Source organism: Haematobia irritans, chromosome 5, assembly GCF_050003625.1.
Source record: "Haematobia irritans isolate KBUSLIRL chromosome 5, ASM5000362v1, whole genome shotgun sequence".
In the NCBI taxonomy this organism is placed as follows: domain Eukaryota; kingdom Metazoa; phylum Arthropoda; class Insecta; order Diptera; family Muscidae; genus Haematobia; species Haematobia irritans.
Window position 1 is genome coordinate 157,230,177 of NC_134401.1, and position 288,358 is coordinate 157,518,534.

General features: G+C 26.8%; 2 protein-coding genes and 1 long non-coding RNA gene across 3 annotated transcripts; 2 read left to right on the forward strand and 1 right to left on the reverse strand.

The window, feature by feature from the left end:
• Positions 1 to 31,368: 31,368 nt before the first annotated feature.
• emp (epithelial membrane protein) lies at positions 31,369 to 125,696 on the forward strand. The gene is made up of 9 exons (XM_075308930.1): positions 31,369 to 31,934; positions 71,003 to 71,029; positions 93,931 to 94,016; positions 118,321 to 118,573; positions 119,098 to 119,271; positions 119,360 to 119,552; positions 123,482 to 123,860; positions 123,999 to 124,120; positions 124,201 to 125,696. Exons 3-9 carry the CDS (start codon positions 93,956 to 93,958, stop codon positions 124,576 to 124,578), a joined length of 1,560 nt encoding a protein of 519 aa, XP_075165045.1. The 5' UTR covers positions 31,369 to 31,934; positions 71,003 to 71,029; positions 93,931 to 93,955; the 3' UTR covers positions 124,579 to 125,696.
• A 13,485-nt stretch (positions 125,697 to 139,181) lies between these two features.
• On the reverse strand, positions 139,182 to 209,428 carry Sox14 (Sox box protein 14). The gene is made up of 2 exons (XM_075313405.1): positions 207,366 to 209,428; positions 139,182 to 143,471 (listed from the first exon to the last, which is right to left on the reverse strand). The coding sequence occupies exons 1-2, from the start codon at positions 208,647 to 208,649 to the stop codon at positions 141,546 to 141,548; spliced, it is 3,210 nt and encodes a 1,069-aa protein (XP_075169520.1). The 5' UTR covers positions 208,650 to 209,428; the 3' UTR covers positions 139,182 to 141,545.
• Positions 209,429 to 243,136: 33,708 nt separating this feature from the next.
• Positions 243,137 to 243,763, forward strand: LOC142241557 (uncharacterized). The gene is made up of 2 exons (XR_012723690.1): positions 243,137 to 243,316; positions 243,460 to 243,763. It is a non-coding gene; the product is annotated as an uncharacterized LOC142241557 (long non-coding RNA).
• Positions 243,764 to 288,358: the final 44,595 nt, after the last annotated feature.

The window sequence follows — 288,358 nt, forward strand, 5'->3', positions numbered from 1 at the left end:
AAAATTTCCTAAAAAATGAAATATTGACAAAATTTCCCATTTCCTATAGAAATGAAGTTTTGACAAAATTTCTTATAGCTGCGAAGTTTTGACAAAATTTCCTATAGCAATGAATTTTTGACAAAATTTCCTATAAAAATGAAATCTTGAAAAAATTTCCTATAGAAATGAAATTTTGACAAAATTTGCTACAGAAATTAAGTTTTACAAAATTTCGTATAGAAATTAAATTTTACAAAATTTCGTATAGAAATGAAGTTTGACGAAATTTCCTTTTATAATGAAATTTTGATAAAATTTCCTATTGAAATGAAATTTTACAAAATTTCCTTTAAAAATGAAATTTTGACAAAATATACTATGGAAATGAAATTTTGATAACATTTTCTATAAAAAAAATTTGCAAAATTTCCCAAAGAAATAAAACATTTGACAACATTTCCTTTAGAAAAAAAATGGACAAAATTTCCAATAGTAAAGAAATTTTAACAAAATTACTTATAGAAATGAAATTTTGACAAAATTGCCTATAGAAATAAAGTTTTGACAAAATTGTCTATAGAAATAAAGTTTTGGCAAAATTTCCTATAGAAATGAAATTTTGAAAAAATTTCCTATAGAAATGAAATTTTGAAAAATTTCCTATAGAAATGAAATTTTGAAAAAATTCCTATATCTAAGAAATTTTGAAAAAATTTCCTATAGAAATGAGATTTTGACAAAATTTCCTATAGAAATGAGATTTTCACAAAATTTCCTATAGAAATTTAATTTGGACAAAATGTCCTATAAAAATGAAATTTTGACAAAATTTCCTATAGAAATGGAGTTTTGACAAAATTTCTTTTAAAAATGAAATTTTGACAAAATTTCCTTTAAAAATAAAATTTTGACAAAATTTCCTATAGGCAAATGAAATTTTGACAAAATTGCTTATAGAAATGAAATTTTGAAAAAATTTCCTATAGAAATGAAATTGTGAAAAAATTCCTATATCTAAGAAGTTTTGACAAAATCTCGTATAGAAATGAGATTTTGACAAAATTTCCTATAGAAATGAAATATTGACAAAATTTCCCATAGCAAAAAAAAAATTGACAAAATTTCCTATAGCAAGGAAATTTTCACAAAATTTCGTAAAGAAACGAAATTTTGGCAAAAATTCTTATAATTCAGAAAGTTTGACAAAGTATCCTATAGAAATTAAATTTTGACAATATTCTATAGGATAGAAATCAAATTTTGATAAAATTTTCTATAGCAAAGAAATTTTGAAAAAAATCATGTAGAAATGAAATATTGACAAAATTAAATTTTTATGGAAATGAAATTTTGATACATTTGCCCATCCACTCTTTTTCTTAGTGCAGCCCTTTGACTTTGCAGTTCTAAACTGTCTTATCACCGTTTGAACCGCTCATAATTTTCTTATCACTTCGGTTTAAAATGTGTCTCAGCATGGTATGTAGAGATGTAAGCAATGAAGATGTGATGGAAGGGAAACGCATGTTTTCACATTGCGTGATTATTGGTTGTTGTCACTAGAAAAAAATATTTTTCAAAAAAACCCGCGCAATATTTTATAAAGACAGACAAACGGAAGACCGGATAGCGTTCGCATCTTGTTGAATGTGGCAGACAGATAGACAAACTGTGATAGCTAGCAAATTTTCATGTCTAATGATGTATAATTTTTGTTTCTAATAAAATCATTTTTTAGATTTATTAGATTGAGGTTGGAAAGTGTGACAGTTGATAAGATTTGGTATTTAGGGAAAAAATAAAACAACAAATTTGTTGGTCTTATCAAATGCAGACGAAACGAAATAAAAATAAAAACGAAAATTAATATTTTTAATGAGTTTGTATTTGCGTAAAGAATGTATAAAATATTTTAGATTAGCAGTAAATATTTCGTTTCGATTTTTATTTGCATATACGGCTTGAAAAGGGGGTGTGTAATTGGCAGATTAAATGTTTTGTGAGCTAGCAACTTTATTAGCAATGAAGACAAATTTATTTTAGATTTTTTTTTAATATTTTTAAATTTTTATGCAATATACATATAAACAAAAAAATTATATTAATTATTTTATGTTAATTTAAATGGATACCATTTATCTAAATTATTATTTTTTGTTTAAAACAATACCACCATAACTTACCTACCTCATCGTTACAAGATACTGTTTTCTATGTTTTCGAATTTAAAGCTCTTTTTTCGAAATTAACTTGTAAGCCGTTAGTAAAAGCTTTGATTAAGCTAACAGTAACCACCTTAGGGTTACAGTGAGACTGAACGTTACTCAATTGTACACACTCGCTCACATACTCATACTTTTTGAAATAGGAGAGACAAGCTTTTTATGGAGAGATAAACTTGATCATTTGAAAAAAATAACGGTTCAAATTATTTGAATTTTTGTTGTTTTAAAATGTTAAGTTCAATAAATTTAAAAATATGATTTTTCCAATGTATTCTCCGTGTTCTAAGGTGGGATTATTTATATGAATTATTGCACCATAATTCGTTTTTAAGTGATTTTGTTTTTTTTTTTTTAAATTACGATAAGCGCAGCATAATGAGGAGCAAGTGTCACCTTGATTGATTCTAGTGGGTATGGCATGATAATGCAAATGTATTTGTGACCAAAATCATGTATGCCATAGTTTTTTGTTTTCTAGCATATATATAAAAAAATTAAAAATTTTAAATATAAAAAAAATGTCAAACAATAATCAAAGAAATGATTTCTGTCTAGACAAATCTGAGATAACAAATACATGGAATTGCATATAGTGAGGCCTAATTGATGAGGTTTAGGCATAACGCAGATTACAAATTCTTTTTTTTTTATTGGTACACTAAACAAAAAATATATTGAAATGAAATTCTTCGGAAATTTCTTATAAATAAATTTTGACAGAATTTCCTACAGTGAATTTTAAAAAAATTCTTATAGTAAATAAATTTTTGCAAAGTTTCCTATAGTAAGGAAAGTTTAACAGAATTTCTTCGAGAAATTTTATTTTAACAGAATTTCCTCGAGAAATTAAATTTTGACAAAATAGGAATAAAATTTTGACAAAGTTTTCTATAGAAACAAAGTTTTGACAAAATTGTGACAAAATAGAATAAAAATTTTGAGAAAATTCCCTACAATAATGAAATTTTGACCAAATTTCTTATGGAAATGAAATTTCCATAAATTCCTATAATAATGAAATTTTGTAAAAATTGACATTTTTACAAAATTTTCTATAGAACTAAAATTTTGACAAAATTTTCTATAGAAATAAAATGTTGACAAAATTTTCTGTAGAAATAAAAATTTGATAAAATTTTCTATAGAAATAAAATTTTGACAAAATTTTCTATAGAAATAAAATGTTGATAAAATTTTCTGTAGAAATAAAATTTTCTACAGATATAAAATTTTGACAAAATTTCTTATATAAATGAATTTTTGACAAGATTTTCTGTAATAATGAAATTTTGAGCAAATAAAGTAGTAAATAATTTTCTACAAATTTTCCTATTGGAATGAAATTTTAATAGAATTTCCTATAGAAATAAAATTTCTACAAGATTTATTTATAGAAATAAATTTGTGGCACAATTTTCTATAGAAATGAAATGATGACCAAATTTCCCATAGCTAGAAATTTTGACAAAATTTTCCGTAGAAATAAAATTTTGACAAAATTTTCTATAGAAATACAATCTTGACAAAATTTTCTATAGAAATAAAATTTTGAGAAAATTTTCTATAGGAATAAAATTTTGACAAAATTTTCTATACAAACAAAGTTTTGACAAAATTTTCTATAGAAATAAAATGTTGACAATATTTTCTATAGAAATACAATTGTGACAAAATAGAATAAATATTTTGAGAAAATTGCCTATAATAATGCAATTTTGAGAAAATTTCCGTTAACAATGAAATTTCCTATAATAATAATAGAAATAATTTTGACAAAATTTTCTACAGAAATAAAATTTTGACAAAATTTTCTATAGAAATAAAATTTTGACAAAATAAAATATAATAAAATAAATTTTTGACAAAATTTCTTATAGAAATAAAATTTTGACAAAATTTCTTATAGAAATAAAATTTTGACAACATTTCTTATAGAAAAGAATTTTTGACAAAATTTCTTATAGAGAAGAATTTTTGACAAAATTTCCTATAGAAATAAAATTTTGACAAAATTTTCTATAGAAATAAAATTTTGACAAAATTTCTTATAGAAAAGAATTTTTGACAAAATTTCCTATAGAAATAAAATTTTGACAAAATTTTCTATAGAAATAAAATTTTGACAAAATTTTCTATAGAAATAAAATATTGATAAAATTTTCTATACAAACAAAATTTTCTATAGAAATAAAATTTTGACAAAATTTTCTATGGAAATAAAATTTTGACAAAATTTTCTACAGAAATAAAATTTTGACAACATTTTCTATAGAAATAAAATTTTGACAAAATTTCTTTTGACAAAATTTTCTGTAAAAATAAAGTTTTGAAAAAATTTTCTATAGAAAAAAATTTTGATAACATTTTCTATAGAAATAAATTTTTGACAAAATTTTTTATAGAAATAAATTTTTGACAAAATTTCTTATAGAAATAAATTTTTTACAAAATTTCTTATAGAAAAGAATTTTTGACAAAATTTCCTATAGAAATAAAATTTTGACAAAATATTCTATAGAAACAAAATTTTGACAAAATTTTCTGTAAAAATAAAATTTTGACAAAATTTTCTATAGCAATAAAATTTGGACAAAATTTCTTATAGAAGTGAATTTTCGACAAAATTCCCTATAGAAATAAAATTTTGACAAAATTTTCTGTAGAAAAAAAATTTGACAAAATATTCTGTAAAAATAAATTTTTGACAAAATTTCTTATAGAAATAAAATTTTGACAAAATTTCTTATAGAAAAGAATTTTTGACAAAATTTCCTATAGAAATAAAATTTTGACAAAATTTTCTATAGAAATACAATTTTGACAAAATTTTCTATAAAAATAAAATTTTGACAAAACTTCCTACAATATTGAAATTTTGAGAAAATTTCCTATTGTAAATAAATTTTTATCGAATTAAACTTGTGAGAAAATTTTTTATAATAAAGCAATTTTGGAAAAATTGTCTTTAGAAATGAAAATATGGCAAAATTTCGTATTAAAGAATTGCAATGGTAAAGAATTTTTGACGATTTGGATAAAATTTGTAGTAGAAAAATCAGCCTAAATATACTATGGCAGCCAAGATTTTGAAAAAATTACCTATAGCAAATAAATTTTTACAAAATTTTCTATAGAAATTGTATTTTGAAAAAAAAAATCCTATAGAAATGAAATTTTGACAAAATTTTCAATATCTAAGAAATTTTGACATAATTTCTATAGCTAAGAAATTTTGACAAAATTTCCTATAGAAATGAAATTTTGACAAAATTTCCTATGGAAATGAAATTTTGAAGTAAAAGTCCTATAATTAAGAAATGTTGAAAAAATCCCATAGTAAAAAAATTGAAACAATTTCGTATAGAAATGAAATTTCGCAAAATTTCTTATAGTAAAGGATTTTTGACAAAATTTACTATAATAAAAAAAAAATTATAAAATTTAATAAAGAAATTATTACCTATTTCCTACAGCAAAAAAAAATTAAAAAATTCCTATAGTGAACACTTTTTGACAAAATAGTAGTAACGAAATTTTGATGAAATTTCCTAGTGAAATGAAATTTTGATAAAATTTGCTATAAAAATGAAATTTTAATAAAATTTCATAGAGAAATGAAGTGTGGACAAGGTTTGCCATGGAAATGGCATTTCGACAAAATTCCATATAGAAATGAAAATTTTACGAAATTTCCTATTAAAAAGAATTATTGACAAAATTTCCTACAGGAGCGAGATTTAAAAAAAAAATTCTCAATCATAGGGATAAATTGATTTCTGAGGCAATTTTAATTAATTTTTTAATTCTATTAAGAACTTAATTGATTTTGAATGAAAAGAAAAAATATTTTTATCATTTATTGTAGTTTTATTCATTTGTAATTATTTCATCTATTGTTTAAATAATTTTCATGTTGATTTTGTTTTTAGTTTTATGAATGCACACAAAAAAATATCAATTAATTTTATTGTCAATACAATTGAAATTATGTTTAAATTTGAGCTAACAAAGTAATTTGTAAATACAATGACGATTTTAGTAATATTTTGTCACATTAGCCACCAATTTTGTTATATCAACAAACATTTTGGTTAAATTAAAAATTTTCTGTAACAACAATTTATTGTTAGTTCAAAAATTATAATATTATTTTTTGTGTATTTGTTGTGTTTTACTAAAAACTTCCAGTTTTAACAAAGAACGGCTTAGTGTGGGATTCTGCATTAGTGGGTTAATAGTCTGTAATCTCATTCGTTTCGTTCGGATTATAGAATGTCATCTAAGAGAATTTGTCTTTCTACAATTGTCTTTGGAGATCATTGATATGAGTAAGTTGTAAAGAGCGTTTGCTTCTATTTCGAGTATCTTAGGAGTTTAACATTTTATTTATTATTTAGATTAAAATTAGTTTTATAATTTATCGGAAAATTTTATTTAATGGAAGCCTATGCTTTAGTTTTTAAAACTTTGTCTTGTTGTACAGATAAACCTATGGTCTCATTCGCTTCGTTCGGATTGTAGGAGAATTTTACCTAAGAGCATTTCTAATTCTACAACTCTCTTGGCATCGGTAGTATGTAAAGAGAGAGAGAGAGAGTTCTAATTAATGTTTTGATTCTATTTCGAGTAATTTTGGAGTTTACCATTTTATTTAAATTAATTTTATTTATTATGAATTCCATAATCTAAAATAGAGTTGAAATGGCTACAATGCCCTGGAGAGTTAACGCTCATTGTATGCTTAAGCAAAATTCAAAATCTTTGGATCCAATTCTTTTTTTTTTTCCTTCAGTGTGGAGAGGGATTTACTGCTATTGCTGATGCTGCATTTATTATCAATGAATTCACCTTGACTGACCTTTTAATGGTATTCTTGTTGGTGATTCCTAACTCAATTAAGCTATTTTAATTTTAAACAATTGGGCGGTATTTTACATTCCGGAGCTTTCCCAATGTTTTATTTAGAGAGCTGATAAGATTTGCTTACCTATCCCATCATTATTTCCCTTCAGAGGATTTTGTTTTTTTTTTTTTTTGTAGCAATCGATTAATAAAAATGCCTATGCATGCAAGCTGTATATTGAGAAATCGAATGATTTCTATTACGACACAGAACAAAGAAAAGTACATACATAAGTATGACCACCAATGGAAAAACCGCAATTAATGAATGAATATTTTGCGCCTAATTTCAGTACGATTACTGTAAAGATGATCATTGGTCAGGAAATATTTTAGGTAAATTTAATGAAAAGATAATACTTGCATGTATGTATTTTTGTAGCTATTGTCAGTAAACATTATATTATAACCGTTGTTCTGTCCGATTCCATGTTAAGCCCATGTCATTGAGCTTAACATGGAATCGGGCAGCACTCAGTGATAAGAGAGAAGTTCACCAACGTGGTATCACAATGGACTGAATAGTCTAAGTGAGCCTGATACATCGGGCTACCACCTAACCTGACCTATAACCGTTGTTTATACAACTAATTTATTTTTCAATAATTTAATAGAACATAAAAACTTTTGTTTTTCTCTTTTTCTATAAAAAAAAATATTCAAAGTTCATTGTAATAAGACATTTAAGGACAGATTTCCTACAGTAGTCAATCATGTTAATTTCCGGCTATGTAAGTGTAGTCAGTATTTAACATTGTAGAGCAATGAAGAGCTTTACTTTTTTAAATAGAGCACTATTAACATATTTAGGTTTTTCTCTATGTGTGTGTGTTGTTGTCGTTTACGGTAAACGAGCTAATTGAGTTGAGAAATTAACATTAAGTAATTACATGTAGTTAGTAAGCTGGTGTTTTAACATTGCTGGACTAAGTCCACTCATAATGAACGGAATTATGAGCGTTGTATTTGTGCTGAACTTCCCATGTGAGCTTATTGTTGTTGTAGCGTTTGGTTTCATAATCACTGTCAATTATAACACTCAATCAAGGTACATTCGTTTGAATTGAATGTTTGACAACTAATGCTTTATAATGTCGTACTGTAGGATAAGAAGGTGTAGCGAAAGAGAAAAATTATATTAAAGAAATTACAGGAAGAATGAAAATATAATTCAATAAAATTTGATATTATGAAAAATTATATTAAAGAATTTATAAAAGCATGGAAATAAAAGTCAATAAAATTTAATGTTAGGTTTATAAAAAAAATCACTTTTTAAACGGATGCTAAAATTTCATTATTTTTATTGGAATGTAACACGAAATTAGATCCTCTCATAGTTAATTTTTGCTTTTATGAGAATGAAAAATAGTTAAGATCCAAAAAATGTCAGTAATGGGACAATTGTACAACATTTTTATTATTTTCCATCCCACTGTATAGGGGAAAGTACTATTTGACTTTGAAATAAGCAGTGCATTTTTTCTAGTTTTTTGTTTGCGTTATTCCATGATCCAAAAAATGTCAGTAATGGGACAATTGCACAACATTTTTATTATTTTCCATCCCACTGTATAGGGGAAAGTACTATTTGACTTTGAAATAAGCAGTGCATTTTTTCTAGTTTTTTGTTTGCGTTATTTAAACTTCAATCGTAACCTCTCTATGACCAGGGATGGAAAATGCAGTACTATAGTACTTTTTTCAATGTTTTTTCACCCGTAGTACCGCCACGAATGATTTAGTACCTTTTGTGTAGACATATTTGAGCCGATATCAGATTTATGGTACAATAGATTTGTCAAAATATTTTAATATTTTGAGAAAGTCTTTAAAAAATTTTTTTGCTAATAGTCTTTTACAAATTTGTCAAAATAGACAAGTTCATGCGTGACGAAAATCTTGATTTTCTCGATGGTCAAAAATACGATTTTATTGAATTTCAAGAATGTTTTAGGAAAGATAAGAAGTTATCTAGATAAGAAGTTATCGATAAAATAATGCGAACCATTACAGTCGCAGTCGAAAGTTGAGACAAAAATAATTTACCAACATATGGAGAAAATCTTACCAAAAACTAAAAAAAAAAAAATATTATTTTGCAAAATTTTATTTCTACGGAAAATTTTATTTTACTTTTTGTCAAATTTGTTTTTCTATAAAAAATTTAGCCAAAATTGTATTTCTATAGAAAATTTTGCCAAAAGTATATTTCTATAGAAAATTTTGTGAAAATTCTATTTCTATAGAAAATTTTGTCAAAACTTTATTTCTATAGAAAATTTTGTCAAAATTTATTTTTTTTAGAAAATTTTGTCAAAATTTTATTTCTATAGAAAATTTAACAAAATATTATTTCTATAGAAAATGTATTAGAAATTTTCTACCGAAATATTTTTTTTTTTAATTTGGCGGGATACCAGTGTTTGTATTGAAGATGAACACGTACAACATCTTCAATGCAAACATAAATAAAATTTTGACAAAATTTTCTACCGAAATAAAATTTAGACAAAATTTTCTAAAGAAATAAAATTTTCTACCGAAATAAAAAAATGACAAAATTTTTTCTATAGAATATTTTGTCAAAATTTTATTTCTATGGAAAATTTTGTCAACATTTTATTTCTATAGAAAATTTTGTCAAAATTTTATGAATACAGAAAATTTTATCATTTTATTTCTATGGAAAATTTAACCAAATTTTATTTCTATACAAAATGTAGTGGAAATTTTCTACCGAAATAAAATTTTGACAAAATTTTCTATAGAAATAAAATTTTCTATAGAAATAAAATTTTCTGTAGAAATAAAATTTTCTACCGAAAAAAAAATTTTGACAAGATTTTCTATAGAGTTCATTTCTATAAAGTATTTTGTCAAAATTTTATTTCTATGGAAAATTTTATTTCTACGCAAAATTTTATCAAAATTTTATTTCTATAGAAGATTTTGCCATTTTTTTCTGTTGAATATTTGGTCAACATTTTATTTCTATAGAATATTTTGTCAAAATGTTATTTCTACGGAAAATTTTATGAAGATTCATTTCTATAGAAAATTTTGTCAAAATTTTATTTCTATAGAAAATTTTGTCAAAATTTTTTTCTGTTGAAAATTTGGTCAAAATTTTATTTCTATAGAAAATTTTGTCAAAATTTTATTTCTATAGAAAATTTTGTCAACATTTTATTTCTATAGAAAATTTTGTCAAAATTTTATTTCTTTTTTAAATTTTATCAAAATATTATTTCTATACAAAATGTATTGGAAATTTTCTACCGAAATAAAATTTTGTATAGATATAAAATTTTCTACCGCAAAAAAAAATTGACAAAATTTTCTATAGAGTTTATTTCTATAAAATATTTTGTCAACATTTTATTTCTATGGAAAATTTTATCAAAATTTTATTTCTACGGAAAATTTTATCAAAATTTTATTTCTATAGAAGATTTTGTCATTTTTTTTCTGTTGAATATTTGGTCATCATTTTATTTCTATAGAATATTTTGTCAAAATTTTATTTCTACGGAAAATTTTATGAAGATTTCATTTCTATAGAAAATTTTGTCAAAATTTTATTTCTATAGAAAATTTTGTCAAAATTTTTTTCTGTTGAAAATTTGGTCAACATTTTATTTCTTTTTTAAATTTTATCAAAATATTATTTCTATACAAAATGTATTGGAAATTTTCTACCGAAATAAAATTTTGACAAAATTTTGTATAGATATAAAATTTTCTACCGAAAAAAAAATTTGACAAAATTTTCTATAGAGTTTATTTCTATAAAATATTTTGTCAAAATTTTATTTCTATGGAAAATTTTATCAAAATTTTATTTCTATGGAAAATTTTATCAAAATTTTATTTCTATAGAAGATTTTGTCAATTTTTTTTCTGTTGAATATTTGGTCAACATTTTATTTCCATAGAAAAGTTTGTCAAAATTTTATTTCTATAGAAAATTTTGTCAAAATTTTATTTTTTTTTTAATTTTATCAAAATATTATTTCTATACAAAATGTAGTGGAAATTTTCTACCGAAATAAAATTTGGCAAAATTTTCTATAGATATAAAATTTTGTCAAAATTTTATCAAAATATTATTTCTGTACAAAATGTAGTGGAAATTTTCTACCGAAATAAAATTTGGCAAAATTTTCTATAGAAATAAAATTTTCTACCGAAAGAAAATTTTGACAAAATTTTCTATAGAGTTTATTTCTATAAAATATTTTTTCAAAATTTTATTTCTATGGAAAATTTTGTCAAAATTTTATTTCTACGGAAAATTTTATCAAAATTGTATTTCTATAGAAAATTTGGTCAAAATTTTATTTCTATAAAAAATTTTGTCAAAATTTTTTCTATTGATAATTTGGCCAAAATTTTATTTCTATAGAAAATCTTGTCAAAATTTTATTTCTACAGAAAATTTTGTCAAAATTTTATTTTTTTTAAATTTTATCAAAATATTATTTCTATACAAAATGTCGTGGAAATTTTCTACCGAAATAAAATTTTGACAAAATTTTCTATAGATATAAAATTTTCTACCGAAAAAAAATTTTGACAAAATTTTCTATTGAGTTTATTTCTATAAAATATTTTTTCAAAATTTTATTTCTATGGAAAATTTTGTCAAAATTTTATTTCTACGGAAAATTTTATCAAGATTTAATTTATATAGAAAATTTTGTCAAAATTTTATTTCTATAGAAAATTTAGTCAAAATTTTATTTTTTTTTTAATTTTATCAAAATATTATTTCTATACAAAATGTAGTGGAATTTTTCTACCGAAATAAAATTTTGACAAAATTTTGTATAGATATAAAATTTTCTACCGAAAAAAAATTTTGACAATATTTTCTTCTATAGAATAATTTGTCAAAGTTTTCTATGGAGTTTATTTCAATAGAAAATGTTGTCAAAATTTATTTCTATAGAAGATTTTGTGGAAATTTTATTTCTATAGAAAATTTTTGCAAAAATTTATTTTTTTAATTTATGAATTAAAATGAATTCTACAAATCTACCAAACCGTAGTATTTTACCGACTGTGGTAAGCGTGATTACAATACTACGGTAGGCTTTGTAAGCGGATATAAAACTAAAAAAAATATTTGAATTTGAGCAGTTGACAAACAAAATTTTGTTTTATTTAAAATTCAGTCTAAAGGAGCTCTTGACAATAATCTTCCAGTGGATTTTTTGTTGAAATTTAATGAAAAGTACTTTTTCGCTAAAAAAACCTTTTTTGTACTTTCTTCAAAATTGTATTTTCCATGCCTGCTCTATGATATCCCAGTTTATTTTCCAATACAAAACTAATTTCCTCTGCATGCAAGCCGTTATTAATTAAATACATATTAACTATCTTTAGATTACTTTCCCGTCATAATGTCCAATTTTAATAACAAATTGTTGTACAAGTTTTACCCAAGTCATCATTACTTTGTCTTATGCTAAACGCTTTTGTGTGGTTTTCTTAATAAACTTAAGCTCATATGTAAAAATATTTAATGTCAATATTTTGTCATAGGAATTTTTTTATTCCGCTATTATAAATATTTACCTTTTATTAAAAGATATTTGAAATTTATGAAATTTAATATGAAAGGAATAAAAGGCATATGGGAGACAATGCCCAAGGAATAAAAATCTGAAAGAATTTGTAAAGTGGTATTCGTTTTAGTATTCAAGTGGCAAATTCTCGATGATTTGCTACGAAAAAAAAAAAACACGTAACAAATATTTTCGCACTGAGTAATCATGTTCTTTGTAAAGGTCGGTCTTAACGTAAAACTGCTTTTGTTAAAAAAATAATTGGAAAAAAAATCAAAAAGAATACAATAGGTGTTAATTTCTGATATTCGTGTGTGTGTGTAGTGGAATTGTTTCTCTTCCCTTTCTGCTCAGATACCAGAACAAAGAAAAATTGACACAGACTCTATTGAAACCTGCTTAGCACTTACACTCTAGAACAAAGGTTTACATCGAAGGACACTTCCTATATATATGAAATAAGGAAATAATTTAATATTTATCGTATTCTCGGTATGGAATCTCGATTTGGAATTCCATACCGGGAGGTATATTCTTGGTGTGTAAATAAGACTTTCACAACGATAACAATGGTAGGAATAAAACTGAAGGCTATTGTGAGTTGCGATTTTACGATCGCTGGACTCCTGCATATGTGTGACATAGGCACCTGTGAATGAGAGTAATATTTTACATGTGTAAACCCCCCTTAACTTTAAGAACTCTAATGTGTGAAAATGCAACTCTGTTGAGTAATGTTGAGAACTAAAGAACATTGCCACATTGCATTTTTCTTTTGGCCTATTTGCAAGTTTTCCAAAAATGTATATCCCTAGAAAATTTTGTCAAAATTTTATTTCTATAGAAAAATTTTGTCAAAATTTTATTTCTATAGAAAATTTTGTCAAAATTTTATTTCCATAGAAATGTTTGTAAAAATTTTATTTCCATAGAAAATTTTGTCAAAATTTTATTTCCATAGAAAATGTCGTCAAAATTTTATTTCTGTAGAAAATTTTGTAAAAATTTTATTTCTATAGAAAATTTTGTCAAAATTTTATTTCTGTAGAAAATTTTGTAAAAATTTTATTTCTGTAGAAAATTTTGTAAAAATTTTATTTATATAGAAAATTTTGTAAAAATTTTATTTCTATAGAAAATGTTGTCAAAATTTTATTTCTGTAGGAAATTTTGTGAAAAATCTATTTATATAGCAAAGTATGTCACAATTTCTTTTCTATAGAAAATTTTGTCACAATTTCTTTTCTATAGAAAATTTTGTCAAAATTTTATTTCTATAGAATATTTTGTCAAAATTTTATTTCCATAAAAAATGTTTGTCAAAATTTTATTTCTATAGAAAATTTTGTCAAAATTTTATTTATATAGCAAATTTTGTCAAAATTTTATTTCTGTAGAAAATTTTGTGAAAAATTTATTTCTATAGCAAAGTTTGTCACAAGTTCTTTCCTATAGAAAATTTTGTCACAATTTCTTTTCTATATAAATTTTTTCAAAATTTTATTTCTGTAGAAAATTTTGTCAAAATTTTATTTCTATAAAAAATTTTGTCAAAATTTTATTTATATAGAAAATTTTGTCAAAATTTTATTTATATAGAAAATTTTGTCAAAATTTTATTTCTGTAGAAAATTTTGTGAAAAATTTATTTCTATAGCAAAATTTGTCACAATTTTTTTCTATAGAAAATTTTGTCACAATTACAATTTTGTCAAAATTTTATTTCTATAGAATATTTTGTGAAAAATTTATTTCTATAGCAAAGTATGTCACAATTTCTTTTCTATAGAAATTTTGTCAAAATTTTATTTATATAGAAAATTTTGTAGAAAATTTTGTGAAAAATTTATTTCTATAGCAAAGTATGTCACAATTTCTTTTCTATAGAAAGAAGAATTTTGACATATAGAAGAATTTTGACAAAAAATTTTATTTCTTAGAAAATTTTGTCAAAATTTTATTTCTATAGAAAATTTTGTCAAAATTTTATTTCCATAGAAAGTTTTGTCAAAATTTTATTTCCATAGAAATTTTTGTAAAAATTTTATTTCCATAAAAAATTTTGTCAAAATTTTATTTCCATAGAAAATTTTGTCACAATTTTATTTCTGTAGAAAATTTTATTTCTATAGAAAATTTTGTCAAAATTTTATTTCTATAGAAAATTTTGTCAAAATTTTATTTCTATAGAAAATTTTGTCAAAATTTTATTTCTATAGAAAATTTTGTCAAAATTTTATTTCCATAGAAAATGTCGTCAAAATTTTATTTCCATAGAAAGTTTTGTCAAAATTTTATTTCCATAGAAATTTTTGTAAAAATTTTATTTCCATAGAAAATTTTGTCAAAATTGTATTTCTGTAGAAAATTTTGTAAACATTTTATTTCTATAGAAAATTTTGTCAAAATTTTCTTTCTATAGAAAATTTTGTAAAAATTTTATTTATATAGAAAATGTTGTCAAAACTTTATTTCTGTAGAAAATTTTGTGAAAAAAATATTTCTATAGCAAACTATGTCACTATTTCTTTTCTATAGAAGATTTTGTCACAATTTCTTTTCTATAGAAAATTTTGTCAAAATTTTATTTCTATAGATTATTTTTCAAAATTTTATTTCTATAGAAAATTTTTGTCAAAATTTTATTTCTGTAGAAAATTTTGTGAAAATTTTATTTCTGTAGAAAATTGTGTGAAAAATTTATTTCTATAGCAAATTATGTCACAATTTTTTTTCTATAGAAAATTTTGTCACAATTTCTTTTCTATAGAAAATTTTGTCAAAATTTTATTTCTATAGAAAATTTCGTCAAAATTTTATTTCTATAGAAAATTTTATTTCTGTAGAAAATTTTGTGAAAATTTTATTTCTATATAAAATTTTGTGAAAATTTTATTTCTATATAAAATTTTGATAAAATGACCGAGTTGGTGAAAATGGACCAAACTCAACCAAATTCCATTTGGTCCTACCATCGGTCCAAATTTAAAAACTAATAATTGTTTGGACAAATTTTGGTCCGATCAGACCAAAATGGGAACCCTGGAACTAAGTTGAAAGAGGAGAGTCTGAGAATAACAACAAACCCATGAAGATCTTAAGAGACTATTTAACGGTAATTTTATTTATTCTTTAAACTGCACGCAGAGAAGGAATATGATCACCTCAACCATGTTTAAAGAGCAAAATGTTATTTTTGGATGGTGACCATGTAACATGTTTGTGGCAAAAATGTTCTTTTCTCGCCAAAAATAATATGCTTGCCGAAATCAGACACATAATCTCCGAGAAAATAACATGGTTGCGACAAACATGTTACATGGTCACCATTCAAACATAACATTTTGCTCTTGAAACATGGTTGAGGTGATCATATTCCTTCTCTGGGTGTGGAAATGAAATAATAAAACAATAAATTAGTTTACGAAATAGCAAAAATGATGCACTTTCCGAAAATGCTACATCAATATTAGGTGTCAAATGCTGCGGCGGGGTATATTGTTGAGCGGGAGCAGTAGGGAGGTTAAATAATCTGACTACCCACTACTGCCACGTAGTCAGTATGACTATATTCCCAGTACGACAGTTCCAGAAGCGATCCTGATTCTTTTCCGTTTCATAAAATCTACAATCTAACTGATCTTACCTCGGAGTCCGTTGAAATCAAATAATGCACTTTCCAAAACTGCTACATTTACATTCGGTGTCAGATGCTGTGGCGGGCTATATTGTTGAGCTGGAGAAGTTGGGTGGTTAAATAACATAGTCTGACGACCCACTGCTACCACGTAGTCAGTATGACTATATTCCCATAGCGATGTTAAGCCGCTACAGTTCCGGAAGCGCCCCCACTCCAGGCACCGATAATAACACTTCACCGAAACCGAACGATGGTGGATCTGGTTTCGATAGACTGAACAGAGCCATGGTCCGGGGTTTTCGCTATCCCGGCTCAGACCAACAGCAAGCGGCTCCCCGATATGCACCTCCTCCAACACAAAAAGACTGACGAAATAACACGTACACTGATGTTGCAACCGCTGGCAGATAATCCGAAGGTCGGGTGCATCCGGTGCGGAGAATCCGCCGCCGTGGGATTGTCCCAGGTGGTAATGGTATTTTCTCGCTCGTATTCAACGACCGTTGGGTTAAAATAAATGCGGAATATTATCGGGAAAATGTCCTAAAGACAGTATTGAAGCTCTGGACAGACAAACATTTCGGCAGCAGCCCTTGTACATTCCAAAAGGACTCAGGGCGCGGCTTAAAATGGAAATTCCTCGTTTTATTTCGACCGCACCAAGGCCATCAAAACTTCCAGATTTCAATCCGTTGGAGTTTTGTGTCAGAGGAATTGTGGAGAGTAAGGTTGGCACTAAAAAATACCAAAGCATCGATCATTTCAAGACGACACTTCGCAGGGATGAATCAAATAACCGCATACACACATTCGTGCAGCAATTCTGAAAATAGATATGCTTGAAGCAAAATGTGTTTGGAGTATATGTTACAGAAGCGATTTTTTGAGGGTTTTTGATGTTTAGTAGCTTAGAAATTGCCTTGTATTATTTAGGAAATTGTCTAACAAAATTGTATGTCTAACAAACTTTTTTATTTCAGATTTATAGCCTAATAATATTATTTTTAAAATTTGATGACAAACAAAACAAAACCATGCCAAAGAAAACATACTAATTCTCAAAGGTTTCACTGTACATCTACACGCATATGCATATATGTATGTATGAAGAAGAGTAATCAATTGCAATTGTCAAATGAGGGCTTATGGGAGAATTATCAAATGATGGCTTATGGGAGTGGGGAGAGAGCAAGAGAGACATACTCTTTCATCTTATTTAATAAGTTTCATCTTATTATTTGCTGTAATACACCTCAAGTATGTAACGAATAAATTTTTTCTTTATTTTTCTCTCTTTCGATCGATGAAGTTTATCAATGAAATGTGAAATGGATTTACATCTTGAACGTCTATGCGATGGGTGTTGTTGGGTGGTACTGTGTGGTGCTGTCTATCTGTTTGTCTGGTTTATGCTTGGTATTAATGCTGTGCGGTTTGAGGGAGGTAAGAGATGAGGCTTGAGAAGGTTGTTTGTCTGTTTAACCATTTGATATGATTGTATTTGTATGTGTGGTGGTGGTGATCTGGTTTAGTTCGTTTCGAGTTCAAATTTAGCATAACCGAATCAATGACCGATGTCTTGTCTTGGGGCTGCAGCATAAAAACTAGTATGTCTGTCTGTATATCGTTGAATGTTGTTTTGCTGGTGCTGATGTTGAAGGGCGCCATAATAATTGCTTTAAAGTTATATGACGTTTGTGTTAGTCTTTGGCTTTGCAAAACTATTTTTTTACAGGGCTGTTAATTGGCTATCACCTTCGTTTTGAATGACTTGTTAGTTTCATGATGACTGTGTATAAATTTTCTTTGATTTTTAATTATAGTAGGGAATGCAATAAATTATAGTTGTAGCTAATTTGATATGTTTAACGATTGTAACACCCTTAAGGATTATCTGGGAGGTACAAAAAGAAGGCGTGATTATTGTCGACTTTGGAGAGAACTGAATGGTGTATTTTTCATGACGGATGGTAAGATTTTCGTTTGTCAGATACATTTGGGTATGAAGGAAAGCCATATTAATAACAAGTAAGCAAGGGTTAATATTCAGAATACACAAAAAAAAAAATCGATTCATTAACTTTTCATGAGCTTTTTGGAAATTTTCTCTTTCTTTAATAGAGACGACAAATCGAACATTTTTATGACATTTGCCGATATTATTTATTATACAAAAGGCATTAGTAAGGTCGTATTTAATTGGATTTTGAAGATACAAATTTTTTGTATTCAAAAAAAAAAAAAAATACTTCCTGTAATTAAGTATGGATTTCCACATTAGACAACATATATGTTTCTATTACATAAAATCTATAATAATAATAAAATTGTATGAAAGGTTTTCTAAGAGAGACCCTAACAACTTCAAAATGCTAAAAGGGACCCTATTAGACATTATTATAGGTTCGGAAATCTTATGGAATGACTAGAAAAATTAAATTTTCAATTAAAAAAAAAAAAATATATTTTATTTATCGACTTAGCTGTAAAAAAATTCGTTTTTTTTAATTGTAATTTATTCTGTTAAATTTTTATGAACTTAAAAAATATAATTGTCGCTTAAAAATACTTTTTATAATTTTTTTATTTGTACAAAAGTTTACTAAATTTGCGCACAACCACAAATACTTATAGTAAAGGGGTAGTGTTAGACATTATCATAGGTTCGGAAATCTAATGGAATAACTAGAAAAATAAAATTATCGATTTACAAAAAAAAAAAAAATTTATTTATCGAAATATTATTGTTTTTTAATTGTAATTAATAATATAATTTCCGCTTAAAAATAGTTTTTTACAACTTTTTCATTTATACAATATTTTACTAAAATTACGTACAACCCCAAATACTTATGGGTTCCATATCGAATACAATATCTGATAAATATTTTGGAGTAGCACTTGAAGTTGACCTATTTTGTGCAAAAGTCACAATAAATGTGAACATTTAACATTTAATCACTATATTTATCTCTGATAGGTTTTAATTGAAGATAAGAAGTTTTGTAATTTGTTATGCCCTAAACCAAGAGATGAAGCGTATATTAAATTTATCATTGCATTTGTAACGCATCAAAATATTCGTCTCAGATCCCATAGATCCCATTCATGGTCATGGTGGATTTTTTAGTCGATTTAAACATATCCGTCCGTCCATTTGTTAAAATGAAGTTACAAACTTACGAACGGAGCAGCATATCGGAGTTTTTACACAGGAAGTTATTATAGATGTAGGTGCAGTGTTGCCAGTATTGGGGATTTCCCCCCAAATTTTTCGTGGATGGAGACGAAATTTTTGAGTTGGGGTATTTTAATTTAAATATGTGGGGATTTTTTTTCTAATTCGCTTCAGTACGTCAGCTTTACAATATTGGTTTACATGAAATTTTTATTTGTACGTTATTAAAAAACACAACGAATTGTCAAACTTTTAAAAAGAAAATTTGGGTCCTCTTTGTTTTACGCTATTAAAATGGATCACTTGGACTAGAAACAGACACAGGGTTCTATTAAAGTGATCAAGCGCTAATTTATATTTTACTCAGCTTGGCTAAGATATTTTTCTACGATTGTTAAGTCATTGCGTGAGCACTCGGACCTAAATTTTGCCTCCACACTAGTGTTCATCATTGGTTTGGAAAATATATCCCTCAAATGTAGAAATGATAAGATGATTCACATATATATCAGTGATGGGAAATATAATTTTTAAGAAATTTTTTTGAGGAAAAAAGTACTTTTCACTTAATTTGAACAAAAATTCCATTGGAAGATAATTGTCAAGAGCTTCTTTAGACTGAATTTTAAAGAAAATAAATTTTTTTGTGTCAACTCATCAATTATTTTTTTTTCAGTTTTACATCCGCTTACAAAAATTTCTATAGAAATAAAATTTTGACAAAATTTTCTATAGAAATAAAATTTTGAAAAAAATTTCTATAGAAATAAAATTTTGACAAAAATTTCTATAGAAATAAAATTTTACAAAATTTTCTATAGAAATACAATTTTACAAAATTTTCTATAGAAATACAATTTTTACAAAATTTTCTACAGAAATAAAATTTTGACAAAATTTTCTATAGAAATAAAATTTTGACAAAATTTTCGATAGAAATAAAATTTTGACAAAATTTTCGATAGAAATAAAATTTTTACAAAATTTTCTATAGAAATAAAATTTTGACAAAATTTTCTATAGAAATAAAATTTTGACAAAATTTTCTATAGAAATAAAATTTTGACAAAATTTTCTATAAAAATAAAATTTTTACGAAATTTTCTATAGAAATTTTGTAAGCTTATAAACAATAACGAACGGTTTAACAAATGCTTTTAATATTAAGAAAATAAACAACAACAAGTATATACGGCCATAAGTTCGGCCAGTCTTATGTACCCTCCACCATGGATTGCATAGAAACTTATACTAAAGACTGTCATCCACAATCGAATTACTTGGGTTGCGGTAATACTTGCCGATGGCAAGATATCTTATAACTTCTTAACACCGTGTTCTCAATTGTAAGTTAGTCCATACGGGGTATATATTAAACAAAAAAGGTCGATTAAATACGTAAATAATTCAGTTTGACAAAATTTTCTATAGAAATAAAATTTTGACAAAAATTTCTATAGAAATAAAATTTTGTCAAAATTTTCTATAGAAATAAAATTTTGACAAAATTTTCTATAGAAATAAAATTTTGCCAAAATTTTCTATGGAAATAAAATTTTGACAAAATTTTCTATAGAAATAAAGTTTTGACAAAATTTTCTATAGAAATAAAATTTTGCCAAAATTTTCTATGGAAATAAAATTTTAACAAAATTTTCTATAGAAATAAAATCTTGACAAAATTTTTTATACAAATAAAATTTTGAAAAAAATTTTCTATAATTATAAAATTTTGACAAAATTTTCTATAGTAATATAATTTTGAAAAAAATTTTCTATAATAATAAAATTTTGACAAAATTTTCTATAGAAATAGAATTTTGGTTGATTATTTTTCTATAGTAATACAATTTTGAAAAAAAATTTCTATAATAATAAAATTTTGACAAAATTTTCTTTAGAAATAGAATTTTGTTTGTTTATTTTTGGGGATCGGCTATATATAACTATAGACTAATATCGACCAATTTTGGCATGGTTGTTAGTGGCCCTATACTAGCGCAATGTACCAAATTTCACCACGTACCAAATTTCAACCGGGTCTGATGAATTTTGCTCCTCCAATAGCTCCGGAGGTCAAATCTGAGGATCGGTTTTAATGGGTGTTATATATTAGGATCAGTATGGACCAATTTTTGCATGGTTGTCAGAGACCATATACTAACACCACGTACCAAATTTCAACCGAATCGGATGAATTTTGCTCATCCATGAGGCTCCGTAGGTCAAATCTGGGGATCGGTTTATATGAGGGCTATATATAATTATGGACTGATGTGAACCAAATATGGCATGTTTGTTAGAGACCATATTCTACCACCATGTACCAAATTTCAGCCGGATCGGTTGAAATTTGGTACATGGCTTCAAGCTTCAAGTCGATAGTTGGTTTCGTTCGGAAGTTAGCGTTACGGACGGACGAACGGACATGCTTAGATCGACTCAGAATTTCACCACGACCCAGAATATATATATTTTATGGGGTCTTAGAGCAATATTTCGATGTGTTACAAACGGAATGACAAAGTTAATATACCCCCCATCCTATTGCGCTTTACAGACTATCAGTTGTGTCGAACATATCCCATATATTGTGTCCGAAGGCATATTTATGGGATCGATAACACATTTACCGATTATTTAGTCATCGCCGACAAGTCGAATCGATCCGACACATTATATGATTCTTTACAAACACCGACATCCCGTCCGGAATAACTGATAGTCTGTAAAGCGCATAAGGTGGGTATAAAAATCAGCAATATTTAACGATGTGAGAATGGCTTAAGTCCTTAGGAAATGTCCACAAAGTACGGCATTCCCAAGATATTTAATACCATCAAATGTTTGGGAACACATATTCAATGGCCGGTAACTACACCCAGAGAAGGAATATGATCACCTCAACCATGTTTCAAGAGCAAAATGTCATTTTTGAATGGTGACCATGTAACATGTTTGTCGCAACCATGTTATTTTCTCGGAAATTATGTGTCTGATTTCGGCAAGCATATTATTTTTGGCGTTGTCTTATGGGACCTATATATAACCCATGCCAATATTTGTGTGCTCTAATTTCTTAGACCCATTGGCTAATTTGTTTCCAGTTTCAAGATGGGCCAGTCATAGGTAGTGTTCATAGCAAAATTTTCCTAAAGCGTCCTACATACACCATTACTCTGCTGCTCCTGTCGGCATATACCAAAACTTGGACTGGTTTATTCACACCAGGGAGTAGTCCTGTACAGGTTCTGGCGTAGAACCATTTCCCTTAGCGGAGCTGCCACTCTATCTAACCTAACTTTACCTACACGCAGAGAAGGAATATGATCACCTCAACCATGTTTCAAAAGCAAAATGTTATTTTTGGATGGTGACCATGTTACATGTTTATGGCAAATATGTTGTTTTCTCGCCAAAAATAATATGCTTGCCGAAATCAGACACATAATTTCCGAGAAAATAACATATTTGCCATACACATGTAACATGGCCACCATCCAAAAATAACATTTTGCTCTTGAAACATGGTTGAGGTGATCATATTCCTTCTCTGCGTGTAGGTAAAGTTAGGTTAGATAGAGTGGCAGCTCCGCTAAGGGAAATGGTTCTACGCCAGAACCTGTACAGGACTACTCCCTGGTGTGAATAAACCAGTCCAAGTTTTGGTCTATGCCGACAGGAGCAGCAGAGTAATGGTGTATGTAGGACGCTTTAGGAAAATTTTGCTATGAACACTACCTATGACTGGCCCATCTTGAAACTGGAAACAAATTAGCCAATTGGTCTAAGAAATTAGAGCACACAAATATTGGCATGGGTTATATAAAGGTCCCATAAGACAACGAATCTTGGATCCTCTTTTCAATCTAACCTAGATATATCAAGTTCATCAGTTTTTAAGGATTAAAGGGTGATACGGTCAAAATTTGGTCAATATAAACTTGACGTATCTCTTTCAATTTTGCATTTAAAAAACCTGAACACCCCTCATTTTGAAGGTGTGTGTGTAGAATGTTGCTCCTATTTTGATTTTGGAATTCACTCTTCAGTTGTCAAAATGCCGTCCAAGCAAGAAGAGCAGCGTATCAAAATTGTGCTCGCGCATCGCGGAAATCCGAGCTACTCGCACGCAAAGCTGGCAAAATCGCTAAAAGTTGCCAAATCAACCGTTACAAATGTAATTAAAGTGTTTGGGGAACGTTTGTCGACAGCCAGGAAGTCTGGATCGGGGGGAAATCGAAAACCGGAAGCCGCTGAGACGACAAAGAGAGTTGCCGGTAGTTTCAAGCGAAACCCTAACCTCTCTCTCCGAGATGCCGCAAATAAGCTGGGTGTATCGTCTACAACCATGCATCGAGCCAAAAAACGAGCCGGACTATCGACTAACAAGAAGGTAGTGACACCAAATCGCGATGATAAACAAAATACGACGGCCAAAGCGCGATCCCGGAGGCTGTACACGACTATGCTGACGAAGTTTGAATGCGTGGTAATGGACGACGAAACCTACGTCAAAGCCGACTACAAGCAGCTTCCGGGACAGGAGTTTTATACGGCAAAAGGAAGGGGAAAGGTAGCAGATATTTTCAAGCACATAAAAGTTCGCAAAGAAATATCTGGTTTGGCAAGCCATCTGTACCTGTGGCTTGAAAATCAGCATTTTCATAGCTTCCGGGACTGTCAACAAAGAAATTTACGTGAAAGAGTGTTTGAATAAACGTCTGCTGCCTTTCCTGAAGAAACACGGTTGTTTTGGCCGGATTTGGCATCTTGCCATTACGGTAAAAAGGCCATGGAGTGGTACGCCGCCAACATCGTGCAGGTGGTTCCCAAGGACAAGAACCCTCCCAACACGCCAGAGCTCCGCCCAATTGAGAAATACTGGGAACCTAAAGAAGACCAAAAAAACTGCTAAGGACGAGCAGCAGTTCAAGGCAAACTGCGGCGAAGAAGGTGGACAAGGTGGCTGTACAAAATCTGATGACAGGTGTCAAGCGTGAGGCCCGGCAATTCGGATTTGGAAAAGCGAAAGCCTAACTGAATATTTTTCCTGAATTTTATACTAATTGAACTTGAAAAAGAAATTTAATTTGATTTTTTAAATAAACGATTTCACCGATTTACACGCGTTTTCCCTCGACCATATTTTGACCGTATCACCCTTTATTTAAAAGTAATATTTTTTAAGTGCTTCTGTAGTTTTATTTTGCCAAATGCTTATGAATTTTTACTCATCTGGTAAAAAACTACGATTTTCAATAAAAGTTAACATTTAATATTCCAGTTCGATTTTTTCTAAATAGCGAAAGGGTCTGACAATATATCTTTCGTAAAACCGAGCTTCGACTGTACATTCTTAGTAGTGGTGAAATCCTGAGTGTGTCCGTTCGTCCTTCCGTCCATTTAAAATTTTTAATACGTTCTTGTCGGTCAAGTAGCTATAACTTCCGTGTGTTATAAAGTAAACAAAATAAATATTAAAATATGTGTTTAAAATAAAGTGATACACAAATCTTATTTTTGTTATTCGGGAATTTAAAAAAAACATCAACAAACAAATCTTAAATATGCATATATTTGTTGTTGTTCTTGTTGTTTTTTTTTTAACTCAAATTTTACTCTGGAATTCAAAATTACCTTAATAAAGGCATTTCAAATATGAATATGAATGTGAAAGGAATTGTTGAGGTTTATTTGCCAAACAATCAATTACACTTAATGAGTATGAACAAGCGTGTCTGTCACTTTTTTTGTGATTTTTTATTTTGGGTTGAAGCTGTCAATAAAGGCTATCATCACACACACACGAAGATGATGCTTTTGAGGAAACATCTCTAAAGTGGAGTAAGATTCCACACATAACTATTCACAAATACAAATTATTCAATTTTATTCATTGCCATGAACGTTAACGTTGATTTTTTGCATTGACTTTAAAAAATAAAAATAAAAAAAAACTTCCCATCATCATTTCCCATTTCTGGTTGTTTGGAAACCAGCTGAAAAAATCTTGAATTTAAATCATTAACAACAACGGAAAAAATCAAAAAGATACAATACAACAAGAACTGTAGAATAAGCTAAAGCATAATTTTGCAATATATGATCAATATCCCAGCAATAGCTTCACCACAAAATTATGTTTAAAGTTTTAATGCTGATCGTTTCATTTTTTGTTCAGATTTTATTTTAGTTTTTTGTGGAAACCAGTTCAAGGATAACCAGCCCGCTTGCCGGTTTTTCGCACATTCTCTAAATTGTCTAATTAAAAATGAACATTTTTGTTTGAGTGTATAACTCAAAAAGGTTTCATTCGTTACTTCGTTACTCTCCACGTTGTAAGCTTTATGTTGTCGGCCGACTTATGATACGTTGGGTGATGAAGAGCACGTTGAAGTCTCTCTCCAAGTGTGTGTGAGTGTATAAAGTCTCTGTAATTTGTTATGTTATAAACATTTAAATGTTGCTTCCGAACCCGAATTGTGGACGTAGGTTAACGACGCACACTGGGCTCAGTTGTCCCACTTGGTAGAATTCTATCAAAAAGGGTAGATTTTTTACTGTTTGGTAGATTGGTAGAATTCCTGATGTTTTGGTAGATTTTGCAAAGTATTCCTCTCCAACTAAGAAGTACAAATTTTCTATATAAAAATACAATTTTGACAAAAATTTTTATAGAAATCACATCGATGATTAGACGGTGGCAAAGGAAAAGAGATATGTTTGTACGAATTTATTTCGGCATAAGCCGGCTATCATGTAAAACCTTTTTTCGGAAGGTTCAAGTGTGGTTCATTGTTGGGTTTAATGAACTGCCTGAATTTATTCTGATAATTGGTTGATAGTTTTGCTGCAAGTAGAGAATGCTGATGAGGAATGTGATAATTCCGAAACGTGCGTCCATCCAACCATCTGGCAGTCTATAGGGCTTTGCCCAAATAAATTTGACAAACATTCTTTTCCTCTGTTGGTTAAGCTACACTTGTAGTTTAGTCAATACATGGTTTTAAGCTGAAATCAAAAAAAAAAAAAAACAACAACAATAATTAAAGGAAAAAAACCAACAATAACAAAACAAAACGAAAGTTTATTTCTATAGAAAATGTTGTCAAAATTTTATTTTTATAGAAAATTTTTTCAAAAGTTTTTTTCTATAGACAATTTCTTAAAATTTTATTTCTATACAAAATTTTGTCAAAATTTTATTTCGGTAGACGATTTTGTCAAAATTTTATTTCTTTAGGAAATTTTGTCAAAATTTTATTTCTATAGAAAATTTTGTCAAAATTGTATTTCTATATATAATTTTGTCAATTTATTTCTATGGAAAATTTTGTCAAAATTTTATTTCGGTAAAAAATTTTGTCAAAATTTTATTTATATAGAAAATTTTGTCAAAATTTTATTTATATAGAAAACTTTGTCAAAATTTTATTTCTATAGAAAATGTAGTGGAAATTTTGTCAAAATTTTATTTCTTTAAAAAATTTTGTCAACATTTTATTTCCATAGAAAATTTTGTCAAAATTTTGTTTCTATGGAAAATTTTATCAAAATTTTATTTTGGTAGATAATTTTGTCAAGATTTTATTTCTATAGAATATCTCTATAGAAATTAATTTTGAAAAAAAAATTTTCTATAGGGAAATATAATTTTGACAAAATTTTCTATAGAAATAAAATTTTGTTAAAATTTTCAATAGAAATAAAATTTTGTCAAAATTTACTATAGAAATAAAATTTTGACCAACTTTTATAGGACTAAAATTTTGGCAAAATTGTCTATAGAAATAAAATTTTGACAAAATTTTCTATAGAAATGACAATATTTTCTATAGAGTTTTGAAAAAATTTTGTGTGGAAATAAAATTTTGACATAATTTTGTATGGAAATAAAATTTTGACAAAATTTTTCTACAAAAAAAGAAATAAAATGTTTAAAAAAAAGTTCTATAGAAATAACATTTTGAAAAAAAAAAAGTTCTATAGAAATAAAATTTTGAAAAAAAAAAATCTATAGAAATAAACTTTTGACCAACTTTTATAGGACCAAAATTTTGGCAAAATTGTCTATAGAAATAAAATTTTGACAAAATTTTCTATAGAAATAAAAAAATTTTATATTGAAATAAACTGTTAACAAAATTTTCTATAAAAATAAAATTTTGAAAACATTTTCTATAGAAATGAAATTTTGAAAAAAAAGTTCTCTAGAAATAAAATTTTGAAAAAAACTCTATAGAAATAAAATTTTGACAAACTTTTATAGGAATAACATTTTTGACAAAATTGTCTAAAGAAATAAAATTTTGAAAAATTGTCTATAGAAATAAATTGTTTTATTTCTATAGAAATAAAATTTTGACAAAATTTTCTAGATATTTTCTATAGAATTTTTCTATAGAAATAAAATTTTTACGAAATTTTATATTGAAGTAAAATTTTGACAAAAATTTTGATAGAAATAACATTTTCTATAGAAATACAATTTTGACGAAATTTTGTATAGAAATAAAATTCTGACAAATTGTCCCTTATAAATAAAATTTTCTATAGAAATAAAATTTTAACAAAGTTTTCTATAGAAATAAAATTTTGACGAAATATTCTATAGAAATAAAATTTTGACAAAATTTCCTATAGAAATAAAATTTTAACAAAATTTTGTATGGAAATAAAATTTTGACAAACTTTTCTATAGAAATAAAATTTTGACAAAATTTTCTACAGAAATAATATTTTGACAAAATTTTGTATGGAAATAAAATTTTGACGAAATATTCTATAGAAATAAAATTTTGACAAAATTTCCTGTAGAAATTGACAAAATTTTCTAGATATTTTCTATAGAATTTTTCTATAGAAATAAAATTTTGACAAAATTTTATATTGAAATAAAATTTTGACAAAAATTTTGGTAGAAATAACATTTTCTATAGAAATACAATTTTGACGAAATTTTGTATAGAAATAAAATTCTGACAAATTGTCCCTTATAAATAAAATTTTCTATAGAAATAAAATTTTAACAAAGTTTTCTATAGAAATAAAATTTTGACGAAATATTCTATAGAAATAAAATTTTGACAAAATTTCCTATAGAAATAAAATTTTAACAAAATTTTGTATGGAAATAAAATTTTGACAAAATTTTCTATAGAAATAAAATTTTGACATAATTTCCTGCAGAAATAAAATTTTGACAAAATTTTCTAGATATTTTCTATAGAATTTTTCTATAGAAATAAAATTTTGACAAAATTTTATATTGAAATAAACTTTTAACAAAATTTTCTATAAAAATAAAATTTTTAAAACATTCTCTATGGAAATAAAATTTTGGAAAAAAGTTCTCTAGAAATAAAATTTTGAAAAAAACTCTATAGAAATAAAATTTTGAAAAAAAAATCTATAGAAATAAAATTTTGACAAATTGTCTATAGAAATAAAATTTTGACAAAATTTTCTATAGAAATAAAATTTTTACAAAATTTTCTAGATATTTGCTATAGAATTTTTCTATAGAAATAAAATTTTGACAAAATTTTATATTGAAAATAAACTTTTAACAATATTTTCTATAAAAATACAATTTTGAAAACATTTTCTATAGAAATAAAATTTTGAAAAAAAAGTTCTCTAGAAATAAAATTTTGACAAACTTTTATAGGAATAAAATTTTTGACAAAATTGTCTAAAGAAATAAAATTTTGACAAATTGTCTATAGAAATAAAATTTTGACAAAATTTTCTATAGAAATAAAATTTTGACAAAATTTTCTAGATATTTTCTATAGAATTTTTCTATAGAAATAAAATTTTGACAAAATTTTATATTGAAATAAAATTTTGACAAAAATTTTGATAGAAATAACAATTTCTATATAAATACAATTTTGACGAAATTTTGTATAGAAATAAAATTCTGACAAATTTTCCCTTATAAATAAAATTTTCTATAGTGTAGTCAATGTATGGTTTTAAGCTGAAATAAAAAACAACAACAATGCTAGAAATAAAATTTTGACAACATTTTCTATAGAAATAAAATTTTGACGAAATATTCTATAGAAATAAAATTTTGACAAAATTTCCTATAGAAATAAAATTTTGACAAAATTTTCTATAGAAATAAAATTTTGACGAAATATTCTATAGAAATAAAATTTTGACGAAATATTCTATAGAAATAAAATTTTGACGAAATTTTGTATGGAAATAAAATTTTGACAAAATTTTCTAGATATTTTCTATAGAATTTTTCTATAGAAATAAAATTTTGACAAAATTTTATATTGAAATAAAATTTTGACAAAAATTTTGATAGAAATAACAATTTCTATATAAATACAATTTTGACGAAATTTTGTATAGAAATAAAATTCTGACAAATTTTCCCTTATAAATAAAATTTTCTATAGTGTAGTCAATGTATGGTTTTAAGCTGAAATAAAAAACAACAACAATGCTAGAAATAAAATTTTGACAACATTTTCTATAGAAATAAAATTTTGACGAAATATTCTATAGAAATAAAATTTTGACAAAATTTCCTATAGAAATAAAATTTTGACAAAATTTTCTATAGAAATAAAATTTTGACGAAATATTCTATAGAAATAAAATTTTGACGAAATATTCTATAGAAATAAAATTTTGACGAAATTTTGTATGGAAATAAAATTTTGAAAAAATTTTGCATGGAAATAAAGTTTTGACAACATTTTCTATAGAAATAAAATTTTGACAAACTTTTCTATTTTGACAAAATTTTCTGTGGAAATAAAATTTTGACAAAATTTTGGATGGAAATAAAATTTTGCCAAATTTTCTTTAGATATTACATTTTTACAAAATTTTCTACCCCGAAAAAAATCAAATTTGGAATGGAGATTCTCCAATCCAAATTTTCATATGGAAAACAAATTCCACAAGTCAGTTTCTCATATTCACTTCTCTATTGTCTTTCATTAAAAGTTTCAAGCCAAACAGTGTTGCCAATAGTTTACGGCCTTTTGTTTCCAAATTGGGACGCTTTCGCAGAAAATACTTAATAATTTATACATAAAGGGCCTGTTCGAAATCGAAGCATTTTACTATGGTGAAAAACAATTGCTAATTTGATGTACTCATTTCTTTAACAAATAATACTACTTTTTGTTCGTTTTGATATAATCAAAACATGCCAAGCCTAGTGATGTCGTAAAAGTCAAGAATTTTCAATAAATGTTAAATTTCTTACAGGCCCCCTGGGCTAGTGAAATTATACTCATCTCGATTTACGTCAAATTTTTACCAATGCTAGTAAAAAGTTTCGTTTTCGAACAGACCCAAATTATAAAATCTATCATGACATGTTGTCATCTATTGGCAAAATACGAGCTATCCAATATTACGCTTAAATTAGAGCGTTTGAGAACTATTTGAGATATTTCAATTTGCATATTTTTGTTTTTTTTTTTACAATTTAAGGCCATTGTGCAGGGGGGGGTGGGAGGGGTCTGTTGATAACATTAGCATTGTATGTAAGCCTATAGAGAAGAATGATGTACGCTTAAGCTTTTGTGTGCTGGAGTTGTTTGTATATATATGTGTGTGTGTTGTATTGGCTGTAATTCATCTGGCGAAGGTTGCTTGTGTTGAATAAACTTGGCTCAGAGCTACCTGTTAAGTAAGTTTGAGCTAAGCTTTAATGTGCGCACACTCACAGACACACACATACTAATATTTAGATCATCGATAGCAGTGTTTACCGGAGAGGTGTTCGTTGTTCGTTCGATCAATCGTTATTTGAAAACGTCGTAGCTTTTGCTGCCGCCTTCTGTACGTTCAATACTTGGCTCTGAAAACAAAAATTTCTTGTCTTCAGTTTTTCATAGACACTCATAGAGTAAATAACTTAACTCTTAGTCACAAATTAAGAAACAGAAAAAAAACAACACACAAATGAAATCGTAAACTAAAGAAGAAGACGAAACACATACACACGCACGTGTAACAAAACCAAAAAAAAAAAAAATAAAACACCAACAACCCAAAAAATAAGAAAGAAATCGAACAAGTGTTTTTTTTTAACTCAAGATTTTCGAATCATAATTCAAATTTCAAAATTTCTTCGGAAACCTAATAAAAATCATAGAGCAAATAGTAACAACAATAAATCGAAGAAGAAGTTAAAACAGAATATAATAATAAAAGAAATTTACACCAAAAAAAAAACCAGACCTAAGTGTTGTGTTCGTTTGTACGGGTTTGTGGTGACACCTTCTCTAGGTGGTTTAAGAAAAAGTGATTGAAAAATAAACCATAATCATAACGGAATAAATAATCCAGCATCTTGTGCAAGCCCTTTCCAAGTGGAAATTTTCCATCACTACTATCGGATATCTCCGCCAAACTTCAACGACACACAAGTCTTTGGAAAAAACAAAGTAATGATACGAATAGTTTTTCGTTATTATGTTTATTTTTATCTCTTTTCTCTATGTATAAGCATGCATGCTCCTTCATATCTATTTTTTAATGTGAATCTAGACTAAATTTCATACATGACAGCGTCAGCTAACCCAACTCCATCTCCATCTATCTATCTATTCATCTCGGCCATCTATAAGTCTTAGTTGGTATCAATCTCATGTAATTGCTTGAAAAAGAAAACAACAACTACGAAAATACTAGCAATAATTTTCCTCTATTTCCATCATGTAATTGTGAAAAAAATTGTTTAGATCTTGCAAAAGACACCCGATTTCCTCTCTAACGATTACCGACTCCCCTTCATCGGTGCAATGGGGTTTTTGCAACACCTCCTGCTACCATGCCATATATGCTCACAAATACTATGACACATATCTCCTTTATCGTCTATGTTTATTTAGATAAAGAGTCTTACGAGGCTCGGATGTTAAATGAGGGCAAATGAAGGGGAAATTAGGAATTCTAAATTCCTTAGAAAACACTAATCATAAATATGGATATATGATGGGGTAAAAATAAAAATGTGAATTGAGTTAAATCGAAAATATTTAAAGAATTATTTTCATGAATGTTTGAAATTTTTTTTAGATATTCTTTATTTAGATTTTTCATAAATTCTAACTTTCTTTCACTAAAAATGCAGTGAAAAAAAATAATAATAAAATTTAAAAACGGTCAGACAGTGAATAATAATATCAACCACTTTTAGAAAATTTTGTCAAAATTGTATTTCTATAGAAAATTTTGTTAAAATTTTATTTCTATAGACAATTTTGTCAAAATTTTATTTCATTCGTTTTGTTTTGTTATTGTTGGTTTTGTTCTTTAAGCATTGTTGTTGTTTTTTGATTTCAGCTTAAAATTTTATTTCTATAGAAAATCTTGTCAAAATTTTATTTCTATAGAAAATTCTGTCAAAATTTTATTTATATAGAAAATTTTGTCAAAATCTTATTCCTATAGAAAATTTTTGTAAAATTTTATTTCTATAGAAAATTTTATCAAAATTTTATTTCTATAGAAAATTTTATCAAGATTTTATATCTATAGAAAATTTTGTCAAAATTTTATTTCTGTCGAAAATTTTGTGAAAATTTTATTTCTGTAGAAAATTTTGTGAAAATTTTATTTCTATAGAAATTTTGTCCAAATTTTATTTCTATAGAAATTTTGTCACAATTTTATTTCTATAGAAATTTTGTCCAAATTTTGTTTCTATGGAAAATTTTGTTAAAATTTTATTTCTATAAAAAAATTTATAAAAATTGTCTTTCTATAGAAAATTTTGTTAAAATTTTATTTCTATAGAAAATTTTGTTAAAATTTTATTTCTATAGAAAATTTTGTTAAAATTTTATGTATATAGAAAATATTGTCACAATTTTATTTCTATAGAAAATTTGCTGTTTTTGTGTGTTATTGGTGTTGTTGTTTTTATTTATATAGAAAATTTTGTTAAAATTTTAATTCTGTAGAAAATTTTGTTCTATAGAAATTTTGTCCAAATTTTATTTCTATGGAAAATTTTGTTAAAATTTTATTTCTATACGAAATTTTATCAAAAATTTATTTCTATAGAAAATTTAGTAAAAATCTTATGTAGAAAATTTTGTTCTATAGAAAATTATGTCAAAATTTTTTTATAGAAAATTTTGTTAAAATTTTATTTCTATAGAATATTTTGTTAAAATTTTATTTCTATAGAATATTTTGTTAAAATTTTATTTCTATAGAAAATTTGGAAAAATTTTATTTCTATAGAAAATTTAGCAAAATTTTATTTCTATAAAAAATTTTGTCAAAATTTTATTTCCATAAAAAATTTTGTCAAAATTTTATTTCTATAGAAAATTTTGTCAACATTTTATTTCTATAGAATATTTTATTAAAATTTTCTTTCTATAGAAAATTTTGCCAAAATTTTGTCAAAATTTTATTTGTATAGAATATTTTGTTAAAATTTTATTTCTATGGAAAATTTTGCCAAAATTTTGTCAAAATTTTATTTCTATAGAAAATTTTATTAAAATTTTATGTTTATAGAAAATATTGTCAAAATTTTATTTCAATAAAAAATTTTGTTAAAATTTTATTTCTATAAAAAAAAATTATAAAAATTTTCTTTCTATAGAAAAGATTGTTAAAATTTTATTTCTATAGAAAATTTTGCCAAAATTTTGTCAAAATTTTATTTCTATAGAAAATTTTGTTAACATTTTATGTATATGGAAAATATTGTCACAATTGTATTTCTATAGAAAATTTGCTGTTTTTGTGTGTTATTGGTGTTGTTGGTTTTATTTATATAGAAAATGTTGTTAACTTTTTTCAAAATTTTATTTCTATAGAAATTTTGTTAAAATTTTATTTCTTTAGAAAATTTTTTCAAAAATTTTTTCTATAGAAAATGTTGTCAAAATCTTATGTAGAAAATTTTGTCATAATTTTCTTTCTGTAGAAAATTTTGTTAAAATTTTATTTCTATAGAAAATTTTGTCAAAAATTTCTTTCTATAGAAAATTTTGTCAAAATTTTATTTCTATAGAAAATTTTGTCAAAATTTTATTTCTATAGAAAATTTGGCAAAATTTTATTTCTATAGAAAATTTTGTCAAAATTTTATTTCTATAGAAAATTTTGTAAAAAGTTTATTTCTATAGAAAATGTTATCAAAACTTTATTTCTATAGAAAATGTGTGAAGTACCTCTTAGTTAAAGAGAAATATTTTGCAAAATCTACCAAAACATTCTACCAACTGTGGCAACCGTGGTTGAGAACAGTGGAGAAACACCAGTCGCTAGATATGTCATATCAGTGCTATCGCAAAGTTAGACTCTTGAGCGTCAGTTCCACAAAACGCCATCTAGGGCATGCATTTATTGGTCATAGTTAAACTTAATGGTAGCAGACTATGTGCGAAACTAGTTGGAGAAGCTTTAAAACCTTTAGAATTTTTTCTAGCATTAATGAAAGAATTGAATTCCCAGCCCTTTGTATTAATGTGACAACATCCAATCAGCTGTTCAATAATAGCTTGTTTTCTTTTAGTGCTGTCAGTTATCAAAATGCAATCTGGCAACACCTACACGATTTGCACTGGTAAGATTTTCTGGATACAACACCGGTTCAACGATGTTCTGGATAGCTCATATCAATGTTGCATCGGGTACTAAAAGTAAAAATCTCTAATCAGAGAATGAAACCGATCCATTTTTGTCGGCGGCTGACACTATGTTAATTTTTTGCCTCCGGCAGAGACGGCTAAGCCGATATAAAGTTGTCTATTCTGCGGGGGACTATTATCCAATATAAAATCAATTTGAAGTCATTCGAATGTTAATGAGATTAGTTATACAACCAATCTTACAATCACTTGTAAATTTTATTCAAAAGCTAAATTTTTGCAAAATTATTATAGCAACTTGATACTGACGGATTTTGGGTGGAAAGTCAAACATTTTGACAAAAAAAAAAAAAAAAAAAACAATTATTAATAAATTTTTCTGATTTATATTAATATTTTTGATTAATTGGCGGCTAAGTTTGAGTCGAGAAGAGTCAACATATTCGGCGGCGGCTTCATTCTCTGGCTCTAATAGTTTTTTATCTCTCTCTCTATAATGGTGCGTCAATGATTATAGGCTTGCCACATCGATATTTTAAGCTCAGTGGCTGTTATGAACATCATTATAACCATCGTATGGGGTAGGTTGCCAAGTAGCATAGAGCTTAGATTGAAATTAATTTGGCAATTATCGTACAACCCCTCATAAGCATAAGCATGAATAACCATTAACGAGTAAAGTTTTGGCGAATCGGTTTTATGGTCTTGAGATTTGTTTCATGCATTTTCGTGGATTGTGTTTTTTTCACAATCAGCATACCAAGCAACCTACAAACAAATATTCAGTTGCCTTGTATTGTATTGTGCTGCAAGTATTCAAGCGTATAATGTGATCAAACAGTAATGCAAACTTACATTCATACATAATTCTCTATAAACACATATGCATAGAAGTATACAAACATATAGGCGTTGTGTCCATGTATCCGCCGTTTATCGGTTATTCGGCGCTGTATGCCTATTTTGCCTTGCCTAGCCAAGCCTGGCTTGGACAATTGCCTATTTTTTTGCAGTTAACATTCCCTGAGTATAATTTTGGAGCTCTCTCCCTATTATAGATAAACGTATGAGACTATGATTTGCACGCTCTCTCTCTTCCTCTCACTTTGCGTTAACTCTATGCATGTATCCACTGATAGGCCTTTTGCTTTTATTTTTCTATGACTGGTATTTGTTTATATGCGTTTGTGTTATTGCAAAAGCCCCCTCAAAATAGTTATCACTCTCTCTTTGCCTAAGAGTTGTGGTTTACTAATGAAAAATATTTTGAAAAAACAACAACAACAATATTCGTATAGATAGAAACATAAATGTAGGGGTTTTTCGGTTTTGTTGGATCAATGATTATAGCTACCTATGATAAGTTGGCAACACGAAATTGCATTAGCTGCAACAAAGATGTTGGGGCCTAGATGTAGACCCTAGTAAAAGAAATGGAAGTGTAAAAATAGTTTTGATGACTTTACCAGAGTTGTTATTACTATTATAGGTAGTTATTGTTGTTGCTGTTGTTGTGGTTTATGTTTTGTATTCAATAAAAACGAACACTCATAGCTGAAGCAGCAACAACTTTTCCTTTACCGAGGGTACATTTAACGGTTGTTTTCTTTTTCACAATTACACACATTTAATGTTGCTGTTTATGTGTGTTATTGGTGTTGTTGTTTTGCTTGAATGAACAATCATTGCGCGCATGATTATCATGTTTAAATACCCTACCACCAACAAAAAACGCTTTCTTCAGTAGGTATTTCTACTGTTATTAACAGACAAACAAATACAACATCACTCTTCAACACTTGTCCCCTACTCTTCGAGCACTCTCTCACCATCATCAAAGAGATTGAAAGAAACGAAAAGAAATCCGTGTAAAAATAAAAGCTGAAAGCCGCATAACAAAAAATATTAAAAGAAAGAGGTGTGTTTGGATTGTTAACTCTCTTTTTTGTTGTTGTAAAATTTACTGTGTGACACATGGCGATGATTTAGTAATTCACAACAAATGATCAAAATATGAAAAGATATTGAATTGTCTACATACCAAAAATCTTCAAAAAGAGGTTAAGAAGAATGGCCTTATTTTTTTTATAAAATATATTTTTGATGCGCCTATGTTTTGATTGAATAATCAGAAGGAGATCATTGAACAAATTTATGTAATCCAAATTTGATTTTGAGTTAATACGACAGAGGCATGTGAATGTTGAAGCAAATAGGCCTAGTAGAAAAAGGGCGTGCCATTTGAATTCCCATAATAAACAAGTTTAAAAAAAATTGTCGTGACTTTCGTTAATAAATTGCAAAATGGTAAATCCACAAATTAAATCATAATGGGCGATTTCGTTTCTATGACACAGTGCTACACGAATTTTTCCCCTCCGAGTTCTTTCTCCCAGAACGATAGTGCAGTTCTAAAGTTATTGCTGATTCATAATTATGTGAGGAATCCAAATCACGGTTGCCACAGTTGGCAGATTGATAAAATTTTTGATGTTTTGGTAGATTTTGCGAAACATACCTCTCCAACAAAGAGGTACTTCAATTCTCTATAGAAATAAAATTTTGACAAAATTTTCTATAGAAATAAAATTGCGACAAAATTTTCTAAAGAAAAATAAAGTTTTGACAAAAATTTTTATAGAAATAAAATTGTGACAAACATTTTATAGAAATAAAATTTTTACAAAATTTCCTACAGAAATCAAATTTTGCAAAAATTTTATATAGTAATACATTTTTGACAAATTTTTATAAAGAAATAAAAAATTTACAACATTTTCTATAAAAATAAAATGTTGGAAAATTTTTCTATAGAGACAAAATTTTTAAAGAAATAACATTTTGGAAAAACCTTCTATAGAAATAAAATTTTGACAAAATTTTCTATAGAAATAAAATTTTGACAAAATTTTCTATAGAAATAAAATTTTGACAAAATTTTCTATAGAAATAAAAAATTGACAAAATTTTCTGTAAAAATTAAATTTTGAAAAAAATTTTTATGGAGACAAAATTTTTATAGAAATAAAATTTTGAAAAAGTCTTCTATAGAAATAAAATTTGGACAAAATTTTCTAGAGAAATAAAATTTGGACAAAATTTTTTATAGAAATCAAATTTTAGAAATATTTCATATAGAAATAAAATTTGGATAAAATTTTGTAAAGAGAAATAAAATTTGGACAAAATTTTCTATAGAAATAAAATTTGGACAAAATTTTCTATAGAAATAAAATTTTGACAAAATTTTCTATAGAAATAAAAAATTGACAAAATTTTCTGTAAAAATTAAATTTTGAAAAAAAGTTTTATGGAGACAAAATTTTTATAGAAATAAAATTTTGGAAAAGTCTTCTATAGAAATAAAATTTGGACAAAATTTTCTAGAGAAATAAAATTTGGACAAAATTTTTTATAGAAATCAAATTTTAGAAATATTTCATATAGAAATAAAATTTGGATAAAATTTTGTAAAGAGAAATAAAATTTGGACAAAATTTTCTATAGAAATAAAATTTGGACAAAATTTTCTATAGAAAAAAATTTAGACAAAATTTTCTACAGAAAAAAAATTTAGACAAAATTTTCTACAGAAAAAATTGAAACAAAATTTTCTATAGAATTTAAATTTTAGAAATATTTCATATAGAAATAAAATTTTGACAAAATCTTCTATAGAAATAAAATTTGGACAACATTTTCTGTAGAGAAATTAATTTTGACAAAATTTTCTATAGAGAAATAAAAATATATATTTGGACAAAATTTTCTATAGAAAAAAAATTTTTGACAACATTTTCTATAGAAATAAAATTTGGACAAAATTTTTCTATAGAAATCAAATTTTAGAAAAATTTCATATAGAAATAAAATCTTGACAAAATCTTCTATAGAAATAAAATGTGGACAAAATTTTCTATAGAGAAATATAATTTTGACAAAATTTTCTATAGAGAAATAGAAATATATAATAATATAAATAAATATTATATTATTTTGATAAATTTTATTAGAAATAAAATGTTGATAAAATTTTCTATAGAGAAATCAATTTTGACAAGTTTTTCTATAGAAATTAAATTTTGTCAAAATTTACTATAGAAATAAAATTTTGTCAAAATTTTCTGAAGAGAAATAAAAATATATAATCATATAAGTAAATATTATATTATTTTGACAAAGTTTTCTATAGAATTTAAATTTTGACAAAATTTCCTAAAAAGAAATAAAATTTTAACAACATTTTCTAAAGAGAAATAAAATGTTGACAAACTTTTCTATACAAATAAAATTTTGACAAAATTGTCTATAGAAATAAAATTTTGACAAAATTTTCTGTGGAAAAAAAATTTTGACAAACTTTCCTATAGAAATAAAATTTTGACGAAATTTCCTATAGAATTAAAATGTTGACAAAATTTTCTACAGAAATAAAATTTTGACTAAATGTTCTACAGAAATAAAATGTTCACAAAATTTTCTATAGAAAAATAAAATTTTGAAAGAATTATCAATAGAAATGAAATTTTGACAAGATTTGCTATAGAAATAAAATTTTGAAAACAAATTTCGTATTTGTTGTTTCGATCTCAGCTTAAAAAGCATTGCGTTGACTAAACTACAAGAGTAGCTTAACCAACAGAGGAAAACAATGTTTGTCAAATTTATTTGGGCAAAGCCCTATAGACTGCAAGATGGTTGGATGGATGCACGTTTCGGAATTACCACATTCCTCTTCAGCGTCCTCTATTTGCAGCAAAACTATCAACTAACATAATTATCAGAATAAATTCGGGTAGTTCACTAAACCCAAAGTGAACCACACTTGAACCTTCCGAAAAAAGGTTTATGATAGTCGGCTTTTGCCGAAAAAAGACTTTGTACAAACATCTCTCTTTTCCTTTGCCAATTATCGATTTGAGCGAGAAATAAAATTTTGACAAAATTTTCTATAGAAATAAAATTTTGACAAAATTTTCTATAGAAATAATTTTTTTTTTCGAAATCATCACAAATTATTTTAAATTAAGACACCTGCCCTAATAGTAATATATAATAAATTTAATTAATTTAAAATAAAATCAAATTAATATAAATTAGTTTAAAAAAAAATTATTTCTTAAATCAACGAAGTTACAAGAAATGTTTCCTGAATCTCAACTCATATTTATGCTCATTGCTTAGGTGTTGCTTTAATCAACATACTGCCAAAAATTTAACAACTTTTGTGAATAATGAAGTGTGTAATTTGAATAACAATTTGGTCTTAGTTTGGCAACGCCTCATTTACTTTACTTTCCAATGTAATTTTTATATGCGAGAAATAGATTTCGTTTTGGGCTATGTACCAGTTAGAGAGCAAGCTTGGTGGGGCAATTTGATTTAGTACCAAAGCAGTTATGAAAGTGATTTGGTTTGTTAAAAAAAAAAAAAAACTGAAAAAAATTATATAATCTGGAATCTTAAAGGAATGGTAACCCAATCATATTGTTCATATGATGGTCAGGTGATAAATAGCATGATGTAATAATCAGATGGCATCCCTGAAACAGTTGAGTAGGCTATTTTGATGAAAGTGATCTTGATTTTATATTATTTTAAATTTAGGTTAAAGATGACCAACATTATTAACTTATAAAACAGTTCTATTTTTTGTCTTCAATCACGAAACTAATTGAGCCAATTAAATTTTAATTGAAAAAGATAATATTTTTTTTAATAATTAAAAATCTCTTGAATCAACAAAATTTTTAATTTAATTATTTTTTTTTTTATTTCAATAAAAATTTCAATTGGAAAAATTATGGTGATATTTTCTTCTGTGAGAGAACATTTTTTAAAAATTAATTACAAAAATTTAAAAAATAAAATTTCTTTGTAATGGAAATTAATATTGATATATGTCAGAAAATGTTTGTAACATTTTTTTTTTATTTAATTACAAAAAACAGCGTCTATTCATCCACTTCCTTAATATTTCCTCTACTTATAAAACAATTCTAAAAGTCTCTAGAGGTTATTTCTAACGCTGTTGAATTTTATCCATTTTTTACCGTTTCTGATCTTGAATTCGATGACTTTCAGTATTGACTAAATGATTCAAAACAATTCATGCATATCATTATTATGACATTAAGTGTTCGATGATATAAATATTTTATAATATTTTAAGTGGTCTTATGAGTAATATTTTTGATATAATATTATTAACCGTTATTTAAATGCTGTGTTTAGTTAGGGTCGTCTGCCAATTGAAGTATGTCGAGGTTAATGGTCTCTCTACAGATGGTGATATTCTATGTTAAAGTTAAAGTGGCAGCCCGATTAAGATTCAGGCTCACTTAGACTATTCAGTCCATTGTGATATGGTGATATTCTATGAAAATAAAAGTAATTTTTTCATATATATTTAAGGATAAATGATCATTAAAGAGAAAGTCCGTTACGATGATAGATTTTGTCATTGTCATTTCAATATTGAAAAATAATATAAATAAAACATATTTTTTTTATGATTTGAAAATAAAATAATTGCAAAAATATCTAGTGGTGATCTGATGAAAAGTGAGAACCATTGGTCAAACTGTATGGCATTTACCACCTAGAAATTGATTAAATTTTAATTTGGCAAGAAACTGCTGGTCGTCGCGTTTTTTTGGCTTTCCATAGGAACTACGGCCAAACCAGCATTCGCCTATCGATAGTCGCTATGATTGTGTTTACAGATTAAACACTATTTTGATTGATAGAAAGCAGGGATGGAAACTACAATTTTTAAGAAAGTACAAAAACGGTATCTTTTTTTAGCGAAAAAAGTACTTTTCACTAAATTTCAACAAAAAAATCATTGGAAGATTATTGCCAAGAACTTCTTTAGACTAAATTTTGTTTGTCAACTCCTCAATTTTAAATATTGTACAAAGACTACCGTAGTATTGTAGTCGCGGTTGCCCCAGTAGATAGAATTTTTCCAAACATAGTAAAAATAAAAATAAATTTTTGACACAATTTTCTATCGAATAAAATTTTGACAAAATTTTCTATCGAATAAAATTTTGACAAAATTTTCTATAGAAATAAAATTTTGACAAATTTTTCTATGGAATAAAATTTTGACAAAATTTTCTATCGAATAAAATTTTGACAAAATTTTCTATAGAATAAAACTTTGATAAAATTTTCTATAGAAATAAAATTTTGACAAAATTTTCTTCAGAAATATAGAAATAAAATTTTGATAAAATTATTTATAGAAATAAAATTTTGATAAAATTTTCTATAGAACTAAAATTTTGAAATAACTTTGACAAACATTCCTTTCCTCTGTTGGTTAAGCTACACTTGTAGTTTAGTCAATGTATGGTTTTAAGCTGCAATAAAAACATCAACAATGCTTAAAGAACAAAACCAACAATAAAAAAACAAAAAGAATGGAAATAAAATTTTGAAAAAAAGTTCTATAGAATAAAATTTTGAAAAAATTTTCTATAGAATAAAATTTTGAAAAAATTTTCTATAGAATAAAATTTTGAAAAAATTTTCTATAGACTAAAATTTTGACAAAATTTTGTATACAAATAAAATTGTGAAAAAATTTTCTATAGAATAAAATTTTGATACAATTTTCTATAAAATAAAATGTTGACAAAATTTTCTTCAGAAATAAAATTTTGACAAAATTTTCTATAGAAATAAAATTTTGACAAAATTTTCTATAGAAATAAAATTTTGAAAAAAATTTCTAAAGAAATAAAATTGTGACAAAATTTTCTATAAAAATAAAATTTTTACAAAATTTTCTATAGAAATAAAAAAATTGACAAAATTTGCTATAGAAATAAAATTTTGACATAATTTTCTATAGAAATAAATTTTTTGACAAAATGTTCTATAGAAATAAAATTTTTACAAAATTTTCTATAGAAATAAAATTTTGACAAAATTTTCTATAGAAATAAAATGTTGACAAAATTTTCTATAGAAATAAAATGTTGACAAAATTTTCTAAAGAAATAAAATTTTGACAAAATTTTCTATAGAAATAAAATTTTGACAAAATTTTATAAAGAAATAAAATGTTGACAAAATTTTCTATAGAAATACAATTTTGACAAAATTTTCTATAGAAATAAAATTTTGACAAAATATTCTATAGAAATAAAATTTTGATAAATTTTTCTACAGAAATAAGTTTTTGTCAAAATTTTCTATAGAATTAAAATTGTGACAAAATTTTCTGTAGAAATACAATTTTGACAAAATGTTTCTACAGAAATAAAATGTTGACAAAATCTTCTATAGATATAACATTTTGACAAAATTTTCTATAGAAATAAAATTTTGACAAAATTTTCTAAAGAAATAAAATGTTGACAAAATTTTCTATAGAAATACAATTTTGACAAAATTTTCTATAGAAATAGAATTTTGATAAATTTTTCTACAGAAATAAGATTTGTCAAAATTTTCTATAGAATTAAAATTGTGACAAAATTTTTGATAGAAATCAAATTTTGACAAAATTTTTCTACAGAAATAAAATTTTGAAAAAATTTTCTATAGAAATAAAATGTTGACAAAATTTTCTATAGAAATAAAATTTTGATAAAATTTTTTATAGAAATAAAATTTTGACAAAATTTTCTATAGAAATAAAATTGTGGCAAAATTTTCTATAGAAATAAAATTTTGACAAAATTTTCTAAAGAAATAAACTGTTGACAAAATTTTCTATAGAAATAAAATTTTGACAAAATATTCTATAGAAATAAAATTTTGACAAAATATTCTATAGAAATAAAATTCTGATAAATTTTTCTACAGAGATAAGTTTTTGTCAAAATTTTCTATTGAAATAAAATTGTGACAAAATTTTCTGTAGAAATAAAATTTTGACAAAATTTTCTATAGAAATAAAATTTTGAAAAAAATTTCTATAGAATGGAATGCAGTCAAAACTATTGTACCATAAGTCTGATATCGGCTCAAAACTGTATACACAAAATGTACTAAATCATTCTCGGGGGTACTACGGTACTGACCAAGGTGAAAATGTATTGAAAAAAGTACTATAGTACAGCATTTGCCATCCCTGATAGATGGTAAATAACATAGTGTTTCCAAAGAGTATAAGCCTTTTAAACTCACCACAAGCTGGTTATTATTATGGCTACCCTTAAAACACTATCACTATGATGGTTTTCGCATTTCGAATTTTGATTTTTGTGTTAGTATTCTGATAATTTTATACAAACCTTTTAATAACAAACATCTCAATTTAGAATGCATTAATGAGAGACAAATTTTATTATCAGTGAGTAGATGCGCTCAGAACATAAATATGACAATTATATAAAACACTGTTAATAACAGACTATGTCATTTATATTTAATGTATTAATGAGTAGATACGCTCAGAGCGTACAGATGATAATTTTATTCAACACTATTAATAACAGACATACCAATTTAGAATGCAGTAATGAGAGACGATTGTTATCATTATTAAGTAGATGCACTCAGAGCATAAAGGTGATAATTTTATACAACACTGTTAATAAGAGACAATCTAATTTGGAATGCATTAATGAGAGACAAATTTTATTTTATAAAGATGATAATTTTATACAACACTGTTAATAACAGACAATCTAATTTATAATGCATTAATGAGAGGCAAATGTTATCATCAGTGAATAGATGCACTCAGAGCATAAATATGATAATTTTATACAACACTGTTAAAGCAGACATTCTAATACATAATGAATTATTGAGAGACAAATTTTATTATCAGTGAGTAGATATGATCAAAGGATAAAGATAACAGACTATCTAACATAATTTATATTTAATTTATTAATGAGGGATAAATGTTATCATCAGTGAGTAGATGTGCTCAGAGCATAAATATTATAACAATTACCTTTAGAAACAAACTCCAGCCTTTTATTTAATATATTACACATATTTGAACATTATATTATTTATTATTTATAAAAATGCTTGTTCCAAACATTACAACTTTCCTACTGATAAAAGCCCAGTTTTCATTTACAACCCATATGTTATTGACTTATTTAATGATTTTTTTTTTTTAATATTTTTATAGTTTGGAGATTGCAATTGTTTTTTTTCTTGTGCTGTTTTTATATGTATTTCCTGCGGATGAAGAATATTTTTTTGGTTTATTTGAGCAAAAAAACAAAACAAAAAATTCATAAAATTTTTGATAACTCCACATCACTGTGGTGTTCTTAAAGTTTCACTCCACCAGATTGTGATTCTGCGAGCATCCATAAATTTTTAAACAATTTCATTTCAGCCCAAGGTGTTATCATTAAAAATAAATTCTGTTTTTGTTGTTGACTTGATTTGTTTCTTTTTTCGTGAATATTTTAATTTATTACAATTTTGTTCACATTTTTATCTTTTACTTTAATCATAAGCGATTCAACAAAAAAAGGGGTCAATGTCTTTAGAAGCGACTTTGACACTTTTTTCTTGAATTTATATTAAATGGTTTGAGAGTATTTGCCAAAAAAAAAAAACAAAGGAATGAATTCATAGTAAATCGGCTTTTTATTTCGAAAGCCATGGTGCGGGAACGCGTGCGCATGCGTACTTCAAACCGAAAATTCCATAAACAATCATAAAATATTGTCATTTAAGTGACTGCTTGATGACTGACTAACTGCTGAGACATTTACAAGGTCTATTGCACATAGCCCCGGTTGCCATTATGGCAAAGCCAGGCTAGGGAGACATAACACAAAGGTTAAACAAATATTATTAAAAATTACAATTAAATAAAATGGCAAAGACGATTTTTGTTTTCATTTGGTTTAGGTTAAATGAATTTTGAATACCTAGGCAGAATACAAAATAGTTTTTTTTTCTTCTGGTTTTAATGAACAATCAAAAATATAACATTATGACAAATATTTGGCTTTTGTACTTTAATCTCAATGACTTTCTCATAATTAGACACTTGAATGATTTACAAAATGGAAATTACTAGAAGGCTGTATGTATTTAAATTATAGTTATAGTTTTGTTTTTTGTTAAACCTTTAACCCTTTTGAATGTTAGTATATATTTGTTTCTATTTATTTAACAAACAAAAAAAAAAACATTTTTTAATTGATGATTTAAATCCGGTATTACATTTCATTGTAGATTTTAATAGACCTTAAGCATTTATTAGAATTCATTTGTTTTTAATATCCAAACATATTTAAACCATGACTCATTGCATTGATAATTTCTAAGGTATAATTAAGCCCTCGAAGAATGGGTGATTATAAATAATTGAGAGTTTTTGGAATTAATTGCCTATGATTTGTAGTAAAATGTATTTTATAGATATTAAATACTTGTTTTACAATAGTACAGTGTAGGGGAACTCGGCTTAAAATATTTTTTATATGAGTTTGTTGTTTTTCAATTCCTTTAATATAACAAAAGGGAGGTGAATATATATTTACACGGAGAGGGAACACTCTTCCCTCACAAATGGACATGACTGAGTCAATTTACTTGGAATTTGTAAAGAGCGTAAGCTCCTGTAATCAGTACAGACTCTAACTATAGAGTATGTAATATAACGCTCTCTCTTTCTCTCTCATATCTATGATAAACGATTCTTTCTTATTACGGAGTTAGGGTGACATTGAGAAATTTATCTAGAGTTTCTTTTCATGTAAACATAATACAATTTTTTTTTGTATATATGTTAAACTAATTTTACAAAACTTAAATACAATTTATAAAAATTAAATCTCAATTTTTATATTTAGACGGGGAGGGAGCCATGGTCTATTCCATTTACTTGAAATTTGCAAAGAGAGTAAACTCCTTTCGGTATAGTATAAGGTATAGAGTATCTAATATAATGTTCTCTCTCTCTCTCTCTCTCTTACCAATGGCAATAGACTCTTTATATAGCGGAGATAGGAATTTAAAAAAACAGAGAAAATTAACCGTCTGTAGCTGACGTCGTAGCAGGGATGGAAAATACAATTTTAAAAAAAGTACAAAAAATGTATTTTTTTGAGCTAAAAAGTACTTTTCACTAAAATTCAACAAAAATTCCATTGGAAGATTATTGTCAAGACTTCAGACTGAATTTTAAAGAAAATAAAATTTTGTTCGTCAACTCCTCAATTTTAAATATATTTCTTTTTTTAGTTTTATATCCGCTTACAAAGACTACCGCAGTGTTGTAGTCACGTTTGCCACAGTTGTTCTTCATGGTACTTCATAAATTTTCTGTAGATAAATAATCATAAATTTTTGAGAAAATTTTCTAGAAAAATACAATTATTACAAAATTTACCATAGAAATAAAACTTTGACAAAATTTTCTATAGAAATAAAACCTTGACAAAATTTTCTATAGAAATTAAATTTTGACAACATTTTCTATAGAAATAATTTTTGACAAAATTTTCAATAGAAATTAAATTTTGACAACATTTTCTATAGAAATAAAATTTTGATAAAATTTTCTATAGAAATAAAATTTTGATAAAATTTTCTATAGAAATACAATTTTGATAAAATTTTCAATAGAAATTAAATTTTGACAAAATTTTCTATAGAAATAAAATTTTGACAAAATTTTAAATACAAATAAAATTTTGATAAAATGTTCTATAGAAATACAATTTTGATAAAATTTTCAATAGAAATAAAATTTTGACAAAATTTTCTATAGAAATACAATTTTGATAAAATTTTCTTAGAAATAAAATTTTGACAAAATTTTCTATAAAAATAAAATATTGACAAAATTTTCAAAAGAAATAAAATTTTGACAAAATGTTCTATAGAAATAAAAGTTTAACAAAATATTCTTAGAAATAAAATTTTGATAAAATTTTCTATAAAAATAAAATATTAACAAAATTTTCAATAGAAATAAAATTTTGATAAAATTTTCAATAGAAATAAAATTGTGATAAAATTTTCAATGGAAATAAAATTTTGATAAAATTTTCAATAGAAATAAAATTTTGATAAAATTTTCTATAGAAATAAAATTTTGATAAAATTTTCAATAGAAATAAAATTTTGATAAAATTTTCAATAGAAACAAAATTTTGATAAAATTTTCAATAGAAGTAAAATCTTTAATAAAAATAAAATTTTGATAATATTTTCAATATAAATAAAATTTTGATAAAATTTTCTATAGAAATAAAATTTTGACAAAATTTTCAATAGAAATAAAATTTTGATAAAATGTTCTATAGAAATACAATTTTGATAAAATTTGCAATAGAAAAAAATTTTGATAATATTTTCTATAGAAATAAAATTTTGACAAAATTTTCTATAGAAATAAAAGTTTGACAAAATATTCTTAGAAATAAAATTTTGACAAAATTTTCTATAGAAATAAAATTTTGATAAAATTTTCAATAGAAGTAAAATTTTGATAAAATGTTTAATAAAAATAAAATTTTCAATATAAATAAAATTTTGATAAAATTTTCTATAGAAATAAAATTTTGACAAAATTTTCAATAGAAATAAAATTTTGACAAAATGTTCTATAGAAATACAATTTTGATAAAATTTGCAATAGAAATAAAATTTTGACAAAATTTTCTATAGACATAAAAGTTTGACAAAATATTCTTAGAAATAAAATTTTGACAAAATTTTCTATAAAAATAAAATATTGACAAAATTTTCAATGGAAATAAAAGTTGATAAAATTTTCAATATAAATAAAATTTTGATAAAATTTGCAATAGAAATAAAATTTTGATAAAATTTTCAATAGAAATAAAATTTTGGTAAAATTTTCAATAGAAATAAAAGTTTTGAAAAACTGAAAACTATTTAAAAAAAACAAACAATTTATAAAAATTAAATTATTTATTCTTCAGTCTCTTTACTAGAACATTAGGGATGGGAAAATTGTTGTCTCATATTTTATATTTAGAAGGAGATTTACCCATCTGTTTCATGAACAATTCCATATAAATTTGCAAAGAGCGTAAGCTCCTATGACGAATATAGAGTCTGTTTTGGAGGGTTTTTAACACTCTCTCTCTCTCTCTTATCGATGACAAAAGACTCTTTCTATAGCGGAGGATAATTTTTGGAAACACACACAAATTTAACTAGCATTTCGGTTAATATAAAAACAAAGTCTTATTTTTTAGTGTAAATGTAGTTAAACAAATTCTTCAAAATTTAAATAAATTTTATAAAAAATAAAAAAATATAGATATTAAGATAATCTATGTGGTTTGGTGTTGGTTACGCCATAAACATTACCAACCATTATACATTAGGAAATAGTTATATTTTTACCATTTTTATACTACTTTCGTTGTAATTTTCATGGTCTTTAGGTTTTATAGTGGTTTCATGTTTTAAGTATTTGGCCACTAACAGGTCATCCAACCATCCATCCATCAATAACGTAGTTTACTGTGTTAACTCTAAAAAGTGATGTAAATCACATTTGCATCATTTTATTTTACATCCAACATACATCATTACCATTCACTACAAATCAGCCACAAATCGGTTTGCGTATGAGCATTTAATAGTCAGGTAGCTGTAAGATTGCATTGGATATCCGGTAGATATTTGGTAATAAGCAGACCGGCCAGCCGGCTTATATTCTTATGGTCATATCTCTCTGTAGAGAGGTGTTGTTTTTTTGTTTGTTTTGAAGCCACATGACTATTTGTGGTAATCACCGTTTGCCAATTTCTCACTTCCGAAGTGATTTCATAAAAATTTTAATAATTTTATTTTTTTATGGAATTTTTGTTGCAATAAATCAAAAGACACAATTAGTTTGAGGAAATTTATAATTATTTTTTTTTAATATTTTCAATTAAAATGTTTCCCAAAATATTAAATTCAAAACTTATGCATCAACATCCCACCAAAAATTAGGATCACATGAGAAAAAATTATTTTATCCTATGGGAAAAATTTAGAAATTAAATCTAAAAAAAAATTGAAAGCCGTTTTGTGAATATAAGTTTTTTCCGAAAACCATCATTTCTTTGGACAAAGAGATTTCATTTCAAACTAATTGTGTTTATCGAGGTCTACCGGTATATGAGTAATTATCATATTAGCTGTTAATCTTTAAAAGGAAATAAATGTGTTTACCCAATATTGGTTACTTCAAATAGGTGATTACGGTGATTTTTTTTGTGGCAAATCCATATCAAATTCAAAATCGAAATTAAACAATGAAGTACTTCTTCAAGGTATTGAATTTGCAATTCGATGCGTAGGTAGTTAGATGGATAGATTGATAAATATTTGGCCATGTACCAAATATTGATGGCTTAATTCATCATAAACGTTGTTTTATACGCTACGTCACACTGTGGAACAGAAGGAGACGAGATAAACGGCCACTGAGCACGTGGAGAAAAAATTGGAGAAAATTTTACCAAAAACTCTTATTTTGCAAAATTTTATTTCGATAGAAAATTTTGTCAAAATTTTATTCCTATACAAAATTTTGTCAAAATGTTATGTCTCTACAAAATTTTGTCAAAATGTTATGTCTCTACAAAATTTTGTCAAAATTTTATTTCTATAAAAATGTTTGTCAAAATTTTATTTCTATACAAAATTTTGTCAAAATTTTATTTCTATAGAAAATTTCGTCAATATTTTATTTCTACAGAAAATTTTGTCAAATTTTTATTTCTGAAGAAAATTTTGTCAAAATTTTATTTCTATAGAAAATTTCGTCAATATTTTATTTCTACAGAAAATTTTGTCAAAATTTTTTTCTATAGAAAATTTTATTTCTATTGAAAATTTTGTCGAAATTTTATTTCTATAGAAAATGTTGTCAAACTTTTATTTGTATAGCAAATGTTGTCAAAATTTTATTTCTATAGAAAATTTTGTCAAAATTTTTTTTCTATAGAAAAATTTTTGAAAACTGTATTTCTATAGAAAATGTTCTCAAAATTTTATTTCTATAGAAAATTTTGTCAAAACTTTATTTGTATAGAAAATTGTGTCAAAATTTTATTTGTATAGCAAATGCTGTCAAAATTTTATTTCTATAGAAAATTTTGACAAAATTTTATTCCTATACAAAATGTTGTCAAAATTTTATTTCTGTATAAAACTTTGTCAAAATTTTATTTCTATAGAAAATTTTGTCAAAATTTTATTCCTATACAAATTTTTGTCAAAATTTTATTCCTATACAAAATTTTGTCAAAATGTTATGTCTATACAAAATTTTGCCAAAATTTTATTTCTATACAAAATTTTGTCAAAATGTTATGTCTATACAAAATTTTGTCAAAATTTTATTCCTATACAAAATTTTGTCAAAATGTTATGTCTATATAAAATTTTGCCAAAATTTTATTTCTATACAAAATTTTGTCAAAATTTTATTTCTATACAAAATTTTGTCAAAATTTTATTCCTATACAAAATTTTGTCAAAATGTTATGTCTATACAAAATTTTGTCAAAATGTTATGTCTATACAAAATTTGGCCAAAATTTTATTTCTATAAAAAAATGTTGTGAAAATTTTATTTCTATAAAAAATTTTGTCAAATTTTTATTTCTGAAGAAAATTTTGTCAAAATATTATTTCTGAAGAAAATTTTGTCAAAATTTTATTTCTATAGAAAATTTCGTCAATATTTTATTTCTACAGATAATTTTGTCAACATTTTTTTCTATAGAAAATTTTATTTCTATAGGAAACTTTGTTAAAAATTTTATTTCTATTGAAAGTTTTGTCGAAATTTTATTTCTATAGAAAATGTTGTCAAAATATTATTTGTATAGCAAATGTTGTCAAAATTTTATTTCTATAGAAAATTTTGTCAAAATGTTATTTCTATAGAAAAATTTTTTAAAACTGTATTTTTATAGAAAATGTTCTCAAATTTTATTTCTATAGAAAATTTTGTCAAAACTTTAGTTGTATAGAAAATTGTGTCAAAATTTTATTTGTATAGCAAATGTTGTCAAAATTTTATTTCTATAGAAAATTTTGTCAACATTTTGTTTCTATAGAAAATTTTATCAAAATTTTATTTTGATAGAAAATTTTGTCAAAATTTTATTCCTATACAAAATCTTGTCAAAATTTTATTCCTAAATAAAATTTTGTCAAAATTTTATTCCTATACAAAATTTTGTCAAAATTTTATTTCTGCAGAAATGTTATTAACATGCTTGATATAGCTTCCACATATATATTTCGCCCGATTTACACCGTAGTGCAATAGTTAGCATGCCCGCCTTGCATACACAAGGTCGTGGGTTCGATTCCTGCTTCGACCGAACACCAAAAAATTTTTCAGCGGTGGATTATCCCACCTCAGAAATGCTGGTGACATTTCTGAGGGTTTCAAAACTTCTCTAAGTGGTTTCACTGCAATGTGGATCACCGTTCGGACTCGGCTATAAAAAGGAGGTCCCTTGTCATTGAGCTTAACATGGAATCGGGCAGCACTCAGTGATAAGAAAGAAGTTCACCAATGTGGCATCACAATGAACTGAATAGTCTAAGTGAGCCTGATACATCGGGCTTCCACCTAACCTAACCTAACGTACACTCATATGACCAAAGAGGCTAAAGCTGTACTCCGATTTACGTGAAATTTTGCACAGAGAGAAGAATTAACATTCTTCCCATGCATACGAAATTTTGATTTAGACTAATATGGCCACAGATGCTAACGTTTAGCTCCGAAAACCTACGAAAGGTGTAAAACCAAACTATGAGGGTCTCAAAAGGCCTATTAAAACGTTTGCTTCCTTACATACATTGTATACCTTCACCAGTGGGTGAAACTTCAAAAATATATGTTTTGCATATACAGAACTTAAAAATTGTAAGACTTAAATTTTAATTGGTACGGTTTCTTTTATTATTGCAATAAACACCAGCTCTCTGCAGAGTTTTATATCACTTAATGAACGTGACACATTCAGTCATACATGACAAATGTTTATGTATCTTAATCTATAAAACAAACAAAGAAAAAGCGGTAAGCTTTACAAAAAAAAAACGCTAAAATTTTTTCGCACTTCCACCCAATTGTTTACAAAAAACAAATTCGAAATAAAAAAACAACGAAATCTGCAAACTCGTGCATTTCTGTCTACTACCCACTACCCCCAACAGAGTAATTGTCAAAACAGGGAGATAAGAGAAATACAACAACAGCATTTATCAATCAATGTGATGCGAGTGTAAAACAAACATACGCACACACACACTCACGTAAACAGTTGCTATTTAACAGCAACAACTAAACCAATATGTAAACAGCACGACACTCGACAAACCTCACAAGAGGTTTGGTTGGCTACTGCCAAAAACAATAAATGCCGAAAAAAATCACTTGTGTACTAGATTTGGGTAGGAGAAAAACAAAAAACTATGGAGGGATGGGTAGAGAGTGGGGCTTCATCAACTAAAGCAAATTTAATTTCATGCAACTTTTACTTATTTTCTTTGAAAACAAAAACACACACCACACCATATTTACGTACACTCAGTAACGTCAGTCGTAGATAAAACTTACACAACTCTAATACCTGTTAGAGCTGTAAATGGGCACAAAGCTTAAGAGGTGGAAATAAGGAACTCTCCCGCAGAATAAGAGGCCTCATTATGAAAATAAATGAGATACAGGCTCATTGTGCATTTTAGGAAACTTACAGAAAACTGCGGCCATTTCCGCTCGATGGGAGAGTCTCCTTCTTCCTCGGAGTATATTCCTCGGAAGCAGTTTATGTTTCTGTTCCTGGGTTCCTCACAAGTACCTCTCGTCTGGACACGAAGCTGAAACATACACACATTGAGCTTAGATTGCGCTCTGAAATGGTTTTATGGTTGTGTTTGTTGTCCGGAGGGGGAAATCTTCCAGACGGCTTACGTTTGCCAACATTTTTATGCGGGTTATGGGTTCACGCTTGTTCAACGGAAAAAATTAGAATTTTCTATAGAAAAAAAATTTGAAAAAATATTCTATAGAAATAAAATTTTAATAAAACTTTCTATGGAAATAAACTTTTGACAAATTTTTATACAGAAATACTTTTTTGACAAAATTCTCTATAGAAATAACATTTTGACAAAATTTTCTTTAGAAATAAAATTTTGACAAAATTTTCTATAGAAATAAAATTTTTACAAAATTTTGTATAGAAAAAAAATTTTGAGAACATCTTTTGTATAAATAACATTTTGACACAATAAAACTTTGACAAAATTTTCTATTTTGGCAATATTTTTTGTAGAAATATACTTTTGACAAAATTTTCTATAGAAATAAAATTTTGACAAAATTTTCTATAGAAATAAAATTTTGGCAAAATTTTCTATAGAAATAAAATTTTAACAAAATATTCTTTAGAAATAAAATTTTGATAAATTTTTCTACAGAAATAATTTTTTGACAAAAATTCTCTATAGAAATAGCATTTTGACAAAATTTTCTATAGAAATAAAATTTTGAGAAAATTTTCTATAGAAATAAAATTTTGACAAAATATTCTATAGAAATAAAATTTTTACCAAATTTTCTATAGAAATAAAATTTTGACAAATTTTTTTTTGGAAAAAAGAAATTGACAAAATATTCTATAGAAATAAAATTTTGATAAATTGTTCTATAGAAATAATTTTTTGACAAAATTCTCTATAGAAATAAAATTTAGACAAAATTTTCTATAGGAATAAAATTTTAACAAAATATTCTTTAGAAATAAAATTTTGATAAATTTTTCTACAGAAATAATTTTTTGACAAAATTCTCTATAGAAATAACAATTTGACAAAATTTTCTATAGAAATAAAATTTTGAGAAAATTTCCTATAGAAATAAAATTTTTACAAAATATTCTATAGAAATAAAATTTTGACCAAATTTTCTATAGAAATAAAATTTTGACAAAAATTTCTATAGAAAAAAAATTGACAAAATTTTCTATAGAAATAAAATTTCGACAAAAATTTCTATAGAAATAAAATTTTGACAAAATTTTCTATAGAAATAAAATTTTGACAAAATTTTTTATAGAAATAAAATTTTGACAAAATTCTCTATAGAAATAAAATTTGGACAAATTTTTTTTATAGAAATAAAATGTTGACAGAATTTTGTATAGAAATAAAATAGTGACAAAATTTTCTATAGAAATAAAATTATTACAAAATTTTCTATAGAAATAACATTTTGGCAAAATTTTCTATAGAAATAAAATTTTGACAAAATATTCTATAGAAATAAAATTGTGACCAAATTTTCTATAGAAATAAAATTTTGACAAAAATTTCTATAGAAAAAAAAAATTGACAAAATTTTCTATAGAAATAAAATTTTGACAAAATTTTCTATAGAAATAAAATTTTGACAAAATTTTCTATAGAAATAAAATTTGGACAAAATTTTTTATAGAAATAAAATGTTGACAGAATTTTGTATAGAAATAAAATAGTGACAAAATTTTCTATAGAAATAAAATTATGACAAAATTTTCTATAGAAATAACATTTTGGCAAAATTTTCTATAGAAATATTCTGATAATTGGTTGATGGTTTTGCTGCAAGTAGAGGATGTTGATGAGGAATGTGGTAATTCCGAAACGTGCGTCCATGCAACCATCTTGCAGTCTATAGGGCTTTGCCCAAATAAATTTGACAAACATTCTTTTCCTCTGTCGGTTAAGCTACACTTGTAGTTTAGTCAATGTATGGTTTTAAGCTACAATAAAAAACAACAACAATGCTTAAAGAACAAAACCAAATATAACAAAACAAAACAAATGAAATAAAATTTTGACAAAATATTCTATAGAAATAAAATTTTGATAAATTTTTCTATAGAAATAATTTTTTGACAAAATTCTCTATAGAAATATCATTTTGACAAAATTTTCTATAGAAATAAAATTTTGCAAAATTTTCTATAGAAATAATTTTTTGACAAAATTCTCTATAGAAATAACATTTTGACAAAATTTTCTATAGAAATAAAATTTTGACAAAATTTTCTATAGAAATAAAATTTTCTATAGAAAGAAAATTTGACCAAATTTTCTATAGAAATAAAATTTTGACAAAATTTTTTATAGAAAAAATAAAATTGACAAAATTTTCTATAGAAATAAAATTTTGACAAAATTTTCTATAGAAATAAAATTTTAACAAAACTTTCTATAGAAATAAAATTTTGACAACATTTTTTATAGAAATAAAATTTGGACAAAATTTTCTATAGAAGTAAAATGTTGACAAAATTTTCTATAGAAATAAAATGTTGACAAAAATTTTGACAAAATTTTCTATAGAAATAAAATTTTGCAAAATTTTCTATAGAAAGAAAATTTGACCAAATTTTCTATAGAAATAAAATTTTGACAAAATTTTTTATAGAAAAAAAAATTGACAAAATTTTCTATAGAAAGAAAATTTTGACAAAATTTTCTATAGAAATAAAATTTTAACAAAACTTTCTATAGAAGAATTTCTATAGAAATAAAATGTTGAGAAAATTTTCTATAGAAATAAAATCTTGATAAAATTTTCTATAGAAATAAAATTTTGACAATATTCTTTATAGAAATAACATTTTGACAACATTGTCTATAGAAATAAAATTTTGCAAAATTTTCTATAGAAATAAAATTTTGCAAAATTTTCTATAGAAATAAAATTTTGCAAAATTTTCTATAGAAATAAAATTTTGCAAAATTTTCTATAGAAAGAAAATTTTGACCAAATTTTTTATAGAAATAACATTTGGACAAAATTTTCTATAGAAGTAAAATGTTGACAAAATTTTCTATAGAAATAAAATGTTGACAAAAATTTTTATATAAAAAAATTTGACAAAATTTTCTATAGAAATAAAATTTTGACAAAATTTTGTTTGGAAATAAAATTTTGACAAAATTTTGTTTGGACAAAATTTTCTATGGAAATAAAATTTTGACAAAATTTTGTTTGGAAATAAAATTTGGACAGAATTTTCAATAGAAATAAAATTTGGACAAAATTTTCTAGAGAAATAAACTTTTGACAAATTTTTCTATAGAAATAAAATTTTGACAAAATTTTGTATAGAAATAAAATTTTCACAAAATTTTCTATAGAAATAAAATGTTGACAAAATTTTCTATAGAAATAAAATGTTGACAATGGTTTCTTTAGAAATAACATTTAGACAACATTTTGTATAAAAATAAAATTTTGACAAAATTTTCTATGCAAATAAAACTTTGTGAAATAAGGTTTTTTGTTTGGTAAAATTTTTTTCAAGTTTGGTATATTTTTTTGGCTCGAGTAGTAACCGTGGTTGCCACTGTAACCTAAGAGCCAAGATATTTTTTTGTTGATATCGCTTTTATTCATATTTAAAAATTCGCGGACTCTTCCACATCGGCATGCGGGAGAGCAAAACCTTGAGGTCCGAAATGTTCCCAGTAAAATAGTTAAGAATTTGTTAAAATTTACACATCGGCATGCGGGAGATCAAAACCTTGAGGTCCGATCTGTCCGAAATGTTCCCAGTAAAATAGTTAAGAATTTGTTAAAATTTGTGCGTTTGTTATATAATTTAGTTAAAATCAGGGCTGTGGAGTCGAGCCAATTTTGCTCGACTCCGACTCCGACTCCGACTCCAGCATTTTTCATCAGCTCGACTCCGACTCCGACTCCGGAGTCGACTCCGGGTAATATAACTAAATCTCATTTTAATACCACTAATTTGTAGTTCTATTGTGGGGGTACCGTAAGTGGACGATATAAAGTATCGTGTTTATTTATGTGTGCCAAAAAGATCTTAATTTCACATTAGATGCCAATTGAATTCTATATTTAAAATTTATGGCAATGTTTAAAAAATAAAATAATGATATAAATACCCATCATAATATGAGAATATACCAACAGTATATGTATTTGTGGACAAAAATTATTGATACTATTTCAAATCCTTTAAATTTGTTGCGAGCTATATAAAGGTTTATATTTCCATATGCATGAATTTGAATCTGAATCTATTTAGACAAAATTGTATATACTTCTACAAAATCTATGTACTTAAAATTTAAATCTAACGTTATGGGACGTAACACAATTTTAACGAAAAATAAAAATGCAAGGAAAGTCTAAAGTCGGGCGGGCCGATTATAATATACTCTGCACAACTTTGTATTTAGATCTACATTTTTATAAAATCTCAAATCAGACTTCTACAAAACTCGGGCAATATTTGGGAAATATTTATAATTGTTTAGACAATTTCGCAAAAATGCATTTATGATTCATTCATTGAAAAATTTGAAAATTTGAGTCATTTCTACAAGTTTTCGACTTAGCAGCAATTTTTCCAAAATTGTATGCTCACTGAATACAATTTTGGAAAAATTTTTGTCTAGTAAATAAAATTTTGCAAAATTTTATATAGAAATAAAATTTTGGAAAATTTTCTACAGTAACAAAATTTTGACTAAATTTTCTATAGAAATAAAATTTTGGCAAAATTTTCTATAGAAATCAAATTTTGACCAAATATATAGAAATACAATTTTGAATAAAATTTTTGTAGAAATAAAATTTGGCAAAATTTTTTATAGAAAAAAAAGTTTGAAAAAATTATCAATAGAAATACAATTTAAAAAAAATTGTGTAGCAAACAAAATTTTGCAAAATTTTCTATAGAAATAAAATTTTGCAAAATATTCTATATAAACAACATTTTGACTAAATTTTCTATAGAAATAAAATTTTGACTAAATTTTATATAGAAAAAAATATTTCTATATTAATAAAATTTTGAATACATTTTTTATAGCAGTGAGCATCAGTAAGAAAAAAAATTGAGAAAATTTGCTATAGAAATAAAATTTGACAATTTTTTCTTATAGAAATAAAATTTTGAAGAAATTATCAATAAAAATACAATTTTAGAAAAATTTTTGTGTAGTAAATAAAATTCTGCAAAATATTCTACAGAAACAAAATTTTGACTAAATTTTCTATAGAAATAAAATTTTGACAAAATTTCCTATAGAAATAAAATGTTGACCAAATTTTCTGTAGAAATAAAATTTTGACCAAATTTTCTAATAAAAAAATCTATTACTATAAAATTTTGGCAAAATTTTCTATAGAAATACAATTGTGACTTAAATTTTTATAGAAATAAAATTATCAATAGAAATAAAATTAAAAAAAAAAATTTGTGTAACAAACAAAATTTTGCAAAATTTTCTATAGAAATAAAATTTTGCAAAATATTCTATAGAAACAAAATTTTGACTCAATTTTCTATAGAAATAAAATTTTGACTAAATTTTTTATAGAAAAAAATATTTCTATAGTAATAAAATTTTGAATAAAATTTTTATAGAATTAAAATTTTGACAAAATTTGCTATAGAAATAAAATTTTGACAAAACTTTTTATAGAAATAACATTTTGACAAAATTTTCTATAAAAACAACTTTGAAAAAATTTTCTGCCAATATTCCACATATGTATATTGCCTTAAAATAAAATAAAAATAATATCGATTGTTCGAAACATTTCAAATAAATTGATATGGGCATTAAAATGGATCGATCCAGCCCATCTGCTAGTCAAACATTCTAGGAAACATAAACAGATAGCCGTAATTGGAAGTTGATTTTCATTTACAATCATGCTGTACATTGATCGAATGAATAACGCAATGGAAACAAATTTGCGTAAAAACTTGCTTAGTTACAAAAATGTGAAGTGTTTTAAAAAATTTGGTTTAGCCGGAGTCGGAGTCGAACAAAATTTTTACGACTCCGACTCCGACTCCGACTCCAGCAAAATCTTCAGACTCCGACTCCAAGACTCCGACTCCGACTCCGGCTCCACAGCCCTGGTTAAAATTTTCTAAAATTAACCAAAATTTTACTTCCCGGTGGATTCTCTATTTTCTGACTGTACGCTGCCATGAAAAAAGAAAAAAAAACTACTAGAAGACCTCTTATAAGGCCTTATTCGTAAAGCCGATTTTCCCCTGACATATTAGACACCAACAATGGCACCATCATACTATCATAATAATAAAAACCTGTAAAAACCGCAATTAAGTTTCAAGCCTATGCAAATTGTGAAAAAATGTGAAAAGTTTTTTTTTTAATGAACTTGCAATGATGACTTGCTACGCATTCATATTTTGCATACATTCACTATGATTTAAACCCTAATTCAAGTCGTCTGTCTCATGTCATCAATATATGACACACACGCATATACATACACTTACTTTCTGTAAACCCACACACATTGTATTTAAATAATAACAAAACGAGCATGATCAAATCAAATGTATAAAATGAAAGCCCTGCCAATTAACCACAGGTAATAAACCAATCTCGCTCTTTGTGGCATAAGAAAAAAAAAAACAACGAGATCATCACCAATTCAAGAGAATACCATAGGTAAATACATGCAAAAGGCAACTAACCTAGATCGTTTAGAGAGAGAGAGAGATAAAATCGAATATCACAAAGTGAGAAAGAGCTATGAGAGCTAATGTGAATTTCTCGAAAAGGAAATACGCCACAAAGATTCATATATACTTGAACCCGGTCAAGGTGGCTGTTAAATAAAACTACATAAAAGTTTTACTATAGCCGCTAATTGTAAAAAATGCTTACACACATATATAGCCTTATATGTATTCGATTTCTTGATGGGGAAAATAAAAGAGGCATTAAGAAACAACAACAACAACTATTCTGAGATGTTTTTGGTTGGACCACAAAAAAAAAATACCTTAAACGATGCATTTTCAATGTCTTCGTTGTCACGATAATGCTCGCTAAGTTTGTATCAGAGATGGCAAATGTATTGGCCAATTGGTCATGGCATAATTTTTCTTTACTTATTAAAATTAGAGACTTTTTCTTTAGAAAAAAAAATACAAAAAAAATTTGCAAACTTAAAAGTTTTTGTGATGAGTTTTTTGTTTTTGTGTAGTGAAATTGTTTTGTTTTCTTTAGTAAAAAAACAAAGCCAAGCGATGACACATTTTGTGGGCATTGTGTTAATTGTGTTTTTGGAAATGAGGGGAGTTTGTAAATCTTAGCCAATCCATTGAAGAGCTATATATAGATTTTAAACAAAATAGATTTGGTAGGTTTTGTTTGAATTGTGTAATACAAATTGAACAAGTTAGGACATTTTTTAAAAAAGGTGAACTAACTAACTAAAATAAATTGCAATATATTTTTTTTATTATTTACGCCAAGTGCGTAAATAATGAAAAATATAGAAAACTATTTCCATTTGAAAAAAAAATTAGATATGGATGTTTTGAAAATATATATTTGTTTTCTAAAAACTATGTTTTCAATATTTCCTGGATTATTTCAGTAATTAAAATTTCATTTACATGTATTTTCCTGAGATTTTTTCTATTTTTATTTTATTTTCAATTCACAAATCCCTAGCCTGATTTACCAACCAAAATCACTTGACGTTCAATTGTAAACATTTTTTCGATTTTCCTCTAATTATTTATTCAGTACACAATTTCGAGATTATTTCACCGGTTTATTTTGTATTATCTCAGATGGGTTGTTTTTTTTTTTCATAGAAAACCCCTTACAATAAATTATAAAGTTCAACAAGTCTAAATATGTATAAAAATAAATTTTTATTAAGTAGTGGAAGAATAAAACATTAATAAAACGTGTAAATCATTTGCAATTTCAATGTCCGCGTATGTTTTGTACTTTTGCCCTTTGACTTGGCTTATAATTGGTCATTAAATTATATATAATATGCAAAAATTATAGCCCTGCTTATAGCAAAGCAAAATAAATAAAAGTCCATTAAAATATGGATTTTGAGTAATAGTGTCTAGTGGCAATGGTGATAATTAATACGGATATCAATTATTAAGGTATGTCTTCGATTCGAATGGGAAAGAGGGGATACAAATAATGGAAATTATTAAAAAACGATTAGAAAAAAAATCTAAAACGCCTTTTAATTGGAAAAATTTTATTAAACTATTAAAAGTATTAGGTAAAGTAATTTGTGTAAGCGATCTTATGTCACATATTTAATAGCTTACACTTGTGTTTATGAAAATTGAATTAATTTAAACATATTAAAACTTGAGGTGGCAACTAACAGAATATAGTTATATAGAGTGATTATTAGAACTAGTCTTACTAGTTATTTCTGATGTCAATTGTTATGCCAAGGGTATAAACTTGACTCTCACCAATGACATCCTCATGTTATAATCTACTGTTAAATACATAACTAGTCAACTAGAACAAGGGGAATGTATATATTGAGTATTGGTTCTCCCACCTTAAAGAAGAGAGAGAGATAAATGTGTGTTAAATACATATTGAGTAGTAGTTACCAAAGATAATTGAGAAGAAGATGCAGTCTTGTCATAGCAAAACTGAAGCACCAGAGGACTCTGCCAACAAAATATCATAAAGTTTGTGTCGACGTGTCTCTCAAATGTACTGCCGTTTGCGTCGGAAACTATCATTACATTTGTGTTTTTCATAAATTTCTGAATAAAAATCCACAAAAGCAGTACCAAAACGATTGTAGAAAATTAAAATAAAACGTATGTGTATTTTAAAGCAAATATTCATTATGGTTTTATGTGAATATTGCCGTTTAAATTTATTCTTGGGCAGAGCTGCTTTGGAAAAAATTGACAAATAAAACAATTTTTTTCTCATAGCCCTCTACACCTTGACATTTGTCTTCTCTTGATAAGAGCACAATGCTCAATCTTGTTATACTCAATTATCTTTGAGTTACTCCTAACCAGTGTTGTCAGATTAGGGGATTTTTCCCCAAACTGGGGATTTTTTCTCATGGTTGGGGATATTTTTTTCACTTTGGGATCTGGGGATTCGACTGGGGATGACGTCATGATTTGGGGCTTTTTCTGGGGATATTTCCACTTTTAATCACAATATAAAATTTGTTATAGAACATGTAAAAGCGAAGTACAATAACGCTTATGGGCTTTGGTAGATTTTGCAAAATATTCCTCTCCAACTAAGAGGTACTTCACAAACTTTCTATAGAAGTAAAATTTTGACAATTTTTTTTGTAGAAATAAAATTTTGATAAAATATACTATAAAACTAAAATTTTGATATAATTTTCTATACAAATAAAATTTTGATAACAATGCCATGTAAATTAAATTTTGACTACATTTGCTATAGAAATAAAATGTTGACACAATTTTCTATAGAAGTAAATTTTTGACAAAATTTTCAATAGAAATACAATTTTGACAAAATTTTCTATAGTAATAGAATTTGGGAAAATATTCTGAAGAAATAAAATTTTGAGAACATTTCCTATGGAAATAAAATTTTAATAAAATTTAAATAAAATGTTGACACAATTTTCTATAGAAGTAAATTTTTGACAAAATTTCCTATGGAAATAATATTTTGACAAAATTTTCTATAAAAATAAAATTTTGACAAAATTTTGTATAAAAATAAAATTTTGACAAAATTTTCTATAAAAATAAAATTTTTAAAGAATCTTCTACAGAAATAAAATTTTTAAAAATTTTCTGTAGAAATAAAATTTTGACAAAAATTCCTATAGAAATAAAATTTTGACAACATTTCCTATAGAAATGAAATTTTGACAAAATTTTCTATAGAAATAAAATTTTGACAAAATTTTCTATTGGAATAAAATTTTGACAAAGTTTTCTATTGAAATAAAATTTTGACAAAATTTTCTATACAAATAAAATTCTGACAAAGTTTTCTAAATAAAATTTGACAAAATTTTCTTTAGAAATAAAGTTTTGACAAAATTTTCTACAAAAATAAAATTTTTACAGAATAATCTACAGAAATAAAATTTTTACAAATTTTTCTATAGAAATACAATTTTGACAAAATTTTCTATAGAAATAAAATTTTGACACAATTTTCTGCAGAAAGAAAATTTTGAACATTTCCTATGGAAATAAAATTTTTCCAAAATTTCCTATGGAAATAATATTGTGACAAAATTTTCTATAAAAATAAAATTTTGACAAAATTTTCTACAGAAATAAAATTTTGACAAAATTTTCTATAAAAATAAAATTTTTACAGAATCTTCTACAGAAATAAAATTTTTACAAAATTTTCTATAGAAATAAAATTTGACAAAATTTTCTATAGAAATACAATTTTGACACAATTTTCTATAGAAATAAAATTTTGACACAATTTTCAACAGAAAGAAAATTTTGACAAAATTTTCTATATAAATACAATTTTGACACACTTTTCTATAGAAATAAATTTTTGACAAAAATTCCTATAGAAATAAAATTTTGACAACATTTTCTATAGAAATGAAATTTTGACCAAATTTTCTATAGAAATAAAATTTTGAGAAAATTTTCTATTGAAATAAAATGTTGACAAAGTTTTCTATAGAAATAAAATTTTGACAAAATTTTCTATACAAATAACATTTTGACAAAGTTTTCTATAGAAATACTTTTTTGACAAAATTTTCTATAGAAATAAAATTTTGGCACAATTTACTACAGAAAGAAAATTTTGACAAAATTTTCTATAGAAATAAAATTTTGATAAAATTTTCTGTAGAAGTAAAATTTTGAGAAAATTTTCTAAGGAAATAAAATGTTGACAAAACTTTCTATAGAAATAGAATTTTGTGAAAATTTTCCTATAGAAATAAAATTTTGACAAAATAATTCTTGTTTGGATTTTGTCCAATTTTTGGTAGATTAGTTTTGGCCTGAATAGTATAACTTTCTGAAAAAATCCAAAATTTTTATTGCAAAACACACATGGATTGCAACAATTGACGAGCTATGTTAACAGACTTGCTGAAGTTCTTACCTATTAAATAATTCGATATTGTAAGATGGTTTTTATTTTTCATAGAATAAAATTTGCACACATACAATAATTATATGAATTTTTTTCTTTGGGGATTTTTTTCATGGGGAAAAATATTTGAGTTGGGAATTTTTTGGGGAAATTATTTCGAAATTTTTGGGGATCTCTCTCAAAACAATCTGGCAACCGTGCTCCTAACTAGTCAACATTCAGTCACTAGAACAAGGGGGTGTAATGTATTGGTTCTCCCACCTTAAAGAAGAGAGAGAGATAATGTGAGAGTAACCTTATTATCAAAACACTATTAAAAGTACACATTCTAGTGATAAACATACTTGGTTCTCCTACATTAGAGAAGTGAGAGAGTGAGATTGAGAGAGTATCGTTATTATCAAAAGCTACTGAAACTGCATATTCTAGAGATAAACTTACATATACATATGTAAGGAAATTACTAATACTCCTAGGACTATTTCCTTTAATTGTACTGTTTTTACTGGATCTTTGTAATGCTAGATTTCCAAATATATTATAGTATATTCAGAAACAAATATTTCAACAAATATATCAATTTGTCAAATATTAAAATTATTGCAAACTAAGAATTAATTGATTGACTATTAAGAATATAAGTAATTTCATTTTTTTCTCATATATGTACATATGTATGTATGTGTGAAAGTGTGCGGTAAATTTTTAGCAACGTCATCCATTTTGTCTGTCACTTGACATACGACAAAGTCAAAATTCATTTTTATGTGAATTTTTAAAAATTACCAACTGACTAATGGAAAACCAACAAATGATGAATGGCAGCCATGTGAAACTATGGCTTTTAAGTCCGTCCTTCTACGGCTCTATACATTTGGCTGCCCCATCATTTGTCTCTTTACGATCAAGGTCATCGTGGTTAATGTCATAACAAAGTATAAAAAAAAACTATAGGGTAGACATCATATCTACTTAATTATCCATGTACTTTGGTACTTCTTTTTAATTCAATACTCACATCAGAGAGATCATCAAGTCGGTACCAAAAGGGTTGTGAAATCAATGAAGAAGTATATTAAATAAAATTATATGTAAAGTTTGCAGTTAAAGTTTCATTGACGCCTTCATAAAAAACAATAAAAAAAAACATTGCCGACAAAACGTTTATATGGTTTATAATTTTTAAATGCTCCCCAAGAAAAATAAATTAAATATATTTTATGTCTTTCGGCTGAATTAAAAAACTTTGGCATTCCAATATAAACATGGAGAGTTGAAATAACTCATACAAAAATTTTGAATAAATTTTAATATATTAATTGCTCATTAAAAACTATAGTCTTCATAAAATAAATATTGATTTTAATTGCTAAAATAAATTGCGGTAATTCAAAAGGAAATTTGTCGGAATAAATATTTTCGATAGTTTTTAGAGACTTGCTAAGACTTTGTAATACCACAGTGGTGAATTTTTCTCATTTTAAGGTAATGTGAGAGAGAATTGAGACTAAGGTAGTTTTAGTAGGTGGGATCAATTTTTATTACCATAGGGATTCTCCATATGACATCAGTTTACAATGGCAATAAAAAGAGAGTGCTTAACGGTTAACTGATCATTTTAGTAGATAATACTCCAAACATCTACCACACTCCTCTTATTACAAGCTTATCATTTACATCCCTACGAATGGCAATGCTTTCATTCTCTCTTCTTTTCCCAATGACTTTCAAACTCTCTAGGAAAGCATAATAAATGTTAAACACACACATAATCAAACTATAGTTTGACTTATTGTTATAACGTAGCAACAACAAAGTGTGAGACAGAAATTTTAAGAATTAAATTACGATAAAAAATACAAGAAAATTAAATTAAACAAAAATAAAAATAGAAGTGTATACATTTTTATTTATCATTTAAATTTGTGAGAATTTTATTATCAAAACACGAACGCTGATCCATTACAAATTCTAGTTTTGTTCAAAAATTCCTAAAACCCATCAAAAGTCGAATAAATTTCCATTTTAACTGGCAATTGTAAAAGATCTAGCACACGTTTTAAAAAGCGATTTTTAGAATTGCAAAAAATTCAATTTACTCTAGACTAATCAGGTAATGGTTTGCTATTTGAAATATGATTTAAAATTTAAATGTTTCATTTTTATTTTTAAAACTAGAAGAAAAAAATATAAAGTTTGTTATTCAATTTTTATTTGCATTGTTATTTTCTAAATCATTTAAATTGTAGTAAAAATGAGCGTTTGTCTTTGGTTTCCAACCATTTATTGCATAAGAACAGGTTTTGTTTTTTGCATGAAAGATACAAGCTGTTTATTTGTTCAATGAAGTTGACACAGAAAAACTTCAACATCGAAAATTGGCTAATTTCTGCTGAGTTGTATGAGAGTGAATTGCATTTCATTCTTCGGTTCACATGCATTTAAGACAAAAAAAAATATATACGGCCGTAAGTTCGGCCAGGCCGAATCTTATGTACCCTCCACCATGGATTGCGTGGAAACTTCTACGTAAGACTGTCAACCACAATCGAATTACTTGGATTGTGGTAATACTTAACATCGTCTTCTAAATTGTAAGTTAGTCCATACGTGGTATATATTGGACACAAAAGGTATATATAAGTAAGTCTACAAATAATTACGAACCGATGAAATTTGCTTCTCCAAAAGGCTCCGGAGTTCAAAACTAGAGACCAGTTTATATGGGGGCTATATATAATTATAGACCGATATGGATCAATTTTTGCATGGTTGTTAGAGACCATATAATAACACCACGTACCAAATTTCAACCGGATCGGATGAAATTTGCACCTCCAAGAGGATCCGGAGTTCAAATCTGGGGATCGGTTTATATGGGGGCTATATATAATTATGGACCGATATGAACCAATTTTTGCATGGTTGTTAAAGACCATGTACTAACACCATGTACCAAATTCCAGCCGGATCGGATGAAATTGGCTTCTCTTAGAGGCTCCGCAAGCTAAATCTGGGGATCGGTTTATATGGGGGCTACATATAATTATGGACCGATATCGACCAATTTTTGCATGGTTGTTAGAGACCATATACTAACACTATGTACAAAATTTCAGCCGGATCGGATGAAACTTGCTTCTCTTAGAGGCTCCGCAAGCCAAATCTGGGGATCGGTTTATATGGGGGCTATATATAATTATGAACCGATGTGGACCAATTCTTGCATGGTTGTTAGAGACCATATACTAACACCACGTACCAAATTTCAGCCAGATTGGATGAAATATGCTACTCTTAGAGGCTCCGCAAGCCAAATCTGGGGGTCCGTTTATATGGGGGCTATACGTAAAGGTGGACCGATATGGCCCATTTGCAATACCATCCGATGTGTTACAAACGGAATGACAAAGTTGATATACCCCCCATCCTATGATGGAGGGTATAAAAAAAAAATAAAACATTATAGATTATATTATATAAACAGTTTGAATTTGAATTTCGGATTTTTTGTTTTTGATAAGAAATTCTATCAGAAATTCATTTCTACAGGAAATTTTGTCAAAATTTCTTTTCTATAAGAAACTTTGTCAAAATTTCATTTCGATAGGAAATTTTGTCAAAATTTCTTTCTATAGGAAATTTTCTGAAAATTTCATTTTTATAGGAAATTTTGTCAAAATTACATTTCTACAGATAATTCGGTCAAAATTTTGTCAAAATTTCATTTCTATAGGAATATTTCTAAAAAATTATTTTTTTAAATGAAATTTTGTCAAAATTTAATTTTATAGGAAATTATATGAAAATTTCATTTCTATAAGAAATTTTCTCAAAATTTAATTTCTATAGGAAATTTTCTCAAAATTTTCTTACTATAGGACATTTTTTCAAAATTTTATTACTATAGAAAATTTCTATAGGAAATTGTCTAAAAATTTCATTTCTATATGAAAATTTGTCAAAGTTAATTTCTATAAAGAATTTTCTCAAAATTTAATTTCTGTTGAAACTTTTCTCAAAATTCAATTTTGTCAAAATTTCATTTCTTTAGGAAATTTTCTGAAAATTTCATTTCTATAAGAAATTTTCTCAAAATTTTATTTCTGTTGGAAATTTTTTCAAAATTTTATTGCTATAGGACATTTTTTTCAAAGTTTTATTACTATAGAAAATTTTCACAAAATTTTATTACTATAGGACATTTTTTTAAAATCTCATTTCCACAGGAAATTGTCTCACAATTTCATGTTTATATTTCTAAATGAAATTTTGTCAAAATTAAATTTTTATTGGAAATTTTCTGAAAATTTCATTTCTATAAGAAATTTTGTCAAAATTTAATTTTTATAGCAAATTTTCTAACAATTTCATTACTATAGGACATTTTTTCAAAATTTTATTACTATAGGATTTTTTTCAAAATTTCATTTGTATAGGAAATTGTCTCAAAATTTAATTTCTATAAGAAAATTTGCCAAAGTAAATTTCTATAGAGAATTTTCTCAAAATGTAATTTCTGTTAAAACTTTTTCTTAAAATTCAATTTTATCAAAATTTCATTTCTTTACAAAATTTCATTTCTTTAGAAAATTTTGTCAAAATTACATTTCTACAGAATTTTTTTTTTTTGAAAATTTAATTTCTATAGAAAATTTTGTTAAAATTTCATTTCTTTAGGAAATTTTATCAAAATTTCATTTCTATACGAAATTTTGTAAAAATTTCAATTATGTAGGAAATTTTTCTCAAAATTTAATTTATGTAGAAAATTTTATCAAAATTTAATTTTTATAATAATTTTCTGAAAGTTTCATATCTAAGGAAATTTTCTCAAAATTTAATTTGTATAGGAAATTTTCTCAAAATTGTATTACTATAGGAAATTTTTCCAAATTTAATTTTGTCAAAAATTTAATTTTTATGGGAAATTGTTTTAAAAATTTCTTGTCAATGGGAATTCAGGAAATTTTTCTGTAAATTTTATTTCTATAGGAAATTGTCAGAAAATTTTATTTCTATTGGAAATTTTCTTAAAATTTTATTTCTATAGGAAATTTTCTGAAAATTTTATTTCTATAAAAAATGTTCTCAAAATTTCATTTCAATAGAAAATTTTGTCAAAATTTAACTTCTATAGAGGATTTTTCTAAAAATTGCATTTCTAAAAGAAGTCTTGTCAAAATTTCATTTCTATAGGAAACATTTCCTTTTCGAAATTTCATTTTTATAGGAAATTTTTTGAAAATTTAATTTCTATAGGATATTTTGTCAAAGTTTAATTTCTATAGGAAATTTTCTCATAATTTAATTTCTATAGGAAATTTTCTCAAAATTTAATTTTTTTAGAAAATTTTGTTAAAATTTCATTTCTATAGGATATTTTTGTCCAGAATTTAATTTCTCTAGGAAAATTTGATTTCGACAGGAAATTTTGTCAAAATAATAGGAATTTTTTTTAATAATGCAAAAATATTAAATTTATGTTATTATATTAATATAAATATTAATATGACTTTGCTGTTATTTTTTTTTCAATATTTCTCGTGGACTTTACACCAATAAAACAACTTGTTTTCCAGTTTATTAATATAAAATAATTCAAGTTTAATTGGATTTCCGTATATATTCATTTCATTGGAATATTATTGCGCGTATTTGATGGTAATTAATGCTAAACTAACTTGTAATGTTAAAACCCTTGTTAATAATAACTACAATCTCATACATATCATATAACAAACTACTGGTTGTTCAACATTTCTGTCATATAAAACTGTGAACTGTCTTTGCTCAATGGTATAAGATTGCAATTTTGTAAAGAAATTACATTAGAAAAATTCTTGTGTAATTATTACTAACTATAAAAAATATATATTAACAATTACTACTAGGTACTTTCAATCTCTTGGTTAACTACTTAAGCTTTCCCATTAATATTTTAAAAGAGAATAAATCTTAGTTACTAATTTAACCACAATTTCTAATTTGTTTTCTTACAGAACTCATCGTATTTCCTAAGAAAACAGGTATGTCTGAATAGCACCACGCCACAAATTATCTATTCATTATAGAATAAAATAGTAGCAATTGCTTATTTCAATTATCTGAACGAAGATGACGGAATGAAATTCGAACAAAGTAATTGAAAATGTCAGTTTAGAACAAATCGCTGGCTGTAATCTCTGTCAATTTTTCTATTGATTGATGCATTATTAAAATTTCACTTGCCTTGAATTGTCTTGTAATTTAAAATGTAAGACAATCGTTTTTTAATACATTATAGATAATAAGGATAAATTAAATGTTATTGCATATTCTATGGTCTTTGTTTATTAAAAAAAAGTAATATACAAATAAAATTAAAATGTATGGACATTAATTTAATATGCCTCTTGAAATGAAATTTTTATCAATTAATATGCCTGTTGTTTTGTTTTCGCTGGATATATATTAAATTAATTTTAACTTTATAAATTATTTTTGATGCCAAATAGTATCTAAGTGTATACAATTAATTCCCTACAATGACATCCCCATGTTAAATTTTACAGTTAAATAAATGTTGGATAGTTTTAGTAGTAACTATTTAGGTGTACTTATTGTTAGAGTGTTAATTCGATAGTTAATATCTAGTCATTATAACAAGCAAAATGTATGTGTATGAGCGTTTCAAACTATTGAGTGTGAGAGAGATAGAGGGAGAAAGAGAGTCCCATATTATCAAAACACTGTTACAGAGGCCTTTTCTAATGATATACATATACACAGTTAACAGTTAACTAGTTGAATGTTAATTCGATAGTTAATGTTTATTTATTAGAATAATCAAAATGTATATGTGTATGAGCATTTCACCCATTTCCATATTAATTCTCCCAAATTATAAAGAGAGAGAGAAAGTCAGAGGGAAAAAGAGAGTCACATATTATCGAAAAAATTTTACAACAGTCTCTTCTAGTGATATACATATACACATATCATATGTTAACTATTGGAGTGTTAATTCCATAGTTAATATCTACACAGAAAAAAATATCACCAAAATATTTCCAATTAAAAAGTTAATTGAAGTTGAAAATTTTTTTAATTAATAAATTAATTGATACAATTAACTTTTTAATCATGATAGAAACATTATGTTAATTAAGTCAATGATTGAAAATTTTAAAAATTTTAATTAAAAAATTAATTGATACAATTAACTTTTTAATCAAATTCGGAAGACTAATTCAGTTAAAAAGTGCTGATTTTTTTTTTAATTAAAAATGTATTTCAAACAAACATTTGTTAATCCAAATAAAAACTCTAAGCCAATTCAGAAAGTAATTAAAAATAGTTACCTTTTTTAAAATAAATTAATTGAGTTTTGCAATCAACATCAATTAAATTTTTAATTGAATCAATTAAAAAATTAATTGAAATTTGCTAAAAAATCAATTAATTTTTTAATCAAGAATTTTTTCTATGCCCAATTAAAACTGTGATTGATACTATCATTTTCGTGATTGAAGACATTTCAATTAAAAAATTAATTGGATCAATTAATTTGGTGATTGAATCAGAAAAAATTTTTTTTGTGTGTAGTCATTAGAACAATAAATGTGTATATGTGTATGACAATTTCACCAATCTCCAGACAGAGGAAGACAGAGAGTCACATATTATAAAAAAAAAAACCTTTTTTAGTTGAGTGTTAATTCATTAGAACAATCGAAATGTATGAGGATTTTACTCATTTCCATATTAGTACTCCCAAATTATCGAGAGAGACAGAGGGGAAAAAGAGAGTCACATAGTTAAATAACGGTAGTCTTTTTTAGAGATATGTACATATACACATATCATATATAAATATGCATACAAGCACGGTTGCCATTAGAGCCAAACATAATCAAACAAAATTTGGAAAAATTTTACAAAAAACCTATAGAAATTTTTGTCATGATTTCTATAGAAAATTTTGTCAAAATTTTATTTGTATAGACAATTTAGTCAAAATTCGATTTCTATAAAAAAATTTGTCAATGTTTTATTTCTATTGAAATTTTTGTCAAGATTTTATTTTTATAGAAAATTTGCTCAAAATTTTATTTCCGCAGACAAATTTGTTAAAATTTTATTTCTATAGAAAATGTTGTCGAAATTTGATTACTATAGAAATTTTTGTCAAGATTTTATTTTTATAGAAAATTTGCTCAATATTTTATTTCCACAGGCAATTTGCTCAAAATTTTATTTCTATAGAAAATTTTATCAAAATTTTATTTCTATAGAAAATTTTTGTCAAGATTTTATTTCTATTAGAAAGTTTATTTTATTTCTATAGAAAATTTTCTCAAAATTTTAGTTATATAGAAAATTTTCTCAAAATTTTACTTATATAGAAAATTTTGTCAAAATTTTACTTATATAGAAAATTTTGTCAAAATTTTTTGTCTATAGAAAATTTTGTCAAAATTGTATTTCTATTAGAAATTTTTGTCAAGATTTTATTTCTATAGAAAATTTTGTCAAAATTTTGTTTCTATAGAAAATTTCGTCAAAATTTCATTTCTATAGAAAATTCTGTCAAAATTTTAATTCTATAGAAAATTTTGTCAAAATTTTATTTTTATAGAAAATTTTATTTGTATAGACAATTTAGTCAAAATTCGATTTCTATAGAAAAGTTAGTAAAATTTTATTTCTATAGAAAATTTTTGTCAAGATTTTATTTCAATTAGAAAATTTTTTTTTATTTCTATAGAAAATTTTCTCAAAATTTTACTTATATAGAAAATTTTGTCAAAATCTTTTGTGTATAGAAAATTTTGTCAAAATTGTATTTCTATTAGAAATCAAGATTTTATTTCTATAGAAAATTTTGTCAAAATTTTGTTTCTATACAAAATTTCGTCAAAGTTTCATTTCTATAGAAAATTCTGTAAAAATTTTATTTCTATAGAAAATTGTGTCGTGAAGCAATTCAACGAAAATTGCGAAATAATAGGACGGATGAATTAAAAATAATAAAAACAAAGAGATCTCAAGCTTGACAAAATAAAGAATTTTATATAAAGTCTTTTATTTTGTCAAAATTTTATTTCTATAGAAAATTTTGTTAAAATTTTATTTCTATAGAAAATTTTGTCAAAATTTTATTTCTATAAAAAATTTTTTCAAAATTTTATTTTTATAGAAAATTTTATAAAAATTTCATTTCTATAGAAAAGTTGCTCAAAATTTTATTTCTATAGAAAATTTTGTAAAAATTTTATTTCTATAGAAAATTTTGTCACAATTTTATTTCCATAGAAAATTTGGTAAAAATTGTATTTCTATTGAAAATTTTGTCAAAATTTTATTTCTATAGAAATTTTTTCAAGATTTTATTTATTTATTTTGTTTTATTTTTTTGTAAAAATTTTATTTCTAAATTTTGTCAAAATTTTATTTCTATAGAAAATTTTCTAACAATTTTATTTCTATAGAAAATTTTCTCAAAATTTTATTTCTATAGAAAATTTTGTAAAAATTTTATTTCTATAGAAAATTTTGTCAAAATTGTATTTCTATTAGATATTTTTGTCAAGATTTTATTTCTATAGAAAATTCTGTCAAAATTTTATTTTGATAGAAAATTTTGTCAAAATTTTATTTCTATAGAAAATTTTGTCAAAATTTTATTTTTATAGAAAATTTTCTCAAAATTTTATTTCTATAGAAAATTTTCTAAAAATTTTATTTCAATGAAAAATTTTCTCAAAATTTTATTTCAATGCAAAATTTTCTCAAAATTTTATTTCTATAGAAAATTTTGTAAAAATTGTATTTCTATTGAAAATTTTGTCAAAATTTTATTTCTATAGCAAATAGTGAAAAAATACTTTAAACTTTATTTAATTAAAAAACCAAAAATGAATTAAATTGTTATACATTAAACTTTAAAACTTGTTTTACTTTGGTTGTTTATTATTAAATGGGCTTTAAAAATGAAAATAAATTATATCGTTAAAAAATAAATTATATACACTTAAAAAAATAATTTTAATTTTACATTAAATATTTATAAATTTTAACGAAAACTCCCTCCATTTGTTTTACTAGTTTTTTTTTTTATTTAATGTTTATGGTTTTCTATAAATATAAATGGGTTTTAATTATTTCCAATTAAATTAAATTTTATTTATTGCCTTAAATATTTTTTTTTATTTTGTTTTTAACATTTAATGTGACTGCTCAGAGATCATTTATGCAAATGAAATAAATTTATATGCGAATTAAGATTTTTTTGCGATTGAGGATACAATCAAATCTCCCAAAAATTTAATTGATTTGATAACGAGATATTCAATGTTTTGACGTCAAGCTAAATTTTTTTATTTATTTTTATTTGGCTATAACAATCCTCAGAAGAAACATTGAAATAATAATAAATGTTCGTAAATTCTTTGACTTGCATAGCAATTGATTATTAAAAAGAGACATGTGTAGAAATTGGCCCTCAAATTGTTGACTATAAAAATCTCAAAATAAAGTTATTTTGTATTTTATTGTATACCTTCTTCTTTGAACAAGTTTGTTGTCATTTGACGTTGAAATTAATTACAATTACAAAAAACTTAGTTGAACTGTCACTAAGAGCTTCTAAGCTCTTAAATTTTGTTACCATATGACGATTATATGCCCTGACTTCTAATTGCTTATTTCTCTCTGCTTCTTCTTCATTTTCATTGTGGCTGTGTTTCAAACCACGGCCTTAGACAAAAAAAACACTATGAAATCTATTATGCCTGTTTTTGTGTGAGAGCGTGTGTATCACTCTTATTTGGCTGGTTATTATTGTATGATCGTCTTGTGAGAAGACTTTCGTAAGTTTTCGTGCGAATGTCAAATTATATTATATTTTGTTTTGTTTTTTTTTTTTGAATCGTTTAATACGAGTAATTGTACCGGTTTGTATAGTTTATGATCGCTTTTAACATGGCTTAATTTTGTATGGATTTGCATGGTCGATAGCAAATCACCTATGAGCACATATTTGTGTTGAACAAATTCTAGGCTAGACATTGTGAGAAACAAGGTGTTTGTCTATATTTTGAATTGACACAGTTATTAATTAGGTCGAAGCAAATACGAACCATTTTTCATAATTTGTTTGTATTAAAAAAAAAGATATAAACTAGGGCTTATAATCGGAATCAATAAATAAGAGAGAGATCTAAATAGGAGAGATTTAACCTACTAGGTTAGGTTAGTGGTTTGTGTAGTGATAGCCCGTTATTATAGGCTCACTTAGAAGGCGTTCGGAATCGACTAAATAAAGGACACAATTGACTATGTGACCTTTATTCCGAACGCCGCCATTTCACATTGCTGTGAAATGTCTACTACTTATGCTAGACAAGATTTCAAACACTGAGAAATGCCACCAGCATTACTAAGAGGGGATAAACCACCGCTGAAAAACTTGATTGGACCTTTGCACCATAATGGCTCCCCTGACTACTATGTGACCACAAATAAAGTCAATCTCCAGCACTCGATATTCTATGGACAATTTGTGGAATTACATTCATGTAAATTAATGCTACCGAAAAACAGAACAAAAACGTTTAACTTTTTTCATTAACCTTATCAAATATCAGTTTATAAGAAGTACCTTCAAAGTTTGAGAAAACTCTCTTATTTGGCCATATAACCCATTTGTTGTCATATAACCCATAGAGATAAATCAAGAGAATTTACCATCAGTCATAATATAATAGCAGTGCAACAATCATATCTCTATATAACATAAGTATTGCAACAGCAATTAATTTTTTCAATTCAATTTATATATATTCATCTTTATTTACCATTTGTTCAGACAATATTTACAGGGTTACGAGATTTTATATAATATATTCAACAGCAACAGCAATTAATAGAGAGCTTTAAGTTACAAAATTTCTAGTATTAACCCCTTTAGAGCAAATATCCCTGTAATTGGTCATTTTATTACGTCAACCCCCCATAGACCCCCCTAATCCACATATGCATTAAATACCATCCTTTGCAATTCTATCAAATGGCAATGGTTTCACTTACTCTCTTACTGTAAAGACTCTCAGAATTACTCTCAAGTTTATTCTCACATACATAATCAACCAAATGAGAGCCACCCAAACTAAAAAAAAACGATTTTCTCCACTATATAATTAAAACCCAATTTAAAAATTAATGCAATTCGTCACATCTACAGAAATTTTTCTTTAAATTGATACAAATTTTACATTGCAATATCCGATTTGTAACAAATCATGTAAACTCTTACATAGGAGCTCGCTAGAGAATTCAGCATATCAATGGTTCTGAAACTGTTTTCTACTTACCAGCATAGAAAATGCCAAGCATAAACACACACACACACACATAGCAAACCACGTAACAGCCACTCGAACTAACGCCTTAACGACAATATTTAAAAAAAGACCGATTTCCTCCTCTAAAGCTTTAATATAATTAAAAATTATAGCAATTCGCCACATCTACAGAAACTATCCTTTCGTTTGATACAAATTTTACCATGTAATATCCTTATAGGATATTATTTTATAGGAAGAATGAACTAACTCGTGCGAGGAGCCACCGTGGTGCAATGGTTAGCATGCCCGCCTTGCATACACAAGGTCGTGGGTTCGATTCCTGCTACGACCGAACACCAAAAAGTTTTTCATCGGTGGATTATCCCACCTCAGTAATGCTGGTGACATTTCTGAGGGTTTCAACAAGACGATCAGCTTCTCTAAGTGGTTTCACTGCAATGTGGAACGCCGTTCGGACTCGTCTATAAAAAGGAGGTCCCTTGTCATTGAGCTTAACATAGAATCGGGCAGCACTCAGTGATAGGAGAGAAGTTCACCAATGTGGTATCACAATGGACTGAATAGCCTAAGTGAGCCTGATACATCGGCTGCCACATAACCTAACCTAACCTAACTCGTGCGAAAATTTAACTCCGCATTTTGAGATATCCACAAAGCATTGTTAAAAGTAGGAAAATATAATGACCTGATGTAGGGATGCAAGATTTTGAAGAGGCAAAAAGAGCACATTCAGCTTATAAAAAGAGCACATACGAAAAAAAGAGCACACTTTTTCAAATAAAATAAAAACATTTAATACTACGTTCGCACTAGACACGAAAACATCGTAAATGAGGATTTTGGCCGTAATCCTCTAGATCTCAGTAGATTTACAATAGGCAAATATCAGCTGGCTCGTAGAGGATTGCAACAACATCACATACGCGTTGGTGTTTGTATTGATATGTTATATTTACAAACAGCTGTTGAATCCTCAAATCTACGAAATTTCGTTATTTTGCCCGTGCGAACACTTGAGATTTGTAAAGAAATTTTGGTTCTAAATAGCGAGATTTCGTGTCTAGTATAATTCCAATTTATTGAAATATAATTCATTTAAACATAAGAAAAAGGTTCATAACATAAACATAAAATAAACAACTTTCAACTCAAGCTAATTTTCTTACAATACTTTTCCAGTTATTTTTTGGTGTTTTGTGAAAAATGTTATTGAAAAAAGTTTGTTTACGTTTAGAACAGAGTTCAAAGTGAAGAAGCAACATCGACGTGCTCTTTTTTGACTCTGATATATAAAGTAAAACACTATTTAATTAGAAAATAACGGCGTAGGGAAATCTCGTAGTGTGACATTTACGTATGTTCAGTTTACTTTTACCATTTATTGAAACGTGTTGGTGTAATATTTGTTATGATGCATAAAAAGATCACAAACAGAGTACTTAACTAAAAATAGAGCACTTTTGCGTGCTCTTTTAGCCTATCTTGTTTTAAGAGCACATTTTGTAAAAAAAGAGCACATGTGCTCTTTAAAAGAGCACGTCTGGCATTCCTAACCTGGTGTAATTTTAAATTCACTAAATTACACCCTCTCATAGAATTCATTCTTAATAGTTTTGGTAATCATACGAAAATATTCTTTTTTTTAGTTCATATTGAACTTATATGTACGTACGGTCATGTGTACTTTATACCCACGCTGAGTTCATAAAATGATCGGGAAAAAGAAAAATTTAATTAGGCTGTGGAAAAAACGAATTATTTTTTTTTTGCAATGAAAATATGTTGAAATTAGCCTTAGTTTAACTAGGGATTTTTTTTTTTGGTGTATGACATTAGTATTGCGAAACTAATTAGTGGAGAGCTTTAAATTACAAAATTTGTAGCATTAGCCCCTTTAGGAAAAATATCCGCCTAAATGGTAATTTTATCACGTAAGCCATATAAACCCCCTCTAGACTCCCCCCATTACAATATGCATAAAATCCCATCCTTTGCAATTCTATCAGTGACGTTGCGTCCACTTACTCTCTTGCTAAAAAGACTCTCCCAAGTACTCTCAAATTTGTTTCTCCATGCCAGCATAGCAAAAACCAAACATAAACACACACATTATGAACCAAACAACAGCCACCCAAGCTAGTGCAACAAGGACAATATTTATAACAAAAAACAACAGATTTTCTCCTCTAAAACTTAAGAATTAAAGTAATTCGCCACATCTACAAAAAATTTATTTTCATTTGATAAAAATTTTATCAAGCTTTATCCACTTGTGCAACCTCAATATTTTCTAACAAATCAGGCCTGTACTTACACAAGAGCTTGTAAGAGTATGAAGCTTTTCTATGGCTCCCAATATTTTTTCTCCATGCAAAAGCCAAACATAAGCACACACATAACCCATCAAAAAGTTGTCTCTCAAACTAAAGCAATAACGACAATATTTAAAAAAGACCGATTTTCTTCTCTAATACTCTAATAAACTAAAGCAATTCGTCACATCTACAGAAAATTTCCTTTTATTCGATAAAAATGTTACCAAGCAATATCCTCTTGTGCAACCTAAAGATTTTCTAGCAAATCAGGTCTACATATACTAACATAGCAGTCTGGAAGAGAATGAAGCTTATCAATGACTCTCAAACTGTTACAGCATAACAAAATTACAGCATAACAAAAGCGCCAAACATAAGCACACACATAATAAACCAAACAACAATCACTCAAACCAACGTAACAATGACAATATTTTAAAATAATGATTTGCTCTTCTAAAAACGAATCAAATTAGAAAAATAAAGTACTTCGCCACATCTACATAAAAACTGTGGACGTTGAAATGGTATGAAACAGTGAAGTCGATCAAATTCTATAGAAGGCGGTTGAGCCGCTAGAATTTAGTTTGTGGAGAGCTGTAGATTGTGGATACCATAAAATGGATGTTGAAACATTTTAAGATTTTTTGTACAACTAATCGTAAAAGTTCAAGAGGTTCTTAAATACAAATCTAAAACGTCGATTAATTAAAACCCTGGCGATTTTGTTTTTTTACAAAAATGTCCATTAGTTGAAAAATCATTTTATAACCCTAGATCAATATTAGTATCACCTGATTATATATTTAAGTGACTAATACCACAAATTCTTTCTTAATGCAAGTCCACCTGTTTGATTTATATCCGTTCGATCCCTTTATGACAAGGAAATGTTATTGATTTGTTAATGGCTCATTGCCTTTTAATTGCACTTTCAAATGTATAAATTAATTTCCATAAAAAATCTAGGACGCATAAACAAATGCTAATTTCCAATTTTTGCTTTGTTTTATAGAAAGTAGTCAATGATTTTGTAGTTAAAGAAATCGTTAAAAGGAAGTCAATTAGGGCATTGCGCAATAGAAAAAAAAACTAAAATAAATTTAACCCAGTGCCAAAGAAGAAAGAAATGACCAATAAATCTGCAGTGAAATGTGCCCGCACACAGTTAGTCATCCGATTCCAAACAAAAAAAAAACAAAAACCATTCAAGCGCTTATAATTGACAATACAACATAATGGTAATTTGAATGGAGATGATGAGGAAATCTGTGGAGGAAGTGAACACAGCAGTTACCTATGACGAGAGTGGCTCGTTTTTTGGGTGTTAGCTTATAATTTCTGTTTTTCTGGGTGTAATTTGGGGGCAGTTAATGCAGGTTTTGTTTTTTAATGTAAGGCATGCCAACAGGGTGTGTGGGGTAAAATCATTTGCGATTTCATTTGAATTTGCACAAAAAAAAAAAAAACAATTTGTATTTAATTTCTCGAGGTTTTTTTTTTGCATTTATTTTTTTTTTTTCTTGTACCCTAATGAGTTGATAAATCATCAACTAAATATATAGCCAATGTAGGGAAACAACTCTCAAATTACTTTATTTTTTATTTAAAATATTCCAATTCGAGCTTTGATTCATTTGAAAAAAATTTTAATTCAAACCTTTTTTATATTTTTGACCATTGCCAGTAGTCCTCAAATATTTGGAATGTTTTATTTTATTGCCATATATGTACGTAAACAAAGCTGAAAGCGAGTAAATAAATAAATAAAATGGGAAAAATTTGCAATGTTTTGTATATGGACATATACATTATTGCACATGAATATAAGATGGGGTCGATACTTATATGTATTCCTAAAAGAATGGAAAATTTTGACAAAATTTTCTGTGGAAATATAATTTTGATAAAATTTTCTATAGAAAAAAAATGGACTAAATTTTCTATAGAAATAAAATTTTGAAAAAAACATTTCTTAGGAATAAAATCTTAGAAAAATTTTGTACAATCTATAATTTGGCAAAATTTTCTATAGAAAAAAAATTTTGACAAAATTTTCAATAGAAATAAAATTTTAACAAAATTTTCTATACTCGTAGAATAAAAATTTTGACATAATATTTCCATAGAAATAAGATTTTAACAAAATTTTCTATAGAAATAAAATTTTGAAAAAAATTTTCTATAGCAATAAAATGTTGACAACATTTTTTAACGAACTAAAATGCTGACAAAGTTTTGTAAGGAAATAAAATATTGACAAAATTTGCTATAGAAATAAAATTTTGACAACATTTTTTAATGAAGTAAAATTTTGACAAAATTTTTTAAAGAAATAAAACGTTCACAAGTTTTTTAAAGAAATAAAATTTTGACAAAATTTTCTGTAGAAATGGAAGTTTGACAAAATTTTCTATAGAAATAAAATTTTGAAAAAATTATCTATAGGAAAAAAATTTTACAAACTTTTCTATAGAAATAATATGTTGACAAAGTTTTCTATAGAAATAAAATTTTGACAAAATTTTCTATAGAAATAAAATGTTGAAAAATTTTTTCATACAATTATAATTTTGAAAAAAAAAAATATAAAAAAATTGACAAAATTTTCTATAGAAATAAAATGTTCACAAAACTTTCTATGGAATAAAAATTATGACATAATATTTTCATAGATATAAAATTTTAACAATATTTTCTATAGAAATAAAATTTTTGACAAAATTTTTTTATAGAAATAAAATTTTGACAAAATTATCTATAAGAAAAAAAATTTTACAAACTTTTTTATAGAAATAATATGTTGACAAAGTTTTCTATAGGAATAAAATTTTGACAAAATTTTCTATAGAAATAAAATTTTGACAAAATTATCTATAGGAAAAAAAAAATTTACAAACTTTTCTATAGAAATAATATTTTGACAAAGTTTTCTATAGAATTAAATTTTGAAAAACTTTTTTATACAATTACAATTTTGAAAAAAAAATTTATAAAAAAAAAATGATAAAATTCTCTATAGAAATAAAATGTTCACAAAATTTTCTATAGAATAAAAATTATGACATAATATTTTCATAGATATAAATTTTAACAATATTTTCTATAGAAATAAAATTTTGACAAAATTTTTTTAAAGAAATAAAATTTTGACAAAATTGGCTATAGAAATAAAGTTTTTACAAAATTTTTTTATAGAAATAAAATTTTGACAAAATTATCTATAGGAAAAAAATTTTACAAACTTTTCTATAGAAGTAATATTTTGACAGAGTTTTCTATAGAAATAAAATTTTGACAAACTTTTTAAAGAAATAAAATTTTTACAAATATTTTCTTTGAAGAAATAAAATTTTGATCAAATTTTCGTCAGAACTAAAATTTTAATAACAATTTCTATAGAAATAAAATATTGACAAAATTTTCTATAGAAATAAAATTTTGACACAATTTTCTATGGAAATAAAGTTCAGACAATTTTTTTTACAGGAATGAACTATTTCCATAGAAATAAAATTTTGACAAAATTTTCTATAGAAGCAAAAATTTTGACAAAATTTTCAATAGAAATAAAATTTTGACAAAATACTTTAAAGAAATAAAATTTTGATAAAAGTATTCTCTTGAAATCAAAATTTTCTATAGAAATAAATTTTTAACAAAATGTTTTATAGAAATCAAATTTTTACAATATTTTCTATAGAAATAAAATTTTATCAAGATGTTCTATAGAAATCAAATTTTGACAAAATTGTCTATAGAAATAAAATTTTCAATAAAAGGAAAATTTTAACAAAATTTTCAATAAAAGGAAAATTTTAACAAAATTTTCTGTAGAAATCAAATTTTGACAAAATTTTCTATAGAAATAAAATTTTCAATAAAAGGAAAATTTTAGCAAAATTTTCTATAGAAATAAAATTTTGACAAAATTTTCTTTAGAAATAAAATTTTGACAAAACTTTCTATAGAAATGACATTTTGACAAATTTTTTTCTATAGAAATGAAATTTTGACAAAATTTTCTATGGAAATAAAATTTTGACAAAATTTGCTATAGAAGAAATACAATTTTGACGAAATTTTCTACAGATATAAAATTTTGACGAAATTTTCTATAGAAATAAAATTTTCAATAAAAGGAAAATTTTAGCAAAATTTTCTATAGAAATAAAATTTTGACAAAATTTTCTTTAGAAATAAAATTTTGACAAAACTTTCTATAGAAATAACATTTTGACAAAATTTTCTATAGAAATGAAATTTTGACAAAATTTTCTATAGAAATGAAATTTTGACAAAATTTTCTATAGAAATGAAATTTTGACAAAATTTTCTATAGAAATAAAATTTTGACAAAATTTTCTACAGATGTAAAATTTTGACGAAATTTTCTATAGAAATAAAATTTTGGCAACATGTTCTATAGAAATAAAATTTTGACAAAATTTTCCATTAAAATAAAATTTTGACAAAATTTTGAGATTTTTACAAAAATTTTTTTGAAGAAATAAAATTTTGATAAAATTTTCTTCAGAAATAAAATTTTGATAAATTTTTCGTCAGAAATAAAATTTTTACCAAATTTTCTATAGAAATAAAATATTGACAAAATTTTCTATAGAAATAAAATTTTGACAAAATTTTCTATGGAAATAAAGTTTAGACAAATTTTTTTTAAAGGAATAAAATATTTCCATAGAAATAAAGTTTTGACAAAATTTGCTATAGGAGCAAAAATTTTGACAAAATTTTCTATAGAAATAACATTTTTACAGAATATTTTAAAGAAATAAAATTTTGTTTTGTTATTGTTGGTTTTGTTCTTTAAGCATTGTTGTTGTTTTTTGATTTCAGCTTAAAACCATGCATTGACTAAACTACAAGTGTAGCTTAACCAACAGAGGAAAAGAATGGTTGTCAAATTTATTTGGGCAAAGCCCTATAGACTGCAAGATGGTTGGATGGACGCACGTTTCGGAATTACAACATTCCTCATCAGCATCCTCTACTTGCAGAAAAACTATCAACCAATTATCAGAATAAATTCAGGCAGTTCATTAAACCCAACGATAAACCACACTTGAACCTTCCGAAAAAAGGTTTTACATTGATAGCCGGCTTTTGCCGAAATAAATTCGTACAAACATCTCTCTTTTCCTTTGCCACCGTCAAATCATCGATTTGAATGAAGTTGGCTGGGCTTTATTTTGAGCGTGCTTCCTCTTCTTTCTTTCATTCGTTTTGCTGATGAGGAATGTGGTAATTCCGAAACGTGCGTCCATCCAACCATCTTGCAGTCTATAGGGCTTTGCCCAAATAAATTTGACAAACATTCTTTTCCTTTGTTGGTTAAGCTACACAATACAATTTTGACATAACTTCTTTAGAAAAAAATTTGACAAAATTTTCTATAGAAATAAAATTTTGACAAAACTTTCTATAAAAATAAAATTTTGACAAAATTTTCTATAGAAATACAATTTTGACAAAATTTTCCATTAAAATAAAATTTTGACAAATTTTGAAATAATATTTACAAATTATGAATTATCGACCCACTCTAACACATATTGGTATGCTATAGCTAAAAAACATATACACATAGATATGTGTATGGGGAGGGATATATGATCAGGTGGAAGTTATTTCTTTTTGAATGATTCTCAATCAACGGAAAAAGCACGCACGACTTATGCCATAAACCTAAAGAAAATATACCGCCAGCAACCAACCTATCATTGTTGTAATGCAGACCACAATTCACAATTGTTCCAAAAGCCAGGCATGCCAGCCGCTGAGCAAAATTCCAATTTCCATGTGTTATGCCATGTGCCATGCAATACTAGTGCTAAGCTCTGTGGTGCACCAAGTGATCGGCAGAGGGTGATACCGGTGCTTTGGCTAACTAAGATTGTTGACTGGATGGCGTCGGGGTGTTTTGCTGGATAGTCGGAAATCTTTAAAAAACAAAAAAGCGATTTCTGGTTTCTTAAGAAAAAATCAAAAAAAAAAAAAAACAACCACATTTGTGGAGATCGAATATTGTTGTTTACATTCAGGTTATGAAGGGGGTTTAGCAGGCTTAATAAATTCGTAGATTTTATTAGGCAATATTTAGAGCTTTAAGTTTTACGTTTCAACGAAAGAAACCAAAAAAACAAAAAGAAGGTGGATTTCAGTCTAGCTGGCAGAGGCAGCTAGTAAAACTGGTTTCCTTTTATTAATGACGGAAAATAGATTCGCTTTTTTTTGGACCAGAATTCTTTTTCGCAGGTTCTTAAGACAGGTTTCCGCATTGCCATATAGTGGAGGAGATGAAGTTGTGATGGTGAAGAAAACCTTCCTTTGTTTTGATGCCAAGAAAAAAACAAAAATAATGAGAATTGAAAACTCAAAACACTTCCTTAGCCCATGTATATTTGGAAAAGGCAATTTACATAATGATCTGCAAAAGCCACAAAAACTCCAAGCTTCAGAACCAGCTCATTAATTAGATCGATAGCCACGGGTATTGAGCTTAACCACTCAAGGTGATTTGTGTCAATTCTGATTATTTTTGATTTTGTTTGCTAGACCGACCGACCCCATGAAATATCATTAATTTCACGTTTGATCAACATTTGCTTCGTCTTCACCATAAGCCCATAAACCGAAAGAGGGTGATGACTTGAATGATTGACTCCGGTGACTATTCAATGTTAATGAAGGTTATTAGAAACTCTCAAGATGTTGGAAGTTTAGAATAAGCAAAAACATCAAATGAAAAAATAACGATGATGTTAATTATATTGTAAAATTGTTATAATTAAAATGAAATGTTTATTCATGGGTTTAGGATTTATAAAAAAAATAATAAAAAGCAGTAAAAAATATGTCCAAATCAAAGTTAGACAGTTAAGGTTTTCTGTTTTTGAAAATGCAAATCATTCATAATTTTTGTATCAATTTTTTTGTTTGAATTATTAAAATATTCCAGTCATGTGTGAAAAAAACAAACTAAATATTTATTATAGAGTTGATTTAGAAAAAATATTGGTTATAGAGGTTATTTATAAAATGTTTAATGTTTATTATAGTACACATTCAAATTCAATCTTACTGACCTTTTCTTTTCCATTTCAAAGACTTGTATTGATAATACCCTACATCATAGGGGTATGTTAAGTTTGCCATGTTCTACATACTGTAAAGTATCTGCAATACTTGGATCCTTCATCCTAATTAAATTGTGAGAGAGATATTTCTTCACATCACTATTTAATTAACAGTTAAGGGATTTTAACTGTTACTGTTAATGAGTGAAAGAGAATTTGTGTTGTTGGTTGAGTTTCTCCGCTATTCACCATTAGCGGTGCTTTTTTGTTGGTATTAGTAAGGATTAGTACCATGGTTGCAACCACGGTTGTCACTGGAGTCAAATATAATCTACTAATATTTGGAGAAAATATTACCAAAAAACTCTCAAATAAAAACATTTATCTGAAAATTTCAATAGAAACGTTTGTAATTTTTTTCTATAGAATTTTTTGTCAAAACTTTGTTTCTACACAAGTTTTTTTAAATGTTATCAAAATTTTATTTCTACGGAAAATTTTGTCAAATATTTTATTTCTACGGAAAATTTTGTCAAAATTTTATTTCTACGAAAATTTTGTCAAAATTGAACAAATTTGAGGGAATAAAGTGTGGAACTCTGCTGACCAAGGTGCGGGACACAGACAGTGTTAGTTTTCGGAACAATTATTTTATTTGGGTTGTTGCTCACCTTAGAAGATTACAATTGAAAATGAAAAAAATTCATTATTCTTACTTAATATTAAAGTTCATTTCATCTTTTTACTTATACCCTATTCATCTATGAACTACACATGGTTTTTACAACTTGAGAAGAAAATTTAATTCATTTTTTTTACTTAATTCACAATAGTTTAACTGCAAAATTAATTCAAATTTCAAATGCGAGAATTCATAGTACAGAAATGATAATGGGAAATTTGTCTAAACAAGACAACAGTTTTGTTAAAATTTTATTTATATAGAAAATTTCATCAAATTTTTATTTCTATAGAAAATTTTGTCAACATTTTATTTCTATAGAAAAATTCGTCAAAATTTTATTTCTACAGAAAATTTTGTCAAAATTTTATTTCTATAGAAAATTTTGTCAAAATTTTATTTCTATAGAAAATTTTGTCAAAATTTCATTTCCACATAAAATTTTATCAAAATTTTATTTCCACATAAAATTTTATCAAAATTTTATTTTTATCGAAATTTTTTGTCAATTTTTTATATCTAAGACAATTTTGTCAAAATTTTATTTCTTTATAACATTTTGTCAAAATTTTATTTGTACGAAAATTTTGTCAAAATTTTATTTCTATAGAAAAGTTTGTCAAAATTTTCTTTCTTTAGAATATTTTGTCAAAATTTTCTTTCTTTAGAAAATTGTGTCAAAGTTTTATTTTGCAAAGTTTGTATTTCTATAGAAAATTTTGTTAAAATTTTATTTCTATAGAATTTTTTTGTAAAATTTTTATTTCTAAGACAATTTTGTCAAAATTTTATTTCTACAGAATTTTTTGTCAAAATTTTATTTCTGTAGAAAATTTAGTCAAAATTTTATTTCTATAGAAAATGTTGTCAAAATTTTATTTCTATAGAAAATTGTATCAAAATTTTATTTCTATTGAAAATTTTGTCAAAATTTTATTTCTATAAACAACTTTGTCAAAATTTTATTTCTAAGAAAATTTTATCAAACTTTGATTTCTATAGAAAATTTTGTCAAAATTTTCTTTCTTTAGAAAATTGTGTCAAAGTTTTATTTTGCAAAGATTGTATTTCTATAGAAAATTTTCCTAAAATATATTTTCTTTAGAAAAATTTAGCCAAAATGTTATTTCTATAGAAAATGTTATTAAAATTTTATTTCTATAAAAAATGTTGTCAACGTTTATTTTGTTTTTTGTCAAAATTTATTTTTTTGTTTGTCAAAATCTATTTTCTATAGAAGGTTTTTTCAAAATTTTATTTCTATAGAAAATTTTGTCAAAATGATATTTCTATAGAAAATTTTGTTAAATTTTTATTTTTGTATAGAAAAATTTTGTCAAAATTTTATTTCTATAGAAAATTTTGTCAAAATTTAATTTCTACGGAAAATTTTGTCAAAATTTTATTTCTACAGAAAATTTTGTCAAAATTTTATTTCTACAGAAAATTTTGTCAAAATTTTAAAGGGTGATTCTTTTGAGGTTAGGATTTTCATGCATTAGTATTTGACAGATCACGTGGGATTTCAGACATGGTGTCAAAGAGAAAGATGCTCAGTATGCTTTGACATTTCATCATGAATAGACTTACTAACGAGCAACGCTTGCAAATCATTGAATTTTATTACCAAAATCAGTGGCAGAAAATCCGCTTTTTTATCGACAAATTTTGTTCAGCGATGAGGCTCATTTCTGGTTGAATGGCTACGTAAATAAGCAAAATTGCCGCATTTGGAGTGAAGAGCAACCAGAAGCCGTTCAAGAACTGCCCATGCATCCCGAAAAATGCACAGTTTGGTGTGGTTTGTACGCTGGTGGAATCATTGGACCGTATTTTTTCAAAGATGCTGTTGGACGCAACGTTACGGTGAATGGCGATCGCTATCGTTCGATGCTAACACACTTTTTGTTGCCAAAAATGGAAGAACTGAACTTGGTTGACATGTGGTTTCAACAAGATGGCGCTACATGCCACACAGCTCGCGATTCTATGGCCATTTTGAGGGAAAACTTCGGAGAACAATTCATCTCAAGAAATGGACCGGTAAGTTGGCCACCAAGATCATGCGATTTGACGCCTTTAGACTATTTTTTGTGGGGCTACGTCAAGTCTAAAGTCTACAGAAATAAGCCAGCAACTATTCCAGCTTTGGAAGACAACATTTCCGAAGAAATTCGGGCTATTCCGGCCGAAATGCTCGAAAAAGTTGCCCAAAATTGGACTTTCCGAATGGACCACCTAAGACGCAGCCGCGGTCAACATTTAAATGAAATTATCTTCAAAAAGTAAATGTCATGGACCAATCTAACGTTTCAAATAAAGAACCGATGAGATTTTGCAAATTTTATGCGTTTTTTTTTAAAAAAAAGTTATCAAGCTCTTAACAAATCACCCTTTATTTCTATAGAAAATTTTGTCAAAATTTTATTTCTATACAAAATTTTGTTAAAATTTCATTTCCACATAAAATTTGTTGTCAACGTTTATTTTGTTTTTTGTCAAAATTTATTTTTTTTGTCAAAATCTATTTTCTATAGAAGGTTATTGTCAAATTTTTATTTCTATAGAAATTTTTTCAAAATTTTATTTATATAAAAATTTTGTCAAAATTTAATTTCTACGGAAAATTTTGTTAAAATTTCATTTCCACATAAAATTTTATCAAAATTTTATATCTATCGAAATTTTTTGTGAATTTTTTATTTCTAAGACAATTTTGTCAAAATTTTATTTCTTTATAACATTTTGTCAAAATTTTATTTGTACGAAAATTTTGTCAAAATTTTATTTCTAAGAAAATTTTATCAAACTTTGATTTCTAAGAAAATTTTATCAAACTTTTATTTCTATAGAAAATGTTGTCAAATTTTTTTTTTCTTTAGCAAATTGTGTCAAAGTTTTATTTTGCAAAGATTGTATTTCTATAGAAAATTTTGTTAAAATATATTTTCTTTAGAAAAATTTTGCCAAAATGTTATTTCTATAGAAAATGTTATTAAAATTTTATTTCTATAAAAAATGTTGTCAACATTTATTTAGTTTTTTGTCAAAATTTATTTTTTTTATCAAAATTTATTTTCTATAGAAAATTTTGTCAAAATTTTATTTCTATAGAAAATTTTGTCAAAATTTTATTTCTACAGAAAATTTTGTTAAAATTTTATTTGTATAGAAAATTTTGTTAAAATTTTTATTTCAATTTTGTCAAAATTTTATTTGTACAGATTTTTTTGTCAAAATTGTATTTCTTTAGAACATTTTGTCAAAATTTTATTTGTGCGAAAATTTTGTCAAAATTTTATTTGTACGAAAATTTTATTTCTATAGACAATTTTGTCAAAATTTTATTTCTAAGAAAATTTTATCAAACTTTGATTTCTACAGAAAATTTTGTCAAAATTTTCTTTCTTTAGAAAATTGTGTCAAAATTTTATTTTTATACAAACTTTTGTTAAAATTTCATTTCCACATAAAATTTTATCAAAATTTTATTTCTATCGAAATTTTTTGTGCATTTTTTATTTCTAAGACAATTTTGTCAAAATTTTATTTCTTTATAACATTTTGTCAAAATTTTATTTCTAAGAAAATTTTATTAAACTTTGATTTCTAAGAAAATTTTATCAAACTTTGATTTCTATAGAAAATTTTGTCAAAATTTTCTTTCTTTAGAAAATTGTGTCAAAGTTTTATTTTGCAAAGATTGTATTTCTATAGAAAATTTTGTTAAAATATATTTTCTTTAGAAAAATTTTGCCAAGATGTTACGTCTATATAAAATGTTATTAAAATTTTATTTCTATAAAAAATGTTATTAAAATTTTATTTCTATAAAAATGTTGTCAACATTTATTTTGTTTTGTGTCAAAATTTTTTCTCTATAGAAGGTTTTTGTCAAAATTTTATTTCTATCGAAAATTTTGTTAAAGTTTTATTTGTATAGAAAATTTTGTTAAAGTTTTATTTGTATAGAAAATTTTGTTAAAATTCTTATTTCTAAGACAATTTTTTCAAAGTTTTATTTCTAAGACAATTTTGTCAAATTTTTATTTCTATAGAAAATTTTGTCAAAATTTTATTTCCATAAAAAATTTTGTCAACATTTTCTTTCTATAGAAAATTTTATCAAAATTTTATTTCCATAGAAAATTTTATCTAAATTTTATTTCTATAGAAAATTTTATCAAAATTTTATTTCCATAGAAAATTTTATCTAAATTTTATGTCTATAGAAATTTTTTGTCAATTTTTTATTTCTAAGACAATTTTGTCAAAATTTTATTTCTTTAGAACATTTAGTCAAAATTTTATTTATTTAGAACATTTTGTTAAAATTTTATTTCTATAGAAAATTTTGTCAAAATTTTATTTGTACGAAAATTTTGTCAAAATTTTCTATCTCAAAATTTTTTTTTGTCAAAATTTCATTCATATAAGAAATTTTTTATATTTTATTGCTTATAGAATTTTTTCTAAATGTTATTTCTGTGGAAGGAACATGGGGAGGAACATTTTGCAAAATCTACCAAAACTTCAAGAATTCTACCAATCTACCAAACAGAACAAAATTAAATAAATAAATTTACATAGAGAATCTCCATATATATGCATTGCCCAATTTCAACAAATGGCGTCATATTGCGTTTATTTTGCTAACTGACCATCTTCAAATTTAATACCAGGTAATTAAGCACTCTTAAAGTTCTCAAAATGGGTTCAGATTTCGAATTCGCCCGATATTTCCAAATTGGCCATAAATTTCTCTATCTGGCAATGTAGTCTCTCTCCGTCTCTCTTTTGCTACTTTCAATTGGTATTTTTCATTGAGTTAAAATTCGCCAAAATGCCGATAAATCCGCAAAATTGACAGCCCTGCTCCTGTCGATAAATCCGTAAAATTGGCAGCCCTGCCTCCACAGACCAATGTGTCAAGTAAACTTAACAGTGCTGTTGTTTGTTTACAGAGAGTATATTCAATACAGTCATTTGCATGTATGAACGAGTTTCTCAATTTCTCTTTGAAGAATCGGTTTTGTTATTGTTTTAAGAAATTTCTCCGAAATTTCCCCAAATCATATAGGCCTTCTGTCAATGCCTTCCATATTTGTTAAAGATTTAATAATTGGTAGATTTTAGATTCCAGTTTAGATTCCAGTATTCTAATATAATTATAATTTGATTTTGTTTTTTTTTTTTATTCTCTGAAACGCATTGATATTGACTAAATCGTATATTTAATTTGTTTCTCTGATCATGACAATGACCATGACATCTAAGGCATGTCATTATAAAAATTAATATAAAATTTAAAACAAAAAAAAATGTTAAAAGCTATATATGGTGAATAATAGATATTCTAACAGTTTACGATACTAGTAAGAAATGAAATAAACAAGTTTTTGTTTTTAATTTCATACTAAAATGTATAAATTCAATGTCTTGACTTGTTAGAAAAGCAATGAAGCTGCCTTTTTTATTTCGAGATTTATTAATTCGTAAAAGATTTGATTTATCATTTGAATGTCAAAGATAAACAATTTACATTTTAGAATATATTTAATAATAAGAGAGTAATGAAATATTTTGATCTTCGGTAAATATATGGGTTTTATGTAAAATACAAGTTATTGGGGAGAAAAAAAACATGTTTGCAATACAAATGGGCAAGTAAATAGACAGACGGACGGACAGAAGAATATGACTTTGTAGTCCTACAATTGTAAAATAATCAAGTAAAATTAAGAAACTTGTAAAAAAAAATAAATATAACGTCTATCTTATGTGGGTAACCAGAATGAAAAAATTTTAGAGTCTAACAGGGTAAAAAATTGGGCTCTAGGGCAAAGTTATCATATATTCATTAATAAGAAAAAAATAATCAAATTATAATTAAAAATAATTTTAATAATATAAACAAAAAAATCTTTTATAGTTTACTTGAAAAAAAAAAACGTTTTAGAATCTTTAACGCCATAAAGAAACATTTCTAAAATATCAAAAATAAATTTAAATGATATATTTCCATTTTATCTAATGACTTTAGCCATTAATCATTATGAGTGCCTATTATTTTGAACATCACATCTCGTGCCTTCATTCATATGCCTTTTATGGATCTGAAAATTGTTTAATCTCTCCAATTTATTGAAATGACTTATTTGTCACTTGGAACAATGCCTTAATTTGTTCCAATCACTAAACTTAGAGCGGCATTCTTAAAGTATTCTTATAGTCATAATGGCTTTTTAAACAAATATCTGCTACTTAGTTTTTTTTTGTATTTAACAATATAACAACAAATAAAGACACCTACCTAAATACCTAGCTATTTGTAAAAAAAAATATTTTTTACGGCCTGATAAATATTTAGCTTTTCTATTTATTGAATAATTCTATATTTGTTTGTCATGAATCATTGGATAAATATTTAATATATATTTTTGTATTTATCACGAAGTTTTTTTTTTTTTTCTTCTCTATTTGCAGTTAAAAATTTTATGACATTTTTACTATGAATGGACAAAAGCACAAACTTTGCACAAAACTCTCCAGCACATATCTACGAAAATGGTGTAAGTAGATTTTTATTGATTTTTTTATATATGTAATGTTTTTTTTTATATATATAAAAATGTTTTTCTATTTGGTGTGAAAACGGTTAAAAAGTTGTTTTGAGTAAGACTACACAGAAAAATTCATAGAATCTTTTTATACCGTCCACCATAGGATAGGGGGTATATTAACTTTGTCATTCCGTTTGTAACACATCGAAATATTGATCTAAGACCCCATAAAGTATATATATTCTGGGTCGTGGTGAAATTCTGAGTCGATCCGAGCATGTCCGTCCGTCCGTCCGTCCGTCCGTCTGTTGAAATCACGCTAACTTCCGAACGGAACAAGCTATCGACTTGAAACTTGGCACAAGTAGTTGTTATTGATGTAGGTCGGATGGTATTGCAAATGGGTCATATCGGTCCACTTTTACGTATGGCCCCCATATAAACGGACCCCCAAATTTGGCTTGCGGAGCCTCTAAGAGAAGCAAATTTCATCCGATCCGGCTGAAATTTGGTATATGATATAAGTATATGGTCCCTAACAACCATGCAAAAATTCGTCCACATCGGTCCATAATTATATATAGTCCCCATATAAACCGATCCCTCGATTTGGCTTGCGAGGCCTCTAAGAGAAGCAAATTTCATCCGATCCGGCTGAAATTTGGTACATGGTGTTAGTATATGGTCTCTAACAACCATGCGAAAATTGGTCCACATCGGTCCATAATTATATATAGCCCCCATATAAACCGATCCCTCGATTTGGCTTGCGGAGCCTCTAAGACAAGCAAATTTCATCCGATCCGACTGAAATTTGGTACATAATGTAAGTATATGGTCTCTAATGACCATACAAAAATTGATCCACATCGGTTCATAATTATATATAGCCCCCATATAAACCGATCCCCCGATTTGGCTTGCGGAGCCTCTAAGAGAAGCAAATTTCATCCGATCCGGCTGAAATTTGGTACATGGTGTAAGTATATGGTCTCTAACAACCATGCAAAAATTGGTCAACATCGGTCCATAATTATATATAGCCGCCATATAAACCGATCACCAGATTTGACCTCCGGAGCCTCTTGGAAGACCAAAATTCATCTGATTCAGTTCAAATTTGGTACGTGGTATTAATATATAGCCTCAAACACCCATGCAAAAATTGGTCGAAATCGGTCCATAATTATATATAGGCCCCATATAAACCGATCCCCAGATTTGACCTCCGGAGCCCCTTGGAAGAGCAAAATTCTTCCCACACTTTAGGGAGTGTGCAAAATACCTTGGCGTTATATTGGACAGGAAGCTGAACTTTAGGCTTAATATTGAAGAAAGGGCGAGAAAAGCAACGGTAGCTTTATACTCGTGCAAAAAGGCAACAGTGAAAAAGTGGGGACTAAAACCAAAAATTGTACATTGGCTATACACGGCAGTGGTTAGACCTATAATGCTATATGGTGTTGTAGTCTGGTGGCCGGCACTTCACCAGCCGACAAGTTTAGACAAAGTTCAGCGTATGACGTGCTTGTGTATCACAGGTGTATTCAGCAAGACAGGAACAAACTCCCTTAATGTCATACTGCATCTATTGCCTTTAGACATTTTGGCCAAACAGTCAGCTGCAACAACGGCTGTGCGGTTGCGCGAGCTATCGCTGTGGTCGGAAAAAAGTTACGGTCAGAGTTCGGTCCTCAAAATAATGCCAGATGTGCCTAACGTAGTGGATTACTCTTTGGCGAGTCCACTTTTCGACAAAAAGTTTGAGACTCTAATTCCCAACAGTGAGGCGTGATGTACACGGACTCCGGGGAATAAAAGATATATAGATTTCTACACTGATAGCTCCAAATTGGATGGCCAAGTGGGTTTCGGAGTATATTCTAGAGATCTGGAACTTCGAATAGCGAAAATATTACCTGATCACTGTAGTGTTTTTCAGGCTGAAATATTAGCAATAAGAGAAGTGGTGAATTGGCTGAGAAGTAATGCTCCAAGCAATATTGGCATTAATATATACTCAGACAGTCAACCTACAATAAAATCCTTGGAATCTGTGTTCCTCAACTCGAAAACGGCCATCGACTGCCGCAAATCTCTCAATGAGATGGCTGAGCAGCACAATATTCACCTAATATGGGTGCCTGGCCATAGGAACATACCGGGGAACTGCGAAGCAGATGAGCTAGCAAGGCTAGGAACTACCTTACATATTCCAGGGGAACTAGAATCTGTTGGTATGCCTCTAGCTACCTGCAAGCTCTTACTGCGTGAGAAGGCTGTCATTATGGCAAATGTTCGATGGGAGAATTGTAAGGGTTGTAACGACACCAAGCAAATATGGCCCCATTTAAACTTAAACCGCACACTAGATATGCTAGTGTTCTCGAGACGCCAGATATCACTCCTGATATCTGCTATAACGGGTCGCTGCCTGATAGGCGATTTTGCAAAAACTATTGGTGCGAAGTATAATGAATATTGTATGAGCTGTCATGATGCGGAGGAAAAGGAATCAATAAAACACCTCTTGTGTGAGTGTCCTGCATTTTGTGTAAGGCGTAAACAAATTTTATTTAGGGGCATATAGCTTCAGATTACTGGCGGACCTGGAAAACGTTAACTTAAGCAGTCTGCTAATGTTTTTGGAACAATCTGGTTGGTTCAACAGAAGAAAATAATCGAGAAGGTTCAACGGTTAAAACTAGAAGTGCCCATATGTAATAGGTACTTTTAGTTAATGTGGTATCACAATGGACTGAATAGTCTAAGTGAGCCTGAATCTTAATCGGGCTGCCACTTTAACCTAACCTAACCTAACCTTCCTATTCGGTTGAAATTTCGTACGTGATGTTAGTATATGGTATCCAACAACCATGCAGAAATTCCTATCCTATCAGTCCATAATTATATATAGCTCCCATATAAACCGATCGCCGGATTTGACCTCCGGTGCCTTTTGGAGAAGCAAAATTCATCCGATCTGGTTGAAATTTGGTACGTGGTGGTAGTATATGATATTTAACAACCATGCCAAAATTGGTCCATATCAGTCCATAATCATTTATAGCCCCCATATAAACCGATCCCGAGATTTGGTTTTGGAGCCTCTTGGAGGAGCAAATTTCATCCGAGTGAGTTGAAATTTGTGGATGACAGTCTTTCGTAGAAGTTTCTACGCAATCCATGGTGGATTGGTGGACATAAGATTCGGCCTGGCCGAACTTACGGCCGTATAAACTTGTTTCTTTTCTAATAAATCAATTATTTTCCATTTTTTTTTTTTTGAATTTTATTATATTATTTTTAATAAAATATTAATAAATCAATTAATTTTTAATCTAATTAAATATTGGTGATATTTTTATCTATGTATGGAAGATGACGAACTTACGGCCGTATATACTTGTTTCTTTTCTAATAAATCAATTATTTTCCATTTTTTTAATTTTATTAAAAATAATGAAATATTAGTAAATCAATTAATTTTTAATCTAATTAAATATTGGTGATATTTTTATCTATTTATGTATGGAAGATGACATATAAATGAGCATTTATTCCAAATTTAAGTTTTTAATAATATTCTGATGCTTTTTTTTATCACATTTACAAACAAATTTACAAGTTACTACGATTAACGTCAATAGCCTTGTATTTATTAATGATATAATTAATAAACAAATTATTTAACATTGATTACAAGTTAGATACATGTGTGCAAATATTTTTTTTATTTCAATGATAATCAAATAAAGCACAACAAATATATATGGGAATAATAATAAAATCTAACAAAGTAATAAAATTCTAACAAATTGTTATTTGAAATCAGAAAAAAATCCATAAAAACTCTTAGCAGCAAAATGTTAAATGACACTAAAAAAAATAAGTCTTCAATACTATGCCTGATTTGACCGTACTGGGATCGCAATTCAATAAAAAAACGCATATTTGACACATGACACATTTTAAGTTTTTTTCAATATTTGTTTGAACAAGCCGTTAAATATAGACGATGTACAATAAATTGTGAATTACCAGCACCTTGTGTTCAATCCCAGCGGGGGGTATACAACGATCCATAGCTGATCAACGTCATTTCTACTTAAATAAGTCATACTGGCAATGCATTTGGCTACATGCCATGAATATCAACTGCTAATGCTAATCGTTTTTGGGATATAGAGGCCTGTTTAGGTTACCATATGATCGCAAAAAAAAACCTAATAGACATGAGAGAAATTATTTAGTCAGATTATTATCAAAGTTTTAAATCTCTATAGTAGATCATTTCTCAATGTATGTATCGAATCGAATATTTGTGTAATTGTTTCAAATTACAAACGGGTATTACCTGATTTCAAAGTGAATACAAATTAGTGACCGTTGAAACTGAGTTTTTATTTCTAATAATACTTATTTACTTTATTATAGGGAACAAAACAAAAATAACTACATTCGAGTTGGCACAGTGGGGGGTTTTTACTATAAAGTGAGAAAATAAATTTTATTTGCTTAATAAACGCCATTTTTAACAGCGCTTTAACCAAATAGCAACTTGTCGATTTTCAAAAAAAAAATCCAAAAAGTACACCGTTAGAAAAATATGTTCCGATATAAACAAAATGTGTTTCGGGTACAATTTTTAAACACAATATATTTAAGTGCAAACATATAATGTTCCTACACTAACACTAAATGTTTGGGACACATATATTAATATGTTAGAATATATTATGTTTGGGGCATGAATGTTTCATAAAAATAATATGTGTAAATTTAAACATATATAAATTTACAAATTTCAAGTAAACATATATATGTTGTGATATTTCATTCATTTTATTTTATTCAGAAAGAGTATAGAGCAAGAAATGGAGATGGAAACCGGAAGGGTTGACGAAAGATATCAACATAACACGGCAAGAGAATCAAAAGAGAGCAATTTGTGTATGTTGTTTCGGAAAACTGTTTTATGATAAGGCCAAACATTTGATATGCTTAAGTCTAAATATTATTTTATTTGAATATTAGAATGAGTATGCGGAGTAAAGAGAATAGACATTCGGAACCAAGAGAATATACATTTGAAAAAAAAAAAAACAGCATGTGTTTTCGACTTGTGAGCAGCATTTTATGTATGTGTGAACATGTGTTTTGTTTATCATTTTGACATTATGGGCACAATTTTTTTTCTTGGTTCCTTAAAAGAAATCGGAACGTACAAGGAGTAAGTCAAAATATTCAGGCAAAGGAAATTAAAAAAAACCGTGGAAAATATACAAAAATTACAAAGGGATCCTCATAAAAATAACGAAAGGGCACTATATTCTTTTTAGAGTTGGGGCTGTAAAATGAAAAATGGAGGAAATAGTGAAAAATTAAACAGTAAAATGTATAAAGACAAAGTTTAGTTCCTCTTTATTAATAAGTAGTCCAAGAGGAGTTGACGGACACCTTCAAATATAAAAGCGGGCATTAAGTTCGAGTTTTGCAGCTAAAGCAATTGAAAAAGTTTATTTTCTTTAAAATGAATTATTAAAGAAAAGTAAAAGGCAACACAGCGTCATTTTAGAGCGATAATGCCAATTTAATACCGGCCTTAAAGATAAAATTGAAATTAAGTACAAAACACGACCAGTTTTAAATGCAATGGTGTTAAATGCTAGTAAACAAATGTTCACGCCTAAATAAATTTATGTGTATATTATAAAATTATTTATGTATGTTTATACTCGACTCCACGTTCTCCTTTTGTTAGAGTTTTTGAATTCCTTTCAAAATTTCAAACTTTTATACCAAAAACAGTTTTTTGTTACAAAATTGTTATTTTTGCAATAAAAAATAATATTTTATCCAAAAGCTCAGTCCATTTCGTTTATATCAAGCACTGTTCTTTTCTGACTGTAAATCTTTAATAGCCCACATTTCGAAGTTTCATTATAAACATGTAATATAGTATAAATATAAATGTATAAATTAAAAAAAAGCAAAAACAAAAAAAAAGGTGTTCGGTCGGAGCAGGGATTGAACCCACGACCCTTTGCATGCACGGCAGACATGCTAACCACTGCTCCACGTGGCCAACAAATATATGTTTTTGTTAAATACCCTGCCAGCATTTCAAAGTTCCATTTCATCCTCATCGCTACCACAGACTCGTAAATGTCACCACAACCATCGCGAACTGTGATGGGGGAAGCATATCAAAAAGTACAAAATGTACATGAAAGTATTTTGCCATCACTACTGTTAGAAGAGCCATTTTATTTTTTGTGAAACGCCAAGCGCAACCAGCTTGTTATATTTTATTTAAATAAAAACGAAAATAAAGTTCTGAAAACATCGATATTACGCTTAAAATTGTGAAAGGTATATGGTGAACAATTTTCCACTTTCCAAATAGAATAAAGTGATCGTTTTTCAAATATTTTTCCAGGCACGCTGTCTCCGTCGAAAATAAACAAAATGGCTGATAGACGCTGCAATATGTAACTTGCTACTTAAAACTCAATATCATTCTTTTATTAATGCAAAAAAATTATGTTAAATGTGATGAGATGAACCGAAAAATGTTATATTTATAAGAAATTAAAAATGTTTAATCAAATCAATAAACATCTACACACTCGTGTTTTACTTGACCACAATGATTCTTCTACAATTACCTTAAAATGCACTTTTTCTGATAGTTTGCAGGGGTTCTTATTGGCGTCCTTCGAAATTGATCTAAATAGGCACCTAATAATTGCACTAATGAGAAACTTTTTCGTAGTAACTTGGTGTGGTACAACTTCTCAATAGTGACGGCGTTTTTCCGACGAGTTTTTGATGTCGTATATGATTGTTTTCGACGTAGTGGGGATTCTCAGAAGCGCCCCCAAATTCAAAAAATGTTGGCAGGGTAATGTTACGTTTGCATGGGCTCGTGGGCACTGCAAACTATGCTATATAAATGTAACTTATAACGATAATTGTCTACTGGTGACTATAACAGCTACGTAGCTCAGTGGATAGTGTGTTGGCTTACAAACTGTATGGTCCTCGGTTCGAATCTCCGTCCAGGCGAAAGGTAAAATTTAAAAAAATTATAAAATTGAATAATTTCTTCAACATTATTTGTATTACAGAAAAAGGTGCTAAGAACTAAAAAATTTCGTGGAAGTGAAAATTATGTTAGGGAATGAGCACAATCTTCTTTGGGGAAAATTCTTCCAAGCATATAATATTTTTGGGGTGAAAATGCTTCCAAACATATAATATGTTCACATAAAACAAACATATTAATGTTATGGCAGTATCCAATAATATATGTGCTTCCTGCAAAATATGTTTGGAACATATGTTAAAGAAGCGATTTTTTTTGAGCGTGTATATTTCATGAATTTCAAAATTACAAAATGCCTTCGAATTTATTTGACAGAATTCGTTCCTCCGAAAGTGTTAAATTTTTCCCAACTCATTTATTTGGCCTAAAAAGAACAACTTTAGCGAAATAATAATACAAAAATTGTATTTATTTATTTAAAATTTATTTTTTTTGCAGTGATCTTAGGAACAGAGACATTAGTTTTTTCTCTTCCTTTCTTGAAAAACTACCTTTTAGCTTGGAAAAGTATCTTTTCCAAACTGATTTAGTACAATTTCCATTATGCCATTTATCATCCCTGCTTAACAAACTCACCAAACTCTAATAGCAGAGAAAGTTACAATAAGACTAACAACGTGTATATATATGTGTGTGTGTGTAATTGAGATTGTTTATCTCGTATCCTCAGTACTTTTTGTTGTTGTAAGTTGACAAACTCACCAAACTTTAATAACAGGTGAATGGAGAGTGCAATGAAAATTGAATGCCAGCGTGTGTAAAAGTCACTGATATGGTTTATCCAGTGATGCCAACTCCCGAAGGGCAAAAAGCACCAAAAATATATTTTAAATTCTAACATAAAGATAGCTAAAATTCGTTGCTCAAAAAACCCCCCGGAGATGTATATTATAGAATTTTTGTTTTGAAGCATGATTTGATTACGAAATTATTAATTCATTTTGATCAGTAATGTCTTTAAAATTTCACACTATTTTTTTCAGAGGAGAAAAACATTTTTTCGACATATTAACCCTTTCACCACCGAAATAAACCTAATGATAAAAACTTTTATTTTTCTTCTGTTTTTACTTGTACTAACAACATGTAGAATAAAAATTGTCATTTTGAAAACCTACCTCAATAAATTCAAGAGCTATATGAGCTTGTTCTGAAAACTTGAATTGTGACAAAATTTACTTATATATTTATAGCTTATTTAGACTAAAGCCTCTACTTTAAAATAACATCGAGAAATAAATCGGAATTAAGTGGGAAAATATAATTTGGTGTCTTTTTCGAATGTCCTTCTCAGTGGACTTCGGCAGTGAAAGGGTTAATATTTGGAGGGAGTCTATTTCTAATTTCAGTTATGAGTGCTTTTGTGAATTTAATACAAATGTTTTAATGACATCTTTATCAAGTTCAGAAATCCATCACTCGTCGCTAAGTATTTATAAAGAATACCCCAAATAGCAATATTGATTAAAAAAGAATCAATACCACCTTCATAACAATCAAATTCTATATTTGGCAATATAGTTGAGTTTCTTAAGTTTTTGAAAGTCTAATCCGAATTTTTGTATGAGAAGATATCGCCAATTTAATACTGTTCAAATTGAAAAAACACCAAAAGCACCAAATGAAAATGCCAGAAAGCACCAAGCTGGTGCTTTTTTTGAAAAGGCACTAAAAAGGCAATTTGGTGCTTTTTGGAAATCAAAAAGCACTAAATTTGGTGCTTTTTGGAAATCAATAAGCACTAAATTTGGTGCTAAAAGCACCAAATTGGCATCACTGGGTTTATCTACATATCCTCTGTAATATCTACGGTTGCCACAGTTGGCAGAATTCTACTAAAAATTGTAGATTTTCTACTGTTTGGTAGATTTATTGATGTTTTGGTAGATTTTGCAAAATATTCCTCTCCAACTAAGAGGTACTCAAAATAGTTCCTTTAGGAATAACTATTTACAGAAAATTTTCTATAGAACTAAAAATGTCGATCAAGTTTTCTATAACAATAAAATTTCGACAAAATTTTCTACAGAAATAAATTATTGACAAAATTTTCTACAGAAATAAAATTTCGACAAAATGTTCTATAGGAATAAAATTTTGACAAAATTTTCTATAGAAAAAAAATTTTGACAAAATTTTCTATGGAAATAAAATTTTGACAAAATTTTCTATAGAACAAAAATTTCGACAAAATTTTCTACAGAAATAAAATATTGACAAAATTTTCTATAGAAATATTAGTCAAAGTTTTATTTTTATAGAAATAAAATGTTTACAAATTTTTATAGGTATAAAATTTTGACAAGTTTTCTTCAGAAATAAAATTTCGACAAAGCTTTCTAAAGAAATAAAATTTTGACAAAATTTTCTAAAGAAATAAAATTTCGACAGAATTTCCTAAAGAAATATAATATTGACAAAATTATCTAAAGAAATAAAGTTTTGACAAAATTTTCTAAAGAAATAAAATTTTGACAAAATTTTCTACAGAAATAAAATTTTGACAAAATTTTCTAAAGAAATAAAATGTTGACAACATTTTCTAAAGAAATAAAATTTTTACAAAATTTTCTAAAGAAATTAAATATTGACAAAATGTTAGGTTAGGTTAGGTTAGGTGGCAGCCCGATGTATCAGGCTCACTTCGACTATTCAGTCCATTGTGATACCACATTGGTGAACTTCTCTCTTATCACTGAGTGCTGCCCGATTCCATGTTAAGCTCAAAGACAAGGGACCTCCTTTTTATAGCCGAGTCCGAACGGTGTTCCACATTGCAGTGAAACCACTTTGAGAAGCTTTGAAACCCTCAGAAATGTCACCAGCATTACTGAGGTGGGATAATCCACCGCTGAAAAACTTTTTGGTCTTCGGTCGAAGCAGGAATCGAACCCACGACCTTGTGTATGCAAGGCGGGTATGCTAACCATTGCACCATAAAATGTTCAATAGATACGAAATTTTTACAAATTTTTATAAATTCAATATTTTTGAAATAAAACATTTATTTCGAAGAAAAAAAATCCTTTAGGAACACAAATTTAGACAAAATTTTCTATAAAAATAAAAAATTTAAACAAAATTTTCTATAGAAGTAAAATTTCGATCAAATTATCTATAGGAATATTTGTCAAATTTTTATTTTTATAGAAATAAAATTTTTACAAAATTTTTATAGGTATAAAATTTTGATTAGTTTTCTTCAGAAATAAAATTTCGACAATGCTTTCTAAAGAAATACAATTTGGACAAAATTTTCTAAAGAAAGAAAATTTCGACAAAGTTTTCTAAAGAAATACAATTTTGACAAAATTTTCTACAGAAATAAAATTTTTGACAAAATTTTCAATAGAAACGAAATTTTTCAACATTTGCGAAAGAAATAAAATTTTGAAAAAAAAATCTAAAGAAATAAAATTTTGACCAAATTTTCTAAAGAAATGAAATTGTGACCAAATTTTCAATAGATACGAAATTTTTAGAAAATCTTGTAAATTCAATATTCTTAAAATAAAACATTTATTTCGAAGAAAAAACAATCCTTTAGGAACAAAAATTTAGACAAAATTTTCAATAGAATTAAAAATTTAGACAAAATTTTCTATAGAAGTAAAATTTCGACAAAATTTTGCTATAAAATAAAATTTTGACAAAATTTCCTATAGAAGTAAAATTTTGACAAAATTTTCTAAAGAAATAAAATTTTGAAACAAAAAATTCTACAGAAATAAAATTTTGACAAAATTTTTATTAGAAATAAAATTATGAAAAAAAAAAAATCTATAGAAATAAAATTTTGACAAAATTTTCTATAGAAATAAAATTTTGACAAAAATTTTCTATAGAAATAAAATTTTGACAAAATGTTTTATAGAAATAAAATTTTGACAAAATGTTTTATAGAAATAAAATTTTGACAAAATTTTCTTAAAAAATAAAATTTTGACAAATTTTTCTATAGAAATAAAATTTTGACAAAATTTTCAATAAAAATAAAAATTTTGACAAAATTTTCTATGGAAGTAAAATTTCGATGAAATTATCTATAGAAATATTTGTCAAAGTTTTATTTTTATAGAAATATAATTTTTACAAAAAAAAGTATAAAATTTTGATAAATTTTCTTCAGAAATACAATTTTGACAAAATTTTCTAAAGAAATAAAACTTTGACAAAATTTTCTACAGAAAAAAAATTTTGACAAAATTTTCAATAGAAACGAAATTTTTACAACATTTGCGAAAGAAATAAAATTTTGAAAAAAAAAATCTAAAGAGATAAAATTTTGACAAAATTTTCTAAAAATTTTTTTTTTGACAACATTTTCAATAGATACGAAATTTTTACAAAATTTTGTAAATTCAATATTTTTAAAATAAAACATTTATTTCGAAGAAAAAACAATCCTTTAGGAACAAAAATGTAGACAAAATTTTCTATAGAAATAAAAATTTGGACAAAAAAATTTCTATAGAAGTAAAATTTCGACAAAATTTTGTTATAAAAATACAATTTGGACAAAATGAAATTTTGACAAAATTTTCTAAAGAAATAAAATTTTGAAAAAAAAAAAAATTCTACAGAAATAAAATTTTGACAAAACTTTTAATAAAAATAAAATTTTGAAAAAAAATATCTATAGAAATAAAATTTAGACAAAAAATTCTATACAAATAAAATTTTGACAAAATTTTCTATAGAAATAAAATTTTGACAACATTTTCTATAGAAATAAAATTTTGACAACATTTTCTAAAAAATAAAATGTTGACAAAATTTTCTTAAAAAATAAAATTTTGACAAAATTTTCTATAGAAATAAAATTTTGACAAAATTTCCGCAGAAATAAATTTTTTACAAAATTTTCTGCAGAAATAAAAATTTTACAAAATTTCCTATAGAAATAAAAAATTGCTTAATAAGAAAATTGTCCAAATCGGTCTAGATTGAAATATACGTATAGTTTTACAATAGTCTTTAAATTTGATATTATGTAATTTTAGCACCTTTTAGCTTCGAAAAGTACATTTTGAGAACTTTTTCGTTATCATCATTTATCATCCGTGGGGAGTACGTGTAATTCCGTGAGATGAGTGTCTCTACGTATCCTCTGTACTGTTTGTGTTTTTAAGGTGACAAACTCACCAAACTCTAATAACAGGTGAATTCATTTGTTAATGGAGGGAGAGAGGGAGATGAATGAACATGTTACATTAAGACCAACTAAAAGTCACTGATATGGTTTATCTACATATGCTCTTTGTTGTTGTAAGGTGTTATACTTCAGTCTGTAACGCTACATAAAATCATCTGCATCATCTGCATATACACAGCCATGTATATGTAATATTAGTTTTCATTTTATCTAACACTATTATGTTATGCATTTTACCGTTATTTCCAATCTGTCTCGTCACTCGTTTGAGGTTAGAAATTCCCATCGAATAAGCATTTTGCCAAATTTAAAAGGAAATTGGTTTTTGGTATCATAAATTTACACACAACAATTAAAAATATTAAAAATTTTTCTAAAATATTTTAAATATTTATTATATAAAAAAACAATTATTAAATATCTTCCACCATTTGCTCAAATTTCCCCACTGTGTGCTTGTCATGAAAATCACTTTGACTAGTTCGCCTTAACAAGTATGAGTCTCCCGACTACTGTAATGAATTAAATTAAAATTGAAGAATCAACATTTGAAAGGAAAATAGAAAGCCTTATGGGCAACCTTTAGACCCTGGGTCTGAAAAGTCTCGGTCTGAATTAATCAGTGATTGTCTCTGAGTTACTAAAACAATGGGAATGAGTCATTCCAGGGGAATACAAAGTGTGCATAAATTTGCTCAAATGTATAGAAAACTTAAACGTTTTCCAAGTCTATGACATGAGTCGACTTAGACTCTGGGAAATCTTTCGTAGAAATCTTGTCGACATCTAAATACTTTTCACTTTTTTTTCTATCAAAGTTTTCATTTTTCGTCACCACAATTCTTATGAATTTCATTATATATTCTTCTCGTGATGATTATGATCGTCCTCAATCGTCATCATTATCATCTATCCCCTAACCATGCTAAGACGATAGTATTCAATTTTAATTAAGAATGATTTATATGCATCACAGACAGAGAGTGCCAGCCATTCGCACACTCGCATTTCCCAATTCGCATGGAAACGATATGCACTTTAAGATGAATTTTGCAGTGAAATATTTTCACTTAAAACACCATCACCACCACAAGCAGCGCTATCATGGCGGTGGCCAGGAGACATTTGAATTACCCGCTATATAGCTCTCTGGCTGCATGATTGTGTGACATGAAATTAAATAAAATAAATTTGCAATTTTGTTGAATGGATGGATGAATGGCTAGATGGGATATAATGTATGGAGACCCCCTCGGAATGATTATCAACTTCAACATCATCATCATCGCATACCGCCATGCATTTGCCATCACCAATGACCAAGACGTGACAAGTTAAGATCATAAACATGAATTAAATGGAATGGATTGATGTTGCGTTAGTTTTTGTTTTTTGTTTTTATTTTTTTTGTTTATAAATATAAATAAGTCATAATGTAATTAAATGAAACATTTATTACGAGGGTTGGATAACCAATAAATTTCCGGATAGATGGGCATTGCTGTTACATGCCATCCATCCATCCAGTCCGCCAGCCATCCAGCCTCACACATGAATCATAAAAGGTGATTGACCAATACAAGCAATTATATGACATTTGGCCTTGTGGGAATTATGGCTCATATTTTACACTAAACGCCGACCCTATGATTGCTACACTTTCCTTCATCAGTAGTAGTGGTAATAATGGGGATTTTGTAAAATGAATCAGTTAGTTAAAATATGGCATAGGTAACAGAGTAGAGTATAATTTTAGTTGTACTCACTTTAAATTTCTTTTATATTTTTAATTCAAATTTATATGAATAAAATAAGACTACAATATTATTTTCTCATGATCACTTGCTATGGTTTATAACTCTATTCATTTAAGATAAAGAGAACAGAAGAGAGAGTATAGGTCAAATTCAATTAACATTGAATAACATAAAATGTAAAATTAACGGAGATAGTATCATGATCTCTCTTTAAGATAAAGGGAGAAGCAGAGAGAGAGTGTATAAATCAAATTCAACTAACAATGATGAACTATGAAAGAGAAAGAGACAGAGAGGCTTAAGAAAATAAAGAAGAAGAAAATAAAATAGGTGATGATTTGATGGATGTAGAGCGAGAAAAAATGAAAGGAATGATTTAAAATCCTATTCATTGCTAATTTTAGATTTATTAAAAATCCTCAATAAATTTCATTCGATAACTATAATTTTACCCACTTTTGATTAAATTTTTATTTTTAAATTTAAATTTTAATTTATATTAAAAAAGTAAGGCAACAATTTTTATCTCATGATCAGCAATGTTTTACAACATAGACCTTATAATACATAGATGATCCACTATTCTCTTTAAAAAAAAAATATGTCAGTTCCAAAAATTAATTTTCTGACATTTCGTTTTGATTTTTTCGTAAAGAGTCAGTCCCAAACATTAATTTTCGTGCAATTGCTTTTGTGTTGTTCGTAAAGAGCAATGCTGCTCAAAATTAAATTTCGTATTTTCGGGGTTTTGGTCACAAGTTTTTGTTCAAATAGTTCATTTAATATATTAATTTATTTATAAATTCTCTGTTGCATCATAAACGTTCTAATTTTGTGTAAAATTGGCAAACTACAAAAAGGAAAACGAAAGAGATTGTAAGCGTGCTCTTATTTTTCTCGTTTATTCTTAATCTTCGGAACTGTCAAACATAGTTTGACACCCATGGCTTATCTATGTATTATAAGGTCTATGGTTTACAATACTATTTCTTTATAAAGAGAGCATCAGAGAGAGAGAGAGAGAGAGAGAGTATAGGTCAAATACAATTATCAATGTTATAATGTAAAATAGAAAGAGGCAGAGAGGACTAAAACGGAAGAAGAAATTGACATTTAAAATGCCAAATATAAGGTTACAGTGATGTTTAGATAATAAATAGATATCTGTGTGAAAAGTGATATACTAATTTAGTTTTCAGTTTGAGAAGAGAATAAAATCTTTGTTACTCACCGTAGAGAGTAAAAGAGAGAGATCCAAAGGTTTTGTCTCTACACTAATGATTTTAGTATTGATTACGAGCCATAAGAGAGGAGAATTGAAGTAAGGACACATTTAAGAAACAATTCCCTTTTAAATTTGAGTTTTGCGTACTTGATGCTTGGAAAAGAAATTAATTTATTCGTTTTTTTTTAACTTTTTTTCTTCATGAGCTATCAAAGTCTATTAAAAGCGTGTTAACGTAGATTTTGAAATTCAGACACCACTGTAATTAAAAATTATTCTATGTTTCAAGTAAAAATGTTTATTTTAGAGATATTTTTGTGTCTTTTATTTTTTAAACGTCAACGTAAAAATTCAACAAATATAAAGATGATTTCATTAATTGTGAAGATTTTTTCAGAAGTACTAAAGCCAAGTTGACCTTAGTAAAACAATATTTTCTTTCATGCTAGGATACACATTTTTAAATCGAATCACTTAACTAAAGGACAAAACGCCTTCAAAGAAAAGTTTAACGACTTTTGGCCGAGGTAAAAAAAATTTGTATCAGAGAACTGCGTCTTCTATGCGAAGCAAAATTCACATTTGTGATTTTAAGGACATGAAATCTTTGGCATCATTTCTATTCCATTCGATAACTATAGTTGTACTCAATTGAAATTAATATTTTAATAAATTAAAATTTTAATTTATAATAATAAAATAATGCCCGCACACAAAACAATTTTTTGATTGTTTATCAAAAGAGTTTTTATGTAGGAAGAGTAGGCTTAGAGTTTATTTTACATTTTTTTGTATATGTGGCGTTAAGACTATAATATTTTTTTCTTCTCACGAAGACAACTCTATTTTTTTTAGCATAGAGTTGATAAAACAATTTTCCCATAATTATAATTACATATATCCGATCAATAAAATTTCTATTTTTTTTTGCTGTTTATGACTTCATATATATCCGCGTAGAAAAAATGGCATTTGTTAATCCATAAAACAAGTTGATGGTGCCAATAATTGTCGTCCGTTGGAGAAACATGATATTTCATTTCCTCCATCTGGGATGTCAGCATAAAAACAACCAATAATCTCTAGACCAATTATTTCATTCACATTGGAATTGTATTGGTTCAGGTATTTAACAATGTTAACAATGTTTTTTTTTTTTTGTTATTTCTTTAGTTTATTTGTATGGAAAAGTTAGTAATTTCTTGATATAATTCCAGTTAAATTAAAATTGTTAATTATTTGTTACCCCTCACCATGCTTGGCATGAAATTACAATCTCCTAAAGGTAATTGCTGTCCGTGGTAAATAAGAGACATGTGTAAGACAAGGACGGCAATAGGCTTTGAAAGGAACTTCAGTCGAGGTTCGAAGAGTTAGCATAACTTTAAAATCTTTCTGTTAACTCTTTTATTTAGCTTCTGAGTACGTGATTTTTAGAGCAGAAATGGTTAAACACAGCCGTATTGCATGTAGGAATGTTTAGCTACCCCTCATTATTCCTTCCATGTAATCACATTATCCTAAGGGCAATAGTTCTCAAAAAAACGATAGAGAGAGTTAGAGTACGATAGAGAGAGAGAGAGTAAAGGTCAAATTCATTAATCAATGATTTATTATAAAAGAGGCAGAGAGGACTAAAACAGAACAGATATTGAAATTTAAAATAATAAATATAAAGTTGCAGTGATGTTCAGCTAATAAATAGATATCAGTGCGTAAAGTACTATTTGTGATTTAGGGTATTTCCCCTAAGAAATATCCCTAAATAAAGCTTCACCTATCGACAATCGCTATTATTGTATTGAAACTCGTATGGGCTGTCCATACTGTATATTTATTTGTTGTCATGTGTTTCATATAAAATCCCCAAAATGTCAAAATAAATAAAAGTGTAGTTGTTACACGGCTAGCCGTTTTTTCGTAGCAAATTTTCGAATTCCACAAAAAAATAAACGAAAGCACGTTTTCGCCAAACGCCTAGACGTTGTGATTGCATTTTCACACATCTGCTTGAAATGCCAATAATATATACTTTATAGCTAGTTGAAGTTAATACCATTTTTAATATATCTTTCCATTTTTCCAATTTCTATTTTTTTTGATTTTGTAAGAAAATAATAAAACAGCAATACCATAAAACACAATCCAAGTGAATGTATTGCATTAACTATTTCCAACCATAATTGGAACAAGATTTATTAAAAAACAAAACATAATAAAAATTTTGTATGGGAATGTCAAATGATCGCTTAACATGCCTTCAATCCCTTGATTTTATTCACAACAGACAATGAATGCTAATGAGATTAATTTAAAAAAAAATGTTATTGATTGTAAAGAACAATAATAGTTTATTTAATAACATATCATTACAAATGATTGATTTTTTCAATAAATTGTCTTAACACTTTTATTTATTTACAACATCACTATACATAATTTTTTTGGAGTGGGGGTTAGTTTTATGCTAACAGTTTTAAGGCCGGTACTCTGTTTGTTGGTGCGAAAAAGTTCCCCTCAATCATTGTTTCGCGTTGAAAAATGATAGTGTTGACAATATATATTGAAGAAAAAAAACAGCCATTTTGGAACTTTTTCGCGTTTATTTCATCGAAATGTATTGACAACATCGCAAAATGTCACGAAATGATTACATATACATAGGCAACTAGTGGCTCGATTTACACACACATGCATTCATAATAATTAAATTGAAAAAAAGAAGCAGAAGTTATTTTACAAATAATTTTGGATTTAAAAATCTAACTTTACAATGGTGCATTTTATTTTTTGGAACATAGCAATTAATTCTTGTGATTCCATTCATTGCTACCCCGGTGCTTTACATGTTGGTTGAAGTGCTATGCTTGTTTTGCAACATCAGTTGCTGTGCGTGCTCCTTTTGTTAACATTTTGTTTTGTGTTTATTATCCCGATGCCCAGTACAAATGAAACATTTGTAAAATATAATACACCAGCTTTATTTGCTATTATTTTATTAACATTTAAAGTTTAAATTTCATGTTTTATACATTATTTATGTTCTCCAATATAGTAGCGAGCGGCTAGATGGTTGCTAGTTTATTACGGAAATACAACTCCATGTTATACTTTGTTTTATCAATCGATCAGATTACATTTTTAAATAATAATCCGATCCACTTTTGCATTATAAATTCACAAAAATCAGTTTAATAAATATATTATTTGTTAATTCACATTGCAAATGGCACCATGTTATGAAAATACTGACTGATCGATTTACGTTAGTTTTTCAACTCGAAAAAAAAAAACAAAGTAAAGGGTGATTCTTTTGAGGTTAGGATTTTCATGCATTAGTATTTGACAGATCACGTGGGATTTCAGACATGGTGTCAAAGAGAAAGATGCTCAGTATGCTTTGACATTTCATCATGAATAGACTTACGATCTGCCACAACGTCGAATTTTCAGTGAATGGGCCCTAGAAAAGTTGGCAGAAAATCCGCTTTTTTATCGACAAATTTTGTTCAGCGATGAGGCTCATTTCTGGTTGAATGGCTACGTAAATAAGCAAAATTGCCGCATTTGGAGTAAAGAGCAACCAGAAGCCGTTCAAGAACTGCCCATGCATCCCGAAAAATGCACTGTTTGGTGTGGTTTGTACGCTGGTGGAATCATTGGACCGTATTTTTTCAAAGATGCTGTTGGACGCAACGTTACGGTGAATGGCGATCGCTATCGTTCGATGCTAACAAACTTTTTGTTGCCAAAAATAGAAGAACTGAACTTGGTTGACATGTGGTTTCAACAAGATGGCGCTACATGCCACACAGCTCGCGATTCTATGGCCATTTTGAGGGAAAACTTCGGAGAACAATTCATCTCAAGAAATGGACCGGTAAGTTGGCCAACAAGATCATGCGATTTGACGCCTTTAGACTATTTTTTGTGGGGCTACGTCAAGTCTAAAGTCTACAGAAATAAGCCAGCAACTATTCCAGCTTTGGAAGACAACATTTCCGAAGAAATTCGGGCTATTCCGGCCGAAATGCTCGAAAAAGTTGCCCAAAATTGGACTTTCCGAATGGACCACCTAAGACGCAGCCGCGGTCAACATTTAAATGAAATTATCTTCAAAAAGTAAATGTCATGGACCAATCTAACGTTTCAAATAAAGAACCGATGAGATTTTGCAAATTTTATGCGTTTTTTTTTAAAAAAAAGTTATCAAGCTCTTAACAAATCACCCTTTATCACAAATGGAAAAAATTTCGTTAGTTTTTCGCATTTTTTGGTTTTGTATGGAGTTTCAACGCGAAAACCGAACAGAGTACCGGCCTTTAAGGATTATTTTCTCTTTGCTAGTGTTCATCCTTGACTTACTCTCTATCAAAATTGAATCAAAAAATTGCAAAATTTACAAAAAAAAACATTTTTAATGAGAAATTTTATAAACGCCATTTAGCGGAAGGCTACAATTGCTATATCATAGCAATACCACGGCTACCACAGTTGGAAAAATTCTACCAAAAATGGTAGATTCTTTACTGTTTGGTACTGTTTGGATGATTTGGTAGATTTGGCAAAATATACCTCTCCAAATAAGAGGGAAACTAATTTTCTATAGAAATACAATTTTGACCATCTTTTCAATAAAAATAAATTTTCTATAAAAATAAAATTGAAAAAATCTTTCTATAGAAATAAAATTTTGACAAGATTTTCTATAGGGATAATATTTTGACAAAATTTTCTATAAAATACAATTTTGACGATTTTTTCTATAGAAATAAAATTTTGACGAAATTTTCTATAAAAATAAAATTTTGAGAAAATTTACTATAGAAATAAAATTGTGACAAAATTTTCTATAGAAATAAAATATTAACAAAATTTTCTATAGATATACAATTTTGACAAAATTTTCTATGGAAATAAAGTTTTGACAAAATTTCCGATAAAAATACAATTTTGACAAAATTTTCTATAGAAATAACATTTTGACAAAATTTTCTAAAGAAATAAAATTTTTACAAAATTTTCTAAAGAAATAAAATTTTGGCAAAATTTTCTATAAAAATAAGATTTTTACAAAATTTTCTATGGAGATAAAATTTTGACAAAATTTTCTACAGAAAAAAAATGTTGAAAAAATTTTAATAGAAATAAAATTTTGATAAAATTTTCTATAGAAATAAAATTTTGACAAAATTTTCTACAGAAATAAAATTTTGACAAAATTTTCTATAGAAATAAAATTTTGACAAAACTTTCTATAGAAATAAAATTTTGACAAAATTTTCTATCGAAATAAAATTTTAACAAAATTTTTTATACAAATAAAATTTTAACAAAATTTTCTATAGAAATAAAATTTTGACAAAATCTTCTATAGAAATAAAATATTGACAAAATTTTCTATAGAAATAAAATTTTGACAAAATTTTCTATAAAAAATAAGATTTTGACAAAATTTTCTATGAAAATAAGATTTTTACAAAATTTTCTATGGAGATAAAATTTTGACAAAATTTTCTACAGAAAAAAAAATTTGAAAAAATTTTAATAGAAATAAAATTTTGATAAAATTTTCTATAGAAATAAACTTTTGACAAAATTTTCTATAGAAATAAAATTTTGACAAAATTTTCTATAGAAATAAAATTTTGACAAAATTTTCTATAGAAATAAAATTTTGACAAAATTTTCTATCGAAATAAAATTTTAACAAAATTTTCTATAGAAATTAAATTTTAACAAAATTTTCTATAGAAATAAAATTTTGACAAAATTTTCTATAGAAATAAAATTTTGACAAAATTTTCTATAAAAATAAGATTTTGACAAAATTTTCTATAGAAATAAAATTTTGACAAAATTTTCTATAGAAATAAAATATTGACATAATTTTCTATAGAAATAAAATATTGACAAAATTTTCTATAGACATAAAATTTTGACAAAATTTTCTATAAAAAATAAGATTTTGACAAAATTTTCTATGGAGATAAAATTTTGACAAAATTTTCTACAGAAAAAAATTTTGACAAAATCTTCTACAGAAATAAAATTTTGACAAAATTTTCTATAGAAATACAATTTTGACAAAATTTTTTATAAAAATAAAATTTTGATTTTTGGTAAATTTTTCTTAAAATTTTGGTAGATTATTTGTGACTCGAGTGGCAACCTTGTATCAGGGATGGAAAATACAGTTTCTAAGAAAGTACAAAAAAGGTATTTTTTTTTGAGCGAAAAAGTACTTTTCACCAAAATCAACAAAAATTCCATTGGAAGAATATTAACAAGAGCTCCCTTAGACTAAATTTTAAAGAAAATATATTAAATTTTGTTGACTTGACCCCAAGTTTAAATATTTTTTTGTTTTAGTTTTATATCCGCCTACAAAGACAACCGTAGCATAATAATCACGGTCGATGCTGTTGGTAGAATTCTACTATTTAGTAGATTGGTAGGAATTTTATTTCTATAGAAATAAAATTTTATTTCTATAGAAATAAAATTTTGAGAATTTTTTTTATAAAAATAAAATTTTTAGAAATTTTTCTATAGACACAAAATTTTGACAAAATGTCCTATAAAAATAAAATTTTGAAAAAAAAATTCTACCCAAATAAAACTTTTATAGATATAAAATTTTGACAAAAATTCTATATATATAAAAGGTTGACAAAATTTTCAATAAAAATAACATTTTGACAAAATCTTCTATAAAAAAAAAAAACAAAATTTTACAAAATATTCAATAAAAATAAAATTTTGGCAAAATTTTCTATAAAAAAATTTTGATAAAATTTTCTATAGAAATAAAATCTTGACAAAATTTTCTAAAGAAATAAATTGTTGACAAAATTTTCTATAGAAATAAAATTTTGACAAAATTTTTATAAAAAATTTCTATAAAAATAAAATTTTGATAAAATTTTCTATAGAAATAAAATCTTGACAAAATTTTCTAAAGAAATAAAATGTTGACAAAATTTTCCACAGAAATAAATTTTGACAAAATTTTCGATGGATATAAAATTTTGATAAAATTTTCTGAAGAAATATATTTTTGGAAAATAATATTTGGCCGTGTATACAACTTATAAATAGCGCCATCTATTGGCAATATAATGCATTTCTTGGTATTACACCTAATATGTCGCGCTTATGTTTCAATAGTTGTTGTATGGAGGAATGAAAAATAACAATCTGAATACATTTTAAAAAATATCGAGATCATGCTTTATAAATATCGTCTCTAGAAATTTTAATACAGGTTTTCAAAAAAAAATTAAAAAAACTGGTATAAATCCTCTATAACGACGATATAATGGCAAATTTAAACATGGCGAAATTCAATTTTAAAATAGCAGTAAACTCTTCAATGTATAAAAACAAGTTTATTATTAAACAACAACAAAAAATCTAATATATTTCAAGGTTGAATTTTTTTACATAAAACATGTTATTTAATTGTCGAAAGTATATTGCATGTCAATTATCACAATATATGTAGAGTACACTGAAACCTCTCAGAAGAGAGCAGATGTACAGTGAAACCTCTCAAACTTGGACACTCTGAAAAACGGACACCTCTCAAAAATGTACTATCATACTAAAAGTAACCTCTGATAATTGGACATCTCCAAAAGTTTAGGCTACAGTTAATGTCCATTAATTTTTTTTCATTATTAATTAAGTATTAAAAAATTAATTGATGCTATTAATTTTTGTTTCAATTAAAAAAATTGTTGAATCAATTAAATTTTTAATTGAATATTTTTTTAAATTCAATTAAAATTTTAATTGTTAATATTTTTGTGATAATTTGGGAAGAAATCTTTCACATTTTGATTTTTTAAAGAAAATATTTTAAAACTGCAAAAAAAATCTTTGAAGGTTTTTAAGTTTAGATTTTTAATTAACTTTATATTTCATTCCAAGACATGAATAAGGCGCCTGGGCTCAGTACCTCCAATTTGTTTGTACCAAACCGAAAACATTTACACGAAAATTTTTCCAATCAATTTCTGTAATTGATTTTTCAATTTTCAAATTTTCAATTAAAAAATTTGTTGATCTAGTTAAATTTTTAATTGGTATTTTTATACAATTCAATTTAAATTTTAATTGGAAAAATGTGGGTGATATTTTTTTGTGTGTTGCATTTAATAAAATATTTTTAGTTACATTTCTTTAAAATAAACCTACATTTTCTTTTATGGTGGGTTTACTCTTTGTTTTTTGGTGAAGAGCAAGAGAGTTAAAGCTTTTGTTATTGTGAGTGATCACTAACATAGCAATGGCTTCTTAATATTGTAATGAGTATTTAACATGAATGACCTCTGGTAAGTGTAATTTAACATTCGAATTAAGCTAACATAAACGTGTAAATGTTAACTAAATCTATGCGTGAAATATATATTCTACAAGAGAGAATAATTGATATTGGCGGGTTACTAAATAATTGCCTATCGATTATTTTAGTTTGAAGAAAATTATGGTGTTTGCATCAAGGTCGACCAAGATATCAAATTGATAATTGGAAATCAATATCTTATGCAAATAATATTAGAGCTTTGTAACACCATGAATTTCCTATTTCAAATGTAAAACGATATTCAATTAATAAGACAAAAATGATTGATGTTGCTATAACGATTATCTTTAATTGATAAATTGACCTCGTCCTTATGTAAAATAGAAAAATATTTATACACGCTGTTTTATATGAAGACAGCTAAGAACAAAAACAAACATTTAAAATACCACATACAAATCATTTAATTATTTGCCACAATAATTTAATGCCAAGTGAACAAATTAAAAGAACGATATTAACACACTTGCATATTATCAGGCAATTTATTGTTGTCCGGTAGCTATACAGAAAGAAAGAGAGGAAGAGACTAAGAGAGGGTGTATTACGTACCATGTGTCTTTCATAATCCCAAGATATTATTCATTTCAGTAAAATTTTATTTCCTTATTACATTTGACACTGCTTAAATCATATTCTTTGTTCTTATCAATTTTTCCCCGTTTTTTTTTTGTTTTTCTTTTTCTCTGTCTAGGGTGCACAATTGCCGTATCGGTGATCCTGTTGATCTTGGGCATCCTGGTAGCTTGCCAGTTTTATGTCTTAATTAATGCAATCATAAATCATCAGGTGGCTCTTAGGCCGGGTAGTCAAACATATGGTTGGTGGTCCAAACCTCCAGTAGAGCCAAAAATTTCTGTTTACGTTTATAATGTGACAAATGCTAATGAATTTTTAAGTAATGGCTCCAAGCCCATTGTTGATGAAGTGGGTCCCTATGTGTATACGTAAGTTGAATGAAAAAAAAAAAAATAATATAAAAAAGAAATAAAAATAAAAATTCAATAATAACAACAAATTGTAAAATTAATGTACACAAAAAAAACTTTTTTGATTCAATCACGAAATTAATTGATCCAAATAATTTTTTAATTGAAATGTCTTCAATCACAGAAATGATAGTATCAATTAAAAAATTAATTGAAAGTCAGTTAAAAAATTAATTGAAAGTCAAATAAAAATTTAATTGGAAGTTAATTAAAAAATTAAATAATCCCATTAAAATTAAATTAATTGATATTCTTCATTTTTATGATTGATTTTTGTTTCAATTTAAAAATTTTTTGAATCAATTAAATTTTTAATTGAATATTTTTGAAAACTCAATTAAGATTTTTATTGGAAAATTTTATCATGGAATTTTTTTCTGTGTAATTAAAATTTATTTTATATTATTTTTTCGATAATAACAACAAATTTCACAACTAAATTAAAAACTAATTTCTTTTTTTCCCCTTTTTTATATACTCAGTGAATCCTGGGAAAAAGTCAACATTGTACAAAACGACAATGGTACTCTCACCTATAGCCTTAAGAAAATCTATGTCTTCCGTGAAGAACTTTCTGTGGGCTCCGATGATGATGTGGTCATTGTTCCCAATATTCCCATGTTGAGTGCTACATCCCAAAGTAAACATGCTGCCAGGTCTGTATTGTTGAATATTGTTGTTCCCTGAAATTAGACCACATTTATTTATATGCTTGCTTTTGTGTTGGTTACAATTTTTCTTTAGATTTTTACGCTTAGCCATGGCCAGTATTATGGATATTTTGAAAATTAAACCTTTTGTCCAAGTATCTGTGGGCCAGTTGCTGTGGGGCTATGAGGATCCTTTATTGAAATTGGCCAAAGATGTTGTACCTAAAGAACAAAAATTACCTTATGAAGAATTCGGTTTGATGTATGGCAAAAATGGAACATCAACGGTAAGTTGAAAATTTAAGTTGTTTTTTAATTGTAATAAATTAAATAAAAAAGAAAGTAAAATAAAATAAATTTATAATATTTACCATATAAATATAATTATAATATAAATAATACATTAAAGTTAATTTTAAGAGAAGAAATCGTCATGGTCGGCCTGAGAATTCGTCTTAGGAATCGCTTGCTCCAATGGTCTTCGAGGTTTGTCAAAGTAGAGGGTTTCACTTTAATTTTCTTTTTTTTTTAATTTTCTATTTATTTAATTTTGCATTTTCGTCCCAGCAATGAATAAGGCGACTAGGCTCAGAATACGTCTTAGGAATCGCTTACTCCAAAGGTCTTCGAATCTTTCCTGAGTCTTTGCCATTTTTTTCTTTTTTGAGCTTTTTTGTGTGTTTTGGCCTTGTGGAAGGAAACTCCGCTCTTGGTTTTGTTGTGTGTTCATTCTTCCAATGTTCAATCTGAATGATGCTAAAATTTCATTAGTCTCTACCATTAGGCTTCTCTCTAAATTAGAGTGTGCAATCTGGAATATTTAATGATGAGATCACTCAATGCATCTTTTAATCCTGATTGGTTAAATGCATTGAGTATATGAGAGTGAGATATAAAAATACAATTGAGAGCAAGAAAATAAACACATTTATCATTTGTATCATATATAATTCAAATACAATTGAGATTTTGAGCAATTACCAATTAGATTGCAGGCTCACATAGACTATTCACCATAGTGTTGAATATAATATACAAGTAACAAATGAGAGCAAGAGAGTTAGAACTTTTGTTATTGTAAATTATCACTAGCATATCAATGTCTACATAACGCTGTAATGAGTCTTTAACATGAATGATCTTTGATAATGTAGCCTAAATGGGCAAATACAAAATTGAATAAGAAATGTATAAATGATTTTCATCTCGCAAACATAACAAGAGCGAAACAAAAGAACTACAACAGGTGCTACTCAAACTACCACGGTTGCCACAGTAAGTAGAGTTCTATCAAAAATGGTAGATTTTTTACTGTTTGGTGGATTGGTAGAATTCTTGATGTGTTAGTAGAGATACTTAACAAATTTTTTATAAAAATGAAATTTTTACAAAATTTTCTATAGAAATAATATTTTGTCAAAATTTTCTGTAGAAATAAAATCTTGAGAAGATTTTCTATACAAATAAAATTTGGCAAAAAATTCTCCACAAAAAAAAATTTTGACAAAATTTTCTACAGAAATAAAATTTTCTTTAGAAATTAAATTTTGACAAATTTTCTTTAGAAATAACAATTTGAAAAAATTTTCTATAGACATAAAATTTTGACAAAATTTTCTGTAGAAATAAAATTTGACAAAATAACATTTTTTGTTTGGCGAAATAAAAATTTAACAAATTTTTTTATAGAAAAATGTTCTATAGAAATAAAATTTTGACAAAATTTTCTATAGAAATAAAAATTTGACAAAATTTTGTATAGAAAAATGTTCTATAGAAATAAAATTTTTACAAAATTTTCTATAGAAATTAAAATTTGACAAAATTTTGTATAGAAATAAAACTTTGATAAAATTTTCTTTAGAAATAAAATTTCGACAAAACTTTATATAGAAATACAATTTGACAAAATAACATTTTTTGATTGGTGGAATAAAAATGTCACCAATTTCTAATAAAATATAGACAACATTTTCTACAAAAATGAAATTTTGGCAAAATTTTCTATAGAAATAAAATTTTGACAAAATTTTCTATAGAAATAAAATTTTGACAAAATTTTCTATAGAAATAAAATGTAGACAAAATTTTCTATAGAAATAAAATTTTGCCAAATTTTCTATAGAAATTAAATCTTGTGAAGATTTTCTATAGAAATAAAATTTTGACAAAAAATTCTCTACAGAAAAAATTTTGACAACATTTTCTATAGAAATAAAATTTTCTTTAGAAATGAAATTTTGACAAATTTTCTATAGAAATAAAAATTTGAAAAAAATTCTATAGACGTAAAATTTTGACAAAATTTTCTGTAGAAATAAATTTTGACAAAATAAAATTTTTTGTTTGGCGAAATAAAAATTTAACAAAATTTTGTATAGAAAAATGTTCTATAGAAATTAAATTTTGACAAAATTTTCTATAGAAATAAAAATTTGACAAAATTTTGTATAGAAATAAAACTTTGATAAAATATTCTCTAGAAATAATACTTTGTCAAAATTTTCTGTAGAAATAAAATTTTCTCAAAAATTTTGACAAAATTTTATATACAAATACAATTTGACAAAATAACATTTTTTGTTTGGTGGAATAAAAATTTCACCAATTTCTAATAAAATGTAGACAAAATTTTCTATAGAAATGAAATTTTGACAAAATTTTCTATAGAAATAAAATTTTGACAAAATTTTCTATAGAAATAATACTTTGTCAAAATTTTCTGTAGAAATAAAATTTTCACAAAAATTTCTGTAGAAATAAAGTTTTGACCGAATTGTCTATAGAAATGAAATTTTGACAAAATTTTATATAGAAATACAATTTCACAAAATAACATTTCTTGTTTGGTGGAATAAAAATTTCACCAATTTCTAATAAAATGTAGACAAAATTTTCAATAGAAATTAAATTTTGACAAAATCTTCTATAGAAATAAAATTTTGACAAATTTTCTATAGAAATAAAATGTAGACAAAATTTTCTATAGAAATTAAATTTTGACAAAATTTTATTTCTATAGAAAATTTTTCTATAGAAAATGTTTATTTCTATAGAAAATTTTGTCAAAATTTAATTTCTATAGATTTTTTTTTACAAAATTTATATGAAAAACTTGTTTTGCTCAACTATGCGTCCTAGAGCGAAAAGGAGCTCAATTCATGACCTACCCAAAAAAATCGAAAATTGCATCCAAATCCTGAAAATTTTAATTTTTATATGAAAACCTTGTTTATAAAATTTTGACAAATTTTTCTATAGAAATAAAATTTTGATAAAATTTTCTATAGAAATAAAATTTTTATAAAATTTTCTATAGAAATAACAATTTGACAAAATTTTCTATGGAGATAAAATTTTGACAAAATTTTCTATAGAAATAAAATGTTGACAATATTTTCTATAGAAATAAAATTTTGACAAAATTTTATATAGATATAAAATTTGACAAAATAACATTTTTTGTTTGGTGAAATAAAAATTAAAAAAAAAAAATTGTATAGAAAAATGTTCTATAGAAATAAAATTTTGACAAAATTTTTCATAGATGTAAAATTAAAATTAATTAAGTAAAATTTAAATTAAAAAAATAAAATTTGACAAAATAACATTTTTTGTTTGGTGAAATAAAAATTAAAAAAAAAATTTTGTATAGAAAAATGTTCTATAGAAATAAAATTTTGACAAAATTTTTCATAGATGTAAAATTTTGACAAGATTTTTCATAGATGTAAAATTTTGACAAAATTTTTCATAGATATAAAATTTGGAGAAAATTTTCTTTAGAAATAAAATTTAGACAAAATTCAACAATTCATTAATTGGCAAAATTTTTTATAGAAATAAAATTTTGACAAAATTTTCTATAGAAATAAAATTTTGACAAAATTTTCTATAGAAATAAAATTTTGACAAAATTTTCTATATAAAAAAATTTTTGACAAAATGTTCTATAGAAATAAAATTTTGACAAAATTTTCTATAGAAATAACATTTTGAAAAAAATTTCTATAGAAATAAAAATTTGACAAAATGTTCTACAGAAATGAAAATTTGACAAAATTTTCAATAGAACTAAAATTTTTATAAAATTTTCAATAGAACTAAAATTTTGACAAAATTTTATATAGAAATAAAATTTTGACAAAATTTTATATAGAAATAAAATTTTGACAAAATTTTATATAGAAATAAAATTTTTTATTGATATTTTCAGGATCGCATTACCATTTTCTCTGGCGTTGATGATATCACCAAATTCGGTATTATTGATAAATACAATGGTCGTTCACATTTACAACATTGGTTAACCGATGAGTGTAATGTTCTCAATGGTACCGATGGTTCCATCTTCCCTCCACATATCGATCAAAATCGTGTTTTACATATCTACGACAAGGATCTGTGTCGCCTTATGCCTTTGGTATTCGAAAAGGAAGTCACAACAAAGGCCGATGTTAAGGGTTATCGTTTCTCACCACCCAAAAATGTATTCGCTGATGTGAACACAAATCCCGATAATATGTGCTTCTGTCCAGCAGGACAACCTTCATGTTCACCCAATGGATTGTTTAATGTTTCGCTGTGTCAATATGGTAAGAATGAAATGGAAAAAATATTTAAAAAAAACGAAAAATGTTATAAAAAAAGAATTTATTTGTTTTTAAAAATTTTACAAAGTATTCTCCTTTTATAATTCACTGAAAATTTATACTATTTGACTTCTTTTCCAGATTCTCCTGTTATGCTAAGTTTCCCTCACTTTTATTTGGCCGATGATAGTTTCCGGACTGCTGTCGAAGGTATTTCTCCCCCTGAAAAAGAGAAACATCAACTTTATATTGATGTGCAACCTGTAAGTTTTTTTTTTTTTGCTTTTTTATAAAATTGAGAAATTTTTTATTTATTTTTTTTTTCTTTCAAAATTTATTCCAGGACATGGGTACCACTTTAAGAGCCCGGGCTCGTGTACAAATCAACTTGGCTGTTAGTCAAGTCATTGACATTAAACAAGTTGCCAATTTCCCCGACATTGTCTTCCCCATTTTATGGTTTGAGGAAGGCATTGACTATTTGCCCGATGAAATAACTGACCTCATGAATTTTGCCACTACCGTGCCACCAAAAATTCGTGTTATCCTCACCATAGTCTTCTTTGCCGTTGGTGCTCTTCTGCTGTTGATCTCGGTTTTCTGTTTAATACGTAAATCCCATAGACAGAGTACATTACATTTGGAAGGTTCGAATTATTTGGCCACAGCCCAAGTGGATATGCAAAAGAAAAAATCAAAAGATCAAAAACAAAAATATTAGTTAGGAAAACAAAGACCTGTGTTTGCAATATAATTCCTTAAATAGTCCTCAATCCTTCACCAGCATTCCTTAGTCCAGATCCATCCATCCCTACCCCTTCCTTACCCTTACCCCTTTGTGTGTCTCTATACTTTATTATATTTAGTTAGGTTTTGTACTTAATATATTGTTCTGTGTAAATTAACTACAAGAAACAAAGAATCACAAATGATAAATTAGTAATCTAGGGTTATAGGGATAATACAAAAAACAAAAACTCGAAACATTATCATTTTTTTTTTTTTTGATATCCATCAATTTGAAGACCAGAAAAGATGTCGAACAACAAAAATGTCGAATACAAATTTTTTACACTTTTTTTTCTATAACGTGGGTGGCATATGTTACATATATATATATATATAAAATTTACATAATCATATAAATAAATTTATATTTATAGTTGCTAAGTTACGTATATATATAGTTTTGATGTACTATAATTTTATATAGTTGTGTTTTTATGTGTCTTATGAAGATTTTCTTTTATATCTAAATACAATTTTTCAAAAAACAAAAACATCTAAAGGCTTCCTTTAAAAATGAGGGTAATTCAATATTACCACTTACTCAACTCAACTGAGAAATATTCACCACCATCACCAAGTCACATCACAATTCAATATACACATTTGCCTTTACAGTGTATAGAATCTACTCTCTTCTCTCTCTTTCTCCGTAACTACTGTTATAATCGATGTTATTTTTGTTTCCTCCCATTTTAAACGAAATTTTGTTGATCATTATTATTAGATATTAAGAGAAATTGTGAAATTAATAAACGAAAACGATATATTGAACATATTTATATTTAATTGGCATTGTTTTAATTTTTTTTTATACGAAATTTCTTTTTCTCCCACTCCTTTCGCTGTAATATGCTCTCTTGTAAGGTTTAAGGTCAGAAGATGAGTCACAAATTTATTAATAATTTAAAATGAAAACAAAAAACGTATATACATATATATTTAAATCGTATTTTAAGTATAAATTGTAAATGTTTAATATAATAGTTGTATAATTTTTTCTAAAGTGAATTAAAAGACAAATCAATAAAACAATTATTTTTATATATAAAATTGAATTTTTGAAAATATTTGAAAAACAAAATAAATTTGGGGTAAGTTATTTATAAGGGTCTGTTGAAACCGAAATTAGTTTTAGTCATTACAGGAAAAAGAGTACAGAAAATTGGCAATGTTTTCTCCCGATAGTACATTGATATCTCACCGTAATAAAACGTTTCGATTTCAAACTGGTTCTAAAGGGCGGTACTATGTTCGCTTTTCGCGTTAAAATTTCCCTGGTTACTTTATTAAAATAGTGAGATATCTCGGGTTTTGCATGACCGGCAAAAGGGACCTCGTGTTACGAGAAAACAAGGACAGCTCGGATTTCATGTTGTATTAAGAGAGTGAGAAAGAGGGAGAGTGTAAGGGTTAAAAAGTGAGATATAGCTATTCAAATAGCCATTGTTGCCATTAATTTTCTAGTTCCCGAAATTAAGACGCTTTTGATCCCCACAAAAATCCCCAATAAATTTTGGACAATTTTCATGAACAAAATAGAGTAATAGGTAAATCAATAATAACTTAAATATTCAAAAAAAAAATGGAACAACATTTTTGTCATGCCCGCTTGCGAAACACAATACAAATTCTGAGAAAATTTCTATAGGAAATTTTGTCAAAATTTCATTTCAATAGAAAAAACTGTCAAATTTGTTGTCTATAGAAAATTTTGTCAAAATTTTATTTCTATAGATTTTTATACCCTCCACCATAGGATGGGGGGTATATTAACTTTGTCATTCCGTTTGTAACACATCGAAATATTGCTCTAAGACCCCATAAAGTATATATCTTCTGGGTCGTGGTGAAATTCTGAGTCGATCTGAGCATGTCCGTCCGTCCGTCCGTCTGTTGAAATCACGCTAACTTCCGAACGAAACAAGCTATCGACTTGAAACTTGGCACAAGTAGTTGTTATTGATGTAGGTCGGATGGTATTGCAAATGGGCCATATCGGTCCACTTTTACGTAAAGCCCCCATAAAACGGACCCCCAAATTTGGCTTGTGAGGCCTCTAAGAGAAGCAAATTTCATCCGATCCGGCTGAAATTTGGTACATGGTGTTAGTATATGGTCTCTAACAACCATGCAAAAATTGGTCTACATCGGTCCATAATTATATATAGCCCCCATATAAACGGACCCCCAAATTTGGCTTGTGAGGTCTCTAAGAGAAGCAAATTTTATCCGATCCGGCTGAAATTTGGTACATGGTGTTAGTATATGGTCTCTAACATCCATGCAAAAATTGGTCCACATCGGTCCATAATTATATATAGCCCCCATATAAACGGACCCCCAAATTTGGCTTGTGAGGCCTCTAAGAGAAGCAAATTTCATCCGATCCGGCTGAAATTTGGTACATGGTGTCAGTATATGGTCTCTAACAACCATGCAAAAATTGGTCTACATCGGTCCATAATTATATATAGCCCCCATATAAACCGATCCCCCGATTTGGCTTGTGAGGCCTCTAAGAGAAGCAAATTTCATCCGATCCGGCTGAAATTTGGTACATGGTGTTAGTATACAGTCTCTAACAACCGTGCAAAAATTGGTCCACATCGGTAGATGATTATATATAGCCCCCATATAAACCGATCACCAGATTTGACCTCCGGAGCCTCTTGGAAGACCAAAATTAATCTGATTCTGTTGAAATTTGGTACGTGGTGGTAGTATATGATATTTAACAACCATGCCAAAAGTGGTCCATATCAGTCCATAATCATATATAGCCCCCATATAAACCGATCCCGAGATTTGGTTCTGGAGCCTATTGGAGGAGCAAATTTCATCCGAGTCAGTTGAAATTTGGTACATTGTGCTAGTATATGGCCATGAACAACCATGCCTAACTAGGTCCATATCGGTCTATAGTTATATATAGCCCTCAGATAAATCGATCTCCAATCACACAAAAATTGGTCCATATCAATAATTGTATATGGCCCCCATATAAGCGACCCCCATATTTCAATTCTGGCTCCCTACGTACCGTGCAAAAGTCCATATCGACTCGTAATTATTTGTAGACTTACCTACATATACTTTTTTTGTCTAGTGTATACCACGTATGGACTAACTCACAATTTAGAAAACGATTTAAGATACCACAACCCAAGTAATACGATTGTGGATGACAGTCTTTCGTAGAAGTTTCTACGCAATCCATGGTGGAGGGTACATAAGATTCGGCCTGGCCGAACTTACGGCCGTTTATACTTGTTTTATCTAGAAATTTTTTTCACATTTTTATTTCTATAGAAATTTTTCTCAAAATTTTATTTCTGTATGTTAGAGAATTTTGTCAAAAATTTATTTCTATAGAAAATTTTGTCAAAAATTTATTTCTATAGAAAATTTTGTCAAAATTTTTGTTTCTGTTTTTGATTTCAGTTTAAAACCACGCACTACAAGTGTAGCTTAACCAACAGAGGAAAATAATGTTTGTCAAATTTATTTGGGCAAAGCCCTATAGATTGCAAGATGGTTGGATGGACGCACGTTTTGGAATTACCACATTCGTCATCAGCATCCTCTACTTGCAGCAAAACTATCAACCAATTGTCAGAATAAATTCAGGTAGTTCATTAAACCCAACAATGAACCACACATGAACCTTTGGAAAAAAGGTTTTACATGATAGCCGGATTATGCCGTTTCTATAGAAAATGTTGTCAAAATTTTATTTCTTTAGAAAATATTGTCAAATTTTTATTTCTATAGAAAATTTTATCAAAATTTTATTTCTATTGAAGGTTAGGTTAGGTGATAGCCCAATATACCAGGCTCACTTAGACTATTCAGTCCATTGTGATATCACATTGGTGAACTTCTCTCTTGTCATGGTAAGCTCAATGCCATGGGACCTCCATTTTATAGCCCAGTCTGAACGGCGTTCCACATTGCAGTGAAACCACTTAGAGAAGCTTTGAAACACTCAGAAATGTCACCAGTATTACTTCTTCTATTGAAAAATCTGTCAATTTTTTTTCCTATAGAGAATTTTGTCATTATGTTATTTCTATAGAAAATTTTGTCGTTTTTTTTTCCTACAGAGAATTTTGTTAGAATTTTATTTCTATAGAGAATTTTGTTAAAATTTTATTTCTATAGAAAATTTTTTCAAAATTTTATTTCAATAAAAAGTTTTCTTAAAATTTTATTTCTATAGAAAATTTTCTCAAAACTTTATTTATATAGAAAATGTTTTCACAATTTTATTTATATAGAAAATTTTGTAAAAATTTTCTCAAAATTTTATTTATATAGAAAATTTAGTCAAATTTTTAATTTTGACAAAATTTTATTTCTATAGAAAATTTTATCAAAATTTTTATTTCTATACAGAATTTTGTCAAAATTTTATTTCTATAAAGAATTTTCTCACAATTTTATTTTTATAGAAAATTTTATTTCTATAGAAAATTTTCTCAAAATTTTATATATATAGAAAATTTTTTTAAATTTTTATTTCTATAATTATTTATTTCTATTTTATTTCCGTAGAAAATTTAGTCATAATTTTATTTCTTTAGAAAATATTGTCAATTTTTTTTCTATAAAAAATTTGTCAAAATTTTTCTTCTATAGAGAATTTTTTAAAAAATTTTTTCTATAGAGAATTTTGTCAAAATTTTGGAGAATTTCGTCAAAATTTTATTTCTATAGAAAATTTTGCCAAAATTTTATTTCTATAGAAAATTTTGCCAAAATATCTTTTCTATAGAAAATTTTGCCAAAATTTTATTGCTATAGAAAATTTTGACAAAATTTTATTTCTATAGAAAATTCTGTCAAAATTTTATTTCCATAGAAATTTTTGTCAAAATTTTATTTCTATAGAAAATTTTCACAAAAGTTAATTCCGTTAGAAAATTTAGTAAACATTTTATTTCTATGGAAGATTTGGTCCAAATTTTATTTCTGTAGAAAATTTTGTCAAAATTTTATTTATATAGAAAATTTTGTCAACATTTTTTTTCTATAGAGAATTTTGTCAAAATGTATTACCAAGAGAAAATTTTGTCAAAATTTTATTTCTATAGAAATTTTGTCAAAATTTTATTTCTATAGAAAATTTTGTTAAAATTTTTTTTCTATAGAGAATTTTGTCAAAATTTTGTTTCTATAGAAAATTTTGCCAAAATTTAATTTCTATAGAAAATTTTGACAAAATTTTATTTCTATAGAGGATGTTATCAAAATTTTATTTCTATAAAAAATTTTGTTAAAAGTTTATTTCTATAAAAAAAAAATTGGTTTAAATTTTATTTCTATAGAAAATTTTTTCCAAATTTTATTTCTATTCAAAATTTTATGTCTATAAAAAATTTTGTCAAAATTTTATTTATATAGAAAATTTTGTCAAAATTTTATTTCTATAGGAAAATTTTTAACAATATTATTTCTATAGAAAATTTTGTCAAAATTGTATTTCTATAGAAATGTTCCGTCAAAATTTTATTTCTATAAAAATTTCTAAATTTCCTCTTAGTGGGAGAGGAATATTTTGCAAAATCTACCAAAACATCAAGAACTCTTCCAATCTACCTAACAATAAAACAAATTCTGCCAAGTTTGGTAGAATTCTAACAATTTTGGTAGAGTTCTACTATTTGTAGCAACCGTGCTCTTGAATCGTCTCCTTATCCTTTCAATTTACTTCTGACCAATAGCGTTAGGATCTTAATTCAACTCTAAACAAACGCAAAATTTACTAAAGACAAAGGGGAAAAAATCGGGTTCTTGCATTTGGTACTGTTCTGTTCCATCAACTTGAACTTATGGTGTTTTCTTTTCTGAAAAAAGTGCTTTGCCTTCATTTTGTCTGTACAGAATGCGCATTTTTTAAATTTTACCAGCAACCTAAAAATGCTATCATTTCAGCGGGTGGAAAAGAATTCAAAGAAGGAAACAGGGCAATCGCAGCACTCTAGTTTGTTGCCAGTGCAGAAAATACCCGCAATCTGCCTCCATGTGTGGTGCTATTTTCACAACAGAATTCGAAGCCTTTTCGCACTTTTGTCTGTTTTTGTTTTTAGAAAAAAACCTAAAAAGTACATTTTCCGGGCAAAAAAAAAGGGCGCATTTTTTACAAGAAATGAAAACGCTATTAGATGCTGTCGGCTCTTTCTTTCGAATTTTCAACAAAAATTAACTTATATGCTAAATTTTTCTTAACTATAAATTTCCTATAGAATCTTCATTTCCACAATGCGTATACGTCACACTGGGCACTGTCACAGATAAACTTTTAATATTGTCAGTAAATAAAAATAGAACTCATACGCTCCATATATGTCAATATTATGCTATTGATATAGCAAATATGAGATCAGCCTAAAAGTATGCTATTATTTTTGAGATTTTTTTCCAACTGCTTTATTTTATATGTAATCTTAAATATCCGTCATAAAAATATTTCAATTCAAATAATATCAATTAAAATATTTCACGATGTAGCCAAAGTTTATTAGATAATTTTTATACCCTTCACCACTACTGTGGTACAGGGTATAATAAGTTTGTGCATTTGTATGTAACGCCATGAAGGAGTAATCATAGACCAACTTTTTAGTATACGGATCGTCTTACAATTAAATTCTGAGTCGATTTAGCGATGTCCGTCTGTCTGTCTGTCTGTCCGTCTGTCTTTCCATCTGTTGATGTATTTTTGTGTGCAAAGTACAGCTCGCAGTTTTAGTCCGATTGTCCTAAAATTTGGTATAGGGTCCTGTTTCGGCTCAGAGACGATCCCTATTGATTTTGGAAAAAATCGGTTCAGATTTAGATATAGCTGTCATATATATTTTTCACCGATTTGGTCATAATTGGCGTGCATATCAACCGATCTTCCTCAAATTCCGTACATCCGAATATTTTTTGAGTCTCGAAAAACTTGCAAAATATCAGCCAAATCGGTTCAGATTTAGATATAGCTCCCATATATAGCTTTCGCCCGATTTACACTCATATGACAACAGAGGCCAATTTTTAACTCCGATTTAGTTGAAATTTTGCACAGGGAGTAGAATTAGCATTGTAGCTATGCGTGCCAAATTTGGTTGAAATCGGTTCAGATTTGGATATATCTCCCATATATAGCTTTCGCCCGATATGACCACAGAGGCCAATTTTTAACTCCGATTTAGTTGAAATTTTGCACAGGGAGTAGAATTAGCATTGTAGCTATGCGTGCCCAATTTGGTTGACATCGGTTCAGATTTAGATATATCTCCCATATATAGCTTTCGCCCGATTTACACTCATTTGCCCACAGAGGCCAATTTTTAACTCCGATTTAGTTGAAATTTTGCACAGGGAGTAGAATTAGCATTGTAACTATGCGTGCCAAATTTGGTTGACATCGGTTCAGATTTGGATATAGCTCCCATATATATGTTTTTCTGATTTCGACAAAAATGGTCAAAATACCAACATTTTCCTTGTTAAATCGCAACTGCTTAGCCGAAAAGTTGTAAAAATGACTCTAATTTTCCTAAACTTCTAATACATATATATCGAGCGATAAATCATAAATAAACTTTTGCCAAGTTTCCTTAAAATTGCTTCAGATTTAAATGTTTCCCATATTTTTTTACTAAAATTGTGTTCCACCCTAGTGCATTAGCCCTTAAATTTTGAGTCTATAGATTTTGTAAAAGTCTATCAAATTCTGTCCAAATCGAGTGATATTTAAATGTATGTATTTGGGACAAACCTTTATATATAGCACCCAACCCATTTGACGGATGTGATATGGTATCGAAAATTTAGATCTACAAAGTGGTGCTGGGTATAATATAGTCGGCCCCGCCCGACTTTAGACTTTCCTTACTTGTTTGTATTACTAAATAATGAAGAATTCATATGGATAAAAAATTGGCACGAAGGGGGATGTCCAAGAAAGTAGAATTGCCATTTTCGAATTTCGAAAATTTGAAAGTTGTGCTGGATTGTGCTAGGTTTGTGCCCATTTGTGCTGCAATTTGTTTTTTTAAATTTTATCAAATAGCCGAGATATTTCGAAAAAACTTTTTTCAACAAAATTTTTGCCAGAATCGCCATTTTCGAAATTCGACATTTTGACAGTTGTGCTGAGTTGTGCCAGCCGAGTACATTATTGTGCCGTTTAAATAAAAATTCTATCTCTTATAGTTTTCGAGAAATTCTAAAATTTCGAAAAATTTCCAGAATCGCCATTTTCGAATTTCGAAAATTTTAATATTGTATTAAACCGTTATCGACTTGTGCTAAGTTGTGCCGTTGAGATCACCTTTCTATCTCAAGCCGTTTCCGAGAAACAGCCAAATTAAATTTTTAAAAAAGTTCAAAAATATGTGTTTGAAAAACGCCAAAATTTTAATTTTCGAATTTCAAAAAACTGAATGTTGTGCCAATTTGTGCTAGTTCAGTACTCATTTGTGCCCTTCGAATCAACTTTCTATCTCAAACCGTTTTGGAGATATTCGCAAAAACTTTTTTTAAAAAATGCCAATTTATGATTGAAAATAGTTTGAGATAGAAAGTTGATTCAAACGGCACAAATGAGTACTAACCTAGCACAAATTGGCACAACGTTCAGTTTTTTGAAATTCGAAAATTTTAAATTTTGACTATTTTCAATCATAAATTGGCATTTTTTAAAAAAAGTTTTTGCGAATATCTCCAAATCAACTTTCCATCTCAAACCGTGAATCAACTTTCCATCTCAAACCGTTTTGGAGATATTCGCAAAAACTTTTTTTAAAAAATGCCAATTTATGATTGAAAATAGTCAAAATTTAAAATTTTCGAATTTCAAAAAACTGAACGTTGTGCCAATTTGTGCTAGGTTAGTACTCATTTGTGCCGTTTGAATCAACTTTCCATCTCAAACCGTTTTGGAGATATTCGCAAAAACTTTTTTTAAAAAATGCCAATTTATGATTGAAAATAGTCAAAATTTAAAATTTTCGAATTTCAAAAAACTGAACGTTGTGCCAATTTGTGATCGGTTAGTACTCATTTGTGCCGTTTGAATCAACTTTCTATCTCAACCCGTTTTGGAGATATTCGCAAAAACTTTTTTTAAAAAATGCCAATTTATGATTGAAAATAGTCAAAATTTAAAATTTTCGAATTTCAAAAAACTGAACGTTGTGCCAATTTGTGCTCGGTTAGTACTCATTTGTGCCGTTTGAATCAACTTTCTATCTCAACCCGTTTTGGAGATATTCGCAAAAACTTTTTTTAAAAAATGCCAATTTATGCCAAAATAGTCAAAATTTAAAATTTTCGAATTTCAAAAAACTGAACGTTGTGCCAATTTGTGCTAGGTTAGTACTCATTTGTGCCGTTTGAATCAACTTTCCATCTCAAACCGTTTTGGAGATATTCGCAAAAACTTTTTTTAAAAAATGCCAATTTATGATTGAAAATAGTCAAAATTTAAAATTTTCGAATTTCAAAAAACTGAACGTTGTGCCAATTTGTGCTTTGTGTTTGTACAAATGAGTACTAACCTAGCACAAATTGGCACAACGTTCAGTTTTTTGAAATTCGAAAATTTTAAATGTTGACTATTTTCAATCATAAATTGGCATTTTTTAAAAAAAGTTTCTGCGAATATCTCCAAAACGGTTTGAGATGGAAAGTTGATTCAAACGGCACAAATGAGTACTAACCTAGCACAAATTGGCACAACGTTCAGTTTTTTGAAATTCGAAAATTTTAAATTTTGACTATTTTCAATCATAAATTGGCATTTTTTAAAAAAAGTTTTTGCGAATATCTCCAAAACGGTTTGAGATAGAAAGTTGATTCAAACGGCACAAATGAGTACTAACCTAGCACAAATTGGCACAACGTTCAGTTTTTTGAAATTCGAAAATTTTAAATTTTGACTATTTTCAATCATAAATTGGCATTTTTTAAAAAAGTTTTTGCGAATATCTCCAAAACGGTTTGAGATGGAAAGTTGATTCAAACGGCACAAATGAGTACTAACCTAGCACAAATTGGCACAACGTTCAGTTTTTTGAAATTCGAAAATTTTAAATTTTGACTATTTTCAATCATAAATTGGCATTTTTTAAAAAAAGTTTTTGCGAATATCTCCAAAACGGTTTGAGATGGAAAGTTGATTCAAACGGCACAAATGAGTACTAACCTAGCACAAATTGGCACAACGTTCAGTTTTTTGAAATTCGAAAATTTTAAATTTTGACTATTTTCAATCATAAATTGGCATTTTTTAAAAAAAGTTTTTGCGAATATCTCCAAAACGGTTTGAGATAGAAAGTTGATTCAAACGGCACAAATGAGTACTAACCTAGCACAAATTGGCACAACGTTCAGTTTTTTGAAATTCAAAAATTTTAAATTTTGACTATTTTCAATCATAAATTGGCATTTTTTAAAAAAAGTTTTTGCGAATATCTCCAAAACGGTTTGAGATAGAAAGTTGATTCAAACGGCACAAATGAGTACTAACCTAGCACAAATTGGCACAACGTTCAGTTTTTTGAAATTCGAAAATTTTAAATTTTGACTATTTTCAATCATAAATTGGCATTTTTTAAAAAAAGTTTTTGCGAATATCTCCAAAACGGTTTGAGATAGAAAGTTGATTCAAACGGCACAAATGAGTACTAACCTAGCACAAATTGGCACAACGTTCAGTTTTTTGAAATTCGAAAATTTTAAATTTTGACTATTTTCAATCATAAATTGGCATTTTTTAAAAAAAGTTTTTGCGAATATCTCCAAAACGGTTTGAGATGGAAAGTTGATTCAAACGGCACAAATGAGTACTAACCTAGCACAAATTGGCACAACGTTCAGTTTTTTGAAATTCGAAAATTTTAAATTTTGACTATTTTCAATCATAAATTGGCATTTTTTAAAAAAAGTTTTTGCGAATATCTCCAAAACGGTTTGAGATAGAAAGTTGATTCAAACGGCACAAATGAGTACTAACCTAGCACAAATTGGCACAACGTTCAGTTTTTTGAAATTCGAAAATTTTAAATGTTGACTATTTTCAATCATAAATTGGCATTTTTTAAAAAAAGTTTCTGCGAATATCTCCAAAACGGTTTGAGATGGAAAGTTGATTCAAACGGCACAAATGAGTACTAACCTAGCACAAATTGGCACAACGTTCAGTTTTTTGAAATTCGAAAATTTTAAATTTTGACTATTTTCAATCATAAATTGGCATTTTTTAAAAAAAGTTTTTGCGAATATCTCCAAAACGGTTTGAGATAGAAAGTTGATTCGAAGGGCACAAATGAGTACTGAACTAGCACAAATTGGCACAACGTTCAGTTTTTTGAAATTCGAAAATTTTAAATTTTGACTATTTTCAATCATAAATTGGCATTTTTTAAAAAAAGTTTTTGCGAATATCTCCAAAACGGTTTGAGATAGAAAGTTGATTCGAAGGGCACAAATGAGTACTGAACTAGCACAAATTGGCACAACATTCAGTTTTTTGAAATTCGAAAATTAAAATTTTGGCGTTTTTCAAACACATATTTTTGAACTTTTTTAAAAATTTAATTTGGCTGTTTCTCGGAAACGGCTTGAGATAGAAAGGTGATCTCAACGGCACAACTTAGCACAAGTCGATAACGGTTTAATACAATATTAAAATTTTCGAAATTCGAAAATGGCGATTCTGGAAATTTTTCGAAATTTTAGAATTTCTCGAAAACTATAAGAGATAGAATTTTTATTTAAACGGCACAATAATGTACTCGGCTGGCACAACTCAGCACAACTGTCAAAATGTCGAATTTCGAAAATGGCGATTCTGGCAAAAATTTTGTTGAAAAAAGTTTTTTCGAAATATCTCGGCTATTTGATAAAATTTAAAAAAACAAATTGCAGCACAAATCGGCACAAACCTAGCACAATCCAGCACAACTTTCAAATTTTCGAAATTCGAAAATGGCAATTCTACTTTCTTGGACATGTAATCACCAAAATTATTAAAAAAAAACAAGTTGCTTTTAAAAGCCAATGATGTTTTTATTTGCATATTTCTTAAGTTATGAATCACCTTGTTTTATTTTTTTGTTTTGCTAACAGTACAACTGGTAAAACATTTGAATGTAACGGTTTAGTGTCATCAACATAAATTACACATGAAGCACCCTGTGATTTCACTTCAGCTGCAGCTTATCAGCCAGCCATCTGTAATGTTATTAGCAAATTGCTTTTGAAATAAATACAATTCAAGAAGCATAGAAAATAAACAAAATAATTTCTATGAAGCTTAAGGCCTATGTAGCTATAGCTAACATTAATTAACTAATAATTTCATATTATTTATTAATAAAGTTAAAATAAAATAAAAATAAAATTTCTATGACCTACAATTTGTTTAGAGTAAAGACAAATCGTAGATTATATGTAGTGGCAATTTATTTTTATATTGATCAAAATTATCTTGCCTTGTCCCAACTGAAATTTCAACAATATGGCAATAACCAACTACACTGACCATTAACAATGGACAATGATTTGCAAAAATTTTCTTTAAAAAATACAAATCAGAGAGTTGCCATATGTATTCCAACACAATGCTTAAGTATGAATGGATATGTATTTATTCACGTGTGATGCACAAACACATGCGACCACACCCCCACCCCAACCCCAATGAACAATTCAATTGCATTGTATCATGTGCGTGTAGTTGGTGAGTGATTATTCAGACGATGTGAGAGGAGGTAGTTAGTTGTTGCTGCAGCAACCAACAATACTTCCGTGTATATTTATCATGAATGGTGTTTGAGCTCCTGGCGTAGAGAAAATACTGAACTAGATGGATGTGTATGCTACAGTGGCTCAAAGAGATTTACACAATGACCTTAAATGAGGAAAGATGTTTGTCAATAGATAAATATAAAGCAATGGGAGCCACCGTGGTGCAATGGTTAGCATGCCCGCCTTGCATACACAAGGTCGTGGGTTCGATTCCTGCTACGACCGAACACCAAAAAGTTTTTCAGCGGTGGATTATCCCACCTCAGTAATGCTGGTGACATTTCTGAGGGTTTCAAAGCTTCTCTAAGTGGTTTCATTGGAATGTGGAACGCCGTTCGGACTCGGCTATAAAAATGAGGTCCCTTGTCATTGAGCTTAACATGGAATTGGGCAGCACTCAGTGATAAGAGAGAAGTTCACCACTGGCGTATCACAATGGACTCAATAGTCTAAGTGAGCCTGATACATCGGGCTGTCACATAACCTAACCTAACATCTAAGCAATATTATTAGAGAAATATTACACTCAAAGAAAAAAGTGAACTCTCTATTTCACTAAAGCCAATTTAACTTTATTTTAGTTCATGGTATTATTATGTTTGGAGAAAGTTTGCTTTACTCTAATAATTTTTTGGGTACGTTAGTTAAATTAAATAAAACCGAGGAAAAAAAATATACACAAAGGAAGCATAAAGATTAAATAAATTCGTGTCTTCCACAAAATAGTTCAGTATTTCTTTAAATTTGCAAATTTTACTACAAATGCGTTCATCATGAACTTCGTATGTCACTAAAGACATTCTTGCAATTTTGAACTCCAATTTTTTTCCTTCAAACTTAATATTTTTCTTTAACAAGAGAAAAAACTTAATTATGTCTAATAAATTTTCTTGAATTTCTCGAAAAATATTTACTTATTTTAATGACATCGGCGTGTTGCTAGCGTTTGTAATAATGCTTAGTTAAAATTTTCTAAAAAAAATATTTCTTTAAATTTGCAAATTTTACTACAAATGCGTTCATCATGAACTTCGTATGTCACTAAAGACATTCTTGCAATTTTGAACTCCAATTTTTTCCTTCAAACTTAAAAATTTTCTTTAAAAAGTGAAAAAAAAATTAATTATGTCTAATAAATTTTCTAGAATTTGTCGAAAAATATTTACTTATTTTAATGACATCGGCGTGATGCCAGCGTTTGTAATACTGTTTAGTTAAAATTTTCTAAAAAAAATATTTCTTTAAATTTGCAAATTTTACTACAAATGCGTTCATCATGAACTTCGTATGTCACTAAAGACATTCTTGCAATTTTGAACTCCAATCTTTTCCTTCAAACTTAAAAAATTTCTTTAAAAAGTGAAAAAAAAGTAATTATGTCTTTTTTTGAATTTGTCGAAAAATATTTACTTATTTTAATGACATCGGCTTGATGCCAGCGTTTGTAATACTGCTTAGTTAAAACTTTCGAAAATTAACCGAAAGTTTTCTTCCTGGTGGGTTCACTGTTTTTTCAGTGTATAAAGATCAACTGTCATATAAATGTGTAAAATTAAAATTTTAATATTATTAAAATAAAATGTAATTTTCCAATATTATTTGTCCTCGCCCTCTATTTTCATCTTCACCACTTTCCCCCTTTACTTACCACTCTTAGCCACTGTACTCAAGTGCGTACTTGATTGTTATGCCGATATTCAGGGCTCCATTAATCTCAAATAAAAACAAAAATTTTATAGAATTTTTTATGATTTTTTTTTTCAAAGAATTTCATTTGAGTTTTTATTTTGTTTTTGTTTTTTTCTTTCAGTTTTGTTTTTATATGTATATACGTGTATATATAAATTTTACGCAAAATTTTTAAAATTTTTCTTTCGTTTCTTGAAGAGATGGAAGTATGTGCAAAATGATGGGAATTGTGAAATTTTTAATGTATGGGATGTTTTGGCGATAGGGTGAAAGGAGCTTTTTTCTTTCGTAAAGGCTAAAATGTAATATTAAAAATTTTTATTTTAAAACTTATAAAATAGACGATAGAAAAAAAAACTACTTTTAATTTCATTAAAATGTTTTGTAATATTTAGAGGGTATTTTTTTCTCGTTTCTTTGTTTATATATTTATATAAATATATTTAGGGGTATGTAGGTGTGTGTTTGGGAGTATATATATGTATGAGTGTGGGTATATTTTAGGTTTTGTAGAAGGAAGGGCTTTCTATATATATATAAATGTGGGTATGATTTTCTTTATTTTTTTTTTATTATAAAAATAGGTTCTTTGCTTAGCATTTTTTTTATATTTGTGTGTAAACTTCTTTGAAATCATTATCAGTTGTTTTCCTTTCTCATCACTTTTTCATTCATCACAATCACTTAAACTTAAAGCTATATAGTTAAAATACATAAAATTAAATAATAATTACCAACTAATATTAAATATGAATATTTACTATGAACTAAGTTTATAACTATAAACATAAATGTTTTTTTTTTTTTTAAATTATTATCCATCCATTTATATATATATTGGGGTTTTTTGTATGTGTCTCTATGATGGATTTTTAATGTATATCATTTTATATATAAAACTAAATTTATAGGTATATAATTTGTTTTTTGTTTTATGTTTTTTTTTTCTTGGGCATTTTCTTTTTAATGTATAAGAATATTGTATATATATATAGGTATATGATTGTATATAATAATCTGTAGTTTGTTTTAGATTTAATCAATTTTTTTTTTGTCCATAGCATTGACATTAGCATTTCTTATGTTGGTTTTCTTAAACTAAAACTTAAATACGATTCATACCGAAGATTTTAAGGAGGAGGAAGCTCATACCACGAACAAAAAAATATATTTTCTAGTTTTTAATTGGCTTTTTAGAATTTATGTGTGATGTGGGTTTCTTTTTATAAATACATATATATTTTTATTGTTAAAGCTTATGTACTAATAATTAGTTAAGCACCCTGGTCTTTAGTATGGTTTGAATGAATATTGAGAGAATATTTTGGAGAACAAAAATTTTTAAAACAAGAGATTATTTAATAGTTTAAAATTTTAAATGTAAGAAAAAAAATCAGTATTTAATTTTTTTTTGAGGAAATTATTTATTTATTTTTTTTTTTGAGGAAAATATTTTGTTTTTGAAATTATTTTTATTTTTGAGAAATTATTTTTTTTTTCTTTTTTAAAGCAAACACAAACATTTATCTCTCTTTAAAAATAATACAGCTTTTTAATAAATTTAATTTTAAAATATTAAACAAAATTCTCTACATTATTATTATTGTGTTATAATAAATATAAATAATTAATATTTTTATAGAAAAATATTAATTAAATAAAAACTTTCCAATTTACAACTTAAAATTTGAAAACAATATTTTGTCTCTCCTTTACCAGTAATGCCAAAATTTTTTTAATAAATCCTTTCAATCCTCTTATTGCATTGCAAATTTTCCTATCCTCAAAATATATGTATATAAATATCTATGCTTCAATGCAATAAGACATTGGGTCCCCCATATCACTTTTATCCACCTAATCTATGTTTAAAAAAAAATTGCTTTCATTTTCCCCCACATTTTTATTAGTTCAACAAAAAAACGCTTCAATGGCATGGCGCACATAAAAAAAAACAAAAACCAACAAATAAACACTCAACTATAAAGGACTATTTACAAATGTATATATATAAGGTTTCTTTGAGAATATGGATGATTTTTCTCCTATGGCAATCATTCATTTGACAAAAAGATATATAGAGCCAAAAAAGCGTTTTTTTTAAGTTTTATCACAGTCTCAAGTTTCTCAAGATCACTAAAGAAATAGGCATTACTGGTAAAGAGGCTAACAGAGGGAGAGAGTAACAGAAATACAAAAACCAACTCTCTTGTTTTTACCTCATTGTTCTCCTGGAGAAAATTCTCTCTCTCAATATATTATTTCACATAAACTGTGGAGCTTACTTTGATTTATAGCGGAGTTTTTGTTTTCCTTTTTGCCATAGTGTATGTGTGTGTGTGTGTGTTTCCTCTTTCCTTTATCTCTTTTGTGTTTTGGTTTTGCCCATCTCTTTTTCTATTTAATTTATATATAAGGTGAGGAGGGTAGAGTAAATGAGTCCGTTTGTGGAAAATTAAATTCTAAATGGCTGCTTAGCGATTGCGATGATGGCAAATCATCCAAATCGAAAAAACGATTATTATCGACATTTGAATAATAATTATAATCAATTGGTTGAAGATTGGCTGTGATGAGGGGCTCCAGTGTTACCGTATCACCGGATTCCACTGTTGTGCCAATAAATGCCGAATGACCAGAGAAGCCCAGCTGTGGTGAATTGGGTGTCGAATTGAGCATACAATCGTCACCCGAACAAGAGGGTATGGACACCATGGGACCAGAGATCGGAGTTAGGCTATTGGAGCCTATTAAAGCGGCGGTGGCATCATCGAGATGGAATGTTAGTTCTTCCTTTTTTAAATACCTGCTGGTATTACTGTTGCTGCCATTGACAGGGTTGCCATTACGATTATGGATTTCAATGTTCATGGTTACCGTTCGTTGAGGGCCCAAGGAATACATTGGCTGCTGTTGACCATTATCACCTTTACCATTTTGCTCGTTGTTGTTGGTGTTGTTGTGATGAAGGTGTGAGTTATTGTTATTTTGTTGTAATTGCTGTTGTTGTTGCTGTTGCTCCCCCGTAGAATTTGAACAGTTGGCAACATTACCATCACCACCACTGGTATTATATACCAGTGTTGTAGTATTGCCAAATCTATCCTGATCATGTGTGTGTTGGGTACTATCATCTTCAAGCCTTAACATATCATCACAGTTGCCCAATTGGGCTGTACCATTGCATGACGGGGATGTAGAGGCAGTTTGCAGATCACTGCAATTAAAAATGGGAAATTTCAACTCTGAATACTGCAAGTGGTCAGCAGGACTATGCTGTTGCTGTTGCTGCTGCTGGTGCTGATGGTGTTGGTGATTTTGCTGGCTGGCAGGATGTAAATTGGCATCATTCACTATACCCCGATGGGAGTTGTGCTGATGCATATGACTGTTGGCATGATGATGACGGCTATAGGAGCTACCACAATCCACATCACTCAACTCAGCCACCGAAGGCTCATAATATCTCTCGTCACTAATTAGCCTTATTTCGGCCTCCACTTTAGCGACATCATTGCAATCATCCTGATCGAGCAGTTCATCCTTAAAGTGTAACGGTCCTGGCGTTAAACTCGACAAAGCTGGCAACCTTTGGAGATTTGGCTCATTGGTAACTTGTAGCATCACATGTTTGCTGAGATCCGCATTAAGATCATCTGAGGTGTAGTAATTGCCTGAGTTCATTTGATAATCACTTGTGGAATTTAAAAAACTACTGCTAATGTCCAAACTATTCAAGGGTGTTGAGGCATCTGTGCGAGCCATCATATCCTCATCGTCATCGTAATCGGTGGTATTGTTGTTGGTGGTGCTGCTATTGGTGATACTGACATTATTAAGAGATCTGCAACTATTGTGGCGTTGCTTTTTCATTGGTGGCTGTGAGCCATTGGCATAGTTCATTTGATTTTGACTACCCGAGGCTGTGCGTTTGCCTTTACGGCCCGGTTTACCCGTTGTCGCTGCTGCTGGGCTCTTTTGTGAACCGGTCGACGATGAGGATGAATTCAATTCGGAACTTTCATTATGTGATACCTCATGCGATCCATTACTTTTGGCCGATGAAGAATTGGTTCGGGCCAATTTCTTCTGGGGCCTATATTTATAGTGGGGATATTCAATCATATGCAATTTACGTAGATTTTCTGCCTCAATAATATAGGGTTGTTTCTCCTCCTTTCCCAATTGTTGCCATCGGCGACCCAATTCTTTGGAGATTTCGGCATTATGGAGATCGGGAGTTTTTTCGCATATTTTACGACGCTCCATTTGGCTCCATACCATAAATGCATTCATGGGCCTTTTTATATGGCCGGGAGAATGTTTTTTAGTCTAGAAAGAGAAGAGAAAAGAATTGACATTTTAATTTAATTTTTTTTTTTAAATTTTGATTATGTAAAAAAAATACTAATAAAAATAATTTCAAAATATTTTCATAGAACACTACATTTGAAAAAAGTTTGAAATATCAAAGAATTCAAAGGATTTTCAAAGTTGCTAAATTCCATACAAAGTTTATAAATTCAAAGATTTTCCAAGTTCATTACAAATTCATTAATGGGAAATTAAAAAAAAAATCAAGTATATACGGCCGTAAGTTCGTCCAGGTCGAATCTTATGTACCCTCCACCATGGATTGCGTAGAAACTTCTACTAAAGACTGTCATCCACAATTAAATTACTTGGGCAAGGCATCTTAACATCATCTTTTAAATTGTAAGTTAGTCCAATTTTGGCATGGTTGTACCAAATTTCAACCGGATCGGATGAATTTTGCTCCTCCAAGAAGCTCCGAAGGCCAAATCTGGGGATCGGTTTATATGGGGCCTATATATAATTATAAACCGATGTGGACCAATTTTTGCATGGTTATTAGAGACCATATACCAGCACCATGTACCAAATTTCAACCGGATCGGATGAAATTTGCTTCTCTTTGAGGCTCCGCAAGCCAAATCTGGGGATCGGTTTATATGGGGGCTATATATAATTATGAACCGATGTGGAGCAATTTTTGCATGGTTTTTAGAAACTATATACCAACACCAAGTACCAAATTTCAATCGGATGGGATGAGATTTGCTTCTCTTTGAGGCTCCGCAAGCCAAATCTGGGGATCAGTTTATATGGGGGCTATATACAATTATGAACCGATGTGAACAAATTTTTGCATGGTTGTTAGAGACCATATACCAACACCATGTACCAAATTTCAGCCAGATCAGAAGAAATATGCTTCTCTTAGAGGCTCCGCAAGCCAAATCTGGGGATCGGTTTATATGGGGGCTATACGTAAAAGTGAACCGATATGGTCCATTTGCAATACCATCCGAACTACATCAATAACAACTACTTGTGCCAAGTTTCAAGTCGATGCCTTGTTTCGTTCAGAAGTTAGCGTGATTGCAACAGACGGACGGACATCCTTAGATCGACTCAGAATTTCACCACGACCCAGAATATATATCTACTTTATGGGGTCTTAGAGCAATATTTCGATGTGTTACAAACGGAATGACAAAGTTAATATACCCCCCATCCTATGGTGGAGGGTATGAAAAATAAATACGTTATTTGGTGAATTATTTGTGAGGATTTTTTATTGCTATTTTTTTTGCATTTCTTTCACTTCACTTTTCGTTGTTTGTTTTTTTTTCTCAGTTTATTAAAAATAATTTCATAGTATTTTCTTAAAACAATACATGTGAAATATTAATGAATTCAAAGAGTTTCCAAATGTGCTAATACAATACATTTGAAATAGGTTTGAAATATACATAAGTTCAAAGATTTTTCAAATGTAATTTATATTCCAAGATTTTCATTACAAACTTTAGTGGGAAATTATAAATTATTATATGGTGGAATAATTTAAAATTGAAAACCATTTAAATTAATTAGTTTTTCCTGAACAACAGGATTTTCCCTAAGTTGGTGGTAGATGGGGACAGTAGGAATCTCCATAAATTCTTTCAATAAAGTATTTCGCTTATTGGTCACATAAAAAGAACTGAATAATTTCAAAATATTTTGTAATATACACTTGAACTCAACATTTGAACAGTGTTTGCAAAACACATAAAAACGTGGGTGGTAAATGGGGACAGTAGGAATATCACCAAATCTAACTAAATAATTTTTTAATATATACCTGAATATCTATATGAATCAAGTTGGTATAAATTTTGGAAGATTAATAAATAAATACGTTATGTTATATGGTGAATTATTTGTGAGGATTTTTTATTGCTATTTTCTTTGCATTTCTTTCACTTCACTTTTCGTTATGCTAATGATTTGGGGCTAAGGATTTTTCTAATTGTTTTTTTTTCGCAGTTTATTAAAAATATTTTCATAGTATTTTCTTGAAACAATACATGTGAAATATTAATGAATTCAAATAGTTTCCAAAAGTGCTAATACAATACATTTGAAATAGGCATAAATTCAAAGATTTTTCAAATGTTGTAATTTATATTCAAAGATTTTCATTACACACTTTAGTGGGAAATTATAAAAATGAATATGTAAATAAATTTGTAATATGGTGGAACGCCGTTCGGACTCGGCTATAAAAAGGAGGTCCCTTGTCATTGAGCTTAACATGGAATCGGGCAGCACTCAGTGATAAGAGAGAAGTTCACCAATGGGGTATCGCAATGGACTGAATAGTCTAAGTGAGCCTGATACATCGGGCTGCCACCTAACCTAACCTAATATGGTGGAATAATTTTGAGGAACTTTTATTGAAAATTTCTCGATATTTCTGTAGATGTAAAAAAGAAGATAATGATTTAGGACTTTCAATTTTTTTTTTAGTTTCGTTAAGAAAATTTCATAATATTTTCTTGAAACAATACATTTGAAATATAAATGAATTAAAATAGTTTTCAAATGTGGTGAGTTTAGTTTAAACTTTTTGAAAATTTCTTTTCAATATTTAGTGATATTTTAAAGGAAAATTTACAAATTAGGTAAAAAGTTTAATTCATTTATGAAATAATTTAATCCATTTACATTCGTTTTGTATGTTAAGGATAGTAAAATAAATAATAGCATTTTTTTCAATTTCTTAACATTTTTCTTTAAGGCCAATGACACAAATAAGTCTCCGAAAATCCTTCTTGATAATAACTACCTGATATGCCTCTACCATAAAAAAAGCTGAGTAGAATACTAGAATGTACTTTCCTATTGACGTATCTCTGATATCTGATTACCAGAGGCAAAACAAAACTGCTTTTTTTGCAAGGTCAATAGCCTCAAGTTCAAGAACGAACAAGCGAATGTTTTCCCACCCGAAAAAAAAATGTTTACCAAAGCCTAAGTATATTTAGAATGTTATCTCATATAATGGCAGTTTCTTTATCGCCGTCATTCGGCTTTTCGTTTTTTGCACTTCTACAGTATATTTTCTATGAACTTGGTTTTTGTTGTTGTTGTATAGATGGTGAAATTTGAAAACATGTCCCCTTGTCATTATCCACCACACTGCACTAACAGACTCACCGACACACACACACGCCTACACATAATACCAAGGGGTGGTAGAAGGTGCATCATGCATACAATGCAGAGTATTAACACTAATACTCTCTCACACATATACTAACTGGGAGAAGAGGAGCTTTGAAATGAAAACGTTAAGTTTGCAAGTGTGTTTATTAACGACAGCACTATGACAATGTCAACTCTCCCTCTAGTATTGCATGAATTTTTAGACATTGTATAAATATGCACATTTATGGTCTATATAATATATGCATATATATATAATAATTAATAATAATAATCATAATAACGAAATGAAACGAAAAGCGCTTATGATAAGATTACTAATAAAACACAATAACAACAACAACAACACAAAACACTCTCTCAGAGGTTCATTGACATGGGAACACTGAACACTTCATTGTCAAATGCTACTTTCGCAAATTAATAATAATATAATATAAAAGCCGTAGCAGCAGACCAGACCCACAACAACAGGCAATGGTCACAAAATTCAGCAACAGATATTTGAATGCAATCAATGATGACAATCGTCAAGCGAACGAATGTTGTTACACATGATATTAGGGGGCGGAAGTAATTTTTAACCTTCAATTGTTTTACAAATACAATTTCATTTTTACCATATATGGAATTATTCAATGTATGCGAAGAAATTATTATAAAAACTTTTTTTTTGAAATAAGCCAAGTTATTCACTCGGTATAATATAAAGCATATATTTAGGCTAATATGAATTTGAAAAATACATAAAATTGTAAATAAAATTATGATTAAATTTAAAGAAGTTAGAGTGGTCATTGCAAAATTAAAAATATGGTAGTAGATGGGGACAAGGGGAATATCTAAAACGAATTAGCATTATAAGGAACACATTTAAAGAGATTTGTATGCAAAGGAATTGAAAAAAAAAATATTTTTGAAAACTGAATAGGTCTCATAAAGGATTTTTTTTTAAGAAATTAAAAGAATAATATCATTTTTAAAGATTTATGTAATAAAAATTGCGTTTAGATTTTCGGTATTTTATGACATTTTGATATGAAAAAATGTTTGAAAATTTAATAGTTCTCATAAAGGGATTTTTTTAGGACATTAAAAGAATAATATCATTTTTAAAGATTTATGCAATAAAAATTGCGTTTAGATTTTCGGTATTTTATGACATTTTGATATGAAAAAAATTTTGAAAATTGAATAGTTCTCATAAAGGAGTTTTTTTTTTTTAAAGAAATTAAAAGAATAATATCATTTTTAAAGATTTATGCAATAAAATTGCGTTTAGATTTTCGGTATTTATGACATTTTGATATGAAAAACTCAAAGTATGGCAGTAGATGGGAACAGTTGGAATAACCAAAACGCATTTTTTAATTGAATATGGACCACAAGCTATCGAAACGCTTATGAAAATCGAATTTCGGTGGTAACTTATATTAAATTACTAAAAACAATTTTTAAAATTTCACCATATGTTTCGGTATTTGTACTTTATTTTTTTATATATATAAAATCAGATTTCTTAAGTTACATGCAATAAAAATTGAAAAACATTTAATTTTTATTTAATTTTTCCTGAACAACACGATTTTCCCAAAGTTTGTGGTAGATTGGGACAGTAGGAATCTCAACAAATTCTTTCAAATTAAATATTTCGGTTATTGGTCACATAAAAATAACTACATAATTTCAAAATATTTTGTAATATGCACTTGAACTCAACTATTAACAGTGTTTTGAAAAAAAAGAAAAATTTTCCTTGCAAAACACATAAAAACGTGGGTGGTAAATGGGGACAGTAGGAATATCACCAAAACTAACTAAATAATTTTCTAATATATACCTGAATATCTATATGAATCAAGTTGGTATAAATTTTGAAAGATTAAATACTATAAAGTAAAATTAAACAATAATAACCATGGCATAAGGTAGATTTGCAAACATTGCACAAAAAATTCCATCTACAATTGGTGTAAAATTCAATTCTATGAAATTAACTTAAAATTAAATATAAGCATGAAATGAAACCCATAGCAAATTGTATTATGTATTAGCGAGATTCCTACAGTTCTGATCTACTGATCTAGGGCACATTACAACGTACAATGCTTATAGAATTATCATTGTATTAATAACTTTATAATTCTCTTAACTTAATAATTCTCATAAAATAAAGTCGATATTCATAGATGGCTTTAATTGAAATCAGCATTATGCATTAGCGAGATTCCTACAGTTCCTAACTACTACTGGCAACACGTTGAATAAATAGAATAGTGATGATATTACGGAATCGTTTTATATTTTATGAATAGAAAAGAAAAATGTCTTATTAATTCATATCTCGATTCGTTTCAATTGTATTTTTTTAATATTTTTAAAATTTTTCATCAATTACCCTGATTTAAATTCTAAGCCACAGATAATGTGTTTATATTAATAAATTAATATTAGTAATATAGGGTTATAAGAATTATTATTAATAATTATTACTAATAATTATAGTAGCTTCAAAATAATAATAAGTTTTAATAAGCTCTTTTAATAAAAATAAAATCATTTTGTTATTATTAGTAATAATTATTAATATTTATTATTAATTAAAATTACTAATAAATACATTCGCTTCAAAATAATTCCCCACTTTAATTCGATTTTTTGTAATAAAAATTAAATAAAATTTATTACTTTTGGTAATAATTATTAATAAAAGTTTTATTGGTAGTAGATGGGGACAATATGAATATCACCAACTTCTTTCTTAATTAGCTTTTTTGTAATAAAATTTATTATTTTTGGTAATAATTAATAAATATTAATTAAAATTTTATAAATATTTTATATTAATAAATACATTAGCTTTCAAATAATTCGCCTTTGTAGTAGCTTCATTTTTTATAAAACTAATATTAATTATTACTACTAAATACATTCATTTCAAAATAATTAAAGATAATTTTATTGTAATAAAATTTATTATTTTTGGTAATAATTATTAATAAATATATTCACTCAATATATTCATTTTTATATAAAAAAAAATTGTTAGTAATAATTATTAATAAAAATCTTATTAACATTTATTATTAATAAATAGATTAGCTTCAAAATAATTCGCCTTTGTAGTAGCTTCATTTTTATAAAAATAAAAAAAATATTATTGTTTAAAAATTTATTATTAATAAAAATTTTATTAATATTTATTACTAATAAATAATTCGCCTTTTTTAGCAGCTTCATTTTTTATAAAACTAATATTAATTATTACTACTAAATGCATTAATTTCAAAATAATTCTCCACATTAATTAGCTTTTTTGTAATAAAATTTATTATTTTTGGTAATAATTATTAATAAAATTTTTATTAATATGTATTACTAATAAATGCATTCGCTTCAAAATAATTCCCCACTTTAATTAGCTTTTTTGTAATAAAAATTAAATAAAATTTATTATTGTTAATAATAATTATTAGTAAATATTTTATTACTATTTATTATTAATAAATACATTCGCTTCAAAATAATTCTCATTTTTTTGGTAGTTTAATTTATATAAAAATAAAGTAAAATTTTGTATTAATAATTATTACTAATAAATACATTCGCTTCAAAAAATTTACCCTCTTTAATTAGCTTCTTTAAATAAAAATAAAATAAAATGAGTTATTGTTAGTAATTATTAATACATATTTTATTGGTGGTAGATAGGGACAGTAGGAATATCACCAACTTCTTTCAAATTTAATATTTCGCCGATAGATTACATACATATAATACACCTGAAACTAACTATTTTTAGTAGCTTCATTTTTATAATAATAAAATAAAATATATTATTAATAGTATTAGTAATAATTATTAATAAAAATTTTATTGATAGTAGATAGGGATAGTAGGAATATCATCAACTTCTATCAAATTTAATATTTCGCCGATAGATTACATACATAATATAAACCTGAAACTAACTATTTTTAGTAGCTTCATTTTTATAATAATAAAATAAAGTATATTTTTTTTTAGAATTTTTTTATTAATAATCATTGCTAATATATACAATAGCTCCAAAATAATTCTCCTTTTTCTATTAGATTCTTTTTAAATTTATTTTAGTATTTATACAATTGTTTCTATAAACCAAGTTCTTCTGAAGATTTATATCTTTAGTTTAATGTATAATGGCAGAAGTAACTTAACTTTTAAAATCGCATTCAAGCACGACTTAAACAAATTAAGAAGAATTCTAGCATACATGAATCATGAAGGTTCAAGGCTTACGCGCCAATACTACACTAACCAAATGGATTCAAGGCCTTTTTCATCAGTTCAGCTTATTGTAGATCATTTGCAATTATCTCGTTCAATCATTACTCCATTCATGCATTACTCTCTCCCTCCCTCCCTCTCTCCCTCTCGCGCACTCTATCATTATCACATATGAGATCTATCCTCCTGGTTTACCTGATTATTTACAAAATCCATTTATAAATATTTAACAGGAAAATAATAAAACGTACTCTTTTTTGTATTTTTTGCCCATAAACAATTTACATACATATGTAAATGTACCATATATGTACATGCACGTATAAACATATTAAAATAAATGGAAAATAACAACAACAACAAAAGAAGAAGAAAATAATTGTTGGCATGGATATCAGCCATACTTGGATAGTCGCAATCATGACATTGCAATTGATAAAAAAAAATAATGCCACAATTTTTACACTTCCTCCCATGAGACCTGGTCTAAATGCACCTGCACCATTTTATCTAAGTTTATTGACTGATTTTAAATTATAAATACAACAACAACAAAAAAGCAAAATAATCATATTGCTTAAATATAATATGTGAGTGAGGGCCTAGCGGCTATATAACCAATAAAAAAAAAAATCCCTTAATAAAAAAATTCAAAGAGGGAGACAATCATGTGTTGTATCACAAAATAGAATGTACGTAAGACGAGGGGGTGGGGCAAATATTGTGAGTAAATAATATTTCATCAGATGGGAATGACATTTATCGTTCATTTTTTTTTTTGAATTTTTTGCAATGCATGGTTCTGGGTAAATAACCATTAATAAATGTGTTTTTATTTTGGGAGGTTAGTCAATAAATAACTCTCTCTGTTTTTGTTCTTCAAAGTCCATAACAAAATCAATACCAATTTTTTACCTTACAACGGAAGTAATACCCTCTTAATGCAGGTACATTAGATAATGTATGCTTTAGATTAATAATGTTAAGGAGTATGTAAATGGATAATGATTATCCTCCCACCTTTTATAAAAAAAAAAAAAAACAATTTAAAGCTAATGTCCTCATTTCTTCATCTACTATAATGAGGTCGATTTACTCTTATCACCATCTTTCATCTTCTTTGCGTTGATAACCTAGATAATGAAGAGTATATTAAGTGCATCAGTTACAAGATGCAATGAAATTGAAAATCCGCTTCTTTTTATTTTTAATGTATTCCAATATGCTGATGTACCAATTTACATAATCTTTTAACGCAAAATAGCCTTGATATTTTCACTTGATGGTGGTGGGCGTTATAGTAAAACTGCTTGGAGAGTTTATTAGTGGAGATATTATAACAAGAGGGTGTAAACTTTTGAAGATTAAATTTTATACAGCAAATTTTATACTAAAAAATTAAACAAAAATTACCAAAATCCAAACATTGTACGAATGAAAAATAACCATCTATAAATAAATATTAATTTGTGAAAATTCAAATTCCATGAAATTAATTGAAAATTAAGTAGAAGCAATGGATTAAATCCAACAATCCATTGAACATTGTACTATGAATTAGCGAGATTCCTATAGTTCCTATCTACTGTTGTAAGGCATAGAAGGAAAATGTGCCAAAATTATAAAATTTTCATTGTATAACAATAAAAGTATGCACTGCAATATAAAATTGACTTAACATAATAATAACTATACAATGACTTATAAATAAATGTTAATTTTTGGAAATTTAATTCTATGAAATTAATGGAAAATTAAGTGGAAGGAATCAACGAACTCCTACAATCCATTGAAAATTGTATTATGAATTGGCGAGATTCCTACAATTCCTATCTACTGATATAGGGCATAGGGGAAAAATGTGCCAAAATCATAAAATTTTCATTGTATAACAATTTGGTGTATACTTTTAAGCACTGCAATATAAAATTAACTTAACTTAATAACTATACAATGACTTTAACAGAAAATAGCATTAGCCAGATTCCTACAGTTCCTAACTACTACTATGCAGAACATTGATAAAAATTCATAGAATAACGATGATAATACGAAATACTTTAAGGTTTTATAAATTAAGCAATAAATATCTTACTAATTTTGATTAATTTCGTAATTATTAATCTTTTAGCTTGTCGATATTATAATGTGGCTTCAAGATTTGATAGTTGCGATTTTACAACAGTTGATGTAACGTTTAGAAGATAAAATAATACAATAAAAAACTAAATATTAACATAAATTAAATCGATATCCATACATTGCTTTAATAGAAAAAAAGCATAATGGATTAGCGAGATTCCTACAGTTCCTAACTACTACTATGCAGAAAATTGAATAAATTCATCGAAGAATTTACCAAAATTTTAAGAAAATTTTACCAAACAACTACAAAATAAAAAAGTCTTATTGATGGAGTTTGACCAAACTTTTCCGGTTATTATGGGAAAAAATGTTTCTTCAAAAGAAATGTTTGATTATATTATTTTGGGTGTTTATTTATTATTTTTTGATCATTCCTTATAGCGCCAATTTATTTGAATGTATAAATATCCCTTGAGAAAAAGGGAGACATAAAAAAATTTAAAGTTTTTAAAAATGTATATGTTACATCTATAGAAAATTTGGTCAAAATTTTATTTCTAAAGAAAATTTTGTGAAAATTTTATTTCTATAGAAAATTTTGTTAAAATTTTATCTCTATAGAAAATTTTTTCAAAATTTTATTTCTAAAGAAAATTTTGTGAAAATTTTATTTCTAACGAAAATTTTGTGCAAATTATATTTCTAAAGAAAATTTTGTCAAAATTTTATTTCTATAGAAAATTTTGTTAAAATTTTATTTCTATAGAAAATTTTGTGAAAATTTTATTTCTAAAGAAAATTTTGTCAAAATTTTATATCCATAGAAAATTATGTCAAAATTTTATATCCATAGAAAATTTTGTCAACATTTTATTACCATAGAAAATTTTCCAAAATTTTATTTCTATAAAAAATTTTGTTAAAGTTATATTTCCATAGAAAATTTTGTCAAAATTTTATTTCTATAAAAAATTTTGTTAAAATTTTATTTCCATAGAAAATGTTGTCCAAATTTTTATTTCTATAGAAAATTTTGTCAAATATTTTATTTCTATAGAAAATTTTGTCCAAATTTTATTACTATAGAAAATTTTTTTTCAAAATTTTATTTCTATAAGAAATTTTGTCAAAATTTTATATCCATAGAAAATTATGTCAAAATTTTGTTTCCATAGAAAATGTTGTCAAAATTTTATTTCTATAAAAAATTTTGTTAAAATTTATTTCCATAGAAAATTTTGTCCAAATTTTTATATCTATAGAAAATTTTGTTAAAATTTTATTTCTATAGGAAATTTTGTTAAAATTTTATTTCCATAGAATTTTGTTTTCACAATTTTATTTCTATAGAAAATTTTGTCAAACTTTTATTTCTATAGAAAATTTTGTCAATATTTGTTCAAACTTTTATTTCTATAGACAATTTTGTCAAAATTTTATTTCTAAAAAAAAATTGTCAAAATTTTATTTCTATAGAAAATTTTTGTTAAAATTTTATTTCCATAGAATTTTGTTTTAAAAATTTTTATTTCTATAGAAAATTTTGTCAAACTTTTATTTCTAGAGACAATTTTGTCAACATTTTATTACTGTAGAAAATTTTGTTAAAATTTTATTTCCATAGACTTTTTTTCAAAATTTTATTTCTATAGAAAATTTTGTCCAAAATTTTATTTCTGTAGAAAATTTTGTCCAAATTTTTATTTCTATAGCAAATTTTGTCAAAATTTTATTTCTATAGAAAATTTTGTCAAAGTCTTATTTCTATAGAAAATATTGTCAAAATTTTATTTCTATAGAAATTTTTGTTAAAATTTAATTTCCATAGAAAATTTCGTCCAAATTTTTATTTCTATAGAAAATATTGTTAAAGTTTTATATATGTAGAAAATTTTGTCAAAATTTTATTTCTATAAAAAATTTTGTTAAAATTTTATTTCTATAGACAATTTTGTGAAAATTTTATTTCTAAAGAAAATGTTGTCAAAATTTTATTTCTTTAGAAAATTTTGTTAAAATTTTATTTCCATAGAATTTTTTTCAAAATTTTATTTCTATAGAAAATTTTGTTACAATTTTATATTTATAGAAAATTTTGTTAAAATTTTATTTCTATAGAAAATGTTGTCATAAAAAATTTTGTTAACATTTTTATTTCTATAGAAAATTTTGTCAAAATTTTATTCCTATAGAAAATTTTGTCAAAATTTTATTTCTATAGAAAATTTTGTCAAAATTTTATTTCTATAGAAAATCTTGTCAAAATTTTATTTCTATAGAAAATTTTGTCAACATTTTATATCCATAGAAAATTATGTCAAAATTTTATATCCATAGAAAAGTTTGTCAAAATTTTATTTCCACAGAAAATGTTATCAAAATTTTATTTCTATAAAAAATTTTGTCCAAATTTTATTTCTATAGAAAATTATGACAAAATTTTATTTCCATAAAAATTTTGTCAAAATTTTATTTCTATAGACAATTTTGTCAAAATGTTATATCTATAGAAAATTTTTTCAACATTTTATTTCTATGGAAAATTATGTTAAAATTTTATTTCCATAAAAATTTTGTCAAAATTTTCTTTTCATAGACAATTTTGTTAAAATTTTATTTCTAGAAGAAATTTGTGAAGAACCACTTATTTGGAGAGGAATATTGTGCAAAATCTACCATTTGTGGTAGAATTTTACCAACCGTGGTTACATTTCTTAATTATTAATATATTCTGTACAATGTTGGCGTTATAATTGGCGAGCTTGTTAGTGAGGATGTTGCAAGAAATTAGTATAAACATACCATAATATACAACAATTTAATAATAACCATAAAATAAAATCAATGTCCATACATTGTTGTAATAAAAAATTGCATTAAGGATGAGCGATATTCCTACAGTTCCTATCTACTAGAAACGTTAAATACGCAATAAATTTATGCATTTTATAAAAACACGCGTAATTTTACAATACTAAGAAATATTTCAATCAACTTTTTTATTACTTGTATGCCATCTATTCTTTTGTGATTGTTTACATTATTTTTCATATTCTTGGCGATGTCACATTCTCTAGCATTAGTGGGTGTTCAACTTTTGCTCCCGTGCCATTGACCAGCACCTGTAAGGAAATGCCATACAGACATCCATAATAGCAACCCTCGCAAATCCCCTCTCTCAACCAAACAAGACGATTATAATACAAATGGATATTTAGTCAATTTGTAACACATTGCATGAATCTCCACAACACAGAGCCTATCACCATCGCGCGACACTATGACGTGTCCAGGAAAAAATCATTTCCAAGCAATAATTTACCGCCATTGAGCATTGAGTGACACATGTATTTCGAGGCATAGAAAATTCTCACGAGCCTCATTATTAAATCGAGGCGAAGAAAAAAAATATGCAAATAGTGAGGGTGGGTGGACAAATGCATTTCTTTCTAGTCAAGAGACAATGAAGATTTATTTCACTGAGAAATATAAAAAAAACACACACAATTAATTCCAGAAAATTTAAATGTTTTTTAAATTGTCATTTTTATGACATAAAGAAAAATACTTTGATACATAGGTGTTTTCCTGATATTTCCCCAGGGCAAACATATGCCATAAATCATGCATTTTCAGTTTATTCACCCTAGCGCATGGAAGGAATTCCACTAAAATAAATCATTGCATTTTCATATTTCAATTTCATCATCATATCACATACAAATTTCCTTATTCCATTGAAAGCCAAGTGGGAGGAGTTTTTTTTTTTTTTTTGTTTGTGATGTTCACCGCTAAAAACACCTGGGAGGTTAGTGTCCTTGCTTACGTCATGCAGACCAATGATCGATGAGATGTATAGCAAAATAAACAGAATTATGTGGAAAAAAATTATTTTCAAATAACTTGGATGGAAAAGGCTTAATGTGTTACATATTAATATTGCCTGACCCAGCTGAATAAGATTCTCTTTAGGAAATCTTTAATTCAGCTGGGCTGAATAAGGTTTTCTATAGGCAAACGTTAATTCAGCCCAGCTGAATAAGATTTTCTTTAAGAAAACTTTAATTCAGCCTGGCTGAATAGGGTTTTCAATAGGAAAACCTTAATTCAGTCAAGCTGAATAAGACTTTCTATAGGAAAACTTTAATTCATCCTGACTAAATAAGTTTCTCTATAGCAAAACTTTAATTTAGCTTGGCTAAATAAGGTTTTCTATAGGCAAACCTTAATTCAGCCTTGCTGAATAAGGTTTCGTATAGATAAACTTTATTTCAGCCAAGCTGAATAAAGTTTTCTATAGGAAAACTTTCATTCAGCCTGGATGAAAAAGGGTTTCTATAGCAAAACTTTAATTAAGCCTGGCTGAATAAGGTTTTCTATAGGAAAACTTTAATTCATCCTGGCTAAATAAGTTTTTCTATAGCAAAACTTTAATTCAGCCGGGCTCAATAAGGTTTTCTTTAGGAAAAACTTAATTGAACCTGGCTGAATAAGGTTTTCTATAGGCAAACGTTAATTCAGCCCAGCTGAATAAGATTTTCTTTAAGAAAACTTTAATTCAGCCTGGCTGAATAGGGTTTTCAATAGGAAAACCTTAATTCAGCCAAGCTGAATAAGACTTTCTATAGGAAAACTTTAATTCATCCTGACTAAATAAGTTTCTCTATAGCAAAACTTTAATTTAGCTTGGCTAAATAAGGTTTTCTATAGGCAAACCTTAATTCAGCCTTGCTGAATAAGGTTTCGTATAGATAAACTTTATTTCAGCCAAGCTGAATAAAGTTTTCTATAGGAAAACTTTCATTCAGCCAGGATGAAAAAGGTTTTCTATAGCAAAACTTTAATTAAGCCTGGCTGAATAAGGTTTTCTATAGGAAAACTTTAATTCATCCTGGCTAAATAAGTTTTTCTATAGCAAAACTTTAATTCAGCCGGCCTCAATAAGGTTTTCTTTAGGAAAAACTTAATTGAACCTGGCTGAATAAGGTTTTCTATAGGCAAACTTTAAATTAGCCGAGCTGAATAAGATTTTTTTTGGAAAAATTTAATTCAGCCGAGCTGAATAAGGTTTTCTATAGGAAAACTATAATTCAGCTTGGCTAAATAAGGTTCTCTGTAGAAAAACTTTCTTTCAGCGTGGCTGAATAAGTTTTTCGGTTAGAAAACTTTAATTCAGCTTAGCCGAATAAGTTTTTCTATTGCAAAACTTTAATTCAGCCTGGTTGAATAAGATTTTCTATAGGAAAACTTTAACTCAGCCTGACTGTATAAGGTTTTCTTAAGGAAAACTTTAATTCAGCCTGGCTGAATAAGTTTTTCTATGGGAAAACTTTAAGTCAGCCCAGCTGAATAAGGTTTTTTTTTATAGGAAAACTTTAATTCAGCCTGCCTGAATAAGGTTTTTTATAGGAAAACTTTAATTCAGCCAAGCTGAATAAGGTTTTCCATAGGAAAACTTTAATTCAGCGTGGCTGAATAAGGTTTTCTATACTGAAACTTCAATTTTGATTAGGTCAATAGGGTTTTATATAGTAAAACTTAAATTCTGAGCGAATGCATGATTTATGGCGAAGGAAAATTTCAATTCGCTCTGGTTGACTGGATAAAATAAACTTTATAAAATTGTTTATGTTGGTTTTCTATTCTGCATCTAAAATTTTAATCATTACAACCTAAGGTATTCACATGCTCAAACGCAGATTGTTTTATATTATAAACAAAAAAAAACACAAAACCTCAATGGCGTGAGAAAGATGATCTCGGGTAACTAAACAAAAATAACAACTTATTTAGTAATTATGCTATTTTAGAAATGGATGATTTAATATAAAGTGTAATTAAATGTGACTAAAAACAAATATTTATAGATATGAGCAATGATAAAAAAATCACACAGTTTTCTATTTTGCGGTTCTGAATGGGGGATTACAGAACTCCAATTCGTTTATTTTTGTTTTTAATTCGCATTGTTAAAGATAACTTTGCACTTTAGTTTGATTCCAAAAAAAAAAAAAATGCAAATAGATGGGTACAGTAGGAATCCAGCTTGAAATATAGTAGATGAGTACTGTAGGAATCCTGCCTTATTTTCTAAAAACTTCGATATCGCCATAAGTAAGCCATAAGTTATGGAAAACAACACAATTTTTAATTCAATGCAAAATAACAAATGCCATGAAATGCATCAAAATGCAAAGACAAACCCATAATTCCATAAATCTAAAAGCATTTCAATAAATGTTTACATACTTTTCAAAGTTCTACAGTAAATTACTTTAGAATGTTAGTCACGTACGTTTGCATTTCAATCAGCAATGAACTCTTGGTGGAGTTCTTCAAACAGAAAAAAAACTTAACTAAACACAACTGAAAGTAAACAGGGAAACGGATGCAAGGCTTTTAAAACGTGCAACAGGGAGATATAAAAACGAAAACTGACACATAAAATTTGTCCACGAATGAAGACTTTCGAACTTATGTAATTTAGCTAGGCAACAAGATTGCTTAGAATTTTAGGAAACGGCAAATAAGGGTATTCGTACCGGAAGAACTAAAGTTTTCTAAAAAGAGTTTTAATAAGCTAGGCCGATTTAGTCAAGCCTGGCTGACTATGGTTTTATATTGGCAAACTTTTAATAAACCCGTATGAGTGAGATTTTTTATATGAAACCTTTAAGTTAGCCTGGCTGAATAGATTTTCTATAGGAAAACTTTAATTCAGCGTAGCTGAATAAGGTTTTCTTTATGAAAACTTTAATTCAGCCGTGCTGAATAAGGTTTTCTATAGGAAAACTTTAATTCAGCGTAAATGAATAAGGAGTTCCATAGAAAACTTTAACTCAGCCCACCTGAATAAGGTTTTCTATAGGAAAACTTTAATTCAGCCAGGCTGAATAAGGTTTTCTATAGGAAAACTTTAATTCAGCCGGGCTGAATAAGGTTTTCTATAGGAAAACTTTAATTCAGTCGGGCTGAATAAGGTTTTCTATAGGAAAACTTTAATTCAGTCGGGCTGAATAAGGTTTTCTATAGGAAAACTTTAATTCAGTCGGGCTGAATAAGGTTTTCTATTGGAATACTTTAATTTAGCGTAGCTGAATAAGGTTGTCTATAGGAAATCCTTAATTCAGCTGTGCTGAGTAAGGTTTTCTATGGACAAACTTTAATTCAGCTTGGCTGAATAAGGTTTACTTTAGGAAAACTTTAATTCAGGCGTACTGACTAATGTTTTCTATGGCAACACTTTAATTTAGCTGGACTGAATAAGGTTTTCTATAGGAAAACTTTAATTCAGCGTAGCTGAATAAGGGTTTCTATAGGAAAACTTTAATTCAGCGTAGCTGAATAAGGTTTTCTATAATAAATCTTTAATTCAGTTGGCCTAAATAAGGTTTTCTACAGGAAAACTTTAGTTCAGATAGGCCGAATAAGGTTTTCTATAGGAAAACTCTAATTCAGCCAGGCTGAATAAGGTTTTCTATAGGAAATCTTTAATTCAGCTCGGCTGAATAAGGTTTTCTATAGGAAAACTTTAATTCGGCCGGGCTGAATAAGGTTTTCTATAGGAAAACTTTAATTCAGCCGGGCTGAATAAGGTTTCAATAAGAAAACTTAACTTAAGATTGCCTAAATAAGATATTCTAAAGGAAAATTTTATTTAAACTGGGCTTAATAAGGTTTTCTATTGGAATACTTCAATTTAGCGTGGCTGAATAAGGTTTGCTATAGGAAAACTTTAATTCAGCTGTGCTGAGTAAGGTTTTCTATTGGAATACTTCGATTCAGCCCCTATGAATAAGGTTTTCTAAGATTTACTTTAGGAAGTCTTTAATTCAGGCGTACTTACTAAAGTTTTCTATAGAAACACTTTAATTCAGCTGGGCTGAATAAGGTTTTCTATAGGAAAACTTTAAGTCAGCCGGGCTGAATAAGGTTTTCTATAGGAAAACTTTAATTCAGCCGGGCTGAATAAGGCTTTCTATACGAATACTGAATAAATATTATTCCGTCATTTTTATTACTCTTTAATTTTTATTGAAACTTTAATTTATAACTGTTATTCATCCAAATTAGAACACATAAATAACATGTAAATCAATATTTTATCGCACATCTCACGACACAACCCGCTTTTTATGATGTGTATAAACACACACGTAAAGGGTGAGGGGAGAAAATAAATCCCAAATGATTTAAAACAATTTTCGTGTTTCATCACACCAATCCTAAGAAGATTCATCCCATAAACCAACACGAAAATTTACGCCACTAAATTAAAAAAAAAACATATAATTTTAAAATACTTCGAACAGACTTTCTTATGAATGGTAGAATAACAATAACAACAAAACCCAAATATCTGCGAATATGTGGTTTTTGCTAAATTGTCCACCACCAACCACAATTGCCATAAGTCCAGACCCAGAGCAGAACAGCTTTGAATGACTCACTCACTCTGTGCATTGAGTCGGTATTTGGTTCTGAGGCATGACAATCGACACCGCTAAAAGAGGACGACTTTTTGCAACGGTTGACTGGAATGGCAGATGCCAGTAAGTTCTTCATATTTCGTGGAATTCTGTTCAAAGACCGGGTAATAATCATTTTGGACTATTGAATGTTATTATAATCCCTTATGACTGATGAGAATCTGTTGAAAAAAGTGACAAGGCCATAATGATAAGAAGAAAATGAAATGCATACCAATTACAAGACACGAATTAAATCAACAATATAAATATTAAATCTGTAATTCTACGCTACGCTTTATTGGTTATTGGATAGAATCTGAAAGGAAAACATTATCGCCTGGCTAAATAAGAAATCCGATTCGGCATATAAAACCTTATTCAGCCAGGATGAATTAAAGTTTTCCTAAAGAAAACTTTATTTAGCCAAGCTGAATTGAAATTTTCCTAAACAAACCTTTATTTAGCCAAGCTGAATTAAAATTTTCCCAAAGAAAACCTTATTCAGCCATGCTGAATTAAAGTTTTCCTAAAGAAACCCTTATTCAGTCAGGCTGAATTAAAAGTTTCCTAAAGAAAACCTTATTCAGCCAGGCTGAATTAAAGAAAACCTTATTCACCCAGGCAGAAATAAAGTTTTCCCAAAGAAAACCTTATTCAGTCAAGCTGAATTAAAGTTTTCCTACAGAAAACTTATTCAGCCAAGCTGAATTAAAGTTTTCCTACAGAAAACTTATTCAGCCCAGCTGAAATAAAGTTTTCCTAAAGAAAACCTTATTCAGCCAGTCTTAATTAAAGTTTTCCTAAAAAAACTCGTATTCACAAAGGCTGAATTAAAGTTTTCCTAAAGAAAATCTTATCCAGCTAGGCTGAATGAAAGTTTTCCTAAAGAAAATCTTATTCAGCTAGGCTGAATAAAAGTTTTCCTAAAGAAACCCTTATTCAGCCAGGCTGAATTAAAGTTTTCATAAAGAAAACCTTATTCAGCCTGGCTGAATTAAAGTTTCCCTGAAGAAAACCTTATTCTCCCAGGAAGAAATAAAGTTTTTCTAAAGAAAACTTTTTTCAACTTGGCTGAATTAATGTTTTCTTAAAGAAAACCTTATTCAGCCAGTCTTAATTAAAGTTTTCCTAAAAAACTCGTATTCACAAAGGCTGAATTAAAGTTTCCCTAAAGAAAACCTTATTCACCCAGGAAGAAATAAAGTTTCCCCAAAGAAAACCTTATTCAGACAAGCAGAATTAAAGTTTTCCTACAGAAAACTTATTCAGCCAAACTGAATTAATGTTTTCCTAAAGAAAACCTTATTCAGCCAGTCTTAATTAAAGTTTTCCTAAAAAAAACTCGTATTCACAAAGGCTGAATTAAAGTTTATTAAAGAACCCCTTATTCAGCCAGGCTGCATTAAAGTTTTCCTAAAGAAAACCTTACTCAGCCTGGCTGAATTAAAGTTTTCCAAAAGAAAACCTTATTCACCCAGGAAGAAATAAAGTTTTTCTAAAGAAAACTTTTTTCAACTTGGCTGAATTAATGTTTTCCTAAAGAAAACCTTATTCAGCCAGTCTTAATTAAAGTTTTCCTAAAAAAACTCGTATTCACAAAGGCTGAATTAAAGTTTTCCTAAAGAAAATCTTATCCAGCTAGGCTGAATGAAAGTTTTCCTAAAGAAAATCTTATTCAGCTAGGCTGAATAAAAGTTTTCCTAAAGAAACCCTTATTCAGCCAGGCTGCATTAAAGTTTTCCTAAAGAAAACCTTACTCAGCCTGGCTGAATTAAAGTTTTCCTAAAGAAAACCTTATTCACCCAGGAAGAAATAAAGTTTTTCTAAAGAAAACTTTTTTCAACTTGGCTGAATTAATGTTTTCCTAAAGAAAACCTTATTCAGCCAGTCTTAATTAAAGTTTTCCTAAAAAAACTCGTATTCACAAAGGCTGAATTAAAGTTTTCCCAAAGAAAACCCTATTCAGCCAAGCAGAATTAAAGTTTTCCTACAGAAAACTTATTTAGCCAAGCTGAATTACAGTTTTCCTAAAGAAAACCTTATTCAGCCAGTCTTAATTAAAGTTTTCCTAACAAAACTCGTATTCACAAAGGCTGAATTAAAGTTTTCCTAAAGAAAATCTTATTCAGCTAGGCTGAATTAAAGTTTTCGTAAAGAAAACCTTATTCACCCAATAAAAAATAAAGTTTTCCCAAAGAAACCCTTATCCAGCTAAGCAGAATTAAAGTTTTCCTACAGAAAACTTATTCAGTCAAGCTGAGTTAAAGTTTTCCTAAAGAAAACTTTATATAGCCAAGCTGAATTAAAATTTTCCTAAAGAAAACCTTATTCAGCCAGGCTGAATTAAATTTTACCTAAAGAAAATCTTATTCAGCTAGGCTGAATTAAAGTTTTCATAAAGAAAATCTTATTCAGTTAGACTGAATTAAAGTTTTCCTAAAGAAAATCTTATTCAGTCAGGCTGAATTAAAGTTTTCCTTAAGAAAACCTTATTCAGCCAGGCTGAATTAAAGTTTACCTAAAGAAAATCTTATTCAGCTAGGCTGAATTAAAGTTTACCTAAAGAAAATCTTATTCAGCTAGGCTGAATTAAAGTTTTCCTAAAGAAAATCTTATTCAGCTAGGCTGAATTAAATTTTACCTAAAGAAAATCTTATTCAGCTAGGCTGTATTAAAGTTTTCTTTAAGAAAACCTTATTCAGCAAGGCCGAATATAAGTTTTCCTAAATAAAACTTTATTCAGCCAGACTGAATTAAAGTTTTCATAAAGAAAACCTTATTCCGCCAGGCTGAAATACAGTTTTAGTACGGAAAACCTAATTCAGATGGACTGAATTAAAGTTTTCCGTTGTTAATTTTGAATTTGAGATTTTCTGTTTAAAATCCTTCATTGCTGGCCTTTTGGTTCTTTGTGTAACACAAATTTGAATTTCTTCGAATATCAAGATACACAGATGCTTTGTAAATACAGAAAAAGGGCTTGTTTCGAAATACAAATTTGTCATTATAATTTATCGGAGTTGATTTGTTTTTTTGATTTTTTCCTGTTTGGAATTTTTACAACAAAACCTCTTAATACTGCCGCCAATGACTTAAGAAATATAACGGTTTCTTCGCTTATTTGTGTGTGTGTGTGTGTTGCGTTGATTTCATTTTTATAAAAGACAACTTTTATATGGCCTGTTTAAAATCACATAAATATTGCACCAGTAAGGCGGTGAATGTGTCATGTGAGAGCCAAACGGCAGGCGGTTAATTAAAATTACACATTTACACATTTCGGGTTTTGTAATGGCATGAATGGCACGATGTGTTACCATTTACTTAGGTACAAGTGAAAAAACGCATCCACATTGGCAAAGAGAAAAGGATGGGCTGGATGAGCAAACCCCTTGACACCCCCATCAAATTTGATGATGTGTTATTAACAAGAAATTCTGGTATTACCAAAGTTGATCATTATAGCCCAAAACTCAAATGAATGGCCTTCCGCCCCATCACTAAGGCTATATGGAAAAAAGTACCGTTGATTATTTTTAGCTGCTGGCGCATGTTGTTTTTCTCTCTGTTTTTTGTTTTGAATACTTTGTTATATGCCGCAAGAAAATTACCACAAAAAAATTAACATAATTTAAAATTAAATTTAATTTGGTGACATGCGAACGCAATGTAAAACAGGGCATTAAATTTATAGTCATTCAAACATATGTATGTATGTCTCATATAAGCATATTATGTAGTACACAATGTATTACGAATGAGGAGGGTATTTTTTTTTAATCAACAGTGGGCGATTTATTAATATAATAGAAATCATCCACACAGTTTTCTATATGAAAACCTTAATTCTACGTGGCTGAATACAGTTTCCTGTAGATAAACTTTAATTCAGCAAAGCTGAATACAGTTTTCCATATGAAAAGTTTAATTCAACCTGGCCTTAGTCAACCAGTCAACCAGGCAGAATTAAAGATTTCTTATAGGAACCCTTAGTTAGACCGCCTGAATTGAAGATTTCTTATAGAACCCCCTATTCAGCAAGACTGAATTAAAGAACACCTTATTCAGCCAGACTAAATTATAGTTTTCCTATACAAAACCTTATTCAGGTAGGTCGCATTAAAATTTTCATATACAAAACGTTATTCAGCCAGGCTGCATTAAAGTTGTCCTATAGAAATCCTTATTCAGCCATGCTGAATTGAAGATTTCTTGTAGAAAATCTCATTGTGTTTGGCTGCATTGAAGATTTCTGATAGAAAACCTTATTCAGCCAGGCTGAATTGAAGATTTCTTGTAGAAAATCTTATTTTGTTTGGCTTAATTGAAAACTTCTGATAGAAACCCTTATTCAGCAAGACTCAATTAAAGTTTGTCTATCGAAAACCTTATTCAGCCAAGCTGAGTTAAAGGTTTCCTATAGAAAACCTTATTCAGCCAGGCTTATTTTAAGTTTTCCTATAGAAAACCTTATTCAGCTAGGCTGAATTGAAGATTTCTTGTAGAAAATCTTATTGTGTGTGGCTGCATTGAAGATTTCTTCTAGAAAACCTTATTCACCTAGGCTGATTTAATGTTTTCCTATAGAAAACCTTATTTAGACAAGCTGAATTGCAGATTTGTTGTAGAAAATCTTATTCAGCAAGACTGAATTAAAGTTTTCCTATAGAAAACCTTATTCAGATAGGCTGATGTAAAGGTTTCCTATAGAAAACCTTATTCAGCCCGGGCTGATTTAAAGTTTTCCCAAAGAAAACCTTATTCAGCTAAGCTGAATTGAAGATTTCTTATAGAAAATCTCATTCAGCTAAGCTGAATTGAAGATTTCTTATAGAAAATCTCATTCAGCTAAGCTGAATTGAAGATTTCTTATAGAAAATCTCATTCAGCTAGGAGGAATTGAAGTTTCCCTATAGATAACCTTATACAACCAAACTGAATTTAAGTTTCCCTCACGGTCTTTTGCAAAAAAATCTTCCACTGTGCTCATTTTAAAATCAAGCTTTGATTATCTGATACATCGCTGGGAGTTACAGATGGTTTAATTTTACTTTGAGTTGGTTTCTGACCCCCCTGGTTATCTCCTCATTCAATGTTTTCACCGTCCTTCACACTTTGCGATGAAGTGGCTGAATTTAATTTGTTGTGTTGCCATTTTCGTTTAATGATAATGAATGATTGATGTTTTAACCACAGACTTAAAAATACAGAATACAGAAAACCTGCAAAAACCAAAGTAAAGCGGGTAGAAAAACAACAACACATAATACAATAATACCAACAACAAGAACAACATGGTCATATGTAATTGACTTTAGGAAGTGACGTCATAACATTAAACCATACAACAGAAACACTGCCCTGAAGTGACTAGATCGTAATCATATCGATAAAAAAACAACAAAAACCTACAACCAAAGCAACAAACACCACAATGGATTGAAATGCATCAACAAAAATCCAACAACAACAATAACAAATAAAAATAAAGAGATGAATTAATACAAATTGCGAAATGCTCGCACTCACGAAAAATGTCAATAACCTAATATTATATGATTATTTTTATGGCCTGTGTTGATATAATTGAATGCGAGTGTGAGAACATATACACCATAGAGCTAACTCTATATACGAGAGTATGTGTGTTTGTTGTATAGATAGGGTGTTAGGAGGTGAAGAGTTGAAAACCACAACAAAACACTTCTTAAGTGGCTAAATGACTCTCTGTTGTTGTATGTTATTCTTTATGTTTAATGGGCTAACGGAGTATTGGTTGGGGGGATGGGGTGGAGATGCTAATGTTAACATATGCATCTCTCTTGATTTGTTTTATTCGTTCACCAGTGGTAGTGATGATTTCTTCCAGTATTGGTCATTTTCGAAGTTAGGTTATTTTATTTCTTTCATTTTGTTTTTGTTGATCTTTAAGATAAATACTGAAAACAAACCGACAACTTATAAGCAACTAGAAATAAAAATATAAATGCTAAAAAACAAAACAAAATAGCAAAAAAAAAAAAAATATACACCTCAGCGACAACAACAACGAAAAAAAAATGGCAATATTCATATGAAATGAAATTATCAAATAGCCTTGAAAAAGTTTAAATACCCTAAAAACAACAACAACAACAACAATAGCAACAGCAACATGCAAAAGGCAACAACATCAACGCAGTCTATATTCATTCTTTAGGAGACTGAACATATGTATGCACATTCATAGATACATTGTAGGAAGGTATGTACGGGTGAATGGATGGATGTGATGTTTTGTTTTCTCCGTTGTGTTCAGTTTTTTCGTTTCTGGTTTATATGCATTAAGCAGAAGATACTGATTTTACCCTAGAAATCATTACACACTCCTCATTACAAAATGCTCGGGAAATAGTAAAACTTCAAAAAAAAAAAGAAAAAAAAAACACGAAGATAAATGCCCTTCTCTTTATCAACAAGAGATCAGAGAGGTGAGAGCATCAATAGCTAAAATCATGAGTGAGAATAGTTCTTTTGTCAAGGAAATCCCTGACCTCTCCTCGCTCACTCGCATAACACACAAACACATTCGTATGCATTCATGCAAGTCTTATACTTAAATAGCCCTTCATAAAACTACTGGAGCATATCGGCTGACACTTTACAAAGTAATTTCTTTTAAAAGGATATCCTCTCCATTGATTTGTTATTTTAAGACGCATATGCAAGTGTACATTGAGTGAAACTATGGGGGCGGCTATAGGTTGATTCACATAAAATGAAGATCGATGGTTTCTTATTTGATCAGATGTCGTCTGAAATAAATTTATGGTTGGGGTGCATAAAATACAAACTGGGAAAAAAATACAAAATAAAAACAAAACAAAACATGAACTGTCATTGCTAAGTACAAACAGATTTAAATGTGTGTGTGTGTGTGTTTTTTTTTTTGTATGGCTTATAGGAATGGATGGCTGTTGAAAGCTTGTATTTAATGTAAAACTTGCCAAATGGGATTTAACCAAATTACCATATTTTTCAATATCCTTATATAGTTTCTATGGAAAATCTAGTTTATCTAGGCCGAAGTAAACTTATTCAGATCAGCAATGCCAAATTCAAGCTGGCTTAAATTCAACTTTTCTGTGGAAAACCTGTAGAAAACCTCGTTGAAGATTCCCAATAAAAAACTTTATTCAGCCAGAATGGAGTTGTCCCACAGAAAACGTTCTTCAACCAGGCTGAATTACAGTTTTCCTAAAGAAAACCCTATTCAGCTAAGCTGAATTTAATTTTTCGTAAAGAAAATCTTATTCAGCTAGGCTAATTAAATTATTCGTAAAGAAAATCTTATTCAGCAAGGTAGAGTTGAACTTTTTCTAAGAAAACCTTATTCAGTCAAGCTGAATTAAAGTTTCCCCAAAGGAAACCTTATTCAGCCAGGCTGAATTAAAGTTTTCCTATAGTAAACGTTATTCAGCTAGGCTGAATTAAAGTTTTCCTATAGTAAACGTTATTCAGCTAGGCTGAATTAAATTTTTCCTATATTAAATGTTATTCAACCACTCTAAATTACATTTTTACAATAGAAAACTTTCTTCAGCTAGGCTGAATTGAAGTTTTCTTATTTTGCTAACCTTAGTCAGTAAGGATAAATTAACTTTTTCCAGCTGAAAACTTTATTAATACTGGCAGAAATAAAGATTTTCTTTAGAAAACATTTTTTAGCCAAGCTGAATTAAACATTTCCAATAAAAAACGTTATTCTGTCAGGCTAAATTAGAGATAGCCAGCAAAAAACCTTTTCCAACTAGACTGAATTGTTGATTTCTTATAGAAAATCGAATTCAGTCAGGCTGAATAGAAAATTTCCTACAGAAAATGTTATTTAGCCATGTTGAATTAAAGTTTCCCTATAGAAAGCCTTATTCAGCCTGGCTGAAATAAAGTTTTTCTAGAGGAAAACGTTATTTAGCCAGACTGAATTGAAAATTTCGTAAATAAAATCTTATTCAACCAGGCTGAATTCAAGATTTCTTATATAAAACCTTATTCAGCTGGGCTGAATTGAAGATATCTTATATAAAACCTTATTCAGCTAGGCTGAAGTGAAGATATCTTATATAAAACCCTTTTCATCCAGGCTAACTTGAAGATGTAATCCAGTAAATCTTTTTCAGTCAGGCTGATTTAAATTATTCCTATAGAAAACCTTATTCAGCCAAGCTGAATTGATATATCTTATAAAAACCCTTATTCAGCCAGGCTGGAGTGAAGATTTCATATGGAAAACTTTATTCAACCAGCCTGAAATGAATATTTCTTATAGAAAATCTTATACAAAAAGGCTGAATGGGCGATATCTTATAGAAAATCTTATTCAGCCTGGCTGGATTGAAGATGTCATACATAAAACTTTATTCAGCTGGGCTGAATTGAATATTTCTTATAGAAAACCTTATTCAGCCGGGCTGAATTGAAAATTTCTTATAGAAAACCTTCATTGGGCTACGCTAAATTGAAGATTTGTTATAGAAACCTCATTCAGCCAGGCTAAATTAAAGTTTTACAGTACAAGAACATTATTCAATCCGGCAAAAAAAAGTTTACCATTAGAAAGTATTATTCATCCACGCTAAATTAAAATTTGACAATAGAAGACCTCAACCAGCTACGCTGATTTAAAGTTTTTGTACCGAAATCCCCATGCAGCCATGCTGAATTCAAGATTTCTTATATAAAACCTTATTCAGCTAGGCTGAATTGAAGATATCTTATATAAAAACCCTTTTCATCCAGGCTAACTTGAAGATGTAATCCAGTAAATCTTTTTCAGTCAGACTGAATTAAATTCTTCCTATAGAAACCCTTATTCAGCCAGGCTGAATTGATATATCTTATAAAAAGCCCTTATTCAACCAGGCTGGAGTGAAGATTTCATATGGAAAACTTTATTCAATCAGCCTAAAATGAATATTTCTTATAGAAAATCTTACACAAAAAGGCTGAATGGGCGATATCTTATAGAAAATCTTATGCAGCCTGGCTGGATTGAAGATGTCATACATAAAACTTTATTCAGCTGGGCTGAATTGAATATTTCTTATAGAAAACCTTATTCAGCCGGGCTGAATTGAAAATTTCTTATAGAAAACCTTCATTGGGCTACGCTAAATTGAAGATTTGTTATAGAAACCTCATTCAGCCAGGCTAAATTAAAGTTTTACAGTACAAGAACATTATTCAATCCTCGAAAATAAAGTTTACCATTAGAAAGTATTATTTATCCACGCTAAATTAAAATTTTACAATAGAAGACCTTAACCAGCTACCCTGATTTAAAGTTTTTGTACCGAAATCCCCATTCAGCCATGCTGTATACAAGTTTTCTTATATAAAACCTTATTCAGCTAGGCTGAATTGAAGATTTCTTACATAAAACCCTTTTCATCCAGGCTAACTTGAAGACGTAATCCAGTAAATCTTTTTCAGTCAGGCTGAATTAAATTCTTCCTATAGAAAACCTTATTCAGCCAAGCTGAATTGATATATCTTATAAAAACCCTTATTCAGCCAGGCTGGAGTGAAGATTTCACACGGAAAACTTTATTCAACCAGCCTGAAATGAATATTTCTTATAGAAAATCTTAGACAAAAAGGCTGAATTAGCGATATCTTATAGAAAATCTTATGCAGCCTGGCTGGATTGAAGATGTCATACATAAAACTTTATTCAGCTGGGCTGAATTGAATATTTCTTATAGAAACCCTTATTAAGCCGGGCTGAATTGAAAATTTCTTATAGAAAACTTTCATTCAGCTACGCTAAATTGAAGATTTTTTATAGAAATTTCATTCAGCCAGGCTAAATTAAAGTTTTCCAGTGCAAGAACATTATTCAATCCGGTAAAAATAAAGTTTACCATTAGAAAGTATTTCATCCACGATAAATTAAATTTTTACAATAGAAAACCTTAATCAGCTACGCTGAAATACCCATTCAGCCATGCTGAATTCAAGATTTCTTATATAAAACCTAATTCAACCAGGCTGAATTAAAGATTTCTTATAGAAACCCTCATTCAGCCAGGCTGAATTGACGATTTCTTATAGAAAACCTTATTCAGCAAACTGAATTGAAGATTTCTTATAGAAAACCTCATTCAATCAGGCTGAATTGCAAATGTCTTGTAGATATCCTCAGTCAGCCAGGTTGATTTAAAGATTTCTTATAGAAACCCCCCATTCAGCCAGGCTGAATTGAATATTTCTTATAGAAAACCTTCATTCAGCTACACTAAATTGAAGATTTTTTATAGAAAACCTTCATTCAGCCAGACTGAATTGAAGATATCTTATAGAAATCCTCATGCAGCCAGGCTGAATTCAAGATTTCTTATAGAAATCCTCATTCAGCCAGGCTGAATTGCAGTTTTTCATATAGAAATAGAAAACATAAATTAATTTTTTTTCCTATAGAAAAACTTATTCAGCTAGACTGAATTGGAGTTTTCTTATAGAAATACAAGATTTCCTTGAGAAATCCTTATTCAGCTAGACCGAATTGTATTTTTTTTTGGAAACACTTAATCAGCCATGTTGAATATAAGTTTTCTTAGTGAAAACTCTAATTATTCTTGCTGAGTTGAAGTTTCATTAGGGGTAATTTCATTGGCCTAGGGTGGTTCTTATTATAATCGATTGATAACACATCTTCGATCTCGATTAAAGGATGGATTTCTTTCAAAAATCATTAAATGTGCAGGTCTTAGGCAGGTAGTTATTTATAATCTTGATTTTTTTCTATCACAATCAATGGTTGGATAAATCTCTTATTTTGCCTTGCAGCTATCCTCATTAATTTTTCCAAGATCTCTCAATAAGAATATGTAGCCTATAATGGATATAGACCCTTTCTATTTTTCTAAAATTTTATTTCATTACATGGTAACAGGTAGAAAATATCGCAAGGATCACCAAGATATAATTCAGGTGATATTGTGTTTCCTGCTTATATAGAAGAAATTTCTTAAAAAGCAACAACAACAACAAAAATACCATGCATTTTGGAAGGCACTCAAGCAGCACCTTTTCTAATTGTTTTCTGACATCTGAGACTTTGATACGACTCATTTTTCTTGCTTCCTCCCTCCACACAACACCACACCACACCGCATATTGTCTTTGGTTAAACCTTCAATATCGAAATCCATTAAAACCACTGTCAATCATCTCTGGTTATGGTTAACTCAGTTTGTCCGTCCATCCTGTGGTGTTGTTACCTGGGTCCCAGTGTTGCCAATTTGGTGCTTTTAGCACCAAATTTAGTGCTTTTTGATTTCTAAAAAGCACCAAATTGCCTTTTTGGTGCCTTTTCAAAAAAAGCACCAACTTGGTGCTTTCTGGCATTTTCATTTAGTGCTTTTGGTGCTTTTTTTTATTTTGAACAGTATTAAGTTTAATTGATACAAAAATTTTGATTAGACTTTCAAGAGCCGAAGAAACTCAAATTTATTGCCAAATATAGAATTTGATTGTTATGAAGTTGGTATTGATTTTTTTTAATTAATATTGTTATTTAGGGTATTCTGTAGGAAAGTCGAGCGATGAGTGTCGAATTTTTGAATTTGGTAAAGATGTCATTAAAAACGTTTGTATTAAATCCACAAAAGCACGCACAACTGAAATAAGCAATAGACTCCTTCCATACATTAATATTTTGAAAGTTGAAAAACATCACTGATCAAAATGAATTGGACGAAAGCATTAAAACTGATCAAGGTGTATATTTGAATAGCGGCTCATAATGGTGAGTACTAAGTTTGAGTTTTGCCGCTAAAGTGAAAATTATATCACTAAAAATGGACATAATATTATGCATATTTGCTGCAAAGTAATTGTGAAAAAATGACTATTTTAGCGGCTAAACTCGATCTTAATACCCACCTTAACTTCTTGAAATTCAATTCACAAAAGTTCGATAATACATCTTCGGAAGGTTTTTTTTTTTTTTTTTTTAGTAGAGCATTTAATTTTTGATTTTATGGTGGAAGGTGGTATGGTAGGATTTATAATATTTTTTTGGCGCTTTTTGGCCTTGGGGAGTTGGCAACACTGCTGGGTCCCGTGTTTAGCATTGGTTATTGTCATTGCTAAGGTTGTTGTTGTGTCGTTTGTTGCTGCTATTGGAGTTTTCTATTGTTGTTGTTTGATTTTTTCGTTAACAATCAAGCAATAAAATATTAATCATATTAAAATTGTACGTGCTCATCGTAAGATTCACTCACTTCCATGCATTGAATCTGGTCGAATAGAGAGACAGACAGACAGACATTCTCTTGGACTCTATTCAATCTTATAGCCTCTCCTAGACGCGACATAGACTATTGTTAAATTGAATCTGTCTGCCTTATTTGAAACGGTAGGTGTGCATGACCAAAGTGTGTCTAATCCCTAATCTTCCTATTCTTCCCATTATGGAATATAATAGAGTACGAGTGAGTGAGTGAGAGAGAGAGTTAGCGACCTTAATGACAATACCCAAAAAGGATGTGAAAAGATTTATGAGTTGTAAAAGTAGTTAAGAGACGTGAATGGGCGAGCACATACAATGTTTTCCTTTTTAACAAAATTGAAAAACAAGAACACTTACAACTGCTTCTATCAAAAGGAAGAGGAGTGGATGAGACAAAAACGAAATACGAAACATTAACATTAACACCAACAAAAACTATTAAAGACATGATATGAATACAAAATTTTTTCGAATTTCTGGGTGTGTATGAGTGTTGGGTGAGTGAGCGGGATCTTTTAGTTGTAGATCACCGTTAATCACGAGGTGGGAGAAGCACTTTGATTATAGTCACTGAGGTATACGAAAAATGTATCTCCCACATATAATTATTCAATGGTGAGAACAGTTATAAATTTGCCCCATATAAGAGAGTCCCCTCTATCACCACAATTAAATAATTGAGGGATAAAAAATACTAGGTTGAAATTAGAAAGACGAGATTCCCAAAAAAAGCAACGTAAGTGGAGTTCTCTTTTTTTTGCGAATGAGAGAATCCCCTCTTTCTCTACAAAATTAAATATATGACTGATAACCAATACCATGTTGAATTTAGAGAGAAGAGAAAATATATGATTGATAAACAATACTATGTTGAATTTATAAAGAATAGATTCCCATCAAAGAGTAACGTAAGTGCAGTTCTCTTTTCATTGCAGTTTAATTTCTCCCATTCGACAATCAATCGTCAATCTAACTAACTCGTACGAATTCCTTCATCTACCTCTTGTAATGAATCCCTAGAATGATTCAAGAGCTTAGTCTGTCAGTCATTCTTATTTTTGGTGGGGTCCATCACACACACACAATTAAATGTATGATTGCGAATCAATCCTATGTTGAATTTTGAGGGAAGAGATAGCCATTAAGGGGAAATATGAGATTCTTATCTCTCTCTCTCTTTTAAAAAGCAAACTACTTGGAGAATATCCGAACATCTCTTCACACAAGTAATTGTATGAATGAGAATCAAATCTATGTTGAATAGAGGGAAGATATAACTAATTCAGGATAAATATAAAATTATTAACTCTTAAAAAAAACAACAGATCACTTGGAGAAGGAGAGATGTCACTATCATTACTGATACTAGATAAACCAAAGCTGAGTTTTTTTTTTGTTGTTCGAGCAAAACTGGTATTGAGGATATTGGAATTCTAATCCGTATTCAAAAGTCGACATTTCGTCTCCTAGATCCTATGATCCTTTGTAAGCATGGTAACCATAAAACCATTGCACTATTAAGGCTCTACTCTCTTATTCAATGATAAACGTTCTATTTTTAATTCAATGATGATGCAGCAATTTGAGATATGTTCCATACTTTTGCTATGATAATGGAATAGTCTCTGTACAATACTGGCTACGGTAACATAGCGGCCCTATGGAACACCCTATGCTGGTACTTCTATGACTACAACTTCCCCCCCAAAAAAACAACCTAGCGTCCTCTGTCATGGCTATGCGTTTTTTTTTTATTTATTTAACTCGTGATTACGTTTTCGTGTCACGTTTCCAACGCTTGCGTGAATTCGAATGTTTTTGTGGTGGAGACTGGCAAACAGACTGACAGACATAAGAACCCAGACGCGTACAAGTAAGTGCCTGTTGTAGCAGGTAACGGTAATCAAGGTTCAGAGTTCACTGACACAATACAGTCATTTACCCTACCAATCGGCTAGCTAGTGAGCCAGCCAAAAATCACTCAGCCAGTGAACTAAGCTGGCATACAAGCAAAAAAAACTCATCACGAGAATACATGGCCAGCCATGAAATAAGCCAACAGCAAAAGCTACTCATCCATCCATCCATAATATATTCAATCAACATTGGGGCATCATCACCGTTGACGGCTATGTCGAACGTAGACTGACAACGACTTTGGCATCTTGAATGTCGGCGTCATCGTCAACATCATTATCCAGCCCCGTCCATCCTTTAAGCTGTTACGATGCTTGTTACAAAATGCAAGTGTTAGTCAGGCAGGTCGGTCCAACGCTGCGTCATACTCACTCACTCAATCTCTCTATCATCACCACATTTCTACACTAAAATATCAGATAAAATTCCCTCTACACATACACACTTGGCGAAAGAATACAACTCTAAAGGATTCGTGAAAAAAAAAAACGAAAATACAATCAACAACAACTATAACAGTACACAATCTGCAAAATAATATTGAGATTACCCCACTATAGCTCCACCATGCCAACAAACCCACACGCACACACACCCGCATATACGCTCATGCTGCTCGTATACACCACTTGAGGTGTGTAGAGTGCGCCGAATGATTAAATTTTATCAAATGGAAAGAGATTCCAAAATACAATACAACAACAATAACTGCATTAAAAAAACGAAGACATCAACCGCAACAACAACAACGAAACACATCACACCAATACGATGATGGCAAAAGAAGGAAAAATAGATGGCAACGAAGAGAAAAAATTCTACGGCCTTGCAAAGGGTCGTTAACTTATTACTGTGAACGGCATCTGCGAATACATTGGGATTGTGAGTGTGGAACAACCGAAAACAGCAAAAAAAAAATACACACAACGACGACGGCCAACAACGTAAGTACGTAGTACGACGTAAATTCGTAGATACTACTATGTACATATGATGGTGTATGGAATAACAGTGGAATATCCGTTTGTTGGACTAAAATAACAACAAGAACAGATCGAAGGCAAACTAAACACAAAATTACATGAAGAGGAGTATGCATGTGCACATGATGTTTGTATAGAGAGGAAGAACGAATCGTGATTGTTGATGTTAATGCCTTTTTGGCAATGGGATAGTGTAGAGTGAAGAGGTCCTCTCCAGTCAAAACAAAACTTTCGCAAAAAGTCAGCCACAATACCAATAACAACAATAATAATAATTTTGTTTATATTCTTGTCTTCTACTGCTACTGTTTTTACGACTTTATTTGTTTGTGGTATGGTATGGTGTGTGCGTCTGCAATTTACGTATATTTTTGTGTTGGTATTTGTTAGGACATCAACACCGTGTGGGGTTGTATTTATATTCGATTAGACCCATAGAAGTTGTTATGTGTATATGAATGCTTGTATATAGTCCTTACATAGCCGTTGATTTGTATAAGGTCAGGAACTCCGTACACACCAGAGTTGTATTCAAGCAACAGACACTCATTGCTCCAAAATAAAGGAAGCCATTAGTAGTTCAATTAGAGTTCATTGAAAAGAAAGCGAAGAAAATTTTTGTGAATTCCACTATGTATTTTGAAATTCTTGATAAAATTTTTGTAGATATTTCTTCGACTGAAATGTTTTATCATTTTAATTTATAAGTTTATTTCAATATTTTATTTTTATAGAAAATTTTATTTCCATTGAAAAATTTGTCAAAATATTATTTCTATCGAAAATTTTGTCAAAATATTATTTTTATAGAAAATACAACATTTTATTTCTCTAAAAAATTTTTCAAAATTTTATTTCCAAGGAAAATTTTGTCAAAATTTTATTTCTATAGAAAATTTTGTCAAAATTTTATTTCCAAGGGAAATTTTGTCAAAATTTTATTTCTATAGAAAATTTTGTCAAAATTTTATTTCTATAGAAAATTTTGTCAAAATTTTATTTCTATAGAAAATTTTGTCTCTAAGGAAAATTTTTGTCATTATTTTATTTCTATAGCAAGTTTTGTCAACAATTTTTTTTCTATAGAAAATTTTGTCAAAATTTTATTTCTATGGAAAATTTTGTCAAAACTTTATTTCTATAGAAAATTTTGTCAAAATTTTATTTCTATAGAAAATTTTGTCAAAATTTTATTTCTAAGGAAAATTTTGTCAAACATTTTTTATACAGAAAATTTTGTCAAAATTTTATTTTTATAAAAAATATTGTCAAAATTTTATTTTTATAAAACATGTTGTCAACAATTTATTTCTATAGTAAATTTTGTCAAAATTTTATTTCTATAAAAAATGTCAAAAATTTATTTCTATAGAAAATTTTGTCAAAATTTTATTTCTTTTTGACAAAATTTTATTTCTATAGAATTCTATTTCTATTTGTCAATATTAAATTTCTATAGAAAAATTTGTCAAAATTTTATTTCTATAGAAAATTTTCTCAAAATTTTATATCTATAGAAAATTTTGTCAAAATTTTATTTATTTTATTTCTGTAGAATATTTTGTCAAAATTAAATTTCTATAGAAAACTTTGTCAACATTTTATTTCTATAGAAAATTTTGTACAAATTTTATTTTTATAGAAAATTTTGTCAAAATGAAATTTATACAGAAATTTTTGTCAACATTTTATTTCTATAAAAAAATTTGTTTCTATGGAATATTTTGTCAAAATTTTATTTCTATAGCAAGTTTTGTCAAAAATTTTATTTCTATAGACAATTTTGTCAAAATTTTATTTCCATGGAAAATTTTATTTCTATAGTAAAGTTTGTCAAAATTTTATTTCTATTGAGAATTTTGTCAAAATTTAATTTCGATAGAAAATTTTGCCAAATTTTATTTCTATATAAAATTTTATTTCTAAGGAAAATTTTGTCAACATTTTATTTCCAAGGAAAATTTTGTCAAAATTTTATTTATACAGAAAATTTTGTTTTATAAAAATTTTTTGTTTTATAAAAAATGTTGTCAACAATTTATTTCTATAGTAAATTTTGTCAACATTTTATTTATATAAAAACTGTTGTCAAAAATGTATTTCTATAGTAAATTTTGTCAAAATTTTATTTCTATAGAAAATTTTGTCAAAATTTTATTTCTTAGGAAAATTTTGTCAAAACTTTATTTCTATAGAAAATGTTGCCAAAATTTTATTTCGATAGAAAAATTTGTCAATATTAAATTTCTATAGAAAAATTTGTCAATATTACATTTCTATAGAAAATTTTGTCAACATTTTATTTCTATAGAAAATTTTGTAAAAATTTTATTTATTTTATTTCTGTAGAATATTTTGTCAAAATTGAATTTCTATAGAAAATTTTGTCAACATTTTATTTCTATAGAAAATTTTGTTTCTATGGAAAATTTTGTTAAAAATTTATTTCTAACGAAACTTTTGTCAAAAAATTATTTATATTCAATAATTTGTGAAAATTTTATTTCAACCGAAAATTTTGTACAAATTTTATTTTTATAGAAAATTTTGTCAAAACTAAATTACTATAGAAATTTTTGTCAACATTTTATTTCTATAAAAAATTTTGTTTCTATGGAAAATTTTGTCAAAATTTTTTTTTCTATAGCAAGTTTTGTCAAAAATTTTATTTCTATAGAAAATTTTGTCAAAATTTTATTTCTATGGGAAATTTTGCCAAAACTTTATTTCAATCGAAAATTTTGTCAAAATTTTATTTCTTCGATTTTTTTTCAAAATTTTATTTCTACAGAAAATTTTGTCAAAATACAGTAGAATTCGGTTATAGCGACCGCCAAGGGACCGAAATTATAAGTCGTTATAACCGAACGTCGTTGTATCCAAATAAGTGTACACAATATTTTTAAGTTTTTTTTTTTTTATCATGTATATTCATATTTATTGAGATTGGAAATAGTTTAGAACTGTGATTTGTTTTCTACTTACAAGAATTTCTTTTAATAATTTACTTTCAACAATTTCAACGGAACTATATAAACTCTCCGATATATCAGAACCCCCTCTCTGATATATCAGTATTTATCCTAGTAAAAGTGCAGCACGCAACCTTACCTGCGTTTGGTTTAGCTGGATTACAGTTTCTTATGTAAATAAAAAATTTCTATAACACCGCTGGTAATTAAAAAGTGAATGTTTATGCGTCCATCAGCTTTTACGACTCAAACTGGTTTGAATATTTCTTATTTGCCATTTGCAACTCTGTTTGGGATAGTCGAAAATAAATTCTGTGATTCCCCGCAGTATATGTTTACATGTATATGTATTGGCTGACGACATAAAATGGAATGAAAAAAATAAAAATTAGTACACAGAACTTACATCGTCGTTATAACCGAATGTCCATTCCAAAACAGACGTGCAAATTGGTCGTTAAAAGCAGATGGTCGCTAAAACCGGAGTCGTTCTAAGCGAATGCTTGCGCATGTACAAACTATTAAGAACCAAACTTGCTTTGAAAATCCGTCGTTATAAACGGATGGTCGTTATAACCGAGGTCGCTATAAATGAATTCTACTGTATTAATTCTACACAAAATTTTGGCAAAATTTTATTTCTATAGAAAAATTTGTCAATATTAAATTTCTATAGAAAATTTTGTCAACATTTTATTTCTATAGAAAATTTTGTCAACATTTTATTTATATTATTTCTGTAGAATATTTTGTCAAAATTAAATTTCTATAGAAAATTTTGTCAAAATTTTATTTCTATTGAAAATTTTGTGAAATTTTAATTCCGATAGAAAATTTTACCAAATTTTATTTCTATATAAAATTTTATTTCTGAGGAAAATTTTGTCAAACTTTTATTTCCAAGGAAAATGTTGTCAACAATTTATTTCTATAGTAAATTTTGTCAAGATTTTATTTCTATAAAAAATGTTGTCAAAAATTTATTTCTATAGAAAATTTTGTCAAAATTTTATTTCTATAGTATATTTTGTCAAAATTTTATTTCTATAGAAAATTTTGTCAAAATTTTATTTCTATAGAAAAATTTGTCAATATTAAATTTCTATAGAAAAATTTGTCAATATTAAATTTCTATAGAAAATTTTGCCAACATTTTATTTTTATAGAAAATTTTGTCAAAATTGTATTTATTTTATTTCTGTAGAATATTTTGTCAAAATTAAATTTCTATAGAAAATTTTGTAAAAATTTTATTTTTATAGAAAATTTTGTCAACATTTTATTTTTATATTTATTTCTATGGAAAATTTTGTCAAAACTTTATTTCTATAGAAAATTTTGACAAAATTTTATTTCTATTGAAAATTTTGTCAAAATTTTATTTCTATAGAAAATTTTGTTAAAAATTTATTTCTAACGAAAATTTTGTCAAAAATTTATTTCTATTTAATAATTTGTGAAAATTTTATTTCAACCGAAAATTTTGTCAAAATTTTATTTCTTCGATTTTTTTTTTCAAAATTTTATTTCTACAGAAAATTTTGTCAAAATATTAATTCTACACAAAATTTTATTTCTATAGAGAAATTTGTCAAAACTTTATTTCTAAAGAATAGTTTGTCAAAATTTTATTTCTATAGAAAAATTTGTCGAAACTTTATTTCTAAAGAAAATTTTGTTAGTATTTTATTTTCATAGAAAATAATGTCAAAATTTTATTTTGATTTTTAAATATTTAACATCTGTAGAAAATTTTGTTAATATTTTAATTCTAAGAAAATTTTCTTGTTCTTTAAAGTCGACTTTTCTATTAAACAGGGTTTGCAAAATTTTTCCTGCAAATTTTTCCTCCGATTAAAGTTGAGGACTTAGTACTTGGTACAAATACAGTTCTCTCATATACATTGTTTTCAACGTTTCCCCCCGCCCATAAAACTATCGCATTTTTGCCTTTGCTATATTATAGTCACGACTAGTGTATAAATAGAGCAAATCGACCCTTAACCATTTTCCCAAAAAATTTCATTCACAAAACTCGATGAATGAGAATGGAGGAAAAAGTGCAAGTATTTTCACAAGTAGTATATAACATTGGTATGTAAGCAGACTTTACAAAGTTTACATAGCTACAAACATAGTTATTTACACATTTAAATATATAAAGATCTCTAGACATTCCTCTGGGTGTGTTTGTAAATACATACAGAACATTTTTTTTAGCTGTCTGCTAGTCTTCTTTATATCTGTCTGTCTGTCTGTTGGTATAAGACAACAACAAAACTGTAGATATTTTGTATACAGCAATGCGTTATGTCCGTCTTTCCGAGTATAAAAAACCAACAAAAACAACAACAGTAACAGTTATAATAATAGCAACAAAGTTCAAGAAAACTAAATTAAGATGGGTTCATTCATTCCATTCCATTCGATTCAATGGTCGTTGTTCGAGGTTTTATTTTCTTACTGTCTCTTTAAGTCTGCTTGGCAATGGCATTGTCGGGGTCACAGTCGCCACATTGTAATATTGTTTTTTTGTTGTTACTATTGCTAGCTACAATTGTTGTATGCGATGTGGTGTGATTTTAGGCAATGATGGGGGCGTGAGAGCAAAGGCATTTATGCAATTTGTAGGGGTGAGGTTAAAATCATATTAACCTTTTTGGGGGATTTTGACCTTTATATAGATGTGAGCGGATTCCCCGGCATATCACGCTCACACTCACCCTTCATTAGAGTATCATTCATTTGAGAGTCTATAGTATGGCAGCTAAGAGAGAGCTATCATAATAATTTTGTTTGAGATAGAGATTCTTGACGCCGTAAACACGCGCACACACAATTGTGACGCACTTTTTTTGCGTTTATTCTAAGGTTTTTGACATTACCAACGACAATATTTGGCATTCAATCTCCCCCCCCCCCCCCCCCCTTTCGCATTTCTAAACTTGGCATTAACACAGCTGATTGACCAACAACATTTTACGTTTTATACAATTGGCTGTGTGCTCAACATGTGCTTGTGTTTGTGTGTGTTTTTAGTGGGGTAGGAAAATGAAAATGTAAACAAAATAACAGTGTAAGGTAGGCCTGATGTTTGCATAGAGAGCCCACGAAGAGAGAGAGAGAGAGAGAGGCTAACAGTGCAAATACCATACATACGCATACACAAATCATCTGTAGGCAGTAAATGTAAACGCCACATGTGTTTTTTTCGTGTGACTGCAACGATGCTATTGACTTTTTTAAGGCTGTTTTTGGGTTGGGTATTGTTGACTTTTTTACCGTGTTCTTGTTTGCCTATTGTTGTTGTTTTTGTTGCCTGTTTCAATTACCTCATTAATAGATGTTGGATTTGTTTTGTTTTCGTTTTTTTTTATATTTTTTTATTTATAATTTTTACCGCATCTGTGTTAAACCAACTTTTTATATGTTGTTGTTGTTTTTTGTAATGCGAAGGCATTTGTTTGTCTTTTGAGTTGTTTTTAAGGATTTAAAGCTTTAAATGCAATTTATGGCATTTTTATTTTAAAATATTTATTTTAAATTGTTTTGTAAACCTTATCCAGCTGGTTAAAGGCAATGCGTTTGTTTTTGCTTTATTGTTTTCTTTTGGGATTTATTTGTGGTATCGAAACCACGCATTCATTATGCACTCAGTCGTTTCATATATTTGACATTTGAATGTTTAAGCTTTTTTGAGACATTTAAGACCACTTAACAGATAACTAAGATGAGGAAGAGGTTTGGATAACCAGAGAAAATGAGCAACCACAGTCCGTCCATAAACTTTTGAATTTAGTGTAGGTGATCTATAAAGCCTTTAAAGTAAAATCATTTCTTAGCTAAATCACTATTTATACATATTTTTGAAAAGTTTTTTTAAGATATCAAATTATAGTACAATTTTAATTTATTTTAATTTGAATCCAAGAAACGAATTGATATAACAAAATTGTAGATATGAGCAATTTATATAACATATTCTATATTCCAAAGTCAAATAATATGCATGTGTGCAAATGTTTCGTCCCTTTTTGGAGCGGTATTGAGAAAAAATTCTCATTTTCAAAAAGTTATTCATAAACGAATGTTTTAAGAAAACCAACAAATTGATATTGACCTAGATATGAAAACAGATGGGTTTTCGTACCATTTCCTATAACCAGTATTAAAAACTTTCTGTGTGTGCACGTTTTTTGCCTATTAATTCAAAATTCTTAAAAAAAAAAAAAAAAACAATAAATAGTCGTATTGAATTTGAGTTATTGTTACAAAACGTCCAAAAGTAAACAATTTTCAATTCAATTCAAATATTCAATAATAGACCAAAAGTTGATATTTACACTGGCTGAAGTATATATTAAAAAAATGTTTGTTTTTTTTTTTTTAATTTTCCAAGTTTGGTAAAAAAAAGTCTAATCATATGAACCCAGCAAAAAAAAAGCGTAGCCAAAAAAGTAGTGAAAATGTGCTTTTTGGATCCAGTGGAAATGTGTGGTGGAAAATTGGCACAGAAGCGATGAATTTAAAATGGGATTGTCATAGGACGGTTGTCCACCATTTCCACAGCCGTTGCACTGAATTTGCATCACTTCTTAGGGTGTAATCCGAATTAAGTGGTTTGGATGTGAATTAGAAAAATTTGCGATATTTTGCCAAATAAAATTTTTTTGATAATTTTTTATGATTTTTAATGCATTCTAACGCGTGCCTGTATTATTTGACATCAAATATTTCTACAAATTCGCAATTTTTCTAGAATGGATTTAGCATTTTTTTTCGACAAAATTTAAATAATTTGTACCATTTTATTAATCCTTACTCTGTTTTTAACATATTTGAAACAAAATAAGTAAGCACCACCACTGCACCACTTTGTAGATCTAAATTTTCGATACCATATCACATCCGTCAAATGTGTTGGAGGCTATATATAAAGGTTTGTCCCAAATACATACATTTAAATATAACTCGATCTGGACAAAATTTGATAGACTTCTACAAAATCTATAGACTCAAAATTTAAGTTGGCTAATGCACTAGGATGGAACACAATTTTAGTAAAAAATATGGAAAACATTTAAATCTGAAGCAATTTTAAGGAAACTTCGCAAAAGTTTATTTATGATTTATCGCTCGATGTATATGTATTAGAAGTTTAGGAAAATTAGAGTCATTTTTACAACTTTTCGACTAAGCAGTGGCGATTTAACAAGGAAAATGTTGGTATTTTGACCATTTTTGTCGAAATCAGAAAAACATATATATGGGAGCTATATCTAAATCTGAACCGATTTCAATCAAATTTGGCACACATGACTATATTACTAATTGTACTCCTATTGCAAAATTTCAACCAAATTGGGCAAAAACTCTGGCTTCTGGGGCCATATAAGTCCATATCGGGCGAAAGATATATATGGGAATTATATCTAAATCTGAATCGATTTCAACCAAATTTGGCACGCATAGCTACAATGCTAAATCTAATCCCTGTGCAAAATTTGAACCAAATTGGGCCAAAACTCTGGCTTCTGGGTCCATATAAGTGCATATCGGGCGAAAGATATATATGGGAGCTATATCTAAATCTGAATCGATATCATCCAAATTTGGCACGCATAGCTACAATGCTAAATCTACTCCCTGTGCAAAATTTCAACCAAATTGGGCCAAAACTCTGGCTTTTAGGGTCATATTAGTCCATATCGGTCGAAAGATGTATATGGGAGCTATATCTAAATCTGAATCGATATCATCCAAATTTGGCACGCATAGCTACAATGCTAAATCTACTCCCTGTGCAAAATTTCAACCAAATTCGGCCAAAACTCTGGCTTTTATGGCCATATTAGTCCATATCGGGCGAAAGATATATATGGGAGCTATATCTAAATCTGAATCGATTTCAACCAAATTCGGCACGCATAACTACAATACTAAATCTACTCCCTGTGCAAAATTTCAACCAAATTGGTCCAAAACTCTGGCTTTTAGGACCATATTAGTCCATATCGAGCGAAAGATATATATGGAAGCTATATCTAAATCTGAATCGATTTCAACCAAATTTGGCACGCATAACTGCAATGCTAAATCTACTCCCTGTGCAAAATTTCAACCAAATTGGGCCAAAACTCTGGCTTTTAGGACCATATTAGTGGATATCGGGCGAAAGATATATATGGGAGCTATATCTAAATCTGAACCGAATTCAATCACACTTGACTATACGACTGAGTGTTATGTTTGTACAAAATTTCAAGCAAATCGGTATAAAACTCTGGCTGCTGGGTCCATATTAGTGCATATCGGGCGAAAGATATATGTATATGGGAGCCATATCTAAATCCGATTTCTTCCAAAATTGTATCATAATAAATGGAAATACTTCGAATCATTGAACTCAATTCATCTAAACTTTCCTATAAATCCCAAATATTACAGCACATGCTGCAATCGTCTCAAAATTCATTGAACTTTCGCCTGCATGAAACAGGTATCTAACCTCTAGGTTCTTGACCCAATAGGTATAATATTTAGTTAGACTAAACAAAGTTATGATATATACAGGAGGCATGTTAATGAAAACAACGACACTTGCTTCAATTTGCGTGTTTGTTGTTAGCCTGTGGGGTTGGATAAGGTCAATGGCACTCCACCACTGAACCCATCATGAAAATTGCACTCCCACAAAAATCCAAATTAATGACATAGACGTAAGGTTAAAGGTTATTGCCTACAGGCACATATGCGTTATGTATTAGCGAGAGTGAGAGCAAATGACATTTATTCTCAGTTGCAGGCATTTTTGCAGGCACAAATATTAAGGCCGATTGATGAGAGAAGTCATTGACATGTTTGTTTTGAAATATACGTAATTGAAATGGGTCATTGCACTGACCAAAAATATCCATACACACACACACACATGCATGCACACACCCTAAAATGTAACAACCAATATTGAGTGGATGAATGAATGAAAACAAAACAAATGTGAATAATTTCATTCATAATTCTCGTTTTACACAAGTTGAAAAGTTAATTGGGCAGAACAAATGCCAAAATTGCCTGCCAATGAAATCTAGAGATTTCAGAAATACATTGTTTCAATGTTTCTTGTTTAGTTTGTTTAAAAAATAATGTATTTGCCATAATTTAGAAGGAAGAAATTGAAAGGTTTTTTTCATGTTTTTCTTTATTTTGTAGAAATATGGAAAATATTCAAATATTTAACTCAATAATGAATATGAGGAGAATACTAATATGAATTAATAAATACAACGGAAATTATAGCTTTAAAAAAAGTTTGTTTAGCTTTTTTCACAAAATTCCAAAAAAAATCCTTATTCTCGATTTATTATAGAAAAAGCGAATTGATATAGAAAACCTATGAATGAGGAACTTTAGCTAACTATATGTTCTTTCTCAAAAAGCTCTGCATTTGCATGTGTGCACAAGCAAATTGTAATTTTTCCACGTTTCTTCAGGAAACATCCCCAAATTTTTGTTATAAGATTAAAATTAAAATTGAAAACTCAAAACGAATTGATATAGAAATTCTGTTAATTACATAATTCTGGGTATAGCATTGGAAATATAATCCAATACAATAGATCAAAGTGTGCCGAAGAAGGATCATTCTTCACCACGACAATAAAAAAATCCTTATTCTCGATTTATTATAGAAAAATTATTTCGCAGCGAATTGATATAGAAAACCTATGAATGAGGAACTTTAGCTAACTATATGTGCTTTTTCAAAAAGCTTTGCATTTGCATGTGTGCACAAGCAAATTGTAATTTTTCCACGTGTCTTCAGGAAACATCCCCAAATTTTTGTTATAAGATTAAAATTAAAATTTAAAACTCAAAACGAATTGATATAGAAATTCTGTTAACTACGTAATTCTGAATATAGCATCAGAAATATAATCCAATATATTAGTTCCATGTGTGCCGCAGACGCATCGCTCTTCACCACGACAATCATATATCGGCTCAAAGAATTACATTTTTTACCACTCAAAACATGGATTTCATTAGTCACCCGCCGTATAGTCTTGACTTGGCACCGAATGACTATTTTGGCAAAATTTTATTTCTATAGAAAATGTCATTGAAATTTTTATTCTATAGAAAATTTTATCGAAATTTTATTTCTATATAGAAAATTTCATCGAAATGTTATTTTATAGAAAATGTTGTCCAAATTTAAGATTAATATTTAAAGATTAACATTAAAAACGAATTGATATAGAAATTCTGTTAACTACGTAATTCTGAATATAGCATCAGAAATATAATCCAATATATTCGTTCAATGTGTGCCGCAGACGGATCGCTCTTCACCACGACAATCATATATCGGTTCAAAGAATTGCATTTTTGAGCACTCAAAACATAGATTTCATTAGTCACCCGCCGCATAGTCTTGACTTGGCACCGAATGACTATTTTGGCAAAATTTTATTTCTATAGAAAATTTCATCGAAATTTTTATTCTATAGAAAATTTTATCGAAATGTTATTTTATAGAAAATGTTGTCCAAATTTAAGATTAATATTTAAAGATTAACATTAAAAACGAATTGATATAGAAATTCTGTTAAATACATAATTCTGAATATAGCATCAGAAATATAATCCAATATATTAGTTTAATGTGTGCCGCAGACGGATCACTCTTCACCACGACAATCATATATCGGCTCAAAGAATTACATTTTTGACCACTCAAAACATGGATTTCATTAGTCACCCTCCGTATAGTCTTGACTTGGCACCGAATGACTATTTTTTTATTGCCGTACGTAAGAAATAAAACAAGAGGTCAATGTTTTTCAACACCTGAAGAAGCGGTTGATGCATTCAGAATGCATGTTTTGGAGATATCTCAATCAGAGTGGCAAAAGAGCTTGATTCAAACTCATGTCAAAGTGTATAAGTCTTAATTGGGATTATTTGGGAAAACAAAAAAGGAATTTTCGATTATTAATATTTTATTTTTTTCTCTAATCCTGAAATATAGGCAAGTCAACCCTCGTATGTTTTTGTATATTAATGTGGACAAGTTTGAATCTGCACACATAGAAATCATCTGTTGATTTGTATTTCGGATGATCTACTCAACATTATATAGTTCACAGAATTTCCATATTAATTCGCTTTGGGTTTTAAATTTCGTTGTTAATCTGATAACCAAGATTTCTACATTTTTTCTAATGAAAGTTGAAAAAATACAATTGGATTATGCACACATATAAATGCATTACTTTTCGTGAAAACAAATATAGTTGGCTAAAGTTTCCCACTCATGAAATAATTTTTGCTATGATATATCCAGAATAGGGATTTTTAATTCTTTGAGACTGCACACATAGAAATCATCTATTTGTTTGTATTTCGGATGCTCTACTCAACATTATATATTTGACAGAATTTCTATTTTAATTCGCTTTGGGTTTTAAATTTCGTTGTTAATCTGATAACCAAGATTTTTACATTTTTTCTAAATAAAGTTGAAAAAATTACTATTGGATTATGCACACATATTAATGCATTACTCTTCGTGAAAGCAAATATAATTAGCTAAAATTCCCCTTTCATTGGTTTCCTATGTCAATTAGTGGTCAAATAATTTTTGCTATGATATATCAAGAAATTGGATTTTTTTTGAAAATCCTATTCATTTTTTTGGAACTGTAAACCGTAAGGATACTTTTTGTTTTCAATTGTGTCTTAGATTTAGTTTTTTCTTAAATTCACTACAAGAATGTCAATTAATTCCAGCTATTCAATATATTTGTCTATTCACGGAAAATTGTCACTTTTTGTTGTTATTATTTTTATTTAAATTGATTATTTATTATGCGTATTTAATTCCACTACCATCAAAAGATTCATTCAATGTGTCATCAACAGATGGCTCTATCTAAACACACTTCCTACTCTATTTCAAAAAAAAAAAAACTAAACAAAAAAATCAATGAATAAATAATGCATAATAAACAATTAAATAGTGCGTTTTTTGCCATTTATTGTTTTCCTTACACATTAATTACACGGTGCTACAGTCCAAAAAAACTTGGGACCAGATATTATTTTACTTGTAGGTTTTGTCGAGTTAAAGAAGAATCCAATAGTGAAATTGGCCGGGCACCCAAAAATCCGGATTTACGGTTAAAAGACCGTTTTTTTTACCTTTGCCCACTTATATGCCTGTAATTTTGTTGATATTGATCCGATTTTAAATTTATTAATAGATTTGGAAAGAAAAAATTGAGTTCTTTCGAACGATATATAATTTATCTAAGAAAACTTGATAAATTTGAGTGTTATTGTCCAGCAAACACAAAATTTATAGATTTTTCAAAAAATTTTCAACTTTGTTGACGTTTTTATACATTTTTTTATTAAGAAACTATAATAGTATTGAATTTATTCAAAAAGAACGTTTATTTACGATTACAACGTATATTTGGGGATAAAAATAGATAAGCAATTGGCTGAGTTATTTAACTTTTCATAGGTTGGTCAAATAAATTTAAGTGACATATTTTTTAAGTCTGAACAGCGGGAAAATACGTTTGACACAATTTTATTTGTCATTGCTTGTGCAAACAAAAAGTGTTAAATAAATGCGCATAGTGTGAACACATAATCAACTTAAAAAAAGTGTTGCAAAGTGTTTTGTTTGTTGTAATTTTACAGTTACGTTTTTGGTATTTACTTAATAATTGATGTTAGTATATTCGATAATGCAGAATAAAATTTTCCCGGCTTTATTAATATAATAATAATAAGTAAGTTTGTGAATTTTGTAATTCTTTAACAACATTTAAATTGAGTGTAACTTTTTCCGTAGTGTGTGATAAGCGTAATAATTTTTGTTATGTTTGCGGTTTATTGGCTGCCAAAACACATCGCTTGGATCTGAAGAAAAATAAAGCTTTGGTAAATGCCTTCAATACAGTTTTTAACTGCTCATATAGTTCCAGCAAATGGTATGAACCTGAAAGAATTTGTACAAGCTGTTGCAGTGCGCTTAAGAAAACTAAACACGAAAAGTTTATAAGTCAGCCATTTCCATTTTCTATCCCAATGATTTGGCATCATCAAATATTCCATAAACCACAGGACTGTTATTTTTGCCAAACAAACATCACTGGGTATAAGTATAAAAATCGTGATAGCATTAAGTATGCTAATGTGTTAACTGTTACTAAGCCAGTTTTAAGGACAATTGAATGTACGAGTGGAACTCGTAATGAAACTTTACATAAACAAAGTGATGATGCATTTGAAAACGAGGATTGTGATATGGAATATTTACCACAATCATCTGAGCCACATTTTGTGACAAATGGAGATTTTTGCGATCTTGTACGAGATTTGAAACTTTCGTGGAGACAAACAGAGGTTTTAGGGTCGCGACTAAAACAATGGAATCTCACACAGTGTGACTTTAAAGTTACATTTTCAAGAGATAATCCCCAATCGTGTTTTGAGAACATTTTTAAAGCCAGTGATGATAGTGATGACCTTGTGTATTGTTCAAATATAGAAGAGTTGTTTTTTTACCTTAATCACCAATATGAAACGAATGATTGGAGGTTGTTTTTGGACGGATCGTGTAAAAGTAGGTATTAATGATTCTCTTTTAATTTACAATGAACTAACTTATTTTGAAGGCCTTAAGGCAGTATTATTGCACAATAGAAACGAATTGCCATCAGTGCCGATAGCTTACGCTACAAAAATGAAGGAGTCATACGCTACAATGCGAAAAATTCTGGATTTAATAAATTATAGAAAATATCAGTGGCAAATTATTGCAGATTTAAAAGTTCTGACAATATTGTTTGGAATGCAAGGAGGTAATACTAAGTACCCTTGCTATCTCTGCGAGTGGGACAGTCGCAGCGATGATCAATACAGGCGTAAAAACTGGCCTGCAAGGACATCTTTTAAAATAGGCCAGAAAAACGTTAAGAATATTCCTCTTGTGCAATCAGATAAAATTATTTTACCGCCACTGCACCTTAAGTTAGGCTATATGAAACAGTTTGTAAAGCGGCTGGATGGAGAAAGCGACGCTTTTTTGTATTTAAAATCTGTTTTCCCACAAATAAGTGGAGGCAAAATAAAAGAAGGTACTTAACACTTTTTTGTTAGATACTGTTATATTAACTTTATGTTATTGTTGTTTTTTAGGTATTTTTATAGGACCGCAAATACGAAAAATTATGCTTGATGAAATTTTTTCTGAGAAGCTTAATGAGATAGAAAACAGAGCATGGAATAGTTTCATTTCCTTATGTCAAAACTTTTTGGGAAACAAAAAAAGTCCTAACTATGTTAAAGTGGTAAATGAATTTCTTGAGTCCTATGCTGAAATGGGATGTCGAATGTCCATAAAGATTCATTTTCTGCATGCACATTTAGATTTTTTCCCCGAAAACCTTGGTCAATTCAGTGACGAGCAGGGAGAACGATTTCACCAAGAAATTTTACAAATGGAAACGCGTTTCGATGGAAAGAGTCACATAAGAATGCTGGCAAATTATTGCTGGTCTCTCAAACGAGAAACAGATGGTTTGTTGTACAAACGTAAGAGGACTAGTAATCATTTTTAACTATATATGTTAACTTAGTTTGAGCTTGATTTCACTTAATAGATAATAGTGCATAGAAACAACACCAAAAACATTGTGCAGGCTTTTTGGTAAATATTTTGTTTTCATGAAAAGTTAAATAACTCAGTCAATTGCTTATCTATTTTTATCCCCAAATATACGTTGTAATCGTAAATAAACGTTCTTTTGGAATAAATTTAATACTATTATAGTTTCTTAATAAAAAAATGTATAAAAACGTCAACAAAGTTGAAAATTTTTTGAAAAATCTATAAATTTTGTGTTTGCTGGACAATAACATTCAAATTTATCAAATTTTCTTAGATAAATTTTATATCGTTCGAAAGAACTCAATTTTTTCTTTCCAAATCTATTAATAAATTTAAAATCGGATCAATATCAACAAAATTACAGGCATATAAGTGGGCAAAGGTAAAAAAACCGGTTTTTTAACCGTAAATCCGGATTTTTGGGTGCCCGGCCAATTTCACTATTGGATTCTTCTTTAACTCGACAAGACCTACAAGAAAAATAATATCCGGTCCCAGGTTCTTCTACTTCATTCAATTTTGTAGCACCGTGTTATATATACATATTTAATTATATGGGTAATTATGCCATTTGATTCTATTGAAAAAAAAAAAACTCAAAAACAACAACAAAAATCATAGTCAAATGAATATATTTACTTTTGCCCGATAAGAATGATGGACGTCATCATCTCAATAACCAGCAGCACCACCACCAGCCCCATTAACATTTGGAATGAGATTGCAATAACGTTTTTACAAGTGTGTCATCATTATAAGCCACCATCATCAGATAGCCCTCATCTTTAAATCAATGGTGACATATTTTTATTATTGCTAAATCGGTATTATTTTACTATAATATATATTTAATTTAATTAAGGGGTCAATTCAACCAACTGATTGCAAAATCAGTCCATATAATAAAATAATTATATATTTTTGCAATTCAATTTATTTTTTTTTTTTTTTGTTTCAATTTATTACTAGGTTTATCTGTCTGTCCGTCTGTTAGGCCCACCTTCCCTGAGTTACCATCTCCATCCTTAGAACAATGTAATGTTGAAAAAAAAAAATATATCGCATTTGCAAATCATTTCCTTATTTGATAAGACCCTTACCAGGTTTTGTCGGTTTCACAACATTGCATATAGGTCGTAATTTATATTACTTTTCCATTTTTTTTTTGTGAAATTGTGAAATCATATTGTGTAGAAATGGAAATCTTTTGATTTATACCGCCCAAAACAGCAGGTATTTAATTAAAATGTTTATTTATTTATTTATAATTTATAACCAGGAAAATTTTTATTTCTTTATGGTTATGACTAATAAAGTCAAATTCATAATTGTAATAGCAATTCGTTTGTAATGAGCTATTATAATTTGCTCGGGATGGGCTATAGACATTTGGGAATCCTTGAAAGATCCATATGAATAATCTTGAAATATATTTTTCTTGTGTCGCCAAAAAAAGTAAAATTAATTTTTATTAAAATCCTAAATAATTAATAGATTTTTACCTAAAATTATACAATTTTTATAACACAAAAATGCACACGTTCCTTTTTTGCCCGTTAATTAGAATTGTAGAATTGATAACAGCCGAATGGAAATAATTAAAATATGTCATATTAATTAATTTATTATTTTGAATTTAGTTTTTATATAAATTATTATGAGTGCAGTAAGAAACTATGACATTGACATACCCACAATTTTTGGAATACCTTTTTAAAGTCTCTCAAATTAAGCAAAAAAATAATGCACACAAGCATACAATTAAAGTTTAATGATAGTACACTTTATTAGAAAATCAAAGCCGTTTTACAATATCAATTAATCAATTTGTTCAAGCATATGATGTAACAAATTGACTTTTGATAATTTACTAACTAACAATATTTCCATTAAATTGTTGAGGTAAAGTAATGCACACAAGGACTCGATTTAAACTAAAATAAAGTAGATGCCATTGATTTTTAGTACCTATACTCAATTATGTGATATCAATTCGTTTATTGGTTTAATAAAGGCATATTTTTATTTGACGACTTAGTCCATATATATTACATTTTAAAAGGTAACGTAAAGAATTATAAAAGACACAAGAACAAACTTAGAGGTCTCTAAAAACAAGATGTCTGGGCTTGTTAGGCCACACATCGAAAACCGTTCTATAGTTTTTCAAAATTGACATACCCAAAAATGTTGACCACCTTTCTTAAAGTTTATCAAATTTTAAAAATAATATATATTTTTTAAAAATGAAATATATGCAATGCACACAAGAATGCATTTAATGTTTAATGATAGTACACTTTATAGCTTATTAGAAAATATAAGCTGCTTTACAATATCAATTGATTTAATAGTTCAATCATATGATATAAAAAATCGACTTTTGGTAATTGACTAACTAACAATATTTCCATTAAATTATTGAGGTAAAATAATGCACACAGGGACACGATTTAAACTAAATGAAAGTAGATGCTATTAATTAGTAGTCACTATAGTCATTTTTGTAATATCAATTCATTTATTATTTTAATAAAGGTATATTCGTATTTTAAACTGCAACCAACCAATTTAAAGAATGTTGAAGCATACAAGAATAAACTTAAAGGTCACTAAAATAAGATGTGTGGTCTACACATCGAAAATCACTTTATTGTTTTCCAAAATTGACATACCCAAAATAATTTGTTTTTTTAATATGTTTTTAAAGTTGATCAAATTTTAAAAAAATATGCAATGCACACAAGAATGCATTTAATGTTTAATGATATTACACTTTATAGCTTATTAGAAAATATAAGCTGCTTTACAATATCAATTCAAGCATATGATCTAACAATTTGAATTTTGGTAATTGACTAACTATATAATATTTCCATTAAATTTTTGAGGTAAAGTAATGCACACAAAGCCACGATTTGAACTAAAAGAAAGGTCATGATATTGATTATTGGTAACTATAATCACTTTTGCAATATCAATTAATTTATTGGTTTAATAAAGGCATATTTGCCGACGTAATCCACATATTTTACACTTTTAAACTGCAACCCTACATTTTAAAGAACTTTAAAGCCCACAAGGACAAACTAAAAAATCCCTAAAATAAGATCTCGTGGTTTCTTAGAAAATCGCTTTATTGTTTTTCAAAATTGATATACCCAAAAAAATTGTGAATATTTTTTTAAAGTCTATCAAATTTTAAAAACAATATTTTTTAAATAATAAACAAATATTCAATGCACACAAGAATGCATTTAATATTAAATGATAGTACATATTACGGTTTATTAGAAAATATAAGCCGTTTTATAATATCAATTGATTTAATAGTTCAAGCATATGATCTAAAAAATTGACTTTTGGTAATTGACTAACTAACAATATTTCTATTAAATTATTGAGCTAAAATAATGCACACAAGGACACGATTTAAACTTAAAGAAAGTAGATGCTATTGATTATTAGTAACTATAGTCACTTTTGTGATATCAATTCATTTAATATTTAAATTTGACAAAATCCACATATATTAAATTTTTAAAATGCAACCAACCAATTTAAAGAATTTTAAAGTACACAAGAACAAACTTAAAGATCTCTAACATAAGACCTCAAAGCTTTTTATAAGTTTTATGATATCAATTCCCTTATTGTTGTTAACTGGGTATACGAGGGTTGCCTTTTATATTTCGGGATTAGAGAACAAAATCAAATATTAATAATTGAAAATTACTTTATAACTTTTTTTTCAAAATATTCCCCATTAATATTTCTTAATATTTTAAGTTCAATTAAAATTGACTATATTTTGCTGATATTATTTGTGTGTTCTACATATAATCTCGATTTGAAAAAATCTAATATAAAAAATCTTTAGTTGCTAAGATATCCTCATCTAAATCATTGGCCACTAAATAACCACATGATGATTAATTGCCCAATCTAGTGGAAACAGCGGATAAATCCCGAATTATGAAAAAAGGGGAAATGACAAAATACTCGAACATTATCAACAACGCATTTCAATACAAAAAAACCTAAAATAAAATTCTAAGAACGATGTATGTATGGTCATACAACAAATGATGTTCATCATAATCTTTGTGGGGTGGTTCGTTTGTACCCCCACAGAGCGTTGAAAATTATGAATGTTTTTTTTTTTTTTGGTTTTTGGGGAATATTAGCCATGTCTGTTTTGCCAAAGCAATTCATTTGCTTTTTTGTGTTGCTTGTCTGGTTGTATTTGCCATGGTGGTGACACCCAGGCTGCTAAAAACTATGGACCTGAGTAAAATTTACATTTAAAGCATTAAATCATATAGAAATAATAATAATAATTATATACATCTCATATATGTATATAATTAAATAAATATACTCATGCCATTCATATGGTTAATTTAACTTTTTTTCTTTCGTTTTTGTTGTATTTTATCTATTTTGTAGAATCTGATAGCGGATCTCTTTGCTTTAATGGTTGTTGGATATCTCGATCGAAATTAAAGAAAAAAAACTGCGGTTAACCATTATAACCAAAGATGATGAAATTTTAGCAAATTTGCAAAATTAAAAAATATATATATAACCATTAATGAATTTAAAAATTATATATGTATCTGATATCTTTGATTTGTGGATTTGTATGAAAAAATTTGCTTGATTTTATTTCTTGATATATCACTGTGATATGCAGTATGCATATCAATTAAGTTGGAGAATTTTCTACATATGTTATTCAGCTACCAGTTAATCAGAAATAACGGCCACAATAATTCAAATAGAAAATATAACTCCGGAAGATATAAATAAAAAAATATAATAAATTCTGTGGTAATAAAATTGGATTGAATTTATTAAATTCAGATTTTTTAAGCTTAATATTGGATAATGGAGTTAAGTGTTTTCGTATGTGGCCAATAGATGTCGTTATCGTTCTATGAAAAACAAAAATTGAGAAAATTTTCTATAGAAATAAATTTTTGACGAAATTTTCAATAGAAATAACATTTTGACAACATTTTGTATGGAAATAAAATTGTGACAAAATTTTCTATAGAAATAAAATTTGGCAAAAGTTTCTGTAAACAAATAAAATTTTAACAAAATTTCTATAGAAATATAATTTTAAGAAAAATTTCTATAGAAATAAAATTTTGAGAAAATTTCCTATAGAAACTAAATTTCGACAAAATTTTGACGAAATTTTGTATAGAAATAAAATTTTGACAAAGTTTTTTTTAGACAAAATGTTTACAATATTTTCTATAGAAATAAAATTTTGCGAAAATTTTCTATAGAAATAAAATTTTGAGAAAATTTTCTATAGAAATCAAAATTTCAGACAATTTTCTATAGAAATAAAATTGTGCGAAAATTTTCTAAAGAAATAAAATTTTGAGAAAATTTTCTGTAGAAATTAAATTCTGACAAAAATAAACAAAAAAAAAATTTTGACAAAATTTCTATAGAAATACAATTTTAGGAAAAATTTCTATAGAAATAAAATTTTGAGAAAATTTTCTATAGACAAATAAAATTTTAACGAAATTTTCTATAGAAATAAAATTTTGAAAAAGTTTTTATAAACAAAATGTTCTATAGAAATAAAATTTTGCGAAAATTTTCTATAGAAATAAAAATTTGAGAAAATTTTCTATAGAAATAAAATTTTGAGAAAATTTTCTATAGAAATCAAAATTTGAGACAAACTTCTATAGAACTAAAATTTTGTAAATATAATATCCTTAGATGCAAACATATATATAATATAATTTCGAAATAGCCTATAAACATATATGTGTTTAGAAAGAGAGATCTAGACAGTATGCTGCAAGTAAAATAATGGAAGTAATCAATTGGCCACACAAAGAAAATTTCATTAAAATTTTTTTCTACCAGTGAAACATAATATGTTTGAACAATACAAATAATATTTATTTGGACCTTTCCTGAACATATATATGCTTGAAGCAAAATTTGTTTGGGGTATATGTTACAGAAGCGATTTTTTTGTTGAGGGTGTAGAAACGAAATTTTGACAAAATTTTCAATAGAAATAAAATTTTGGTAAAATTTTCTATAGACAAATAATATTTTGACAAAATTTTCTATCGACAAATTCTATTGACAAATTTTTCTATAGACAAATAGCATTTTGACAAAATTTTCTATAGAAAAAAAATTTTGACAAAATTTTTACGAAATTTTCGATATAAAAAATTTTGAGAAAATTTTCTATAGAAATAAAATTTTGACAAAATTTTCTATAGGAAAAACAATTTGACAAAATTATCTATAGAAATAAAATGTTGACAAAATTTTCGGTAGACAAATAAAATTTTGACAAAAATTTCTGTACACAAATCAAATGCTGACAAAATGTTCTCTAAACAAGTAAAATTTTGACAAAATTTTCAATAGATATAATTTTGACAAAATTTTCTATAGAAATAAAATTTTTACAGCATTTTCTATAGAAGAATAAAATTTTATATAAAAATACAATTTTGATAAAATTTTCTATAGAAATAAAATTTTGAAAAAATTTTCTATAGTAATAAATTTTTGACCAAATTTTCTATCAAGAAATAAAATTTCGACAAAATTTTCTATAGACAAAAAAAACTTTGACAAAGTTTTTTATGGAAATAAAATGTTGAGAAAAATTTCTATAGAAATAAAATTTTGACAGAATTTTCTATAGAAATAACATTGTCTATTGAAATAAAATCTGGACAAAATGTTCTATAGACAAAATGTTCAATAGATATAATTTTGACAAAATTTTCTATAAAAATACAATTTTTAAAAAATTTTCAATAGAAATTAAATTTTGACAAAATTTTCTATAAACCAAATGTTGACAAAATTTTCTATAGAAATAAAACTTGGCAAAAGTTTCTATAAACAAATAAAATTTTGACTAAATTTCTATAGAAATAGAATTTTAAGAAAAATTTCTATAGACATAAAATTGTGACAAAATTTTCTATAGAACTAAAATGTTGACAACATTATCTATAGAAATAAAATTTTGACAAAAATTTCTGTAGACAAATAAAATTTTGACAAAATTTTCAATAGATATAATTTTGACAAAATTTTCTATAGAAATAAAATTTTGACAGCATTTTCTATAGCAGAATAAAATTTTGACAAAATTTTCTATAAAAATACAATTTTTAAAAAATATTCAATAGAAATAAAATTTTGAAAAAATTTTCTATAGACAAAATGTTGACAAAATTTTCTATAATTTTTATAAAATTTTCTATAGAAATAAAATTTTGAAAAAATTTTCTATAGAAATAAAATTTTGAAAAAATTTTCTATAGAAATAAAATTTTGACAAAATTTTCTATAAACAAGTAAAATTTCGACAAAATTTTCTATGGACAAAAAAAAAATCGTTTTGTTTTGTTATTGTTGGTTTTGTTCTTTAAGCATTGTTGTTGTTTTTTTATTGCAGCTTAAAACCATACATTGACTAAACTACAAGTGTAGCTTAACCAAGAACCAGAGGAAAAGAATGTTCGTCAAATTTATTTGGGCAAAGCCCTATAGACTGCAAGATGGTTGTTGAAAAAGTTTTTTATAGAAACAAAATGTTGACAGAATTTTCTATAAACAAATAAAATTTCGACAAAATTTTCTATAAACAAATAAAATTTCGACAAAATTTTCTATAGACAAAAAATTTTGACAAAGTTTTTTTTATAGAAATAAAATTTTGAGAAAAATTTCTATAGAAATAAAATTTTGACAGAATTTTCTATAGACAAATAAAATTTGGTAAAATTTTCTATAGAAATTTGGTAATATTAATATATAAAATATTTCTATAGAAAATGTTGTCAAAATTTTATTTCTATAGAAAACTTTGTCAAAATTTTATATCTATAGAAATTTTTCTTAAAATTGTATTTCTATAAAAAAAAAACTTTGTCAAAATTTTTTGTCTATAAAAAATTTCTATAGAAATTTAGTCAAAAATTTATTTGTTTATAGAAACGTTTGCCAAATTTTATTTCTATAGAAAATTTTTTCAAAATTTTGTCTATAGAAAATTTTGTCAAAATTTTATTTCTATTGAATATTTTTTAAAAATTGTATTTTTATAGAAAATTTTGTCAACATTTTATTCTGCTATAGAAAATGCTGTAAAAATTTTACGTCTATAGAAAATTTTGTCAAAATTATATCTATTGAAAATTTTGTCAAAATTTTATTTGTCTACATTTTCTTGTTTCCTAAAGATAAAAAATTTTGACAACATTTTCTATAGACAATATTTTCTTTAGAAATAAAGTTTAGACAACATTCTCTTATAGATCAATAAAATTTTGAAAAAATTTTCTATAGAAATAAAATTTTGACAAAATTTTCTATAAACAAATAAAATTTCGACAAAATTTTCTATAGACAAAAAAAAAAAATTGACAAAATTTTCTATAGGCAAATAAAATTTTGACAATTGGCAATCGTTGTTACTTAACGTGAAATGGTCCATGTATAAGAAAATTATAAACAATGAATTTGATTTTTGAAGAATTTTCAAAATTTTTAATTTAATGTTTAATTCTTTAAGTTAATTCTTTGAAAAATTCTAGGCTCTTTGATCTTTGCAAGAAGCTTAGAAAAATCAATTTTCATTATGGATAATTAATGACTCTCGTCATCATCATATCTTGGCCTTGATAGTGTTGTAGTCAAGACATTTGATTTTGGTTTGTTATTAATAATTATTAATGGTTGTTGTTGTTGCTTTTTTTCAATTACTTGAAATTGATTTCAATTCGACATGGGGATATGGGGAACCTAAAGAAAATGTTAATATACATTATGGCCAATGAATCACTTGGATTCACTGTGATTTCAGTCTGTTTTTTTTTAATGGCAATAGATGAAAAGTGAATAGAAGTTTTGTTGTTGTTGTTGCTGTTGTATGCACAAACTTCATGCAATTTGTTTTCCTCCATTTTGCAATGATTTTGCTGTTGGTGTTGTTGTTGTTGTTGCTGTTGCTACTTAGACAATGACGAGCAGTAGTAGTAATAATACTGCCAGCAAGGAAGGTCATATTATGAAGGTCATCATCGATTCACTTACAAGATGTTTTTCAAAAACGCTTTGGATTTCCTATACAATGGCGACGACGATGACGACGCTGAGAACGACAAACTAGCCAACCACATCACATACGAAAAATTTACTACAAAAAAAAAAAAAAATCTACAACAAGGTTAAAATTTGCTGGTGTGATGGTTGCCATCAAATTATAACATAAGACCGACCGACCATTCATACGTCCGTCCGTCCGACCCACATATCCTCCTCCCGAACATATTTTTTTAGATCTTTTTTTTTTTTTTGTGGTATTGTGCACATGAAGCCCCAACTATGAAATATGCACATTGAATTACCATGAGTCACCTGGATATGAGGAGAATTGTATGACTGACTGACTAACACCAACTCCAAACTCCAGGCAATAACAAATTAGTATAACGCCAAATGATGACGGTTAGATGGTTGTTTGCTTTTTTTTTTGTATAAATGGTCCTTCGACTTTATAGGAAATTCACTGGTTAATAGTTAAACATTTTGCCATTCAACCATGGCAACCATTATAAATACCATTGACATTAATATCCCAGCCAAAGCTAACCTCCATCCCATGTCATGCCATCCACCATCCATTCGTAGTATGCATTTTTCAGCCATGGCCATTTGTGCAAGTTTACACTTCCTTTTCATGGGGCTTTTGCCAAGAATTCCCATAAAATTCTAAAAACACCAAAGTTTTTTTTTTATGATTCACTGGCTCACTGGTTGTTGGAGGTCTTTGACTGCTTTAGATAAATTGCGTCTTTAAGCAAGACTGGGGCTGCAGTGATGGCGACAACAACAACGTTGAGGACACCAACAACAACAATGGTGTGTAATAATAGTTACAACCATCTCTCTTCAAAGGGTATAAGAGAGCAAGTGTGTGTGTGTGTGTGTACGTTTGTATTCAGAGTCCAAGCAATTGACACAACCAATGGATGGCTTAATGCATTGAAAACTCACACACACACACACACAAAGTTCACAGACACAGTCGGGACATATGGAAGGACAGACAGACAATTTTTACTACTCTCCTTGGTATGGTAGTTTTTGTTTTTTTTTTTTGTGTTGCTTTATTTTTTTACTCACTTTAGTAGAAATTTTATTTTATTTAAACATGTCTGCGTGTGATCCCTACAAATGTTTCCCTAGGTTGCCAGTAATTTTTTTTGAGGATCTCAAAAGGAAATAGCAACTGTTCTGGTATATACAGTGGCTCAAAGTAGAATATTTCTCAAAATAAAAAAATAAAGGAAAATGTTCAAGATGTTTAGAGATTGAAAATAGACTTACATCTTATTTTCCTTAGTAAACAAATAATTTCCTCCGTAACGAATTTAATAGACAGGGGTAATTGTTGTTGTTTAGAAGGTATTTTTTAAGAGTAAATAACCCCGAATTTTTTGAAAACACATAAAAGGGTTATTCTACGAAAATGGGGGAAAGTAACAAAAATTATCCGAAAAAATATCAACGAATTTTGGTGTCGAAAATCGAAAAGTCTTCCATTTGAACTAATCGGCTTTTCATCGTTTAGAAAATTGAGTAAGTATTCTTCGGAAAATGGGGCACTAACCACGATTGTCACAGTTGGTAGAATTCATGATGTTTTGGTAGATTTTGCAAAATATTCTTCTACAACTAAAAGATAGTTAACATAGTTTCTTTTGGGGAATAAAAATTGAGACAAAATTTTCTATAGAAATAAAAATGTAGACAAAATTTTCTACAGAAATAAAATGTAAACAAAATTTTCTATAGAAATAAAAGGTAAACAAAATTTTCTATAGAAATAAAATTTTGATACAATTTTCTATAGGAATAAAATTTTCAAATATTTCTTTAGAAATACAATTTTAACATAATTTTCTATACAAATAAATTTTCGACAACATTTTCTACAGAAATAACATTTCAAGAAAATTGTCTATAGAAATAAAACATTAAAAATAAAAATTTCTTTATAGAATTAAAATGATGATAATATTTTCAATAGAAACAAAATTTCTCTATAAAAATAAATGTTCGATAAAATTTGCCATAGAAATAAAATTTCGACAAATTTTTTTATAGACTTAAAATTTGTTGTTGTTTTTTATTGCAGCTTAAAACCATACATTGACTAAACTACAAGTGTAGCTTAACCAACAGAGGAAAAGAATGTTTGTCAAATTTATTTGGGCAAAGCCCTATAGACTGCAAGATGGTTGGATGGACGCACGTTTCGGAATTACCACATTCCTCATCAGCATCCTCTACTCTAATTTTGATAAAATTTTCAAAAGAAACAAAATTTTGACAAATTTTTCTATAGAAATTAATTTTCGACAAAATTTTCTATAAATATAAAATTTTAACAAAATTTTTTACAGAAATAAAATTTTCTATAGAAATAAAATTTCGACAACATTTTTTATAGAATTTAAATTTTGATAATATTTTCAATAGAAATCAAATTTTGACAAAATTTTCTATAAAAATAAATTTTCAATAAAATTTTCTATAGAAATAAAATTTCGACAAAATTTTCTATAGATATAAAATTTTAAAAAAATTTATTTTAAAGAAATAAAATTTTGACAAAATTTTGGCAAAATTTTCTATAAAAACAAATTTTTGATAAGATTTTCTATAGAAATAAAATTGCGACAAAATTTTCTATAACATTTTGGCAAAATTTTCTATAGAAATTAAATTTGGACAACATTTTTATAGAATTTTTTATAAAATTTTCAATAGAAACAAAATTTTCTATAAAAATAAATTATCGACTAAATTTTCTATAGAAATAAAATTTCGACAACATTTTCTATAACATTTTGGCAAAAAATTTTGCCAAAATTTTCTATAAAAACAAAAATTTTTGACAAAATTTTCTATAGAAATAAAATTTCGACAAAATTTTGTTATAGAATTAAAATTTTGATAATATTTTCAATAGAAACAAAATTTTGACAAAATTTTATATAAAAACCAGTAAGGAAAGTCTAAAGTCGGGCGGGGCCGACTATATTATACCCTGCTCCACTTTGTAGATCTAAATTTTCGATATCATATCACATCCGTCAAATGTGTTGGGGGCTATATATAAAGGTTTGTCCTAAACATATACTTCTACAAAATCTATAGACTCAAAATTTAAGTTGGCTAATGCACTAGGGTGGAACACAATTTTAGTAAAAAAATATGGGAAACATTTAAATCTGAAGCAATTTTAAGGGAACTTCGTAAAAGTTTATTTATGATTTATCGCTCGATATATATGTATTAGAAGTTTAGGAAAATTAGAGTCATATTTTCAAATTTTCGACTAAGCAGTGGCGATTTTACAAGGAAAATGTTGGTCGAAATCAGAAAAACATATATATGGGAGCTATATCTAAATCTGAACCGATTTCAACCAAATTTGGCACGCATAGTTACAATGCTAATTCTACTCCCTATGCAAAATTTCAACCAAATCGGAGCAAAAAATTGGCCTCTGTGGGCAAATGAGTGTAAATCGGGCGAAAGCTATATATGGGAGATATATCCAAATCTGAACCGATTTGGCTGATATTTTGCAAGTTTTTCGAGACCCATAAAATATTCTGATGTACGGAATTTGAGAAAGATCGGTTGATATACACGACAATTATAACCAGATCGGTGAAAAATATATATGGCAGCTATATCTAAATCTGAACCGATTTTTTCCAAAATCAATAGGGATCGTCTTTGAGCCGAAACGGGACCCTATACCAAATTTTAGGACAATCGGACTAAAACAGCGAGCTGTACTTTGCACACAAAAATACATCAACAGACAGACAGACACACGCAAAGAAAAAAAACGTTTGGAAAACGTGTACCGAAAACGTTTTTCTTTTGTTAGAGTTTTTTGAATTGCTTCGAAAAGTATACTCTTTTATCACCAAAAAAATTCGTTTGTTACAAAAGTTTTATTTTTTTAGTAAAAAAATTATTTTTGAACCAACAGCACAGTCCATTTCGTTTATATCAAACACTGTTCTTTTCTAAATTTAGGTCTTTAATAAGACACATTTTACAGTTCATAGTAAAAATTTAATATAGTAGAATGTAATGTTGAAAATTTTTTCGGAATCTTCCGATCATATCTAGAATATATGTAAAAAAAAAAAAACTTTGGTCGAAGCAGGGATCGAACCCACGACCCTTGGCATGCAAGTCAGACGTAGCAACCACTGCTCCACAGTGCCCAACTAAATGTATTTTTCTGTTAAATAAACTTTGTTTAATCGGCTCGTGGGCGCCGCAAGCTATGCTATATAAATATAACTTAGTTATATGGGTAATTGTCTATTGATGACAATAACGGCCACATGGCTCAGTGGATAGTGTGTTGGCTTACAAATTGCATGGTCCGCGGTTCGATTCTCCGTCCAGGCGAAAGGTAAAAAAAATAAAAATTTATAAAATCGTATAATTTCTTCTACATTGTTTGTGTTACAGAAAAAAGTGCTAAGAACTAAAAAACTTCGTGGAAGTGTGAAAGATGTGAGGGAAAATGCAATTAGCCAGAAAAAAAAATTTTGGATTTAGTCTTTATGAAATTGTTTTTACATCCTGGAAAAGAATAAACGTTTATCACAAAAAAAATACTTTTCTTCCAAATACACTTCCTTTCAACGAAAAGCAATTGAGAAACGAACTTTGTTTGCGTGCAGACGGACATCGCTAAATCGACTCAGAATTTAATTCTAAGCCGATCCGTATACTAAAAGGTTGGTCTATGATTACTCCTTCTTGGCGTTACATACAAATGCACAAACTTATTATATCCTGTACCACAGTAGTGGTGAAGGGTATAATTACATTTTTCATTTAAAAACTAAAAACAACTCAAAAGATTACAAACATGTATTAAAATAATCTGGTAAATGCAACATTTGGTATGACGCAAGCCAATCTCCCATCTTCCTCTTTTATTATCTTTGGTGATACTACTCTAGTTTTAAGCTTTATGTGTTGTTGTTTTCCACTTGAATGTTTTGTAGACATCTACTCCTGATGAAGCAATTCAATGTAATGGCGAAATATTGAAGAATAAAGAAACCAATACATACAAAAAACGATCTCAAGCTTGAATAATTATTTTCTATATACAGAACTGAAGAACCCACTACTCGAAAAGTTGATATTGAAAGTCCCTCATACAAATTTTAAACGAATTTTCCGTGTGGGTATACAGAAGTCGAAAATCGACCAAACACAATATTTTATCCAAAGGAGTCGAAAATTCGACTTTTTGTAATTTTCAAATTCGACTAATCGACTTCTCTCAATAAAAAATTGTTTTTCATATTTTTGGTCTATTCAAACCCACTGTGCCGAAATTCAAAAACTTTTTAAAGCTCTTTAAATGAGAAACTTTAATACTTAAACGCTGAAAGAAGGAGGTCTTGGTTAAGAGGAAACCTAACTGGCGACATAAAACTCAACTAAAAAAAAACTTAATTTCAAGGGAGTGTAGAGGAGAAGTAACAATAGCAACAACGACAAGAGTATTAAAAAGGAAAAAAATTGTATATAAAAAAATAAATAAAAATATCTAATAAAAATCTATGTAGAAACAGACATATAGCAATGGATATGTTAATACATATATATATATGTATGAATATATAAATATTCATATATAAAAACATACATACATCCATATACACCAAATGTTTATTATTTTTTTTTTTTTTGCTGTTGCCTGCAATTGCAGGCAATAGTGAGAGCAAACAGTAAATCGTCACTGTGTCGTTCACTTTAAGTGCCTGAGAGTATACCACGAGTGGTGTGTGTTTGTTTGTCTGTTTGGTAGGGGTAGATATGTGTGTGCGTTTTGTTGTTGTGTTTTTTTTTTTTTTTTTGTAAATGCCTTATAATTGAGTGTGGGTGTTTTTGGTTGATTGGTACTTACTTGAGTTGCATCTGAATACGGGGTACTCGAGTTCATGTTAACCCTTTGTGAGCCAAAGACAACTTCTTCCTGTTGTTGAGGCTGTTGATGTTGTTGTTGCTGCTGCTGCATATTATTGCTATATTGCTGTTGTAATTGTTGATCCATTCTAAAGCTGTTATTGTTGTTGTTCGTTTGATGTTGACTCATTGCTGGCGATAGATCGTCGTTTGGATAATTTAAAATATTTAAATTATTTTCAAAATTTATATTGATTTTATTATTGGTGCTGCTATCACCATCCCCAGTACAACTACTAGTGGTACTAAGGGGACTAGCCAATGAGACACTGCTATTGCTTAATTGTTGTTGCAATTGATGCTGTGATGGATGCAGCATTTGATTTAAATTGTTGTTGGTTTTTTGATTTGAGGTCCTTGCGTTGCTAGTTAGACTGACAATACTACTGCTCGTACTGTGTGAGCTTATGATACTGCTGTTACTGTTGCTATTGTGGTAAATGTTGTTAATAAAAATTATATTGTTATTATTATTGCTGCTGCATCTGCTGTTGTTGTTGTTGACTGTGGTCGAATTGTTATTGTTGTTGTTGTTGGTATTGAGTTTTTTACATATGTTATTAGCAGCTGTAAACGATTGTTGTCCTCCTCCAGCCTTTGTTGTTGTTGTTATTGTTGTTGCATGAGTAATATCTGGTGTGGATGTTGTTTTTGTTATTTTTGCAATTTTGCGTTTTTGTTGTCTTAGTGGGGTTGTTGTTGTTGTTGTTGTTGGCACTGTTATTGTTGTTTGTATTTCTTGAGTTGCTACTTCTTCTTCTTCTTCAACTAGAAGCACCTCACCTCCTTCACCTTCGACTTCTTTCACCACCACTACACGTCTCAAAAAATCCTCTTGATTCTCTTCCAAGTCTTCTTCTCTTTCATAACACGAATAAAAAACGTTATTCACCTCACCTTCGTCTTCTTCGCCTTCGTCCTCCTCCGTTACAAACTCTTCCTCATTTGTAGCTGACAATGAGATGGTTCGTCTTGTATGCTGGTTTTGTTCGTGGTGTTGTTGTTGTTGCGTTTGATAAATACTCTCTTCCTCTACCTCAATGTATTCTTTTAAATTCTCGTCATGGAATTCTTCGATAAGGACCTGTTCCAAATCGATAAAAGAGGGCAAAACTACAATGGGATGATGAGACAGCTGTTGCTGTTGCTCTTGGCTTTGGGTATAATTAGGTTGATTGGAATCTTCTTCTTCTTGAAACTCATTCACTGACGATTCACAAATCATTGTTTTTGTTGTTGTTGTTGCCGTTTTTGTGTCTATGATACAAAATGATCGTGAGGGGGGATACCCTTATGAGTTGAAATATTATTAACAGAGAGCCAAGTGTTATTAGAAAGTATTCTCGCACTCTCTCTCTCACTCTCTCTCTCACTCTCTCTTTCTCTTGGGGCTAGCTTTAATTATGAAAGCTGTTGCTTTCTTTCGTATTTAGGAAGGGGTTTAATGGGTTTCCTATAACATCCACTCATGGTTGGATTAGGGATCAGTATGTTACGATGATTTTTGTAAATTTATTGATTTGATTTAAGATTTTTGTATATTATTGGATGAAATTTTGTTTTTCTTTATCGTTGTCCCTTGTTGAAAAATTTCGCATAAAAAATTGAGTGTTTTTTTTATTTTTGAATGGAGTGAAATTTTATTCTTTGGAGATTTATAGATTATTTTGAGATTTTTCTTTTTTGGAATTTTTATTCAATTTACAAAATTGTTAATATCACACTTTAGTTTTCATATAAAATGAGAGATTTTCACTTTTGGTCTATGATTTGTTTTCTAGACTCTTATCAATCAGGATAAAATAAGAAATTTTCACTTTTGCTCAACTTGAGTTTTTCTACCGTTGAGTTATTTTTATGTTACTTGAATAAATTCAATTTTAAAATAAGCAAAACAATTGTAGAATTTCTTATTCTTGGGAGTTTTGTAATTTTTTTTTTGACACAAAATTGAGTGTTTTTCTACAGCAATTGAATGATGTTCAATTTTTTGATAAAATGTTTTTTTTTATAATTTTTTTATATTCTTAAAATTCCAAATGTTATGGTTTTCACAAATATTGAGTGTTTTTTTGTAAATTATTTTTTAAACAAATTTAGTTTCAATGGTAGCTGATTTATAGTTATCTTTTAATTTACTTTAATTGAGTGTTTTTATTTAGTGAAATTGTATTTAATTTTCTTTAAATACCAAATTGAGTGTTTTTTTTTAAATCCTTGAGTGGTTTCTTTTATGTTGGAATAAAACTGTTTTATTCTTGGAATTTATAATAGTTTTTAGTTGTATTGTTGTTTTTTTCTACAAGGTGTTTTATTCCGTTATTTCCTTGATTTCCAACTTGAGTGTTTTTCTCCAAAATTTGAGTGAAATGGGATTTTGATTTTCCTTAAATACCAAATTAAGTGGTTTTGATGGAAGCTGAATTTTCTTTGACTTTATTTCCTTGGCTTCCAAATTGATGGTTTTTTTTCTTTCCAACAATTGAGTGAAAGTGAATTGGGATTTTCTTAAATAGAAAATTAAGTGGAAGCTGAGTTTTTTCCTTTATTTCCAAATTGAGTGTTTTTTTTTTCTTTCCAACAATTGAGTGAAATTGTATTTGGATTCTTTATTTTCGATGGAAGCTCAATTTTTTTTTTCTTCTCTATTTACTGGGTTTCCAAATTGAGTGTTTTTCTCCAACAATTGAGTAAAATTGTATTTGTATTCCTTATTTTGATGGAAGCTGAGTTTTTGTACCCCCTTTTACCTGTGTTTACAAATCGTGTTTTTTTCTTTTCAACAATTGAATGAACTTTGGTTCAATTGAGTGAAACTTGATTTTTCTTTTAGCCGAGTTTTTTTCCTTTCCTGGGTTTCCAAATTGAGTGTTTTTTCCAACACTTAAGTGAAATTGGTTTTGGATTCCTTATTTTGATGGAAGCTGAGTTTTTGTACCCTCTTTTACCTGGGTTTCAAAATTGTGTGTCGTTTTTTTTTCTTTTCAACAATTGAGTGAACTTTGTTTCAATTGAGTGAAACTTGATTTTCCTTGTATCTTGTAATTTTTTAGGATTTTACACTCTGTTTTATTTAAATCCTTAAGTGTTGATGATGTTTTTTTTATGGGGAATTTCTAATTTTATTTAATTTTGATTATTTATTTTGCTGACTCTCTGAACGTTTATTTGTTTTTATTTTTCTAAAATTTCCTCTTATCTATCAGGCTTTCAACACGTTTGTATGCTTACTGATTCCACCAAGTACAATGAGTGGTGGTTCTGTTTATTTGCTTGGCGATTTTATTTTTTTGTTTCTGCTGATCTAGCTGGTGGCAAATCGTTTACATTTTGCATTGACTTGAAATTGGAATTGGAGCTTGGGCAGCGCTGGATTGGATACAACAACGAGAAAAAAAAACTCAAACAAGCAGAGGGTTTGCTGTATGGAAGAAATCCCTTAGCCAAATTTATATTTAGCAAAGAAACAAAACGCAGCAGAGAAGAACAGAAAAAAAAAATTAAAGTCTCCTTGGGCAGTGTTTGTCGTTTGAAAATCTACTGAGTTGGTAGATGGTAGCTGACTTGGTTTTGGTTTTCGTTTTTCGTTCTATAAACTATCGGTGGTGAGGCGGCGGCTGAACACTTAGGTTAGTGTGACTGGCTTTTCGGAAATACACTTGGGGGGGTAGTAGAACCTCTGTTGCTTGCTGCTACTGCACTATGTTGAATGAGTAATATTAGGTTGATTTGTTGTTGTTGTTATTGTTTTTTTGATTTTTGTTGTTTAAGTTGACTCAGACCCAGGGGAGTTGAATATATTTTCATATATGTCGTTTGTTAATTTTATATATATATGTATGTATATATAATTGTATATATACTATATATATATATTTTTTTTTATAAAAAATTTTTCCTGTAGATTTGTGTTGTTTTCCTGGTTTTTGTTGTTATTTCTGTTGTTGTTGTTATTAGTTCGTTGCAGTTTTTAAAACTATTATGATATATATGTATATATAAATGTATGTATAAAAAAATGTTTTATCTATATTTGTTGTTGTTGTAGTTGTTGTTTTTTTATTCCTGAGGTAGTTGTGATGCTTTTTTTGTTTGTTGTATTTATTGTTTTTGTTTTTCTATATTATATAGGTGGTAGATAATTGTTTCCTTTTTTTATTATTAAATATTTAAGAATTTTTTTTATATTTAATTTTTTTTCCTTTAAATTTTAATGCAAATCTCCTCCTTATATTCTTGACATTTGGTATTAGATTACTGCTTCTCTTTAATTTTTGTTTTTCTTCAATAATTTTATATGTTGTTTTTCCTTCTTCTTTTATGGTTCTGTTCTCTGCGTTTCTGTTTCTAATAGAGGATGGAAGTTTTTGGAGGGATTGATGAATGACTTTATTGAGGCTTGGCTCTTTTGGTCTTGGTCTTAATGGGTTTTGGGGTTGGTTGCTGGTTGGCTGGCTGGCTGGCTTGCAAAAGTTACTGGTAACTCGGCTCACTATTTCTAAGCTCCCCACAATTGCTGGCTTAATGACTGGCGGTCTGGTCGGTTTTTAGCAACTGACAGACGACTGACTGACTGCTTGATTAGTACAAAATGAACACAACAGAATTTCAAAAGCGAGAAAAAAACGCGATTTCAAGGTGAATCTAAATGTTGCTACTATTTTGGTCTACCACACTCCGTACATTTTTGAACGAATTATAAAAAAAAAATTATATTTTTTTTGTTCACTTCAAATACTTGCAAGCTCTCCTTGTGTGTATAAATTTCAAACCGATACTTAGAGCTCCAAACGTGGTATGCGTGTGTGTGTGTGTGTGTGTAAGAGGGTTTATAGGAAACACAATTTGGCTATTTTTTTTTTTTTCATACCAACTCAATGAACCCGTATTCAAGTCTCTTTCTCTCTAACCCTCTCTCTCTCACAATCTCTTTGATTCTCTTACAGATATAAATAAGTTCGATGCAATTTTGTTTTAAAATCCAAGTAAATTGTAATTGTTTTGTTATAAAAAAAAACTCACGTTCTGTGGTAATGTATTTTTTTCGCTTATTTATATTATTTTTGTTTTTAAATTATGATGTTGTAATAATTTATTATTGTTGTTGTTGTTGTCGGTTGGTTGTTTTTCTTTTTATACCAGCTGGCTAACAATTTAAATCATATGTTGTGTTGGTTCAAATTTAGTTAGCTGGGTTGGTAGGTTTGTTGGTTAGGTTTGGTTTGGTTTGGTTTATTGCTTTACTGGTGTTAGGTAGGTGGCAGCCGTTTATGTGGGTTTTGAGGAGGTTTTGTTTTGATTTCTGGTTTTCTGTTTCCAGATATCAGCTGGTCAGGTTTTGTTTTGTCTCTCTGGGCCAATGTTGCTGCTACGTGTTGTGTGTGTTGCTAATTTTGAATAAATGCTTTTGAAAATATGGTTCAACTTCAGCTGGTCGTTGTTGTTGTTGTGGCAGCGAAAATTTACGTCTTGGGAAATGTGTTTTTTGATTTTTTTGTTGTAGTTGCTGCTTTTGTTTTATATTAAAAAAATATATATGGGTTCCTTTTTTTCTCTATATTTTGTTTGTATATTGAGGTAGTTATGTTTCAATTATATTTTATTTCCAAAGTTAGTTTTGAATTTTTTTTTAGTATTTTAGCTCCAAGAGTTATTGTTGGTGGTTTATAGCTAGTCGTTGGCAAAAGAGAAGCAAAAAAAAAACATTTTATAAAATTTTATATAAAAAAGTTTGATTTTTATATATATATATATAACTTAAAGAAAATTATTTCTTCGAGATTTATATATGAAATTAATTTAAAATATATAATTAATATTAAAATATTTTTATTTATTTTATATTATATATGAAAAATATTTTTTATATAGAACATAAAGAAAATTATTTCTTTGAGATTTATATATGAAAATAATTTAAAATATATAATTAATATTAAAATATTTTTATTTATATTATATTATATATGAAAAATATTTTTTATCGTTTGTTAAAATTTTATATCGATATTCAAAATATATAAATAAAAAAAAAATTAAATTCACTTTTGAAGGAAAAAATTAATTATTTTTTAATTTAGCATATTATAAGTTTTTAATATTTAATAGTTTTAGAATTTATTCTAAATTTTAATTCAATTTAATGTTAATTAAATTTATATACTGTTTAAATTTAGTTAATTTTAAATTCATGCAATTTCTATATGAAAAAAATCAAAGAAATGTATTTTATTTAATATATGGAATTCAAGGAATTTATGCCTTTAAGAAATTTAATTAAAATATATAACCAAGTTTCAAAATATTAAATATTACTTTAATATATGGATTTAAAGAAATTTATATATTTAAGAAATTTAATTAAACTATATAACCACGATTTAAAATATTAAATATTTTTTATTATTTGTTAAAAATATTTAATACATAAAATACAAATTTTAAATAATTAAAAATAAATCCAATATTTTAATGAATTAAAAAAAAATTAAATGTGCCTTTGCAATTATTTGTTAAATATTATTTCTTATTCTTTTAAAATAATAATATTTAAAATAAAATTTTTAAAAAAATAAAAACAAAAATAAATACTATATTCAAAATAATTTCATATAATTTTAAATACACTTTTGAAAGAATTAATTTTAATTTACTTTTAACTTATAAAAAAATTTAATAGTTATTCTAAATTATAATTTAATTTTACTTAAATTTATATTTGTTAAATATTATTTCTTATTCTTTGTTAAAATTTTAATATTTAAAATAAAAGTTTTAAATAAATAAAAAAATATAAATACTATATTCAAAACTATTTCATAATTTTTCATTTATGAGCTTTTTTTGAAAGAAGAAATTAATTTAACATACACGAAATTTTTTATTGTTCTTCTAAATTATAACTGACTTTAATTTTACTTAAATTAATTTAATGCCTTTAAGAAATTTAATTAAAATATATAACCAAGTTTCAAAATATTAAATATTCCTTTAATATATGGATTTAAAGGAATTTATATATTTAAGAAATCTAATTAAACTATATAACCAAGTTTTAAAATATTAAATATTTTTTTTTATTATTTGTTAAAAATATTTAATACATAAAATAAAAATTTTAAATAAATAAAAATAAATCCAATATTTTAATGAATTAAAAAAATTTTTAAATGTGCCTTTGCAATTATTTGTTAAATATTATTTCTTATTCTTTGTTAAAATGTTAATATTTAAAATAAAAGTTTTAAATAAATAAAAAAAATTAAATATTATATTCAAAATAATTTCATAAAATTTTAAATACACTTTTGAAAGAATTAATTTTAATTTACTTTTAACTTATAAAAAAATTTAATAGTTATTCTAAATTATAATTTAATTTTACTTAAATTTATATTTGTTAAATATTATTTCTTATTCTTTGTTAAAATTTTAATATTTAAAATAAAAGTTTTAAATAAATAAAAAATAAATAAATAAATACTATATTCAAAATAATTTCATAAAATTTTAAATACACTTTTGAAGGAATTAATTTTAATTTACTTTTAACTTATAAAAAAAATTAATAGTTATTCTAAATTATAATTTAATTTTACTTAAATTTCTATATGATATTAATATATTATAATTTAATAAAAAAATAAAATACTATATTCAAAATAATTTCATAAAATTTTAAATACACTTTTGAAGGAATTAATTTTAATTTACTTTTAACTTATAAAAAAATTTAATATTTATTCTAAATTATAATTTAATTTTACGTAAATTTATATTTGTCAAATATTATTTCTTATTCTTTGTTAAAATTTTAATATTTAAAATAAAAGTTTTAAATAAATAAAAAAATTAAATACTATATTCAAAATAATTTCAAAAAATTTTAAATACACTTTTGAAGGAATTAATTTTAATTTACTTTTAACTTATAAAAAAAATTAATAGTTATTCTAATTATAATTTAATTTTACTTAAATTTCTATATGATATTAATATATTATAATTTAATAAAAAAATTAAATACTATATTCAAAATAATTACAAAAAATTTTAAATACACTTTTGAAGGAATTAATTTTAATTTACTTTTAACTTATAAAAAAATTTAATATTTATTCTAAATTATAATTTAATTTTACGTAAATTTATACTTGTCAAATATTATTTCTTATTCTTTGTTAAAATTTTAATATTTAAAATAAAAGTTTTAAATAAATAAAAAAATTAAATACTATATTCAAAATAATTTCATAAAATTTTAAATACACTTTTGAAGGAATTAATTTTAATTTACTTTTGACTTATAAAAAAAATTAATAGTTACTCTAAATTATAATTTAATTTTACTTAAATTTCTATATGATATAACTATATTATAATTTAATAAAAAAAATAAATACTATATTCAAAATAATTACAAAAAATTTTAAACACACTTTTGAAGGAATTAAAAAAAAAATTATATATAAAATTAACTAAATTAAAATATATTCATATCATGTACAAATTTAAGTAAAGTAGGTCAATTTAATTTTAATTAAATTTGTATATGATAAAAATATTTTAATTTAGTTATTTTTTTTTTAATTTTATACATGAAGAAATAAAAAAAAATTGTCCTTTAAATTTTATATATATATATATATATATATATATATATATATATATATATATATATATATATATATATATATATATATATATATATATATATATATATATATATATATAAAATTTAAAGGACAATTTTTTTTATTTATCATGTATAAAATTAAAAAAAAAAATAACTAAATTAAAATATTTTTATCATATACAAATTTAATTAAAATTAAATTGACCTACTATATATATATTTTTTTTTTTTTTAATATTTGAATAAATAAAATAAAAATGTTAAATAAATGAATAGTAAAGAAAATAAATTTATCATAAGTGGATTTAATTAACAATTAATTTTAACTTAATTTAACTTATGATAAAATGTAAGATTTATTTTAATTAACTATAAGTCAACAATTTAATTATTTGTCTATACTGTATTATTATCTTCAGAAAAGTTTTTGTTTTTTATTTTTTTCTTTACTGTGGCTTTATATTATTTAATTTATTTTCTATAACTATTTGTTTTTTTTATAATAATATTGGAAGATATTGTTTAACACGTTTAAACAATCCTATGTCTATAGTCCAAATTATATATTTTTTATATAATTTCTTAGTTTATTATTTATTAGTATTGTTTTTTACCATTTTCATTACTTTTATTTTTTTTTATTTTTCCTGTGAATTTGTTTGTTGTTATTTTGTGGGTTTGCTTTTGTTTCAATCACATTTGTTTTCTTCTTAGTTGTTTGGAAAGTTTTTCTTTTAGTTTTCTTGTTAAAAAAATTATAATTTTTAATTTTCAGCACTTTTTCTTTGAGGTATTTGTTTGGTTGAATCCTCTATGAATCTGAAAAGAAACCAGAAGAAAAAAAATTTAAGCTATGTTCTAAATAACACTATAGATATATTTAATATAATATGTTTAATCTTTTTTTTTTAAATTAAATATATGTTTTTTTTAATATTTTTAAAATAAAATAAATATTTAAAAAATCCCTTTGAAACTATTTTACAAGATCAGAAGAAAAAAATATTTAACTTATGTTTTAAATAACTCTATATATAGATATATTTAATATAATCCGTTTAATCTTTTTAAAATGAAATATATGTTTTTTAATAGAATCAAGTATTATGGATTTTTTAACTAGAATTTATTTTAATTTCTTTATTAATATAAAAATAAAATAAAATTTTTATTTAGTACAGCCTATATTTAGAGCTAGATAGGTCACTAAAATTTTTTCGGAATTAAAAATTAAACGTCCTTAAGAGAAGGTTAAAATATTTAAATCCAAATACATTTTTTTGAGTGTAGATAATTCATGCTGGAGGGTAAATAAAATTTGGCCAGGTGTAATTTTTGGCTGTATGGTTTCTATATTTTTTTTTGTCGTTTTTTTTGTCAAAATTATGAAAAGAGAATGAAAATCAACCTCACTAAAAAAATTTCTCAGAAATAATACTAAAATCCTTAAGAGAAGTTTAAAATAAAGGGTGATTTGTTAAGAGCTTGATAACTTTTTTTTTTAAAAAAACGCATAAAATTTGCAAAATCTCATCGGTTCTTTATTTGAAACGTTAGATTGGTCCATGACATTTACTTTTTGAAGATAATTTCATTTAAATGTTGACCGCGGCTGCGTCTTAGGTGGTCCATTCGGAAAGTCCAATTTTGGGCAACTTTTTCGAGCATTTCGGCCGGAATAGCCCGAATTTCTTCGGAAATGTTGTCCTCCAAAGCTGGAATAGTTGCTGGCTTATTTCTGTAGACTTTAGACTTGACGTAGCCCCACAAAAAATAGTCTAAAGGCGTCAAATCGCATGATCTTGGTGGCCAACTTACCGGTCCATTTCTTGAGATGAATTGTTCTCCGAAGTTTTCCCTCAAAATGGCCATAGAATCGCGAGCTGTGTGGCATGTAGCGCCATCTTGTTGAAACCACATGTCAACCAAGTTCAGTTCTTCCATTTTTGGCAACAAAAAGTTTGTTAGCATCGAACGATAGCGATCGCCATTCACCGTAACGTTGCGTCCAACATCATCTTTGAAAAAATACGGTCCAATGATTCCACCAGCGTACAAACCACACCAAACAGTGCATTTTTCGGGATGCATGGGCAGTTCTTGAACGGCTTCTGGTTGCTCTTCACTCCAAATGCGGCAATTTTGCTTATTTACGTAGCCATTCAACCAGAAATGAGCCTCATCGCTGAACAAAATTTGTCGATAAAAAAGCGGATTTTCTGCCAACTTTTCTAGGGCCCATTCACTGAAAATTCGACGTTGTGGCTCGTTAGTAAGTCTATTCATGATGAAATGTCAAAGCATACTGAGCATCTTTCTCTTTGACACCATGTCTGAAATCCCACGTGATCTGTCAAATACTAATGCATGAAAATCCTAACCTCAAAAGAATCACCCTTTATTTACATAAAAAAAAAATTTTTTTTAGAATATCCATGGTGGAGGGTAAATAAAATTTTGCCATGTTAAATTTTTGGCTGTACGGTTTTTATATTTTTTGTGTCGTTTTTTTTTTTGGCAAAATTATGAAAAGAGAATGAAAATTAAGCTCTCTAAAAAATTTCTCAGAATTAATACTAAAATCCTTAAGAGAAGTTTAAAATATTTAAATCTAAATAATTTTTTTTGAGTGTAGGTAATCCATGGTGGAGGGTAAATAAAATTTGGCCAGGTGTAATTTTTGGCTGTATGGTTTTTATATATTTTTTGTGTCGTTTTTTTTTTTTGGCAAAATTATGAAAAGAGAATGAAAATCAACTTCCCTTAAAAATTTCTCAGAATTAATACTAAAATCCTTAAGAAAAATTTAAAATATTTAAATCCAAAAAAATGTTTTTGGTGTAGGATATCCATGGTGGGGGTAAATAAAATTTTGCCATGTTAAATTTTTGGCTGTACGGTTTTTATATTTTTTGTGTCGTTTTTTTTTTTTTTTTTTTTGCAAAATTATGAAAATCAACCTCCATAAAAAATTTCTTAGAATTAATACTAAAATCCTTAAGAAAAATTTAAAATATTTAAATCCAAAAAAAATGTTTTTTTGTGTAGGATATTCATGGTGGAGGGTAAATAACATTTTGCCATGTTCAATTTTTGGCTGTTTGGTTTTTATATTTTTTTGTCGTTTATGTTGTTAAAATTATGAAAATAGAATGAAAATCAACCTCCATAAAAAATTTCTTAGAATTAATACTAAAATCCTTAAGAAAAATTTAAAATATTTAAATCCAAGTATTTTTTTTATGTGTAGATAATCCATGTTGGAGAATAAATAAAATTTGGCCATTTTGGCTGTATGGTTTTTTTGTCGTATATTTTGTCAAAATTATGAAAAGAGAATGAAAATCAACCTCCCTTAAAAATTTCTCAGAATTAATACTAAAATCCGTAAGAGAAGTTTAAAATATTTACATCCAAATTTTTTTTTGTGTAGGATATCCATGGTGGAGGGTAAATAAAATTTTGCCATGTTAAATTTTTGGCTGTATGGTTTTTATATTTTTTGTGTCGTTTTTTTTTCTGGCAAAATTATGAAAAGAGAATGAAAATCAACCTCCCTAAAAAAATTTCTCAGAATTAATACTAAAATCCTTAAGAAAAATTTAAAATATTTACATCCAAAAAATTTTTTTTTGTGTAGGATATCCAAGGTAAATAAAATTTGGCCAGGTGAATACAAATTGTCTGTATGGTTTTTATATATTTTTTTGTCGTTTATTTTGTCTAAGTTATGAAAAGAGATTGAAAATCAAACTTCCAAAAAAAATTCTCAGAATCAGTACTAAAATCCTTAAGAGAAGTTTAAAATATTGACATCCAAAAAAAATTTTTTTTTGTATAGGATATCCAGGGTGGAGGGTAAATAAAATTTTGCCATGTTAAATTTTTGGTTGTACGGTTTTTATATTTTTTGTGTCGTTTATTATGGCAAAATTATGAAAAGAGAATGAAAATCAACCTCCCTAAAAAATTTCTCAGAATTAATACTACAATCTTTAAGAGAAGTTTAAAATATTTAAATTCTAAGATTTTTTGTGTGGGATATCCACGGTGGAGGGTAAATAAAATTTGGCCAGGTGTAATTGGCTGTATGGTTTTTATATATTTGTGTCGTTTTTTTTTTTTTTTGGCAAAATTATGAAAAGAGTATGAAAATTAAGCTCCCTAAAAAATTTCCCAGAATTAATACTAAAAGCCTTAAGAGAAGTTAAAAATATTTAAATCCAAAAAAATGTTTTTTGTGTAGGATATCCAAGGTGGAGGGTAAATAAAATTTGGCCAGGTGAATACAATTTGGCTGTGTTTTTTTTTTTTTTGAAGTTTATTTTGTCAAAATTATGAAAAGAGAATGAAACTCAACCTCCCTAAAAAAAACTCAGAATTAATACTAAAATCCTTAAGAGAAGTTTAAAATATTTACATCAAAAAAAAAATTTTTGTGTGCGGTGGATGGTGGAGGGTAAATAAAATTTTGCCATCTTCAATTTTTGGCTGTATGGTTTTTATATTTTTTTGTCGTTTATTTTGTCAGAATTATGAAAAGAGAATGAAAATCAACCTCCCTAAAAAATTTCTGAGAATTAATTCTAAAATCCTTAAGAAAAATTTAAAATATTTAAATCCAAGTAATTTTTTTATGTGTAGGTAATCCATGTTGGAGAATAAATAAAATTTTGCCATTTTGGCTGTATGGTTTTTTTGTCGTATATTTTGTCAAAATTATGAAAAGAGAATGAAAATTAAGCTCCCTAAAAAATTTCTCAGAATTAATACTAAAATCCTTAAGAAAAATTTAAAATATTTACATCCAAAAAAAATTTTTTTTTGTGTAGGATATGGTGGAGGGTAAATAAAATTTTGCCATGTTAAATTTTTGGCTGTATGGTTTTTATTTTTTTGCCGTTTATTTTGTCAAAATTATGAAAAGAGAAAGAAAATTAAGCTCCCTAAAAAATTTCTCCGAAATAATACTAAAATCCTTAAGAGAAGTTTAAAATATTTAAATCCAAAATTGTTTTGTAGGATATCCATGGTGGAGGGTAAATAAAATTTTGTCATGTTCAATTTTTGGCTGTATGGTTTTTAAATTTTTTGTGTCATTTTTTTTTGGGCAAAATTATGAAAAGAGAATGAAAATTAAGCTCCCTAAAAAATTTCTCAGAATTAATACTACAATCCTTAAGAAAAATTTAAAATATTTAAATCCAATTTTTTTTGTAGGATATCCATGGTGGAGGGTGAATAAAATTTGGCCAGGTGAATACAATTTGGCTGTATGTTTGTTTTTTGTCGTTTATTTTGGCAAAATTATGAAAAGAGTATGAAAATTAAGCTCCCTAAAAAAATTTCTCAGAATTAATACTAAAATCCTTAAGAGAAGTTAAAATTATGAAAAGAGAATGAAAATCAACCTCCCTAAAAAAATCTTATAATTAATACTAAAATCCTTAAGAAAAATTTAAAATATTTAAATCCAAAAAAAAAAAAATGTTTTTTGTGTAGGATATCCATGGTGGAGGGTAAATACAATTTGGCCAGGTCCAATTTTTGGCTGTATGGTTCTTATATTCTTTTGTCGTTTATTTTGTCAAATTTATGAACAGATTTAAAGCTAGACTTAGCACCCTAAAAATTTCTCAAAATGAATACCAAAATCCTTAAGAGAAGTTTAAAATATTTAAATCCAAATATATATTTTTTTTTTTTGAGGGTAGGATATCCATGGTGGAGGGTAAATAAAATTTGGCCTGGTTCAATTATTTACGGTTATATTTAATTTTTGATTAGTTTATTATGGCAAAATATTTTTTTTTAATTCTCTTATAATAAAAAATCACAATTTCTTTAGAATATTTAAATCCAAATAATTTTTGGTGGAGGGTAAAGAAAATTTGGCCAGGTCCAATTTTTGACTGTATGGTTTTAATTTTTTTTGTCGTTTATTTTGTTAAAATTTTGAACAGATTTAAAGCTAGAGTTAGCTGCCTAAAAAATGCTCAAAATTAATACCAAAATCCTTAAGAGAAGTTTAAAATATTTAAATCCAAGTAATTTTGTTTTTTTGAGTGTAGATAATCCCTGGTGGAGAATAAATAAAATTTGGTCGGGTTCAATTTTTTACGGTAATATATATTTTTTGATTTGTTTACTTTGGCGAAATTATGAACAGATTTAAGGCTAGAGTTAGCTTCCTAAAAAATATCTCAGAATTAATACCAAAATCCTTAAGAAAAATTTAAAATATTTAAATCCAAGTAAATTATTTTTTGAGTGTAGATAATCCATGGTGGAGAATAAATAAAATTTGACCTGGTTCAATTTTTTACGGTAATATAGATTTTTGATTGGTTTATTTTAACAAAATTAGTTTTTTTTTTTTAATTTTCTTAACCACAGTTTCTTTAAATTGTTTTTTTTTATTTTTTTTTTAACTTATTTTTTATTTGTTTTAATTTACTTATTTTTCACATTTTTTCAAATTTTTGTAGCTTGGCCTTTTAAAATATTATTTAATAATTTTTTCATTTCTGTTTTTTTTTTCGATAGTATACGATATGGGCTTGGAATTGTAGAAATGTAAAAAAAAAAACGCACACATTTGGTTTGTTCTTATCAGTAATCCGGTTTTTTTTTTTGTAAAAAAAATCATCATCATTGTCGGCGACGACACCCTGGTTTAGTTTTTAATCTGAGGGTTTGAGACGGGCTTGAGACGTTTTTTTATGGGGGTTTCTTATTTATTTCGCTTAGGGGTTCTTGGGTTACATATTTTTTTTTAAGATAAATGCTAGAGAATACGTGATATATTTTTATTTAATTTTAAAGAGGTATTTTTTTTTTTTGGTTTTTTCAAAGACTTTCTGATGAAAGTTTTTTGTGTAGTAATTAATCACAATTGAAGTATATATTTTCACTTAAACAATTGAGTTTATTTTCATTTTTTTTTTTTAATTTTTGGATAATATTTTTTTTTTTTTTGGTTAACAGGGTAGTTCAGAGTTTTTTGTTCCTATCACTATACAACCGTAACCACAGTCACTCGCTCTATTATTTATTCTTTATGGATAAACGTAACTTGTTGAATATTAATTTAAATTATAATAATTAGCTTTAACGATTTTTTAACAATTTTTTTCTCACTAGCTTTGATTGATTTTTGTATATGTGTGTTTATAGTGTGTTCTTGTGTGCATATTGTTTTTATTTTCATAAATTTTACTGTAAATGTATTCCTTATTTTCTGGTTGTTTTTGTATTTGTTTTTGTTTTTTCATTTCTTTGAGTCTTTTTTTTTTTGCAGTTGTTGGCAGCTGATAATTTCTTGGTCTTTTAGCTTGGTTTTTTTCTCATTCCTGTTTTTTCTGATTTTTCTTATTTCTGACGTACAAGTTCACATATATGCAACATATAAATGGTTCTTGTTAAATATTTTATATAATAATAATTTTTGTAATTTGTTTTTTTTTTAATTTTTTTTTGGTAAGCAAAAATTAAAATAACATATTTTTTTATTTTTCTCAAAATAATAAAAAATAATTCAATTTATATGCCATTATTGATGATAACTTATTAACAGGAATTTAATATACAAAAATCCCATTGAAAGTTTTGATAAAAAATAAACACACACACACACAAATATAGGAAAAACACGGCCACTACTTTTAAGTAAACACAAATACAAATCCATTTTGACGTATCTTATTTAACAAAACGAAAAAAAAGCAAATCTGCATTTTAAACATTTTTTATTATTGTTGGGGCTATCTCACAGCTGTTTCTTTTAGCGTTTTCTGTTTTTCCTCTTTATGCATTTTTTTTTTTTGGTTTTTTGCTTATTTTAGTTTTATATTCCAAACACTAGAGGGGTTGAGCTTCATTTATTTTTTTGTTTTTCACTCATTATTATAATGCATTTGATAAATTTAGTAATTCTAATCACAAAATGCTTTTGTAACCTTTGAACATTTCACAAAAAAATTTATTTTCTTAAAAATATACAAAAAAAAAAACAAAATTTTTTTAAATTCCAATATATTTTTCTTAAAATCTTAAAATTCATTTAGTTTCCATAAATTCTATATAATTATTACATTTTCTTTGCCTTAATTCTGCTTTGCACTTTATTATATTTTATTTTGTAAATTGCAGTTTGATTTGATTAGTGCTGTGTTTTGTATATAACTGAACAGATTGAAGTCTTTTTAACGAATGAATAAAATAAGCGACAACCAAAATGCATATAACAATTCAGAGAGCAAGAGATTTAATGTCGTACACACACACAAACACAATCGCAAGCACACAAAAAACCAGAGCGAGAGATAGAGAGAGAGAGAGCGCCAACGAAATACACAAACGCATTGGTATATGCGATGACAGTGCAGAGATGTAAACACATCTATGGTATATTCACATTCAAGCCACCTCTCCTCCCACCAGACAACAACAAAGATAAAGCCAAACAATAATATTCTCAATACGAAATTTATATTAAAATATGGAGAACAGATATATGGATAACCACAATTTGCAGCTATCTCCATTAAACTGCTATATAAACAACTAAAACCACAAACCTCCAAACCATTCTTTAAACCTATAGAGAACTCACTTACACACACACATCCATATTCATATGCCAACTTAAGAACAATCAGGGTTGCCATTATTGAAAATAATTTTGAAAATGCTAAGACCACAAAAATAAGTCATCGGAAATATGTGCTTAATCAAAAATAAAAACTAAAATCCAAAACTCCATATGCACAAAGATTCTGTGCATAATGTGAACGTAGTATAGAATAGGTAAAAAATTAATAGTCATTTGGAGCAAACTGGCAACAAAGGGTGATTTTTTAAGAGTTATAGGAAAATTCCAAATTAAAAAAAAAACGCACATAAATAGATACAGTGCATTCGCGGTAACGTGAACACGCTTTTTCCTACCTAACTACTCCTTAACGCTGAAAAACATGAAATTTGACGTTAAAGGCAGATTCAAAATGCCATTTTTTAATGATCTAGTTTGGTTTTTTCGTGAATTTTAATTATTAATTTAATTGCTTTATAACTGATATTCTTCCGATCTCTTTTTTTACTTTTTCATGAAATTAAATTAAGTTTTTAATATTACTAATAACAAAAATAAAAGACTATCACCTTAGAATGTGTAAAACTCCCGAATATGGCTATGTTTTGTTCTAAAATTCACTGAAGTTCGCTAACGTGAACTCTCCTGGTTTTGATTAGTTTACATTACCGCGAGTGCACTGTAATACTAAATAATAATAATAATAAATTTAACGTGAGTTTAGCTGCTAAAGTGAAAACTAAATCAGTAAAAAAGGCATAAAATTGTACATATTTGTTGCAAATTTTATTATAACGTGATGGGGAATAGCCCAAAGCAAATGTTCACAAGGTTAGGTGGCAGCCCGATGTATCAGGCTCACTTAGACTATTCAGTCCATTGTGATACCACATTGGTGAACTTCTCTCTTATCACTGAGTGCTGCCCGATTCCATGTTAAGCTCAATTACAAGGGACCTCCTTTTTATAGCCGAGTCCGAACGGCGTTCCACATTGCAGTGAAACCACTTAGAGAAGCTTTGAAACCCTCAGAAATGTCACAACATTACTGAGGTGGGATAATCCACACGCACAGAAAAACCATGTAATTGTCGCGAAAACCATGTATTTTGTCTTTGTAAAAATAGTTTTCGAGCGGAGAAAAATGTATGGTGACAATAAGCATTTGAATGGTTCTCAAATACCGCAAACATGTTCTATCATTTAAATGATAGAATTTGAGACCATTAAATGGTCGGGAAAATCATTTACCTGACCATTCAATTTTTTTACTTTTTACAGGGAAAAAAGTATTTTTATAGGTTAAGTATAGACATGTCTAGAACCATTACATGGCCATAAAGACCATTTACATTTTTTTCGTGACCATTTAATTTTTAAATTTTTTTGCAGCGAAAAGAATTTTATAAAAACATTGAGGTACACACGATTTTCATTTTGCGCGTCAGTCGTGTGTTGATTGTTTCTTGGAATGGACGGAGAATACGGATTTACTGTGTTTTGTGTTAATTTATTTATTCAGAAGTGGCACGTCGTTTTATGTGAACACAAAAAAGGAAAGTGTAATTGAAAAAATGTACCTGTTCTTTTAACCCTGGACAGTCATCCTTCGTCAAAATGACGACGCGTAATTTCATTTTCGATCTAAAATGCATTTTAGTCGATTGGGAAATGATAAATTTAAGTTATACAAATGCAAATATTTTATGAATTTTTGTTGTATTCTAATTAAAAACAAAATGAATAAGAAAATAAATTCAATTTTGGTTCACATTTTTGCTCACAGTGCAAATTATAGCATCTTGAAATAAGCCGTAGTCAAAATGACGAAGGATGACGTTAGTGTACAAAAAATAAGGATGACTGTCCAGGGTTAACTAGAAGAAAGACATTTTTAATGAATACCATAACATTTTAAATCGTGACCATTGTCTTTTCATTCAAACAAAATTATTTTTTATCAATATAATAACATTTTAAATGAGGACAATTATATTTTTTTTAGAACCATGTTCACTGAGCCAACATGGTTGCAGGTTAAAATGTTACATGTCGCAGCAAAAATAGCTCCTATCATATTATTTTGCTTTCCGAATATGATTGTGACAATCATGTTTCTTCTCTGCGTGCACCGCTGAAAAACTTTTTGGTGTTCGGTCGAAGCAGGAATCGAACCCACGACCTTGTGTATGCAAGGCGGGCATGTTAACCATTGCACCACGGTGGCTCCTGAAATTTTCACAAAGTTTCTATTCCTTAAAATGGATTATTAAAGAAAATTAATCGTGAAAAATTACGATTTTAGCGGCTAAACTCGAATTTAGTACCCACCTAAACCGCGAAAAGAGAATGAAAATGTAACCTAATTTTGATTTTATTGATCCTAGATTTAGGCTCGGAATCAATACCAAAATACTTAATGGAAGGTCAAAATTTTTGGATCCGAGTAAACTTTTTTTTTTTTGAGTGTAGACATGAGCTTTACCATAGCCCGTTAAAGCGAATGATCTAGGCCGCTTTAAGTCAAGGTTAACACCTTAAGTCAAGGTCAGTCAAGGTCAAAATTTGTATGTAATAATCTTCAAGCATTAAATTATATAGACCGTACTATCGATTGAAATAAAGATTTCATGATTTCATTTTGCAAAATTTCATGAAATGAATGAAATTTTTTGGACAAACGAAATTTTCCTTTCTTATAAAGTATTATCTTTGAGAATACTTAACTTGATGACAAAGGATTCTCTAAACTGTTGTCTCTAAATTGTTTTTATTTGCTTCTAAAGAAAAAATTTTCTAAAACTTTCTTTCCCCGGAAAAGAAAACTCTTCTTTGAGTGTAGCTATTAAAAAATTACGTTTTATTTACAAATTACGGTTGAAAATGTAATATTTTGTTAAAGATATTTTTTTTTTTTTCAAATACATTTTTGTTTGTTTTTTTTATTTTTTAATTTTGACTGGTGCAAATTTGTCACATTCCAAACTTTATAACTTTTCACACTCAAAAAAAGTGAACTCTCTATTTCACTAAAGCCAATTTAACTTTACTTTAGTTCATGGAATTATTATGTTTTGAGAAAGTTTCCTTTACTCTAATAATTTTTTGCGTACGTTAGTTAAATTAACTAAAAAACGGAAAAAATTATACATAACATAAATTAAGCATAAAGTACAACATAGTTCATTATTTCAGTAAATTTGTACATTTTACTAGAAAAGCGTTAATTATTAATTTCGTATGTCACTAGAGACAGTCTTGCAATTTTCAACTCCAATTGTTTCCCCTCAACCTACAAAATTTTCTTTAACAAGTGAAAAAACTTAATTATGTCTAATAAATCGATGTCTACATTCCAAAGTGCGCTAAGTATAAAAAAGTGCATTTCACAGGAAACAAGAAACAAGTTTTGTTTTTTAAAATTGCTCAAAACCCGTATAAGATAGAAATTCCCTTATTTTCGGTCTTAATATCATATTTTTAATAATTTACAATTTACATCAATGCGAATAAAAAACAAGCGAACTCCATCAAAACATGATAAGTCGACATAGCGTACTCTGGAATGAGGGCATCGAATTTTTCTTGAATTTGTAATATTGGCGTGATGACAGCGTTTGTAATACTGTTTAGTTAAAATTTTCTAAAAATATTCAAAATTTTCTAAAATAAACCGAAAGTTTTCTTCCTGGTGGGTTCACTGTTTCTTCAGTGCATATTGATCAAAATCGAGTAATCGACCTCTTTAGGTCGATTAAAACCAGCCTTTTCATTTTTAAAGGTGGGTATTAAGTTCGAGTGTAGCCGCTAAAATCGTCATTTTTCCCCGATTACTTTTCTTTAATAATCCATTTTAAGGAATACAAACTTTGTGAAAGTTTGCTTTGGGCTATTCCCCATCAAGTTATAATAAAATTTGCAACAAATATGTATAATTTTATGCCTTTTTTACTGATTTGGTTTTCACTTTAGCGGCTAAACTCGAACTTAGTACTCACCTTAAAGTAAAAAACCTAACAGTCGACTTTGAAGAATTTAATTTGGAATATTCGATGTCTAACTTGTTAGGCCAATGGAAACGCATATCTATGTGCACATAATAATTTTCCTTTAATCGAAATTGGCAACACTGATGGCAAACACAAAATGTTTTATATACGTATATGCAAGCCTTACATTTCTCTCATATTCTCTCTCTCTCTCTATCTAATACCAATGCAATCTAAATCAAAACAAAAGTATATATGGACACAAATAATAGTGGGGAGCCAAGTACTATAGATGCAATTGAAATGCACTCTCTCTCTCACCCCATTGCTCACTCTCACTCTCTTCATTAATGTGATACGTTAAAGCTGATGGGGATGATGATGATGATACGACTGTAGGATCCCCTGGTTTGGCACTTCATTCGATTTATTTTTTTTTTAATATTTGATTAATATGGTCAATGGGAAAATTAATAAAAAAAATTATTAATATCTGCATAAATGACAGTCTTTTCTGGTAAAACACATTAATGGTAACATTCTATAATTTCTTAATCCAAATTTTGCTAATATAAGATTTCTAAAGGCAAAAGCACACAAATTTAACAAATTTGGATTACTTGGACACTCTGAAAACCGGACACCTCAATGTGGTCAGTTATCTGGGGACGTTTGCTATATTGAAACATTAATGTTAACCTCTCATAACTGGACACCTCTCAAAATTTAGGCGACCGTGTGTGTCCACCTTTCATAGGTTTCACTGGTTTTTTTTCGGGATCCTGAAAAATACCAGGATTCGGAATTAATTAACCCATGAACTTTTGTATACAAGGCGGTCATGTTAACTATATTTAATAATCTTTGAGAATTTATCGCTCTTGCAATAAAAATCTAACCTCCTAATTGTATTAATTAATAAACTAAACTTAAATTTCCTCCAAACAGCATCTGAGCAGTACCCCTCCCTCCCCCTGTGACCACTTAAAAAACTCAACATTCGTAGTCAGACGGCAGCCACTAAAACGTCTGATTGTCTATCAACACCTTTCTTATCTGATCCAGTAAATAAAGGGGGAGAAAAATACAACAAACACACTAATAGCAACAACTACAAAACATCAAAAAATTATTGAAGTGATTATTATTTGCTATGCTATCAGCAGACAAGTAAATGAGTCAGTAAGTCAATCGGTCGAATACACTGCCAAAAAGAAAAAAAAACAAAATTTCATCTATTCTTTTTATTTCGATTTAGCTGAGTTTTACAATCAATTGGATTTTTTCTGCAGTTTAGCGTGTAAACAGAACCATAGCGATAGGCGACAGAATACCGCGACGACTAGACGCTTGTTGCCCAATGAAAATCCATCTACTTCCTTTGGTGGAAAACTTCATAGCGTTGCCATTGTAATACGATTTTTTAACTCACCACACTACACTGTATTTCCGTCTCAGAACAAACCCAAGTAAAGTTCATTTGAGATGTTCGAAATTTGTCTAAACTGTTTTGCTGATATGCAGGTCAAGTGGGCAGACTTCCGTCAATACCTCCAGAGCTGAACAGCGCCAATGTTTTTATCGCATTGAATCTTCTAGGAGCCATATAAGGAAAACACCACCAGTGTTCTTCACAGAACAAGTTTTCAGAACTGTCCTCAGCTGAGGGTAAAGTCTACCTCGCCAACATTTTGTAAAATTTTTTATTTCTATAGATACTTTTGTAAAAACTTATTTCTATATAAAATTTTTGTCAAAATTTTATTTCTATAGAAAATTGTGTCAAAATTTTGTAAAAATTGTATTTCTATAGAAAATTTTGTCAATATTTTATTTCTTTCGGAAATTTTGTCAAAATTTTATTTCTACAGAAAAATTATGTCAAGATTTTATTTTTATAGAAAATTTTGTCAAAATTTTATTTTTATAGAAAATTTTGTCAAAATTTTATTTCTATAGAAGATTTTGTCAACATTTTATTTTTATGGAAAATTGTGTCAAAATTTTATTTCTACAGAAAATATTGCCAAAATTTTATTTCTATAGAAATTTTTGTCGAAATTTTATTTTAATTTTGTCAAAATTTTATTTCTATAGAAGATTTTGTGAAAATTTTAGTTTTATAGAAAATTGTGTCAAAATTATATTTCTATAGAAAATTTTGTCAAAATTTTATTTCTATAGAAAATTCTGTCAAAATTTGATTTCGTTATTGTTGTTTTTGATCTCAGCTTAAAGCCATGCATTGACTAAACTACAAGTGTAGCTTAACCAACAGAGGAAAAGTATGCTTGTCAAATTTATTTGGGCAAAGCCCTATAGACTGCAAGATGGTTGGATGTACAGCTGTTTCGGAATTACCACATTCCTCATCAGCATCCTCTACTTGCAGCAAAACTATCAACCAATTATCAGAATAAATTCGGGTAATTCACTCAACCCAAAGTGAACTACACTTGAACCTCCCGAAAAAGGGTTTGATAGTCGGCTACTGCCTAAACAAATTTGCCAGCATATCGCTTTTCCTTTGCCAAACTCAAATCATCGATTTGAATGTATTTGGCTGGGTTTGTTTTTGAGCGTGCAATAACAAACAAAACGAATGAAGATAGAGGAACTTCATTCGTTTTGTTTGTTATTGTTGGCTTCTCTTCAATCGTTATTGTTGTTTTTGATCTCAGCTTAAAGCCATGCATTGACTAAACTACAAGTGTAGCTTAACCAACAGAGGAAAAGTATGCTTGTCCAATTTATTTGGGCAAAGCCCTATAGACTGCAAGATGGTTGGATGTACAGCTGTTTCGGAATTACCACATTGGCAAAGGAAAAGAGATATGCTTGCAAATTTGTTTAGGCAGTAGCCGACTATTAAACCCTTTTTCGGAAGGTTCAAGTGTATTTCACTTTGGGTTGAGTGAATTACCCGAATTTATTCTGATAATTGGTTGATAGTTTTGCTGCAAGTAGAGGATGCTGATGAGGAATGTGGTAATTCCGAATCGTGCGTCCATCCAACCATCTTGCAGTCTATAGGGCTTTGCCCAAACCAATTTGACAAGCATAGTTTTCCTCTGTTGGTTAAGCTACACTTGTAGTTTAGTCAATGCATGGCTTTAAGTGGAGATCAAAAACAACAATAACGATTGAAGAGAAGCCAACAAAAACAAACAAAAAAAAAATTAATTTCTATAGAAAATTTTGTCAAAATTTTATTTCTATAGAAAATGTTGTTAAAATTTTATTTCTATGGAAAATTTTATCAAAATATTATTTCCATGGAAAATTTTGTTAAAATTGTATTTCTCTAGAAAATGTTACCAATAGAAAATTTTATTTCTATAGAAAATTTTGTCTAAAATTTATTCCTATAGGAAATTTTGTCAAAATTGTATTTCTATAGAAATTTTTGTCAAAATTTTATTTCGATAGAGAATGTCAAAATTTTATATTTATAGAAAATTTTATTTCTGGAGAAAATTTTGTCAAAATTTTATATCTGGAGAAAATTTTTTTAAAATTGTATATCTATGGAAAATTGTATCAAAATTTTATTTCCATGGAAAATTTTGTTAAAATTGTATTTTTATAGAAAATTGTACCAACATTTTATTTCAATAAAAAATTTAGTCAAAAATTTATTTCTATAGAAAATTTTATTTCTATGGAAAATTTTATCAAAATTTTATTTCCATGGAAAATTTTGTTAAAATTGTATTTCTATAGAAAATTTTACCAACATTTTATTTCAATAGAAAATTTTGTCAAAATTTTATTTCTATAGAAAATTTTGTCTCAAATATAGGAAATTTTGTCAAAATTGTATTTCTATAGAAATTTTATTTTTATAGATAATTTTGTCAAAATTTTATTTCTATAGAAAATTTTAGTTTTATAGAAAATTTTGTCAAAATTTTGTTTCTAGAGAAAATTTTGTCAAAATTTTATATCTATAAAAAATTGTATTTCTATAGAAAATTTTGTCAAAATTTTATTTCTATAGAAAATTTTGTCAAAATTTTGATTCTATAGAAAATTTTGTTAAAAGTTTATTTCTATGGAAAATTTTGTTAAAATTGTATTTCTATAGAAAATTTTACCAACATTTTATTCCAATAGAAAATTTTGTCAAAATTTTATTTCTATAGAAAATTTTGTCTAAAATTTATTTCTATAGGAAATTTTGTCAAAATTGTATTTCTATAGAAATTTTTGTCGAAATTTTATTTTTATAGATAATTTTGTCAAAATTTTATTTCTATAGAAAATTTTGTGAAAATTTTAGTTTTATAGAAAATTTTGTCAAAATTTTGTTTCTATAGAAAATTTTTCCAAATTTTATTTCTATAGAAAATTTTGTCAAAATTTTATTTTTATAGAAAATTTTGTCAAAACTTTATTTCTATAGAAAATGTCAAAATTTTATTTTTATAGAAAATTTTATCAAAATTTTATTTCTGGAGAAAAATTTGTCAAAATTGTATTTCTATAGAATTTTGTTTCGAAATTGTATTTCGATTGAAAATTTTATCAAAATTTTATTTCTATTGAAAATTTTGTCAAAATTTTATTTCTATAGAAAATTTTACCAACATTTTATTTCAATAGGAAATATTGTCTACATTTTATTTCAATAGAAAATTTTGTCAATATTTTATTACTAAAGAAAACTTTATTGCTATAGAAAATGTTGTTAACATTTTATTTCTATAGCAAATTTTCTCAAAATTTTATTTCTATAGATACTTTTGGGAAAATTTTATTTCTATGGAAAATTTTACCAACATTTTGTTTCAATAGCAGAATTTGTCAAAATTTTATTTCTATAGAAAATTTTGTCAAAGTTGTATTTTTATAAAAAAATTTTCAAAGTTGTATTTCTATTCAAAATTTAGTCAAAATTTTATTTCCATGGAAAATTTTGTTAAAATTTTATTTCAATAGAAAATTTTGTTAAAATTATATTTCTATAGCAAATTGCCAAATTTTTATTTCTGTAGAAAACTTTGACAATTTTTTTTCTATAGAAAATTTTGTCAACACTTTATTTTTATGGAAAATTTTGTCAAAATGTTATTTTTAAGAAAATTTTGTAAAAACAAGAGGAAATTTTGGAAAAAGAAGAGGAAGCACGCTCAAAATAAACCCAGCCAACTGAACTCAAATCGATGATTTGACAGTGGCATAGGAAAAGAGATATGTTTGTTTCGAATTTATTTCGGCATAAGCCGGCTATCATACAAAACCTTTTTTCGGGAGGTTCAAGTGTGTCTTTTTTTTTGGGTTAAGTGAACTGCCCGAATTTATTCTGATAATTGGTTGATAGTTTTGCTGCAAGTAGATGATGCTGATGAGGAATTTGGTAATTCCGAAACGTGCGTCCATCCAACCATCTTGCAGTCTATAGGGCTTTGCCCAAATAAATTTGACAAACATTCTTTTCCTCTGTTGGTTAAGCTACACTTGTAGTTTAGTCACTGGATGGTTTTAAGCTGCAATAAAAAAACAACAACAATGCTTAAAGAACAAAACCAACAATAACAAAACAAAACGAATGGAAAAATTTTATTTCTATAGAAAATCTTGTCAAAACTTTATTTCTATTGTTTTGTCAAGATTTTCATTCTATGGATAATTGTGTCAAAATTTTATTTCTATAGAAATTTTTGTCGAAATTGTATTTCGATTCAAAATTTTGTCAAAATTTTATTTCTATAGAAAATTTTGTCAAAATTTTATTTCTATAGAATATTTTACCAACATTTTATTTCAATAGCAAATTTTGTCTACATTTTATTTCAATAGAAAATTTTGTCAATATTTTATTGCTATAGAAAATTTTGTTAACATTTTAATTCTATAGAAAATGTTCTCAAAATTTTATTTCTATAGATACTTTTGTGAAAATTTTATTTCTATAGAAAATTTTATCAAAATTTTATTTCCATAGAAAATTTTGTCAACATTTTATTTCTATAGAAAATTTTGTCAAAATTTTATTTCTATAGAAAATTTTGTCAAAATTTTATTTCTGTAGAAATTTTTGTCGAAATTGTATTTCGATAGAAAATTTTGTCAAAATTTTATTCTACCATCATTTTATTTCAATAGCAAATTTTGACAAAATTTTATATCTATAGAAAATTAATTGGTGAGGAATATTTTGCAAAATCTACCATCAAAATTTCTACTTATGTACCAAAAAGTAAAAAAAAACTAAAATTTTTGGTAGAATTCTAACAACTGTGGCAACCGTGAATCTAATTCGTTAGGGGTAGCGTTGCCAATGATTCTTACATTTGCAAGAACACAACTCCATGTATTTGTTGCTGTGTCAAGTGGTAATTATTTAATCGTGATTGATCTTCATTAGAACATACTCTTGTCTTTTTTTCGGTGTATTAGACCAAACATTCTATGTTCACTAAAGTGGGAGGGGGCAAAAGTAGGCAGAAAGGTAGTTTGGTTTTATTTGATAGGCTCTACATGGGGTTATCAACACTTGTGTTGTTGTTGTCGTCGTCGCCGTCAGCTCTGTGCAGTTTGCTTGTTTCCAATGTTTGGCCAAATAGCAAACAAACATAGATTCCTATACGCAGGTGTGTGTGCGTGTGTTTGTGTACGCGATGTTATAAATTTATACGTATGTACGTACTATTCTCCTAGTGCTTATAATATTTTTTCTTCACTAAGTGTTGGCATGAACACGTCTATATCTGTATATATGTTTGTATTGGCTCGCTATTTTCTATATAAAAAATGGGTATAAGTAGAAGCAAAAGCAAAAAAATTGTGTTAGGCTAATTGTTATTGAACTTGAAATAATTTTCATTCTTTTTTTTGGGTTAACAAATTTTCAAGGTTATTTGCTAGAGGGTAGATAGGGGGAGGAGGGAGGGTATTTTAACGAAATTTATTGAATGATTGCCTATTAGGCAAAAAGTAAAATTTAGAGTTTAAACTGAAAAAAGGTCATGGCCATTTCTTTGCTAATTATAATGCAATGAAATTGAAAATTTATGTTTCATTTTGTTCTGTTATCAATGAGGAATTAACACCACAGGTATGCATGATTTTAATTTTCCACAAGCACTTATAATTAGCAAAGGTTAATACCCCTCATCTAAAGAAGAATATTTAAGAACATTTCAATTTATGGTTGGTTTAACAAAAAAATTGAATTTCAAAAAAAAAAAAATAAATCAACATTGGAATATATATTAATTAATAATTATTTTTGTTGCTTATTTCAATTTTTTGTGATGAAAGTATCACTTAAAAAATAATTTCACAATTTGCCCCCATCCCATCTTTAATTTCACAATACAAAAGTATTTTTAAAGTGACTACCTCAAATGAACGCGCCTTCTATTTTTTTTTTAATAAAAAACAAAACAAAACTTGTCGACTCTTGAGATATCAGCAAAAAAAAAAATTGCTGCTGCTGCCAGAAAGTCTAACTAAATTCTTGTGTTTGTTGTTGCTCTTTTCCTTAGGAAATTCTATTGAAGTCTGTTTTTCAATATGCGTGACATTCATACTTTTATGAATATTATGGACTCGTTTTTGTACTATTTGTTTTGCTATTAAGATAAGATCCCATGAATCATATCAAAAATAATCGCAATTAAGAAACACACAATCTTATAGAAAGACCATACTGCAAATAGATAAGTAATGAAAAATTGAATTGAATATTAAAAGAAGGCAAAAAATCATTTTTTTATTACAGTAGAAAATTTCGTCAAAATTTTCTTTCTATAGAAAATTTTTTCAAAATTTTATTTCTATAGAAAAATTTGTTAAAATTTTATTTTTATAGAAAAATTTGTCAAAATTTTATTTCTATTGAAAAAGTTGTCAAAATTTTATTTCTATAGACAATTTTATCAAAATTTTGTTTCTGTGGAAAATTCTGTGAAACTTTTATTTCCAAAGAAAAATTTGTCATAATTTTATTTCTATGGAAAATAGTGTCAAAAATTTATTTATTTTGTCAAAATTTTATTTCTATAGAAAATTTTGTCAAAATTTTATATCTATAGAAAATTATGTCAACATTTTATTTCTATAGAAAATTTTGTCAAAATGTTTTCCTTTTTTTGTCAAAATTTTATTTCTCTGCAAAAATTGTATCAAAATATAATTTCTATTGAAAATTTTGTCAAAATTTTATTTCTATAGAAAATTTTGTCAAAATTGGATTTCTATAGAAAATTTGTTCAAAATTTAATTTCTATAGAAATTTTGTCAAAATATTATTTCTTTAGAAAATCTTGTCATAACTATATTTCTATAGAAAATTTGATGACAACTTTTTTCTATAGAAAATTTTGTCAAAATGTTTTTTCTTTTTTGTCAAAATTTTATTTCTTTGCAAAATTGTATCAAAATATAATTTCTATTGAAAATTTTGTCAAAATTTTATTCATATAGAATAATTTGGCAAATTTTTATTTCTTTAAAAAATCTTATCAAAATTTTATTTCTATAGAAAATTTTGTCACAATTTTATTTCTATAGAAAATTTTGTCACAATTTTATTTCTATAGAAAATTTTTTCAAAATTTTATTTCTATACAAAATCTGTGTCAAAATATCATTTCTATTGAAAATTTTGTCAAAATTTTATTTCTATTGAAAATTTTGTCAAAATTTTATTTTTATAGAAAATTTTGTCAAAATATTTTCTCTGTTTCGTCAAAATTTTATTTCTATAGAAAATTTTGTCAAAATTTTATTTCTATAGAAAATTCTGTCAAGATGTTTATTCTCTTTTGTCAAAATTTTATTTCTATGCAAAAATTGTGTCAAAATATGATTTCTATAGAAAATTTTGTCAAAATTGGATATCTATAGAAAATGCTGTCAAAAGTTTATTTCTATAGAAAATTTGGTCAAAATTTAATTTCTATAGAAATTGTGTCAACATTTTATTTCTCTAGAAATTTTTGTCAACATTTTATTTCTATAGGAAATTTTGTCAAAATTTTATTTCTATAGAATATGTTGTCAAAATTTTATTTTTATAGAACATTTTGTCAAAATATTATTTCAGTGGAAAATTCTGTGAAACTTTTATTTCTGTAGAAAAATTTGTCAAAATATAAAAAATGTTGTCATAATTTTATTTCTATAGAAAATTGTGTCAAAATTTTATTTCAATAGAAAGTTTTGTCAAAATTTTATTTCTCAAGAAAATTTTGTCAATATTTTTTTTCTATAGGAAATTTTGTCCAAATTTTATTTCTATAGAAAATTTTGTCAAAATGTTTTTTTCTTTTTTGTCAAAGTTTTATTTCTATGCAAAAATTGTGTCAAATATCATTTCTATAGAAAATTTTGTCAAAATTGGATGTCTATAGAAAATTTTGTCAAAAGTTTATTTCTATAGAAAATTTGGTTAAAATTTTATTTCTATAGACAATTTTGTCAAAATTTTATTTCTATAGACAATTTTGTCAAAATTTTATTTCTATAGAAAATTTTGTCAAAATTTTATTTTTATAGGAAATCTTGTCAAAATTTTATTTCTATAGAAAATTTTATAAAAAAGTTTGTCAAAATTTTATTTCTATAGAATATGTTGTCCAAATTTTATTTTTATAGACAATTTTGTCAAAATTTTATTTCTGTGGAAAATTCTGTGAAACTTTTATTTCTGTAGAAAAATTTGTCAAAATATAGAAAATGTTGTCATAATTTTATTTCTATAGAAAATTGTGTAAAAATTTATTTCGTTAGTAAATGTTGTCAAAATGTATTTTCTTTTTTTTCAAAATTTTATTTCTATAGAAAAGTTTGTCAAAATTTTATTTCTATAGAAAATTATGTCAACATTTTATTTCTATAGAAAATTGTGTCTAAATTTTATTCCTGTAGATAATTTTGTCAAAATGTTTTTTTCTTTATTGTCAAGATTTTATATCCATGCAAAAATTGTGTCAAAATATAATTTCTATTGAAAATTTTGTCAAAATTTTATTTCTATAGAAAATTGTGTCAAAATTTTATTTCCATGAAAAATTTTGTCAAAATTTTATTTCTATAGAAAATTGTAACAAAGTATTATTTCTATTGAACATTTTGTCATAATTTTAATTCTATAGAAAATTTTGTCAAAGTTTTATGTTTACGCAAAAATTGTGTCAAAATATTATTTCTATTGAACATGTTGTCAAAATGTTATATCTATGGAAAACTTAATCAAAATTTTATTTCTATAACAAATTTTTTTCAAAATTTTATTTCTATAGAAAATTTTGTCAACATTTTATTGCTTTAGAAAATTTTGTCAAAATTTTATTTCTATAGAAAATTTTGTCAAAATTTTATTTCTATAGAAAATTTTATCAAAATTGTATTTCTATAGAACATTTTGTCAAAATTTGATTTCTATAGAAAATTTTGTCATAACTATATTTCTATAGAAAATTTGATGACTACTTTTTTCTATAGAAAATTTTGTCAAAATTTTAGAAAAAATTGTCAAAATTTTATTTCTATAGAAAATTTTGTCAAAATTTTACTTCTGTAAAAAATTTGTCAACATTTTATTTCTATAGAAAATTTTGTCAAAATTTTATTTCTATAGAAAATTTTATCAAAATTATATTTCTATAGAACATTTTGTCAAAATTTGATTTCTATAGAAAATTTTGTCATAACTATATTTCTAAAGAAAATTTGATGACAACTTTTTTCTATAGAAAATTTTGTCAAAATTTTACTTCTGTAGAAAAATTTGTCTATTGAGAATTTTGTCAAAATTTTACTTCTGTAGAAAAAATTGTCAAAATTTTATTTCTATAGAAAATTTTGTCAAAATTTTACTTCTGTAAAAAAATTTTTCAAAATTTTATTTCTATAGAAAATTTTATCATAATTTTATTTCTATAGAAAATTATGTCAAAATTTTATTTCTATAGAACATTTTGTTAAAATTTTAATTCTATAGAAAATTTTGTCATAACTATATTTCTATAGAAAATTTGATGACAACCTTTTTCTATAGAAAATTTTGTCAAAATTTTACTTCTGTAGAAAAATTTGTCTATTGAAAATTTTGTCAAAATTATACTTCGTTAGAAAAATTTGTCAAAATTTTATTTCTATAGAAAATTTTGTCAAAATTGTACTTCTGTAGAAGAATTTGTCAAAATTTTATTTCTATAGAAAATTTTGTCAAAATTTTATTTCTATAGAAAATTTTGTCAAAATTTTATATCTATAGAACATTTTGTCAAAATTTTATTTCTATAGAAAATTTTGTCATAACTATATTTCTATAGAAAATTTGATGACAACCTTTTTCTATAGAAAATTTTGTCAACATTTTATTTCTATAGAAAATTTTATCAAAATTGTATTTCTATAGAAAATTTTGTCAAAATTTTAGTTTTATAGAAAATTTTGTCAAAATTTTATTTCTATAGAAAATTTTGTCAAAATTTTATTTCTATGGAAAATTTTGTAAAATGTTAATATTTTAAATTAAAAATTTGTGATATATTATCTTTTATTTTTATTTATTGTTCTCTTTTCAAATATACAAAATTCGAATATATGTTTTTTGTATTATGTATTTCCCAATAATTGAATTGATGTAATCATTGTCTATTATCGAGTAGCTAGAATTGGTGCTAGACCTCCAACCCAACCCGTCCCTTGGAATTATCGTTGGCGGACCTCGTTTGCCACCCTTTCACAAGATTATTTAGTCTTAAATACTGGGTGGAGGACGGACACCTGCACAAATAGAAAAATTTTTATAGACTCACTGTCGTGTTTGTAGTCTACAACGTTTCTGCTCGCTCTACATGTTGACAAGATGTCTGCCAATCTTGGCATTTTTTTGTTGTTTTTTTTTTTGCTTTTTTCTAACCACCAGGTCCGTCCGTCCATATTCGCTGTCATAGTTGTGGTTTTTATTTTATTTATTTATTTTGTCAAAATTTTATTTCTATAGACAATTTTGTCAAAATTTTATTTCTATAGAAAATTTTGTCAAAATTTTATTTTTATAGGAAATCTTGTCAAAATTTTATTTCTATAGAAAATTTTATAAAAAAGTTTGTCAAAATTTTATTTCTATAGAATATGTTGTCCAAATTTTATTTTTATAGACAATTTTGTCAAAATTTTATTTCTGTGGAAAATTCTGTGAAACTTTTATTTCTGTAGAAAAATTTGTCAAAATATAGAAAATGTTGTCATAATTTTATTTCTATAGAAAATTGTGTAAAAATTTATTTCGTTAGTAAATGTTGTCAAAATGTATTTTCTTTTTTTTCAAAATTTTATTTCTATAGAAAAGTTTGTCAAAATTTTATTTCTATAGAAAATTATGTCAACATTTTATTTCTATAGAAAATTGTGTCTAAATTTTATTCCTGTAGATAATTTTGTCAAAATGTTTTTTTCTTTATTGTCAAGATTTTATATCCATGCAAAAATTGTGTCAAAATATAATTTCTATTGAAAATTTTGTCAACATTTTATTTCTATAGAAAATTGTGTCAAAATTTTATTTCCATGAAAAATTTTGTCAAAATTTTATTTCTATAGAAAATTGTAACAAAGTATTATTTCTATTGAACATTTTGTCATAATTTTAATTCTATTGAAAATTTTGTCAAAGTTTTATGTTTACGCAAAAATTGTGTCAAAATATTATTTCTATTGAACATGTTGTCAAAATGTTATATCTATGGAAAACTTAATCAAAATTTTATTTCTATAACAAATTTTTTTCAAAATTTTATTTCTATAGAAAATTTTGTCAAAATTTTATTTCTATAGAAAATTTTATCAAAATTGTATTTCTATAGAACATTTTGTCAAAATTTGATTTCTATAGAAAATTTTGTCATAACTATATTTCTATAGAAAATTTGATGACAACTTTTTTCTATAGAAAATTTTGTCAAAATTTTAGAAAAAATTGTCAAAATTTTATTTCTATAGAAAATTTTGTCAAAATTTTACTTCTGTAAAAAATTTGTCAACATTTTATTTCTATAGAAAATTTTGTCAAAATTTTATTTCTATAGAAAATTTTATCAAAATTATATTTCTATAGAACATTTTGTCAAAATTTGATTTCTATAGAAAATTTTGTCATAACTATATTTCTAAAGAAAATTTGATGACAACTTTTTTCTATAGAAAATTTTGTCAAAATTTTACTTCTGTAGAAAAATTTGTCTATTGAGAATTTTGTCAAAATTTTACTTCTGTAGAAAAAATTGTCAAAATTTTATTTCTATAGAAAATTTTGTCAAAATTTTACTTCTGTAAAAAAATTTTTCAAAATTTTATTTCTATAGAAAATTTTATCATAATTTTATTTCTATAGAAAATTATGTCAAAATTTTATTTCTATAGAACATTTTGTTAAAATTTTAATTCTATAGAAAATTTTGTCATAACTATATTTCTATAGAAAATTTGATGACAACCTTTTTCTATAGAAAATTTTGTCAAAATTTTACTTCTGTAGAAAAATTTGTCTATTGAAAATTTTGTCAAAATTATACTTCGTTAGAAAAATTTGTCAAAATTTTATTTCTATAGAAAATTTTGTCAAAATTGTACTTCTGTAGAAGAATTTGTCAAAATTTTATTTCTATAGAAAATTTTGTCAAAATTTTATTTCTATAGAAAATTTTGTCAAAATTTTATATCTATAGAACATTTTGTCAAAATTTTATTTCTATAGAAAATTTTGTCATAACTATATTTCTATAGAAAATTTGATGACAACCTTTTTCTATAGAAAATTTTGTCAACATTTTATTTCTATAGAAAATTTTATCAAAATTGTATTTCTATAGAAAATTTTGTCAAAATTTTAGTTTTATAGAAAATTTTGTCAAAATTTTATTTCTATAGAAAATTTTGTCAAAATTTTATTTCTATGGAAAATTTTGTAAAATGTTAATATTTTAAATTAAAAATTTGTGATATATTATCTTTTATTTTTATTTATTGTTCTCTTTTCAAATATACAAAATTCGAATATATGTTTTTTGTATTATGTATTTCCCAATAATTGAATTGATGTAATCATTGTCTATTATCGAGTAGCTAGAATTGGTGCTAGACCTCCAACCCAACCCGTCCCTTGGAATTATCGTTGGCGGACCTCGTTTGCCACCCTTTCACAAGATTATTTAGTCTTAAATACTGGGTGGAGGACGGACACCTGCACAAATAGAAAAATTTTTATAGACTCACTGTCGTGTTTGTAGTCTACAACGTTTCTGCTCGCTCTACATGTTGACAAGATGTTTGCCAATCTTGGCATTTTTTTGTTGTTTTTTTTTTGCTTTTTTCTAACCACCAGGTCCGTCCGTCCATATTCGCTGTCATAGTTGTGGTTTTTATTTTATTTCATTTGAACTTTTCTTATTGTTATTGTTGCCATTTAAAATGATTCTCTGTGGGCTATTCGATGCAATTCTATTAGCAAAACGACCCAGAGCCATTCAGTCTAAGCGACCTATGGGCAATTAAACAGATAGCCACACAAACGGTCGGACGGATGGACCAAGAGATATTCATATTTTATTGATATGACAGTCATATGAACGTAGCAACCAACCAACTAACTAACAGATGGGGAGTATGAACTGACACACATCTTGAAACGATTTGAAGAACCGCATTTGGTACACGTGAGTAGCGTCATGGACCGACCGGCCATGCAATAGTTTTATTATTCTGGGCCTGATAAGAACTGACTGAACTCAAGCATTTTCATTTTTTTTTGTTTTTTTGCAAAAATTCTATTTGCCCATTATTCACTGACAACTAAAAGGTGCTGGCGGTGATTATAGTCTTAAGTTGGCATATATTTTAATGGAGCTTTGTGATGATGGCCTTTGACTGGCGGGGGATATAAGAAAAGTTTTTTTTTCATTATTAATGAAGATGAAAAGTTAAAAACTAATGCGTATTTATTTAAAATTTTTTTTTTCTTTTGCCAACGCATATGTCTCTGATTAATTTAATTAAATTAAATATAAACATTTACCATATTAATATAAATATATGTGAACATGCATACGGTCAAATAAAGTTACATTAAGTGGGATCGATAATTGAATTTCGCTTATACAGAATTTTAATATAATTTAATTTCGGGTATACATAATTTAATTTTTAATTTGATTTAATTTAATTTCAATTTAATTTAATTACTTTAATTTAATTTCAATTTAACTTAATTTAATTTAAATTACTTTAATTTACTTTAATTCAGTCATAAACTAAAATAAAGTTAAATTGACAACAGAAATTTTTGTTGAATTTTGTTCTCAGGCTATACGTATGTAGAAAACTCGCTCCACCCTTATGTACACTCATTTGCACTCATTGGGCTGTTATATTATTGGTCATACGTTTAATGTAAAGTGTTAACATATGTCCACATTTGCCTTCCATATACACCATCTCACATACATGTATGTATGTCTCTCTGTATGTATATAGGAAAGAGTGCATGGGCATATTTATTCTCATAGTAATAATACTAAAGTTGACAGATAGACGGACATTTGTGTGTGATTTTATAAGTCTTAACCAGGCAGAATATCATTAGATTCCTTATCTGGCCGTCGTTTAAAAACAATAAAAAAAAACAACAACAACAAGACGATTAGAAACTCTTGTGTGTTTGTTGGCCTCTATTGTTGTTGTTGTTGTAGTTGGTTGTTTGCTATAGAGATAATGGATATTTGAATAAGAGAGAAGGGTGTGGGGGAATATAAATGTAATCCACCACAGAAAAAGTGTAGGTCAGTAGTTGTGGTTGCCTAATTGATTATACCCTACCGGCAGTCGATATTTAGTTATACATAGCAATTTAATTAAAATGTGTGACCGTTTTCGTGTAGGGGAACATAGAATCTTAGGATTTTTTGTAGGCTGATCTTAGAATATCTAACATTAATTGAAACTAATTGGACACTTCTAAAATAAATACCTCTGACAAATAAATATAAATATGTGAAAAAATAGTTGGGCGAAAATAACGGTACTTCAATTTTAACATTTTAACGATATTTATCAGTCTCTCCACTATGACGCTATGAATAATAAATATACGTAGATCGTAGGAGAGTTGCTTTTTTATATATATTCGGAAGAAATTTACTGCAAATTTTTAATTTTTGGTGAAAAATGCCTTGAGGAAGTGAACTTATAGATGATAAAAGCGGAAAAATGATCGAAATGAACCTTGTTGGCGAAAAAATTTAAGAAATTGCATCTGTGATAAATTGACATCGCAAATTATAAAAAACTTCCGCAAACTATGGTTGTACTAAATGCAATGGATGCATTTTTACCACATTTTTATGTCGTATGCTTGCGTAAAGCCAAAGAACTTCGTCCAATGGACTCCGAAGTTGACAAACCAGAGTATTACCTCATAACAGGTTGGATGATAAGTCCCCGTTCTGACACATAGATGGCGTCGCTAGTATTAAATGCATATTATTTTTATATAGTACCAACCTTCAAATGATTCGTGTCAAAATTTGACGTCTGTAAGTCAATTAGTTTGTGCGATAGAGCGTCTTTTGTGAAGCAACTTTTGTTATTGTGAAAAAATGGAAAAAAAGTATTTTCGTGCTGTGATAAAATACTGTTTTCTGAAGGGAAAAAATACGGTGGAAGCAAAACCTTGGCTTGATAATGCGATTCCGGACTCTGCCCCAGGGAAATTAACAATAATTGATTGGTATGCAAAATTCAAGCGTGATGAAATGAGCACGGTGGACTGTGAACGCAGTGAACGCCCGAAAGAGGTGGTTACCGACGAAAACATCAAAAAAATCCACAAAATGATTTTGAATGACCGTAAAATGTAGTTGATCGAGATAGCATAGGCCTTAAAGATATCAAAGGAACGTGTTGGTCTTATCATTCATCAATATTTGGATATGCGGTAGCTCTGTGCAAAATGGGTGCCGCGCGAGCTCACATTTGACCAAAAACAACAACGTGTTGATGATGCGGAGCTGTGTTTGCAACTGTTAACTCGTAATACACCCGAGTTTTTCCGTCGATATGTGACAATGGATGAAACATGGCTCCATCACTACACTCCTGAGTCCAATCGACAGTTGGCTGAGTGGACAGCGACCGGGGAACCGTCTCCGAAGCGTGGAAAGACTCAAAAGTCTGCTGGCAAAGTAATGGCCTCTGTTTTTTGAGATGCGTATTGGAATAATTTTTATCGATTATCTTGAGAAGGTAAAAACCATCAACAGCGACTATTATATGGCGTTATTGGAGCGTTTGAAGGTCGAAATCGCGGCAAAACGGCCCCATATGAAGAAGAAAAAAGTGTTGTTCCACCAAGACAACGCACCGTGCCACAAGTCATTGAGAACGATGGCAAAAATTCATGAATTGGGCTTCGAATTGCTTCCCCACTCACCATATTCTCCTGATCTGGCCCCCAGCGTCGTTTTCTTGTTCTCAGACCTCAAAAGGATGCTCGCAGGGAAAAAAATTTGGCTGCAATGTCGAGATGATCGTCGAAACTGAGGCCAAAATCGAAGGAGTACTACCAAAATGATAACAAAAAATTGGAAGATCGTTATAATCGTTGTATCGCTCTTGAATGCAACTATGTTGAATAATAAAAACGAATTTTGACAAAGAAATGTGTTTTTCGTTGTTAGACCGGGGACTTATCAGTCAACCTGTTATAATCTAACAAAACCTATTCAAGTCTTCCAAATGGGCAACCTTCCCATCAACACTTTGAAGCCGTGAGTTGAATGGCTTTAGTCTGCTGAATATAGATTCAAGATCAGGAAAGTTAGCAGGTATCCGGCAACGTGCCTCAATCTTTTGTGAAGAAGTACCACTTTTTTATATCGTATGCTTGGGAAAAACCCGGTAGCCTGACTAGCAGTCTGAAGGTAGACTCTTATGGCGTCATCCAATTTAGTAACATCAATAAAAATCCGTCCAATGGGCTTTGGAGTTGGCAAACCAGAGTGTGACCTCTGGTTTCATGATGGACTATTGTGCTACATCCGAAATTCGTAATAGGTATCTCTCAAATTATATAACATAGTATTCCGATTAATAAAAACACTGACGGTTTTTTTATGATTAACACTTGTTTATGTCATATGCTTGCGAAAAGCCTGAAAGTCGTGTCCCCGAAGTAGACTCGTTGGTATTATCCGATTTGGTAACACCAATGGAAATCCGTTCAATGGGCTCTGCATTTGGTAAACCATGGCATGATGGGCTATTGTGTCACACCTGAAATTCGTAATAGGTATCTCCCAAATTACATAGTATTCCGATTAATAAAAACACTGACAGTTTGTTGTTTGAATTATTACCTCATTTTTATGTCGTTGCTTGGGAAAAGCCTGAAAGTCGAGTTCCCGAAGTAGACTCTTATGGCGTAATTCGTGTCCCCGAAGTAGACTCTTATGGCGTAATTCTTTGGCATTATCCGATATGGTAACACCAATAGAAATCCGTTCAATGGGCTCTGAAGTTGATAAACCATTGTAAGATGGGCTATTGTACCTCACCCGCAATAGGTATCTCTCAAATTACATAGTATTTCGATTAATAAAAACACTGACTTTACCACATTCTTATGTCGTGTGCTTGGGGAAAGTCCAAGAACTTCGTCCAATGGGCTCTGAAGTTGACAAATCAGAGTATTACCTCATATTTCATTGCGTGATGGGCTATTTATTAAAGATTTAAAGTTACTCCAGTGAACAATAAAAAGATTGTCTTGGCCCATCAGCTGATGTAGAACGCCATTCCAAATCAAACTGGACTAACCAATGATGAGCTATATTGTGCTTCATCCGAAATTCGTAATAGGTATCTTTCAAAAAGAGAGAAGTTCACCACTGTGGTATCACAATGGACTGATTAGTCTAAGTGAGCCTGAAATATCGGTTTGCCACAATACCTAACCTAACTTATCTTTCAAATTATATATACTATATACTGATATATACTATATACCGATTAATAAAAGCTTGATGGAGAATTCTAGGACACCTGCAATTTGGATGTTAATTTTATTGCATTGAGCATTTAAAATTTGATTCGAAAATTTAAATACAAAAAGCTTTTAAAAATTGAATTAAATTTATACAAAATTAGGATAGGTATAGTTGGCCCCTACCGCTCTACAAAATATACAAAACTATTAAAAAGAATAAAATTTTTTGTCCATATTCAAATTTATTATAAAAACAAATCAGTTAACCCCCACCCATAATATTCAAAAAAGTTTACGTAAATTTTAAATATATTCTTTCACCGATTTTCAGGTAGAGCAAGGATACTTTTTAATCTTCCCTAGGATTTATACTCCCTTTTTATGTATCCTCAGCAAATTTATCTTTTGTAAGTACCTAATTAAAGTCTAAACGGGATGTTAACCCAAAATTATATCTAATCTAAAGTTAAATTTTCCAATTGGGTCTTTTTTTGTTCTTGATGGTCATTGCGCTTTGTTTATTTGTATTTGGCATGGGTCGGGGAACAATATGTCTTCATTACTGCAGAATTCTCAAGTAACCACACCAGATGTTTCTATGACAATTTAGCTATAGAGAACCAGAGAGAGAGAGAGAGAGAGAGTCAATTTGGTTTGTAGTTTGACAACTTATCCCAATTTTATTTACCAACACAAATTTGCTAAAGCAAAGAAGCAACAACACAACTTTATAAATTGTGAGTAAACACAATGAATAGATACAAAACTCGAAAAGAAAGGAAAGACATATGTTCCCCCCAAAACAAAACAAAACAATATACAAAACACAACCACTTCTATGGTATTACTTGGCTTGTATTGTGGTGGTGCTTTGCTTAGTATTCCCTATATAATTGACTAGAGAAGTACTTTGCACTCAAATCAGCTGTTTTTAGGAGAATTAATCATATGTTTTCAGTGCACTGTTACTCACGCACCCATACAAATGTGTTTTCAAAACACCACCCCACCCCCTCCCAAAATTCGTTTCTCAAACATTTGTTCATCTTATAGCATTGCATTTGTTTCTCAGAGAATTAAATCATATGTTTTCATGCCGTAGTACTCACATACACATTCGTACATTCGTATATGTTATGAAAAATTCATTTGACTCTCTCACATATACTTTGGTGCTTTGGCATTGCATTGGGCACATTGAGTATCTGAGAGATGAGAATATCTGAAATCAGAGAATTAATATTGAATTCTACTTTTATGTGTTTGTTTAGTAGATGGAAGTGCATTTCTTTAGTGTTGCCACTTTTGTAAGAAAAAAAAAGTAAAAATAAAAAAAAAGTTTTTGTCAATTGCTATAGAGAAAAATGAAAATTCCCAAAAATTAAAAAAAAAATCTAGAACAAATGCCATGGTCAAATTAGACTATGAATTAATTGCTGCTTCATCCATGTCTATCTTATTGTTTTCATAATTGAATGAGCAGGTTATTAGCGCCAAGGAAGCCCTTTTTACATGCCTAGACAAAACATATTGGGATTACTTGTTTTAATTAAATTGTGTAAATTATGGAGTTTTCCTTATTACTGGTATATTTTGTTGTTGTATTGAAATTTAATCCAATCCTTGATGATGATTCTTTTGTGGTAGGATTCGTACAATTGCTTTCAATCATTTATGTGGATTGAGTGAAAAGTAATGGCAAGAATTATGTACGTCAGTCACTTGTTCCGTTTACTAGTCCTTTTTACTATCAAATCTTCTCTCTCTCTCTCTCTTTGCAATACTTTCTTAACCATTATGTGGCATGAAGCTCAATTATTTTCTTGTTTCTTCCTCCCAAATGCACATAAATTCTTAATAGTTTCACTTTATAAACAAAACTTACTGTGTACATAAGTGGTGTATGTAAAAAGTAAATGCTTAGACATGTAATTGTGTTTTTGAATTCATCTAAAATAGAAAAAAATCCTTCAAAATTTATATTTATGCGATGATCAAGACCATATATTTCCGTCAGTTCTATTTTTTTCTCTATTTCGTATGCACTTCACAGCAATGCACATCGCACACTCATTTACACAAACACACATTGATCCCAAATCTGAGGAACAATTTTCATTTGTAATCACACATTCGTATATACTCAAGTGTATACACAAAATGTGATGAATGAGTATGTTGGGCTGTGGATGGTAGAAACAAGTTATATGAGTCAAAGCACGAAAAATGCCCTATAAATTTTCTTTGAAAGTATTATGGAAATGAAATTTTGACAAAATTTCCTATAGAAACGAAATTTTGAAAAAAAAAATCCTATGACAAAGACATTTTGACAAAATTTCCCACTGAAATGAAATTTGGCAAAAATATATTAAAATATAGATAGAAATGAAATTATAACAAAATTTCCCATAGAAATGAAATTTTGACCAAATTTCCTATAAAAATTAAATTTTGACAAAATTTCCCATAAAAATGGAATTTTGAGAAAAATTCCAATAGAAATTAAATTAAAAAAAAAATACAAATTCTATAGAAAGGAAATTTTGACAAAATTTATTATAGCAATGAAATTTTGAAAAAAATTTCCTATAGCAAAGCGATTTGGACAAAATTTCCTACAGCAAAGAATTTTGACAAAAGAAATGAAATTTTGTCACAATTTCCTATAATATTGAAATTTTGACAAAATTTCTTATAAAAAGAAATTTTAATAAAATTTTCTACAGAAAGTTTATTTTGACAAAATTTCCCATAAAAATTAAATTTTGACTAAATTTCCTACAAAAATGAAATTTCGACAAAATTTCATATCAAAAGGAATATTGGACATAATTTCCTATAGATATTCGATTTTGAAAAAATTTCCCATAAAAACGAAATTTTGGCAAAAATTCCCATTCAAATAAAATTTACAAAATTTCCTATAGCAAAGAAATTTAGATAAAATTTCCTATAGCAAAGAAATTTTGACTAAATTTCCTATAGCATAGAAATTTGCACAAAATTTCCTACAGCAAAGAATTTTGATAAAATTTCTCATAAAAATTAAATTTTGATAAAATTTCCCATAAAAATGAAATTTTGACAAAATTTCCTATAGCAACGAAATTTGGACAAATTTTCTTATAGCATAGAAATTTGGACAAAATTTCCTATAAAAAAAGAAATTTGGACAAAGTTTCCTATTGCAAAGACATTTTTATAAAATTTCCCATTGCAAAGAAACTTTGTGAAAATTTCCTACAGCAAAGAAATTTGGCCAACATTTTTATGGAAATGCAATTTTTGGCTAAGATTTCCTATAGAAATGAAATTTTGCAAAGAATTTTTATAAAAATTAAATTTTGACAAAAATTTCCTATAGCAAAGAAATTGGGAACAATTTTCTTATAGCATACAAATTTTGGACAAAATTTCCTATAAAAAAGAAATTTGGGCAAAAGTTTCTTATGTCAAAGAAATTTGAACAAAATTTAACATTGCAAAAAAAATTTTCAAAATCTCCTATAGCTAAGAAATTTTTACAAAATTTGCTATAGCAAAGAAATTAGGACAAAATTTTATACAGCAAAAAAAAAATTGAGTAACATTTCCTATAGAAAAAAACTGGACAAAATTTCCTAGAGCAAATTTGGACAAAATTTTCCATAAAAATGAAATTTTAACAAAATTTCTTACAGCAATGAAACTTTGACAAAATTTTCTATAAAAATTAAAAAAAAAAAACTTCATATAAAAATGAAATTTTGTAAAAAATTTTCTATAGAAAGGAGATTTTATCAAAATTTCCCATAGAAATTAAATTTTGTAAAAACTTTCCATAGAAAGGAAATTTTGTCAAAATTTCCTATATAGAAGAAATTTTTACAAAATTTCCTATAGCACAGAAATTTGAACAAAATTTCCTATAGCACAGAAATTTGAACAAAATTTCCTATAGCAAAGAAATAGAAAGGAAATTTTGTAAAAAATTCCTATATCGAAGAAACTTCTACAAAAATTTCTATAGCAAAGAAATTTGAACATAATTTCCTATAGAAACTTTGTCAAAATTCCTATACAGAAGAAATTTGGGCAAAATTTCTTATAGCGAAGAAATGTCAACACAATTTCATCTAGTAAAGAAATTTGGACAAATATTCTCAAAGCATAGAAATTTTGACAAAATTTTCTATAGCAAAGAAATTTGGACAAAATTTCCTATAGCAAAGACATTTTTACAAAATTTCCCATTGCAAAGAAACTTTGTCAAAATTTCTTACAGCAGAGAAATTTGGACAAAATTTTTTATTGAAATGAAATTTTTGACAATAATTTCCTATAGAAATGAAATTTTGCACATATTTTCTATAAAAATGAAATTTTGACAAAATTTCCTATAGCAAACAAATTGAGAATAATATTCTTATAGCATAAAAATTTTTGGCAAAATTTCCTATAAAAACGAAATTTGGACAAAAGCTTCTTATATCAAAGAAATTTTAACAAAATTTCCCATTGCAAAAAAAAATGTCAAAATCTCCTATAGCTAAGAAATTTGGACAAAATTTCATATAGCAAAGAAAATTGACCAACATTTCCTATAGAAAAAAAATTAACAAAATTTCCTAGAGCAATGAAATTTGGACAAAATTTTCCATAAAAATTAAATCTTGACAAAATTTCCTAAAAAATGAAATTTTGAAAAAAGCTTCATATAAAAATGAAATTTTGTAAAACAAGGTATATAGAAAGGAAATTTTCTCAAAATTTCCCATAGAAAGGAAATTTTGTCAAAATTTCCTATATAGAAGAAATTTCTACAAAATTTCCTATAACAAAGAAATTTGAACAAAATTTCCTATAGCAAAGAAATAGAAAGGACATTTTGTCAAAATTTCCTATATTGAAGAAATTTCGCCAAAATTTCCTATAGCAGAGAAATTTGAACAAAATTTCCTATAGAAACTTTGTCAAAATTCCTATATCGAAGAAATTTGGGCAAAATTTCTTATAGCGAAGAAATTTGGACAAAGTTTCCTATAGCAAAGACATTTTTACAAAATTTCCCATTGCAAAGAAACTTTGTCAAAATTTCTTACAGCAAAGAAATTTGGACAAAATTTTTTTATTGAAATTAAATTTTTGACAAAAATTTCCTATAGAAATGAAATTTTGCACAAATTTTCAATAAAAATGAAATTTTGACAAAATTTTTTATAGCAAAAAAATTGGGAAAAAATGTTCTTATAGCATAAAAATTTTGGACAAAATTTCCTACAGCAAAGAAATTTGGACAACATTTTTTATGGAAATGAAATTTTTAAAAATTTCCTATAGAAATGAAATTTTGCACAAATTTTTTATAAAAATGCAATTTTGACAAAATTTCCTATAGTGAAAAAATTTGGAAAAAAAAATCTTATATCACATTTTGGACAAATTTTTCTATAAAAAAGAAATTTGGACAAAAGTTTCTTATATCAAAGAAATTTTAACAAAATTTCCCATTGCAAAAAAAAAATGTCAAAATCTCCTATAGCTAAGAAATTTTGACAAAATTTCCTATAGCAAAGAAATTTGGACAAATTTTTTTATAGCGAAGAAATTTCGACAAAATTTCGCAAAGCAAAGAAATGTGGACAATATTTCTTATTGCAAAGAAATTTTGAAAAAAATTTCCTATAGAAATTAAATTTTGAGAAAATTTTTTGTAGAAATAAAATTTGAGAAAATTTCGTATAGAAATCAAATTTAGACAAACTTTTCTTTAGAAATGAATTTTGGACAAAATTTTCTTTAGAAATGAAATTTTGACAAAATTTCTCTTAAAAAATAAAATTTTATTATTTTTTTACCCTGCGCCACACTGTGGAACAGGGTATTATAAGTTAGTGCATATGTTTGCGAAATCCAGAAGAAGACGAGGTAGACATGTGGTGTCTTTGGCAATATTGTTCAGGGTCGGCCCCTGAGTCGATCTAGCCACGTCCGACTGTCTGCAAACACATTTTTGTAATCAAAGTCTAGGTCGCAATTTTACTCCAAACGACTTCAAATTTGGCACAAGTATGTATTTTGGGTCAGAATAGAACCCTATTGATTTTAGAAGAAATCTGTTAAGTTTCAGATATAGCTCCCATATATATCTTTCGCCCGATATCTACCAATATGGCCCCAGAAGCCAGAATTTCACCCTGATTTACTTTAAATTTTGCACAGGGAGTAGAATTAATATTGTAGCTATGCATGCCAAATTTAGTTAAAATCGGTTCAGATTTAGATATAGCTCCCATATATATCTTTCGACCGATATGCACTTATATGGCCCCAGGAGCTAAAGTTTTGCTCTAATTTGCTTTAAATTTTGCACAGGGAGTAGAATTAATATTGTAGATATGCATGCCAGATTTAGTTGAAATCGGTTCAGATTTAGATATAGCTCCCATATATATCTTTCGCCCGAGGTGGACTTATATGGCCCCAGGAGCTAAAGTTTTGCTCTAATTTGCTTTAAATTTTGCACAGGGAGTGGAATTAACATTATAGCTATGCATGCCAAATTTGCTTGAAATCGGTTCAGATTTAGATATAGCTCTCATATATATCTTTTCCCCGATTTTCACTCATATGACAACAGCGGTCAAAATTGTAATCCGATTTACGTGAAATTTTGCACAGGGAGTAGAAATAACATTCTAACTATGCATACCAAATTTGGTTGAAATCGGTTCAGATTATGATATAGCTCCCATATATACGTGTTGCTTATTTCGGCAAAAATGGCCAAAATACCCAAATTTTCCTTGTAAAATTTTTTTCCTATACTTCTAATACATAGTTATTGACCGATAAATCATGAATACACTTTTTCAAAGTTGTCTAAAAATTGCTTCAGATTTAAATGTTTTCCATATTTTTTTTATTAATAATGTGTTCCACCCCAGGCGATTAGACTGAAATTTTAAGTCTATAGGTTTTTGGAAGTCTAACAAATTTTGTCCAGGTCGAGTCAGATTTAAATGCATGTATAGGGGAACAGAAACCTTTATATGTAGCACCCAACACATCTGACGGATTTGATATGGCGAAAATGTGGATCTACAAAGTGGTGCAGGGTATAATATAGTCGGCCCCGCCTGACTTTAGACTTTCCTTACTTGTTGTTTTTTTTAACTAATTATGACTAAAATATTCAAATGAACTGCAAAACTTTGGGTAATATTTCGTAGTTTAATTTATATTTCTCCACAGTGGTATGGATCGACTCATATAATTGAAAACGAAATGTATGCAATAACAACAACCAACCATCAGCATTTTCAAAAATGTTTACACATAAAAAAATAGCAAATGACAACAACAGCAACAGCAAAAAGACAACAAACCTCTATGGTCATCGTTTTGCTTTTAATTTGAATTTCCTTCCCCTTCCCACCAATTCATATTCTTTAATTGATCATTCTCAACACACAAGAAAACGTCACATTTCGCTCTCTAGCAAGAACTCCCACACTAAAATGCAAAGTCACTCTATACTCTATTCTCTATATCATGTAGTGTTGTTGTTGCTATTGCTTATTTTTGCTCTGGTCTCTAATAGTTGGTTGTGGTTTTATGGGTGACGATGTTTGGTTGGTGGGGGGGTTTGTTTATATGTAAACATAAACAACTTTTATCATCATGTGTTTTCATTCGAATTGTTGTATTTCTGGTTTCTTTTGGGGCATTTGTAGTTCACATTTGTATTTGTAGTTTTTTTTTTATCGTTACAAAAAGAATTGTAGCCATAAACAAAAAAAGAAATGGCAAATGAAACCAGGTTCATGATATTAATCTGGGGCTTAGCATTACTATACCCTGTTTTATTTTATATAGGAAACATAGTTTGGATACATCATAAACATGTTGATATACATACACAGTGTTTCACTTATACAGGGTAATATGTGTGTGGTGTTTCTCTACCTCTCTTATTCTCTCTCTCTCTCTCTCTTACAATATACATTACAATAATAACAAGAAAAACTAACTTGTTTCAATATCAACGAGTTAGCCCAGAGATGAACTCATTTCACTTTTTTTCTCTCCAAGTCCTGTTTAATCTACGCGATGCCAATGCATTATACATTCGTATGTAACAGTGTTCTATATACTGATATGAATTTCTATATGTGTACTCAGTATAAAATATCATTTGTGGATCCACCGATGTTCGATGTCACAAATCAAAATAGTGATATATTTCCTATAGAAATGAAATTTTGACAAAATTTCCTAGAGAGACAAGTAAGAAAAGTCGAAAGTGGGGCGGGGCCAACTATATTATACCCTGCACCACTTTGTAGATCTAAATTTTGGATACCATATCACATCCGTCAAATGTGTTAGGGGTTTGTCCCAAATACATACATTTAAATATCATTCGATCTGGACAAAATTTGATAGACTTCTACAAAACTAAAGACTCAAAATTTAAGTCGGCTAATGCACTAGGGTGGAACACAATGTTAGTAAAAAAAATATGGGAAACATTTAAATCTGAAGCAATTTTAAGGAAACTTCGCAAAAGTTTATTTATGATTTATCGCTCGATATATATTTTTTAGAAGTTTAGGAAAATTAGAGTCTTTTTTTACAACTTTTCGACTAAGCAGTGGTGATTTTACAAGGAAAATTTTGGTATTTTGACCATTTTTGTCGAAATCAGAAAAACATATATATGGGAGCTATATCTAAATCTGAACCGATTTCAACCAAATTTGGCACGCATATCAACAATGCTAATTCTACTCCGTGTGCAAAATTTCAACTAAATCGGAGTTAAAAATTGGCCTCTGTGGTCATATGAGTGTAAATCGGGCGAAAGCTATATATGGGAGATATATCTAAATCTGAACCGATTTCAACCAAATTTGGCACGCATAGCTACAATGCTAATTCTACTCCCTGTGCAAAATATCAACTAAATCGGAGTTAAAAATTGGCCTCTGTGGTCATATGAGTGTAAATCGGGCAAAAGCTATATATGTGAGATATATCTAAATATGAACCGATTTCAACCAAATTTGGCACGCATAGCTACAATGCTAATTCTACTCCGTGTGCAAAATTTCAACTAAATCGGAGTTAAAAATTGGCCTCTGTGGTCATATGAGTGTAAATCGGGCGAAAGCTATATATGGGAGATATATCTAAATCTGAACCGATTTCAACCAAATTTGGCACGCATAGCTACAATGCTAATTCTACTCCGTGTGCAAAATTTCAACTACATCGGAGTTAAAAATTGGCCTCTGTGGTCATATGAGTGTAAATCGGGCGAAAGCTATATATGGGAGATATAACTAAATCTGAACCGATTTCAACCAAATTTGGCACGCATAGCTACAATGCTAATTCTACTCCCTGTGCAAAATTTCAACCAAATTGAGGTAAAACTCTGGCTTCTGGGACCGTATTAGTCCATATCGGGCGAAAGATATATATGGGAGCTATATCTAAATCTGAACCGATTTCAATAACATTTGGCACACTTGACTATAGTACTAATTGTTCTTCTTGTGCAGAATTTTAAGTAAATTAGGGTAAAACTCTGGCTTCTGGGGCCATATAAGTCCATATCGGGCGAAATATATATATGGAAGCTATATCTAAATCTGAACCGATCTCTTCGGTTCGGTTCAATAGGGATCTATTCTGAGCCAAACCACATACTTGCGCCATATTTGAAGTCGATTGGACTAAAACTGCGACCTAGACTTTGATTAAAAAAATGTGTTCACGGACAGACGGACATCGCTATATCGACTCAAGAGCCCACCCTGAGCATTTTTGCCAAAGACATCATGTGTCTATATCGTCTCCTTCTGGGTGTTGCAAACATATGCACTAACTTATAATACCCTGTTCCACAGAGTGGCGCAGGGTATAATTAAATTTTCACATTTCCTATAGAAATAAAATTTTGACAAAATTTCCTATAGAACTGAAATTTTGAGTAAATTTGCCATAGAATCAAATTTTCCTATAGAAATGAAAGGTTCGGAAAATTTTCTATAGAACTGAAATTTGTAGAAAATTTCTTATAGGAATGAAATTTTGACAAAATTTCCTATAGAAATGAAATTTTGACAGAATTTCCTATAGAAATAAAATTTTGACAAAATTTCCTATAGAAATAATATTTTGACAAAATTTCCTTTAGAGTAAATTTGCTATAGAAATGAAATTTTCACAACATTTCCTATAGAAATGAAAGTTTGGGAAAATTTTCTATCGAAATGCAATTTTGTGAAAATTTCCTATAGAAATTAAAGTTTGAGAAAGAAATGAAATTAAAAAACAAAAATGAATGTTCACCAATAATTAGTTTCATGAGATAAATTTTCACTAACAATTTGTCTCATGCGACAAAATTTCTTCAAAAAATTTGTCTCATGAAACCGTTTTATAAAAAAAGTTTTATTACACCCGACAAATTTTCACCAAGAAAGAATAAATTTCCTACAAAAATGAATTTTGATAAAATTGCTATATGACATTGTGACCCAATTTGTTTCATGCGACAAATTTTCACTAAAAGATTAATATCATGCAATAAACTTGTATGAGACTAATAACAAAATTATCTCATGCAACAATATTTGTCCCAAAGATTCATAGCATGTCACAAAGTTTCATTCAGAAAAATAAAATTTTCTATAAAATTGTTTTTTTTTTTTAATTTCTACATGAAAATTTCACCAACCTTGTCTCATGTGATAAACATGAACTAAGAATTTGTTTCATGTGGTAAATTAAAAGAAATTAAATTTTGAGGAAATATCCTATGGAAATGAAATTTTGGAAAAAATGCTCTAGAAATTCATTTTTTTTTTTCAAAATTTACAACATTGCCATAGAAATGAAATTTTGACAAAATTTCCTAAAGAAATGAAATTTTGATAAAATTTCATAAAGAAATGAAATTTTGACAAAATTTTCTAGAGAAATGAAATGTTGGCCAAATTTCCGTAGAAATGAAATTTTCACATTTCCTATAAAAATGAAAGTGTAGGAAATTTTCCTATAGAAATGAAAATGTGGGAAATTTCCTATAGAAATGCAATTTTGAGAAGATTTCCAATGGAAATTAAATTTTGAGAAAGTTTTCTATATAAATGAGATTTAAATAAACCTTTCGAACCTAAACATTGACAATATTTCCTAGAAAATGTTCACCAACAATATGTTTCATGAGATAAATTTTCACTAACAATTTGTCTCATGCATCAAAGTTTCTTCATAAATATTGTTTCAAGCAACCGTTTATAAAAAAAAATTGTCATATGCAACAAATTTATAGAAATTAAATGTTGAGAAAATTTCTTATTGAAATGAAATTTTGACAAAATTTCCTTAGAAATGAAATTTTGACAAAATTTCGTATAGAAATGAAATTTTGACAAAATTTCCTTAGAAATGAAATTTTGACAAAATTTCGTGTAGAAATGAATCTAAAAAATCCTTAGAAACAAAATTTTGACAAAATTTTCTCTTTTGATAAAATCACAATTTGACATATTGACCAAATGTATCTCAAGCAATGTTATATAGTATTAACTTACTCAAAATTCGTGCAGTGTAGATTTATTTTTTTTACCAACTTCCATATAACATAGTTTTGCTCTCATATGATCGCCTACATACTTACAATACAAGTGCTGAAAAATATACACACTCACAAATACTATATAACGTCAACTGGAAATTAACAAATAATTATAACACAAGAGTATAAGGAGTGTGTGAGAAGGAGTGAAGAGAGACGCAGAGAATAAATATTCACATAATCCAACTCTATGGAGATTTTTAATAGAAACCAAATGTTTTGAATTTGTCAGCTGGTTGAAATGGTACAACACCAACTAAAAACATTTCACCACAATATGGGGACAGCTGATGTGTATCTCCACTCTATATATATGTGTACGTATGTATCTCACTGTGTATACTATAAGGGGGTATATGTATACTACAGCAATAGTATATATACAAAAACGTAATCACTTTCGCATAGTTACATTAGACCAACACTATCACACTCAGTTAACACAAATTATTATTTCAATGTAAATTTTTTTAGAAAAAAATCACCAAATTCCATCGGTAATAAATACATAAATTTTCATTTAATTTTTATGTTCATACTTAAGATCCAATCTAATATACCTTTAAACTCTTTGTAAACACGAGTTATGTATGAAACATGAACCCAAAATTCTTAGTCTTAGGATTATGGTTTCATTGACGGGGATGCAGTATTATCTCATCTCAGATATCGACCCATCCAGCATACACATCCATCGATCATTAGGATCCTTTCGATTTGATCTTCTTCTTCTTCTTGGCAGAGACGATGAATAACAATCATACAGTGCAGAGATGATGATTTTGTTTACGGATAATTTTGATATGATGATGGAGCTGATATGCTGACATGACATTAACCTATCTGTTTGTGTGTGTGTGTGAGTATATGTATGTGCCATGGATATGTCTGCTTCTTCATTCCGAAACAATGTCGATATTGCCTTTGCTAGTGTTCAGGTTCCCTTCATGTTTGTGTTCGCCTATTTAAGGTAGAGTAGATTCTTCTTCTTTATGTCGCCATTCAATGAAAAATATTCCATCCACCTATTCTGGTGGAAGAGAGTGTGTTGTACACAATTTCGATCGACAGACGAACGAGAGATCTGACAGGATAGTGGAAAAAAATACACCATATGTCTGCATCCACAAATTTGTGTACACTTAGCAAATAAAATCACGTGAATTTCGAATGAAGCCCATACTGAGGGGTTTTATGGCCATTGGTAAACACATCAGGAAATGAGTTTACAAAAGCATGCATGAACACAAGACGGTGCAAAAACACATCACATATTGGAAAGAGTAAAATTGTAGAAATGTAGCTATGAAAACAATATATGGAGGGGGGTGGAGTGAATGGAGAGTTTACAAGGGATAATGTGAAAGGCCCTAAATGATAATAGGTTCAGAATAAATATTGACCTACACAAAAATCAAAATTCCTCAATTGTCAATTTACAAACAAAAAATCATTGAGAATTTTTGTGAAGACCAAATTTTGGTGATCTTTGTCAAAATTTCATTTCCATGGGAAATTTTGTCAACATTTAATTTCTATAGGAATTTTGTTAAAATTTCATTTCTATAGGAAATTTTTGTCAAAATTTTATTTCTGTTGGAAATTTGGTAAAAATTTAATTTCCATAGGAAATGTAGTCAAAATTTAATTTAATTTTATCAAAATTTCTTTTCTATAGAAAATTTTGTCAAAATTTCATTTCTATAGGAAATTTTGTCGAAATTTCATTTCTATAGGAAAATTTGTTAAAATTTCATTTCTATACACACAAAAAAATGTTTTTCTGATTCAATCACTAAATTAATTGATCCAATTAATTTTTTAATTGAAATGTCTTCACTCACAGAAATAAAAGTATCAATTAAAAAATTAATTGACAGTCAATTAAAAATTAATTGATCCAATTAAAAATTAATTGATACTATTAATTTTTGTGATTGATTTTTGTTTCAATTAAAATATTTGTTGATTCAATTTAATTTTTAATTGAATATTTTTTAAAACTCAATTAAAATTTTAATTGAAAATTTTTTCGTGAAATTTGTTTCTGTGTAGGAAAATTTATCAGAATTTCATTTTTATAGGAAATTGTTCAAACTTTAATTTCTATAGGAAATTTTGTTAAAATTTCATTTCTATAGGAAATTTTCGTTAAAATTTTGTTTCTCTAGGAACATTTTCTCAAAATTTCATTTCTACAGGAAATTTTGTCAAAATTTCATTTCTATGGGAAATTTTGTCAAAATTTCATTTCTATGGGAAATTTTGTCAAAATTTCATTTCTATAGGCAATTTTGTCAAAATTTCATTTCTATAGGAAATTTTGTTAAAATTTCATTTCTATAGGAAACTTTGCCGATAATAAATTTTCTCAAAATTCATATATATAATAATTTTTTTTAAAAAATTTGATTTCTCTAGGAAATTTTGTCAAAATTTCATTTCCAAAAAAATTTTTTCAAAATTTCATTTCTATAGGAAATTTCGTTAAAATTTTATGTCTATAGGATGTTATCGAAATTTCATTTCTATAGGAAATTTTGTCAAAATTTCATTTTTATTGGGAACTTTGTTAAAACTTTCATGTCTATAGGAAATTTTCGTTAAAATTTCGATTCTCTAGGAAAATTTGGTCAAAATTTCACTTCTCTAGGAAATTTTGTCAAAATTTCATTTCTATAGGAAATTTTGTCAAAATTTCATTTCTATAGGAAATTTTGTCAAAATTTCATTTCTATAGGAAATTTTGTCAAAATTTCATTTCTATAGGAAATTTTGTCAAAATTTCATTTCTATAGGAAATTTTGTCAAAATTTCATTTCTATAGGAAATTTTGTCAAAATTCCTTTTCTATAAGAAATTTTCGTTTCTCTATGAAAATTTTCTCAAAATTTCATTTTTATAGGACTTTTGTCAAAATTTAATTTTTATAGGAATTTTGTCAAAATTTCATTTTTATGGGAAATTTTGCTAAAATTTCATTTATATGGGAAATTTTGTCAAAATTCCATGTCTATAGGAAATTTTCGTTAAAATTTCGTTCCTCTAGGAAAATTTGGTCAAAATTTCACTTTTATGAAGAGTTTTTCTAAATTATATTTATAGAAAATTTCGTAAAATTTTCTTTTATTTGGGGAATTTTGTCAAAATTTCATTTCTATAGGAAATTTTTTCAAAATTTCATTTCTAAATTTTGTCAAAATTTAATTTCCTTAGAAATTTGGCAAAATTTCTTTTCTGTAGGACATTTCGTCAAAATTTCATTTCTATAGGAAATTTGGTCAAAATTTCATTTCTATAGGAAATTTTGTCAAAATTTCATTTCTATTGGGAACTTTGTCAAAATTTCATGTATACAGGAAATTTTCGTTAAAATTTCGTTTCTCTAGAAAAATTTGGTCAAAATTTCATTTCTATAGGAAATTTTGTGCAAATTTCATTTTTATAGCAAATTTTGTTAAAATTTCATTTCTGTAGGAAATTTTGTCAAATTTTATTTCTATAGGATAATTTGTCAAATTTTCATTTCTATAGGAAAATTTATCAGAATTTCATTTTATAGGAAATTGTGTCAAACTTTAATTTCTATAGAAAATTTTGTCAAAATTTCATTCCTATAGGAAATTTTGTCAAAATTTCATTTCTATAGGAAATTTTCGTTAAAATTTCATTTCTCTAGGAAACTTTTCTCAAAATTTCATTTCTACAGAAAATTTTGTCAAAATTTCATTTCTACAGAAAATTTTGTCAAAATTTCATTTCTGTGGGAAATTTTGTCAAAATTTCATTTTTATGGAAAATGTTGTATAAATTTAATTTTTATAGGAAATTTTGTTAAAATTTCATTTCTATAGGAAATTTTGTCAAAATTTCATTTCTATTGGAAATTTTGTCAAAATTTAATTTCTATAATAAAGTTTGTCAAAATTTCATTTCTATAGGAAAAATTGCCAACATTTCATTTCTATAGGAAAATTTGTCAAAATTTCATTTCTATAGGAAAATTTATCAGAATTTCATTTTTATAGGAATTTGTGTCAAACTTTAATTTCTATAGAAAATTTTGTCAAAATTTCATTCCTATAGGTAATTTTGTCAAAATTTCATTTGTATAGGAAATTTTGTCAAAATTTAATTTTTATAGGAAATTTTGTCAAAATTTCATTTCTATAAGAACTTGTGTCAAAATATCATTTCTCTCGGAAATTTTGTCAAAATTTAATTTCTATCTTAAATTTTGTCAAAATTTTATTTCTATAATAAAGTTTGTCAAAATTTCATTTCTATAGGAAAATTTGCCAACATTTCATTTCTATAGGAAATTTTGTCAAAATTTCATTTCTATAACAAACTTTGTTAAATTATAATTTTTTTAATAAATATTGTCAAAATTTCATTTTTATAGGAAATTTATAGGAAATTTTTGTCAAAACTTCATTTCTATAGGAAATTTCATTTAAAATTTTTCGTTTTTATAGGAAATTTTGTCATTTTTTTGCCAAAATGTTATTTATAGAAAATTTCGTAAAATTTTCATTTATATAGGAAATTTTGTCAAAATTTCATTTCTATAGGGAATTTTGTCAAAATTTAATTTCGATAATAAATTTTTTAAAAAATTTGATTTCTATAGGAAATTTTGTTAAAATTTCATTTCCTAAGAAATTTGGCAAAATTTCATTTCTGTAGGACATTTTGTCAAAATTTCATTTCTATAGAAAATTTTGTCAAAATTTCATTTTTATAGGAAATTTTGTCAAAATTTCATTTCTATAGGAAATTTTGCCAAATTTTCATTTCTATTGGGAACTTTGTCAAAATTTCATTTCTGTGGGAAATTTTGTCAAAATATCATTTTTATGGGAAATGTTGTCAAAATATCATTTTTATGGGAAATGTTGTATAAATTTAATTTTTGTAGGAAATTTTGTTAAAAATTTCATTTCTATAGGAAATTTGTCAAAATTTCATTTCTGTTGGAAACTTTGTCAAAATTTCATTCCTATAGGTAATTTTGTCAAAATTTCATTTCTATAGGAAATTTTTTCAAAATTTAATTTTTATAGGAAATTTTGTCAAAATTTCATTTCTATAAGAACTTGTGTCAAAATATCATTTCTATCGGAAATTTTGTCAAAATTTCATTTCTATAGGAAATTTTTTCAAAATTTCATTTCTATAACAAACTTTGTAAATTATAACTTTTTTAATAAATTTTGTCAAAATTTCATTTCTATAGGAAAATTTGCAAAATTTTCATTTCTATAGGAAAATTGGCAAAACTTTCATTTCTATAGGAAAATTTGTCAAAAATTACTTTTTATAAGAACTTTTATAGGAAATTTTTGTCAAAACTTCATTTCTAAAGGAAATTTCATTTAAAATTTTTCGTTTCTATATATATATTTTTGTTGCCATACAACCGAATTTTTCTCTATCAGTGTAAAAGCGAAATTAAATGGAAATTATCTCCATTTCCATAGACCCGATTACACTCATCAATGGACCACCTTCAATAATCCGGTTAGATTTTAATTTCTAAAATTGACCTTAACTTGACTCACTTTAGCAGCGAATTGATATTCTAATCAATTCCAAACATCCATGCATCCATCCATTCATCCATAGCATTGTAGTCCACTTGCTATGCATAATCCTTGAGCTACATATCCACCCATGGCTTAATTGGAATAGCCAAACGGATGTTTAGATTTCATTAAAGAAATATGGGTACTATTCGGTTCACTCTTGTCATTTTGCTGGTTAATCTCAGTGACATACCTTTTTTGTGAAAAAAGTCGGAGTGTTTGAGGGATTGTGGTTGTTGTTGTTATTTTACAGCAACCAAAAGTGCCTCATAAAATTATCAGAAAATCAAATGCGAGTTTGACTAATGCTGAATGTGTTGTTTTTTTTTTGTACAGGCTAAGCATTTGCGTCTTATCATTGCGATTTGTATGCCCTTCCAGAACAGATGTTTATATTAATATATTGTATATATAAATACATTTTTTTTGTTTCAGTTTTAACATTGACAAACCAGCAATGATTTTAATTTCTCAATATTTCATAGATAGTCAATATGGGACAGTGGGGAAAATTGTTAATAGTGGGTACATAATAATGTACCAAAATTGGGTGAAAATTTTACCAAAACTCTACCAAACATTATTTTGCGAAATTTTATTTTTATAATATTGAAAATTTTATTTCTGTAGAAAATTTTGCCAAAATTTTATTTCTATAGACAATTTTGTCAAAATTTTATTTCTATAAAAGTTTTTTTCAACGTTTAATTTCTATAGAAAATTTTGTCAAAATTCTATTTCTATAGAAAATTTTGTGAAAATTTGATTTCTATAGAAAATTTTGTGAAAATTTGATTTCTATAGAAAATTTTGTCAAAATTTTATTTCTGTAGAAAATGTTGTCAATTTTTTTTGTAAAATTTTTACTTCTATAGAAAATTTCGTCAAAATTTCATTTCCATAGAACATTTTGTCAAAATTATATTTCTATACAAAAAATATTGTCAAAATTTTGTCAAAATTTTATTTCTATAACAAATTTTGTCAAAATTGTATTTCTTTAAAAAATTTTGTAAATTTTTTTAGAAAATTTTGTCAAAATTTTATTTTCATGGAACATTCTGTCAAAATTTTATTTCTATAGAATTTTTTTTCAAAAATTGTTTCTATAGAAAATTTTGTCAATTTTTTTTTTGTCAAAAAAGAAAATTTTTTAGATTTTTTTTTTCAAAATTTTATATGTATAGAAAATTTTGTCAAAATCTTATTTCTATAGATTTTTTTCTCAAAATTTTATTGCTATAGAAAATTTTGTCAAAATTTTATTTCTATAGAAATTTTTCCCAAAATTTTATTTCTATAGAAAGTCTTGTTAAACTTTTTTTCTATAAAACATTTTCTCAAAATTTTTTCTATACAACATTTTTCAAAATTTTATTTCTATAGAAAATTTTATCAAAATTTTATTTCTGTAGAAAATGTTGTCGAAATTTTTATTTTCTATAGAAATAATATTTTCTCAAAATTTTATTTCCATAGAATTAATATTTTAATATTTTATTTCCAAGGAAAATTTCTTATTTCGATAGAAAACGTTGTCAAACTTTTTTGCTATAAATATTTTTACAAAATTTTATTTTTATAGAAAATTTTATCAAAATTTCATTTCTATAGAAAATTTTGTAAAATTTTTATTTCTATAGAAAATTTTCTCAATATATTATTTATATAGAAAATTTTGTTAAAATCTTATTTCTATAAAAAATTTTGTAAAATTTTCATTTCTTAAAGAATTTTGTCAAAAATTTATTTATATAGAGAATTTTATCAAAATTTTATTTATATGGAAAATTTTGTAAAAATTTTATTTCTATAGAAATTTTTTCAAAATTTTATTTCAATAGAAAATTGTGTCAACATTTTATTTCTATAGAAATTTTTCCCAAAATTTTATTTCTACAGAAAGTCTTGTCAAACTTTTTTTCTATAGAAAATTTTCTCAAAATTTTTTCTATACAAAATCTTTCAAAATTTTATTTCTATAGAAAATTTTGTCAAAAGTTTTATTTTCTATATAAATAATATTTTCTCAAAATTGTATTTCCATAGAAAATTTTGTTAAAATTTTATTTCTATGGAAAATTTTGTTAATATTTTATTTCTGTAGAAAATTTTGTCAAAATTTTATTTCTAGTGAAAATTGTGTCAAAATTTTATTTCTATAGAAAATGTTGTCGAAGTTTTATTTCTATAGAAAATTTTTTCAATTTTTTTTTCTATAGAAAATTTTGTATTTTTTTTTTTTTGTAAAATTTTTACTTCTATAGAAAATTTCGTCAAAATTTCATTTCCATAGAAAATTTTGTCCAAATTGTATTTCTATAAAACAAAATATGGTCAAAATTTTATTTTTATAGAAAATTTTGCCAAAATTTTATTTCTATAGAAAATGTTGCCAAAATTTTATGGATATAGTAAATTTTCTCAATATTTTATTTATATAGAAACTTTTGTTAAAATTTTATTTTTATAAAATTTTTGTCAAAATTATATTGCTATAGAAAATTTTGTGAAAATTTTATTTCTATAGAAAATTTTCCCAAAATTTTATTTTTATAGAAAGTCTTGTCAAACCTTTTTTTCTATAGAACATTTTCTCAATTTTTTTTCAATACAAAATTTTTTAAAATTTTATTTCTATAGAAAATATTTGTCAAAATTTTATTTGTGTAGAAAATTTTGTCGCAATTTTTGTTTTCTATAGAAATAATATTTTCTCAAAACTTTATTTCCATGGAAAATGTTGTTAATAGTTTATTTCTATGGAAAATTATGTCAAAATCTTTTTTCTATAGAAAATTTTGTCAAATTTTTTTTCTATAGAAATTTTGTCAAAAATTTATTTTTATAGAAAATTTTGCCAAAATTTCTTTTTTATAGAAAATTTTGTAAAATTTTTATTTCTTAAAGAATTTTGTCAAAATTTTATTTATATAGAGAATTTTATCAAAATTTTATTTATATAGAAAATTTTGTCAAAATTTTATTTCTATAGAAAATTTTCCCAAAATTGTATTTCTATAGAAAGTTCGACAACTTTTTTTCTATAGAAAATTTTCTCAAAATTTTTTCTATACAAAATTTTTCAAAATTTTATTTCTATAGAAAATTTTGTCAAAAGTTTTATTTTCTATAGAAATAATATTTTCTCAAAATTTTATTTCCATAGAAAATTTTGTTAATATTTTATTTCTGTAGAAAATTTTGTCAAAATTTTATTTCTATTGAAAATTGTGTCAAAATTTTATTTCCATAGAAAATTTTGTCTAAATTGTATTTCTATAAAACAAAATATTGTCAAAATTTTATTTTTATAGAAAAATTTGCCAAAATTTTATTTCTGTAGAAAATTTTGTAAAACTTTATGTATATAGTAAATTTTCTCAATATTTTATTTATATAGAAACTTTTGTTAAAATTTTATTTCTATAGAAAATTTTGTCAACATTTTATTGTCTATAAAATTTTTGAAGTAGCTTTTAGTCGGAGATATCAATGAGTGATTTTGAACGATTCTTATGTCTGGAAAGAATCGAAAGTTCTAAGAAGGTGAACGTCCGTTCATGGAACCGTGAACATTTTTTTTTTGATTTTTCTTGAACGGTTCTGCTTTTTTTGTTTTTGTATTAGAGTAAATTTAATTAATTTATATTTTCTTGACTTTATTATAATTTTTGTTAATTAGATTTCCCCTAATTTTGTCACTCACTAAGGCAATTATTTTATTCAAGGGCTCTTGAAAATTTCAAAATACAAAATTCTTTGGTAGAAACCATTAGGTTCTCATCACCAAGATAATCGGGACAACAAAATAAAAAAAATATTAATAACTAACAAAAAAAACAACGAATAACAAAAACACAAAAAACAAGCTTAAACCGATACGTTATTGGTCACAAAGTTGACTATGGTGGTATTTATATGGACATTATTTATTTATCACCCAAGTGCTGCTTTTGTTCGTCCGTCCATCCGTCCGTCCGTCCGTCTACACAACTGAACATTCATATGTCCGTCTTTCCTTACGGTTTGCTTTGACTTGGGGTTGTTGCTGGTGGTGACTTATGTGTGTCCTAATAAAAATATGCCGTTCCAGAAGATATAAATCATGTCGAAATCGTATCATGGATACTGCGTCATACTAAAATCTCCCAAGTCCCTAGCCGGCAAGAACATCAGAAAACGATGCCATGCCATCCATGACATACCATTGGAGTGGATAAGAAAAAAAGTCGCCATGTATTGAAATGCACCGAGGCTTTTTCACCAACTGTCGCGGCTGGGTAAAAAAAGACACAAGAAATTTCTTTGAAATTCGAACAGTTATGAAGCAACAACGACAACCGAAAGTAGAATGAAACGGGGTAATTATGACTAATCGCCACATTAAGAGCTTCTCTTCCCTTTCTCTGGAATGACATTTAGTAAAATATTTGTCGAATATAAAGAAACATAACCCAACATTTCAAAAGTGTTGTTTACTTGAATTTTCTATAGAAAAACATTTCCGTTGAAGAAAGAATTTTGACAATTTTTTTTTATAAAAATTAAAATTTGACAAAATTTCCTATAGAAATGAAATTTTGCTAATATTTCCTATAGAAATGAAATTTTGACAAAATTTCCTTTAGAAATGAAATTTTGCATATATTTCCTATAGAAATGAAAATTTGAAAACATTTTTTATAGAAACGAAATTTTGAAAACATTTTCTAAGAAATGAAAATTTGAGAAAATTTTCTAAGAAATGACATTTTGAAAAATTTTTTATAAAAAGGAAAATTTCCAAAAATTTCCTAATTTCATGAAATTTTGGAAATCTTATAAAAAGTTTCCTATATTTGACAAAAATTTCTTTAGAAATAACATTTTGACACCATTTCCCATGTGGACAAAATTTTCTTTTGGAAATGAAATTTTACAAAATTTGCTACAGAAATTAATTTTTGATAAAATTTCCTAGAGAAAAAAATTGAGAAAATTTTCTACAGAATTTAAATTTTGACAAAATTTCCTAGAGAAAAAAAAAATGAGAAAATTTTCTACAGAATTTAAATTTTGACAAAATTTCCTAGAGAAATGAAAATTTGAGAACATTTTCTAAGAAATGAAAATTTGACACAATGTGCTATAGAAACGAAATTTTGACAAAATTTCGTATAGAAATGAAATTATGACAAAATTTCCCATAGAAAAGAAATTTTGACATAAATTTTCTTAAGAAGTGAATTTTTAACAAAATTTTCTTAAGAAATGAAATTTTGACAAAATTTTCTAAGAAATGAAAATTTGACACAATTTGCTATAGAAACGAAATTTTGACAAAATTTCCTATAAAAGTGACATTTTGAAAAATTTTTTATAAAAAGGAAATTTTCACAAAATTTCCTAATTACATGGAATTTTGATAATTTTTGAAAATTTCCTATGTTGACAAAAAATTCTTTAGAAATGAAATTTTGACAACATTTCCCATGTGGACACAATTTCTTTTAGAAATGAAATTTTACAAAATTTGCTACAGAAATTAATTTGTGATAAAATTTGTTGTTCTCATTGAGAAAATTTTCTACAAAAATTAAATTTTGACAAAATTTCCTAGAGAAAAAAATTGAGAAAATTTTTATAGAATTTGAATTTTGACAAAATTTCCTAGAGGAAAGAAATTTTGATAAAATTTCCTAAAGAAATGAAACTTTTACAAAATTTTCCATAGAAATGAAATTGTGAAAAAAATCCCTATAGAAATGAAATTATGACAAAATTTCCTATAGAAATTAAATTTTGACAAAAATTCCTATAGTAATGAAATATTGAGAAAATATCCTATAGCCAGAAATGTGAACAAAATTTCCTGTAGAAATCAAATTTTGACAAAATTTCGTATATCAAGAAGAATTTTACAATTCCCTTTATTAAAAAAATTTTGACAGAATTTTCTATGAAAAAGAAAATTTCACAAAATTTCCTGTGCAAAGCAAATTTTGACAAAATTTCCTATAGGAATGAAATTTTGACAAAATTTCCTATACGAATGAAATTTTGACAACAATTTCCTATTGAAATGAAATGTACAAAAAAATTTCCTATAGAAATTAAATTTTGGCAAAATTTCTCATAAAAAGGAAATTTTGACAAAATTTCCAAGAAAAATTTCCTAGAGAAATGAAATTTTGACAAAAGTTTCTGTAGAAATAAAAATTTGATAAAATTTTCTATAAAAATTAAATTTTTACAAAATTTCCTATAAAAATAAAATTTTGACAAAATTTCCTATGGATTTAAAATTTTGATAAAAATTCCTATAGTAATGAAATATTGAGAAAATTTCATATAGCCAAAAATGTGAACAAAATTTCCTGTAGAAATCAAATTTTGACAAGATTTCTTATATTAAGAAAATTTCACAAAATTCCCTATATTACAAAAACTTTGACAGAATTTTCTATAGAAAAGACAATTTCACAAAATTTCCTGTCCAAATGAAATTTTGACAAAATTTCCTATAAGAATGAAATTTCGACAAAAATTTCCTATTGAAATGAAATGTAGAAAAACTTTCCTATAGAAATTAAATTTTGGCAAAATTTCTCATAAAAAGGAAATCTTGACAAAATTTCCTAGAGAAATGTTTTGACAAAAATTTCCTAGAGAAATGAAATTTTGACAAAAGTTTCTTTAGAAATAAAAATTTGATAAAATTTTCTATAAAAATTAAATTTTGACAAAATTTTATATAAAAATTAAATTTTGACAAAAATACCTATAGTAATGAAATATTGAGAAAATTTCCTATAGCCAGAAATGTGAACAAAATTTCCTATAGAAGTCAAATTTTGACAAAATTTCCTATATTAAGAAAATTTCACAAAACCCCCTATATTAAAAAAATTTTGACAGAATTTTCTATAGAAAAAAAAAATTCACAAAATTTCCTGTCGAAATGAAATTTTGACAAAATTTCCTATAGGAATGAAATTTCGACAAAAATTTCCTATTGAAATGAAATGTAGAAAAAATTTCCTATAGAAATTAAATTTTGACAAAATTTCCAAGAGAAATGTTTTGACAAAAAATTCCTAGAGAAATGAAATTTTGAAAATTTGATAAAATTTTCTATAAAAATTAAATTTTGACAAAATTTCTTAGAGAAAAGAAATTTTGATAAAATTTCCTAAAGAAATGAAACTTTTACAAAATTTTCCATAGAAATGAAATTGTGAAAAAATTTCCTTTAGTAGTGAAATTTTGACAAAATTTCGTATAGTAATGAAATTTTGACAAAATTTCTTATAGAAATGAATTTTTAACAAAATTTTTTTAAGAACCGAAATTTTGGCAAAATTTCCTATTGAAATTAAATGTAGAAAAAATTTCCTATAGAAATTAAATTTTGGCAAAATTTCTCATAAAAAGGAAATTTTGACAAAATTTCCAAGAGAAATGTTTCGACAAAAATTTCCTAGAGAAATGAAATTTTGACAAAAGTTTCTGTAGAAATAAAAATTTGATAAAATTTTCTATAAAAATTAAATTTTGACAAAATTTCCTATAAAAATTAAATTTTAACAAAATTTCCTATGGAAAAATTCGTATAGTAATGAAATATTGAGAAATGTGAACAAAATTTCCTATATTAAGAAAATTTCACAAAATTCCCTATATTAAAAATATTTTGACAGAATTTTCTATAGAAAAGAAAATTTCACAAAATTTCCTGTCCAAATGAACTTTTAACAAAATTTCCTATAGGAATGAAATTTTAACAAAATTTCCTAGAGGAATGAAATTTTAACAAAATGTCCTGTATATATGAAAGTTTGACAGAATTTCCTAAAAAAATGAAAGTTTGAAAAAAAAATCCCATAGAAACTAATAATGACAAAATTTCCTATAGTAATGAAATTTTGACAAAATTTCCTATAGAAATGAAAAATGGACAAAATTTTCTATAGAAATGATATTTCGACAAAAATTTCATATAGCAAAGAAATGTGGACAAAAATTCCTACAGAAATTAAATTTTAATAATATTTTCTGTAAAGAGGGATCTTGACAAAATGTCTTATAGATATAAAATTTTGTCAAAAATTTCCTAGAGAAATGAAATTTTTACAAAAATTCTTATATGACTGAAATATGGACAAAATTTCCTATATCAATGAAGTGTGGATAAATTTAAAAAAAAAACGATTTTTTTTTACAAAATTTCCCCTGAAAATTAAATTTTGGCAAAATTCCCTATAGAAACTAAATTATGACAAAATTCCCTATACAAAATTAAATTTTGACAAAAAATCTATAGAAATTAAATTTTTACAAAATTTCCTAGAGAAATTAAATTTTGACAAAAATTCTTATAACAATGAAATATGGACAAAATTTTCAATATCAATGAAGTGTGGATAAATTAAAAAAAAAAAACGATTTTTTTACAAAATTTCCCCTGAAAATTAAATTTTGGCAAAATTCCTTATAGAAATTAAATTTTGACAAAATTCCCCATAGAAATTAAATTTTGACAAAAAATCTATAGAAATTAAATTTTGACAAAATTTCCTAGATAAATGAAATTTCTTATAACAATGAAATATTGACAAAATTTCCTATATCAATGAAGTGTGGATAAATTAAAACAAAATTTTTAGAAAATTTGCCCTAAAAATTAAATTTAGACAAAATTCCCTATAGAAATTAAATTTTGACACAAAATATATAGAAATTAAATTTTGACAAAATTTCCTATAGAAATGAAATGTTGACAAAATTTCCTTTAGAAAGTAAGAGTTTCCTACAGAAATGAAATTTTGACAAAATTTCATATAGAAATGAAATTTTGACAAAATTTCTTTTAAAAATGAAATTTTGATCAAATTTCCTTTGGAAATTAATTTATGCGAAAACTGATGAAGTTTTCTACAGAAATGAAATTTTGACAAAAAATTCCTTCATGCAGTTCATTTTACAGCTAAAAACTAAGAATTCTACTAATTAATTCAATGAATATATGATATTTTATAGTAATTCCGTGACGTCACTTTTACTAAAGTTCTCAATAAAATGCGTGTGTGTATGGGTGTGTAAAATTGCCATATTATGGTAGCAAATTTTTATTTTGAAGAACGTATGAGTACTTTGAAGTACATGCGCGTGTAACCTCCCACACGTACAGCGACTCTCTCACACACCCACATAAAGTCACAAACCCAAAAGTGCACTGACACATTCATAGGCTGACTGGGCTGGCTATGCCGCAACCAAATTTTTATCTGAACTTACTACTGGTTGATGGGCATGAACTCTACAACACTTTCGTTATGAGACTGTTGCTGTAACAGCCAAAACCCGGCAAGGCTAAAGGTCAATCAACAGCATTGATAGGACATTGCTACCTACGTTCGTTGCCTGAGTTTTCGCTTTTGCAGTGTGTGTTTGTTGTTGTCGTTGATGCTGCTGTATTATGCCGTATTCTCCTTTTTTGGGTTCATTGTCTCCGTTAACTTTTCTATTTTGGCAAATAACCTTGCCAGTTCTCCTGTTCCAGTTCCCAGTTCAAATTTCTTATATCTACTACTGACACGAGTTTTTATCTGGGTATTGGCCTGGTTGGTCACTGGCCTCACCGAAACATTTATATTCGTTTGAGCTCTTCTTTCGGCATTAGATGGTGTGATGGTGTTGGTGTCGTTGCCGCATTTGGTTGCTTAATTTTTGGGACATTTTATGATGGCAAACAATCTGCCACTTCTGCATTAATGATGGTGAACCCAATATTCCTACAATAACAATAGGGATGCCAATGGGTGATGTTTGATAGAAGGGAAATCTAAAGATTTTTATAATTATAATTTAGATGATGGCTACAAGAGGACGTAGCCCTAAAACTGACAAAAATTTCATTTCTATGGGAATTTTTGTCAAAATTTCATTTCTATAGGATTTTTTGTCAAAATTACATTTCTATAGGAAATTTTATAAAAAATTCATCTCTATAGGAAATTTTATCAAAATTTCATTTCTATAGGAAATTTTATCAAAATTTCATCTCTATAGGAAATTTTATCAAAATTTCATTTCTATAGGAAATTTTGTCAAAATTTACTTTCTATAGGAAATTTTATCAAAATTTCATCTCTATAGGCAATTTTGTAAAAATTTTATTTCCACAGGAAATTTTGTGAAAATTTCATTCATATAGCGAATTTTGTTAAGATTTCACTTCTATAGGAAATTTTATGAAAATTTCATTACTATAGAAAATGTTCTCAAAATCACATTTTTACAGAAAATTATGTCAAAATTTCATTTCTATAAGAAATTGGAAAACTTTGATCAAAATTTCATTTCTACAGAAAATTTTGTCAAAATTTCATTTCTATAGAAAATTTTGTCAAAATTTCATTTCTAAGGAAATTTAGTTGAACTTTCATTTCGCTAAGAATTTAATAAAAATTTTATTTCTGTACAAAAGTATGTCAAAATTTCAATTTTATCAAAATTTCATGTCTATAGGAAATTTTGTCAAAATCTCATTTCTTTAGGAAATTTTTTTCATTCCTATAGGAAATTTTGTCAAAATTTCATTTCTATAGGAAATTTTGCAAAAATTTCATTTCCATAGGAAATTTTGTCAAAATTTCATTTTTATAGGAAATTTTGTCAAAATTTTATTTCTATAGGAAATTTTGTAAAAATTTTATTTCCACAGGAAATTTTGTGAAAATTTCATTCATATAGCGAATTTTGTTAAGATTTCACTTCTATAGGAAATTTTATCAAAATTTCATTACTATAGAAAATTTTCTCAAAATCTCATTTTTATAGAAAATTATGTCAAAATCTCATTTTTAAATGAAATTTTGTAAAATTTCATTTCTATAAGAAATTTTGAAAACTTTGATCACAATTTCATTTCTATAGAAAATTTTTTCAAAATTTCACTAATATATAGGAAATTTTATGAAAATTTCATTTCTATAGGAAATTTTGAAAAATTCCATTTCTATAGGAAATTTTGAAAAATTCCATTTCTAAGGTAATTTAGTTGAACTTTCATTTCTCTAAGAATTTAATCAAAATTTTATTTCTGTACAAAAGAATATCAAAATCTCAATTTTATCAAAATTTCATGTCTATAAGAAATTTTGTCAAAATCTCATTTCTTTAGGAAATTTTTTTCAACATTTCATTCCTATAGGAAATTTTGTCAAAATTTCATTTCTATAGGAAATTTTGTCAAACTTTCATTTCTATAGGAAATTTAGCAAAAATTTCATTTCAATAGGAAATTTTGTCCATATTTCATTTCTATACTAAATTTTACCAAAATTGCATTTCTATAGGAAATTTTGTCAAAATTTCATTTCTATAGGAAATATTGTCAAAATTTCATTTCTGTAGGAAAATTTGTCAAAATTTCATTTCTGTAGGAAAATTTGTCAAATTTCATTTCTATAGAAAATTTTGTCAAAAGTTTCATTTCTCTAGGAAAATTTGTCCAAATTTCATTTCTATAGGAAATTTTGTCCATATTTCATTTCTATACTAAATTTTACCAAAATTGCATTTCTATAGGAAATTTTGTCAAAATTTCATTTCTGTAGGAAATTTCATTTCTCTAGGAAATTTTGTCAAAATTTCATTTCTATAGGAAATTTTGTCCATATTTCATTTCTCAAAATTTCATTTCTGTAGGAAAATTTGTCAAATTTCATTTCTATAGAAAATTTTGTCAAAATTTAATTTCTATAGGAAATTTTATCAAAATTTCATCTCTATAGGAAATTTGGTAAAAATTTTATTTCCACAGGAAATTTTGTGAAAATTTCATTCATATAGCGAATTTTGTTAAGATTTCACTTCTATAGGAAATGTTATCAAAATTTCATCACTAAATTTTCTCAAAATCTCATTTTGATAGAAAATTATGTCAAAATCTCATTTTTAAAGGAAATTTTGTTAAAATTTCATTTCTAAAAGAAATTTTAAAAACTTTGATCAAAATTTCATTTCTATAGAAAATTTTGTCAACATTTCATTTCTATAGGAAATTTTGTCAAAATTTCATTTCTATAGGAAATTTTGTCAAAATCTCATTTCTTAAGAATTTTTTTTCAACATTTCATTTCTATAGGAAATTTTGTCAAAAACTCATTTTTTAAGGAAATTTTGTCAACATTTCATTTCTATAGGAAATGTTGCCAAATTTTTTTTTCTGTAGGAAATTAGGTCAAAATTTCACTTCTATAGGAAATTTGCTCAAAATTTCATTGCTATAGGAAATTTTTTCAAAACTTCATTTCTATAGGAAATTTTCTCAAGATTTCTTATTTGTAGGAAATTTTTAGACAATTTCATTTTTATAAGTTTTTTCAAAATTTAATTTTTATTGGAAATTTTGTCAAAATTTCGTTTCTATAGGAAATTTTCTCAGATTTCTTTTTTACAGAAAATTTTGTTAATATTTCTTCTTTTTAGGAAATTTTTAGACAATTTCATTTTTATAGGAAGTTTTTTCAAAATTTAATTTTTATTGGAAATTTTGTCATAATTTTCTTGTTTTTGGAAATTGTTTGACAATTTAATTTTTATAGGAAGTTTTCTCAAAATTTCATTTCTATAGGAAATTTTGTTAAAATTTCATTTCTATAGGAAATTTTGTCAAAATTTAATTTTTATAATAAATTTTGTCAAAATTTCATTTCTTTAGGAAATTTTGTCTATATTTCATTTCTATACTAAATTTTGTCAAAATTTGATTTCTATGGGAAATTTTGTCAAAATTTCATTTCTTTAGTAAATTTTGTCAAAATTTCATTTCTCTAGGAAATTTTGTCAAAATTTTATTTCTCTAGGAAATTGTGTCAAAATTTAATTTCTATAATAAATTTTGTCAAAATTTCATTTCTATAGGAAATTTTGTCCATATTTCATTTCTATACTAAGTTTTGTCAAAATTTGATTTCTATAGGAAATTTTGTCAAAATTTCATTTCTATAAGAAATGTGGCCAGAAACTCATTTCTGTAAATTTTTTTTCCATATTTCATTTCTATAGGGAACTTTGTCAAAATTTCTTTTTTATAGGAAATTTTGTTAAAATTAAATTTTTATAAGAAATTTTGTAAAACTTTCTTTGTTATAGCAAATTTTGTCAAAATTTCCATTTTATTGGAAATTTGGTCAAAATTTCCTTTTTATTGGAAATTTTGTCTAAATTCCTTCTTTGTAGGAAATTTTATCAAAATTTCTTCTTTTTAGGAAGTTTTCTCAAAATTTCATTTTTATATGTACTTTTGTCACAATTTTAATTCAATAGGAAATTTTCTCCAAATTTCTTTTTTATAGGAAATTTTGTCAAAATTTCATTTCTGTAAGAAATTTGGCCAAAAACTCATTTCTGTAATTTTTTTTTTCAAAATTTCATTTCTATAAGAAATGTTGTCAAAATTTCTTTTTTCATAGGAAATTTGGTCAAGATTTCATTTTTATGGGTAATTTTGTCAAAATTTCATTTTTATGGGAAATTTTTACAAAATTTCATTTCTATAGGAAGTTTTCTCAAAATTTCATTTCTATAGGAAATTTTCCCCAAATTTCTTTTCTATAGGAAATTTTGTCAAAATTTCATTTCTATAAGAAATTTGGCCAGAAACTCATTTCTGTAATTTTTTTTTTCAAAATTTCATTTCTATAAGAAATGTTGTCAAAATTTCTTTTTTTATAGGAAATTTTGTCAAAATTAAATTTTTATGGGAAATTTTGTCAAATTTTAATGTTTATGGGAAATTGTGACAAAATTTCATTTCTATAGGACATTTTCTCAAAATTTCATTTCTATAGGAAATTTTCTCCAAATTTCTTTTCTAAAGGAAATTTTCTCAAAATTTCATATTTAAAGGAAATTGTATTGTAAAATTTTTAAGAAATGAAATTTTGCAAAATTTTTTATGAAAATGAAACTGTGACAAAATTTCAAAAAAAAAAAAATACGCTCCATTTTCTTCCAAAATGACATCCCAATTCCCACAAATGTAGATGAAATGACGATTAATGCTGGGAAATGTGACCTCTGGTAGAGTGAATGAACGTATGGAAGGAATGACCGACCTTACACTACGTTTACGTAGTAATTTTAAGTTTGGAAAAAGTCAGCGTGAATAAACCAAAAAAAATAATACATGTTAAACTGTAAATAAACAAACAAATAAACTTTATTGATTATAATTTTGTATATATGTGAGTGTGTTGGTGTTTTTTTGCTCTTTGGTGATTTATGCACTGGCACTGCTAATTGGAAGGCTTTGGATTTTATGACAGTGACGTTAAGTGGAAGCCGCCTCCCTACGATTAGAGTTCTTCCATGGGGACAAATTACAAAAACAATGTCTCCTAGTTGAGATATGACCGCTGCATAACAACGTCATTTAATCGTATGACACTTTAGGTCTAATTGGTCTGTGTTGCTGACTCCAACAAAATTAGAGTGGGATTTCAAACTGATATAATTTCGATTAGTTTAACGGCAATCTACAATAATTTATGGTTGGCGAGATAAGCGGAGATTTGTTTCTTTATTTTTATGATTTGTTTAAATTTTAAGAATTTTCAAAATCTGTTTCTTATTATGCTCACACATCAAACAATGTTTGTTTGGTAATTGGAGTCATGACCTCTCTACAAGTTGGGGTTTGGAGGAATTGAACTGATAAGGAAAACAAATGGGTCAATGTATTAGGATGTATATGAAATTTGAAAATTAAAAAAAAAAAAACAAAACAAATAGAATAAAGTTGCAAAGTATTTTTGTAATAATTGGTCCTTAGAATAAATAAAATAAAATAAAAAAATAAAATTTAATATTTTATATTTCATTTCAATTTAATTTTTATACATTGGAAATACAGCTTGTTTGGTTTCAAAAATGTTGTCTTTCCATGCCATGAAGTGGAGAATATCACCTAAGGATATATTTCTTAGCGTACTTTATGCTAGGACACAGAACTAAAAAAATTTTCGTTAGTATAAAATTTCGTTTCCGAGATATAAAATTATTTTTTTCGTTATGTGTGGTTTTGTTAAATTAATGCTATATAAAATTTTCCGATAAATTTTTTATAAAAAATAAAATAAATTAAACATTCATGATTTTCTTTAGAACGCTCTCTGTACATCAGAGCCATGCGATTAAGCTCCGAAGAGAATATTAGATAGAGAAATGCTCTTAGACGAAGTTTATCTTCACTTTGAACTAAGCGAATAAGGCCAAGAAAATCACCAGAAATGCAAGAAAATCCCTAGAAATAGGAACGATCGTGCTGCTGTCCGAAATACATTCACTAACAAACTCCAAGGAAGATTAGATACGAAATTTCGTAACGAAATGAAATTTTGACAAAATTTCTTATAAAAATGAAAATTTTGACAAAATGTCCCATAAAAATTTAATTTTCATAAAATTTCTTATAGAAATGAAATTATGATACAAAACTTTTATAAAATGGTGGAAAAATTACATTTTGACTAAATTTCCCATAGAAATGAAAATTTTGATAAAATTATAGAAATTAAATTTTGACAAAATTCAAAAATTAAAATTTCCAACAGAAATGCAAAAAAAAAATTAAAAAAATGTCAACATTTTATTTCTAAAGAAAATTGTGTCAAAATTTTATTCCAATAGAAAATTTTAACAAAATTTTATTTCTATAAAAAATTTTGTCAACATTTTATTTCTATAGAAAATTTTAACAAAATTTTATTTCTATAGAAAATTTTGACAAAATTTTATTTCAATAGAAAATTTTGTCAAAATTTTATTTCTATAAAAAATTTTATTTCCATATAACATTTTGTCAAAATTTTATTTCCATATAAAATTTTGTTAAAATTTTATTTCCATTGAAAATTTTCTCAAAGCTTTATTTTTATGGAATATTTTGACAAATGTAATTTCTATAGATTTTTTTTACTTCACCAAAATTTTATTTCTGTAGAATATTTTACCAAAATTTAATTTCTATAGAAAAGTTTGTCAACATTTTATGTATTAGAAAATTTGGCAACATTTTATTTCTACAAAAAATTTTGTCAAAATTTTACTTCTATAGAAAATTTTCTCAAAATGTTATTTCTATAGAAAATTTTCTCAAAATTTTACTTCTATAGAAAATTGCCAAAAATTTTATTTCTATTGAAAATTTTGTCAAAAATTTAATTCAATAGAAAATTTTGCGAAAATTTTATTTCTATAGAAAATTGTGCGATAATTTTATTTCTATAGAAATTTTTTTCAAATTTTTCAAATATTTTCGTCAAAAAAAATTGTCGAAATTTTATTTCTATAGAAAAGTTTGTCAAAATTTTATGTATTAGAAAATTTTTTCCTCAAAAAAAATGTTGCCAAAATTTTATTTCTATTGAAAATTTTGTCAATATTTTATTTCTAAAGAAAATTGTGTCAATATTTTATTTCTATAGAAAATTTTGCCAAAATTTTATTTCTATTGAAAATTTTGACAAAATTTTATTTCTATAGAAATTTCTAACAAAATGTTATTTCTATACAAAATGTTTTCAAATTTTGTAAAAATTTTATTTCTATAGAAAAATTTGTCAAACTTGTATGTAGTAGAAAATTTGGCAAATTTTATTTCTAAAAAAAAATTTTGTAAAAATTTTATTTCTATAGAAAATTTTGTCAAAATTTTATTTCTTTAGAAAATTTTGTCAAAATTTTATTTCTATAGAAAATTTTGTCAAAATTTTATTTCCATAGAAAATTTTGTCAAAGCTTTATTTTTATGGAATATTTTGACAAAATGTAATTTCAATAGATTTTTTTTAACTTTAGAAAGCTTCACCAAAATTTTATTTCTGTAGAAAATTTTATCAAAATTTAATTTCTACAAAAAATTTTCTCAAAATTTTATTTCCATACAAAATTTTCTCAAAAGTTTACTTCTACAGAAAATTTTCTCAAAATTTTATTTCTATAGAAAATTTTGTCAAAAATTTAATTCAATAGAAAATTTTGCGAAAATTTTATTTCTATAGAAATTTTTATCAAAATTTTTTCGTCAAATCAAATTTTGTCAAAATTTTATTTCTATAGAAAAATTTGTCAAAATTTTATGTAATAAAAATTGGGAAAATTTTATTTTCATTGAAAATTTTGTCAAAGCTTTATTTTTATGGAATAGTTTGAGAAAATGTAATTTCTATAGATTTTTTTTTTGGGGAAAGCTCAAAATTTTATTTCTATAGAAAATTTTCTACCGAAATGAAAGTTTTCTACAGAAATGAAATTTTGACAAAATTTCTTATAGTTATAATTTTGGGTGTCATTTTTACAAAATTTCTTAAAAAATGAAATTGTGACACAATTTCCAATAGATACGAAATTTTGACAAAATTTCCAATAGATACGAAATTTTGACAAAATTTCCTATGGAAATGAAATTTTGACAAAGTTTCGTATTGAATTAAAATTTTGATAAAAAAAATGATAATATGATAGAGAAATGAAATTTTAACAATATTCCCTATAGAAATCAAATTTTGACAAAATTTCTTATAGTTATAATTTTGGTGTCATTTTGACAAAATTTCTTAAAAAATGAAATTGTGATAAAATTTCCTAAGAAATTGTGACACAATTTCCAATAGATACGAAATTTTGACATTTCCCATGGAAATAAAATTTTGACAAAATTTCCTATGAAAATGAAATTTTGACAAAGTTTCGTAGTGAATTAAAATTTTGATAAAAATAAAAAAAAAATGATAATATGATAGAGAAATGAAATTTTGACAATATTCCTTATAGAAATCAAATTTTGACAAAATTTCCTAGAAGAAATGAATTTTAGAAAAAAATGCCTATATAAATGCAATTTTGAAAAAATTTTCTATAAAACTGAAATTTTAACAAAACTTTCATAAAAGTTCAAGTTTGACAAAATTTCTTATAGAAATGAAATTATGATACAAAATTTCTATTAAATGATGGAGAAATGAAATTTTGACAAAATTTCTTAAAAGACAATTTTGGTGTCATTTTGAGAAAATTTCCAAGAGAAATGAAATTGTAAAAAAATTTCCAATAGATACGAAATTTTGATAACATTTCTTACGGAAATAAAATTTTCTTGTTGTTTTTTTTTTTTTTTTTGATTTCAGCTTAAAACCATGAATTGACTAAACTACAAGTGTAGCTTAACCAACAGAGGAAAAGAATGTTTGTCAAATTTATTTGGGCAAAGCCCTATAGACTGCAAGATGGTTGGATGGACGCACGATTCGGAATTACCACATTCCTCATCAGCATCCTCTACTTGCAGCAAAACTATCAACCAATTATCAGAATAAATTCAGGCAGTTCATTCAACCCAACAATACACCACACTTGAACCCTCCGAGAAAAAGCTTTACATTGATAGCCGGCTTATGCCGAAATAAATTCAAAATAAACATATCTCTTTTCCTATTTTTATTTCTATAAAAAATTTTGTCAAAATTTTATTTTTATAGAAAATTTTAACAACATTTTATTTCTATAGAAAATTTTGACACAATTTTATTTCTATAGAAACTTTTGTCAAAATTTTATTTCCATAGATAATTTTGTCAAAGCTTTATTTTTATGGAATATTTTGACAAAATGTAATTTTTGTAGATTTTTTTTAACTTTCAGAAAGCTTCACCAAAATTTTATTTCTGTAGAAAATTTTTTCAAAATTTAATTTCTATAGAAAAGTTTGTCAAAATTTTATGTATTAGAAAATTTGGCAAAATTTTATTTCTACAAAAAATTTTGTCAAAATTTTACTTCTATAGAAAATTTTCTCAAAATTTTATTTCCATAGAAAAATTTCTCAAAATTTTACTTCTATAGAATATTTTCTCAAAATTTTATTTCTATAGAAAATTTTGTCAAAATTTTATTTCTACAAAAAATTTTGTCAACATTTTACTTCTATAGAGAATGTTCTCAAAATGTTATTTCTATAGAAAATTTTGTCAAAATGTTTAACAAAATCTTATTTCTATGGAAAGTTTTGACAAAATTTTATTTTTATAGAAAATTTTAACCAAATTTTGTTTCTATAGAAAATTTTGTCAAAATTTTATTACCATTTTATTGTCAATTTGAAATTTGAAATTTTTTCGTCAAAAAAAATTTTGTCAAAATTTTATTTCTATAGAAAAATTTGTCAAAATTTTATTTCTACAAAAATTTTTGCCAAAATTTTACTTCTATAGAAAATGTTATCAATATTTTCTATAAAAAATTTTGTCAAAAATTTAATTCAATAGAAAATTTTGCGAAAATTTTATTTCTTTTGTCAATTTTTTTTCTCAAAAAAAAAAAAGTTTGTCAAAATTTTATTTCTATAGAAATTTTTATAGAAAAATTTATCAAAATTTTATGTATTAGAAAATTTGGCAAAATTTTATTTCTACAAAAAATTTTGTCAATTTTTTTTTTTCTCAAAATAAAAATTTTGTCAAAATTTTATTTCTATAGAAGCATTTGTTAAAATTTTATTTCTACGAAAAATTTTGTCAAAATTTTATTTCTATAGAAAATTTTGTCAAAATTTAATTTCTATAGAGAATTTTTTTAAAATTTTATTTCAATAGAAAATTTTGTCAAAATTTCATTTCTATAAAAAATTTTATTTTTGTATCGAAAATTTTATATAGAAATATTTAACAAAATTTTATGTCTATAGAAAATTTAACACAATTTTATTTCTATAGAAACTTTTGTCAAAATTGTATTTCCATAGAAAATTTTGTAAAAATTTTATTTTTATGGAATATTTTGACAAAATGTAACTTCTATAGATGTTTTTTTTTTAACTTTCAGAAAGCTTCACCAAAATTCTATTTCTGTAGAAAATTTTATAAATTTTATCTATATTTTGTCAAAGTTTTACTTCTGTAGAAAATGTTCTCAAAATTTTATTTCTATAGAAAATTTTGTCAAAATTGTATTTCTATAGAAAATTTTCTCAAAATTTTATGTATTAGAAAATTTGGCAAAATTTTATTTCTACAAAAAATTTTGTTAAAATTTTATTTCTGTAGAATATTTTGCCAAAAATTTAATTCAATAGAAAATTTTGCGAATTTTTTTTCAAATTTTTTCGTCAAAAAAAATTTTGTCCAAATTTTATTTCTATAAAAAAATTTGTCAAATTTTTAGGTATTAGAAAATTTTGGCAAAATTTTATTTTTACAAAAAATTTTGTCATTTTATTTCTGTAGAAAATTTTGTCAAAATTTTATTTCTGTAGAGAATTTAGTCAAAATTTTATTTCTATAGAAAATTTTGTCAAAATTTCGAATTCAGTCTTTTGGATGTGAATTAATAAATTTTTGTGATATTTTACCAAATAAATAATTCTTAAATTTTGTATAATTTTGAATGCATTTTAATGCTTGTCTGAAAAGTTTCACCTCAACTAACATATTTGCAAAAAGTCGCAATTTTTCTAGAATGGATTTAGATTTAGTTGAAATAGAGTTAAAGTAGGTTTTGGAAGTGTAATGTGAATGAGGTATAAAGCAGGTGTCACTTTTTATTGACATTTGTTGTGCCACTTCTTAAAAAAAGGGTCCCACTATTTACTGCGAATGCTACTTTTTGTGGCCCGTTATATATATTATCGATACCAATGCTGATGTTAACCAACCTTTCAATGAACTAGCCCTCAAATCACTTGAACATCGTATCTCTTTGACCTTAGGATGGTGACTCATGCCATTGGTAGTTTTACCATCGGTCTTTTGATGATTTCTTACAACAAAAATAAAACTTCAACAATTTTATGACTATTAGCAATGCATTTTATGGTTACAGAAGATATATGAAATGCTTCGAATTTATCTCCCTCCCCCCTCTGGTTATATAAAGAAGCCCCATAAAATTTGTTACTTTAAGTTTTGTAGCAGACATTATTCATTTCACTCATCAAAAATGACAATTATACGCTACGAAATTTTATTACAATTCATTTCCAGTCATTTTTCTCTGTATTTAAACTCTATAAATAATAGAAAATGGAATGGTTTTTAGTTTCAGTAAATTCTTTATCGAAGAGTACGACAACGTATGTCCCCATGTCTGAGACCATTTGCCCCATACATTGCGGCTCTATGGCTATGTGTTAGCTATTATGGCATTGGCGCCGATAATTGTTTCGCTATGTCCCCAATTTTATTTTATTTAGTGGCCAAGGGGAGGATTGTATGAAATCTTTCTCAAACTGAAATGCGTAGATAAGCTGATGGAAAATGAATTTAATCGTTTTATCCCCCTTAGAGTAGAGAAAAAAATACACAAGTTTTTTTTATCACTTAATTTGTATGAAAAAAAAATAGCGTCTCATTTGTGCCTTGAAATTACAAATTCGTAAAGCAACAAGTTTTTTATGTTCAAGCTTCTGATAATTAATGTAACGGTTAAATGTTTTGAAAGTTTTTTTAGTATTTTTTCAGCTGATAATAGGAAAAAAATGCTATAACTATTTAAATAGTTTTGAACTTTAGATTGTAAATGTGTATGATTTTACAAATTAGTCATATTTGTCTAAGAGTTAGATGAATATCTAATTAGGAAAATTCAAAATTATTGTGAAAAACATTTTGAAAATAATATTTTTTTTCAGGAAAATTAAAATAAAAAATAATTATTTTCAATAAAAAAAAAAAATTAAATCCCCAGGTTACGTGCAGAGATGGAATATGATCACCCCAAGAAATATATATTGTTGCCACTAACACGTTACGTGGTCATCATCCAAATATAAAATATTGCTCTTGAAACATGTTTGAGGTGATCATATTCCCTCTTTTCGTTAACCGATTTAACCTAGATAGAAATTTTGATTTAAATTGTTGCATACTTTCAGGCGATACATATATGAAGGGGGAAAGTGATCACAATAAAATAGTGGGGCCACGTAAATTTAATTATTGGATCCCTAAGAAATACAACAACAAATATGTGGCACTAAATTATCATAGTGGAAATTTGCCACTAATGCCACGCAATGGTGACATGGAAGTCACCATTTGAATTGTGAATGACACTTTTTGTGACACTTTCTTAAAATGTTCAATTCGAATGCTGGGTTTTCATTCTTTGTCTTCATATTCATATTTTGAACTTTGTACCTCTCTAACATAAGGGTGGTGACACATGCAATTGTTAACTTTAAAACGAATAAAATATATTTTTTTACGTTTTATTGTGATTAGGGGCGAAAGATTTCAAAGAAATGTGTGACATTAAAATGAATTTGCCTAAATTGTAGTTTTATAGAAAATGTTGCCCTAATTTTTTGTCTATAGAAAATTTTGTCAAAATTTTATTTCTATAGAAAATTTTGTCAAAATTTTTTGTCTATAGAAAATTTTGTCAAAATTTAGTTTCTATAGAAAATTATATCAAAACTTTGTTTCTATAGAAAATTATGTCAACATTTTATGTCTATAGAAAATTTTGTCAAATTTTATTTCTACAGGAAATTGTGTGAACAATTATAAAAAAAATTATATCAAAATTTTGTTTCTATAGAAAATTATATCAAAATTTTATGTCTATAGAAAATTTTGTCAAATTTGATTTCTACAGGAAATTGTGTGAAAATTTTATTTCGAAAGAAAATTTTGTCAAAATTTTAGTTCCATCGAAAATGTTGTCAAAATTTTATTTCAATAGAAACTTTTGTCATAATTTTATATCTATACAAAAAGGCCAAAGTTTATTTCCATAGAAAATTTTGTCAAACTTTTGTTTCCATACAAATTTTTGTCAACATTTTATTTCTATAGAAAATTTTGTCAACATTTTTTGTCTATGGAAAATTTTGTCAAAATTTTTTGTCTATAGAAAATTTTGTCAAAATTTTGTTTCTATAGGTTAGGTTAAAGTGGCAGCCCGATTAAGATTCATTTTTTTTTGAAATAAAATTGTGACAATTTTGTCACAATTTTATTTTTATAGAAAAATTTGTCAAAATTTTCTTTTTATAGACAGTTTTGTCAAACTTTTGTTTGTATAGAAAATTTTATCAATATTTTAGTTCTATAGAAAACGTTGCCAAAATTTTATTTCTACACAAAATTTTATCCAAAGTTTTTGTATATAGAAAATTTTGTGAAAATTTTTGGTCTATAGATAATTTTGTCAAAACTTTTTGTCTATAGAAAATTTTGTCAAAACTTTTTGTCTATGGAAAACTTTGTCAAAATTTTATGTCTATAAAATTTTGTCAAAATGTTACCTCTATAAAAAGTTTTGCCAAAATTTTATTTCTATAGAGAATTTTGTCCAAGTTTTATTTCTATAGAAAATTTTGTCAAAATATTATTTCTATAGAAAATTTTATCAACATTTTTTGTCTATAGAAAATTTTGTCAAAATTTTTTGTCTATAGAAAATTTTTGTGAAAATTTTTTGTCTATAGAAAATTTTATCAAAA

Excerpts from the sequence above, each read along its gene's own strand:
- emp (XM_075308930.1), top strand. The coding sequence starts at position 93,956 with ATGAATGGACAAAAGCACAAACTTTGCACAAAACTCTCCAGCACATAT. Across the intron at positions 94,017-118,320 it reads CACATATCTACGAAAATGGT|GGTGCACAATTGCCGTATCG; the intron begins GTAAGTAGATTT and ends TTCTCTGTCTAG. Across the intron at positions 118,574-119,097 it reads GTGGGTCCCTATGTGTATAC|TGAATCCTGGGAAAAAGTCA; the intron begins GTAAGTTGAATG and ends TTATATACTCAG.
- Sox14 (XM_075313405.1), bottom strand. The coding sequence starts at position 208,649 with ATGATTTGTGAATCGTCAGTGAATGAGTTTCAAGAAGAAGAAGATTCC. Across the intron at positions 143,472-207,365 it reads CGTATTCAGATGCAACTCAA|ACTAAAAAACATTCTCCCGG; the intron begins GTAAGTACCAAT and ends TTCTCTTTCTAG.